This window comes from Protopterus annectens, chromosome 11.part0, assembly GCF_019279795.1.
Source record: "Protopterus annectens isolate FY-2018-M chromosome 11.part0, PAN1.0, whole genome shotgun sequence".
Classification (NCBI taxonomy): Eukaryota; Metazoa; Chordata; order Ceratodontiformes; family Protopteridae; genus Protopterus; species Protopterus annectens.
Window position 1 is genome coordinate 1,258,961,365 of NC_056745.1, and position 288,358 is coordinate 1,259,249,722.

Consider the following 288,358-nt stretch of genomic DNA (forward strand, 5'->3'; position numbering starts at 1 on the left):
TTTAAACATATTTCCCATTAGTAGATGATTGCCTGTAAACCAGTCTGTGGGTCTGAAATGCTAATTGCACTGTCATCAGCCAATGACATGCAGCCACTGGAGAATATATAAGCCCTACATGTAGATTAGGGCCCCTTTCTGATATGTTATGCTGGACATTGCTGGTGGTGAGGAGACTACATTGTCAGAGAGGGTAGGTCTGCAGCAGAAACCTTAACATAGAGATGTGTGTGCTACAGGCTGCTGCTGCTGCATGTAATAGACATAGGCAGAGTGTGTGAACACTTTGGAGGACAACAAGTTGTAGGAGTAACTGTGTGAGCCGTGTCAGCCTTGTAGAGCTAGGGCCAGAGTGAGGGTACCCACTGCAGTCCAGTGAAGGCATGTGTTTAAGGCATGTTAGGTAACTGTATCAATAAGACTGTACTAGGCAACATGTTTGGTGTTTCCTTGAGCAAGATGTATAGACACGTGTGTGACTATGTCCACCATTTGGGCAACTGCCAGGTCATGTATTACAGTCTGATATTAATTTGCAGCTTGTATAAGGGCAGTCCTTGTTACAAGCAGGGACTTCAAATGTGCATGTTCATTGTTCAGCTGTCGTAATCTGCACTGCAACTTTGAAAGGATTGTGTGGTGCACTCTGAGTTGACTTTCTCTGTGAATTCATATTACTGCATGACGTGACAATTTATGCACATATAGTTTTGCTATACTGATACATGAAGTGTGTTCCTACCTGCAGGCCTGTGACTTCCATCAATTAAAAGCAGTCAATTCATGTGCAATGCATTGTGTGGATAAAAGGTGCATGACTTGGTCATTAATTGCTAGCTTCACAATACTGAAAATTCAGTGCTACACACCACTGGATTTGAATCCAAGACTGTGTGTGGCAAAATGTACTGTTTATGAGGCATTTAACAGACTGAGCTACTATGTCAGTGCTGCAGCAGATGTATTTTCAAGGGGTCTATATTATAAGATCTACGGTTGAAAACATCGAACAACGTATGGTCGACACCATATGGTCGATGTCTTCAAACGTCGACATTGTAAAAAGACAAAATGAAAAAAGTACCCTAACAGGTTTAAGCAGGGGGTAAACCCTCCTGCACCCCCCCACACCCCTGCTACCTAAATATACCAACTCCGAGACCACACTACATTGCAGTAAATGGAAATCTCCCCTTACGGAGATTTCCATTTACACGCTTGAGATTCTGAGCGTTCGATATTCTCGTGCCAACAGTGTCAGATTCGACATTGTCTGCTTTTGAGAATATAATATAGACCCTTTGCAAGATATATGTGGACACATACAGGCTGTGCCAATCATGTTCTACATCCATCAGTATGTGCAAGGCTTTTTATATGGATGTATTTCTGCACCAGCAGCCCTGTTGCACATGTATTTTGCCATTAATGCCTTAGCAGGTGTCTTTCTACATGTTACTGATAAAAAGGCACATTTACCTGCTATCAGAGGCCTCACTTACATCCATTATTATGTCTTTGGTTTCTAGTGGTGTACTATTGCACCAGAGTCCCAGATACACTCAGATTTTTTCATTACTTTTTATTCAAGTGTGTGCAGCTCCACTGAAACATGCTTAATGACTGTAACTGGCAATTACAATGTTTTTTTTGTAAAGCACCTGTTTTAATTAAGAGTTGCATGGCATGGCAGGTTAATGCAGTGGTCTGCAGGTGTGATGGTCTCTGGTTCAAAACATGGGACAAGTTTATATTTTGTAAATGTGTATTAGAATTTTAAAGACACACACAATCAATATAGCTGAGCTTAGATAAGCTGTGCAACTGGGTGCACCGAGAAGCATCGTGCTAAAAAAATATAAAGAAAAGAAAAATGGGGAGATAGGAAAGTGGTGAAATGGGATGCAAGCAGGCGGGGGTGTTCAGGAAGGGTGTAGGAAGGAAAAGGATATTGGTCCATTTTTTTGTAGAGCAACAACTGTGCACTTTGACAGAATTTGTACGTGGAATTGAACTCTCACCCCCAGAGAGAGGGGCAAGGACAACATAACTGCATTGTCACGCAGAATAGGCCAAACTACATGTGTCCACATGGGTGAAATGGAGAGCTATGTATGAGGTGTTTTTTTTTTTTGTTGTTTTTTTTTTTTTTTTTGTTGTTGTTTTTTTGGGGGAGGGGGCAGGTGCCCATTTCTTTTAAGGTGTGAGTGGAATGTTTGGGAAGGGACATAGCTACGTGTGGAGGAGGTAAGTTGGGTAGGTGAGGATGCATTTGCAGACAGACAAAGCAGCACACAGGAGTGGTATGTGACACATGAGGGGGGGGTTGAACACCTTGGATAGGGAGGATGTTGTGGAATCTAAGTTCCCATGTGCATCCAGAAAGCTGCAGCATGACTCCTATCCCCACCCATGGGACTGTTGGCACTGCTCCTTCACTGCCCTGAGGGTAGCAGTGGTGGAGGCTGAGCACTGTGGTGGGACTTCCCCACCAACTCAGCCATCATGCCCTCAGTCCGGCGCAGGTGGTGGCCAAACCCACAGAAGAATAAACCTGTACACCAAGACCGACAGCTCAACATGGGTGACCACTCACCCTCCAGTACTGCTCCCAGAGGGGGGCCCAGCCCCATCCCATGGGGCAGTAATACCCAACATAGCAGGTAGTGCAGGGGCAGCAGTGGGGACACCACTGGTCTGGGTCCGAGACGTGCTGGGACCTGGTACCGTGGCCAGTTAAGGCAAGGTAGGGGGATCAGCTGTAACTGGCCTACCTTGGCATGCTGTGGTAAATAAGGTAGAGCAGTAAGTTGTGGTTAGTAATAACCAAACCATTGATGTTAAGTTGTTCAATCTCACCGTTCATTCCTAAAAATGGGTTCGGAGCCAATCCCTCAGCTCCGAGTCGGTCACTTTCACAGCTTCGAGGTTTTTGAGTAGCTTGAGGCCAAGTCCCTATCCCATGATGCTCTCTGACTCATCCGAGATCTAGTTTGCTGCTGCAACAGATTGGAGGTCGAGAGTGGAGCAAGGGCCATGATATTCTTCTTTTCTGGGTTTATTCAATATATTCCTATTAGAATATTACAGGAAGAGTGTATTTTTCTTAGTTTAACCATAGACTAGTACTTAGTCGCTTTCTTTGATTTATTTTCTCTGAGAAAAAGTTTGTTTATAGAGTGCTGCTCTTAGGCCTTTCATTGGCCATTTTATAGTTAGTCCCTAATCCCTTTAGAGTGTTTAATTCTAACTGTTAATTTCGTGTGTGGTTTTGAGTGTTGTTGTTATAGCTGTTTTAACTCTTCAGCTGTTCAACTGTTTAATTGTTAACCTAGTGTGCAGTGTTAGCCTAGCCAGTGTGTTTTGTCTAGGCAGTTAAATAAATATGTGTATATATATATATATATATATATATATATATATGTATGTATATATATATATATATATATATATATATATATATATATATATATACACATATATATATATATATACACATATATATATATATATGTAGTTATTTCTGTCACCATTACATTATGGCTGATCATAAGGAGAAAGAGACAGATGTCAGGGTTTAAGAAATGCCCTAAGTGCAGACAAAAAAATGTCCATTACTGATTTACATGCGAGTTGTGTATACTGTCTGGATGCAGTTCATCTTCAGGAGGACTGCTCCATTTGTCACTCGTTCAGCAGCAGGGTCTTGTTAGAATGTAGGAGAAAGCCAGTGGTTAGACGTTTGTTGAATCCTGATTTTCAGGAATCTCTTGATAAGGCTGACCAGACTTCAAAATTCCAAGGGATGTAAGTCTTCGAAAGCTTCTTTGGAGCTGAAGTCTTCTGCTAAGAAATTAGCTGAGAAGGTGCGGTCGCTGCTTCCACAGACCTCGGAACCGAGCATGCTTTTCGGAGCCAGTCTCCAAAGTTTTCAACTCACCAATTTTACAATTGGTGGCTTCATCCATCCCTTCAACTCATTCTTCAGGGAGCCTCTCTAATGTGGATGTGGACTGAGTGGTGCTCCTCCAGAACACGGCATTAGCCAAATTGTTGTCGACTCCGGCCCAACTGGTCTTGGAGCCGTAGACGTCCTTGCCTACTGTGTCTGCTCCTCCTTCAAGCCGAGCCAGGCCTTCAGAGCCAGAGGAGGTAGAACTGATGATCGTGGAACCCTCGGAGTCGAGGCCTGTTCCAGTGCCATTGGCTCCATCGACTCAGACTACTTCGATGCCATGAGGAGAGTTATGTCTCCAAAGACACCCATTTCATCAGGGCCTACTTACTCATCCCCAAAAGTGCCGCGTTCTACCTCTACATCACAGGTCCCCTTAAAGCATAGAGACCCAGAGCCTCAGCTAACCCCATCGGGTGACCCATGTTCTACCGAGACTTAACCAGAAGCCCCCACTGATGAGGTTCCCAGGAAGAAGCTTTGCAAGAGGAGGCATTTAGACTCCCCACAGGAGTCTGTTGCATCAGACACTGACTTAGAGGAGTCAGAAGGGTCCCCACGGTCCCCCTCTGAGGATATCTCTTTCGCTGATATCCTAGAGATCCTAAGACAGAGGGGTGACTGGCAGTACGTTAACCCTACTGATGATGAGTCGGTGCTTCTAAAGGCCTTTGGGTCTCAGCCCCCACATCCTGGGTGACTCCACCCTTCGACGAATTAATGGAATTAGTTGCTTAAAGAACGTCGGAGTCCCCTGATACTGTGGAACCTGTCCCTCGGAGGCCCAACAAGTTTTACCACTCCGCAGGACAAAATGTTTCTTACCAAAGAAGTGCCGGTTGATGTCATGGTTGTGGCGGTGACTACCAAGAAAAAGATGTCTGAAACCTCTTCTACTGTCCATCCTCCTAATAGAGATTCCACAATTATGGACAGGTATGGGAAACGCATTTTTAGTTCACCGACTTTTGCTATGCAATTGCTCAACTATGTGACACACTTTACAGAATTCAGACAGATCTCCTTAAAGAGCTTGGAGATACTCTAGAGAGTACTGCAGTTGAGGGTGTTCCTGGTTTTCCATGAAAAGAGACATGGAGGAGCTCTCTGATCTTGTAGCCCAGGCCGGTATGACCCTAGCCCTGAGTAGCATCCTGCCATCACCCAGAATGACACCACAGTACAAGGACAAAATGATTGACTTTAACAATTGGCTAAGCTTCTGGTGTCATTCTAAGGGAATCCAGTATCTGTCTGCCTGGGATGATATGATCGACAGACCACCCTGCTTTGCCAGAGATGGCCTGCACTTGTCGCCCTTGGGATTCCGGATACTGGCAAAGGCTCTTGTCACCCCTATAGTGCCTTTTTTAGGCAAGGTTCAAATGACAAATTCACCTCTGTAACAGGCACAAGCAAGCAAAATCTGAGGGTAATGCTACACATTGCTAGAAGTCTAAACCTCAAAATGCACTCACTCCTTAAAATGGAGAACATTGACATCTGTGCAGTGACAGAGACCTGGTTCAAAGCTAAAGAGAGCACCCCTGCATTACCAGGATATAATTCATACCACACCTTTTGGCCACCAAACCTGGACCGAAACACTAAAGGTGGAGGCGTGTCCATATTCATTAAGGATATCCACACCTCCAAGCTAGTTGCTCAGCGTAATGCATCCAAGATTATCCAAGTTCAACTAACTCTGGGCAAAACCGCAATCCAGATTGTAGCTTGCTACAGACCCCCCACCATGCCCCAGGATTCCCACTCCTCTTTTCTTGATACACTGGAAAATATTAAGGTACAACCCAACACTCTAATAATGGGTGATTTCAACTACCCTACCATTAACTGGGAAAACTACTCGTTTACCAACTCTCTTGCTCAACGTTTTCTGAAAATCGTCAATTCCAATACTTTGGATCAACTTATCCACACCCCCACCAGAGGCAGCATTATCTTAGACTTGGTCATCACCAACATGGGTGACTGGTGTTCCACACCAGAGGTCAGCTCTTCGTTGGTCAGATCCAACCACAAGCTAATCACCCTAGACATCCACATCCCGCTCCCACCCCCATTAGGAAAACAACTGTAAAAAATTTCTCCAAAGCCAACTTCACGCTTCTTAAGACAGAAGTGGCAAACTTCATGACACCCATGCAGATAGACAATAGAGGTACGACTGCTGAATCCTACAGAAATGCACTTTATAAGCACTTACACAAGTGCATGGATCGTGCTATCCCTAACAGAACCAAGATGCTATCCTCCAAAAAAAGGAAGCCAATCTGGTGGTCTTCTGGCATAAACAAACTCTACAACAGAAGAAACTGTTGCAAAAAAATCCCACGATTGGAGGACCTCCCTGGTCAGCCTCAGTAAGAAGCTAAGATCCCTCATAAAATCCAACAAAGCTAGTTATGAAAACAAAATTGCAACTGATTCTAAAGATACCCACAAAGCATTCTATAGCTATGTTAAAAATCTCAATGGCAACACTCAGATCTGCTCTGAGTTACAGCACAATGACACTAAATATACAGAACCAACTGATATTGCCAACATCCTGGCAGATAGGTTCAGTGCTAACTTTACCCCCTCTCACCCCCTAAAGGGCCCATCTTTATACCGGAAGAATGCAAAGTTCCTGTAATCACGGCTGCACAGGTAAAAACTTCATTCTCCAAAGCCAAGAACACATCATCCATGGGACCTGACAACATCCCAGGCTGCCTTCTACATGAACTACAGAATGAACTGGCATCCCACCTAAGTACCATGTTAAATCATAGACTCACCTCAGGCTTTGTGCCCATTGAATGGCGCACCGTGGCAGTTATCCCACTCCACAAAGGGGGGGCCACAACAGACCCTGAGAACTACCACCCCATTAGCCTGACGAGCCTCGTCTGCAAGGCCATTGAATGTATCATCATGGAACTCCTAAACAAAGACATTGGACATCTCCAAACCCTGGACCCCACACCGTTTGGGTTTGTAAAAGGCAGATCATGTCTCCTAAACCTGATAGACTTCTTTGAAGTAGTCACCAAGGCCATGGATGAGGGTAAGGTGGTTCACACATCTTATCTATATCTCGCCAAGGCGTTCAACACCATCCCCCACTCTGGAATTATAGATAAACTTATAAACTAGGTATAAATCCCTATGTCACAAGATGGGTTGCCAACTGGCTTACTGAAAGAACCCACACTGTGAAAGTAGCAGACTCCAAATCAGACTTCAGACCAGTGAAAAGTGGAGTACCACAGGGTTCAGTTCTGGGCCCTCTCCGGTTTGGTATCTACTTCTCTGAAGTACAGGCTAACACAGAAGGTCTTTGGCTAACTAAATTCGCAGATGACTGCAAACTAGGAGCCATAATTGAAACTCCTAAAGATGTGGACATCCTACAAAAGGGCCTCACTGAGACAGATGCCTGGTGTCAAAGACATGGTCTCAAGCTCAATGCCAAAAAGTGCATTGTCATCCCCTTTGGTAAACATTCTGTACCCATGAGCTACCACATAGGTGGTAGTCTACTTAACACCGAAAGTGTGATGAGACCTTGGGACACAGGTGGACAGTAGTCTCTCCTTTGATAATCACATCGCCAAAGTGGTCAGGAAATCCTTCTACGTGCCACACCTCATCACAAAAGGTTTCTCATCCAGAAAAAAAGAGGTCATTGTTCCCCTCTACTCATCACTCACTAGACCCATTATAGAGTACAATGCCCCTTTTGGTATGTACCTCACAAGACATCTACAACAACTGGAAAGGCCACAAAAATACCTCACAAAGAGGATTACTAGCCTCAAACAGATGCCCTACGCAGACCGTCTCAAAAAACTCCAGCTTTACTCCGTCACATATCACCTACTCAGAGGCGAACTCTGCCTAACATACAAAGCTATGCAAACAACGAAAAATGAAACAAACTGGGTAACAAACAAAAAAACCACAGAAACCTTGCTCCAGCTACAAAGGCAGTAATAAAGCTGCTACGCCAACCAAGATGTAAAAGTCCTGAACGCTAATTTATTTGGTAACGTTTTCGCCTTGCATACAATCTTGGCTTCATCAGAGCTATGTCAAACCCAGAGCTGTTGGACATGCTCCACTTAAAGAAATCCCAATCCCTCTGAGCTGCACGCTCTAGGAACCTAAACCTTGTCACCACAGTAAACATAACATGCCTGAGGGATAGATTCCTGTCCCAGAGACTTCCATACTCTGGAACAGACTACCTATGTATGTCAAACAGAGCTCCTCATTAGCACTCTTCAAGATAAATCTTGATGATTGGATGGGTAATAAGAAAGTCACCCCTGGGATCACTTCTGTGGTTCTGCTTGACAGGGGCACAGGAAAATAATTTTCTTGGGTGGCAAAAGCCAGGGTACATTTTTGGCTAAGCTTGTATAGGCCCTAGGGCCAATAGCCTAGTACCTACCTATGATAAGGTGACATCCCAACTCAATACCCTTAACTCTCTAGTTAACTCGTCCATGCGTCTCATTTCTTATGCAGCTGATGGTACGAACCGGGCAGCAGGTTCAGGAATAGCTCTTTGGAGACATTCCTGGATGCACTTATGCTCCTTTGCAGAAGCCTTCAAGTCTTCCTTTATTAATAACCCGTTTGATGGCTCGTCCCTTTTCGGCATAAAGTCAAGGAGACCCTCACTAGATGTTAACAAGACAGAAAGACTCTATCTGCCGTAGGAACCTGTTTTTCCACCCCTGCTAGACCTTACCCCAAAGGGCAAAAGGGAGGAAAAATGTGGTTCAGCGAGTCCCAAGGAGCCTTTCAGAACACACATAATGAATCCCCCTCCAGGCGCAGAGGAGGGATCAATAATGGAAGATGCTGCCCAGGTGGCAGAGGGGGTCCGCAAAATCAGGGCAACAGGGATCAATTCTTTGGGAAGCCCTACCAGCGCTCCTGAAAGGAGGCCAGACTGTCCTACTCTGGAGGCAGTCGGGGGACACTTGTCTTTGTATCCAGACGCCTGGCAAAAAATTACAAAAGACTCTTGGGTACAAAGCATTATATCTAGAGGATATGTCATTCCTTTCACAGAACCACCCCCCCGTATGAAAGAAAGTCATGGACATTCCACCCAGTCTCAGAGATAAAGCAACCACTGAAATTCAAAGATTGCTAGAAAAAAGTCACCCAGCCAGTCCCGGCAGACCAGATAGGATCCAGAACCTACTCAAAATTCTTTTTAGTTCCAAAGAAAACAGGGGACTGGAGGTCCATCTTGGACCTCAACAAACCCAGCACTTTTGTAAAGAAAGAGAAGTTCTAGATGGTCACGCTTCAGTCGATTATTCTGTTTCTTGGAACGGATGACTGAATGTGCTCTATAGATCTCAAGGATGCGTACTACCATATCAAAATGGCTAGACCATCCAGAGATCACCTGGGAGCCAGTCATTATCAGTTCCGAGCACTGCCCTTTGGTCTCACAACAGCCCCCAGAGTGTTTACCAAATGCATGGAAAAGTCCTGAACGCTAATTTATTTGGTAACGTTTTCGCCTTGCATACAATCTTGGCTTCATCAGAGCTATGTCAAACCCTGAGGCATCTAGGATTCCAAGTGTTTCCGTACGTGGACGACTAACTCCTCACCACCACCACCAGGCATCAACTAGTTAAATCCAGGGACCTCTCTAAAACTGTGTTCCCAGTTAGAAATTACTATAAATTTCGACAAGTCTGCATTGTCACCATCGCGGTGTATTTTTTTTATCGGAGCAGATGTAGACACCACCACCGCTATGGTAAAACTGCCCTTGGAAAGAATAGTCACACTTCGGCAACAGGCATCAGACATTCTGGCACAAAACAAAGTACCAGCCTCTCAAGTTTTAAAACTGCTAGGTACTATGGCAGCAACTCTCATAGCAGTTCCTCTAGGGCGCATGCACGTGAGAATACTTCAATGGTTACTCTTCACCCAATGGTTTTACCAACAGCTTCCGATGTCATTCTTGATGATCATTACAGATTCATAAAAAAGGATCTACAGTGGTGGTTGACCAGCCACCATGTAACAGTAGGTCACCCATTTGTTCTTCCTCCGCCATCAGCCACCGTGACCACAGACGCTTCTCTGATAGGTGGGGAGGGCTTTTTCAGGGAAGAACAGCCCAAGGCACCTGGTCAGAGACCGTCACAATTGCACATCAGTGTTCTGGAGATGAGAGCAGTACTTTTGGCATTGCAGTACTTCCAGGATTCTCTTCCTCTGGGAACGATTGCAATTCGGACCGACAACATGTCAGTAGTCTGGTACATCAACAAACAAGGGGGAACCAAGTCTTCTCCCCTATGTCGAGAGGCCCTAAGAGTCTTGATAGTGGGCTGTATCCGCCAGGCGCTTTCTGATAACAATGCACATCCCGGGGAAAGCCAACGTGATCGTGGACAAACTAAGCAGAGCTATTCTTTTACAGCACGAGTGGTCCCTCAATAACGAGGTAGCAGAAAGGATTTTCCGCAGATGGGGCAAACCTTGCTGCAACCTGTTTCATCACCCATGAATGCCAAATGCAGAAGCTACTTTGCCTTGAATCCCCCACTAGGGGAAAATACAAGGGACTCTCTCATCCACGTTTGGCCCCTGGGACTTCTTTATGCATTTCTACCAATTCCCCTAATTCCAAAATTTCTGCAGTAAGCCAAAGTCCTGGCATGGACTGTAATTCTGATAGCCCCTTATTGGCCTCGACAGATCTGGTTCCATTTCCTTCGACTCTACCAATTGGAGGAACCTTGGATTCAGGACCCAGTTTTAGATCTGCTGACACATTCATCAGGAGCTCTCCATCCTTCTCTTCACTCCCTTAAATTGATAGCTTGGCTGTTCCGATTTCCAACATAGCCAGGTCCCTCAACCTTTCCTCGGAAGCACAGCATATCCTTGTATCATCCCACAAGGCCTCATTCAGAAAGTTGTATGTCAGCAAGTGGACGAGATTCGCTTTGTGGGCTTCTCAAAATAATATTGATCCATATATCGCTCCACTTGCTAACATATTAGAGTTTTTGACTAAACTTTTTAATGAAGGTGCTGTGGCAGCTACCATACATGTTCAATTGGCTGCAATTTCTAATTTTCACCTCTGATCGGTAGGCTCAAATCTTATGTCTCACAGGTTATGTAGAGCCTTCTTAAAAGGAACCATACATCTTAGACCATCAGTTAGACAACATTTCACTCTTTGGAACCTAAATTTTGTTCTATCTAGGATTATTCTTCCTCCATTTGATCCTGCTTCTTCCTGCCAACTAAAATTCTTGGTGGCCATTACATTAGCATGCAGGGTGTCTGAACTACAGGTTTTATCTGTTAAACCCCATACTTGATTTTTCACCCTGACAGCGTGTCGCTCCAGTCTAATCCATCCTTCCTTCCAAAGGTATGTTCAGAGGCTAATTTGAATCAAACAATTGAACTTCCAACTTTCTTCAGTAACCACTTCAACAAGTTGGAGTATATGTTGCATAAACTTGATGTACACAGACAACTCAGATTTTATTTAGATAGAACTAAAGAATTTAGAAAATCAGAACAACTTTTTGTCTCTCATTCAGATACCAAGAAAGGGCAACCGGTGGCAAAAGTCACTCTTTCCAAATGGTTAACAGATTGTATAAAATTCACATATTCTTCCGTGAATCAACCGCTAGAACATGAAGTGAAGGTGCACTCCACAAGGGCTGTTTCTACTTCTTCAGCTTACATGGCTAGACTGCCATTAGACACAATATGTGCAGCTGCCACTAGGTCAAAACCACATACCTTCATTACGCATTACAAAATAGATAAGGCCTCCAGGGACAGGGCTTCCTTCAATTCCACTGTCCTCAGGAATATACTCCCATGAGCCACCCAGGATAAATGGTGCTTGGGACGCTATCCATTTGTAAGAATGAATGGCGAGATTGAACAACTTCACATAAAGACGTTATGTACTCACCATAACGTTCCATGTGAGTTGTTCATTTCGCCTTCGTTCTTACATTCCCTCCCGCCTACCCCCTCCAGGCTTCTTGAACGAGTAAGAGATTTGAGGTCTGGTGGGTCTTTGTATAGGATTTCTTACTCTGGCTGGAGTTACACTCATGTTAACTTATGTTGTATATATTGAAATCAACAAACTAGATCTGAGGTGAGGCAGAGAGCATCATGGGATAGGGACTTGCCCTCGAGCTACTCGAAAACCTCTAGCTTGTGAAAGCGGCCGACTGAGTGGAGGGATCGGCTCTGAACCCATTTGTAAGAATGAAGGCGAGATGAACAACTCACACGGAACATTATGGTGAGTGCATAACTTCTTTTTAGTATTAACAGAATGGAACATCATGTTAATTAATCCAAATATATAATTCATGTACATTATGTTTAACACAACATTAAATAACAAACCAATCAGTATGGTAACAGCATGTCAGTAAGAGTTAAAGCATACGGCCAATGAAACAGTTAGTTTAACAAAATATGTTAGTACTGAATCATAATAACACACAACAATAATCAACCACATTTTCTAAAATGTAGTTATATTATGTTAATATTAAATCATAATAATACATAATAATAAATAAATGAAGAAAAGGGGTGGGGAGAGAGAGAAAAACATTCCATTAGAGACATTGCAGATTATATCCCTGAAACCACTGATAATATATACTCTACAGGTGTGTAGTGTCAGTATTTGGTACAGTGACTACAATTCTCATATGGCTGATGTCGCATGTGCATACCTCTCAAGCTGTTAGCATGGGTAAGTATGGGCCAAGCAATGACAAATGCAGGTGCACAACTACACAGAACAGTTTCACATAATGTGGATTTGTATAACTACCAATATGTTCTGTAAGTAGATTTGGTAATTCATTGCATTCCAGGTAGTCTTTCTCTAATAATCTAGTGACAGACAAATTATGCAGTTTTAAGTACAGTGTGATAAATTGTGACACTTGAGATGCATATGTATGTACAGTACATAAACTAGACAGCTGTCATGGCTTAGTTGGCAGGCATGGGAATAGAACCCAGTAGCTGTGACTGCAGGGGGACATGTGCAAATAATGTAATAATTGACAGCAATAACATAGTACAGACATACAAGGAATACAGCCATGCTAGAAATACTTTGTCAACAATGCTAGTGAACACTTTATTGGTATTGATTTTAAAATTCTGTATAGTCCACACATAATATCTGCTCATAACATGGGCCACCTCACCCATATACCTTTTGTTCCTGGTGTGGGGGAAAATTAGAGCATTGTGTGGCTGATAATGGCCTGCAGAAAACCTTGACCCATACTATGGATTTAACCATACATGTTATAGGACATTCTTTTTGCATTCTCCAACTGTTACAGTGTTATAGTTGACCCCACTGACAGTAGAACACACATGCTTGGAATACAACATACTGTATGTATTAAAACAGCTTTATTTTGGACTCAACAATGGTGGTGAACATGTTTTATTGGTATTGCCTTGAAATGTCTGTGAAGTCCACACACAATCTCTGCACGTGGAGTGGGGTACCCCACCCATATACCTTTATTACCTGAAGTAGGCGGAACAGAGAGCATTACGTGACTGATACTGGCCTAGAGACAGCCTTGGACAGTACTATGAGTTGAGCAATATGTTTGCAGCCATTAGTTTTGCATTCTACGGGTATTAGTGTTACACTTAACTGCAGCAACCTTGCCATAGACAGTCAATGCATACAGCTCTACTGTAATGGTTATGACAACACAATCCTGCTGTACACCATTTTGCTTACTGTTATTGGTATTTATTGTTTGTTGAACTGCAGTTGTTATTGTTTATTTATTGCACTTCAACTCTAATTGCCCATTTATTGCACTACAGCTGTATGTGCCCATTTATTGCACTGCAGTTTTTCTTGTGTATACTTTATTGCAGTAAATGATTTACTCTTTCTTGCCTATTGCACTACAATTAGAATAATAAATCTGTACTTACCACACTCGTGGTGCAACCTGGCCAGGCACCCGGCATGGGACTAGACATTGCGAGCCCTCTCAGCTGCAGCTGTTGGAAGAGAAGTACACCATTATGCATACCAGTTTTGCAGACATTCAGCTTGCATTTTGGTAACACGGTGGAAAACATGCTTGCATACTTTATTGCATTCCAATCTCTTGCTTCTTGGCCCAGGTGTCCAAGGTTCCGCTCTTTCTCATTTTCACGTAGTCATAATGATGACGGCACTGCTTACCTCTGCAGTGCATACCAGTAACACTGTCAAGTTTCCAGGCCAACCAGTCCCAGGCCTCTACCTTACACACTGAGCCCTGGAAACTGCTCTGCTTCAGCCTGGGTTCATGGTTCTTTACAAGGAGCCCAACCATGACCCTGGACTCCTGAACACCCCCACTTCTGCAACAGAAAAGTGGGCATTTTCACCAGTCGATTGATCTGCAATGAATGGTGCAGAATTCCTGCATATTGCGCTTAATGTAGGCTGTTTTCCCACACTTACATGTCATTGAGCAACATTCAAAAAAGTGCCTCATTCCATAGCTGCGCACAAACAAGCACAGAAGTTGCTGTGGGCAATCCCTATAGCCAACACATTTGCCAACATTGTAAAATGTATGTGGGAACAGGAGCACATGTTATCAGCTAACAATCCATTTTATGAGAATGTAGTTTTTTAATTTATTTCTTTTTACAACCAATTTGCGGATGACCTGTTTTGTCAGCTGCGAAAGGAACGAAACTACCTCTGATTTGTTTTATGATTATATATCTAATACATGTGATTTTTTTTTAAATTTAAGAAATGATGTTCTTCGTCTTCCATTGCTGCAGTCCTGACTATTGGGTATAGTCCGCGTCCCAGTCGGCCCGAATACCAGAGTATAAGGCTGACGTCGGTCATGGCGCCTTAGACTGACGTCAGTACGTCAGGGTACTAATGCGCATGACCGACGTCATTTCCTCAGTCTTTTTTGCCGCATGGTCCGATGCAGAAGCAATTTTGCGAGTGCAGGTTGGCGTTCTGAGATTTTCCGAAACCGGAGTTTCAGACCGAAACAGAGTTGGCTAAGTAACCCGTTGGGGAACATTTTGGTTTTTCTTGCCTCAGTATTTAACCGGATGTCAGAAAAAGTGAATAACTGTATTTCTTGTGGGAAGCAGATACCGCATAGGGATTATCATACATTGTGTATACCTTGTTTAGGGCCTGAGCACGACGTTGTTGGTTGCCGCTCTTGTGCTAGATTTAACAAGCGCACTATTAAGAGGAGGCTAGATTGTGCTAGGTTAGTGTTTGGAAAGCGTTGCAATTATAATATGCCGACGGATGCTCCGCCCGCTGCACTCAAGAAGCGCAAGGACAAAACAGTGAAGCCTAGGGGTGAGGAACCGGCAGTCCCGGACGGCGGTTCTTTAGTAGGCTCAGTGGAGCCAGAGGTTTTGCCAGGAGTCTCCATGGAGTCTCAGGCAGATACTTTATTGTTACAGGATGTGCCCTCTCAGGAGGTAGGCCAGGCTGAGGGGCTTCTCAGGTAACTGTTCTTCCCTCTCTTCCCAAGGTAGTTAGGGCCTCTCCTTCTGTTGCCAAAGCTTCTTTTAGAGGTAGGCCAAGTTCAGCTTCTGTGGGGCTTCTCCTAGCATTTCGGCTCTGTGCCTAAGAAACATATGCTTAAAATGGCAGAAGATTTGATTACTCTGATTAGAGGTTCTATGCCCCGCCTGATAAGAGGCCTAGGGTGGAACAGGAGTTTGATAGTTTTGAACAGTGTTCACAGGCTTCAGAGTCTTCTGTGGAAGACTTACAAGAGTTTCCTACTTATTCTGATTCTGATGTGGATGATTCCACTCCTACAGCTTCTCCTCCTGAGGATTTTTCATTTTCAGAGACTCTTCACTCCATGAGGGAGCACTTTAAATGGGAAGGTCAGGATTACTCTGATTCCAGGAAAAGGCTTAGGGAATTCTTGTTTTTACCCCAGCATAGGCCCTTAGCTATTCCTCCTGTGTTGAATGTGGTGGAGGATGCTTTTGCAGAGGCTTCCCTGAACCCTGACTCCTTGCCTCCTGCTCCTGTTAAGCCTGATAGGTATTATAGGGTGCCCGAAGCTCATAAGTATTTGTTTAAGAGTCCTAGGGCGGACCCAGAAACTGTTTCTCAGGGGCCTAAAGGTGTTAAAGCTTCTGTGGTTAAAAATCCTGTACCCTCTGATAAAGAGGCAAGGGCTTTGGATAGGTGGGGTAAGAAAGTGTATACTTCTTCCACTCTAGCCATGAGGGCGTTGAATTGTCAGTTTCACATGCTAAAATATCAGAATTATCTCCTTTCACAATTGAAATCTAAGGTGGATGCTTTGGCGGAAGGTATTGAGTGTAAAGAATTGCTGGATTTGGTTCATGTGTCTGAACAAGTGGGTAAGCATTCTTTGCAGTGTGGTTTTGATGCTGTTCAGGCCTCCTCGAGGGTGGCTGCTACTAGTTCTGTTCTTCGCAGACATGCCTGGTTGAAGGATCAGAATTTAGCTGAGCATGTTAAGACCAGGATTTTGGATGCTCCTTTACAGTCTGATGTGTTGTTTGGACCGCCTGTGGAAGCAGTTTTAAAGAAAATGGAGGACAAAGCTAAGTCTATGCAGACTGTTAAAGATTTTTGCAGGTGCAGCCTCCAAGTTTAGTAGAAATTGGCCTGCTAAGGGGTGGACATATCCTGCTTATGGTTCCCAGTCTAGGGGTAGGTCTAGACGTGGTAGGGGCAGGGCTCAAGGTTCGTTTAGGCCTAGATCAGAGAGTTCACCTGCTCAGACTTCTGGTGAGGGCAGGGGTCAGTCCTTTCGTAAGCAGACCCAATGACCTGCCTTTTCAGCTGCCAGTGGATTCTCGTCTGGCAGCTCCTTTGGGAGGAAGACTGTCTCTTTTCAAAGAAAATTGGGATTTAATCACTCAAGACAGATGGGTGCTGGATATCATTCATCACGGTTACAGATTTTATTTCCACACAATGCCCCTTTCAAAGGCATGCCAGATGTTCCTCCTCCACAAAGAAAAGAGGCTCACAAGCAAGTTTCTCAGTTACTCCAGATAGGGGCCATTCAGCCAGTCCCAGTATCAGAAAGGGGCTTCGGATTTTATTCTCGCCTGTTCCTAGTACCAAAGAAGGGGAACACGTGGAGACCAATTTTGGATTTATCTATCCTCAACACTTATCTGGACATTCCCAAGTTCAAGATGTTGACGTTACAACAACTGTTACCTCTGCTGGGCAAAGATCACTGGACGGTAACTTTAGATCTCAAGGAAGCTTACCTTCATGTGCCTATAAGGCTAGGTTGCAGAAAGTATCTGCGGTTTCGAACTGGAGATTTTCATTATCAGTTCTCTGCATTGCCCTTTGGCTTATCTACTGCGCCCAGAGTATTCACAAAGGTTCTGGCTCCAGTGATAGCTTACTTCAGGCTTCAAGGCATTCAAATCTATCCTTACTTGGACGACTGCCTGATTCTGGCTCAAGAAAAGGAAGACCTTCTACAGCATCTGGAATATGTCATAGCAGTGCTAAGATGCCTGGGGTATTCTGTGAACGAAATAAAGTCCAGTCTAGTACCCTCTCAAGACATGTGCTTTCTGGGTGTGAGACTGAATACAGCAGCCCAGATGGCCTTTTAACCCCGGACAAACAAAAGAGTCTGTCACTTTACTTCCATCAACTATCTCATCAGTCCGTGCTGACTGCAAGGACAGTCCTTCAAGCATTAGGGTTCATGGCATCTTGTATTCTGGTGCTTCCCAATGCCAAACTGCATATGAGGAAGCTGCAATGGTATCTCAAAAATGTATGGACACAGCACTGCCAGGATTTGGACACTGTCATTCAAATAATACCTTGCCTTCAAAAGGAATTCTTGTGGTGGGCTCAGGAATGTCACCTAAACAAGGGACTCTCTGTGACCCGGCCAGAGGCGAGTCAGATTTTAACGACAGATGCCTCGGACACTGCTTGGGAGCTCATCTAAATGGAAAGTGGATACAAGACAAGTGGCCTGCCAGACTACAGCATCTACATATCAACATGAAGGAGATGTTAGCAGTCCAGTTTGCATTGATGGCTTTCAAGGAGTTACTTCTTCCAGGGCAGGTGTTGATTCTAACAGACAACACAACTGTCATGTGGTACATCAACAAGCAAGGGGGAACACATTCTTATCCTCTATGCAGGCAAGCAATGATTTTATGGGAGACTGCGTTAAGCCTGCAACTAACTCTTCAGGCAAGGTTTCTGCCAGGAGCATAGAACTCCTTAGCAGATGTGTTAAGCAGACAAATCATGGATCCCCACGAGTGGAAACTGGATCTTCATGTATTTCAGAAATTGACAGTGTCATGGGGAACTCCAGACATAGATCTGTTCGCTTCTCCACTAAACCACCAGCTGCCAAAATATTGCACAAAGGGGTTTCATCACACAGCTTGGAAAGTGGATGCTCTGTCTTTCAGTTGGAAAAACCTTCATGTCTATGCCTTTCCACCTCTGCCTCTTCTTCCAAAGGTATTATTAAAGGTCAGACAAGACAGGCCAAGGATGATTTTGATAGCTCCAGATTGGCCTCGGCAACACTGGTATCCACTACTACGGAGTCTGGTAAGGAAGCCTCCATGGCCTTTACCTCTGATTCCTCATCTGTTATCTCAGAAGGATGGTCATCTGCTCAATGTCAAGCTTCACTCTCTTCATCTAACAGCCTGGCATATTCTCTCTTGAAGCACAGCAGGTCTCAACTTCCTCAACAAGTTTTAAATGTGATTATGGAAGCTAGAAGACCTAGTACAAGGAAGGTGTACGCAGACAAATGGAAGAGATTTTTATTTTGGAATACAGCAAAGAATTTGGAGATTTCTGAGCCTAATTTGAGTGTGGCTCTTCAATATCTTACTGAGTTATTGGACAAAGGTTTGTCCTTCTCTTCCATTAAGATTCATGCTGCAGCAATTTCAGCTCATTATGATTGTGACCCACCTTTGTTTTCGCATCCTTTGTTCAAGCAGTTTCTTAGAGGGCAAAGAATATAAGACCCCCATTAGAGCTCCTACTCCTGCTTGGGATCTCAATTTTGTGTTGGAAAAACTTACTCTACAACCTTTTGAGCCTGCGGCTACTGCTGAGTTGAAATACTTGTCATGGAAGACTGCTTTTCTGTTGGCCATTACTTCTGCAAGAAGGGTGTCTGAGTTGCAGGCCCTTATGGCAGTAGAGCCCTTTTTGATTTTCCATAAGGATAGGGTATCATTACGTACTAATCCTTCCTTTATGCCTAAGGTGGTTTCTAGTGTGGCTTTAAACCAAACTATTCATTTGCCTACTTTTTATGCAGATCCCCAAAATAAAGGGGAAAAGATTTTGCACACTTTAGATGTGCACAGGCAATTGAGATATTATTTAAGCAGGACTAAGGATTTTAGGCAGTCTCAGCAGTTGTTTGTTTCTTTTGCCTTGAGTTCACAGGGCAAGCCTGTGTCAAAACAAACTATTTCCGTGGATTGGCTTTTGCATTGCATTTTGTTATTCCCATCATGGCAAGGAGATTCCAGCTGGGATTAGGCCTCATTCCACTAGGGCTACTGCCACTTCAACAGCATTTCTAAGGGGTGGCAACTAAGGATATTTTGGAAGCAGCTACTTGGAGTTCAGTGCATACTTTCTCTAAGCATTATCATCTTCCTATCTACTCTAAATCTAGGGCTGGTTTTGCCACTGCTGTTTTGCAAGGCATGTTATCAGCTCCTACTTCCTTATAATTTGCCAGCCTCCCTTTCCTCTGCTTTGGGATTCTACCCAATAGTCAGGACTGCAGCAATGGAAGACGAAGAACATAGTACAGTTTTGTACCTACCATAAATGTAGATGTTCGAGGATTCCATTGCTGCAGTCCAATTTACCCTCCCTCCTTCCCTCTGTGTTTAGGGGTGGTTGTGTAGGTGAGTTTACATGCTTATATTTTTGTATATATTGTTGTATATATTGTACATGTTTTTTGGTGCAGGTTTTTTGGGACTTGTCTTTTTGGGTCTTCTGACATCTGGGGCAAGAAAAGACTGAGGAAATGACGTCGGTCATGCGCATTAGTACCCTGACGTACTGACGTCAGTCTAAGGCGCCATGACCGACGTCAGCCTTATACTCTGGTATTCGGGCCGACTGGGACGCGGACTATACCCAATAGTCAGGACTGCAGCAATGGAATCCTCGAACATCTACATTTATGGTAGGTACAAAACTGTACTTTTCTCTTCCTCAAACATTGACTTTTTAGATATTTCCGTCATTAAAGATGATAATGGTATTCTTAACACTTGTTTATACAAGAAACCTGTTAAATGTAACAACACTTTACATAAAAACAGCATGCCTCCTCATTTCATTTTCAAGAATGTAGAAAATAACCGGTTCTTGAGAATAGCTAGATTAAATACTCAAGACAAAAATATGTTAGAACAGATGATGGTTGGTGCTGAAGACTTGGCCTTTAGAGGTTACAACAAGCAAGAAGTCCAGAAGATATGTGAAGACATCAAAAAGAAAAGCACTACAGTTGCTGTGCACCTATTTTCTGCAACCAAATTGACAGGCACACCAAACACAATACCCCTCTACCACTAAAACAAAACTTAGATGCACCTTGATTTATAATAGGAACTCCTTAGCCACTGAAAATATAATCCGTAAATATTGGCACATACTACGGATGTTCCATCACTTGATAATTGTATTACTTCGCAGCCCCTGTTTTCACATAAGACACAGGAACCTAAAAAGTATATTATGCTATAAAGAACAATCCAACTCAAGAAAAAAATACACAAATATTGTAATTGTGTATTCTGTAAGTGCACTGACACTAGGAAAATGGTTACACATTAACAGCCACAGATTTTGAAATTAGAGCCTATGATAATTGTAACACCTGGAACCTGGTATATCTAGCAACATGCAGTCACTGCATTTCCTGTTATATACGTAAAAGAAAACAGAGGCTTAAAAGACCGCACATGCAGTCATCTCTCCGAGATTAATAGAGAAGTAGTTATCAATGCCTTAAGCAAACATAAGCTGGGAAAGGGATCTACCCACAGTTTTAAATTCCTGATTTTAGAAGTTGTGTATGAAAACATAAGAGGTGAAAATATTGTTCTCAGAACTGGCAGAGTAGAACTGAACTGGAGTTTGAGATTTTAAGGCTCATACTATACCAGGGCTTAATTGTATTGCCCCCTCTTAAACCTATACTCATAACCAAGCACAAGTCTGTGTAAATACATTTGTTGTAGCAATATATGTATATTTCATATGTATTTCAGCTGCCTCTTTATAAACTTTATGCAAGTTTTATACACATTTTTATATTCGGTTTATATGTTTTTACAAGCTTTTAAGCTTCATACACTTATTATACACATACTGTTCCTTTAATTTTAACTATCAACTGATTTGTGCATGTGACTTTTTTACACTATTTAAACCATTCACTAGTTGTTGTAAGTACTTTTATAGTCCTGAGGAAGCACTCTGGGCAAAAGTTTTATTCTTGTGTACCTGAAATTACTTGTGGATATTAAAAGCATACCTGAAATTTACTTGTGGATTTTAAAAGGATTTTAAAGTGCATTTACTCCGCCCTGGTTTCCAGTCACTTATTTCTTACCTTTATTATAGTTATTATCTGTATGTTTTATTTTATAACTGCAGTTGATTAATTTGGCTTGTACTGTTTTAATTGAAGCTATTCTATCAATCTCTTCTGAAAATGGACATTGCCTAGTCAGGCTTCCCAATAAACTAATAACTTGTTTCTGTTTACATATTTTGTACCATAAAACCGCATGCTTTGCCTGACTTAGTATTGCAATCCTTTCTGTATTTGTACTTATTTTCTAGTTTTTCTACACTGAAATGAGATTTATATTATGATTAATCGTAAAAGTCCTTCACATTCTTGATTTAAATTGGTGCAATTGCAAAGAAAGCAAAACTGAATGCTTAAAATCAATATCCCTAGAAAAAAAATATTAACTGGTTTAGTGTGGCATAGACATGAGAAGGTTGTTCGCAGGAGGGCAGCACATGGTTTCTTCCTCACTTGACAGTGCTTTGTCCTCTTCATTCTCATTGTTGCATGTTTAAGTAAGTTACGAGTTACCAGCGCTATAAGCATTTTCAGTTGCTACATTTTAACTCACTGCAAACTGAAAATTTCCTCTTGGAAAATTTGTTTACTCTAACAAAGAAATGCAAATATAGTAATGTTTTTCCTTTTTTTTTTTTCTGATTTTTGTCTCACTGGTTCCTTTTCTTCTACCCTTTTGCAGAACTTTGAACTGGACAAGAAAGAAGACTTGTCAGATAAAGATGAAAACTCAAAGGAGGAGTAGTCTTTGTCAGTATACCTGTGTAATATCATTTCCCTTAGCAGTGACTGCTGTGTATTTATGAATAAGGAGCAACAGTCGATTTTTTTTATCAGTATGGTGTTCATGTGTGAGACTGAGCATTTGTGTAATGAAACTATGTTTGTAAAAACATTTAATTTCTGTACTTGAAGTAGACGTGGCTTGTTATAGGATTTACAAGAGGTAGGCAGAAGTTGAAAAATACAAATTAGAGACAGAAATGCCAAAGTAAGGAAAGTCTGTTTCTTTTGTTGATGCTGCTGAATATTAGAGGCATCTTTGCATCTGAGAGGAATTGTAGATAGACTCAGATGAACCACATTTAAATGCAAATAAATATTCCGTCAGTTGCACTACTGCAAGGAAGTATGTAAAGTCTTAAGACTTTTGGAATCATCATTATAAAATACTGTAAGGAACACCTGAATATTACGAAAAAAATATTTGCACATGTGTAATGGGCCATTTATGTGAAACTTCAGGGATGTAGCCTCTTGTTAAGGCCAAAATTTGTCTTATGTTCTAGTGGTTTTACATTTTAGTCTTTTAGCTTTGATCATCTTGTAATCTGCTGTTTTTTTTTTCAGATTGAACCATCTCTGGTGTAACATGCATAATTCTAAGCATAAAGCACACCACTAATGTGGCTTTGACTGTAGATCACATTGATTAAGTGTTATGAAAACTGGAAAATGATCACAAAATGTACAGTATGACTGGAACATTTGGAAATTGAAAAATTGTCTGCTGTTGTCTTTTCATATTTAGAACTACATTGCAGTATTGTTTCTGTCTTGATACCTATGCTGGCAATGTTAAAATATATATGAAAATATGCCAAAATAAATGTTTTCATTTTTTTCAAAAATGTTTTTATTTTTTGGATACAAGCTGGACAGATTTCTGCTTCTGTAATCCAAAATGTTTTGAAGGTGTCATTGCATACTGAAGCTGGGGCTGCAGATAGAAATATAATGATCACCATTAGATCACTGTTGCAGTAACCTTTATTAGAGTTATATTGTGCTAATGGGAATGACCACTGACCAGCTTTCAAGGCTTCAGGGCACTTTCCATGTACTGGAGCTGCTGAGGACTCAAGTAGAGCCACATTAAAGGAGCAGTCTTGGTGCCAAAAGCTTCCGAGCTTTCTTGACTCCAAAGTGTGCTCTCTCTGTGGGAATCTCAGAACTGATGGTCTATTAACAATCCTTCAGTGCTGAGTAGAAAATTGCCGTACTAGAGAAAAAACTCATTTTAACCTTTCTGAAGAAAAATGTTTTTCCTGTGGATTTATTTTATTCTAGAAAATATCGTATGGATTCTCATAGCTCATGAATAGAATTTTACCTTGTGAAAAATGTGTAAAACCTTATTTTCCAATTTATTTTTATGTATTTATTTGTAGAAGTAGAGTTTTAAGAGTAGGACATTGTGCTGTTTTGGGACTGTCCTTTTTTTTAACCTTAAAAATCTTTCTTTTCTGTCCAGATGTTTACTGGCTGACTCTCACAAACTCCATTTCCTGTGCTTCAGGCTTTTTTTCTTGAATAAACCATACCAGTCCTAGGCTCTTCCTTATCTTGTCTGCAAGAAAAAGAAAATTTCTAAGGAGTCTGCAGGTGTCAGACCACTTCATCACTGCCTCCGCCAGCAATGGGTGATTCTACTGTGTCAGACTTGGCTCATCATTGTCTGTCATTCCCTGTGGTGTGTAGCTACTCAGGAAACCAGTGAGTGCCAAGAGTTACACATCCACTGTAGCTGTAGAGTTTTCTTCTGTAGACAAGGGAGTACCACTTTTATTAGTCTCAGGGAAAGGAGGGGGTGAAGTCCTACCCGGGCTAGGCTGATTCATGGGATAGTGCCACTGCAACTGCCATGAATTGATCTTTTCCCAGGGGATCTCACATGAAAATGTATTTATTTATTGACATTTGATTACTGTGAAAGTGTGATTCAGTAGAAGCCCATTTTCAGTGAAGGCCCGAGGAGAAAAGCTCCAAATTATTACAAAACATTTCAAGAACAATTTTACAATCTTAATAAAACAAAAACATCTGCAGTTTAAGTAATTATAACAAGTAACTGATCATATAAAAACATTGGTTAAGAATCAATGCAAGTTATATGACAATCATTTAATATTTATAGAAATTTTAGACAGTTTGTAGAGATATTAAAGGTAGTTAGACTAATACAGACATGAATTGCAATATGAAGTGAGGGGGAAAAACAGGTTTATGGTATATTTAGGGAGAAACACAGGGAAGAGAATTTGATAGAAGTAAGGAACTAAGTGAACAAGGGAGAGTAAGAAGGTGTAAGGAATGAAAAAGTACTTGTTCACATTTAGGGATATAGTTTATCCTGGTTTTGAGCAAGTACAGAGTCAGATTTTAGCTAGGAAGTCTTTCAGAGTGGTTTTTAAAGATGGGAGGGAGGATACTGACCCAATGGATACAGGTAAGGATTTCCAAGCCTTAGGAGCCTTGTATGAGTACATACATTGCCCAGCAGATTTGAAAGGTTTGTAGACAGGCAGGAGTTTTTGGTCACTGTATCGCAATGACTGACTGGGGAACATAGTTGTGTATAATGTTTATTAGTGCTGGACAGGCGGATGGATGCTGGATAATTTTATAGATGGAAAGAAACTGTGTATATGTAAGTAGATGTGGCAGTTCTAACCATTTTAGGCTATTTAGTACTAAACAGTAGTGTATTCTGAAAGGGTTATTTGCTGCAAATTTAGCAAATTTGTTATAGCGTAGTTCATGTTTTAATTTTTGTGAAGCCTGGAGGTTAATAAGAAAGGGAGTACCATGTGGGAAAGAGATGAGTAGTGGCAAGTGTAGTTTTAGTTGCATTGGGGGGGGGGGTTTAACATCCATAGTTTTTGATGATTTTTTTCTTATGCACTTTTGTATATGCAGGTCAAATATAAGGTTATCATCCACTACCACCCTAATAATTTGCTACGAGAAGTGCCTTCAGTGGTTGTATTATAAAGAGAGAAGACTTTAATTTTTTATTTTTCATGGGACAGGAACTTTGTCTCCCTTTGAACCATCAGCTACTTGTGTCTAAAAGATTATGAGTTGGAAAACTTTATTTTTAGTAGCTATCACATCTGCAAGAAGAGTGTATGAATTTCAGGACTTGTCCCGCAAATCACCCTACATAATATTTCACAAAGACAGGGTCTCCCTTAGGACTAATCCATCCTTTTTACTGAAAGTAGTCTCAGAATCTAATATCAGTCAGACACTTCAACTACCAGTCTTTTTCCCTAATTTTTACAAAGGGGAGTACTCCCTTCATTTATTAGATGTCCACAAACAGTTAAGTTTTTATCTTCACAGAACAAAAGACTTCTGAAAAGCTGATCGTTTGTTTCCTTTTCATCTCTTTCTTTAGGTAATCCAGTTTCAAAGGTTACTTTGGCAGAATGGCTAATAAACTGTATTATATGTATTTGTCAGTCAAAAGTGCTCCAGACTTCACGCCTGGTTAAGGCCCATTCAGCTAGACTGGTGGCAACTTCTGCAGTTTTTTATGCCAAGCCTCTTTAGGTGACATTTGTGCAGCAGCTACTTGGGCTTCTCCTCATACCTTTATTAGTCATTACAAACTGGATCAGGTCTCTAGGGGATGGGCATCATTCGGTTTCGATGGTGTTCAGGAATATTCTTCAGTGAGACCTCCCAAGATTTAGGTAGCTGGGGACTCTTTCCCACAGTCAAAGATTACGTGAAGATTGACAACATCAGATAAAGATGTTATGTCTTACCATAACGTTCCATCTGTGTTGTCGATCTTTACTAATCCTTGACATCACCACCCCTCTATCCCTCAGCCAAAGACTCTTAGTAGATCGAATTCTTACAGGACTAGCTTCATATTATGGACACATATCTGGTCTCTTCTTCTTATATGCTGTTTGCCTGCCACTAATGTTGGCAAACTCGATCTGAGGTCATTTTGAGAGGAGCATTACGGGTAAAAGCCTAGCTCGAAAGTTTGGGAGGAGCGAGCTGGAATAAACAGCCAAGTCGGTTCCGAGGCTCAGAACCGAGCCCACAGTCAAGGATTAGTGAAGATCGACAACACAGATGGAACATTATGGTAAGAAATAACTTCTTTTTTCTAATCCTAAATCTAGACCCTGCAGAGTTTTTTCTCTTACCTAAAACTTCTGCTCCTAAACAGATTGTAAATGATACCCCCCTACCCTTTGAAACCGATGAGAAAGCTTTTGATTAATTTGGAAATAGTGTATTCTTCTGTTGCTGCTTTAACTTTAAGAATTCTGAACTGCCAAGCTCAACATGCTGAAATGTTTGCTGGCTTCTTTTGAGAATATGAGAAACTTATCTGTGACCCTTCCCTCTTCAGAGGTTAAAATTTCAATGAATTCCTTAACTGTGTCTACTTCTTGTGGGATCTAACTATCTGTAAAGTGTTTTTATGATTCTGCTGATGTTTTTCACAGAGCGTCTGCTACTTGGTCAGTTATGAGAAGATTTGCTTGGTTGCATTCTCATAACTTGCTAGAAGATGGTAAAACTGAGATTTCATATTCTTCCCTAGATAATTTTCTGTTTGGCCCGTCTGCGGGTGAGGTTTTTAAAAACATTTGATGAAAGAAGAAAACTGATTTAGGGTGAAGCACATTTTCCAACCATCCTTTGTTCCATAAAAACTTACTAATTCAGCAACCTTTTTCAAAAATCATTTCAAGCAGTAAAGTACTAACAAACATGATTTTAAAAAGCAATGATGAGTATCTCAAAAGAAAGGGAAAGTCTTCCAGAAACAAGTGCACTCCAAAAAGCCAGAATGACTATTAGCCTGTTCAAGCCCCTTCCCCTTCCAGCCTCACAGTCTGTTCCTCAGCCGCATCAAATTGTTACATAGAAATGAGTAATGAGACTCATCTAACAGGGTACAGATGGCAGTAACTGTTGCGCTGTCTTTTTCAGGGGATTCCTCTTCATCCTGTAAACCAAATTTCCCTATTTTCTCAAGTTTTGGATCACATGTCTCAGGAGCTAATGACCTCAGATTAGATAGGCAAAGTTTTTATTCACGGAACTTTCAACCTGGTGCCAAAGAAAGAAGGGATGTGGAGACAAGTTCTAGACTTATCATTAGTAAAGCTCTATATCAAGGTCCCAAAGTTCAAAATGATGTCCTTCTTGACTCTTTCTCATGTCTCCCACAGTTTCATGGTAGCATTTGATTTAAAATATGCTTACAATCATATTCCTGTTGGCACACAATTCAGATTTTTTTTTTAAATTACATTATCAGTTCTCTGTCTTATCCTGTGGTCTATTTACTATTGCAAGGGTGTTTAGAAAGTCTGCCTCCAGATGTGTCAGTAAATGCCTTCTCCGTCTGGGGCTTCAACTGAATTTAAAAAAATCAGTTCTCATCCCATCCCAAAAAATAATTTTTCTGGGTTGGCTTCTGGAATCTTCCTTAGGAAGGGCATTTCTTCCTCATGAAAATAGAATTGTCCAGGGAAAACAACTTCTTGACTTTTTCCAAACAGTCTCTTATGTCTGCCAGGGAATTTCTCAGGATTTTGTTTTTAAGACCTGTGTGATTGTCATGATTCTCTTGGCCAGGCTTCATATGAGAAGAATTTAGTGTTTTTTCAAATCAGTCCGGACTCTCTATCTTTTCAGATTCCTGTACTGACGTTTGTGAGTTACTATGTTGGGTGGGCCAATTATCTTTCAACCAAGGTCTCCTCTTCTTCCCACTTGTTTATATCTGTCATAATAGATGCCTCAGACTTTGCTTGGAGGATTGTATCAAAAAGGATAAAAGTGCAAGGTCTGTGGAGCAAGCAGAGCAGACAAAAGCACATAAATGTCAATGAAATTATGACAGTAATAAATGGGTTAAATACATTAAAGCATCTGGTCTCCAGACACTCTGCAAGTAATCACAATCAGATTTCGTACATAAATGGCAGAGGGAGGGTTAATATATCATCCCCCATTTTCAGAGTTGCTGTAGTAGAACATGAGGTAGCTTCATATATTTCCATCAGGGCAAAACATTTATTACAGTTAAGCTGAGCAGGACCGGGATAGCCTGTCACAAATGAAAAGTGCAAATGCACACGAGGGTCTTCTAGGAATTGATCCAACACCTCAAATAGATTTGTTTGCTTCCTTTTTAAAATGGACAGTTAAAGGAATTCTGCTTCAGGTTTCTTTACAAACAAGCCTGGAAGACAGATGCCTTCACAGTCTCATGGAATGGATTATTTCTATATGTTTTTCTACCCTTTCTAGTGATATCCAGAATTCTTCAAAGAATCAGAAGGACTCCCTAAAGATAATGGTGGTGACTCCCTTTTGGCCCAGCCAACAAAGGTTCTCCCTTCTTCTGGAATCTTCTGGAAACTGCTAAAGGCAGTTATCACAAGCTCCCCCACAGACTGGAGTTATTTACACGAGATGGGTAGTTTGATAACCCCAGCCTGAAAACAAGTTCACTGCCTTTATGGTACAGTTTCAATACCCATTCGGCACCTTTAAGGACATGCAGCAGGTACTAAAGGAGGCTAAAAACCTGCTTCTAGGAAATTATATATATGTAAGTGGCAAAGAATGTCTACTTGTTACTCTACTAATAACTCGGACCCTTTCAAGGCCTAGATGCCTCTGCTTCTATCATATTTTTGTGAGTTACAGTTTCCTGACCTTTTCATCTGTTCTGTCAAGATTCATCTTATGGAAGTTTCTGCTTATCTGCTTCTAGATCCCTCTTTCTTCCAGTCCTCAAGACAAACCATTTCTGAAAGGCATTTTACATATTCATCCACCTAAAAAAACAGGTTGCTTCTCCTCGGGATCCTGATGTTGTGTTTGAGAATCTAACTCTTCCTCCATTTCAACCAGCTCATCAGAGAGAATTGAGGTCTTTAACTTGGAAAAGTATATTGCTTATTGCTCTGATTTCTGCAAGAAAGGTATAGGAGTTACAAGCTCTTATGGTTAATCAGCCTTGTCTCATTTTCCTCAAGGACAGTATTTCTTTGAGAACAAATCCTTATTTTATGCCTAAAGTAGTTGCACAGTTTAGATTGAGCCAGATACTACTTGGACAGAGCTGAATCATTCAGGCAAGCCAATCAGCTGTTTGCTTCCAATGAAGGTAAGACAAAAGAACAACCAGTATCAAAGCCAACATTTTCCAGGTGATTGTCTCAGTGCTATTCCTTTCTGTTATTCTCACCATAACAAGTCACTTGCAGACAGGGTCAGGACTCGCTCTAACATGGCTTTGGCTTCCTGGAAAGGAGTTGACTCGAAGTATTCTAGAGGCAGAACTTTAGATGTTATGTTGTCCAATCTCGCCTTCGTTCTTGCTGGATGGGTTCGGAGCTGATCCTCAGCTCCGACTCGGCCACTTACTATAGCTCGAGAGCTCTTTATTGGCATGAGGCTACCCCTTATCCCAGAATGCCCAACGCCAGCTACCCAGATCTCGTTTGCCGCTTCAGCTGTGAGGTTGCATCAGTACTGGCTCAGGCATAGTACAACTTCTTTTCTCTTCTTAAAATTCAATAATTTACTTAAAGTAGTATTTTCTACCCTGTTTTATAGTAGGTTGTAATAATTTAGCCCTAAACCCCTTATCTCCTTTGCTGTGTTTTTGTGCTGTGTTGGCAGTCACTCCTTAGTCACTAGGCCTTCTGTTTGGTTACCTGAACTCGTTTAAGTTAGAGAGTCCCCCCCCCCCCCCTTAAGGACAGCCGTTTAAGTTAGAGGCTGTCTTTTTAAGGTTTTTATAATATAATTTTTATTATTGTAGTGTGTCTGTTTGTGTGGTACTTCTATTTTTCTTAGTATGTCCAAGGAAGTTAAAGCCTCAGGGTTCAAAAAGTGTGACTCATGCTGTCAGAAGATGTCTGACAGATGAGCACACTAGTTGTGTTTATTGCTTGGGGGCTCTGCACCTGCAGGACTCTTGTGCTATTTGTCATGCCTTTAGTCCTAGGGTCCTGCAGGAGTGGAAAAACAAGCTTATCCTCTGTGCATTACTAAAACAGGATTCTCCAGCTAAAGCATCTCAGCCAGTGAAACCTTCGAAACCAGTCAAGCTGTTGGCTCCATGTTCGGAACTGACCTGTAAGCTTGACAAACCAAGTGTGTCTACGCCAGCTGACACCGACAAGATTACTCCTCAGTCAGCTCCAACTGTTACTTTGGAGCCAAAAATGAGCTAGGTCTCCTTCTTTGGAGCTGAATTGCTCGGTGCCACAATCACCATTGCTCCAAAGCAAGTCCAGTCATCACTCATCTTCCCGCTCCTCTCGATCGTCAAGGTTATCAGATCAGGATGTGGAGAGAGTGGTCAGTAGGTTGCTTAAGTCACAGGCCCTTGCTAAAATGCTTTTGAGCCCACCTCAACAGGCTTCGGCTCCATCCACTTAGATTTCGATTCCACCTCTGACTATACTTAGTTCGGAGCCGGAGTCCATGGACGCTCCGATAGTGGTTACTTCGGCTCCAATGACATCCTCATCGGCTATGACATTGGCTCCGATTACCTAGATTCTTCCTCCCATTGAGGTATCTGGGTGCCAAAGTTCTCTCGTTGGCTCCGAGGGGGGAAGTGGCATCGGACCCTTGTCTGAATTTGTTCTCCCTTTCGGAGAGTTGGCTTAGTTGAGCTCGCCTTCGACATTGACCTCAGAGCCGTCGCCCTCGGCACAGGGTGGCATTCCTGTCTCTTCGGAGCTGGAGCCCTCCTTGTGTTGAGACCGTGATGCCTTCAAGGTCATGTGGAGAGTGCTGTCCCCACAGACGGCTCCACTATCGACTCCGTCCCCCTCAGTGCCTGTGACAACCTCTGCTCCTCCTCCAGCCCCAAAGTGAGGGAACCTATGCCTCAGGACACCCTATTGAGTGAACCCTCTTCTGAAGCCTCCCCAGAGCATTCTGAGCAGGCTCCCTGGAAGAAAAAGTGCAAGAGGAAGCACCTAGAATCCCCTGAGTCTGTCACCTCAGATACAGACCTGGATGAATCTGCGGAGTCCCCAAGGTCCCCCTGTGAAGATGTTTCCTTTTTGGACATCCTTGAGATTCTCAGGCAGAGGCATAGCTGAACTTCCCTAGCTCCCTCCGAGGACGAGTCTGTATATCTGGATGTATTTGGTTCCTGACCTTCCACCTCCTCAGTGTCTCCGCCTTTTGATCCACTCATGTCTATAGTGTCTCGAAAGGCTTGGTCAGCTCCAGATTGCATGGAACCTGTCCCGAGGAGACCCAATAAATTCATCACAGCTCCCCAAGACAAACAATTTTTAACTAAAGGTGTCCCAGTTGATGCCATGTTGGTAGCAGCAGCCACAAATAGAGTTAGCTGATACCTCATCTGTTCATCCACCGAATAAAGACTCTCGTATGATGGACAGATATGGAAAGTGAATGTTTTCATCAGCGACCTTCTCCCTTAGGTCCCTGAATTATCTTTCTCATTTTACTAGGCTGCAGAGGGATCTCCTAAAAGAGCTTGGAGATACCCTACAAGATCCTACAGCAGAGGGAGCTTCAGCCAAGGTAGCTACCGAGCTTGCGACTCTTAATTCAGTAGTCACCTCCTCCATAAGGCTTATTTTATACACAGCCGATGGAGTGAGTAGAGCTGCGGGAAGAGGAGTAGCTCTTAGGAGGCATTCTTGGCTGCAGCTGTATCAAATTGTGGAACCTTTCAGAGCGTCCTTCACCAATACCCCTTTTGATGGCTCCTGTCTCTTTGGGCATCAGGTGAAAGACACTCTTACCAGGTGCCAGCAGGAAGGCAAGACGCTCTGTGATGTTGGAGTCCGTTTTTCCACTCCTACCAGACCATACCCAAAAGGTCAGATGAAGGGTGGAAAGACTTTGTTTCGAAAATCCCAGGGACCCTTGCCTGATGCACGTGGTGAATTTTCCCCCAAGGGCAGAGGGGGAAATAATAATGACAGACGCCACCCTCGTGGCAGAGGGGGTCTGTAAAATCAGGGTGACAGAGATGAGTTTTCTTCTAAACCCTATCAATATCCCTGAAGGGATGCCCGACTGTTCATCTCTGGAATCAGTCGGGGGAAGGCTTTTGTTGTACCCAACCGCCTGGCAAAATATTACAAAAGACAAATGAGTACTATCCATTATATCCGGAGGTTACAAGATTCCCTTTCATCAACCCCCTTTTGTTTAAAAAAAATCCATCTCAGATGTTCCACCCGATCTAAGGGATCAGGCAGTCACAAGTTTCAAGGCTGCTAGAAAAAGTCATCCAAGAAGTCCCCGCAGACCAAATAGGATCCGGAACTTACTCAAGATTCTTTTTAGTGCCCAAAAAGACAGGGGACTGGAGACCAATTCTGGATCTCAACAGGTTAAACAAGGCTGTACAAAAAGAAAAGTTATAGATTTAATTCTAGTCAGATTAGTACTAGGCTAACTGCCCTTGCAAGCCATTTTAAGCCTAGCTAATTATTCCTTGTGCGACTCAAACCCTGCATCTTGTGTTTGTAGGGCAAACACCTTAACCATTAGGCCACCCTCACTGCAGTTCATTCTCCCCTTTCTGGGTCAGGACAATTGGATGTGCTCCATAGATCTTCAGGATGCGTACTATCATATAAAAAATGGACAGACGGTCCAGGAGATTTCTACGCTTCTGGCTAGGGGGCAGTCATTACCAATTCAGAGCTCTGCCTTTTGGTCTCATCACAGCCCCCCCAGGATGTTCACCAAATGCATGACAGTAGTCACGGCTCACCTGAGATGTCAAGGATTCCAGGTGTTTCCTTATCTGGACGACTGGCTCCTCACTGCTACCAGCAGGCAACAACTTATAGAAGCACGAGATTACACCATCACATCCTGTGCGCAACTAGGCATCACAATAAACTTCGAAAAATCTGCTTTGTTACGTTGCCCTGTCAGTCTATTACATACATAGGAGCAGAGCTAAACACAAGAAAAATGATTGTAAAATTGCCTCAGGAAAGAGTTTTCATTGTTCGGAAACAAGTGTCACTTCTCTGAGGAGCAAAAGAATTCAAGTCAAATATGTTATTCAAGCTCTAGGGTCCATGGCAGCAGCCATTCTTCTAGTCCCCTTAGCACACTTTCACATGAGAATCCTTCAGTGGCTTCTTTTCACACAATGGTCCTTCCAGGAATTACCATGTCTCACATGATGCTAATTACGGAACCGTGCAAAAGACACATTTCCTGGTGGATGGTCTCCTCACTAGTTTCTCAAGGCAGACCTTTCATTCAGTTGCCACAGTGACCATGGACACTTCCGTGATAGGGTGGGGTGGGGGGGCATTATCTGGGTAAGACAGTCCAAGGCACTTGGCAACCTCGTGAGTACCACTTGCACATCAATGTCCTGGAGATGAGAGCAGTGCTCCTAGCATTGCAAGCTCTTCAAGACTCTCTCCCTGCCAGGACTATTGCAATACAGATGGACAATATGTCAATGGTTTGGTACATCAACAAACAGGGTGGGACCAGGTCTTACCCCTTGTACCGAGAGGCCCTCAGACTGTGGCAATGGGCAATTTCCTCCCAACTTTTTCTGATAGCAATGCATATCCCTGGGACATCCAACGTAATAGCAGACGGCTCAGTAGGGCTATCCGCATGCCTCACGAGTGGTCTCTGAAACAGGAAATTGTGGATCTTATTTTCTGCAAATGGGGCCAGCCTTGCTGGGATCTCTTTGCCTCTCCCCTCAACAACAAATGCAGCAGCTACTACTTCCTTGTTCCTCCTCCGGGTCAGACACCCAGGGATACTGTAGTCCACGATTGGCCTCAGGGACTCCTTTACGCATTTCCTCCCGGTTCTGTAATTCCAAAAGTCATTCAGAAAGCAAAATTATTGGGTTGCAAAATGATCCTCATTGCCCCCTATTGACCTTGACAGATTTGGTTTCCATTCCTTCACCCCCACCTTCTAGCTCAGCCTTGGATTCTGGACCCAGTACTGGACCTCTTGATTCATCAATCAGGCGGGATACACCACTTCCTCCAATCTCTCAAGCTTACAGCTTGGTTACTCCACTTCCAAACCTAGCCAGGCTCCCCAGTGTTTTTCCAGCAGTGCGTGAGATTATTGTTTCCTCCCATAAGGCAAAGTCTATGCTAGCAAATGGAAAAGATTATCTTGCTGGGCAGATTCCAAGAATTTAAATCCTTGTACAGCTCCTGTACATGAGATTTTGGATTTCCTAGCACAACTAGCTGCCATTTCAAATTTTCATGTTGGAGTTTCTAACTCCAGCATAATGTCTCTCAAACTCTGTAAGGCCTTCATGAGAGGTACATCCCTACTTAGACCCCTAGTGAAAGAGCCACTTCCACCTTGGGATCTCAATTTGGTTCTTGCCTCCTTGATACTGCCACCCTTTGAACCAGCAGCATCATGTTCCTTGAAGTTTCTCTCTCTTGGAAAACTCTTTACTTACTTGCTATTACTTTTGCCAGACGTGTTTCAGAACTTCATGCACTGTGTTCACCCTCCATACTAGTTTTTCACAAAGACAGGGTTTCTCTGAGAACTAATCCATCTTTTCTACCTAAAGTTTGTTCGGACCACAATTTGAATCAATCCATTGAACTCCCTGTTTTTTTCACTAATCATTCCAACAAGGCAGAATACAAATGACACCAATTAGATGTGCATAGACAATTGTGTTTCTATCTCCATAGAACTAAAGAAATGAGAAAATCAGATCAGTTGTTCCTTTCATTTGCTAACAACAAACAAGGCCTTCCATTTTCTAAACTAACATTGCCAAAATGGTTATTGGACACCATCGTCCATACCTACCACTTGCGACAAAAAGATCTTCCAACAAAACCCAAAGATCATTCAATTAGGTCAGTAGCTACTTCGGTAGCATTTCAATCTAGATTGCCCATAGATTCAATTTGTGCAGCAGCTACTTGGGCAGATCCTCATACATTAATTTCTCATTACAAAGTAGATGTGGTCTCCTGGGGCAGAGCTTCCTTTGGTTCTACAGTTCTGAAGAGTCTGTTCCAATGAGCCACCCAGGATTGAGGTGCTAGGGATGCTGTCCCATCCAACAAGAACAAAGGCGAGATTGGACAACTTAACATAAAGAAGTTATGTACCTACCATAACGTTCCATGTTAGTTGTCCTTTATCCTGCCTCCCTCCTTGCATCCCTCCCTCCTTCCCCCTTCCTCAAGGATTGAGAGGAGTTTCTCAATGGTTTCACTGGCTAATTTGTTTTGTTATTGGTTGCTTCTCAACCAAACCATGACAATTAACTGTATATCCAGGTTTATTAATGGATTATCTGCTATAATTATGTCTAGTGTGAACTATATCAAATGAGATCTGGGTAGCTGACGCTGGGCATTCTGGGATAAGGGGTAGCCTTGAGCCAGTAAAGAGCTCTCGAGCTATAGTAAGTAGCCGAGTCAGAGCCGAGGAACGGCTCCGAACACATCCAGCAAGAAGGAAGGCGAGATGAAGGACAACTAACATGGAAAGTTATGGTAGGTACACTTCTTTTTCTCTATATATGCTTGTGCAAAGCATTACAAACTGCATTCCATCTGATGTTGTTAATCTTCTTTCCATTCGTCACTGATAGGTCCGGTTCTGAGCCCACAGAACCACGTCGGCCTAATACCAAGCTCGCGGCAGCCAAAAAACTCTCAAGCTAAGCTTTTACTCAGAGTGCCTTTCTCCCTGTTACCTCTCAGATCTCTTTTGCAGCGAAGCCGTAAAGCCACGCTCAAGCCTAGCTCTCAGCAAAGTGGAAAACTTTTGATATCTTTTATAGATATTTTGTCTATCTCTTATTCCTTGTTGGTCATTTTGATATTTTTTTTTACTTTGAAGCTATCTATAGACCTTTTTACCCTTCTTTTTGTACCCTTTTGGTAATTTTTAAGTACCATTGGTGGTACGACCTTTCTTCCTATCTTTGTATTTCTTGAATATTCTTCATTGGTATTTCTTCTTCTTCCTTTTTCATCTGACTTGTGTGTATTTTGATATATATTTAGACATAGATATAATAGAACTCTTAGTTCTATATTACATAATCAAAGCTTTACTTAATCAAATAAGAAAAGCTCAAACTTGTTATATCAAAACCATAAATTGTCGAATGGTCGATTTAACCCAGGGAAACACTTCCCTTGGCCGTTCTGTGGACTATGCCAAGTTCTCCAATTTGGAGCAATCTTGGAGTTGGTATATTTAGGTAGGGGTGGTGTGGGGGAGATAGCCCTCCACATCGGGGATGTGGGGGGGCAAAGCCCCCCACTTGATTTCAGATGTAAAGTTTTTTGGGTTTTTTTCCGATTCGGCCAAGGGAAGTGTTTCCCTTGGTTGAATCAGCCATTTGACAAATTTAGCTTTCGATATTACAAGATTGAGCTATAGCTGTTTGATTAACTAAAGCTTTAATGTTGTAATATAGACGCATACTCTTTGTATTAGTTTTCTATCTGACTTGTGTGTATTTTGTTCATGATGTCTGATAAAAAGGGCACACCAGGTTTTAAACATTGTACTTCATGTAAGGGTAAACTGCCTAACAGTTATTCCCATGATGACTGTGTTGATTGTTTGGGGGTGCCCCATCTTTTGGTGCAACCCCCTTGTGTGATTTGTCAAAGTTTTAGTCAGCACACCTTGAATGAGCACAAAAACAAACTGATTCTGAAGGGCCATCTTAAGTCACCCTTTTCTGAGGCCCTTTCTGCGACGGCGGTCTCATCCCCTCCAACCAAGGATAAGAAAAGGTCACACTCTGTATCCTCTTCACAATTGGGTGACCAGGGCAAACCTATAAAGTCTAAGGTACCTAAATTGCCATCGGAGCATAAGTCCACCTCATTGGCACCAACCTCTTCCGCTCCAACTACGACTGTTCCTATATCAGCGCCAGCTTCAGCTATGATACTGTGTATGGCACCAACTACTGACTTTCCAAAGGTTACAACAACTTCGGCACCCAGTGCCACTTCAGCACAGTGCATGCCTTCTATGCCTATTTCTGTAATTACGCTTGCTACTGAACCTTCTGTGTCGGCTCAGAGTGTCCCTTTGGCACCGAGCCCTTTCACGGTTCGATAACGACAATTTTTGACGCCCCTTCTTCCGATCTCCAAACTTGAGACGTCTGTGCCGATAGATTCCACACCACAGACCTGATACTCTACATCATCAGGTCCATTTCTAGGGCAAGTAGACAGTTTGTTCCTATCATGACCTGACTCCCCATCGGGAGTATCCACTAGATCCACCAGGAGCCTTTCCGAGTTTGACGCGGTGTGTCTTGTGGATCAGTTGTTGACAACCAGGGGAATACCCACTCCATCTAGGACCAATCCACCTGCAGGACTTGGGTTGGTGTCTCCACAGACTCCATCCTACTGTCCACCTTTGACCATTCCAGTTCCAAAGTCTACAGCTCAATCGTCATTTGCAGATCCCCCTCTCGGCACCGGTAGTGGATCACACTGGGGCTCTGGGACTGTCCCTTTGGCCTTTGGTCCCCTCTGAACCGAGCCTTCCTCAGCCCCGTGATTGGGCTGCGGGCTCTTCGGCTTGCAGTATGGTTCCAAGTGTTTCTATGGTTCCATCCACCGTGCAGGGAGTTCTTTCTGCACCAATCCTGCTTGAGGCTCCACCCTCAGGCGAGGGTTTGACGGAGCAGGGTGTTACCTTGGTTCCGAGGTTGTCCTTCTCTGTTCTGGACTCCCATCCCTCTTCGGGTGGACATGCTTTCCGAGCTATCGAGAGGGCACTTGCATCAGGAAGCATTCCACCAATGTCAGCACCCCAGAAATTTTTTTCCCCTGAGCTACAGCTGACACAAGCCATCACCCCAGGACACCAGGCAGGAAAATCACAGGAGACCTGTTACAAGGTGGCCCCCTCTTCCAAGTCCTCCTCAGAAGCCCCTGCTGAGGAGCCCCCCATGGAAGAAATCATTCAAGAGGAAGCACATAGACTCCCGTGAAGAGTCTCTGACAGAGAATACTGATTTTGATAACAGTGAAGGGTCCCTATGGTCACCCCTGATGTCTCCTTTGGGGACATCTTTGAAATGTTGAAACAGACGGACGATTGGAAGCCCACTAACCCTTCTTCCTAGGAGTCCATGTTTCTGCAGGCTTTCTGTGCCCGGCCATGTACTTCTTGTGTGACCCCACCTGCAGCCGAGCTGGTAAAACGTGTGGTGCAGGGCGCCTAGAAGAACCCTGATTCTGCTGTGTCAATCCCTTAGAGACCTGACAACATACTGCCCACATTGGTCAAGAGGTTTACTAGTCAATGCTGTGGTGGTGGCGGTGGCCACAAAAAAGGATCTCGCCAAAGAGAGTTACACTGTTCATCTGCCCAACAGTGTGTTCTGAGCTGTGGACAGATTAGGTAAGTGAGTTTTTGCTTCAGTGACTTTTGCCATACGGTCTCTGAATTAATTGGCACATTTTACGAGGCTCCAAAGAGATTTGGTTTTTGAACTCTCTGAACACTCGCAGGACAGGTGTCTGACGAGTTAAGGAACAAAGTTGCCTCACAGCTCACAACCCTGGAATCGATCTCCAATTTGTCCATGAGGTTGCTCTCGCATGCAACCGAAGGAGCAGCTAGAGCGGCAGGTTCAGGCATAGTTATGAGAAGCCATGCCTGGATGCGCCTCTGTGACTTTGAGGACCCTTTCAAGTCTTCCTTCCTGCGCTCCAATTGAAGCATCTTCCCTTTTTGGCCCCAAGGTGAAAGACATCCTGGCCAGGTGTGAGCAGGATGGTAAGACCCTGTCAGCCATGGATCTTTGGATCCGCTTCATACACAACATGGCAGCATTTTCCAGCTATGGCTCCAAACACCTCCCCTTACCCATAATGCCTCCCTGTCTCCCTTCTCCCTTCAGATCTCATTTGCCACCTTAGAGTATGCAGCGTGGTCACTGAGCTCCAGCGTTTAATTTTGATCAGGTTGTTTTTTTGGTCTTTTTCTTAGCTATCTCTCTCCCCTTTTTTTTTCTCTCTTAAACCTGTCTATCACCTCCCCGGGTTTCTTCATAGCTAGCAAAAAAAAAGGTTAAAGTAGTAGTAGGCCTATTCTCTCTCTTTCCTACCTTTCCTTTCTGACTTGTATATGTGTGTTTAGTGAATCAGCTGACAGGATGGCTGAGGCCTCGAAACCTTGGTTAAAAAAATGCACAGTTGTGGCTATACGCTTTCACCGGCTGATGGCCACACTCTGTACATGGTTTGCTTGGGGGTTGCTCAGATCCAGTCCCCCCTGTCCTATTTGCACTGGGTTTAAACCCAGAGCACTTAAGGACAAGCGGGACAAATTGATCCTCAAGGGCCTGTTGCCCTCTTCTGCTGGGACCGCAGTCCCTTCTTCCCCTGCAGGAAAAGCAGCAACTGCTGCTTCTTCCTTCCTGGCCTCTGGGACTCACACTCCCGCCAAGAGGCCCAGGGAGCGGGATAAATCTAAAAAGGACTGGCCTCGCCAGCAATCCCCCGATCGCTTGTTGTAGGCCGGCCCACTGCTGAAGACAAAGCCTGCCTCTAGGCTTGCTTCCCCTTGGCTCAGGTCCCCGAGGTTTTCACCTGAGCCTGAGCTTCCAGCTAGCCGGTCGCGGTCTAGGTCCCCCTTACACCACTGCCACTGCTGTCCTGCTTTGGTGGCATCCTCCCACTCTACCCAGAGCCTCTCAGAAGTGGCGATGGACAAGATGATGCAGAGGTTCATCCACACTCAAATTCAGATGGGGGTCTTACCAGGGCCGTCTCCCACCGGAGAAGGCTCCTTTCTACCCATGTTCTGTCCTATTACTACTCCTCCAGTCTGACCTTCGGTTTCAGAGTCATTGGATCCGAGGACGGTCAGAGACGAGGAGTCGGTACTGATGGTACCCTGTACCTCGATGCCGCCAGTTACCTTGAGTGTGTCGGATCCGAATAGTTTGGATCCGAGCTCTCGAAGCCAGAGCCTTGGGGTTGGATCCGAGGGGATGTTCTCTGCTCTGAGTCTGTCAGAGAGGAGCATACCTCTCAGCACCTCAGCTCCAGCAGGCACGGCTCCGACTCCCCTGTCCAGTCAAGGGGGAGCGGCTTCTGCTTTTTCTGTCCAGGAGGCCTGTTCCCCTCTGCATTCGATGTGGTGGAGTGGGTTCTCGGAGGGTTGAGGCCTCAGACTATCTCTTCCTGAGAATCCATCCAGAACTCCCTGGTTTTGAGTGTGGTTCTGACCATCTTGCCCTCTCAGGGGCAGCCCGTAGCCATAGTGGCCCCCAGACAGTCCCCCTAAGGAGGCCCCCCCACAAGCACACATGCAAGAGGAGGCACTTGGACTCTCCCCCAGAGTCCCTCACGGAGTACATGGACCTGGATGAAGGGGAAGGTTCCCCAAGGTCATCCCCCGAGGATGTCTCTTTTTTAGACATTATGGAGATCCTGCGCCAAAGGGGGGTGATTTGCCCCAAAACCAACCTCTGATGAGTTTGTGTTCCTGGAGGCATTCGGCTCAGGCCCATCTACCTCTTGGGTATCCCCTCCAGCCGATCCACTTGTGGAGTTAACATCTAGGGCTGGGAAGGAGCCAGACACCGTAGAGCCAATACCAAAGCGTCCAGACAAGGTTCAAGTTCACCTGCAGACAAGCTGGACTGGCACAGGGAGTTCCCTGTAGATGCTATGATGGTGGTGGCAGCAAAGGAGAGCTCCATGGTCCATCCTCATGACCAAGAGTCGAGGATGTTGGATCTTTTTGGGAAGCGAGGTTATGCTTCAGGGACCTTCTTCATGCGGATGCTGAACTATTTGACACATGTTATCCGACTCCAGAGAGATCTAGTCAGAGAAGTCATGGAGTCTACCCCAGGGTCCATGTCGACAGATGACAGGAAGACTTTCGATGCACAAATGGCCACCCTTAAAGCTGTAGTGAACACGTCCATGCATTTGCTCTCCCATGCCACGGAGGGAGCCACACGGGTGGTGGATACAGGCGTTGCCATCCAGCGTTATGCCTGGCTGCACTTATGTTAATTTTCTGAGCCCTTCAAGGCGTCTTTTACCAATGCCCCTTATGGTGGTTCTCTTTTCGGGAAGACAGTAAGAGAGACCTTGGTCCAGACCGAGAACTATAGGAAGACACTGTCTGACTTGAGGATCTGCCTCTTTCCACCTCAAAGGTCCTTTTCCAGGAGCCAGCGAGGTCAGAAGAAGATGTGGTTCCGCAAGTCTCAGGCATTTTCCCGGGACACTCGGGACTCGCTGTCCCCCAGAGGCAGAGGGGGATTTGACAGACTCTGCACTAGAGGCAGAGGGGGCCCCAAGAGCCTTTCTTGGACAAACCCGGGCAACAGCCCTGAGGGGTTGCCCAACTGTCCGTCTCTGAAGACAGTTGGGAGCCATTTGTAGCTACATGCACTAGCTTGGGAGTCCATTACAACAGATCAGTGGGTGTTGTGAATTATATCCAGAGGATATTTCATCCCATTCAGACAACCTTCCCAATCCATAAAAGCCCTCCCGGAAGTCCCAACCACGCAGTGGGAGGAGGCAGCAGTGCAACTAGAATCACTGCTATGAAAATGAGTCATCCAACCGGTCCCCCCAGACCAATCCAGATCCGGGCTTTATTCCAGGTTCTTTTTAGTGCCAAAGACGATGGGGGACCTCAGACTAATTTTGGATCAGTCCCAATTGAACCTGTCCATAACCAAGACAAAATTCCGGCTGGTCATGATTCAATATATCCTGCCCTATCTGCAGGCCAGAGACTGGATGTACACAATAGATCTCCAGGATGCGTAGTACCCCATCAAGATGGACAAGCGCTCTTGGAGGTTCCTTTGCTTCTGGCTGGGAGCCAATCATTACCAATTTTGAGCCCTTCCCTTTGGTCTCACCACAGCCCCCTGGATGTTCAAAGTAATGGTGGTAGTAGTGGCTCACCTAAGGCTTCAGGGCATTCAGGTCTTTCCATACCTGGATGATTGGCTCTTTACTGCCCCTTCAGAGCATCTACTTTGTCAAGCCAGGGACTTATTTCTTCGGCTAGCCAACAAGTTGGGCATCACAGTCAATATGGGCAAATCTCTTATTCCAGATTCAGGTATTGGACTTCATCAGGGCACAGCTGGACACAATACAAAAGAAGGGTGGTTCCTCATGTCAGACAGGTTGCGCAATCTGAGGTTGCACATCCTACACAATTTTCAGACTGCAGCTCCACCAGCCAAAGCAGTGTTGCAGGAATTAGGTTCTATGGCGGCCACAATCACTCTTCTTCCTATGGCATGTCTCCATATGCAAGTACTACAGTGGACACTGGCTGTTTAGTGGTCTCTGTTAGATCTCCCTTTGTTATTTCCAGTGAGGGATCTCAAAAGCATGCAGGGGGACTCCCTTTGGTGGTGGATTCGGTCTCCTCAAGGGATGTCCGTTTCAACATGCCTTGCCCAAGACCACGGTGACCACGGACGCCTCCCTACTGGGGTGGGGGGGACACTGTTCGGGAAGGACAATCCAAGGCACTTGGTCTCCTTCCGAGCCCTATCTGCATATCAGTGTTCTAGCGATGAGAGCATTTTTTCTTGCATTGCAGACCCTTTATGCTCATCTCCCTCTAGGTACAATTGCAATTCAGATGGACAATTTGTCAGTGGTTTGGTATATCAACAAACGGGTGAACCAGATCTTATCCCCTGTGTTGAGAAGCTATGAGAGTGTGGGACTGGGCGATCTCCACCGGATGTTTTTTGGTAGCAACGCACATTCCGGGACGGTCCAACATTCTAGTGGACAGGCTCAGCAGATCTATCCTGATGCCTTACGAGTGGTCTCTGAATCCTTCAGTAGTGAAACAGATCTTTCAAGAGTGGGGTCGTCACTGCTGCGATCTCTTAGCATCTCTTTCTAACACGAAGTGCAGCAAGTTTTTTGCTCTGAACCCCCCACCAGGGGAAACCCCCAGAGATTCTCTGATTCATGCTTGGCCTCCCAGTCTTTTTTAAGCATATTCTCCTCTTCCTTTCATGTCAAAGTTTCTGCAGAAAGCTCGAAGGCTGGAGAGCACTGTGATTCTCATCGCCCCATTCTGGCCTCGACAAGTTTGGTTTCCCTTACTCAGGTCTCGTCTAATTGTTCCTCCATGGACTCTGGATCTAGTTCGCACCCTTCAGGGATTCCACACCCAGATCTGGACAGTCTGAAGCTCACTGCCTGGCTGCTCCAGTTCCCAAGATTATAAGGACTCCTGGTTTGTCATCCCCTGTTAAGTCCATTTGGTGGTGGCTCACAAATCTTCTACCAGGAAAGTTTATAGTAGTAAATGTAAAAGTTTTTCTGTGTGAGCCACTCAGCAGTCCTTGGATCCCTTTACAGCACCCCTGTTGGCAGTTCTAGATTTTCTGGCTAGCATTTTTCAACAGGGTGCCAGTTCTCCTACTGTCAAGGTTCAGCTGGCAGCCATATCTAATTTTAAAGTGGGGATTAATATGTCTTTGTTGGCTTCCTCAAAACTGTGCAAGACCTTTCTCAAAGGTGGTTTTCTTCTTAGACCACCCGTAAAGGATCCTATCCCCCCGTGTTACCTTACCCTGTTGTTGCAGGTGTTAGTTTCCACCCCCTTTGAGCCTGTGGCTTCTGTAGATTTGACATTTTTGACATGGAAAACTGCTTCCTGGTCACCATTACCTGTGCCAAAAGAGTGTCGGAGCTTCAGGCTATTTTCGATCAAAGTGCCCTATATCATTTTCCATAAAGATAGGGTGTCACTTTGCACTAACCCTTCTTTCCTTCCCAAGGTAGCTTCGGAAGCCAATATTAACCAGACTATAAACTTACACTCATTTTTCCTAACTATCAATACAAGGGGGAATGTAAATTGCATTTGCTCGATGTACATAGACAATTGAGGTTTTACCTTCACAGAACTAAATCTTTCCACAAGTCTGATCAACTTTTTGTGTCTTATGCCAAGCCCTTCTTTGGTAAACCAGTCTCAAAAGTCACAATTGCTTGCTGGATTTCACAGTGCATTCGTCAGGCTTACTCAGAGAGGGGTCTGCCTCTACCAGGGAAAGTGAAGGCTCATTTGACCCGATCTATGGCTACATCAGTGGCCTTTTGGTCTGGAGTATCTTTGGATGACATTTGTTCAGCTGCCACTTGGGCTTCATCTCGCACTTTTATCTCTCATTACAAATTGGACTTTGGCTCTGTGGTGGTCCAGAACATCCTTCCATGAGGGCTGCCCAAGAGTTAGGTAGCTGGGGACTCTGCCCCACAGGGTGTAGAGCAATTGAAGTAAACTCCTTCAGATGAAGTTATGTACTCACCATAATGTTCCATCTGAGTGGTTCTACTTCATTTGTCTTCAACCGTCCCTCCCTGCTTCCCCCTGACCTTATCTTCAGATTGCTATTGTTGAGATCCTTGCCCTTGTCTAGGCTAAGGTTGAGTCTGTTGGTTATTTTTGATAGATAAGATGCTTTTTGTTTGGGTGTCTGTTCCTTTTAGGCAGCAAACTCGATCTGAAGGGAGACAGGCATTATGGGTAAGGGGAAGTGCTTGGAGTTCTGAGACATAGCTGGAAAATGCGGCTGTATCAGATCCGAAGACCCCCAGGTTGAAGACAAATGAAGTAGAACTAAGATGGAATGTTATGGTGAGTACATAACTTCTTTTTTTTCAGGAACCAGAGGAGCGAAAAAATGTGGCACAAAAAATCTCAGGGTCCTTTCCATGCTACACGTGGCGATGATACCCCCAGGGGCAGAGGGGGTAACAATTCTGGAAAACGCCCCTACCGAGGCAGAGGGGGTCCACATAATCAGGGACCCAGGGATTCTTTCTCTGGGCAGCCTTACCAGCGCTTCTGAAGAGTGGCCTGATTGCTTTTCTCTGGAAGCAGTTGGACCACACTGCCTGGCATTCGATAACTTCCAACCGTTGCATGCAGATCATCATAACCAGAGGCTACACCATTCCCCTCATTACTTATCCAAAACTTCCTGACATTCCACCCAGTCAAAGGGAAGACGCAGCTGCAGAAATAAACAAGTTGTGTCAAAAGAGTCATCCAAAAACTCCCACCAGACCAATGCGGATCCAGATTCTACTGAAGATTCTTTTTGCTGCCAAAAAAGATAGGGGACTGGAGACCAATTTTGGATCTCAGCAATTTGAACAAGTCTGTTGCCCAAACAAAATTCCAGATGATCACGGTTCAGTTCATTCTCCCTTTTCTAACAGAAGGTAATTGGATGTGCTCAATAGACCTTTGGGATGTGTTTTACCACATCAAAATGGACAAACGCCCCAGGAGTCTACTTTGCTTCTGGCTAGGAGTCAATCACTACCAATTTCGTGGCTTTGCCAGTTGGACTCTCTACATCCCCCAGACTATTCACAAAGTGCATGGCAGTGGTCACAGCTCACTTGAGGGCTGCAAGGGATTCCAGGTGTTTCCATATTTGGATGATGGGCTCCTTACTGCCCCCACCAAGCATCTTCTAGTAACAGCCCTGCAGTACACTCTTTCCCTGGCGAGACCTTTGGGGATAACGATAAACTGGGAGAAATCCAACCTTGCTCCAACTCAGAGCATAGAATTCATTGGAGCAGTCTTCGACACAAGTTATTATGTGGTGTCTCTCTCAGCTCACAAACTTCAGAGATTGAGGCTCCAGCTCTGGGTGATACTTTGTTGAAACAAAGCCTCAGCAAGGGAGGTTCTTCAGGTTTTAGGATCCATGGTAGCTTCCATACCTGTAGTGCCTCTTGCAAAATTGCATATGCGAATACTTCAGTGGCTTCTGCTGTCTCAGTGGTTTATGAATTACCACCCTCTGTGCTTTCAAATTCAAATAATCAATTGTTGCAAGCAGGACATTCTTTGGTGGATGCGGCCAAATGCAGAACTTTGTAGCCATCCATTCCACCCCCCCCCCAACCGAAGGCCATTATGACCACAAATGCTTTCCTGATAGGGTGGGGGGGCCATTTCCAGGGAAAGACAGTCCAAGGCACATGGTCCACCTTGTAGGCCAATCTTTATATCAACATTCTAGAACTGAGAGCAATGCTGTTAGCGTTGCAAGCATTCTAATCTGGTCTTCCTTTTGGAATGATTGCAATTCAATCAGATAACATGTCAGTAGGCTGCTATATCAACAAGCAAGGAGGAACCAAGTCCTATTCCCCTGTGTCGAGAGGCCATGAGAATTTGGCAGTTGCCGATAGCTTCCAACTGCTTTCTTATAGCAACGCATATCCCTGGGAATTCCAATGTGATTGCAGACAAGCTGAGCAGATGTAGTCTCCTGCCTCACAATTGGTCCCTCAATCCCTATGTAGCAACAAAGATTTTCAGCCGTTGCGACCAGCCTTGCTACGACCTGTTTGCTTCCCTGTCAAACAACAAATGCAGCAGTTATTTTGCCCTATTCCCCCCCACCAGGGGGAGTCCCCAAGGGATGCGCTATGATTCACGACTGGCTCACGAGACTGCTATATGCCTATCCCACCATCCCTGTGATTCCCCAATTCATAAAGAAAGTTATTCGATTGAAATGCAAAGTGATCCTCATAACCCCCTTTTGGCCTTGACAAGTTTGGTTCCCCTTCCTTCGGCCTTGTCTGTTATGTTGACCATGGAATCTGGACCCTTTTCTGGATCTGATTTCTTACCCCCAAGGGTGTCGTCACCTGAACCTATCCAGTCTCAAGCTGACAGCTTGGCTTCTCCACTTCTATTAATCACCAGGAACGATAACCTTCCCTCACCTGTATGTGACATTATTCTGGCCTCACACAAACCATCCACCAGAAGACTATATCTAGACAAATAAGAAGTTCTCTATTTGGTCTAAGAAAGGTCCGTACTCTTCTCCAGTTACAGCAGTTTTACAAAATCTTGTCAAAATTCTTAAAAGATGGAGCTGCAGCTTCTACTTTATGAATACGTCTAGCTGCCATCTCTAACTTTCATGATGGGTTGGATAATTCTCCCCTCATCTGTCTTTGGTTATGCAAAGCCCTTCTTAAAGGGTTCTCACATTAAGCCTCCAGTCAGACAACCTATAGAGCCATGGAATGTCATGTTAGTTCTTCAGTCCTTGTCTCAACGTCCATTTGAACCTGCAGCAAAGTTCGACCTCAAAGTTTTATTTTAGAAGTCCCTTTGTCTGGTAGCCATCATGTCAACAAGATGAATTTCAGAGCTTCAGGCATTATGCATTAAAAGGCCCTATTTAATCTTCCACAAGGACAGAGTATCACTCTGGACAAACCCAGCTTTTCTCCCCAAAGTTATTTCAGATTTTTCCATCAGTCAGACCATTGATTTGCTAGAATTTTTCCCAAATTTTACTAATAAATGGGAATACTGTTGACATTCTTTGGATGTACACAGACAACTGAAGTTTTATTTAGAACCAAAGCAATATGTAAAATTATAACCAACTTTTCATTTCCTTCTGTGGATCTAGAATGGGAAATTCGGTCTCCAAGGTCACTTTATCTAAATGGCTAAGGGACTGCATACACTACATCTAGTCACTTGTGAAAAAAACTATACCACAGAATGTTAAAGCCCACTCTGCCAGATCTATGGCAATGTCTGTAGCCTTCCATTCAAAAGCCTCTATGGATATTTGTGCAGCAGCCACATGGGCTAACCCCCCACACTTTTATTAATCATTACAAATTGGATGTGGTCTCCAGAGGGAGAGCTGCCTTCGGCTCAGTGCTGCTCAAGAACATTCTTCCATAATTGCCCAAGGAACACAAGGTAGCTGGGGATTCTGTCCCATCAGTGATGAAAGAAGATTAACAACATCAGATAAAGAAATTATGTCTCACCATAACTTTCAATCTGTGTTGTTGATCTTCTTTCACTCATCACTTCCCACCCTCCTTCCCCCTCCAAAGGCTCCTGGGGGATACTTTGGATCCATGTGGTGAGTTAGGGCATTTGTGCAGAAATGGCCTCTGCTTTACTAATACAAGATGGGCAAACTCAATCTGAGGTAACAGGGAGAAGGGTACTATGGGTAAAAGCTTAGCTCGAGAGTTTTTTGGCTGGTGCGAGCTTGGTATTAGGCTGACTTGGTTCTGAGGGCTCAGAACCAAACCCATCAGTGATGACACAGATGAAATGTTATATTAAGACATAACTTCTTTTTTTTCCATTCCAGAACAGGCTCTGCTAGGACCATTTTCCAAGGGCTTATTGGTTCTTGAATTCCTTTCTCCCCCTATACATTCCTAAGCTTTTTCAGTCTATCCATTTAGATTTGGCTACTGCAACAGTTATCTGCTTTTATGGTAAGTTTGCACAACTATATTTTCCCCTATACATTAAGGCACTGGTAGATTAATAACATGTATTGTCATAAATTGAATATCCTATCTCATTGTTCAGCTCTAGACCCCTCTCTCTGTCTTTTAAATAAAATGTTGGTAAGAGTCCGAAACTTACTAAAATGGTTAGTTGTGGGAAATTAAAAAGTAAAAAGATTTTCACAGATTGAGCTGAAATTAATTTTAGATCTATAACCATTTGTATTATCTAACAATCTATTCATTAACCCCTTCTTAGTATCTGATTTATCATGGCAGTCAGTGGTTGTAAAGCAGGGAACAACTCTAGACTGGTAGATTTGATGCTAGTCCATTACAGTAGACAGATTCACACACGACCAGGCATGATTCCAAGAATTACCAGTTCCACCTATCTCCTATTTTTAAGATTTAATAGGAACTGAGCCACTGAAGAAAACCATATGGATACAAAATGCAACTTAGACATGACATGAGGTGAGCTGAATGCCTTAGGATTCTTGTTCTTATTGAAGGTATAAAACACTTTTGAAGAAAAATGTTGCTAATACTGAGATTTATGATAAAAAGCATTGCTAATACTGAGAGTTGTCATTATTAATGCTTTTGCACGTAGTGTAAATTGATTGCATTTATTTCATTTTCCTTCATTTATTGCTATGCATTAACCTTACTGATGTTTTGATATATAACATGACAGTATATAACAAAGGTACTGAAAAAAGAGTGCATGAAATTGTGCACTGTAAAAGTACAAGTGTCTTGTTTTCAACTCAAAAAAGGGAATGCAGCCGAAATGGGACCACTCAAAGAAAAGGACTCCAAAGTTGGACATATGAGTTGGACATGTCAAAGTGTCAAGATGTCAAGAAGGTAAAAAAACTCAGAATGTTAGGAAGAGCTTAATGTTCACAGATGAAATCTTTTTTTCTTTCCCAAAACATGTTTTTTTTTTCAGAGTGTTAAACTTGGGCAGATATAAACAGAACAGGAAGCTCACTAGCTTAAACATTAAAAGGGCATTGCCCTCAAAGAGTTGTGTTGGCAGTGACAGCTGGAATCAATCCGCAGCAGAGTTCAGGGACATTGTAGGATCTCCCCTTTTGGCAAGCAAAATAAATTTGGAGAGAAATTTGTTACAATTCATTCATCAATTACCTTTTTGAGCCAACTAGTCTGTTCTGCACAGGTATATATGAACTCTAAAAATCTTGTCTTGACTGCTATACAACCTGCACGCTGGTATAGGAGCTAAAACTGAAATTACCTGATGTTGTCAATCTTCACCCAATCCTTGACAGTGGGTTTGGTTCCAAACCTCAGAACTGACTGCCATATCTTCCAGCTCGCGGTCTCCAACCTCTCGAGCCAGGCACTACCCATAATGCTCCTCACAGAGATTACCTCAGATCTCGTTTGTCACTTCACAGACCAGACGTGTTAGCTTCCTTCTCTTGACCCTTGGCTTTAACAGTGAATTATTCTTTAATTTTTCTTCCTCTTTGAATTACTTCTTTATTCCTTATTAAGAATTTACTGTCTAGTTCCTCCCACGCTATCTACCTACTCCTTTTAACTTTATCACTTATCTTTATTCTGCTTCTTTTCCTTTTCTACCATTGGTAGAACTTAAATACTATTGGTGATACTTTTTTCCTATCTGTTGCCTTTTAGGTATTTTATTTTACCATCGCTGGTATTTTCTCTAACTTTCTCTAATTTTCTTTAGTTGAAAGAATACTTTCATCTCTCTGTCATGTGACTGTTGTGACAGTTATTCCTTTCTTTACAATGGCTGACCAAAAACAACCTTCTCCTGCTAAGTCTAATAAAGGCACCTCAGGTTTTAAAAAATGCCAGAAACGTGAAGGCACAATGCCTAATTCTGACAGTCATTCATTATGTGTCTGGGGAAAATCCATTTACAGGAGGACTGCTCAATCTGTCACGAGTTCTCTACATGAACCCTGACTGAAAGAGAAAAGTTCTGTACATGAACCCTGACTGAAAGAAAAAACAAATTCATATTAAAAGGACTTCTTAAAACAAATTTTGATGAGCCATTATCTGAGTCTAGACCAGAAACTAGCACTGCCTCATCATCATCTTCTGTTTCGAGAAAAAGGCCTTTTTCGGTTTCAAGGTCTTTGGAGCCGACTAAGAAGTTGCCCAAGTCTTCCTTGGTACCAAAGAGTTCCTCTGCACCAGAGGATTTATCTGGTTCCAGACCCAAACTCCCCTCTGAACTGAAACAACAACTTCTACAACGACAGATTCCTCAGTGCTGAAGCTATCGCAACTACCAAGAACTAAGTACTCTTCTTCCATTGACACATTTAAAGACATGCCATCCAGCTCCTTTATGGAAGTGAGACCCCCTAGAGCTCCCTCCTCATCTTCTATTTGATCTACTAAGAGTCTTTCTGAGGGCAATATATTAAGACTGGTGGATCAGCTTGTGATGGCCAGTGGGTTATCCTCAGTTCCTAGCCACTCTGGCCTTGGAACTAGCCTAGCTATAACTCCTCCATACCCCCCAACTCCTGTCAAGACCTTGGAGCCCTCAGTTCCGACTTTGGTGTTGAATGCTTTGGTTCTGGTAACATCCTTGTCTCAAGTTCTGAGAGGTATCTTGAGTTCCTCCATGCCTTTGACACCAGAGGTCTCTCGGGGTCATGATTCTCTGGTCAGGTCCGAGGAGCTTGGATCAATTTCTTTTCACTTTGAACTGTTCATGTCCCTTGGCATCTTGGCCTTTGTAGGATCATCCCAGGCGTCTGTTCCAGGCGCTGCCTCTTGGGTGCAGGATGTGACCCCGGTTCCGAAGGAGTCCTGTTCGGTTTTGAGCCCCCATCCCTCTACGTGGGGGGGGCAGCCTTTAAGATAATGGAGAAGACATTGTCCATTGGGTACTCAGTTTTTGAATACCCTGTTGGGACAGATTTCTACCTCCTCTCAACCTGAGCTACCATCAGTCTCACTCCCAGGACAGAGGGCAGAAAAGTCCTAGGTGACTCCCACTTTAGTGGTCTCATTTTTTGACAGTTCCATGGATCATCCCCCAGAGGAAGTCCCTGCAAAGAAAAAGTGCAAGAGGAAGCACCTGGACTCCCCGGAAGAGTCCTTCACTCAAGATGCTGATTTTGATGAGGGGGAAGGTTCCCCCAGGTCACCTCCTGATAAAGTTTCCTTCAGGGACATCCTAGAAATCCAGGAACAGAGGGGTGGCTGGTTCGCCATTCAACCTTCCTTGGAGGAATCTGTGTACCTGGGAGGCTTTTTGTGCCAAGCCCCCTCCACTTCTTGGATCTCTTCACCCACTGATGACCTTATTAAACTAATTGCTCAGCAGGTATGGAAGATGCCTGACTCTATAGAGCCAATCCCCAAGAGACCTGATTGGATATTATCTGCCCCAAAAGATGAACTGCATGTTCTAAAGGGATTCCTGTTGATGCCATGATAGCGGCCGCCACCAAAAAGAAACTCACTGAAGAAAGTCCGGCTATCTATCCCCCTAACAAGGAGTCTAGGATGTTGGATAGATCTGGTAAGCATGTCAACCTTCACTCGAACATCCTTGAATTATATAGCACACTTTACCAGATTACAGAGAGATTTGATTAAAGAACTTTCAAATACTCTCTCAGGAACAGTGACTGAAGGGGTCCGTGACAGAGTTTCCTTTCAGCTTGCAACCCTTGATGCTATCTCCAATTTGTCAATGAAGCTTATTGCCCATGCAGCTGAAGGGATGAACAGAGCAACGGGTTCAGGCATAGCCATAAGAAGGCATTCCTGGATGCAATTGTGTGACTTTGCAAAACCATTTAAAGTGTCGTTCATCAGTGCTTCTTTTGATGGATCCACCCTTTTTGACCCAAAGGTTAAAGACACCCTAGCCAGATATGAGAAAGATGGTGAGACCTTATCTGCCATAGGCATACATTTCTCCCACTCCTCAGAGGTCTTATTCTAGGAAGCAAAGAAGTGGGAGACTATGGTTTAAAAAATCCAAAGGGCCTTTCCAAGAATCATGAAGCAAAGCCTTCCCCCGGGGCAGAGGGGGAAGCAATGGAAGATGCCACCCTAGGAGCAGAAATGGACCGCTAAATCAGGGGTTCAGAGAATCCTTCTATGCAACTTCCTGTCAGCATCCCCGAATGGAGGCCTGATTGCTTTCCTCTGGAGGCAGTCAGGGGTGATTATCCCTGTATCTACCTGCCTGGCAGTTGATAACTTTGAACAAATGGATGCAGGTGATAATATCCAGAGGTTACAAAATTCCACTATCTGTAAGTCCCAAACCCAAGAAAAAACTCCAAGGTGTTCCACTAAATCAAAGGGAAGCAGCAGTCTTAGAAATTCAAAAACTGCTCGAAAAGGAGTCATCCAAAGAGTCCCACCAGACCAAACAGGATCTGGAGTTTACTCAAGATTCTTTATAGTGCCCAAAAAAACAAGAGACTGAAGACCCATTTTGGATCTCAGCCAGTTCAGCAAATCAAATTGTGGATGGTCTCAGTTCAATCCATACTTCAGTTTTTGGAAAAAGGCAACTAGATCTGCTCTATAGACCTCCAAGATGCTTATTACCCATATAAAAAAATGGAAAAAAGCTCCAGGAGGTTTCTGCACTTCTGCCTAGAAGCCAGTCATTTCCAGTTCAGAGCATTGCCCTTTGGTCTCACCACAGCCCACAGGGTGTTCATCAAATGCATGGCAGTGGTTGCAGCTCATCTCAGACTGCAAGGTATTTAAGTCTTTCTGTATCTCACCGATTGGCTCCTCACCGCTACCACCAGGCATTTTTAGAACAGGCAAGAGACTACACCATAAATATTTGTATGTCTCTAGGTATAACAATAAATTTTGAAAAGTCTAGCCTTCAGCCTTCTCAGCAACTGGATTTTATAGGTGCTCATTTAGATACTGTTTCAGGGATTGTATCCCTACCTCCCGAAAGATTACAATCTATCAGAGTTCAAGTCAGGCAAATTCTTCAGAGCAACAGGGTTGCAGCAAAACTTTTTCTTCAAACCTTAGGCTCCATGGCGGCATCAATCACTCTGGTTCCTTTAGTGAGGTTTCATATGCGAATTCTGCAGTGGTTACTAGCATCTCAGTGCTCTCTGATACATCAGCCAATATCGCATCTAGTTTTGATTACCAGCCATTGCAAACAGGATCTCAAATAGTGGCTACACTCTGACTAGATCCTCTTAGGCCAGCCATTTATTCTTCCTCGACCCCAAGCCATAGTGACCACGAATGCTTCCCAGATGGGTGGGAAGGACAGTCCAAGGCACATGGTCCCAACCGGAGGTCAACTTGAACACTGATTGGAAATTAGGCTAGTGCTGTTTGTATTGCAAGCATTCCAAGATGCCCTTCATCCTTGAACAGTAGCGATTCAGACAGACATGTCAGTAGTCTGGTATATAAGCAAACAAGGGGGAACCAAATCTTGCCCACTTTGTAGAGAAGCACTCAGAGTTTGGGAATGAGCAATTTCTTCCAACCACTTTCTGATAGCAATGCACATTCTGGGAAGTTCCAATGTGATAGCGGACAAATTGAGCAGGACTATTCTCATGCCTCATGAGTGGTCTCTGAATCCTGTAGTGGTGAACAAGATTTTTCGCCATTGGGGCCAACCTTGCTGCGATCTCTGTCCCCTGAGCAGCAAGTGCAGAAATTACTTTGCCCTAATCTCCCCTCTGTGGGAGTTACCCAGAGATGCTTTTCTCCATGATTTTACTCCCGGTCTGTTATATACCTTTCCCCCCACTCCTCTCATATCACAATTCTTAAAGAAAGTCAAAAGGATGGAGAATTCAGTAATCCTCATTGCTGACTTCTGGACTTGACAAGTTTGGTTTCCCTTTCTTTGGCCTCATCTGATATGGAAACCATGGATTTTTGACCCAGATCCAGATCTGCTAACTCACCCAGAGGGCATGGTTCATCCAAATCTCCAACATCTCAAGCTCACTGCATGGCTTCTCAAATTCCCATGATTGCCAGACATCCTTTCCTTTCTTCTCCTGTCCAACGTAGTATTATTGCTCATCACAAGCCTTCTACTAAAAAACTGTATCAAAGCAAATTGGAAAAAATTACTAGATGGACCTTGAATAAAGGACTTGGACCCTTATATGAGTCCCATTCATGAAGTTCTGGATTTTCTAAACACACTTTTCCAATCTGGTTCCTCTGCATCTACGATAAAAGTTCATCTGGCAGTGATTTCAAATTTTCATTCAGGCTTGAATGACTCTTCTCTAATGTCTCACAAGCTTTGTAAAGCTTTCTTAAAGGGACTCTTGCTACTAAATCCCCCATTTAAAGAACCAGCTCCCCCTTGAGATCTAACTATTGTTCTTCAAGCCCTTACTAAAACCCCCTATGAACCATCAGCATCTTGTGATTTGAAATATTTATCCTGGAAAACATTATTTTTAGTAGCCATTACTTCTACAAGAAGGGTTTCTGAGTTGCAGGCCCTGTCATGGAAATAACCCTACCTAATTTTTCATAAAGATAGAGTTGCACTCAGAACAAATCCATCCTTCCTACCAAAAGTGGTCTCCGAAACCAACATTAATCAGTCACTACAATTACTTATTTTCCCTAATTTTTCTAACAAAGGGGAATATGCCCTTCATTTACTAGATGTGCACAGACAGCTATGTTTTTATCTTCACAGAACTAAAGAATTAAAAAAATTGGATCGGTTATTTGTAGCTCTCTCCCCTCCATATAGGTAATCCAGTTGCTAAGGTTATTTTAGCTAAATGTCTCAGAGACTGCATCATGCTCATCCATCATTCTAAAGGACTTCATCTTCCCAAACCAGTTCAAGCCCATTCAACTAGAGCTGTGGCAACTTCAGCAGTTTTTCATGCCCGAGCTTCTCTAGACGACATCTGTGCAGCAGCCACATGGTCTTCTCATCATACCTTTTATCACTCATTACAGATTAGATCAGGTATCGAGGGGTCGTGCATCCTTTGGCTCTGTGGTCCTTAGGAATATCTTCCATGAGACTTCCCAAGGTTAAAGTAGCTGGGGATTCTGTCCCACTATCAAGGATTGGGTGAAGGTTGACAACATCTGTTACAGAAGTTATGTCTTACCATAACGTTCCATCTGTGCTGCCGATCTTCACCAGTCGACATCCCCACCCACCTTCCTCCATCCTGAGACTCAGTAGACCGGATTAGTCATAGGTGTGTACTATGCTATTGGCTCTGGAGCCTTTACAAGCCTAGCCCAAAAGAATTGCCCAGGCACTGTGCCATCCGATGTTAGTTCACTGCCCCTATCTAGTAGGGCAACTGGAGTGATCCCTGGGGTGAGCTTTCTGTTACCCATCCACTTGTCAGGATTTGTCTTGAAGAGGGCCAGTGAGGTGCTTTGCTTGACATGAATGGGAAGCTTATTCCAGAGTATGGGCAGTCTTTGGGAGATGAACCTGTCCCTCCAGCATGTTCTGTTAATTGTGGTAAGGAGGCTGTAATCTCTGGAGCATGTGGCATGGGGGGATTGGGATTTCCTTAGGTGTGTAGCATTTCAAGTAGGGCTAGGTCAGACATGGCTTTGTAAGTCAAGCAGAGAGAGCACCTCTAAGTAGACGATAAGAGACTGAGAACAGCTGACGTTTGTTGAGTCTGTCCATGTAAGACGTGTTTAAGGCCTAGAATCATTTTTTGAGGTACTTTTGTGGCCTCTCCAGCTGTTGTAGGTGTCTGGTCAGGTACATGCCAAACAGGGGGGTTATATTCATATGATTGGTCTAATGAGGGATGAGTAGAGAGAAAGATGATGATCTCTTTCTTCCTGGATGCAAAACCTTTGGTTATAAGATGTGTCGCATAGAAGGACTTTCTGACCATAGTGGCAATGTGGTGGTCGAAGGTGAGGTGGCTGCTGACTTGTGTGCCCAGATCTCTTATGGCCACTTCAATGTTCAGTGGGCTCCCATCAGCATGGTAATTGAGTTTTTTGGCGTTAAACTTCAAGCCATGGTTCTGACACCAGTCATTGGTCTCAGAGAGGCCCTTTTGTAGGATGTCTGCATCACTTGGGGAGTTGATAATGACTACTAGCTTGCAGACATCAGCGAACTTGGTCAGCCAGAGTTGCCTATGTAGGCCTGGACGTCTGAGAAGTAGATGCCAAACAGGAGAGGGCCTAGGACCAAGCCCAGTGGGACACACTCATGACTGGTCAACAATCTGACTTGGAATCCGCAACTTTCACTCTGGGTTATGTCTGTGAGCCAATTTGCAACCCACCTAGTGATGTAAGGATTGATGCCTAGCTTGGTGAGTTTATCAATGATACCTTAGTGAGGAATGGTATCAAAGGCCTTGGCTAGTTTCCCACTAAGGACTCATATGTGGCCTTGTCCTGTATAGTTTTTCTATATTTGACCATATTTTATTTTTCTATATACTACTCATTGGGCAAACTTGATCTGAGGTATTCTCTGTGAGGAACATTATGGGTAGTGCCTGGCTCAAGAGTTTGTAGAGCACGAGCTGAAAGATATGGCCGAGTCAGTTCTGAGGTTCAGAACCAAACCCACGGTCAAGGATTGGTGAAGATCGACAACACAGATGGAATGTTATGGTAAGACATAACTTCTTTTTATCCTGGTAGTTTCAGGACCCAGGAAATCCGCAGAGGAGAGAAAATCCATTTGCTGTGTGGAAAAAGAAGTTTGCCTTAAGGTATGCAACCAAGTCTTCCTGTAATTGAACTGAATTTTTGCGTAAAGAAGAGCTAGCATAAATCAACAAGAAATTATATCAGTTCTCTGGATTCATCAGAGAGTGCACACAGAACTCAGAACTCCTTGGATAGTACTCATCATGGACCAAAGACAAATCAGATATTTTAAACGTAAAAGAACTTTTGGGGACTGACAAATATAATTTGATCTTCCTGATATTGGACTGATTTCACGGACTTTGTCTGCCTTACCGGTGCCATACACTTTCAATTTATATATTCATTGTTACATTATTTTTAATAGTGCAGTAAATCCTGTTTATATAAACTCAACCTGTTGCATGCTAGCTGTTTTAATTCTTGGCTTAATTTTAATCTGATAGGTTTATAAAGGGGAACATAAGTGCAGTGCCAATTTATTTTTCACATATAGACCAAATGCATAGCGATATTACATTCCTTCCTATTTGTTTTGCCAGTATAATGGGGCCTCTGTTATGGCAGGCTAATTTCGTTTGAGAACTGTACGGAATAATATGCATTACTTACAGAATGGCAGTCTGAATTAGAAACACAGAACCAGAGAAACATACAGCATGTAAAACAGCAAATGGAAATGCTAACAGCTGAGATTACAAGCTGAGTAGAAATAAGCTCCAGCTGAGCTGCAGTGAGCCAGAAGGACAGGATTTCAAACACTCACAAAGTTTTGACCCCCCCCCACCTCAAATAAGCAGCTACCAGGAAGATGTATGGTTAGGAAGATGACCAGCTGCCAGTGTGTGTCTGGTTCTGATAATGTCCCAGCATACTGGTAGTAAAAATGTAAACAAGCGAGAAAGGGTTTGTTACCCTTAACACTGTCATGCAAAGCTTGCAGCTACTTAGCAGTAAGTTCAGTTCAAAAGTAAAAAGGGTCGCATTGTCCAACATATTCAAAAGATAGCAGTGCTTTGCAGCTTTATCAAAAACTAGTAAAGAGGAATAAAGTTTAATATACAGGTGGTTCTTAGTCTATGAGAAGACAGACTGCATGAGTATCTAAAGAAAATAAAAATGAGACAGAGCTTGTATAAGTTTTTAAAAGGGAACTTGTATAGCTGTAGGAGAGAGAGTCTGGACAGAAGTCTACCTAAAGAAATGTGGTAGTTGTAGGAGAAGTCTGGACAGAAGCCTACCTAATGAAATCTGGTAACCTATAACATCCAGAAGAGTTTTACAATCAGTTGAAGGATGTGTATTTTGCAACCAATGACCTCTCGGAGAATGTTGATTTTTAAGATATGTATTTCCAAAGTTTACGTTTCAACCTTAGAAGAAAATTCTGCCTAAAATTTAAAAAGAAACTTTGAGCTCTGCAATGTATTGTAGACAAACTAGTAAATCTCCAGACCTCCACTAAGGCAAATGAAGCCCTGCCAGCTAAACAAGCGGAAAGAATACATGCTCCATTGCTACCCAAGTACATGTACTGAAAGTCAAGGTTTCTGATTTAAACTGGATAAAGATAAAAGCCTGCACAGGCTAATATACCCTGTTGAAGCACAAGCTAGTGCAAATTCTCTTGCATCTCAGCAAATTCCTCCTGCTTGACAACCTCCAGTGGAATTATATCTGCTGCCCAGACCTCCACAGTCATATTCTTCTCCTTAGTCATATTCTAACTTGGGACAGTCATACAGAAGACAGGCTCCTGGTAGGCAAAATGACAGAAAAAGTGAGGGAAGACAGAACTTGTTTCACTCAGACTCTTTCAAAGGGTACCACAACTATAATAGAGTCCAGCACAGAAGCAGGACGAATTCTCCCCACAGAGAAGAGTTAAGCAAAGAAATTAGAAAGTCACAGGATGAAGTCAAGTAGGTAAGTAAACAGGTTTTAGAATCAAACTTCCTGCTCTAATATTTATGGAACCAAAAATACTCGCTCCCTCTTAAATTTCCTTCTGAGCCTGGGGCACCAACCAGTCCTACCCCTACTGACAGCAGTAGTTCCAATAACTAGTGACTAGTTACTTCAAGCTTATCTTGGGCTGCTAAAGTAAATGATTGTGAGAGGACTAATATTTGAAAGAAGTATCCATGGTGAAGGCAAAAAGTAAACACAGTCTGCAAAGGTGACCTCCCAGTGGAAGTTCCTAAAGCTTCTGCTGACAGTAGTGTTGATACTGCCTTGTTACAAATGAAAGGGCAAAACAAATTCTGCCTGGACAACTTAATTCCTTAAAGTGTGAATATGTTCTTTTGAACTGAAAAATGTGTCCATACCCAACTTCTCACAACAACCCAACATGGCTTACTACGACCATGCCATAGCACAAACACAGCTCTTATCTCCTTTATGAACACAGTAAATCGAGCACGCAATTCTGGTCTGATCATCTCTGCACTCTTCCTTGATCTTTCAAAAGCTTTCGATATTTCACACTCCCTTTTACTCCAAACTCAACAATCTAGGTGTTTCACCCCCAACCCTAAATTGGTTCTCAAACTACCTCTCTGGCAGATATCAATCAACTAAATGACAGCAGTCCTGTTCCCCCTTCCTCAGCATCTCCACAGGTTCCCACAAGGCTCCATATTGGGCCCCTTCTATTCAATATATTCATCAATAACTCCATTACACATGGCACCGTGATCCAATATGCAGATGATTCAACAATCATCTGCACTGCTAAAACCCCTTCTGAGTTACAAATGCTAACCCAAAATGCCTTAATGTCCACTGAAAAATGGATGTCAAGCAATCACCTTGCTCTCAACCCAAACAAGACTAAACTGATCCTATTCACTCCCAAAAAAAGCAACCTCCCTAAACAGGACTGAATTCTCTATCCACTCCCAAAATAATACCACCATTGAAGTAGTCTCTAATACTAAACTGTTAGGAGTCATTATTGATGAAACCCTAACATTTGTTCTCCACATACTCAATAACATCAAAAAAGCACATCAGAAACTGGGCACCCTTTATAAACATAGCTATTACCGCAACAACACTGCTAAAAAAACTAAACTTTAGCCTCAGCCTTTCTACTTCCATCCCTGCTATCTGGTGCCCCTATTCTCACAGATATCCACTCATCTCTTAAAACAAAGCTTGACTCATGTTACAATAAGGTCGTCAGATTCAGAACAAATGCTAGATCTTCATCACACCATTGTTCCTCGCTGCAGCAACTAAACGGGCTAGAGTCACCACTTTATCTCAACTACCTGCACTTAACTACTGCACATAAAATGATATATAAACCCACAGCATGTCCCTCTCTCTCCTCCTTACTATCATTGTACCAACCAAATAGACCTCTTAGATCAGAAAATAAAACACTGCTTAAAGTTGACAAACCCCAGCTGGTCAAATGTTCTATTCCTTCACTATTTCCAAATTTTGGAATACCCTCCCAGCCGCATTAACCTCCATCACGTACCCTGCACTTTAAAAAAAAATCTCTTGGACAACACCTCTCCTCCTGCTGGTTATGCCAATGCCAAAAATAACCCTCCCTAATCACACCTACCACTTTCTTCCCCTATTGTGCCACTCCCACTCTATCCCTCCTCTTTCCACTCAACTGGTCTGTATGTATATACTCTAATATGTTCTAAATATCATAGTTAAATCAGTGCCTAAGATTGTTACTGCGCTGCCAAACATATGTCTGCGTTTTTTATGTATTGCCTTCTAGCTATCTATGTAACTATATTTCTATGTCTTGTTGTAATCCGCAACATGTTTAATTTTATGTGGAGTTTTTCTCATCGGGTCTCCACTGATAATGGGCTCACCTAGGCCCAGTAGACCTTCCCAGTAAACAAATGCAGTAAATAAATAAATACATGTGGAAAATGGCTTTAAGCATGAGGCCGTGATAGATATAGCTGAAGCTGTCTTCTATAATAAGCTGAGTATAACATTAAATACTCAAAGACAAAGTCCTACTTGCTAGACTGCAAGTTGCAGCTACACAAGAGAAAAAACAACTGATCTTAGGGAAGATATGTCGAAAGCTAAACTTCGGGGAAAATAGAAGTGAGCCATCTGGTCAGCTATAAAGCTGGAAGATGATTTCTTAATTAGCAGTAATCTATAATTGACTATTTTATGGAGGTCTTGTAGTCACAGATGAATGAGCCCATTCCTTTTGGAAAGAGTATAAAGGTTCATAAACAGGCAGAATCATGCTATTTATCAAAAGATGATGCTATGATTAAAGTGATTTTTTTGTAAAGACTGATGTGTCAGTTTTTGGAAACTGTTAAGGATCTAACCCAATTGAGAGAGGGCACATGTGGTATGTGTCAATGCAAGATGTAGGAAAATGTATGATAAATGCCAGGTGTCTGGAATTCGTCACTGATGTCTGAAGTCACCCAAAGACTAGTACAGTAGTGCCACATACTGAACACTCTACCCTCCTGCATGGAAAATACAAAGGAAAGCTTACTAGGTCAAGAATCACTTCTTTGCAGGATGTGGTTCAGAGATAAATGGAATGTGTGTGTCAGTTAAAGGCCTTGCAATTACCTAGATCTGTTTTGTGCTTGGGTTATAAGAACTGTCATATGAATGAGCTGTATTATAGAATGCTAAGATAGTCAGTCAAATACTAAATGTGAAGAGGTGTTCTAAATCATGGTGGAATCATAGATATAGGAATTTGTGATTTATTCCTCTAGACAGAGCATATCAATGACATTTTTGATCACATACAAGAGGGGATCCAATACCCCTGAATGTGACTCTATAGTGACTAATGTCAGACCATTCCCTGGGTATGCTGAATTGTGGATGAAACTACTACATTAATTCCTGGGAATGAGAGAGAATTCTGTTTGAGGGCAATGCCTGACCAAATCACACTGTTCTTTTCAGACATTTGAAAGACACAGGGTTAAAATTACATTCCATACTACTTAGACACAAACGGTAGATTAATGCATATCTTGGTGTGTAATCTAACAGCAAAACCTATTACTGTAGAAGTTCACTTTGAGCTAGGTGCAGTAACAGGGGAGCCCATCTATGATATTGAATTAGTTGCTCCTGATATTGGTGACTTACCAGAAAGTCACTTGCAAAACAATGAAATGAATGGAGAAATCAGAGGATTGCCAAATGGTTTAATCCTACTTTAGGAAATCTGTCCCAGGGATGATAAGGAAGTTGCTCATGAAGTTAATTACCTTGTGCTATCTCATGCAGTGAAAAAAGAGAGAGAGAGAGCACTTTATGTAAGTGTACACAGTTGATCTTGAAAATATGTCTGCCAGAAAGACAAGGCGGAACTTGATAACTTGTCTTTTCCAGATTTTCAGAGTCAGATAGAGCAGGCCATTAAGGCATGTAGTTGTGAGATAGAAAAAAAAAAAAGAGAGAAAGAAGCCAGTTCATAAGATGTCTAATCAGATGTCGATGTATTTGCAAAATATGCTTACGAAAATGAGGTAACTGACCTTCATGTCACTGAGGTGCCAACAAATCATTAGAGGATTGCACTGTCATCTTATGGGCATATCCAGCAAATTCAGGACATCCAGATGGAGAAACTGGTAAATGCTGCATACAACTGTCATCTGGTGCATTCTGAAACCAGCAGGTGAGTGGAGACTCGCTACAGACTACATGAAGCTAAATTTACAGGTGCTCATATCAAGCTGGCCAATGACACAACAGAACCAAAACTTGCCTAGGAATGATGAAACAAAATAATTCACAGTATTGGATATCTCAGATGGATTCTGGACTCTGCAAGTGCATCCCCAAGACTAGTAAAAGCCTGACTTTTACTTTCAGTAGGAAACAGTACACCAGGAATAGTGTAATTTTGGGTGAACTTGAATTAATCTGTGGATTTCAATATCTTTCTGCACAAGGCCATGTCTGTTGCAGAAAGCAGAAGGAATTTTATTTATGTAGGTGATATGCTAATCAATAGTAACACTTTTGAGGAGCATCATGGTGAAGTGACTTGAGTGTCAAACTGTCTAATGAATTGTATGACCAAATCTTTCCTCACAAAAGAACAATGGTTCAGGGAAAAAAAAGAGTTACTACATAGGGTATGAAAGTTGGATTACATTGCCTACAACCTCATGACAACAAATCGGAGGATATCCAATGTATCAACCCTGAAGTAATCCTGAGTGAGCTAAGAAGCTTTCTCAATATCTGCAGTTTAGACGGTTTATTGAAGGATCATGCAGAGGTGGCATATCCCCTTACCAAGCATCAGTGCTGTCCAATAGCAAAACCATAATTCTTATCCACTGTGTTATAACTTATGCAAGTAAGGCACTAGGTGAGATAGAAATAATTTGTGGGTCTGTGAATATGCCCTTATTTCTACTGCATGGGTAGTATAGAGATTCATTGAGATTAAGGTTGTGGTACAGATACATCAGGATACTGTCCTGGGAAGCCCAATACATGGGGTTGGTAATATGTCTAAATGCAGAATTGCAGTCTTGATTTTTAGTTCACCAGGACCAACCTTTGGAAATAAAATATGCCAAAAACAAAGAGCTCAATTGCTTAAGGATTGGCAGATTTGCAAATGAATGACTACAAAGAATCTGAAGGCACCCACCTCAATAGGGTTCAACTGGATAGCAAAGTAGGTAACATTCCTAAGGCATGTGTTGATGGCTGCTTTTTCATTCAGAATGTAAACAGATATCTTGGCTTTGGGGCTATTATGGCATAAAGATAAACCATGCCCTTCTGTCTAGTACAAGCCTAGTTACAAAACTAGTAGGTATGCTAAATTAGCAGCAGGATATGTAGCTGTACAAACAGCAGTCCATTTCAATTTGCATTACATTGTAATATGTGCAGACTCTGATTATTCTAGACATAACTTCCTTAAACACTTGCCTGAGTGGAAGATAGCTAGCATGCCCAACTATAAAGTTAAATAAGTTATACATACCAAGGCACTTCTAGGTACAGATTAATACAAGATCATGGTTTAACAGTGTATTGGAAAATATCAAAGAACACTCAAAAGCGCATGGATCAGCCAAATCTGGGAATGGACTAGCTGATGCTCTGAGGAAAATGCCTTAAAAGATAATACCTGAGACTACTTTATTCCAAGTAAGTGTGAATGTAGTTTTTTTCATCAGCATAAAAGAAACAGGAAAATCTTTTGCGCTTGTATAGTGACAAGTCTGAATTTGACTTGGTAAAAATGCAAAGGAAGATGACCCTGTGGGGAAGTTTTATAATTTAATTCAGGATCCCAGTGTAAATACACTTTACCAAAAGTGATTTACAAAACAACCAAAATCTTAAGGCCATTTATAACCAAAGACAAATTTCTTTTTTAACATATGGTGACTTTTTAAGGATTCATGACACTTCATACTGATTCCACTAGGAAGTACATTTTAGGCTCATGGTGATTATGCTGCAACTTTCGTATGAGTCAACATGAGTCCATAGAAGTGAGAGAAGACCTTATGAGGCACTACAAGAAGCATCTTGCTGGTCTCCTGTAGTGATCTTATGAAGTATGTGCATGGATATATAACATGCTGTAAATTCCAGCCAGCTTCCCCTAGAACACAAGGCATCTCCCCAGACAAGAGGAATCATAATGACCTGGTCTGACCTCCAGATTTACTGATGGATCAGTAACTAGGTCTTCTGAATGCAAGCAGAACTTATTAGCTGTCACTTCTAAGTATATAAAATGGTCTGAGTGCTTACCAGTCCCTAATAATACTACATAAACAACTGCCTTGCTTCTAATCTCACATGTTTAATTGCTAGAGGCTACCCATGAAGGTAGAATCTGACAATGGGCCACATTACTGAGGTAACAAAATTTGCTGCATTTTTTTTGGAGTGGAAAGAAATCTGTGCATGTCTTATCCAGAGTCTCCTGCTCAGGTTTAAAGAGCAAACCAAACCATAGTCCATAAAATGGAAAAAGTATCTCTGCTCATAAGGAATGTACTGGAACATCATGATACCCATAGTATTAATGGCCATCCATGCCACTCTGAGTAAACCCACTGATATCTTCCTCGTTGACTGGAAGTAGAATGGTGTTGCCTTTGCATACTTACGTATACAACAGAGGATACATGTCTGGCACAAGCCGCCACTGCCCATGATTGTGTGACCTATCTAAGAGAGAATTTAAAAGAAACATTTGCTTTTGCTCAGGTAATTTGGAAAAATGCATGCAGGCCTATAACCCTTATGACAGAAAAGCCAGCTCCAGGGAATGCCACATAAGTGACATGGATATTCTATTTTAACTACAGCAGAGAAAAGGCTAACAAAGAAATCCGTGCCAATTTGTAATGGACCATTCTTCATTATAAGATTTAACCAGTGGTCTATAAATTGAAATAAAGACAAAATGCACTAGTAAAATATTACTTAAGTGGGGTCATACAAAGCAGTTACAGTCCTTCTAGGAACACAGAAGAATTATACCTATCCTAGAATGTGAATAGGAAAGCCTGGAAAATGAAAAAAGAGACTCTGGGCAGCTGCTTAAGGTAGTGTAACACAAGACTGATATTGCCTGAAAGAAAAATAATGGTAACTTTCCTTCTCTTTTCTATTCTGGTTTTGAATGCAGATGCACCTTGCTGGGCACATATATTCTGGAAGGAGAATTGTAGGAATAAAATTATCCTTCGAATGAGGCATTAAAATGAGGTCCCAGCTGCCTGAGCTGGTGCTTGTTCAAGTGGATGCAAAATATCTCACAGCACATATCAAAAGATTAGGGGAGCTTTATTAAGACATATAATAAAATCACATTTCAATGTTCAGTCATATAATGATATAAGTGCAGGAATATGGGAAATAATATACTTTAGATATTCACAATTAGTATTCATTTCCCCAACTAGAATCGTTATCTGCAAAGTACGTAACAGACATTAACAATTGTTACAATAAGAAGTTCCTGATGTATAATAAGTACTAGGCTTATGAGCATCTGAGCTTGCTATAATCAAGGTAGTTAGTGGGGTGGAAAGAAAGGTAGTGGTTGGATAGGGCGGGTGATATTAGAGTGGGAGTTGCAAGGGCATAGCCAGCATGTTTTTAGGTGTGCTTTTAGTAAAGTTTTGAAGTGGGTGCATGATGGTATGGAGGTAATTGTGGGTGGCAGGGAGTTCCATAATTTGGCTATGGCGCAAGATAATAGTGCTTCACCAGCAGAGTTATTGGCTTTAGTGATCTGCAAGTGATTTTTGTTGTTGGATCTTAGTGGTCTGTGCGATAGGGTTGGAGTGAATTCTGGAGGGATGGGACATTTAGTGGATTGTTTACTAGTTTGTGGGCGAGTGAGAGTTGATACCATTGAAGGAGTGAGGGAGTTCAAGCCAGCCCAGTTCAGCAAGTGAGAGATGGTGGTGACTACGGTAGAATGCCCCTGTGGAGAATTTGGCGATTTTGTTGTAGCAGGTCTCTAGCTTGTTTAGATAGCATTGCCTTTGGTTGGTATATATTGGAGAGGCATAAAGCAGGGTGGAGATAAGGTGGGAATTTGCTACTGAAATCTTTGCTGGTTTGATGAGCAGTTCCTTATTTATGTATAATGCTCCTAGTTTTTGTGGACTTTTTTTATGGTCATGGATATGTGAATGTCAACTTTTAGTTTATTGTCTATTTCTACTCCTAGTAATTTGATGGGTTCTGTTGGGTACATAGTGGTGTCTTTTGCTGTGATGTTAAAGTGAGAGTTGTTTTGAGTATGTTTGGTGGGTTGGAAGATGAGTAATTTAGTTTTGTTTGGGTTGAGTATTAATTGGGCATCGGATAACCAAGTTTCAACAGAGGAAAAGGCTTCCTGTGTGAATTTTTGCAGTTTGGGTAGGGACTGGGCTGAGCAGATGATGGTTGAGTCATATGCGTATTGTATGAGTGTGCCATGTTTGGTGGCAGAAGCTAGATTATTGGTGAAAACAGAGAAGAGTAGGGGTCCAAGGATGGATCCTTGGGGAACCCCTATGGAGATAGGTAGTTGGGGAGATATGTCATTTTGCCATACAACGGATTGTTGGTGGTCAGACAGGTAACTCTGAAACCAGTTGGTGACTGATTGAGAGAAGGATAGGTTATTGAGGACAGAGATGAGTTGTTTGTGTGGGACCATGTCAGATGCTTTAGATAGGTCTAGGAAAGTAGTAGAGGAGAGATGGACATTGTTTTTATGCTGTCATTTTACAGGTAAGTTCCTAGCATTCATCTCCAAAGAAAATTTGCCTTGCACGATATATCTTTACTTGTAAAGTAACTTATCTATCTTGTTAACATTTAACAAGGTATTCATTTTTCAAAGGTTTTAGCACCCTTATAATAATCAGCTAATGACTGAGTACAAGAGAACTTTGTATTTTTATACATTATTTTCATTTCTTCATTTTTATGGCATGCTTTTTTTTATATCTATTTTTTCTTATATTTCCTCTTAAATATCATCCACCATGACATCCAAAATGTATAAAATGGTACCATGAAAAGATACCTCTAAAAATGGTAATTTTCCATATGTCATGCAGGAGATTCTAATACCCATCCAGTCAACCTCTTTATGCCTTTATCTTCATTAATTAATATACCATTTTTTTAAGATAATGACTGCATGACCTGTAAAGGGTAATTTTCTGTTGTATTCTGTATTAAGTATAAGTTTTATGAATAAGCAAAGTAATTCATTTTAGTTTTAATATCCGCCCTCTTTTATAAGTGTGCCCTTCACTTAGTCCTAACTGTAAATGTACAGATGCAAGGATATCTGCAAAAAGTTTTTTTTCTTTAGCATTTTTTTGTATAGCCTCATAAATGACATTCTATCACCCATAAATGGTGGTGTTTATAGTTACATAAGCCTTCAATATGTTAAATACTTTTCTACTTTTAATAGCAGTAGGGGCTTATTTACCTATTATACGAGTAATGCCTATATGCAAACAAAATTCACATACCACAAGCCTGCCAGGTATTCCAGTGATAGCAGGGAGTAGTTTATAAGGAGATTTGTATAGTAAAAGAGGGCAACACATCAAGTCCAAAAGACCATATAACATTATGTCTCCAAATATATTCCACTTGTTTTAATTTATTCAGTCTTGCAATATCAATTAATCAAATAAAACCTCCTTAAATATAATTACATTACATGAATTTACTATCTGTACTCTTTATAATATTAACAACTAGAGTACAAATGAGAAGATTGTCCTCCCCTTTTGCAGTTTTTTAACCATGCTTGTTCCCAGTTGAGTTAGGTATCCTTTAATTTCCCTGCACAAACATCAACACATAATCCATTGCTTAAAACCACATCCTTTTCATATCATCTTCATTAGATTCTCAATAATTTCTGCTTTATTATGCTAAGAAGTAATAAAGTTCTAGAGTCACCATTTTTAGTGAGATTTCATTATTTTGGGTAACAGTGCTATTATCTGAAATATAAATGTCTTTCTTTTTTCAGTATCTAATATCACAGAACAATCACACTAGAAATGCCCCATATGGTTGCATTTTCTACAAAAAAAAAAAAAAAAAAAGCAGTGTTTTGCTATGTGCCCTATCTCCCCACACTGAGAGCATTTTTGCTTGTCAAAATCATTTAGGCATGAATATGATCCACAGGAGGCACAACAGGATTTTGGCAGAACTCTGTCATGTAGGCTTGAAAAATATTTATATTAATTATACTAGGTATATATGACAAATAAAACCTGCATCATGTTTTAAAGTAACTGAAACTTCCCAAACAACATTTAAAAGATAATGTTGGTCAAACAATTCATTTACATCATGCATACTATGAAAATGTCTTTCATTAATAAAATTTTATATCCTATGCTTCCAATTTCAGCAGTTCTAAATTGAATGAAAAAATGTAGTCTGCTACAAAGAATGGAATTTTATAAGAAAAACCTCAGCCACAGATATGTGCATGCATGCAGGTGTGTCTGTGTCTGAGTGTTGATATCTCGCATACTGAGTAGTGTGCATCTGTGCATGTGTGCATCACTGGTAACATTGTGTAGACATTGTAAACTGTGTTTCCTGTTTCCCTCCCACAGGTTCTGGTACTGCTCTGGTGTCATGCAGCAGGGAACCTGAATCAGGTACCACGGGTACTGATAATGATGACATATGTGTAATGGCACAGGAAGGTGTGCCAGGGTCCATCATTGGTCAGCCAATTGACAGTGCACAGCTGTCAACCCCATCAATGCGCACAGTCATCCTGCCAATACACCCTTTGTCACCAATGTCCCTAGATGACGGACAGGATACAGTGGGCATTGACCAGGGTAATATGGTATCTGTGGCACATGCTTCCCCACACAGCAGCCATGGGCATGGCCCTGAGATGGTACTACACAGACAGATATACAGGGGTTCTCGTAGGAGCATCTGTAGGCATACTGCCCCTGTCAGACGTGCCCACAGAGGTCTTACAACCTCAGCTATGTTTCGGGCTGTCATGCAGGCACAGTCACGTATGGAATGGTACACCAGACAGGGTCTGAGGGAGTTGACAGCATGTCGCACACCCATGACTGACAGTATACGTGACATTGCGGCTGCCGTCCATAATTTCACCGATGTCATAGACAGACGTTGTGGGGACATATTAGATCAGTTCCACAACTACATGTCCATGAGCCAGGGCAATGGTGGATGGTTGAGGTGTCGACGTGGGCGTATGCCAGCAACAGCAGCAGCTGGCAGTCATCGAGGACGACAACAGGGCCGCGGCCGCCCCCATAGTGCCAGCAGCAGCCCCAGCAATACTGGGTCTGTGCTGTCATCAGACCGCCCCAGGAGACCACGTGCATGTGGCTCTAGACAGGCCCAACAGGGATCTGTGTCCAGTCAATGAACACCTGCTTCTGATGACAGTACCCAGTCTGGATTTGTACCGGATACGGTCCGTAGCACCCCTGCAAGGCACAGGTACCATGTCCGTGGCCAGAGACACTGATCTGTATGACCTGGCAGGTACAGTCTGTGGCTGTCCACAAACACCGGTATATGGCAGCCATGAGGTGGAACTGTGTGCATCCATACACACATGCGAATTGACATCACCTAGGGCTACCGCATACACGCACACACTGCATCAACATTGCCCCACCTTGTACTGCTGTCCCTCACCAACACACATACACATACATGCCAATTGGTGGTATCAGTGGCAGACTCAGGCATACCAAGTTCACACCCTGTGCATATGATGAAACTGTGCCACCTCCTGCAATCTGTAACATCAGTGCAGGTACAGGTTAACATGTTGCTGATGCACAGGGTGACTACATAGGCATGTAGTAATAGTATCATGTTGTTAACAGTACTGTGTGCTGACATAATTGTGGGTATATCCCAGCATGCCTGATGCAGTAAGGGTATGATTGTCTTGTACTGTTTTCTACACCCATGGTAAGTACGATAGTGTATCATCTGCACATATTTGCATACTGGTGGTAAGGATGTCAACAGAAGGCCACATACATAGGTAGCACAGGGGCTAAGGTAATGAAAGTATTGATACGCAATGATGGACATGTAAACTGAAAGTGGCATGTTGCCCACACTGGACTCTGCAATGCGGATGTTTGAGGATGTTGATATGTGTGCAGTACTACACGACTGGTACAGGACACACAGGAGCACCCTAGCACTGCAAGCTCACATCTCATACCATGCTAGACAGCCCCAACACACAAAACTAATTTTCACAGGAGGGAGAGTCCCCATAAATGTCAGGGATACTGTGGTGGCAGGACAGGTAGCATGCATTCTACTAAGTGTGGAACCACTGAGTGAAGGCTCAGTGTCTGTTATTTGACATGTGTATTACTGCAGGTATGAGCACCTGGGTTTCCATCCGGTTATTGTACATCCTGACGGTACATGGTCTGTACACTTGTGTGTGCTGAGACTGGACCCTGGCCATCTGACCTGTGTATTTCCATGTACATGTGTATAGTGCCTGCATATTTGCACTGTTACCTACTGGAAGTGGTACAGATTGTTTGTTGTACAATGGACTACATGCAGCCCTGCTTACTGTAGGTTTGTTTGCATGCATGTTTGCTTGCAGTTACCCTGGAACACTGATCCCATCTGCAATGCAGATTTACAGAGCTTCTGTGGACTCCTAGTGACATCTGCATAGCTTACTATATGTATGTCCATGTCTCACTTGACAGAACGTCACTGTTTGTCCTGTTCGCATGTACGTTGCCTGTGACACATTGCATATCACTTTCCTGGCATTTGGCCACGTGAGCAGTCATATATGCCAGTGCTAACTAATCACAGGCACTACACCCTCACATACTCACCTTCTGTACCTTGTTCCCCATTGGCCCTATGTGCTGTTAATCACCATGGCAATCACAATACTATGGTAGCATGTGCAAAGGTCACTTGTCAGTCACCTCTATGGTACAGTTGTGGAATGTGTGAATCATGTGGCAATGTCACAGCTGCCACATGTACACAGTCAACCCTCTCCCCTACACCTGGACGTACAACACATGTATGAGATGCAACCACATAGCCAAACTGGGGACTAAGCACTCTGAACCCAGTACTGGCATAACCTGTCAGGTGGCATGAAATACTACAGTGACTACAATACCAGTCTGATGTAGACCTACACTGACAGCAATCCAAACACATGAACACACTGGGGCATTCATGGATCCAAAGAATAGCATCCTGCCTGAGCAGCAGACACCTCTGCAGCTGGCACACAGGCATACGTTAAGCCGGAACACGGCACGTGCAACACATAACACACAAATCCTGTGTGCCAAACAGTCACAGCCTGTACGGCTAGACAACACACCTGCTACATTTGTGTTAGGTACCTTTATTGTCCGGTACAGTGAAGTCCCGCTCACCAGGCTGGACAAGGTGAAGGTCACAGGGATATGCCCGTGGGGCACTATGGTCCACCACATAACACAAGCAGACAGGACAGTCAGAGGCATGGACACATATGACTCAGTCATTGCCCATACCACTATGGCTGACCTGTGATGTACCTCCCTGGACTACATGATAGGGAACATAGAAGGGCTCTCTGAGCATGTGGCACAGGCTGGTATGACCCCGACCTTGGTTGGCATCATACCCTCACCAAGAATTCTGAAGTATTACTGAATGCTGATGAATTACTGTACCTACAACACCCTAGCTGAAAGGTTCCTAGCATGTAGTCACTGCATTGCTATGGAACAACTCGTTACCACTCCCACAACAGGTGAAAACATGCAGCACCTATTCATCAACAACATGTAGACTATATGCCCCAGACCAGATGTGTATCCCTCGCTGCTAGGATGATACCATATACAACTCACACTGTATATACACATACCACATGCAGCACCCGCACAGAAAGCCACAGTCATAATGTTATCCAGTGCAAATACCATGTATTCACATGTGGCAGGCGTCAGACATGGGAAATATTGAAGATCACAGGTATATATGTGTATTTGGCACACACATACATCATCTGTGTGCATTGCCATTACTGGTTTAATCGATGTCATGCATTATTGTGAACAACAACCCACACACATGGGCATTCTGTGTGATAAAAACACACGTGGCATGTGTGGAATTCAAAGCCATAACTAACTGTGCTATGACAGTAGTGAGAGACGCAGTAGCAGAGCGTGCTATTTGCATTACTGGGAGATTTGCCCTCTTCTGCTGTACTTGTAGGGTGCTGACATCATCTCTGTGTAGAGATTGGAATATGCAGCAGCTGGTGTGTTGTACTGGTTGACAAAAGGGTCAGTTCTCTCACACATGTAATTTCACACACCCTACTTCCACCACCACCCCCCCCCACACTTGCCATTTGCAGGATTCAAACCCCTACCTAACTATGTTATGACACTCAAGACGGACGCATTAGCAGAGCGTGCTATTCGCATTACTGGGAGGTTTCCCTTCTGCTGCTGTACTTATAGGGTGCTGACATCATCAGTGTTTGGAAAGGGGAATGTGCATCCTGTAGTGTGTTCTGCTAGTTGCCAAAAGGGACATTTCTCTCACACAGAATTGCACACACACTAACCCCCCTCACCCAAACACACACACTGAGCATTTGCAGGATTCAAACCCCTACCTAACTATATTATGACACTTGAGGGAGACGCATTAGCAGAGAGCACTATCCAAATTACTGGGCATCTGTTCTGCACCTGCAGTATTTATAGGGTGCTGACATCATTATTTATACAGAGGTATGTACATCTATTACTACCTGTTAGGTGGGGGATAGCATATATATGCATTTGCAGCCACCTACGTCAGGGTCAGATATGCATATCAGCACCGGCAGGTTGTTTTATATCATGCTTCGTGACCACAGGACCTGTAACACACAACACAACCAGTTCAGACCACCCCTCCCACATCCTGGACACACACTTTGCTTCCCTGGGAACAGTGCCAAGATATGAAGGTGTTCACATACACCATGCCAGTTGTTAACGTCAGGTACAGGTATATTGTGTGTGGGAACTACTCAGGCCTCTACAACATTACCCTACAGCCACTACAATTTGTGAGTCCATGTGCTATGGTAAGACCACTCACCACAGCCACAAGGGGGAATACATATTGCACCTGACCATCTGCAACATGGGTACTCACTGTTCCACACCAGAGGTAGACCACCATTGTTGATATCTGACCATACCCACCTTTCCCTGGACATCCATATCCCATCCCCACCCCCAGGCAAGGTTGCCACTGCAAACAAAGTGTATTCATCAAAAGCAGACTTTGCACTTGTGAAGACTGGGGTGGAAGACCTCAAAGGACCCATGCTGGGGGAGTATACAGGCCACTCTGCATAATCCTTGACAATTGCATTCTATGAGCATGTGGAAGGTTTGCATTGATCATGCTATCCCAAATATACCCATGATTCCTCCACAACAGGACACCCTGTCAGGTGTACACCAGCCATATATGAGCTGTCCAACAGACGGAGTGAGCTAATACATTGAAGAGCAGTAGCCCACAGAGGGAGGACATCTCTGAACAGTACTGGCACGACACTTCAATCCCTCATAATCATCACGACAATGTGTTGACAGTGAAATTGTCCAGACACTGCAGATAAGGCTCCCCTCCATCTGTTATTGATGCCCACTTACTGTTAGAGGTCCTCACCAACCCTCTTCCAGCACACACCAGCAACATGGATGTGGCATAGCAAATTCAACCCCTGGGATCTCCACTGTGTCTCTGCTTGATGGAGGCACAGCACACTAGCCTCAAACGGTGCCTTATGTGACTTACTTTACAGTGGCACAGTAGCCTACTGTACTGGGGATGCAGACGCCAAGCACACTCTGGCTAAGCTTTCATTCCCTAGGGCAAACAGCCTAGTATTGACCTCTACACCCATATGTTTAATTGTCAGATGCACAATATTTGTTGCTGATAGACTGTTTGTAGGTCTTTATTGCCATAGCATTCCCTGTTTCTATGAACAACTGGTGTATCTGTGGAAGATGTTTGAATATGAGAGGGATCCACTATATCACCTATGTCTCTGTAGTCATTTAACTGTGTGCACTGGGCAGATTGCTGTAATGTGGTTGGTTCCTGGAATAACATGTACAAATACCAGATATGTGTGGCCAACTGCTAAACTGAGATATGGCCTAAGTGTGTGAGCATGCCCAGTTCAGCCTTTCCATGGCATGTTGTCTGACATATGTCTCATTTATCAAAGTGTGCAAGCATGCCCAGTGTGAGCTTTCCATATGTTGAACTCTGCAGTCCACGACATTTGTGGATGAGTGTGAACTTCAACAATATCTCACGTTTATGGTTGTGTGTTGGGTGTCATGTTGTGTACTTACTGGCCAACTGCTTCGTGTCTGAACACAACAGGGATTATACTGTGCCTGCAGGGTTTGCATGGGATACTTTGCATACAGTTGTCAACATCCTTTCATACTGACCTAACACTGTAGTACCATATAGTGTACTGGTTCAGTACTTTCACTGTGGTGGACAGTATCCTGGGCTTTAGTCCTATCACTGCTTTAAATTTTCATAGTGAGCACAACAGACTGTTTAGGGGCCAGTTGTGCACATATGACCATGTTGCATTATGTTCAGATATGGACTACTTAAACCAGGCTTGTCCAACATTGGTAGTGTATTCCACAACATAGGTGGACATTGGCAAACACTAGCGATGTGCCCTAGGCCATTTCTAATGCTAGTCAGAGAGTGTGTTTGTCCTTCGACATGCATTGTAACTGGAGTTTGCCATGACATATGTCATGGTTAGTATACTGTGCCTCCATCTACCCGTGACATACCAGTGATACCCAGGGTAAACCTACCATCTCCCATCCACTCATCAGGATTCCTGTTGAAGAGAGTCGCTGGGTGACTCTCTGGCTAACCTGTACTGGGAGTTTACTCAAGAGTGGGGGTGGCTTCTGTGTTATGGATCATTCAGTACAGCTTGTCCTATGTATGTCAGTGCTGGGGTTTAGGTCTCTCATGTGCATAGCTCACTGCCATTCAGATTGTACAAGGTGCAGCATGTTCATTGATTCCAGCTTGGACATGGCTTTATACATCAGGCACAGCTTGCCTCTGGGCAGGCAGTATGGCAGTGTGTGGAGCTGCAGTTTGTTTAATCAGGCAACACATGGCATCTGTTCAAGCTCTTTGATACTCCTGGTGAGGTACTTTTGGGGTCTTTCCAGTTGATGGAGGTGTCTGCTGTGGTACATCCCACAGGGGCCATTGTAGTCAATTGTGACACTGATGAAGGATGACTGCAGAGCCACAGTGACCTCCCCTGATCTAGATCTGACTACCTTCATGATTAGGTGGGTATATGGTATGTTTCTGTAACCACTACAGCCACATGCTTGTCCAATGCAAGATATCTATCAACTTGTGTCCCCAGGTCTCTTATTACATCTTAAGTACTTAATGGGTTAACACCTATGTGGTAATTGGTGGGCACTTACTGTATATCCAAAGGGGTTGACTATACACTTTTCTGCAATTAGCTTGCTGACATGGCTATGGCACCAGTTGTCTGTTTCTATGTGGCCCTTTTGTGGGATGCTTGTGTCAGCTGGAGGATCAGATATGGTGGCCAGTTTGTAGTCCTCTGCAAACTTGTTTAGACAGTCCTTCCATGTTGGCCTGTACCTATGGGACATATATACCAAACAAGGGAGGTCCCAGGACCGAGCCTTGTGGGATGCCAGTTGTATCTGGTTTGTAGTCTGACATGGCTGCAGCATTTCTGACCATGTCAGTTCTGTCCTTGGTCTGGTTTGCAACCCCTAATCTGACATAGGGGTTTATATTTAAGCTGGTGAGCTTATCTATAATGAACACGTGGGGTATTGTATGGAAGCCTTTTGCAAGGTCCAGCTAGGCTGTGTGGACCACATTCCCCTCATCAATGACCTTAATGACTGTTTCAAATGAGTCAAACATGTTTAAGGGGCAGGATCTGCACTTAAGAAAGCCACACTGGGTAGGGTCCAGTGTCAGTAGGTCCCCAATATCTTTATGTCTGAGGTACATGCTGATCCTTTCCATAGCTTTGCAGACCAAGCTTGTCAGCATTCTGGGGTGGTAGTTTGCAGTATCCATTCAGGCAACACCTTTGTGGAGAAGGACCACTGTTGTACACTGCTCTTTGGGTACATATCCTGTGGTAAGGCTGCCATTGAGCAGTAGTGTTATTTGGCATTCCATTCTTCTTGGAGTCCATGTTGGACTCAACCCAGGACACCATCTCATACCATGATGCTGTGTGTTTTGCTTTGTAGATGCTGACTGTTACCTCAGCATCTGCAATGTCAGGGGGCCAGCACTCTGGGGGGGGGGTTGCACTGCACCTGTCAGGTTGGATGTTGGCAATATGTGTGTGTGTTTGGTATGTTGTTTGTAATATTTGAGTGATTCAGAGCATATCTGTGACTTCCCAACAAGGCTCCTACCATCAGTTAAGAAAGCCTTGTGATTATCCTTAGTGTCCTGTACAATTTGTATCTTCATAGGTTCATAGGTTCATACTAGGCTAACCACCCTAGGGCATTTATAAGCCTAGCCAGAGTGTGTGTGGCTTTCGCCACCCCTTGATATGTGGATATTATGGCCATTTATGATTTACTTTACTGTGCCTCTGTCTGGACGTGACACAGTGAAGACCCCCAGTGTACATCTACGATCATCCATCCACTTGGCAAGATTCCTGTTGAAGAGAGTCAGTGAGGGGCTCTGCCTAACATGGAGTGGGATTCCGTTCTAGGGTGTAGGGAGCCTCTGGGTTATGTATCTGTCCCTACAGCACATCCTATTTCATTATGTGTTGAGGTTGACATCTCTCACTCTCACAGCTGCGATGGATTTGGGTTTTCTGGGGTGGAGCATGTCCATTACTCCTGTGTTGGACATGGCCTTGTACAACAGGCATGCAATGCCTCTGCGTAGGTAGTATGTAACTGCATACAGCTGGGTTGTCTACAGCCAGGCAGCATATGACAAATATTTAGGACCCTTCATCCTCTTGGTGAGGTACCTTTGAGGTCTTTCTAACTGCTGCAGGTGTCGGGTAAGGTACATCCCAAATGAGGCATTGTACTAGATTATGGGTCTGATAAGAGAACAGTATAGGGGCACACTGACCTCTGTTGACGTAGATGTGAATCCTTTCATGATATGGTGTCCAATATAGACAGTCTTCCTAGCCACATTGGCAATGTGCGTGTCACATACTCCTCTCAAGGTACGCGCACGCCGGACAACGTGCACGGCTCCAAAACCAAATCAGCATTCAAAAACATGAGCCAGCACATACGGTTCCATCGAACCAATTTAATGATATCCAGATTCCTTGAAAAATGGAATCTCAAAACATGAACAACATGTTTGCCATAACCTGGCCTTTATCAATGCAGTACAAAGAAGAATAATGAAACCCCTGGTGGAACATGCTTATATACTCCTTATTTAAAGGGGTACAAAATCTGTATATAATAGACAAATACATCGGAACAAAACAGCACATAAATCACATCATGAAACAAAAAATACATCATGAAACAAAAAATACAACATAATAAACATATAAGCCATGTACAAGGTCATCAAAAATAGAAATAAAAAAAAAAAATAAAAATAAAATACAAAGTAATATAAAAAATATTGTACAAAAATGTAAAATATTAATATAACTACATATCTTCCATCATCAAAATATAATGGTACTTGCTCTGCATTTTATGTTGGACAAACGTCCAGACCTGTCAAGTTTAGAATAGGGGAACATTTAAGTGCAATTAAAAATAAACGTGTTGCCAATGCACTATTTAAACATACCTTGGAGCATCCCTCGGCCATTTTTCGGTTTGTGGTTATAGATAAAATTACTCTTCATAGGGGTTTTAAGGCCGGATGGCATCAAAAACTTGACCAAATGGAACAAAAGTGGATAATCCAATTGGGGGGTTTATTTAAACCTGGTTTAAATATGTCAGAATAGAATTTGGTAGGTCCATTGTGTGGGTATAATATTTTTATATATATATATATATATATATATATATGGATATATATATATATATAGATATATATACATATTGGGCATTCATATTATGATTGTCACATCATGTATGGATTTTGTTTGTATGCAGATTACATTTCCTAATAGGAAAATGGTAGACACCTACACATATATATGCATAGATATTTTTATAGAAATGACCTATTTTGGTTGTATTCTATATATAGAATTTGTCCTGAGTAATTGTCCTGATCACTATAGAAGTCCCATTATATTTTGATGATGGAAGATATGTAGTTATATTAATATTTTACATTTTTTGTACAATATTTTTTATATTACTTTGTATTTTATTTTTATTTTTATTTTTTTTTTTTTATTTCTATTTTTGATGACCTTGTACATGGTTTACATGTTTATTATGTTGTATTTTTTGTTTCATGATGTATTTTTTGTTTCATGATGTGATTTATGTGCTGTTTTGTTCCGATGTATTTGTCTATTATATACAGATTTTGTACCCCTTTAAATAAGGAGTATATAAGCATGTTCCACCAGGGGTCGGGTTTCCTCATTATTCTTCTTTGTACTGCATTGATAAAGGCCAGGTTATGGCCGAAACCGGTATGCTGTTCATGTTTTGAGATTCCATTTTTCAAGGAATCTGGATATCATTAAATTGGTTCGATGGAACCGTATGTGCTGGCTCATGTTTTTGAATGTGCGTGTCACATGACAGGTTACTGTCCACTTGTGTCCCTAGGTCCCTGATTACTCCTTCCATACATAATGGATTACCACCTATGTGGTAATTTGTGAGTACCTTGTTTGGTATTTGGTAAGACATTCATACTGTCCAGTGTCTTCAGGACGGCTGAGTGGGGTTTTTGTGTGTGAGTGTGTGGTCTGTAGCATGCTACAGACTGTACAGCAGTTTTGCCTACGGTTAGTTGCACATGGGTGGTCTCCGATTCTTTGTGCATTGTCAGTTACCTGGACGTGTGGGTGTCTGTGCTGAATATGGATACTCCCCCTCCTTTTATGTTTTGGTCCAGGTTTTGGGGCCATAAAGCATGATATGAGGTATAACCTGGTAGTGCTGGTGTGCTGTCAGGAGCCTTGCTGCAGGTTTCTGTCACTGCATGGACATCAATGTTCTCCATACTGGGGAGGGCCTTGGGAGCATGCATGTTGAGGTTTACACATCTGGCATTGGGCAGCATTACCCTTATGTTTCTTTCCACTTATGTTTTCTAGGGAGGTGGGTTAGTCTTTTCAGCCTTGCCTATGAAAGGCTCGATGGAGGTGGCAAAAGCCTTATCCAATATCCAGACGCCCAGGGGTAACAGGTGCAAGCCATCCCTGGCACAGCAGCGTGGCTTGTCAAGCATGTCATCCCAAGCAGACAGACATTGGATCCCCTTGGAATGACACCAGTAATTGTGCCACTTGTTAAAGCTGATCATTCTGTGTTTGTACTGTGGCATCATTCTTGGTGAGAGTAGGATGCTGTACACAGTCAGTGTCATACCGCCTGGACTACATAATCGGAGAGCTCATCTATGTCCCTTTTCATGTAGTCCGGGGAGGTACATCTCAGGTCATTCACGCCAGCGTGGACAATGACTGCATCATATTTCTACTTGCTTTGGGGTGACCTGCATACTTGTGTATACAGGCAGCTTACTGTACCCTTTCCCTTGTTCAGTCTGGTGAGCGGGACAGCAGTGTGTCTAACTATGGAGTCACCTATTACAACTGTATCAGGCATGTTGTTTCTCCTTCTGGCCTGTGACTGTTTGGCACACCAGCTTTGTGTACTATGTGTTGCATGTGCTATGTTGGGAGGTAGTGGTTGCTTGGGTGTCTGCTTTGGAGGCCTCTGTTGATGTGGTGTGTTTGTAATTAGGGCCTTCAGGAATGTTTTTCTGTGTTTGTCTTTGGTTTGCAGTTGTGATAGGTCTATGTGAGACTGGGTTTGTGGTGTGTGTGGTTACCTTCTCCTCCTGACTAGTTTTGACAGTACTGAGTTGAGAGAGCTCAGCCTCCGGTTTGGATAAATGGTTGCATCTCTCACATATATTTGTATTTCTTGGGGGGAGGTGAGGGTTGTCTGTGTACATGGGGCAGGTGTAACATTGCCTCAAGATTCACAGATTCAACTTGTTGTAGCTGGCCTTAGTGGATTGTATGAGTGGACATATTTTATTGCCATACTACTGATCAGTGATTACTTCCCTTTTTATGTTTGCTCTATCATGTAGTAGCTTTATCATTCTCTTGCATGGTTTGGTAATGGCTGGAGGCCACCATGCCAGATGCCTGCCTGTATGGCATTGTGTCTTGGTTTTATTTGGGGTTGCATAATCCATGCATTTCTGGCAGTGTTCATGGAATGCCTGTATAACAGGTTCTGAGGTGTGGCCCATATTTTGCACCTGCACAAGGCCTTTAATGGATTCCACATCAGTTTGGAGGAGTGTAACTTTTGCTTTACACATGTTTTTCACTGTGGTTTTCTGGCCAGGGACTGTGGTCAGGATGCGTATATCCAGTGTGATTACTCTATTGTCTGGTCTTACCAGTGAGGGATACACTTCTCATCTTGCCATCCAGTACCCATGTTGCTGATTATCACATCCAGTATGCCTACCCCTCTTGTGGGAGTGGTACGTTGTTCCTGGGCATTTTAGTTTATGGATTCTAGGCACTTTTGTCCTACAGTGTTGGAGCTAGAATAATGCTCCCAGTCTATGTTTGGGTATTTCCAGTCACCCAATATAATGTGGTTTGGAGGGCTTGATATATTCATGTATTCCAACATAGGCCAAGTGCAGTTCCTGGTGTTACGATGGTAGTCTGTAGCAGGCTATAAACTGGGAGGCAGTTTTAGCCACTGTTACTTGACCATGGCTAGTCCATGCTGCTTCTTGTTGTGGTACCAACATGGGGGTGTGGTTATCCTTGACAATTATTGCTAGTCACCCTCTTTTCGTAGCTTGTTCCATGTTTTGAGGCTGTACAGCACAGTATGAGGTGTAATCTGGTAGTGTTAGGGTGCTGTTGTGAGCCTTGACCCAGTTTTCTGTTACAGGACAGATATCAACATTCTCCATACTGGAGAGTTTAGACTGCATGCATCTTGCTGTTTAGACTTCTGGCATTGTGTAGCATTACATCTAGGTTCTTATCCCTTGTGATACCTATGGAGGTGGGTTTGTGTTTTGAGCCTTACCAATTCAAGGCACGCTGTGGGTAACAACAGCCTTTGCCAGTATCCATAAGGCCAGGACTGATAGGTGCACGCCACCCCTAGCAGGTGGAGCATCATGTCATGCTCAGCATGTCATCCCAGGCTGGCACACATTGGATCCCCTTTGACTAACAGCTCATCATCATATTGTGGCATCATGCTTGGTGAGGGTAGGATGTTAGTCAGGGTCATCAAGTTTGCATATACTACATGGTGTTACATTGCTTAACACATGGCATTCATGCCTCAGGTGATGCTGCAGGGCTGCCTCTGTCGGATGCACATACTACACTCCCTGTACATGTTTGAGAGCAGGTTATGTCATTTTAGGCATCCCTGTTATTATATGAGTGAGTCAGAGAGGGGTATCATTCCCAGGGTTCCTACTGAGCCAGTGTATGTGCTATGCATTGCCTCTTTGCCAAGGCCAGGGCATACTGGGCATGCCTCCTTCTGCCTACTGGGGCAGGCTCAGGTTGTTCCTCCTCCGAGTCACGCTCTGCCTGTGATGGCCTTGGCAATGGTGGGGGGCTGTTTGGCCCGGCAGTATGCTGGTCCTGCTGCAGCTGTTTTCGCAAGATCATATTATGTAGCATAGCACATACCATGACAATTTGGGTACATGTAGTTGGTGAGTACTGCAAGGCTCCACCAGATGTGTCCAGACACCGGAACTGTGACTTGAGCAGCCCAAACACACGCTCTATTACATTACGTGTTTGTGCGTGTGCCTCATTATGGTGTTCCTATTCAGGTGTATGTGCGTTTCTGATGCGTGTCATCAGCCACGGCTCCAGTGCATAACCTGCATCCCCCACTAGGTGTCCATGTGGGATGTCCCCATTGGCAAAAGTCTGGTACAGCTGCGTCAAATGCCAGATATGGGAATCATGGTAGCTCCCAGGGCAGCCAGCACACACATTCATTATTATGCCCTGGGCATCACACACGACCTGGCAGTTGATGGAGGGGAAGCCCTTGCGGTTAATGTAGGCCCTACCCCGCTCACCGGCTGGTGCTTTGATGCGTATGTGCGTGCAGTCTATTGCACCCACTACCTCAGGGTATTCTGCTATTTGCTGGAAGCGACGCATATTGCTGGCCAATACCTCATGGGCATTGGGGAAGTATACATGATCACCGACATGTGCTGACATGGCATCCAGGAACTGGTGCAGTGCCCTGGAGGCTGATGCCTGTGATATCCCCATCATATCACCAGTTGGTCTCTGGAAGGTACCTGTTGCTAGTATTCTTAGGCCAACACATACCTTGGTTTCCACTGGGATGGGTTCCCCTCTGTTGGTTCTGTGTGTGAGACGTGGCCTGCACAGCTCAACATTTTGCTGCAGGAGGTCTCTGTCCACTGTATAGCGCTCCACTATCTCCAGCTCATGTAACCCGTGGTAGGTGACCCTGGGCCTATACACTCTTCTCCGTCTCCTCACTGTGGGTTGTCTGGCACCATTTGCATTGTCACCACCCTCAGCAAGTCTCCTATGTCTCCTTATGACAGCTATAGCAGCCCCTAGCATTTCTGCTCTGAGTTCAGCTTTTTCAGTTTTCACTTCTAATAGCTTACTCCTGTCTTGCAGTGTCTCTTGAGAGAAACATCCTGCACTGCTGTTTGCAGAGTTTTAAGTGCTTGGCTGGGCTACTATTCTGCTTGTGTAATTGCCTGCTTCTAATTGTTTTCACCTGCTAGCTCCAGCAGTATTCCCTGCTAGCTTCCTACTAATTCTGTTGCTTCCTTTTTCCTCTCTGTTTCCTCAGGGAGGAGCAACACGCATACCAGCAGAAGCACGCTCACAGTGGCTTACACATGCGCACACATGCTTAGATGGTTTAGAATCTTCTTATTTGGGTTACAACATGCGCACACCAGCGCAAACAGTCTTACAAGTCTGCCAACAGGCTCCCACATGCTCAGTCTGCCTTACACGCGCGCATACTGCCCTACCCGCGCCTCATGGCTCGCACACATGCGCATGCACGCCCAGCAAGAAACTTTGGTGTAAGCAACAGTGTACACCTTCCATTTCTTGACTTTCCCATGCTTATCTTGTGGCACTCCTCTTTCCATGATATGTGTCTGACATCTGTCATGTAACACTGACCTCCAATGAACTGCATTTCTTTCTGCCATTCCCCCCTGTGATGTCACCTATCCCCTACTCTGTTCCTCCCCCTTATGTAACTCTTACAGTACTCAGAATGTGCTCATTTGCTATGTGACAGTGGGATTCAGTATCCTAACACTCATTTACATCAGATTGCCTACTAATGCTTAGTTACATGTCTTAGACTCAGCTTCCCCCCTTAGCAACCACTAAACGATGGCCATGTTGTTTTTGGTCTGCTGGTCCCTGCATTGTAAATCCATATATTGCATAAAACCCACATTTGTGGGTTTATAACCTTCATTTTTATGTTTTCTTATCGCAACCCGTTTGTGCGGGGCTGCGCTGCGTTTAAACATCGGCGATCGCCGAAAAAAAAAAATTATTTATTTCTCAATTTTGCATCGGGGTACCTTGCCAATGGCCACATATTTGGCCATTGGCATGCTGCCTGACACATATGCACCCTTTATTTGGAGCTGACATGGCTCCATTGTTTTGTTTGCAGAAACGTACTCAGTTGTCAACTGAGTACATTTCTGCAGCTAAAACGGCGCTTACATGAGCTGGTTTGGGCTTCGTGGATCGCTAATCTACCTCATTTGCATGCCTTTCGGCTTTCGGGCTGTTCCTGGATCTCGAGGGCTGCATGGAGTCTTACACTACTCTTAGACTCCGTGCAAGCCTTCATGAATCCTGCCCCTTGTCTTTCTCTTCAGTGTGGTCTATCAGTTTGGAGGTTTGGGACACCGAATCTTGAACATTTCATTGCTGTTTTTCTTTCATGCTGCCTGTTACTGTTTTCTCTTCTTCATGTGTGTCCATTCATTCGTCAGCCCTGAGGTTGCCAAGCTTCATTCAATTTTCCCACTGCTATAATTTTTCTGTTTTCTTTCAGCGTATTGTGATTTGTGAAGCAGCTTGAATCCTTAAGCTTCCACCATCATTGTCCTTTTGTTTGCTACTGCTACTCTATGTTCCAGTGCTTATGAGGAGTTATATTTATTTCTCTTTTCTTGAGGGCTTTGCTACATCTATAAGCAGCATGATACTTGCTCTGTATGTGGTCTTGGTTTATTGGATCAGCAGCTCTATGGAGCTGGTCAAGAGATTGTCAGAATAAGTTTGTTTTCTGGAACTGTATAAGCCATTGGATTTGACAAAATGAAGCATTAAAGGTACTGTTTCCATATAACCACAGACTAATGGGGACTGTGTGTGGTCCTGGTTCAGCATAGTCAGATTTCTGAGCATTGCAGCTACACCTAGAGTCATATGGACTTTATATGTTTTATGAAACAACACTTGGATGGACTTGCATTTTGTGTAATTAGTTTCTGCCATGGTTTACAGTTTTGTACTACTGTTAATGTCATTTTTGTATTTTTTCAGAGTATATTTGTACAGAATTATTACTCACATTTTCTTATATTTGTTATTATCGTTTGTTTCACTTTATGTACAGTACTAAGGAAGTCCTAGTGGTCACTATCAACATTTCCCCTACCAATGTACACCACCCCATCCAGCTTTCCAGTTAGCCATACTGGCCATAATATTGGTACTACATCCTGTGGTGAATACTAAGATACTAACAGAAGTTCTAGAAAACACAGTTGACCTTTTCTTTGTGTTTTATACTTTTACTAAAACTGAATAGTTTAACATATTTTCTTTACAAGTAGAAGAGTTTTCCCTCAGGATGATTCAACTCCTGAGGCATATGAATGTAAGTCCCCACTGAACTAAAAGGTGTATATAATCCATTCATCTTCAATAAAAGCTTCATAAATTCCACTTCACTGTGCCTTTGCATCACTTTAATTTGTGATATTACATTCACAATCATCAAAATCAAAACTGATATAAATCTCCAACATCCTAAATATGCAATTTAATCTATTTTTCAACTGAAGTATTCATAGGTTCATAGGATGATACTAGGCTATTGGCCCGGAGGCTCTTATAAGCCTAGCCAAATTTCACCCATATTCCCTCTAGGTCAGCACCTGTTTCCCCTGTCCAGCAGGGACACAGGTGGGATCCCAGGGCTGTGTTTTCTTTTTCCCATCCAGTCGTTCAGGCTCCTCTTAAAGAGGGCTAAACAGGTACTCTGCTTGAGATGGAGAGGGAGTCTATTCCACAGATGGGAGAGTCTTTCGGACACAAATCTATCCTGCCAACAAGTTCTGTTAATGTCACAGACCAGGTTAAGGCCTCGCATGTGGGTTGCGTAAGTGGAGTTTGTCTTACAGATATGCAGCAACTCCATCAAGGCTGGGTCTGAGATTGCCTTGTATGCCAGACACAGGTCACCTCTGAGCAACCTGTATGAGACTGGGTAGAGGGACAGGACTTTTAGCCTATCTGTATAAGATAGGTGTTTGAGACCCTGGATTTTCCTGGTCAGGAACATCTGCGGTCTCTCCAACTGCTGCATGTGCTTATCAAAGTACATGCCGAAGGGAGCATTGTACTCGATAATGGGTCTGATAAGGGAGGAGTACAGTGATGTTATGACCTCCTTGTTCTTGCATGAAATACCCTTATTTATGAGGCGGGCCATGTAGAAAACCTTTCGTACAATGGAGGCAATGTGGTGGTCAAAAGTCAGGTTGCTATCAACCTGGGTGCCCGAGTCTCTCACTACTGATTGCGTGCTTAGTACATTGTTATTAATGTGAGAATTAGTGGAGATGCCATTTTCCCTAAAGGGGATAATGATGCATTTCTTGGCATTCAGTTTGAGGCCATGCTTCTGGCACCAGTCATTAGTTTGGGTAAAGCCCTCTTGGAGGATGTTCACATCACTAAGAGAATTTAAGACAGTGCCCAGCTTGCAGTCATCTGCAAACTTGGTCAGCCACAGATCACTGGTTTTGACTTGCACCTCAGAAAAGTATATCACAAACAGTTGAGGCCCCAAGACCAAACCTTGGGGTACACCGCTCATTACGGGTCTACTGCTAGAGGTGGCTTCCCCACTTTGACTGAGTGGGTTCTATCAGTGAGCCAGCTAGTTACCCATCTGGTAACATATGGGTTGATGCCTAGCTGGGAGAGTTTATCTATTATGCCCAAGTGGGGAATAGTGTCAAAGGCTTTGACTAGGTTAAGGTAGGTGGTGTGCACCATCTTCCTCTCGTCCATGGCTTTGGTGACTGTTTCGAAGAAGTTGACCAAGTTTAACAGGCATGATCTCCCTTGGACAAAACCAAACTTTGTGGGGTCAAGTGTTTGGAGGTTGCCAGTGTCCTTGTTTAGAAGGTCCATGATAGTGCGTTCCATGGCCTTGCAGATTGGGCTAGTTAGGCTGATGGGCCTATAACTGCCTGGGTCAGTTGATGCTCCACCTTTGTGTAGAGGGATGACTGTGGCTGTCCTCCATTCAGCTGGGATGAAGCCGGTGCTCAGGCTTTGGTTGAATAGGGTATCTAATGGAGCTGAGAGCTCATGCTTGAGTTCATATAGGATACAGCCAAGGATGTTATCGGGTCCCATGGAGACTGTATTTTTTGCCTTTGAGAGGGCATTAAGGACCTGCTCCCTGGTGATGAAGGGAGGGGTCAGGTGCTGGGGATGTCCTGGTTTACTGATGTGGAGGGGGGGTGAAGTTTTCACTGAACCTGCCTGCCATCAGGTTCACTGTATCTATGGCGTTTGTGTATGCGGTGTTATTGACCACATTACTCTACCACTCCTCCTTCATTGTACCACAGTATAATTTTCTACTCCCCTTCAGCCTAGACATCAACTTCCCATTTACCTACTGCTGTCAAACTAATTTCATCTCCTTTACTGCTGCAGCCTCTCAAATAGTATATAGCAGTCTTACTATGCAGGCTTTCAGCAAAGTTACTTTGGAGATGAACTCACATTTCCTAAATTTTAACAAGTGTAATTCAGCTATACCGTCTTTAATATCACTCTGCCACATTCTACCTTACAGCTCATCTGCAGCTATCTCACAGCTCCTGCACCACATGAACTTAAGTTATCACTCCCACCTTCTCTCACACCTCTAAAGCAGCTACTGCATCTCTTCTGATCCATCTTAGTATTTTATAATATTAATCTGATAATTCATCCTCTCCGTAACAACTATCATTTAGGCATATCTCTTACTGATATCATGTGCCTTTTTCAACAGCACAGCAGCGTCAAATGCTACCTAGAATATTTAATATCTATTTAATATCTATTTATGTTACTCGTATAAAACACTGTCATCAAATTTTACACATACATACTTGCACTACAGTTAATCTTAATGCTGTGTACAGCTGATATACTTATATTGTCTGTATATGTTACAATTTACATAATTTGCATTATCTTATTTGAAGGAAATTTTATATGTCCCCATTGAAAATGGGCATTTCCTGGGTCTCCTGTGAAAATAGGCATTGCCCAATACAGCCTACCTGGTTAACAAAAACTAAATAAAATAAAATTTACTTTGACCCAAACAGCTTTGAACTAAGGTTGAAAATCCTCTGTGAATGGTCCCTAGTCAGATATTACTTCTCCACCATCGTAGTTCATTGTTTCAGTAAACTCCCACATTTAGAAATGTCAGTGTACCCAGTTAGCACCCACTGTTAAGTAAGTCAGCTGCTGCATAAGAACATTTGTTCCCAGAGATCACCATGTATTTTTTGCTGTACAAAGAGTTGGGTGTTGATCCTTGCTATCTTCTTTTAAGTTCTGTATTTGTTTGCTAAAGCATCAAACTGAGTGTTATGCGGCCATTATATTACCAGCCAAGAGCTTCGCTGGCATTGCCTGTGCTGTCTCAGACAAGAGCATGATATTGATAACTGTCTCAGGTGCCAGAAATTCAACCCAGCTTGATATCAAGAGCAGGAAAAGTTGCTAGCCCAATTTGCAAAGAGGGATTTGATTGACTACAGTCTTTGTGTGGATAAGTAACGGATGACGGCTTGCAGTATCATCACAAAGACAAGCACTTGGAGGCCAGGTTCAAACCTGTACCTCCTTGAGATAAGACTAGTGCTTAACTAGCCCCCTAAATTCCACAGATAATGGGCTTGCCTTCAGCTACCAATAGCCTCATCTCATGTTATTCCTTAGCCTAGTTTGAAGACAGTGGGAAGTGGTTAGGTAAACTCTCAGTTTACACCCAGGGAGGTACATCATATAGTTTTTGTCTCTCCCTGTCTTTGGTGATCACCTGACAACTGACGTTGACCATCATGATCTCAGAGATCAGTCTTTCAAATTATCCAGTCACATATTTGGGGCACATATGAGCCCAGGGACCTTTCTTCAGGTCTAGCCTCAGGCCTGCTTGGAGCAGCAAACCCAGCCAAGTAGGGTCATTCTGCTCTAGGACTGATATCTTAGGGCATGGATATAGGCAGATTCTTGATATATAATTGACAGTTGAGATACTTTTGTGAGAACATACCATAGGTAGTTTGGTCTGAACCAGAGCTAACCTTGGTGCAGGCCTCTCTTGTCCAATAGTGGTCTGTCACCTACATGTACCTATCTGACCTCACATGACTCTGACCTTCTAGTCCAGAAAAGGCCAGTTCCCTTTCAAATGCTTAACTCTGTGAGTAGAACCCTTTACTAAGAGCCTAATGCTGACTCTTTTTCAATCCTTTCAATCTGATATAAGACCCAGTGATCACAATATTTTGCCACCTTACTGTCAAAAAAAAATGTATCTGGAGCTTTGAATGGACATGGTAAGGTAGTTTACTTTTGTGCCAAATTGGGCCTCAAAACAGTCATGTTCATCTCACCTTTCTGAATTTCAGGACATGCTAGGAGGGAAGTTTCCTAGAAAAACTCAAATGTCCTGCTTGAGACTTGACTTGACTGAAAGTATAAGGTTGTGAGACTCTGTTCATGGCCACCCCTGTGATATACCATATGTTCAGTTGTAATTTTGACTGTACTGACATTTTTGCTGGGGCATTTTCACCTGCACAGGATGGGATGGCTGATAATGTCCTCCCTTCAGGAGCAATTCAGGAACTATACCCTAAAGACATGCGTAAATGGGCGTGCCTTCGTTGAAGGTTGGACATCGAGCTGGCACCTCGGCATTCGTTAAAAAAATCTACTGCCAATCATTAGCGGACCGGAGTTCCACTGTGGCGATCCCAAACTGGGAAAAGCCAAAAGACAACCACCACCACCCTAGATACTATGTATTAGATGATCGTTTATTGGCCAGTTTGCCCAAGACATGGCTGTTGACTTCTTTTAGAGACAGCAAGCTGTTAGCTATTTGCAGGGCCTCTATGATCCCTCTACTATAATTTCTCCTACATTCTCATCTGGACATAGCCACTCTGAAAGAGAAAGAACCATTTGTACCATCATAGGAGGGTTTTACCCCTTCGGTATCAATAGGGTCAGCCAGGATGAAAACTTCTCTAGTAAGCCTGCCTCAGTCCTGACTGTGGTCTGTGACTGCCTCTGTTTGAAGAAAGCTCTGTGTTCACCTGTCCTGGGGCATCATCACAGAGTTATCGATGAATTTAGACAGGGTCACACATGGGTAATTTAGAATGATCATAGGTCTTCTCAGTCTATTTAAGTGGAACTCTTGGCACAAGGCCAAACTGTAGATGCTGTTCAAATGCTATAGGAAGGCTGAGATTTTACTAGTTGCTTTTCTTAGTCCCAATGGGAACAGATGAGTTCTGCCCCATTCTAGATCTTACTGACTTCAACCAGTAGATCTGTTATATTCATTCCTTTAGGGATCATACCTGTGTTCTGACTAGAAACCTGAATGTTTTACTGGAGATGACAGTTAATGTTTGTCACTTCAGTGTTTGATGTACTGTCTTCTCCACTTTGTATTTGATGAGCATTACTTCCAGCACAAACCAATGCCATTTGTGTATTATTCAGTACCCATACTCATCTCCAAAATGATTGCTGTGGTGACCACATCCTTGTTGGAACCGGGTCTCCTTGTATATTTATTTATGGATGGCTGGCTCCTGGTGGTACCATCCATGAACTCTCTGGAGGAATCCCTCCTTCTGCAGTTTGAGGATGCAGTCCATAGAAAAACAAATAAATTGCAGGAAGTCTCTGATTCCAGCCCAGAAGAGGCCCTTTATTGTGGTATAGTAGATCATTCTATGATGTCATTTGTTCTTGCCCTGGAAAGTACCCAGGAGGTCTTGGTTTTCGCCACACTAGTGAGAACACAGTATAAAGTTCCAGGCTTAAACTCTACTTCACTGTGTGTGCTTGAAGGTTGCCATGATTTTTATGGTGATGTTTACACACCTGAAGATGCAAATTGTGGTTTCAAGCCTGCATGCAGTTACATACCAGTGTTTGGTGCCAGACATTTGTCATGGACCCTAAAGTGGAAGACAGTTCCCACCAGTCTTCTGTTTCTGTATTCAAACTATCAGCATGTCAGGACAGCATATACTTTTAGACTCAGGAGCTCACACAGGTCTCCCATATAGTACAAGGAATATGTCCCCTTTAAGGATGTGGCCTCCCATTAGGTACTTGACCATAATAGCAGTGCTGTGATAGCCTTGGAGAAACAGCAACTTTGCAATCTCTCCTTATCCAGTCAAATATTTAGTTCCATTGTGTGGTATCTTAAGAAAGGGGTACAAAGTCATATCCATTCTGCAGACAAGTGATACTTATTTGGCAGTAGTTTATATACAGGAACATCTGATGGTCTGCATTTCACATTACCAATGTTTTGAATATATTGCTGTTCTGAGACTGCAGCTGTTACCAAGATCTCCAGATTCGGGGTCCATGTCTGGTCAAGGTCTCTTGGAATTGAGAAACTCCACAAAGTATTCTGTATACATCCATGTGAATGCAGTCTTATCCCCTTCTATTTCAGTTCATTGTGACAAAAGGGAGAAAATGGTTGATTCATTTATTTTGTCCTGGCACAGAAAGTTCCTGTATACCTCCCTGCAGATTTCACTGATTCCAAGCCTCATTGCAAAGATCAGGAAGAAAGGACAAAACTCTTACTCTTCACTCTTTGGTAGCAGAGAATGGCATGGTTTAGACTCTAATGATCTGTAGCAGTACAGAAAATCATCTCTGTTCTAACAAAGGATATCATCAATGGCTAGGGAGACAGCCAGTTCTGCCTCAGGGTCTGCCTACTGATGTAAATCCTTTGAGTCTGTCATACTGTCAAAGATGTTAGTGTGGGTCTCAGAAATGACTGAAATGTCTAGGAAACCTGTTGAATAGGTCTGTGCTGCTAGGTGGAAAAGGTCATTACTTTTGATGGAATAGTGCCCGTTACCACTCTGGGTCATCAGCCTACAGGTAATTCTGATATATCTTGGGCACACCTACAACCTGGGCCTCTGCTTATTTCACAGTAAAGATGCAAGTGTTAGCCATTTCTGCACATCTGGACCTTGTGTAAGGCTGAGCTATGACCTGGTCCCTGCTAGTCAAGTGCATCCTTAAAGGACTGCTGCATCTCTGTTTTCCATTGAAGACATCTCCTACTCCATGAGATTTGAATAACATTGTAGATAGTCATGCTCATGGTTTGTTTAAGCCAACTGGAGTGGCAGCACTGAGGTTTATTTCTCTGAATGCTGGACTTGATGGCCATCACCTCCTTAAAATGCATCACAGAGCTTTGGGCTTTTATACGCAGGATGCTCCTTTCACAGGAATAGACTGCCCTTCAGAATGAGACCACACTTACTTTTGAAGGTGGCCTCTTAACCATCTCCAGGTTTCCTTGGTTGTAATCTAAGAGAGGGAGCTCTTCACACCCTAGCCATGCAGCAGCTCAGGTATTGACTAACAAGTGTGCTTAACTTTAAGAAGATGGACCACTTGTTTATCACCTGTATTTCAGAGAGGGAAGAACTTGCAGATGCCAAGCAGATACTTTCCTACTGGATTGCAATCTGCATTGTTTCTGTCATTGTCTGATCAATCTCCTGTTGGCAGATGATGCAGTCAGACAAGAGTAGCTGACTCCAGTGCTTACTTTTAAAATGTCTTAAATGTCAACTGCAGACATTTTTGGTGCGACCACTTTATTTTGTGTACACATGCTCAACACATTCAATAAGTCAGTCCTCCAGGTCTCAGCCATTGGAGTTGTAACCTATGGCAGCTCTCTATCTCCCTCCACCATGCTGGTACTTTTGGGGGTTCAGCCCAATCAAGACCATTTAATGTAACATAATCAGTTTTACTCTATCAGATGATTTATAGAAGGTCATTCCTTGATGATTTAGAAATACCCTTCCAATACCCTCCATGCAGATGAGTGGTTCTTCTGATACCAGCTAATGGTGGAATTTCTTGCAAGTCAGTTAATATATTCTTATACCACTTATTTAATATATCAAATAAGCATTTTTTATTTACAGGAGGGTGCACGTTAATGGCAAGATGATAAAACTGTTAAGCTGCAGGGATGAACACACTTATGTAGTTGGTGCCTTATATCACAATATACAGTAGGTAGTTGTGCAAATGTCTGAAATTATACTTTGCTGGAAAAAGTCTGAATTTCTGCTGTTGGAAAAATGGTGCAGATGTCCCTTGAGGCCCTCCTAATCCTGGAAAGCTTGGAAGTTTGTGTTTTCCCTGAAACCTGGTGCTAGAGCGGAGACAGCACTCCTTCTTTACCCGGCCTTTGTGCTTAACATGCATTTAGGCCTGTAAGTGTAGATAGCAGTGCAATGTTAGTGGTGGAGTTTCTGTCTTTATCTACAACAAAATCAACTCTAGATGAACTGACCAAGAAAATGACCATGCACTCCTTCATGTGTAAATATCAATCGACTATACTTTATTCTATATCCTGGCCAATTACTAGACTCCGTCCATTACATCCTCGCATAGCAAAACATATCTTAATAAACTAGGGCCCTTCTCCATTAGCTCAGACACCATAATTGTAAGAGACTTTAACCTTCCATAAATTGCCAGTTTGCCACACCTACACCTCTACAAATAAATATGCTCATTGCTTCTTGGACTTTATCAGTATAACTTTTCCTGATCAAATAGTACCAGTTGTCCACCATGTGATGTCCCTCTTGCAAATATCACCACTTACACTCAAAGTTTGTACTCCCATCTCAACTCTTGCAGAGAGACTCATGTTTCTGTTCATCACAAGTACAATGCCAAATTCAGAAACAAGTCCTTCTTGTAGAACTTGAGAATAAACAAACTCTACAATAAAGGAAAAAGCACATACCGTAAAGAATGGACTGTTATAATTAAGGTAAGAAGGGTTATCAGAGAACTTGAGCAAGATCAAAGCCTACAGAGCAAATTAAAAATTGCTGTATTAGCAAAAAAAAAAAAAATACTACAAGAAATTGCTTTATTATGTAAAGAACTTCAGAAAGAAGACCCAGCAAGGCACCAAGCTTATTAATGGTAGCACTAACTCAAGCCCTGAAGAGGTTGCCAATACTTTGCAGATAAATTCATTTCCAATTTCTCCCATCCATCACCTCCAAACTTTCCAATATAAAACAGCCAGTCTATACCCCTCCCCAGCTTTTACCACAAAACAGATACCAAAAGTATTCTGAAAGACCAAAAATGCCAGCTTGGTGGGCAAAAGTAACATACCAGACTGTTTTTATGGTTAGTATGAAACACCCTGTATTGGACCTTCTCCTCAAACTATTCAATCACAGCCTTCTCACTAGATGCATACCAGAAGTCTAGAGAGCAGCTATAGCAGTTACCCTTCACATGGGAGACTCTGACATGGACCTTTGCAACTATAGACCTATTTATTTATTTATTTATTTAACTTTTGTTTATCGGGAGTGTTCGACTAGGCCAGAGGCCCATTTTCAGAGGACGCCCGGGAAGAAAAGCTCCACATACAATATATCAGACAAAAAACAAGACTTTTACAAGATAAATTGAGATTTCAGTATAGTTACAAAAAATTACACAACTATCAGATTACAAAGTTATACATAGTTGTTAAAAGGATGATAATAATGCACATATGTTGAAAACAAGATACTAGATCTTTAAACAGTGCCAGTGTGAACACAATGATGCAATGAGTTGTCAAACAATAATTGTAGAGTGATACAGAATAGTGTGAGAGGTATGAGTAAGGGGTACTTAAGTAGGGTATTACAGAGTATAAGTGTGCTAGGATCTGAGGAGCCCAGTGTATGGGTGGACATAGAGTATATTGGTATTGAATCATACTTGGAACGTAACAGGTAGGGGAAGTAGTCTTACCTAGGAGAAGTACAAGAGCAGAGCCATTTGTTTAATTTTATAGTTTTTGTTGAAGCAATCCATGAGGAGAAGTTGTCTGAGCTAAGAATATGTTGAGGGATTGTGTTCTAGATTTTTGATATCTTATGTGAGTATAGTGATTCGCCTGAGTAATTATTTGCCTTAGTGACTTGCAGTAGCAGTTTTTTCAGAGGATCTTAGAGTTCTGTTGGTACTATATGGTTGTACTAGGTTTTGGAAGGCTGGGCAGCTCCTGGGTTGAGATATAACTGAGTGGAAAATGGTTAGCTGGTTTATATACACTAAGTGGGAAGTCCAATCCAATTTATCTCACGTATGGCAGTGCAGTGGTGTGTTCTGTTGGGGAAATTAAGAGCAAACCTAGCTATTTTGTTATAACAGGCCTCTAGTTTAGTTAATTCTGACTTTCTAAGATTAGTAAATAAGGGTGAGGTGTACAAGAGGTTGGAGAAAAGGTGTGCTCTGGCTATGGCTTGCCTGGTGGTACTGATGAGAAAAGCTTTGGCTCTGTAGAGGCAAATAAGTTTAATGTGGACCTTTTTATGGTTACAGCCAAGTGTGTATCAAATTTTAGTGAGTTATCAGTTGTGACCCCTAAAAGTTTTATGTACTCTACAGGTACTATTTTGCTATTATTTGAGGAGACGATGGCAAATGGTGGTTGATTTCCTTGGTTTGAGATTTTTGTAAAGATTATAAGCTTTGTTTTATTTGGGTTAAGTATTAGTTGATAGTTTGGAAGATATTTCTTGACATCTAACAATGTACTTTGTGTTGTTTCAAAGAGCTTGGGGTGGGTAGGGGCTGAGCATATGAGGGAGGAATCATCTGCATATTGAATAATTGTGGCATTATTTGTAGCAGAGCACAGTTTGTTAGTGAATACAGAGAACAGTAATGGACTAAGGCTTGACCCTTGTGGGACACCTACATTGGCAGGAAGTAGGGGGAGACAGTGTTAGACCACTTGACTGCTTGTTGACGATCAGTAAGGTAGCTGGTTGGGATAGATTTAGAGAGGATAATTCAAGCAGTAGCTTTTGATGTGATACTGTGTCAAATACTTTTGAAATAACAAGGAAAAGAGGAGCGACAATTTGACCATTGTTTCTAAGTTGGTCAATGGTATTGGTGAAGCTGATTAATGCTGTTGTAGTTATGTGTTTAGGTCAAAAGCTGTGTTGTTTCTTAGAGTGAAGGTTGTTGTTTAGTAGATGCTCTAGGAGATGTTTGTCTATGCATTTCTCAAGGATTTTGCTGTGGGGAAGTATTGCAATCGGTCTGTAATTGGAGAGGTCAGTTGTAGGTTTGCCTTTGTATAATGGGATTATATGTGAGGTTTTCCATAGTTTCAGAACATATCATTCAACGATAGAATGATTAATTCGAATGGTGATGGGATATGCTATGATATTTGTTGAAAATTTGAGGTATTCGTTGGGAAGTTGGTCAGCAGCAAGGGATGTGGGTTTTAACATATTTATTAGTCTGATGATTATAGTATTTACTAATTTGAATGTAAAAGATTTAGAGCTTATTGGGGGTCCTGGAAGAATTGTTAGTGAGGCAGAGTTATCATTTTTTACTAGTGCTAATATAGAGTTTATAAAGTGGGTGTTGAATTATGTGGCTATAGAATCAGAGATGTTTTTGTTGGTGGGGGCTGGAGTGTTACTTTGCCCTGGGTTGAGCTGTTTTATTGTACTCCAAAATTTCTGGGGATTGTTTTGATGTTTTTGTTGGAATGTTTTTGTCATTTTTGATTTGCTGTTTGGCCTAATTTCTAAGTTTATGATAGATGATCTGGGCTATCATAGTTTTACTAGCTTGGTATTGGTACCAAGCTCTGTCCTGTTGTTTGAGAAGTTGTCTTGTTTCCTTTGATAGACATGGAAACTCTTTAGGTGTGGTACGTATCTTTCTTAGGGGAGCCAGAGAATTTAGGATGTTGAGAAATGTCTGATTAAAGAATTCTACAGCTGAGTCAATGGGGAGTTGTTTAAGTGGAGACCAGTTACATTTTTCTAGAAGGGAATTAAAGAGGAACAGAAGTTTCTTTTTGTCTAATATGTTTGGAGTTGGTAGTTTTTCGGGTATTGGTCCATTGCAGTATTAGGTAGGTGAGCAGATGATTGCTTAGACTGTCTGGGAGACAGACAGAGGTTGTGCAGAGATTAGGAGAGTCCAGCTGAGTAGGGTTTGTTTTCCAGTTTTTTTTTGTCTATTCTGGTTGGGGAAGATTGCATTTGGGAAAATCTGTACAGGTTAGTAAAGCTGGATGGGTTTTCTGATGAGCAGCTGTACCAGTCAAAGTTGAACTCTTCCATAATGATAGTCTCCTGAGAGAAAGTAGAGGCTGCCCAGTACAGGAGGTTTTCAACCTTGACTGGTTATCACCTGGTGTGATATAGATGGCAATCAGTGTAATGTGCTTTTGGGGGTTGAATTCCAGACAGGTGCTTAATATTTCTGGATTGGAGGATTCTGGGTGTGTATAATATAATTGGATTACTTTTAAAGGGTTTTTGTAAATTGTGGTGACTCCACCGCCATGTTTTTGTAGTCTGTCACATCTGAAGATGTTGTAGCCTGGTGGAAAGATTTGTGTGTGGTGTATCTGTGGTTTGAACCAAGTGTCAGTTAGTACAACTAAATTAGGAGAGTATAATGTGAGGGTTGTGTGCAAATCATGGATTTTATTCAGTATGCTTCTAAGAGTCATATTTAAAATGCGAAGGTTTGAAGAGTTGTTGGATAGGTTGATGAAACTGGGACTATTGGGTGTTGAGGGAAGTATTTGTTTTGTAGTATGGGGGCCAGGGTAGGGATGTATGTCTCCGCTTAGTTTGAGTTGTATTAGTTTGAGTAGGGGCTGATGGAGACATGTAGAAGACAGTTTATATATTTTGCACAGTAGGTGTGTTTTGTATGTTTGGGCATTTTTAAAGGTGATGAGTTCTGAAGACTTTGTGTTGTATAGGTGTGCTGATATAATAATACTGGTTATTGTGGAAGGGTGAGTAATGGGATAGGGAATAGTTGGTGAGGGGTAGTGGATTATTTGTTGATAGAGATAAGAGATGCAGTGGTATGTGGTGGTTAATAGTAGGGTGAGTGAGGTTGTATATACATATATCATTTTGCTTGGTTATGTGGTATTAAGTAATGCAACTGTAGAAAGTATTAAGTATGTGTTTGTCTTTTATGGGGTTAATAAGGCCATTGAGATAGCAGGTGTGGGAAGAGAGGAGAGGTAGATGTGAATGGTTGATTTGTAAGGGGTGTGGTTTGAGGTTAACTGTAAGTTTTAGGTTATTGGGGTGGGTGGGAATGGGGGTAGAGTAGGAGAGCAGAGAGATCCCGAGCAAAGCAAAGGGACCAGAGCAGAGCTGAAATAAGGCTATGAAAGAGGCTGCGAAAGAGCTACTGTAAAATCACTAAGTAAGACACCAAATATCCCACTTTCAAGTGTTTGTATTTCTCTGGGTTTTTTATTGTTTGTTACTATTTTTATGCTAAGAAAAGGTTCCTCTTAATGTTAATTTATTCTGTAAGACTGTTGGCTTTATATTGGTAGTCCTAGCAGAATGTAATAATCTCAGCAGAACTTTTAAGACTTGAGGAAAGGTTTGGAAAAGTGTTACACTATTCTGGTTTTCCAGTATACAGATCACTGAGGCTAAAAATAATTAGAAAATACGGGAGTTGTAGTATGGAATCTAGGGGATGGGGGCTGTTGCAGTTGTGCACACTAAATAAGAAACTTTGACTACAGACAGTAATTAAGCATTGATTTATTTTTACAGTAATAAGGCACTGTATAAGCACATCCACTCATGCATGAATCATGCCATCCCAAATAGAACCAAGATGCTCTCCTCCAAAAAAAGGAATCCAATCTGGTAGTCCCCTGCCATAAAGAAACTTTACAACAAAAGGAAGAAACTGTTGCAGAAAAGAGGAAAATCCCAGGATGCAAAAATCTCCCTTACCAGCCTCAGTAAAAAGCTGAGATCCCTTATAAAATCCTCCAAAGCTAGTTACGAAAATAAAATTACCAAATATTCCAAAGACAACCACAAGGCATTCTATAACTATGTCAAGAATCTAAATGGCAATGCTCAGATCTACTCTGAGCTACAACAGAATGGCATTAAATATACTGATCCCAAGGATATTGCCAATATCTTGGCAGATCGATTCAGAGCCAACTTCACCCCCCCCCTCTCGCCCCCTAAATGGCCCATCTCAATACCATAAGATTGCCAAATTCTGGTAATAACGGCCACACAGGTAAAAAAATGCACTCTCCAAAGCTAAGAATACAGCATCCATGGGACCAGATGACATCCCAGGATGTTTACTACATGAACTACAAAATGAACTGGCACCTCACCTAAGTGTCATGTTTAATCATACCCTCACCTCAGGCTTTATGCCCACTGAGTGGTGCACAGCTACAATTATCCCACTCCACAAAGGGGATCCACTTTGGATCCCAGGCATTACCACCCCATCAGTCTGACGAGCCTGATTTGCAAGGCTATGGAACGTATTATCATGGACCTTATAAACAAAGACATTGGCAACCTTAAAACACTGGATCCCCACCCAGTTTGGGTTCGTGAAGGGCCGATCTTGTCTCCTGAACCTGAATGACTTCTTCAAATCAGTCTCCAGAGCCGTGGACGAGGATAAGGCAGTCTACACAGCCTATCTGGACCTCGCCAAGTCCTTTGACACCATCCCCCACTCTGGAATCATAAATAAACTTACTAAGCTGGGCATTAATCCTTACATCACTTGATGGGTTTCCAACTGGCTTACTGACAGAACCCACACTGTAAAAGTAGCTGACTCCAAATCCAGCTCCAGACAAGTGACAAGTGGAGTACCTCAGGGTTCAATCCTGGGATCTCTCTTGTTTGGCATCTACTTCTCTGAAGTACAGGCCAACAGTAAGGGTCTCTGACTAACAAAGTTCGCACATGACTGCAAACTGGGAGCCATTATTGAATCCCCAAATGATGTCGATACTCTACAAAAGGGCCTTACAGAAACAGATGCTTGGTGCCAGAGCCATGGGCTCAAGCTCAATGCCAAGAAATGTATAGATATCCTCTTTGGGAAAAAAACATGTACCCGTAAATTACCACATAGGTGGCAGTACACTAAACACTGAAAGTGTGATAAGAGACTTAGGGACACAGGTGGACAGTGGTCTTACCTTCAATAACCACATCACCACAACAGTCAGGAAATCCTTCAATGTGGGCACACCTCATCACTAAGGACTTTTCATCCAGAAAAAAGGAGGTCATTGTCCCACTGCACTCATCCCTCATTAGACCCATTATAGAATACAACACCCCATTTGGTATGTACCTCTCAAGACATCTGCAACAACTGGAAAGGCCACAGAAATATCTCACTAAGAAAATCACAGACCTAAGGCAGATGCCCTATGCTGACCGCCTTAAAAAACTCCAGCTATACGCTGTTGCATATCGTCTATTCCAAGGCAATCTCTGCTTAACATACAAGGCCATGTCAAACCCAGAACTGTTGGACATGCTACACTTAAAGAAATCCCAATCTCTCAGAGCCACATGCTCCAGGGATCTAAACCTTGTCATCACAATAAACAAAACATGCTGGAGGGATAGGTTTCTGACCCAGAGACTCCCCAAACTCTGGAATAGACTGCCCATACATATCAAGCAGAGCACCTCTTTGGCCCTCTTCAAAAGGAACCTTGATGATTGGATGGGAGAAAGGAAATTCACCCCAGGGATCATGTCAGTCGCCCTGCTAGACAGGGGTCTAGGGAAGTCAATAGTGTGGGAAGAAATAGCCAGGGAATTGTTATAGCTAGGCTTGTATCGGCTAGGGCCAATAGCCTAGTACCAACCTATGAACAAGTGGTAATTCGTGAATGCTACTTCTTTACAAACATTGCTAGGTGACTTCTGTGTTGTTGGGCTGGGCAGTTGTCCGCTAGTTTCTGTAGCAGGTCTGCAAGATTGTTTAAAGTTGCAGGGCTAGCACATGGTTGGGAGGTGGTGTAAATGATTGATTTAACTGTAAGAAATTAAGAAGGAGAGATTTAATATAATGTATATAATTGTGAATGAAATGAGCAGTTGCATTATAATAATGCAGAACAAGACAACATAATTATTACAGGCTATAACACTTCAAAATATCTTAGCCTTGCTATAAACCTTTGAAAGCAAAAAAAAGAAAATTGGTCTAAACCGGCAATTGTCTTGATTACAGTTGCTAGTGCTTAATTGTATTCTGGAGCAGTAATAGCGGCTTAAACTGACTCAGGAATTGTAAAATCATGTAGTTACCCCTACTTTCTCTTTAGATTTGTCAATTCGTTAATGTAAATCAGCAAGTAGACCATATATCATCAAGAAATGCTAGTGCAGAAGTTCAGCAGACAATAAACACCCTAATAAGACCCAGAATTAATAGCAGTAACAAAACAGACATTTGCCACTATGTAACTATTATTGCAGTGTCTGTACAGCTAAATAAATGTAATTGTATTACTGTGCTTTTGCTAGCAGAGATTCAGCAACAGTATAAAGTATATTTCCTGTTTGGAACACATGCATCAAATGCTAGGTGTTATATAGCTAAGTCAGTGAAAATCTTGAGAACATTATAAGACAGTATTACTGGTCATAGAATAATGGAGTACACATCTGCCAATGTTAAACCAATGGAGTTTACTCGGTGTGCACCTAGCCTGTTATCTCTGTTATAGTATAGACTACTGACATCAATTTGCAGAGTAAAGGAACATATATCATAGACCTTATCAACAAGGACATAGGGAACAGTTAGTAAGTCCTAACCAGTTTGGCTTTGTAAAAGGTAGATCATGCCTTTTAAACCTAGTTGACTTATTTGAAAGAGACATAGAAGCACTAGATGAGGTTAACTTTGTATACATAGATTAACTTGATTTAGCTAAAGCTTTTGGAAGTATAACCTCCGACATCAAAGACAAACTAATCAAACTTAACTTAAATCCTTACATAACCCACTGAAATGTCAACTGGTTCATGGATGGACAACAGTCTGTGACAGCTGATGGTATGCTTCCCTTCAAGAGACTTGTCTCTTGATGTACCTCAGTGTTTAGCTTTTGGACCACTTCTATCTGGCCTCTACCTCTGTGATGTCAAATGTCTCATAAAAAGCCTCTGACTTACCAAGTTTGCAGATGATTGCAAATCTGTAGCCATCATCAACTCACCTGAAGATGCCTGGATCCTTTAAGAGGGCCTAACTCAGGAAAACTCATAGTATCAAGAGCAAGGTATAAAGCTGGATACCAAAAAATGTGACATTATACATTCTGGGAAACAAACGCTCACATATCCACCAAATGAATGATACTCCTTTTAAAACAAACACTGTCATCAGGGACCTAGGCACCTTCATGGATAACAAGCTCTTCTTTGCCATCACATATCCACTGTTATTAGGAAAGCCTTCTACCTGACTGAATGATTTATTTAGGGCATCTCTTATTGATCAGAAGAGGTCATCATTCCCCTCTATTTACTTCTTATCAGGCCCATACTAGAATAGAGTGTTCTCTTTGATATGCATATGTAACCCAGCTTTGGAAAACCCAATGGTTCCTCACAAAGGTAAACAAACAGATGAAAACAGAAAAATAAATCATCTCCTGTCCGAGCTCCCTGTGTTACACAGAGAATCTGAAAGCCCTATCTCTCTTATCAGTATTTTACAGACTCCTAATCTGTGCCTGACATGAAAAGCTGTAAATGAACCAGTCCTGCTTGATCTACTATACATGTGCAAGACTGCTAATAACACAAATACAAGATCAAATTACGTAAATGTGTACTTCAACGTAAATAGGACTTTCTGGCATGACAGATATCTATCCAAAGTAATTTCCTCTTTCTAGAACAGATGTACACCTTCTGTAGAGCAAAGCATATTCCTAACTTTCTTCAATTATAACTTAGATGAATGGATGAGGAGCCACAAACCTACCCAAGCCTCCTTAACCATTATGGACAGGGGAAGTAATTAGTTGAGTGTGCTAGTGGGACTTCTGTGTCTGGGCTTCAATCCAGTAAGGAACAATTTCTATTAGATTGTTTCATTCATTTGTTAACTAAGTGAACTGGTCCATATCAACTACCTTTCAGCCATGGCCAAAGCCACAAGAGAAAATGCTGTATGATGGAATATTTAGAGTAGCCAATCAAGCTGCATGTTTCTGTAAGAAGGGTGTAAACTATATAATTAGGAGAAAACCCACATATCTGACATGACCCAGTGCATTCACTTTAACATCAGGACAGGCTAGTTCCAGGCAGCAGTTAGGCAACAACTTTAAGAACTTCATATGTTCAAAAATGACTCTCTGTTAAAAAGTAAGCACTCATTATGCCAAGTGTTGACACGCTGAAAAGAAAAACAATGAAAATGCAGAAGAAGAACAAATATTGAACATTGCTCTTCTCCATTAAACTTTTTTTTTTGCATGAGAGCAAGCCACCCAGCCCCATGAACGTATGCATACTAACTCCAAGGTCACCATACTTCAAAGAAAAGGGAATATTCTTAAAAATGGTCATTTTGGACTTAGTATAAGTAAGTCCATTTTTTTGGACATTAAGTCTCAGCATTATGGGAATCATTAAAGCTGGTTCTCACATTTCAAATGGTTACCACTAAAATGCCTCAGCTAACTCCCATAATATACAATGCTTCTCCTTCTGTATAGATCTCATTTACAATGTTCAAGACAGCATCAACAGGTGCTCTCAGGCAGTTTAATTCCTTTCAAAAGGGAGTCTTTATCATTCAAGTCAGATAATTTACATTTGCATAGTATTCATGCTGCCATCACCATCTGGTTAATGTTTGGTTGGCTGATATTTGGGTTTAAAGTTATCATCAGGCATTTAGCTGAGGATTTATGTTGGGCATGCCTCTACACTGTAAACTTCTGAATGGTCGCTAAACGTGTGCTCTCCTGGCAGCAATGAATAACTCAATAACTCAAAGTCCTCCCCTTACAAACAATACCTCCATCTTGCATCCAGATGTCAGTGCCACCATCAAGATTCAGCAGGTATCAAAACTAGTTCATATGTTGGATGGAGTTTTTGTGGTTTTCAGATTTATATAAGTGTCAAAAATGTATCAAAATTACAAATACATATTTTATAATTGTTTACATCTGATCATTTCCTCTTTCTGTGCTTTCACTAAGTCTTTCCTCTTCTGTTCCAGTATCATTCTTTCTCCCTTCTCTGTCACACACACACACCAAAAAAGATTTCTTCTTTTTCTTTCTGTCCTAACATATACCTTTACATTACTGGTGGATACTGGCAGTTGTTTTCTGTAACTGTATTGGTTATTATTTTATTTATTTATTTTATTTTACATTTGTTAACCGGGGGTGTCTGACTGAGCCGAAAAGGCCCTTTTTCAGCAGAGGCCTGGGGAGAAAAGCTCCACAAAGAAAAATTACAGACACATTTAGTTATTTAGACATGATCAGTATACACACAAATTACAGGAGACATGTTTTTACAGTGGTATGCGGCACATAAACAGTTACAGTGGGGAGAACAAACAAAAAAATATTCATTTTAAAAATAAAGGTAATTAATAGATTTGTGGTGTACAGCTGAAATTTGGAACATAGGTAGAATACATACATAGTACACAGGTACAGTACATACATTGTAGATTAGCCAGTGTTTGTGAGTAAGATTGAAAACTATTATCAAGTGCTCTAGATTTTGTATGTATGTGTTATTCACTTTCATTAGCCTGGGGAGCAATCATGGCACTGTCAACTTTACTTGAGATGTTGCCTGATGAGGTCTTTAAAGGAGGCTTTAGATGATGTGTTTTGAATGCTAGTAGGGACAGAGTTCCATTTTTTAGCCACTGAACTACTATATAGTGCATCTCCAAAGCTATTGTAGCTGTTGGTGACTTCTAGTAGTAGTTTGCTTGATGATCTAAGAGGCCTTTTGGCTGAGTGATGTTGTACTAGGTTTTTGAGGGCAGGACACGTATTGGGGAGGTAATAGATAGAATGTCAGAGGCAGAGCTGATTGTAGGTTAGGAGGTTGGGCAGATCAAGCCAGTGGAGCTGTCTCAAAGCTGTACAGTGATGAGTTCTATATGAACAATTTGCAGCAAAACGAGCAATTCTGTTATAGCAGGCTTCTATTTTGCATAGTTCACTTTTGTTGAGATTAGTCAGAATGGGAGATGCATAGAGTAGGGTGGATAGAAGTTGGGAGTGAGCAATGGCTGATCTTGTGTTGTTGGTAAGAAATGGTTTGATACGGTAGAGCGACCCCAATTTGGCATGTACATTTTAATAGTTAAGTTGAGATGACTATCAAATTTTAGGTGGGAGTCTATGGTTATTCCCAATAGCTTAGCCTGTGCCACTGGAGCAATTGGAGTAGCATTAGTGGAGTAGATAGTGAATTGACTGTTAGTGTTTTTGTTAGAACTGGTTATAATCATAAGCTGAGTTTTCAGGATACGTTGGGCTTTGGTAAGGTAGTTTTCAATGTCAGAGAATGCTAGTTGAGTTGTTTGCAGGAGGGTGGGAATGTTTTGTGCAGCACAGATTAAGGTAGTGTCATCTGCATACTGAATTATAGATGCATGCTGTGTGGAGGTATGGAGGTCATTTGGGAAGACTGTGAATAGTAGTGGTCCTAAGATAGAACCCTGTGGTACTCCTATAGTTATGGGCAGCTGAGCAGAGAGAGAATTTTCCCATTTCACAGCTTGGTACCTGTCAGTTAAGTAGCTTTGTAACCAGGTAAGAGTGGAATTTGATAGATGTTATTGGTTTAGTTTGTTTAGCAGGATTTGGTGTGAGACTGTGTCAAATGCTTTGGACATATCCAAAAAAAGAGTTGACACTTGTAGGCCTTAATTTTTGACATGGTTTATTGTGTCTGTGAAGCAGAGGAGGGCTGTAGTGGTACTATGGGCAGGTCTGAAACCATGCTGAATAGGTGACAGGATGTTGCTGTCTAGGAGATAGTTTAGCATCTGGGTATGGATGCATTTTTCTAAGATCTTGGCCAGGGGGGAGAGTAAAGCAATGGGTCTGTAGTTATTAAGTTCAGTGGAGGTCCCGCCTTTATGTATGGGTGTAACATAGGATATTTTTCAGAGTTTGGGTACATAGTTTTCAATAATTGATCTGTTTATGAGAGTGGAGACTGGGTTAGCAATAGCATCTGCTGTGAGTTTCAAGAAATAGCTGGGGAGTAGGCCGGCTGCTGTTGATGAGGTTTTTAGTTTGGAGAGCATGCTTTTGATTGAAGTAGTGGAAACTGTTTTGAGGGTAAAGCTTGTATTAGTGTTATTTGTGTTGGGGGGATAGTGAGGAAGGAACTGTCCTGTGATACTAAGGATAGAATTGAGTTCACAAAGTGGGAGTTGAATTGTGTTTCGATGGGAACTTTAGTGTCAGGGGTGGTTGGTTTGGGGGTAGCCTTTTGGGTGGATTTTAGTAGCTGGTTTACATTTTTCCAAACTTTTTGCGGGTTGTGTTGGTATTTAGTTTGTAATGTTGTGTAGTAGGATTTTTTGTCCAGCCTAATGCATTTATTTGCACGGTTGCACAGTTCTTGGTACTTAGTTAGGCTTTGTGTTTCTTTGTTTTTTTGATAGTAAAGCCAGGCAGTGTCTCTGGACTTGAAGATTTGTTTGGTTTCTTTACTGAGCCAGGGGTTTGTAGAGGTTCTAACCTTGATTTTGAGCAATGGAGCGACAGTGTCTAGGTGTTGTAGAAATGTTTTGTTGAAATATGCTACAGCCTGATCAAGTGGGAGGGTTTTTAGGAGGGTCCAGTCACAGTTACAGAGTAAAGTGTTGAGGACCTCAGGAGAGATTTTTTTTGTGTTTCTAGTGAATATATATTTGGTGGTTTTGCATATGCTTGTTCTACTACGTATAAAGTATATTATGTTGTGGTCACTTAAGGTGTCTGGGAGACTGCCTGTGTGAGGGTACAATGTGGAGTTGTTAGTTAGGACCCAGTCAAGGATGGATTCCCTTTTAGATTTTTTTATCACATCTAATTGGAATTTGGACTAGCTGCTGGTAGCCATGGAGATTTATTAGATTACTTGGTGGTTCTGATATACAGGTGAACCAATCTAGGTTGAAGTCCTCCAGAATAAGGGTTTCTTGTGAGTATGTGGAAGAACACCAGGATAAGAAGTCTTTAAGGCTAGCAGGTGTATTACCAGGTGGAATATAAATCACAATTGTGGTGATGACCTTTTTAATGTGAAGTTGAAGTTGTGAGATAAGTATGTCCCAATCATTGGGAGGGAGGGGTAGGAGTTTGGTAATTGACAGACAGTTAAGTTTGACTTGTACAGTAAGGCAGTTCCACCCCCTTTACGAAGTGGTCTGTCTTGTCTAATGATATTGTAGCTGGTAGGGAGAACTTATGAGTTAGCTATGTTTTTATTTAGCCAGGTTTCTGTTAAAGCAACTATGTCTGGGGAGTAGTGTGCTATTGTGGCCTGGAGTTCAGGTATTTTATTTTTGATACTTCTAATATTAATATTTAGCATTAAAAGCTGGTTGGTTTTGCTGCTGATGATGATTTGCCCAGGGATGAAGAAAGTGGTGATGTTATGTTCTGACATTTGTGTTGGAGCAGTTTGAGTTGGACAGGATGGATTTGGGCCTGGGTTGCGGTGGATATCCCCACTTATGGTGAGCCTGGAGTTAAAATGGTTATAGAGATGTTGCAGTTTGGTGAGGAGTATGAGAAAGTATTGTGTTTTTTTGGAGTAGGAATGAGAGCATATGTGTTTAGTCCTGAATTGGTCCGTTATGTAGTTCTTGAATAACTGTGGGCAGATGTTATTATAATGTGTGGTGTCTGTATACGAGAGTGCATAATGCAGTGTTGTGCTACTAAGTTTAGGGATATTGCTAGAGTGATAACTTGTGGTGTTGTAAAGAATTATGAGAAGACAGACTAGACTTAGTTGCGTGATAGTCATGGTTATAAAGTTTAAGTCGTTTCTAGGTGGGGGGTCTGAATAGGAATTATAGGGTTGCACTATACGTGGATGGGGAAGTAGTGTGTGTGATGTAAAAAATGCCTAGTGGGAATGAGAGTGATTGGGAGTATTTTGTGTGGAGCAAGTTGGTGTGGTATAATGTGATATGACTTGAGGAGCTGTGATTGGTGGAGGTGATGTGAGGGTGAGCTGTGGGTGTGGCTGTGATTACTATAAATATAGAGGTAGTGGGGGTGGGAGGAAATAGGGGGCAGGGCAGGGGAGCGGAGAGAGCCCGAACTTCAGCGAGGGCGAATGGAGCGGGGCAGAGCCAACCAAGACAAAAGAAAAGGTAAGTATTACTTTACAAATCTGAACACTTTTAAAACAGATTCCTGAGGTCTAATGGCTTACCAGCAAGCAGAATGTAATTGCTGAGGAGCACTCGTGTCCTGGTGGGAGACTAGAAATTTAAAGATGGCTCCATGCTCAGCAGGATTCTAATATAGACTTAGTATTGGGGGATGGAGACAGCACAAGGGTTGTAAACCAGGTGGAATGCAAAGAAACCAGAGAAGCAATCAGTGGAAATCAGTGAAGGCCTCAGAGGGGGTAAGTAATAATTCAAACTACCTGTAAAGTGAAGGAGAGAAGAGACAGCAAAGTTTATTAAGGTTGGGAGTGTGTCTTCACATTTGACTTGCTGATTAGTAACCAGTTTGTGCACAGATTAGAGTAGGGAGATACATTAGCAATGAAGGGGAATGTACAGAGATGCAAATAAACAGGTGGGCCTCCAAGTGATACAAACTAAGGCAGAAAGCACTGAGAGGGCTGCTTGATGGTTAATTTAGCCACAGGGATGTGAATTAAATGTATACTGTCTATCGGACAGTTAGGATTACTGTACTAGCGGGGGGGGGGGGAACACAAGGCTACAACAGTCAGTTTTATTAGCAAGCTGAGAACTACTAAGAAATACTGCTAATGTAATAGCTTCACTCTCATAAAACATACAAGTAGAATGCCTGGGTGGACTGACCCTGCTCTTGAGGCTCAAAATATATATCCTTGTTTAGTTTGCAGTACTGATTCCTTCTTATACTATATGGGTGGAGTGGTAGCCGCAGACTGCATATTTGCTTGAGTGTGCTCCTGCTCTTGAGGCTCAAAATATATATCCTTGTTTAGTTTGCAGTACTGATTCCTTCTTATACTATATGGGTGGAGTGGTAGCCACAGACTGCATATTTGCTTGAGTGTGCTCCTGCTCTTGAGGCTCAAAATATATATCCTTGTTTAGTTTGCAGTACTGATTCCTTCTTATACTGTATGGGTGGAGTGGTAGCCGCAGACTGCAGATTTGCTTGAGTGTGCTCCTGCTCTTGAGGCTCAAAATGTATATCCTTGTTTAGTTTGCAGTACTGGTTCCTTCTTATACTGTATGGGTGGAGTGGTAGCTGCAGACTGCAGATTTGCTTGAGTGTGCTCGGCAAGCAGAATGTAATTGCTGAAGAGCACCTGTGTCCTGGTGGGAGATTAGAAATTTAAAGAATGGAGTTATGGAGTTATGGAGAATGATAACAAAGAGAAGGCCTCTGGTTTGAAGAAATACCATTAGTTCAACCATAAGATTCTGCCTCAAGACCCATATGACCCATGTGTTGTGTGTCTTGGGGTTGGAAATTTAGAAGCAGGATGTAACATTTGTAAAAATATTAGTTCTCACACCCTACTAGACCACAATAACAAATTGGCACTGAAAGGGTTAATATAAAAATGAAAGTAGGAGGTATCAACATGATCAAGTCCTTACAATAGATGAATTCCAATCATTAGACACGATAAAAGTCCAAAATACTTTATTAACATGAAGGAATGAGCGCTTTCGCGTAGTTCTAGCTACGCTTCATCAGATACATTCACAGAGATGTTGCTACATTTAAATATAAAACTTTTTGGCGGGATCATTAACTAATTAACTTGTTAATACTCCAACTAGATGTAATTATTAGCCTTCACTCAAACTAATTGCATTTAGCCACAACAAACAAGGTTCTCCAAACCAAAAGTAACAAACCAAAACTAAATTGGCACTGAAAGGGTTATTAAAAGGTGATCATACAAAAGATAAAGACAAGCCTGAGGAAATACGACAAGAACAGAGAAGTGGTTTCTCAAGGAGACAGAATAACCTGTTTTAGGAAAGCTGTCTCCCTCTAAATTTTCAAGGCTGCATTCCCCTTCTCCACATCTAGGGCCTCCAGGTCTCCATGTTACTCTTTACTGCCCTACTTCTTCACCTTCTAGGCAGGAAATGTCAGTACTGATAGACTCCCCTGTGAGGAGAAGAGTGAGAAGCTTCATTGTAGAACAGAGGCTGTCCTGATACTTCTCCTACAGACCAGGTTTGGCTACTTTTATTCCCTCCTGGAGGTCTCTCCCAATCCCTTATCAAACTGACTTGTATAAGATAATGATAGCTTTTGTAAAGGCCCAACTTTAGCTTGGTGAACACTTATTTCACTCTTTCTCCAGGGTAATGTGAGAGGAACTCCATTTCCCTGCTACTTCATTTCCAACTGTAGGCTGTGTTTCAGGGCCAGGAGTCCTAGAACCAGTTAAAGATCCCCTGTCAATACCCATGGTATCTTTGGATGTTCCTTTCCTGGTGCCAGTGCCCTTGTTGATGGTGGTTGTGTTGGTTTTGTTGCTTAATCCCAGTAGGCTCAACATATTCATCTCCAAGGAATCAGTGCCAACCTTGGTCCTGATGGATTTAGAACCAGTCTTGGGGATAAAATCCTGATTGTTTGGTGGCAAAGTCTGCTCTGGTTGACTTAGCACCCACTTCAGAGGGACCTTCAGTGTTGAGAAGAACATTGAGGATCTTTGAGCTGGAACAGACACCTATCGGTTGCTTCCATCCCTTTACAACACTGATTTTGGTATCAATAATCAGGTCTATATTAGCAAATTGAAAAACCCTTTACACGAATACCTAAATGTTAACATTTATAATGCGAACTGGGAAAATCCCAAATGCACTAAACAGCAAAAAATAAAATATCGAACTGTCATAGTCAGCCAACCCCACCACCCGCTACATACTACCTACACAAACAAAATAAATAAATCACATACATACACTAACCAAACCCAACTTTTAATCTAAAGTAAAGCAGCAAAACCCTACCTCTAACCCTACACTAAACCTCACATACACAACTAACTATGCACTATCCTTAACCCCTCCCTAACCCTAAGGTCCGTAACTACCAAAAAGTTCCCTACAGACATACACCCAAAAAAATAAATAATACACATACATACATTTAACAAAACCCTACTTACAACACTACACTAAACACCACATACACAACTCTCTATGCACTGTCCTTAACCCCTCCCTAACCCTAAGGTCCGTAACTACCGCACACTTCCCCTACAGACATACACCCAAAAAAAATAAATAATACACACATACAGTTAAATAAAACCCTACTTCTAACACTACACTAAATCTTACATACATTACCTATCTATTCACTTACCTTAACCCACATCCTAACCCTAAAGTCCTGTCTATTGCACGCATACCTTATGGAGCTATACTGCAAACGGGCCAACCATTACACTTTGACATTTAAATTTTCGCTCATTTGGATGTTCGGCGTTTCCATATTTCACCCAGTACATGTCACTGTTTTCGTATTCGCGATTACAGTCTTTCGATCTGGTAATAGGATCCCCAATAATCAGTGTAATTCCACCAGGAAAAGGGACCTAAAGGATGTAGAAAAATCCTATACTCTGGTTAGATTCTCTCTAGGGAAGTTCAAATGACTATCTTCCGAGTGTTCCAAGAAAGAGATCATGTAGAAGGAAACACATCAGCCCTTTACGGTCTTCCACCCCAGACATGGATCTTCACAAAGGGAAGGCCTCACCCCACTCCTCTCCTGTTTGGAGATATTTCAGAAATGATGCATCAGTGGAGATCATAGTTAATTGACCACACTTCCCCAGAGGAAGAGATCCTCCAAAAAGCCTTTACGTCTACCCCTATTCAACTTAGATGGTTCCCCTATCTGACTACATGATGGACGTGGACTGCAACACAGCTTGGATGAAAGAGATATTGCGAAGCCTATTCCCCAAAAGCCTGACAGAGCTGTGGACTCCCCAAGAATAGGACACTCTGGAGTAAAGGACTGCTTGTTGACTCTACTGTGATGTCAGCAGTGAAAAGATGCAAGGCTCTTGAGGATAGCAATGCAATTCATCTTCCAGACAAAGGCTATATTATTGAAGAATAAATTGAGCTCACTATAAATATCATCTCCATAAGAAATGTAATCAGGAAACTTGTATATGTGCAACCGCTTTGGTATAATCTTTAACCTAACACACTCCTGTAGGTATAAAACTTTGTAGGTTCGGGACTTGTGTTTAGTAGATTTTTCTGTAATTCTTTAAGCAACATTTCAACATTATTACCTTCAACCTTCAGCTTCTCCCAAACATGAAGGAGGAGTTGTTCTGTGATGATAAAGATTAGAAGTTTTATTATTTTGTAGTTGACTGTGAACTTGTGATTTATGAGGAGTAGATTCTTTTAAACAAATTGAAGATCAGATAAACTGGATGGCAAATTTTGTTAGTAGCAGATAAGATAGGTTTTAATGATATGATTAATATTGTGTTTTGAGAGGTAAGCATTTGAGTAAGTTTTTTAATGGGTCTATATCATGAGATTTGTCATGGAATTCATCCTCTATATTTAATGGAAGTCTTTGGTTTGTCATTTGTTCTGATAAAGTCTTAAAGTATTTGTGGACAAAAATGCTCAATTTTATTATATTTTGTCATCTATTTCCTGCCTGCTGTCTACTTGTATTTTTTTATCCTGCCTACTCTGCTGAGAAGCAGTAAGGGTTTGGAAATGGGTCATATCTTCAAATCGCTTTGTGGTCACAATGCACATTCCAGGGAAAGCCACTGTCATTGTGGACATGCTGAACAGGCAAATTGTGCTCCTACATGAATGGTCTCTAAACGTTGCTGATGGCACAGAACATGTTTCATCACTGAAGAAGCCTTGCTGTAATCTCTTTGCCTCATACTTCAACACTAAATGCAGCTACCTCTTTTCCCTTCTCCCTCATCCAAGACACACACCCAGAAATGCACTGATCTACACTTGGTGCCCTTGAGCTCCAGTATGCATTACTTCCAGTATTATGCTGCATTTCATATGGAAAACCAATATGTGCAAAGCAAAGCTTATTCTCATAGCCCATTCTGGTTGTGTCAGATATGATTTTCCCTGCTTTGAGCTCACTTGATAATGAAATATCTCCTTGTATTACAACCCCCCCCTCCTAACTGCTGTCCTACTTGTGTGGACAGCTTCACCTGGACATACAACATACATTCCTTACAGCATTGGTATGGTTTCTGCACTTCTGGTAATGGCTAGGGACACTTTGTCCCCCCACCTAAACCCCACCCCACCAGACTGGTGCAACTCATATACAGCTTCTCAAAAACCTACCACCAAGACAAATTATAGAAATAAGGGGTACAGGTTTTCTGTATTGCCAAACAGATAAGGATTAGAACCTTTCTCAACTTCTATTTTTTCTGTCTTATCCTTGTTGTTAGAGGTCTTTGATTCAGGATCCAATTTCTCTTGATGAAGGTACACCAGGCCACAATCTCATCCTTTTATCAGGGCTTTTCATCATCTTCTATTACCGCTTAAAAATTATGCAAAACCTTCCTAAAGTGAATCTTTCATTCTGACCCCCCCTTATCATCCTACTTCCCTTGGAACCTAAATTTTGTTTTAGAAAGACCGATGTTGCCTCCTGACTTAGAAGGCATTAGTCTTGGTGGTTATTATTTCAAGAAGAAGAATATCTAAACTGCATGCCCTATCTTCAAAGTTCCATGGATGATTATCTAAAAGAAAAGTTACTCGATTATATTCCATACTTTATGAAAAACATTGCTATTCAGTCTAACTTGAATAAGTCCATAAATCTGCTGGTAGTTTTACTCCATATTCCAACAAAGGGTAATACAAGTTGCATTTTGGTGTATACAGGCAACTTAGATTTTACTTAGAACTAAAGTATTCAGAAAGGAAGACCAACTATTTGCATTCTTTTCAGCATCTAAAAATGGTCAAAAGGTAAGAATTATGTCTATCTAATTTCTTACAGATTGCATTCTTTTTGCTAAACATCCAGTCAAAAGTCTTTACTATGTAAACTCAGACTACATTGTGTCAGAGCTCGAGCAATGTCTGCTGCTTTTCTCAGAAACCTACCACTGGATGTGAAATGTGCAGCTGCTACATGGTTTTCCTTACATACCATTTCCAAGCACTATAGTCGATATGTTCTCAGGGTCTATAGCCTGATTTGGTTCTAAAAGGAATCTTGTCTATTTCTACCCATTCCTGTTGGGGATTCGGTTCAGCAGTTTACAGTGTACATACAAGGCCAATATTAAAACAAATGTTATGTAGTTATCATGATAGATTTAGTTGATTACTGTCAGTATACTGTAAACATCCCAACCATCAATCTACTTCCAAATTGCCATTGTCTGCAAAGACCTGAAGGAGTACCAGAGGTCTGGATTTGGCTAACTAGGTGCATAATTTACATTTATACTGCAAGCTTTTTTCCATCAGTTAAGGAGAAGCTTATTATTCTCTACTGTAGTCTATTGATCTGGAGAGGCTAGACAGGACAGAGGTATTATGGGTAAGGAGAGGAGCTTGAGCTAGTAAGAGATTCATTACTGCTGAAAAGGTTCACCCTCATTGCTGCTGAGATTTGCCTTCAGCAACTAGTCCAACACTTTACAATGTATGGACAGAGACCAACTAAATCTATCATTCTAGTAAATACATAACTTTGTTTTACACTTTGCTGTTAGTGTTTTTTGGAGTTTATATAGTTCTCATATGGACAAAAGTTTCTTTTCATGGAAATGCACTAAGTGTGGGTATGAAATTACCCCACATAACACACTTTCCCTTTGTGCAATATGCCTGGAGGTGACCACCCGTGAAATGTGTGAGAAATTTGGCACCTAGATTTTGCAGGAGAAAAAAAGTTGATATTGAAGGGATTTTTACCATGTTATTTTACTGGCTCTAAGAGTAGGAAAGAGAAGAGGAAACGAGGATAAAGGAGGACCTCATAAGTTCAGGTAGTCCTTCCCCTTCACATTCAAAAGTGCCTCAGGTACAGTTCTTCCCTTCCTAGGACTCTTCACTTTCTGTTTCATTGTTTAGCCAGAGTGGCTGAGGTCTTGCAACTTGAAGCCTATATAGTTTGTGATCCTCCATTTTGGAGGAAATTAAAAGCTTTTCTTTGGAAAAATTATCTAAGTCTCAGAGTCTAGTCCAGTTTCTATATCCATCCTTTTTGCTCTCAGCAGTTCTTCCCTTCATGTAGATTGTAAGAAATTGAAGATAATGGTTAAACACAGATAGAAATGGGTGGCCTTTTTTGCCCATCTATTTCTAGGGAAGCAAGGTAAGGAGCAGCCCTATCATTAACTTCCGCTCTTCACTGACGCCTGTATTAGTAGAATGTGCTGTGGAGCTGTTTGTACTGCTGCCAGTTCCATCCTCAGCACAGATGCTAATGCTTGAGTCAGGGTTGATGATTCCTTCTGCGTAACTGACAATTTATCCAGGTCTTTTGATGCTAAAAGTTACTATGGGTCAGCACCAGTTGCCACTCTGATTCCCTTAGAATCACTATAGGTATTAACTGTATTAATTTTTGACACCTTGGTACCTAAGCCTTCCACATCATTTATATTTTCAGTGCCTGGATCTACATTGGGCCCTTTGATATTGAATACTTCAGCTCTGATGTTTATGGGCTTTATGATCCATCGCCTCCAACCTACCAAGCATTTCCCCTTGAAGCCTGCATGGCTTCAATAGTCATACAAAGCGACTGGTTAGAGCCAGATATGGTGACAGAAGATCCACTCTCACCTCCCTCCCCCCAAAGGATTGCAAAAACTTTTGTAAGGGTACATTTAAATGACTTAAGTGTACTAACCACTATCATCAAAAAAGGTCCCTATGAGTAGAGTGATGTGGCTCATTCTTCCAACAGAGTCAAGGGTGTTGGACTGCTTTGGCAAGCACATGCACAAGTCAACACTTTCTCTATCAGGACTTTGAATTATCTATTACATATGAATTAGTTTCAATGCTGTATAGAAAAAAAAAGCACTAGAGATGCTGAACAAGCTGGCCAATGGAAACATATAAATTAGTTTCATGGCTATCTAAGCCAGTGTGAACAAATTCTTCATGAGGGTGCTGCATAACACAGTGGATGGAGCAGCTAGGTCAGCTGTTCTAGGCACTGTCAGATGCCACCACACCTAGCTCAGAAACTATCACTTTGTAGACAACTTTAAGGCATCATTTACCAGTGCCTTTATGATGTGCTCATCCTTATTTAGTCCTCAGGTGAATGTAAATTTGCAAGAAAAATGAGAAGGATGGCAAAGTGCTCAGTGCTGTTGGAAGATAGTTCACTTCTTTTCAAAGAATGTTTTCTTGTAATCAGAGAAGTGTACAGAGCTGGTTGTTTAAAAAGAGCTAACATCTACCTTATTACAGCATTTTTTGGAACCAATATGTTCATGGGTGTTTCCAGAGCAGACACTACCCTGGAGGCAGAGGCTGTCCATAAAATCACATATACCAGAGCCCTCCACACAGGCTTGGCAGCTGCAGAATCATTATTGACTTGCTGACTGTCCATCTCTGGAGACAGACTTCATATCTTCCTGTTTCTTCCCGTGTGACTGACCATCACGCAGGACATCTGGGTCAGGGTGATAGTTCCAGAGCCTGTAATATTCCCTTTATAACTACACCAAGGCCAGCATCCTAAATTCAAAATACCCCACCCTATCAAAGACAAGCACCTAATCAGAGGTTGCAAGACTCCTATTAACAAGAGCCATCCAGTAGGTGCCACCACATCAGACTATCATAATCATCATCATCATCATCATCATCCCCAACCCCCTTTTTCCCATTTTCTACATGTAGTCGGGGTGTCGTGTCACTTGTCTTCTTCTCTTCTTATTCACTGCTGCTCTCATATCTTCTTTGACACTCATGCCTGACTGTCACAGGTCTTCTCTCACAAAATTCATCCCCCTCTTTCCTGGATGCCCTCATTTCCTCTTATATTCTTCCTGTCTGTCCCAAATCTTTTTCACCAGATTGTCTTCTGCTTTGATGCACATGTACCTGAACCACCATAATCTGTTCTCTTTGACCTTTTCTGTATTTGAAGCTACTTTGGCTTTTTCTCTTATGTCCCCATTTCTTTATTTGTCCCACAGTGTGCATCCTACCACCCATCTCAGGCACCTTACCTCCATCGCCTCTATCTTCCTCAACTGCTCTGCCTTTACTGCCCATGTTGCTGTACACCTTACTTTTTAGCTTCTTTAGCATTTTTCTGTCATACATTACCCCTGACACTGTGCCAGTTGACTGCAGCACCTCATGATAGTTTTGACCTCCTCATTCTGACATCCCCTCCTCCTCAACCAACCTTCCCAGATACTTGAAGCTGTTAACTTGTTCTAATGTTTTCCCTTCTATCTCTATTTTCAGGTTCCTCTGATTTCTCCCATTTGTTGCCACTATAACATCTTATCTGTACTCACTTTCATCCCATGTGCCTTCAGTTTTGCATTCCATTCCTTTACCCTTTGCTGAAGTTCTTGCTCAGACTCTGTCTGTAATGCCACATAATTTGCATACAGCAACTTTGTTGACCTCTATCCTCTGATCTGTTTGCTAATGTAGTCCATCATCAATATGAACAGCAGTGAGCTCATAGTTGAACCCTGATGCACACCCACTCCTACTGGGAAACCATCTGTAAGACCGAACACTGTTTCTACTTGAGTCACTAGGTCCTTGTACATAATTTGCACTAATCCTACCAATGTTCAGGGACTTTGAACCACTATAGAACTGCTCAAATCATATTTCTTGGAACCTTGTCATATGTTTTCTCCAAGTCTATGAATGCCCAGTTGGACTACTATTTTCTCATTTCTAGCTTCTTCTCAAGTACCTATCTCTGAATTCCTGGGCACCAAAAAGAAACTTGAGTAAACTCTGAATTAGGCAGAATTCAGAGTTTATTCAAGGTTCATTTTGGTGCCCTGAAGTCAAATGACCTCAGGCCGATATTACATCTAGGTGCCCTAAATCAGTATGTAAAAAATGCAAAGTTTCAGGTAGTCAAGAGGCAGTAAATCATCCCATGCTTGTAGGAGTGAAACTGGTTGTGTTCTTTAGATCTCTAGGAGGCCTATTTGCTCATTGAGTTAATCAGGGAGTCCAGGAGTTTCCTGCACTTTAGCGTCAACACCAGTCACTATCATTCCAAGGCTTTTCCATCTGGTTTTACCACAGTCCCAGGATGTTTACCAAATGCATGACAGCCATAACAGCATATCACAGGTCTAAGGCCATGTGTGTCTTCTCTTATCTGAATAAGTGTCTCCTCACAGTCACTGCAACAAAGTCATTGATCTACACAAGGAACAACTTAATTGAGCTGTTCACAGCTTGGGGTTTTCAGTTAGCACACAAAGTAGCATTTGGAGCCATCACAAGCACATAACTTTATCTATACCCATCTGAAAACTAAGACCTATATGGTTAGTCATCAAGTCCATTCTCTACATCTTTTTGACACTTCCAAAGCCAACAGAAGATCTTTGTATCAAGGTGCTTGGGTTTAATGACAACAAATTTTCATGGTTCCCTTTTTAAGGTACAGAATGAGAGTATTCCAGTGGATTCTCATGGTTCAGTGAAACCAGAACTCAGACCTAATATCCCTTTAACAGAACAACCTTTGACAGGGCTGTATATGTGTCCTTCCTTCTCCAGTGTTTCATTATAGAAGCATCTGCATTCTGATGGGAAAGCATTGTTTATGGCAGACTGTCCAAGATACATGGTCACAGCAAGAGGCTTTTTGCATATTAATTTCCTGGAGATGAAGAAGTCTTCTTAACATTGCAAGCTCTACAGGACTCTCTTTTTGTGGATGTGATTATCATCCACTCCCAAAATATGGCAATGGTTTGGTACATCCATATCTGTCAGAAGACAATGAGGTTATGAAAATGCTTTTTGTCAATATACTGCTTTCTCTTTGTAATGCATATTTCCAGACAGACCAACTATGTAGTTGACAAGCCCAAGCTCAAGCTTATTGATGTCTCATGAGTGGCCCATCAACAAGTCATCTGTAATTGACGTTTTCCATTTCTGGAGAAGGACTTGCTGTGACCTGTTTACATCCTTGTTCAGTTCCAAATGTAGCGCCTATTTTTTCCTAACCACTCTACAGAAGTAGCAACCTGAGATGCTCTAGTCCAACAATAATCACTGGGTCTTCTTTGGTGCCTTTCTCTTCTTCACACTACTTATGAAATTCCTGTTGAAACCAAGGCTACACAAGGCCAAGGTCATCCTCATAGGCATTTTCCCAGAGAAGACTGGTTCCATTTGCTATGGCCTCATCTGTTAGACAATCTTCTCCTCATACCCTATAAAATACCTCCTAACTTATCTGTCTGTCAAGCTAATTATATTTTCCTCATAACTATAGAAGGTTTTCTGCCTTATCTCTCTGTCAAGCCTCTCTTGGACCTACAGTCCTTCAGATTAACTGCATGGCTTCACCAGTTGCTTTGATTACCAGGGGGCCCATTATTTCTCCCAACACTGGCCCAGATCATTACATCATTCTAGAAACCCTCAACTAGGAAGACATACAGTCATAAGTGAATAAGTTTCCCCTTTGCAGAGAAAAGCAAAACAAGGCTTAGACCTACAATTAGCTCTGGTTCCACCAACCTTACAGTGTGTGTGGCTGTATTTTTTTTTTTTTTTTTTTTGGTAAAGGATCAATATTCACTTCGCTGCCATTTCAAATTTCCATCAAGGGATGAACTCTCTTTCCTTAGCATGTCTAAAATATGCAAAGCATTTTTGTGGCTGATTTTCCTGCTAAGGCCTCCCTTTCAGAAACTTGCTCCTCCAGTGTATTTGAATTTCATGCAGGTGGAGTTGACTTTACCCCAATTTCAACCAGCAGATACAGTGAATCCTATTTTTTTGTTATGGAAGACTCTATTTCTGGTGGCAGTAACTTCAGCTTGGAGAATTTCAAAGATCCAAGCACTAAAACCTCCTATATTGCATTTCAAAAGGATATGATTTCTTTATGCACAAATCCAGATTTTATGCCTAAATTGGCAATGGAGATTAACCTTAATCAGTCAGTCAGTCAGTTAGACAAAATCCCCATTTTCATTTGTCAGTACTTCAGTAGGAGAGAGTATTAGATTCACACAGTTTTGATGAAGTCCATGGAGTAATTTTAGGATGAAAATGCTTAATGTTACTATATTTATGGACTATATTATGGAATATACCCTGTTGGATTTTCAGCTGTAAGTTTGTTTTGTCATTTTGGATTGTTAGTACTACATTTTTCATTGTGGTCCCACTACCTACGTCACTTTCCCAGGAGCTCCTGTGTATTCTTTCCTCCAGTGCAGACTTTTCTCTGGTTATTTGAATCATTACCCAAATTATCATTGTCAGCTATTCTTCTTTCTTGACAAAACAAAGATGTAAGATAACATGGCTAATTGTTTGCATCTTTATGTTCAAATAAACCGGGGTGGAAAGTATCATAGATCGCCATATGCAGATGGCTATCAGAATGTACCATTGTTTTGCTATACAAAATACTAGAATAACTTACCACATTATGCTATAGCTATAGCTACAGTAGAGTTTTTTCAAGAATTCTTCAGTTGTGTGCAGCAATGACATGGACTTCTCTGTATACTTTTACAAAATAGTTCAAGCTGGATGTGATCTCAAGGTGCAGGTTTATCTTTGGATCCACAACACATATTGCTATTTTGTCTTGATATGTAAGGAGGTTATAGCAGGGGACTTTGTTCTACAGTGAAGTGAATGGATTGGGTCATGTAATGTACTTCTCATAACATTAGATTTTCTAGATCAATGCCCAGCGATTTCAGCATCCCTGATCATATTTCCCTTTCCATTTATTGCATCTTTTTCTGCAGAGATACCAGTATAGCTAGTCCTATGACATTTTCTATAGTGTGTATTAGCTATATTTGGGGTAAAGTCTTTCTGAAGAGAAGGGGAGTGTTGTGTATTATGAGAGATACAGGAGGAGTTTGAGCCTGGGGGGACTCTTCAAAGTGCCCTGGTCCCTAGAGTGACTGAAAGCCAGGACTGAAATTTAGATCCTGGAACTAACTGTAAAAGCAGATTTTTGTTAACAAATTTATTTGTTACATTATTAATTTGCAAAATTAGTTCATTAGCAACAATGAAAAAAGGAATCTCACATATATTACTTGCATCTCTTTGTTAATTGATTTGTTCTGGCTATAAACTGATTGCTCTCAGTTATAAATTTACCTGAGGGGCATCTCACACATCCAGTTAAACAGCATATTTATAAAACAGCACATAACCTTCCCAAGGTTAACCCAGAAATATTTGTTACTACACTATCATCTATTAACTAGAACTTCCTAAAAATCCTCCCATTAGACGATGCTGTAATTGAATTCACCTTTTCTAAATATCCTAGATAGCCTTGCACGCCCTAGAAGGAAGAGATTGAAAATAAATAATGCAATTTTGCTATCCAAAAATAGTAGAATATTAATGCAGGATAGAGGAAAAAGCATGAAAAGAATGGCAAAAATATAAAGCACCCCAATATCTTGAAAAATCCAGAATGCTTCACAATCGTACTGAAAAGCAAATAAATGAAAACAAAAACTATAATATAATAATGTCAGGATAATACTAAACATAACCTAAAAAATTTTGGACATGCATTAAAGAAATATTACATGCCGGCCAAAAATTCAACCCAAACCCCACTCTTGATAACTCACCACTCGAAGCTGCAATACAGTTCAACTCTTATTTTATAGATAGTACAGCATCTCTAATCAAGGATTTCTCAACATCTAATCCTAACCGTACCTAACAGGCACATATCACCACATCCACTTTCACCTTCAAACCTGTGCCCACATCCTATATAAAACTACCCTTAAACAAACTTAAACCGTGCTCTTCTTCAGCCAATAACCTTCCAAGCAAGAACCTAAAAATAGCAGCCAATATCATTGCCTGTCCTGTCTCAATCCATATAAATAGGTCAGTCCAGGAATCCCACATTCCCCTTCTCTGGAAAAAGTCACAAATTATCCCTCTGCACAAAGGAGGAAATTCAATAGACATGAATAACTTTAGACCTATACCAATCTTATCTCCCCTCGCCAAAATACGTGAAAAATGTATTTAAAAATAATTGCTAGACTATCTCCTGTAGGAAGAACTCCTATCCCATACACACCATGGCTTCCATCCTTCTCATAGTACCAGCACTACCCTTCTAACCTATATAGCTACTATCAATAAAATGATAGATAATGGCAAACTAGTCTCTTCTGTATTTCTAGACTTGTGTAAAACCATCAATAAAGTTTGCCACAACAAACATCCTTTGCTTCAAATGTCCTCACTAGGTCTCTCTCAGTCTACCCTTCTGTGGTTCAAAAGTTACCTGTCCAATAGGTATCAGTCAGTTAAATGGAACTAGATGCTCTCTCCTTACCTCCCAGTCATCACCAGTGTACCACAAGGCTCTATCCTTGGTCCCCTCCTCTTAAACATTTTCACCAGCACCCTCTATTCTTCCACACAACAGGCCACCCTAATACAATATGCAGATGATTCCAGTCTCATTTGCACATCTGACAGCATAGTACACCTCCAAAAAATTACTGAGGAGGTTTTAAAAGCCACTGAAACATAGCTTCTTAACTTACAACTCATGGTCAACCCAAAAGGAGATCAAACTATTACTTTTTTACCCTAAATCCCTCTCTCATGAAGTCCTCTCTTGATAATACAACCACTGTAGTCACTTCTCATAACAAAGTATTAGGGATGATAGTGGATTTTAATCTTACATTCGACCTGTATATACAAAATTGCATAAGAAAAACTCACCAAAAACTAGGAATGCTTTACAGAGCCAAACATTTTCTCACTGATGCAAATAAAACTACACTTGCCAGTATTAATATCCTCCTCACTCTTCTTTATGGCATTTCATTTCCTTACTAACTTACAGGCTTCACAAAATTTAAAATGCTATAACAAAGTTACTAAATTTGCAGCACATACCCCCTTCAGAACCCACCATTGCATAGCACTGAAAACTCTAAAACCAAGGTCTCTGCACTGAAACCTAGCCACATCAACTAACATATACACAACTTCTTACCACCAATATTATCCAGCATCTATCTGCCTGTGCTGCACTAAAAACATTCTATACAACTTTGTTCCCAGTCATTCATATCAAGTGTCCAAAACCTTCTGTCTGTCTACATACCTAGCAAATCTGCTGGGCAGTGTCTGTACTCGTACGAGGTTGCTAAGGTTTGGTACTCCTTACCTGTATCCACTAGAGCTATACCCTCCCTCCCATCTTTTATAACCAGTCTAAAAGACTTCCTAGTTAAAATCTGGCTCTGTTCTTGCTCAAAACCAGGATAAACTATATCCCTAAATGTGAACAAGTACTTTTTCATTCCTTACACCTTCTTACTCTCCATTCTTCACTTCCTTGCTGCTATCTAATTCTCTTCCCCGACTTTCTCTCTAAATATACCATAAGCCTATTTTTCCCTCGGTTCATATTGCAGTTCCTATTTGTATTCGACTAACGTTTTTCTACAAACTGTCTAAAATTTCTCTAAATATTAAATGGTTGTCATATACCTTGTATCAATTATTAAGCAGCGTTTTTATAATATGTCTAATTTGCTATAATTATTTAAACTGCAGATGTTTTTGTTTTATTTTTGAATATTGTAAAATGATTGTTCCTAAAAATGTTTTGTAATAATTTGGAGCTTTTCTCCCCAGGCCTCCAATGAAAATGCACTTCTAAACTCAGTCAGACTTTCCTGGTAATCAAATGCCAATCAATCAATCGATCAATCAATCAATCAATTAGTCAGTAAATAAATAAATCAAGTAAGACTTTCCATTATCGTGTGCTTATATTATGCCCACAATTTCCTTCATAACTCTATTTTTCATTCTTTTGACTTAGAACATGCATATTTAATACATTTACAATATCTATCAACCTACTTACTTTAGTCACCTGTTTGAGCACTGCTATGCATGTATATTTTGCAAATACATAATTCATTTTTTTGAAAATTGTTTTTCCATCGTTTAACAATGCAAGCTACATTTCTTTTATTTACTTTACAATATTCAGTACTTGACTCATAACAGATTTAATCTTAATTTTCACTTTGTTTTATTGTATAATTGTTAACCAGGGTAGAGCAGATCTCAGTGAACTTGTTTCAGTCTCAGTCCGGGGGGAGGGGGGTAAACTGAATAGATACATGACAAAATACAGTATATATTTGTATTATATAAAAGTGAAAATCAGACTTGGCTTGAGGGTTGAAAGACAATAGATAAGTAACGCTGTATACAGAGTGACTGAAAAAACACAATATGTGCATGCATTATATACAGAGTGGATATCATGTCTGGCATGCTGAAAGAGTCACAATGAAAAGTAGAGTCAGAACAGCAAGTCTAGTGGGAAGTAGGGAGGAAGAGGTTAAGTTAGATGACCAGAGAGAGAGCAGTTGCATTTTCCTAGAGTCGCGTAAATTGATTGGAAAATGGGGTAAGAGGAATGATTTTTAAGAATGCAAGTAGCTGCTGTGGTGGCATAGAAGTATAAAGCCTTGGTTACAGCCCAGCCAACCTGGATTTGATTAGAGGCTTGAATAACTGACAGTGCAGCAGTAAGGGGTGGGCATTACCATTCCTGAGTGGGTGGGTGGTTCCGTGGAAATCTCTGGCAATGTTTGCTGGTGGGGGCTGGGACTTGAGCTGCTGCAGAGGCAGGTGATATGCCACACATCCCCACTGCACACCCAGCACTCAGAAGTTACCAATGGGATCAAGGGGGGGGGGGGTGATGGAGGCGGGTCAAAAATTAGAACTCCCTCCCCAGCAGATGTGAATAACCAGACCTCAGGACACCCTGAAGATACACTTCAGTCCAGCCCTATAGGGGGTTAGAAGGTGGCAGGAAGACCCAGCAGTGGGAGTAGGGTACTGGGTAGAAGGGCTACAGGAGGAAGAAAAACTCCCTCTACACACCAAAACCAAGGTCTCTGCACTGAACCCTAGCTGGAGGGGTGGATTGGAGGAGATGACCTGAATGGTTAAGGTTGTATGTTTGCACATCTCTGAATAGTCTGGGAATTAGTGCAGAGAAGGTCTCATCCTTGATAAGTTTAAGCATATGAGAGCTGAACAGAACAGTTAGGTTTTTCAATGGTTTTGTTGTGGAGTTCTTTTCCTGGGACAGAGTGATGAATCTACAAATGATATTTGAGATGGTTTGAATGGGGGAGACATTTCTTTCAGATGCTTCAGCAATTAGAGTGGGACCATGTAATTTTGTTTGGCTGCTAGTAATGTTTGTTTAGGATTTGAAGACTTATGTCACACTGGGAAGGGAAACTTTTTCTTCAGCCACAAGTTTCTTTCAGTCCTTAAGATACTTATCCCACAACTCATTTTCAGTTCTCTCTTTTTTAATGTTATGTAAAACTTACTTTTTTGATTTTCTAGGATAGATAAAGGTTGAGATGCATTTGTTGGTCCCCAGTAAAGCTAATGTTATGTATCTCATTGGTAATTGTGATAGTAGTGACCAGGAGTATGGCCAGAAACTTAAAAATTGTACACATTGGAGCCATATTACATCTACCATAAAAGGTATAGATTATGCCAGAGTACTAAATTACACCATTACATAGTTACAACCCATAAAATGTATAAGTCATGAGTTGGCACTACAACACATTATCTCTTTGGCCACATCACATAGGTTCGCTTTTGGTTATAGTGTTGCAGCTGCAGTGCAACAGGTCTCTGAAGAACAGCCAGAAAACTTCACTTAAAAGGCAGTACTGTGACAAGCCTCTGTACCATATCATGGCAGTCAATTCCCAGATGTCCATTTACACGAAGCACCTATGCTACATCACAGCAGCCAATTGCAAAGGTTCAACCACACCAGTGTCAGTGTTCCGCACCAAGCCTGTGTGCTGCATCATGGCAACTAGTTACACAGGTACATTCATACAAATAACAATACATAGCACTAACAAGCAAAATGGCTAATAGATAGAGCCCATGTAGTTAAACCCACTTCAGAAAGTAAAAAGGTGGTTAGATGCATTTCTCAGGGCTCATGGCTGGCACCCTTCTATTCAGTATTTATTGTTGCATCTACAGACATATTGCTAACTTAATTTGCCAGTGACTACAAGCTGGGTGTTGTCATTCATTCAGCAGTTGGTACCAGCAGGAGCTAATCCATACAAAGCAGTGGTGCATTAGGAAATGGACTTATGTTAAATACAAAGAAGTGTATCATTGTCACCTCTGGCAAACAAAATATGACAAAAGCTTTCATTATAGACAACACTCCACTTCACTCCAGAATGAAATGCTCTTCAGAGAGCTTGACACCCTTATAGACAACCCCCTATTTTTGACTCCCGTACAGCAACAATAGTCAGGAAATCCTTCTATCAAGCCCAGTTCGTAAGTAAAGGTATTTCATTCACATCAAAAAATTTATCTTAAAATTTATCTTTCCTCTACACTCTACACGATGGGACAAGTTCTTCTTCTTCTTTCGGCTGCTCCCATTAGGGGTCGCCACAACAGATCAACTGTTTCCATTTCTTCCTGTCCTCTTCATCTTGCTCTGTCACATGGACCACCTGCATGTCCTCTCTCACCACATCCATAAACCTTATCTTAGGCATTCCTCTTTTCCTGTTATCTGGCAGCTTCATCCTTAGCATCTTTTTCCCAATATACTATGCATTCCTCCTCAGCACATGTCCAAACCAATGTAACCTTGCCTCTCTGGCTTTGTCTCCAAACCTTCCAACCTGTGCTGACCCTCTAATATGCTTATTCCTAATCCTGCCCATCCTCGTCACACCCAGTGCAAATCTTAACATCTTCAACTCTGCCACATCAAGCTCTGACTCCTGCCCTTTTGTCAGTGCCACTGTCTCCAACCCATATAACATAGCTGGTCTCACTACCCTCTTGTAGACCATCCTTTTCACTCTTACTGGTACTCGTCTGTCACAAATCACTCCTGACACTCTTCTCCACCCACTCCATCTTGCCTGTGCTCTCTTCTTCACCTCTCTTCCACACTCACCATTACTCTGAACTGTTGATGCCAAGTACATAAACTCATCCACCTTCGCCACCTCTACTCCCTGCATCCTCACCATTCCTTTATCCTCCCTCTCATTCACTCACATATATTCTTAGTCCTGCTGACCTTCATTCCTCTTCTCTCTAGAGCATATCTCCACCTCTCCAGGGTCTCCTCCACCAGTTCCCTACTCTCACTACAGATCACAATGTCATCTGCAAACATCATAATCCACGGGGACTCCTGTCTGATCTCGTCTGTCAACCTGTCCATCACCATTGCAAATAAGAAAGGGCTCAGAGCTGACCCTTGATGTAATCCCACCTCCACCTTAAACACATCTGTCACTCCCACTGCAGACCTCACCGTTGTCACACTACCCTCGTACATATCATGTACCACTCTTACATAACTTCTCTGACACTCCCAACTTCCTTATACAATACCACAACTCCTTTCTAGGCACCCTGTCATATGCTTTCTCTAAATCCACAAAGACACAATGCAACTCCTTCTGACCTTCTCTGTACTTCTCCATCAACACTCTCAGAGCAAACATCGCAACTGTAGTGCTCTTTCCTGGCATGAAACCATACTGCTGATCACTAATCATCACCTCCCTTCTTAACCTAGCTTCCACTACTCTTTCCCATAACTTCATGATGTGACTGATCAATTTAACCCCTCTGTAGTTACTATAGCTCTGCACATCACCCTTATTCTTAAAAATCCATACCAAAACACTTTTTCTCCATTCCTCAGGCATCCTCTCACTTTCCAAGATTTCATTAAACAATCTAGTTAAAAACTCCACTGCCATTTCACCTAAACACCTCCATGCTTCCACAGGTATGTCATCTGGACCAACAGTCTTTCCGTTCTTCATCTTCTTCATAGCTATCCTTACTTCCTCCTTGCTAATCCACTGCACTTCATGATTCATTATTTGCACATCCTCCAACCTTCTCTCCCTCTCATTCTCTTCATTCATCAGCCCCTCAAAGTACTCTTTCCATCTGCTCAACACACTCTCCTCGCTTGTGAGTACGTTTCTCTCATTATCCTTTATCACCCTTACCTGCTGCACATCTTTACTAGCTCGGTCCCTCTGTCTAGCCAATTGGTACATATCCTTTTCTCCCTGCTTAGTGTCCAACCTTTTATACAACTCTCCATATGCCTTATCCTTAGCTTTCGCCACCTCTCTCTTTGCCATGCACCTCATCTCCTTATACTCTTGTCTACTTTCTTCATCTCTCTGACAATCCCACTTCTTCTTCGCCAAGCTCTTTAAGTTATAGAATATAATACCCCCTGTTTGTATTCTTCAAACAGCTACAAAAAAAAACTCTATCCCTAAGCTCTGTCTTGTATACACTCCTCTATTTTTTTTTAATTATGGTAGGAAGCCTGATAAAATTGTGGGCAGTGATAACAGTAGACACTGCCCACATTATGCATTTTTAAATTTACTTCTATCACAAATAGACATTGGAAGGTGGCTACATATCTCTCAACTTCTTTGGTCAGGAATTATGGACATAGCTAAAAATAACGTGGATAAAATCAGGGACAATTTATAAATATGACTTTAACTCACTTAAAAAGTTAAAGCAAAAATCTCACGAATAAAAAAAAATTAGTCGTATAAAAACAAAAACAATGCAATAACCAACCACGAAAGTATAAACTTTATTACATAAACCTGGTCGTATAAAAACAAAAACAACACAATATAGGTTTATGTAATAAAGTTTATACTTTTGTGGTTCGTTGTTGCGTTGTTCATTTAAAAATTTGATAGAACAACAGGTTTGGCATAAACATGCCTTTTCTGAACAATAGGAACTATGAAACTCTAATGTCTAGCATTATTGACTCATCTGTAATTTCCAGTGAATTACCAAAGAATCAGGGATGGGGAACAATGAGGGAAATCGGAGTTTTTTTCCAGAAATCAGGGACAGCTAACAGGTAAGCTCAAGAATTCTGGTCATAACCAAAAATAATGGGTGACAAAATCTGTGATAACTTTTAATATTAGTCTAGTTCACTTAAAAAATAATAGAATAACAGGTTTTGCATCTACATGCATTTTCTGAGCAATAAGATATAATAAACTCTAATGTCCAGCATTATTGAGTTGTCTATAATTCTTAGAGATTTACCAGAAAATTAGGGATAGGTCAAAAATGTGTGGCAAAAATCAGAGACTTTAAGCAAACTCAGATAAAGTTGAGCAATATTAGATCTCTCAAAGTATTTGCTCAAGAATTCTGGACAAAGCAAAAATAATTGGGGGGGGGCAAAATCTGGGATATATTTTAAATGTTACTCTAATTCACTTAAAAAGTTAATAGAATAGATGATTTTGCATCAGCATGCAGCTTCTTAACAAGAAGTATGAAACTGTATGCAGAGAAACATTCAACTGAGGTTTTATGAGTAGGGCAATTGTAGCCTATTTGCATTCCCGGGTAAAATAATAAGGTTAATTAGGAAGATTTATGAAGGATCGGAGGCAAGAATTAAGGGTTCCTCTCTGTTAAGTTGTGTTTGAACAGAGGAACCAGGCAGAGATGTCCTCTTTCCTGTTTATTTGCTTTATATTTAGAGCCATTGGCAATGAAAATAAGGGTCTCAGAAATTCAAGGATATAGCTGGTACAGTAATCAGGATCAGTTGGCTTTATTTGCAGATTATATTATTTTGTATCTGATGAATCCAGAGAAGGACATCTCAGCGTTGTAGAATATTCTGATACAGTTTCAAGTCTTCTCATATCTAAAATTAATAAAGATAAAAGAAAATCTATAGCCGTAAATTATGTACCCATGCACAAATTGGTACATCAATATCCATATTTATGGGTATACAGTAAGATTAAATACTTAACATTGTAGATTAGAACAGCTCCTGTTATGGCAGCTAAGGACATGTGGAAATTGATTAAACAAAAGAAAATACAAAAACTGAGAAACTGCAATTTCTTGTTTATAGATATGGACGCTAAGATACAAGCAGTGAAAGTGTTTTTAGTCAATTTATTGGTCAAGCATATTTTTATCAACCAGAGGGGAAGTTGTGGACAATAATTAATAAAGAGTTATAGGAATTTATCTGTCAGAAGAAGAGGGCAAGATCCTTCCAAAAGAACAAGGTGGCTTATGATTACCTGATTTGAAGGGATGCTTTAGAGCTACACAGTTAAGGCTTGTATACTTAACGCAAGTTGAAGGTGAGGATTCAAAATGGAAAGGGATAATAATGATGATGCAGGGGGAAGTTCAAGAAATAAGGAAAGAGTGGGAATTTGAATGCAGATCCTTAAGAAGAATAACAACCATATAGAATATTCTATTCATAATATTGCAGAAAGTATTTTAAGAACTATGCCAACATGAGATTGGAAAAAAGAAATATTCCCATTAGCCATGATTGCAAGTAAGGGTACTGAAAATAGGCAAGAGGGGGGTTATAATTTACTGGGGAAAACTGGCAAAGGAACTAAGATACTATGAGAAACTAATTAGAGATGGAAAGGTAATAGAGTAGGATAAAGCTAAGACAATGTTTGGACTGCAAGTCAGAGACTGCCTTCACTAACAGGGATTGATATCACCGTATAGGCAAGGAGAAAGTAATAGGGGAATCCTAAGTGAGATACCTGCTCTGGTAGAGTTTTTAGATGAATTTTGAATAGAAGCTGCTGTTAAAAATGGATAATTAGCTGGACATGTAAAATATTGCACAACAACTATAAAAATCAAATAGAGGAGTTTAGAAAAGATTGAGAAGAAAACTGGAAAAGCAATTTATAAGGGAACAATGGGAGGTTATATTTATGCCTTCCAAGTTTGTAACAAAGTCCAGAAGGTTTAGGATTTTTGCTTGGAAGTGTTTGTATAGGTATTTTATTTTTGTATAGGTATTTATTTTTACCCCAAGCAGACTCCAAAGAATTTTTTTTCGGGTACGTAGCAAATATTGAAGGTGTGATAGGGAAGAAACAGATAGTTGGGAATGTATTCGTTGGGAATGTGACGAGTTAGCAGATTTTAAAAATTTTCTACAAAATACTTTGCAGTGGCATACTTTGCCTATTTGATACCCAAAGCTGAGAATTGTTTTAAACACCCCCTTCCCCCAAGTACAAATCATTTTTCTAACACCCCCATGACAATTGTTTTCATTAATAATTATGAAATGAAACAAATAATGGCCAGAATCAAAACACACTGAAATTTTCCTTTTATTGAAGTTTATACAGTGGATATAAAAAAGTTTACTCTCCCCTGTTAAAATGCCAGGTTTATGTGATATAAAAAAATGAGACCACAAGAAGTCATTTCAAAACTTTTCCCACCATTAATGTGACCTATAACCTATACAATTCAATAGAAAAAAAACAAATCTGTTAGGGGGAAAAATATAAAAAATAAAAAATGTACAATAAGCTGGTTGCATAAGTGTGCACACCCTTAAACTAATACTTTGTTGAAGCACCTTTTGATTTGATTACAGCATTCAGTCTTCTTGGGTAGGAGTCTATCAGCATGGGACATCTTGACTTGGCAATATTTGCCCACTCTTCCTTGCAAAAGCACTCCAAATATGTCAGATTGCAAGGGCATCTCTTGTGTACAGCCCTCTTCAGGTCACCACACATATTTTCTACTGGATTTAGGTCTGGGCTCTGGTTGAACCATTCCAAAACTTTAATTTTCTTCTGGTGAAGCCATTCTTTTGTTGATTTAGATATATGCTTGGGGTCATTGTTGTGTTGAAAGGTGACATTTCTCTTCATCTTCAGATTTCTAGCAGATGTCTGAAAGTTTTGGGCCAAAAGTGACTGGTATTTGGAACTGTTCATAATTCCCTCCACCTTGACTAAAGTTCCACCTGAAGAAAAGCAACCCCAAAGCATGATACTGCCACCACCATGCTTTACCGTGGGGTTGGTGTTCTTTTGGTGATGGGAAGTGTTATTTTTGCGCCAAACGCACCTTTTGGAATTGTGGCCAAAAAGTTCAACCTTGGTCTCATCAGACCATAAAACATTTTCCCACATGCTTTTGGGACACTTGATGTATTGTTTTGCAAATTTTAGTTGGTCTGGAGGTTTTTTTGTGTAAGAAAAGGCTTCCATCTTGCAATCCTACCCCATAGCCCAGACATATGGAGAATACGGGAGATTGCTGTCACATGTAGTACACAACCACTACTTGCCAGAAATTCCTGCAGCTCTTTCAGTGTTGCTGTAGGTCTCTTGGCAGCCTCACTGACCAGTTTTCGTCTTGTCTTTTCAACAGTTTTGGAGGGATGTCCAGTTCTTTGCAATGTCACTGTTGTAAGCAAAAGGTAAGCCAGTAAACTGTGGTGCTGATACAAATATAAACTATTTATTGCATGTCAGCAAAAGAAATAACAAACAAACCGGTTTTGGCTATAATGGTTACATAGCCTTCCTCAGTGTTAAAAAAGAAAAAAGATCAAGCTTCCTTTATGCATGACATCAAACACAGCAAACAAACTGATTGGTCAAATTACAGATATTCATTAAGTCCCGGTGGAAAAAGTCCACCCAATTTAATTATCCACTTCTTTTCTTTGGCATTAAGAATAGTATGCCACCCAGCTTTTGTTGATCTGTTGCCCCCAATTTTGTCTATCAGCATAAATCTGAAAGAAGGTGTAGGATGTGTTAAGGAATGCTTATATAATGTGCTGCTGGGTTTCTTCATCCTGATATCACTTATATGTTCTGATATCCTTATTCTAAGTGGTCTTGAAGTCTGGCCTAAATAGAATGCTGAACAACTGCAAGTAGCCAAATAAATCACCCAACCACTGCTGCAGTTAGCAAAAAATCAGATATCAAATACATTCCCTGAATTTTTACTTGTGAATTGTTTAGATTTCATCATTCTGTTGCAGTGACTACAATGGCCCCAGGTTGTACACCCTACAAGTATGACCCCCATCATAGTTGTTTGTGTACTAGAAGGTGTGGAGGTTTTGAACCCTCGTTTATAATGGCTTAGGTGTGAAGCCAAATTTCTGCCCCTACAAAATGAAAAATGACATTTCTCCCAAAGGAATTGCAATAAGTTGTCAGCCAACAAGATGTTTCAGTGTCTTTGTACACTATTCATTAGTGTATCCATATTCCTTCCATATGCAGTTATCAACCGAATGTCTGAGCTAATTGTTTGATGTTTATCCTTATACTTCAAGAGATCCTCTTTATTTAATGTTGATGCCCAGTTGCCCGCACCCAGAACATGTCCCATTTTGTAACCTCTGTCACGAAATCTATTAGTTAGATCTTTTCTAAAGTGTTTGCAAGTAGATTGCTGTGAACAAATACGTCTCATTCTTATGAACTGTGACTTTGGAATATTCCTAGCTATATGAGGTGGATGAAAGCTGGATGCATGGAAAAGGGAATTCTATTGTGGATATTTGTGAAATACCTCAGTTTGTAAAGTATGATGGGTATTTCTGGTGACCAGAACATCAAGATACATTATTTGTTCCAAATTATAATTCACCGTGAATTGTAGGCCCCATTTATTCTCATTAAGATAGCCCACAAATTCCATCAAATGATCCACATCCGATCTCCATACCATCCAGCAATCATCCAAAAACCTTCTCCAAATGTCTCTTTCAGGTAAATATTATTTGCATTATCATAAATAAGATGTTCCTCTATGTATGCCATGAAAAGGTCTACGTAAATGGGGTCAAAAGATGCCCCTGGTAGAAGAAGACATTTTTAGTAAGGACATGTTCAGTGAGGCATAACAGAAAGGTGTTGAAAGTAGGTTGATATAGATTTGATTTGTATAGCCAGTATTCTGTGGCTTCCAAACCAGCCCTATATGGTATGTTGGTGTAAAGTGCACTGACATCAAGTGTACATAATAGCCATCATTGTTACAGTTGTGGTTCAGAAATAATGTGTAAGAATTCTGTAGTGTCCTTGATTCTAGAACAGACCCATTTCAATTGTGGTTGCAGAAATTTGGTGAGAAATTGTGAAAGGGGCACAGTGATGGACCCTCTGCCCAAGACAATTGGTCTACCTGGTGGATTAAAAAGAGATTTATGAATCTTAGTTAGAAAGTAAATATATTGATTCATAGGATCTGATACAATAAGGTGGTACATGGTTGTATCTGAAATAATACCTTTCTGTCTGGCAAATAACAGAAAATGATCAATTTGTTTTTTTAATCTAAATGTTGGATCCAAAGGCATATTAACATAATAGTGCCCATCACTAAGTTGTTTATGTGCTTCGGCATCATACTGAGCCCAATTCATAACCACAACAGACCCACCTTTGGCAGCAGAAAGGATGACTGGATCATTATTATTTTCTAATTCATGTAAGGCTTCAAGTTCAAACTTTGAGAGGTTATTTGCCTTACAACTCCATTCTCTAGAACGAAAATGTAAATCCTTAAGTACACTTGTTTGAAATAACTGAACATTGTGGTGCATAGGTGGTACAAATTTGGACTTTAAGTAAAACCCCTATCAGAATCACCATCAATAGTTTCTTGAAAATGTAACCTTAGGTTCAATAACCTACAAAATGCTATTACATCCTGGGCTAAATTATCTTCAGAAACAAAGAAACCTGAAATAAAGTTCCGGCCTTTATTAAGTAGATTTACTTGTGTTTGTGACTATGTAACATTCGAAATGTTTAAAACATTGTTATTACATACATTTATTTCTGAGTTAACAATTTCAGCAACCCCTCCATATTGTCTGTTTTGGAGAGTTTTCTCCCTGCTCTTTTATAGTGGGCCTAAAGGGGCTGTGGTGTTACTTCTTTTGGGGGTGGGTGAATCTGAGGCCTGCTGTATGTCCAAGTTAGTGGCTGATGAAGAATCCTCTGCTGATATCTCAGCACCAGCTGGACGATTTTAAGAATAAATCTGGAATGTTTCCTTTTAGTTACTTTAATAATACCGTCCTCAAATCTGACATGTTTGTTATAGCTGAATGGGTTTCCCCATTCATAATCAGTTTGGTCCCACTGAAATTTGTGGACTTTCCGCTCATGTAATTGCTGTTCCAAAGTAAGGAGGTCTTTACTTAATTTATTAAGACTCGTGGCATAAAAAGTTTGTCCCTCAAAAATGTCTGTTTCTTCACATAGCTTGGTTATATCCCCAATATCTCTGTCTATGATTCTGTCATGATAATTTGCTAATGCTTCCACAAAACCCATGGAGGCTTATTGCTGTATAATAGCCCACTGTTTTGCCAATTCCACATCAATCTCATTAAGTGGTTGTGTGCTTACCCTCAACCCTCTTGGAGAGATACCTTTAGCCAAATAGGCTTTAAAAAGTCCAGAGTGCCATACATTCGATCTCAAGGATCTCCTACTTTTATTCAATTTTTGAAATAAAGCTTCACAAATACTCCCCGGTCCCTTTGTAATGGTGCCAATGTCTCCATGGTTAGTATTACCTAGACCAAAAACCCACAAGTCCTCCCTATCAGCAGAAAGACCTGATAATATTTTGGTTAAATTCATATTCAGCTGGTACACAATCAGATGTTAATATTGGAAAGCAGAAAATATATTCAAAACACAAATATCATTGGAGGATGAAACAAAACAATAAACCAACTGGTCTTGCACTAGGAAAATTAGCCTAATGCCTGTTTAGTAACCAATATACAAAGAAACTCATTCAAAACATATTATATTCACTCCAAACATCATTAAATTCTCCTTTAATCAAATATGGACCATAATAGCCCTTGCCACATAATTCCCAAAACCACACTCCAAAAAACAATTATATGTCCATTCAAATTGGCAATGCTATGTCCATATAATATCTATTAAAACTAACAATTCCAATATGGGAATGATAATTGTTATTACTGCTGTGTTCGCATCCTCACGTTATATAGTTGCATATTTCCAAAACCAAAGAAGTGAACAATAATAGCTTTTGCCAGTGTGCCTAAAATATAATCATTCCGTTTACCTCAGCAATGCTATGTCTACATCAAGTATTTCATATATTGCTAATTTAAACAGGATGCTACGTCCACCAAACAGAAGTAGACCATAATAGCTCTTGCTCATAAACCCCAAAATTTGGCACAATAATTATGTTGTTGTCATTTAGGCAATGCTATGTCCACCTCAGAAGGCATAATCAGCCACCAATAATATCAATCCACAGCAAAAAAATGCTTTATCTGTTTGTATAAGGTCAGATATATAACCATTATAAAACCAGCCCATATGTTTTATGTCCACACCCTCAAGTATATAAAGATACCAACAAATAATCACCCAAAAAAAGTACCTGATGAATATGTCAATTGAACACAACATCTGGGCTGAGACCCACTAATACATAGGTCATAGCGTCCCATTTATGCTGTTACCCCCTAAGAATTATTAAAGAATATTACTGAGCCACAATGTCGACCAATTGAACATGCATATGCAAGGTGAATCCCATATGCCTATATCCAGATGTAAAGCTGTATATTGCAAAGACGGTATTATGAGATAGAAAGTTATACAACCATAAATTTAGACAAAATAGTTGCCCCCACAGTTAATTGTTAGTAAATAAATACCTATCACTCAATACTATAGGTGAAATCCGTATTCATAAGCCTTTTGTTATTAGAACAAGTTCTTAGAGAAACATCCATGGAATATCATATTGTTCATATAAAAAGATATAGGCATATGACCAATCCCACATACATATAGGGTATAAATTAAAATTTTTCCTTAATAAGCATAATATGATCCTTAGAGAAAAAGAGAAACAATCAAAGTGGCGATTTCACCACACAAACTCAGTCTTCCCCTCAATTGTAAAAGTGAATAGCATGTAAGCAACATCACTGGCCAACTCTCTCTAATAACCATGTAATGGACACAATCCTCAAAATGAAATAAATCAATAAAAGTCCCAAAAAACAGTTAAGTTTGATAGATGTTCCAGCACATGCACCAACAACACAGGACTCCCTTAGTGTGGTTAGCAATACTCCCCTCTGCCAAAATCTTAACGGTCAATCCCCAGTCTAATCCTCAAAAAAGTGTGTAAATTCACAATAACAGCAAAATATTTATCGAATGGAGAAATAAAGTCCACCAGCCAAATCTTCTTCACCAAATAATACTGTTTCAGCGTTCCCAGTAGGTCAAATAGGGAAACTTGAGAAATCCAACCAGGCCCCACAAGCGCAATGCAACCCTCAGTCTAGCCGCAAAATAATCCAAACCAAAAGTCCTGCAGCCAACAATGTGGTGTATTAATAGAGGCAACCAAGTAGCTCACAAAAGCAGGCCAAATTTGTGGAAAATCTTCATGTAGATAATATGAATGTTATAAAATATGGCCAATCTAAATGCATCAAGCCATCCGACTTGAGCATACAGCAAGCCACAGACCCCCAGCAGGGAAGACTTATGTAACAGTAAAAGAAGATCCCTGCACATTAGACAACTGGCACAGCTTCAACCACAATGTAGAAAGCAAAAAGTAAGCCAGAAAACTGTGGTGCTGATGCAAATATAAAATTTTTATTGCATGTCAGCAAAAGAAATAACAAACAAACCGGTTTCGGCTATAATGGTTACATAGCCTTCCTCAGTGTTAAAAAAGAAAAAAATATCAAGCTTCTGTTATGCATGACATCAAACACAGCAAACAAACTGATTGGCCAAATTATAGATGTTCTTTAAGTCCCGGTGGAAAAAGTCCACCCAATTTAATTATCCACTTCTTTTCTTTGGCATCAAGAATAGTATGCCACCCAGCTTTTGTTGATCTGCTGCCCCCAATTTTGTCTATCACCATAAATCTGAAAGAAGCTGTAGGATGTGTTAAGGAATGCTTATATAATATACTGCTGGGTTTCTTCATCCTCATATCACTGATATGTTCTGATATCCTCATTCTAAGTGGTCTCAAAGTCTGGCCTACATAGAATGCTGAACAACTGCAAATAGCCAAATAAATCACCCAATCACTGCTGCAGTTAGCAAAAAATCGGATATCAAATACATTCCCCGAATTTTTATTTGTGAATTGTTTAGATTTCATAATTCTGTTGCAGTGACTACAATGGCCACAGGGTGTACATCCAACAAGTATGCCCCCTATCATAGTTGTTTGTGTGCTACAAGGTGTGGAGGTTCTGGACCCTCGTTTATAATGGCTTAGGTATGAACCCAAATTTCTGTCCCTATGAAATGAAAAACGACATTTCTCCCAAAGGAATTGTTGTCCCATATTTTCTCCAGTTTTTGAAGACCGTTTTCACTGTGTTCCATGGTATATCCAATGCTGTGAAAATTTGTTTGTACCATTCTCCTGACTGATACCGTTCAACAATGAGATCCCTTTGATGCTTTTTAAGTTCTCTGCAAACCATGGCTTTTGCTGTAACAGGCAATTGAGTAAATGTCAGGAAAATCCTACTAGGACAGTTGAACTTTATTTGGGGTTAATCGGTCTCTTTAATTGATGGCAGGTGTGTACCCAAGAAGACTGAATGCTGTAATTAAATCAAAAAGTGCTTCAACAAAGTATTAGTTTAAGGGTGTGCACACTTATGCAACCAGCTTAATGTACGTTTTTGTATTTTTTATATTTTTTCCGCTAACAGATTTGTTTTTTTTTCAATTGAATTGTACAGGTCATAGGTCACATTAACAGTGGGAAAAGTTTTGAAATGATTTATTATGATCTCATTTTTTTTATATCACAAAAACCTGGCATTTTAACAGGGGTATGGAAACTTCTTATATCCACTGTATATATAATCATGCCAGTATAATAAAAGAAAATAGTACAGTAAAAACATGGAAAAAAATACATTAATGCATTTTTGAAAAGGGAAAACTTACGTCTACAAACTGGTCTATTGCAGTATAATAAAAAAAATTCAGTTTTTTTCAAGCTTTAACTTCTGCAAATTTATCAGTGGCTTTGTCAAAATGTATTTTCTTCACATATTCATGTTGAATAGACAGTATAACTAAATTTGTCAGTCTATCTTTACTCATAGTTGATTGAAGAACACCTTTAATTAACAGATATGCATATAATTAGATAGAGTCTTAAATATAACGGTACATTTGGAAGAGATTTATAACAATTCCATTTCCCAATAAATTCTAGAAACTGCAATGCTGTCATGTCTTTGTTTCTTCAGGATGGATTTCAAATGTCTTCGCAGTCGAAAATGTCATCTAAAATATCTTCATCAGAAAATTCATCATAAATTTCTATTATACTTGGTAAACATTTCTAAACTTGTTCTGCAAAAATCAGAGAAAATGGCTGAATGATAGCAAACATTGACATTATAATGATAACTTGCTTTTCAATTAGTGTGCAGTTCTTTGTAAAAATGATGAAGGCATTCAAACATTTCTGTTTTGATTTCTTCTGGTACTGTAAGACTTGCATCTTTTGTTGTTTCTCCTTGCATTTTTCTTTGAAATTCGATTCTTTTTTTCTATGCAGATGTTCATTTCCTTACATTTTGCTGTTAAATAGTTAATGGCCTTCTCCACAATTTCTGCATGCTGATCTTCAAGGAAAACTGTAAAGCTTTGAGTTTCACTATGCATTGCTCAAGGACGATATTGGCTGTTTGCAAATATTTTTGTGTCTCATTAACCTCTCTAAAACTTCACACCAGAAAAAAAAAAAGATAACACAAGAAAGAAAAAGCACACGCAGCACAGAGCAAAATCTAAACTGTTTTCTTGGGCCTGCATTTTCTTTTGGATTACACAGCACTTCAAAAGGTGATATTACCTTTTAAAATTTGTCTTTACTGCCCACACAGCCTCATTATGAGCATTCCATCTTGTCTAGGAAACTCTTTCCACTGTTATACCTACGTTCTGCAATATTTTCCATCAATGAGGTAAAACTGAAAAGTGTGAATACATTTTTTTCCAAAGTTCCAAAAAAAGTCACACATGATGAAGTGCTTCTAAAAGGATGAACTCCAAAGAGGTTCAGAGAATGATTTACACTAGGTACAAATAAGGACTTTGGATTCATTTCTTTGATTTTTTGCCTGAATACTTCCATGGATAGCAGCCATAGTTACAGCATTGTCATAACCTTGACCATAGCAAAGGTTTATGTCCAGTCAATCATAATCTGGTAGTTTCAAGATCTCTTTAACAGCGCTCTTCCTGGAACTAGGAAAGAAGCCCAAGATCGAATCCTTTATTTCCACTTTACCATCTTCAATATGGTTGTATTTGGTCACTTCACACATTTGATTAGTGTGTGAAACATTAGGAGTTCTATCAAAAAGAAGTTCAAAGTACAAAGAAAACAACAGACACAGGAAAAATACTACCTACCTTGACCCTGGCCAAGGCTTTTGATGCAATCCCCCATTCAGGTATAGTATAAACGCTTAATAAACCAGGAATAAACCCCTTTGTTACCCACTGGATTGTCAACTGAGTCTCAGATAAGATACAGGAGATCAAAATAACTAATTTCACAAAAAGACCAGCCACCAGTGGAACCCCTGAGGGATGTGTGCTGGGACCTCTTCTGACTGGCATCTACTTCTCGGAAGTTAAAGCCAATTCCAAAGGACTCTTGCTAACTAAGTTTGTAGATAACTGCAAGTTAGGAGCTGTTATCAAATCCCCAAAAGACTCAGCTTCATACAGGAAGCTTGTCTTAAATAAATAACTGGTGCCAGACTCATGGACTAAAGCTAAATGCTAAAAATGCATTATCGTTTCCTTTGGAAAGTCCACTCTTATGAGCCTATAAGATTCACAGACAGAGAAAAATATATAAATAAATACATAAATAGTGACAAAGGCATCAATTCAGAGTGGCTTTAAATATTGCTCTTTTATATTCAGAAAATTGCTACAGTAACAATGTTACAGACCTTTCAAAAAATGCATTGTCAAATGTAAAGTCAAAAGTTTCTCATTATTTAATGACTGCAGACCCTGTGATTTGCCAGAAATCCCAACATTTTATTAGAATCAGATTAAGTTGAAGCAAAGTTAAGGATATTCTGCAAAATCGGGAGCAGTTTCAACTTGGATTCATAAATACAGCACCCAGAGAATAAATATTGCAGCATATTTCATGCAAATAAACACTAGCCAAATAACAACAGACTGTAAGCAGTGCAAATAATAACAAGTTAAGTTACAGACTAAACATATTAGGCAAAGTCAAGGACATTCTGTAAAACTGTGGACAGTTTTAAATGTGTTTCACACAATGACTGACCAGAGAGTAAATATTCCAAATTATTCTACACAAATCCACACTAACCCTTAATCCGAACTCTAAACTGAACACAATTTATTTCATCATGGCACAGCTAGCCAACCCCCTCCTAAGGAAAAAAAGAGACCATAAATATTCCAATGTATTTCACACAAATACTCTTAATACTAGCCAGCCTTTGAAATGATCAGCTGAGAAGGGCAATGTTACTGCCCCCTAAAAAAGTATAATATTCAGATTTATTCACACAAATGCACACTAGCCAGATATTAATGGTAAAATGTATTCTGTGCAAATGGAAAAGACAAGTTACTTTCATCCACAGTACAGTTAGCCAACACTCCTCTATAAATATTCAGATTTATTTCACCCAAATGCTCAGATTTATTTCACCCAAATGCTCAGACTTAAAGCTGAGCGAATGAAGAGGACTAGATGTTTCCCACATCACTAACCCCCCACCAAAAAAAAAAAAATCTAATTCATAGGTTCATAGGTAGGTACTAGGCTATCGGCCCTAGGGCCCATACAAGCCTAGCCAAAAAATGTACCTTGGCTTTCGCCACCCAAGAAAATTATTTTCCTGTGCCCCTGTCGAGCAGAGCCACAGAAGTGATCCCCGGGGTGAATTTCCCATTTCCCATCCAATCATCAAGATTTTTCTTGAAGAGTGCTAATGAGGAGCTCTGTTTGACATAGATAGGTAGTCTGTTCCAGAGTATGGGAAGTCTCTGGGACAGAAATCTATCCCTCCAGCATGTTCTGTTTATTGTGGTGACAAGGTTTAGGTCCCTAGAGCATGTAGCTCAGAGGGAATGGGATTTCTTTAAGTGGAGCATGTCCAACAGCTCTGGGTTTGACATAGCTTTGTATGTTAGGCAGAGATCATCCCTGAGTAGGCGATATGCGATGGAGTAAAGCTGTAGTTTTTTGAGACGGTCTGCATAGGGCATCTGTTTGAGGCCAGTAATCCTCTTTGTGAGGTATTTCTGTGGTCTTTCCAGTTGTTGTAGATGTCTTGTGAGGTACCTACCAAAAGGGGCATTGTACTCTATAATGGGTCTAATGAGTGATGAGTAGAGGGGAACAATGACCTCTTTTTTTCTGGATGAGAATCCTTTTGTGATGAGATGAGCCACATAGAAGGATTTCCTGACCACTGTGGCGATGTGATTATCAAAGGAGAGGCTACTGTCCACCTGTGTCCCAAGGTCTCTTATCACATTTTCAGCATTAAGTAGACTACCAGCTATGTGGTAGTTCATGGGTACAGAGTTTTTACCAAAGGGGATGACAATACACTTTTTGGCATTGAGCTTCAGGCCATGGCTTTGACACCAGGTATCTGTCTCAGTGAGGCCCTTTTGTAGTTTGTCCACATCATTAGGAGTTTCGATTATGGCTCCTAGTTTGCAGTCATCTGCAAACATTGTTAGCCAAAGACATTCCATGTTGGCCTGCACCTCAGAGAAGTAGATACCAAACAGGAGAGGACCCAGGACTGAACTCTGTGGTACTCCACTTGTCACTGGTCTGATGTCGGATTTGGAATCCGCTACTTTCACAGTGTGGGTTCTGTCTGTGAGCCAGTTGGCAACCCATCTTGTGACATAGGGATTTATACCTAGATTAGTGAGCTTATCTATAATTCCAGAGTGGGGGATGGTGTTGAAAGCCTTGGCGAGATCTAGATAAGCTGTGTGAACCATTTTACCCTCATCTATGGCTTTGGTGACGGCTTCAAAGAAGTCAATCAGGTTTAGGAGACATGATTTGCCTTTTACAAATCCAAACTGGGTAGGGTCCAGAGTTTGGAGATTGCCAATGTCTTTGTTTATTGATACGTTCCATGGCCTTGCAGACCAGGCTCATCAGGCTAATGGAGTGGTAGTTCCCGGGGTCCGTCGTGGCTCCCCCTTTGTGGAGTGGGATGACCATCACGGTGTGCCATTCAGTGGGTACAAAGCCTGAGGTGAGGCTATGATTGGACATGGTACTTAGGTAGCGTGCCAGTTCATTCTGTAGTTTGTGTAGAACGCATCCTGGGATATTGTCAGGTCCCATGGATGCTGTGTTCTTGGCTTTGGAGAGTGTGTTTTTTACCAGTGCAGCCATGATTATAGGAACTTTGCATTCTTCCAGTATAGAGATGGGCCCTCTAGGGGGTGGGAGTGGGAGTGGGGGGTAAAGTTAGCACTGAACCTATCTGCTAGGATGTTGGCAATATCAGTTGGTTCTGTATATTTAGTGCCATTGTGCTGTAACTCAGAGCAGATCTGAGTGTTCCCATTTAGATTCTTGACATAGCTATAGAATGCTTTGTGGTTGTCTTTAGAGTCAGTGGCAATTTTGTTTTCGTAACTAGCTTTGGAGGATTTTATGAGGGATCTCAGCTTCTTACTGAGGTTGAGCAGGGAGTTCCTCCAGTCATGGGATTTTACTCTTTTTTGCAACAGTTTCTTTCTTCTGTTGTAGAGTTTGTTTATGGCAGAGGACCACCAGAATGGCTTCTTTTTTTGGAGGATAACATCTTGGTTCTATTAGGGATAGCATGATCCATGCATTCGTATAAGTGCTTATAAAGTGCATTTGTGTAGGATTCGGCAGTCATACCTCTATTGTCCGTCTGCATGAGTGTCATGAAGTTTGCCACTTCTGTCTTAAGAAGTGTGAAGTTGGCTTTGGAGAAATTTTTTATGATGGTTTCCCTAATTGGAGATGGGGGTGGGATGTGGATGTCTAGCCTGATTAGCTTGTGGTCAGATCTGACCAATGAGGAATTGACCTCTGGTGTGGAACACCAGTTTCCCATGTTGGTAATGACCAGGTCTAGGATATTGCTGCACCTGGTAGGGGTGTGAATAAGTTGATCCAAGGCATTGGAATTTATGAATTCTACAAATCGTTGAGCAAAAGAGTTGGTACATGAGTAGTTTTCCCAGTTAATGGTGGGGTAGTTGAAATCGACCATTATTAGGGTGTTTGGTTGTACCCTAATATTTTCCAGTGCGTCAAGAAATGAGGAGTGTGAATCCTGGGGCATGGTGGAGGGACTTTAGCAAGCTACAATTTGGTTTGTGGTCTTGCCCAGAGTTAGTTGCACTTGGATAATCTCGGATGCATTATGCTGTGCAACTAGCCTGGAGGTGTGGATATCCTTAATGAACATGGACACGCCTCCACCTTTAGTGCTTCTTTCTGGGTTAGGTGGCCGAAAAATGTGGTATGAATTGAAGTCTGGTAATGCAGGGGTGCTCTCTGGAGCTTTGAGCCAGGTCTCTGTCACTGCACAGATGTCAATGTTCTCCATTTTAAGGAGTTCCTCGAGTGAGTGCATTTTGAGGTTTAAACTTCTAGCATTGAGTAGCATTACCCTCAGATTTTGCTTGCTTGTACCTGTTACAGTGGTGAATTTGTCATTTGAACCTTGCCTAAAAAAGGCACTATAGGGGTGGCAAGAGCCTTAGCCAGTATCCGGAATCCTAAGGGCGACAGGTGCAGGCCATCTCTGGCAAAGCATCGTGGACTGTCAATCATGTCGTCCCAGGCAGACAAATACTGGATCCCCTTAGAATGACACCAGAAGCTTAGCCAATTGTTGAAGTCAATCATTTTGTCCTTGTACTGTGGTATAATTCTGGGTGATGGCAGGATGCTTTCACACAAATGCACTCTAGCCAGCCTGTAAAATGATTAAATGAAAAGGACACAATTACTGCCACCCCCCAAAAAAACGCATACATATATTTATTTACATAAATGTGAACTAGCCAGCCTTAATGGCAGAATTTTAACTAAGCAGATGAAAAGGGCAAGTTACTTTAATCCACAGCCCATTTAGCTGCCACCCACCCCACCAAAACAAAAATGCAGTAAATATTTGAATGTTTGTGCCTTCCCAAACAAAGGCTAGAAAGAGTAAGCTAGTGTATTACAACCATGGGTTGTATGAAAAGGCAGTCTTGGAAAGCTATGATTTTGCAGGAGGGCCTGGTGGCAGCACAGCATAGGCTGTGACAGCTTGGCCCTCCTTCTAGCAGGATGTGGCTATGGTGATCAAAATATAGGGGTGGACCCTTGCATTATTTGCTGGATAGCAGGCAAGTTGGGACCTGCTGATGATTGCTTTGCTTCACGGACCCCTAAACCTTTGTGACAAATTTTCATGTTTTATTGGGGTGAGTTCTTAATGCTCATCAGATGTGATCTGGCTGGCATGCAAGTACTGCCATCTGTGCACATCCAGTGACTACTGCTTACTGCACTGATTATTGCATTGATTTGCATGCAGTTGGCTACGTACATTCAACAAGTGATTTTAATAGACAATTAATTGGCTTTGAATACAGCTGGCTTAATAAACACATTGTTGTGGCCATTTCAAGCCAACACATCTGTCTGTGGTTATTTGATAAGTATAATCATATGTATTTTCATCCAAAAGCAATGTAACTCAGTACAACAAAAAAGCTTTAAATTATTAGAACGTGACACAAAGCTTTAAATAAGCATGTGGCAGATGTGAAATGTCATATTAAATTTGCACCATTTACTCTTATTCTGGAAGTCACACATACAGCATAATATTGCACGGTTCACCACCCACACAATCTTGTTGCCATGTCTAAACAGCGACTACCAGTTGATGATAATAACTATTTAGAAGAAGGCATATACTTGTAAATAATCACCCAAACATTATCTATGACCATACCTTTCAAATGTCCATGATTTTCAGTGATGTTCCTGATTTTGACTCAAATTTTAGCTCTGTCCCTCTTAATCCCTCCTAAATCTGATGACTTTTGGAGAAAAGTGGGAATTATCCTTAATAAATAATGACAATAATTGAAGTTATAGACTTTTTTTATTTCAGAAAATATATATCAACTCACATTCTCTACTTTTATCAATGTTGCATGTTAAATGTAGTAATATTTTAAAAGTGTCTAATTAGTTTTGGATTTTACCCTGGTTTTGTTGAGATTTGTTTCTGATTGGTTGAAAGCTATTTCTCTGACAGCACAGGCATACTCTGTATTCACAGCTATACACGTATCATAAATAAACGGTATAGTGCAACCACTGTGCTAAGTAATGCAGATGTTTTTATAATTTCTGGTGCAACCATTAATACTCAACAAAATGATGTGCTTTTCTACTGCTAATGCAGCAAAATTTCCAGAGTAGGCAGTGTTATCACATTCCCTTACCTGGAAAGGAATATGACCTTGCAGCAAGCAGTTGAAATTAGTCTACCTCACTAGTGTAACAAGCAGCATTAAGTAATGATGCTATACAAATGTAGCAGAAAAGCTTCTGCCTGTCATACAGGATATCATGGCATACTGTTTCACTGTTATTGTTTACTTATAGCTTAGCACACAACTCCAGCAGTCTTGTTATTCTCAGACAGTCACTCCAGTCTTGTCCAATACTCCCAGACTTCCTTCTGTATTTTTTCCTATCTGACTGTATGTTTACATGCACAGACAGATGCATGCAAGCAAAATGAAAAATGTTTATTTATTTATTATTATTACTATAATACTATAATATTTAAACAGCATCTAAACATCCAGATCTTAAAATCATCAACTCTACAAATAGGCAATGAAGAAATAATATATACCAACCTCAAAATAAACCAAAATAAAACCATCAACATAATTGGATGCTACTTCCCACCTGGCCAACACATCCCTCCATTAGAAAACCTCTTCAGCTAGTCTACCCCCATCTCCCCCAAGAAACTATAATTTTAGGTGATTTCAATATTGACTGGCAATCCTGTTCTGGCAACCATCCAATCCATCATCTAAACCTTCATGGCTTAACCCAACTAGTCCAGTCACCAACCAGGATAAATAAAACCTCCAACAAGCACACTGCCCTGGACTGGATAAAAGTCAGTAAGAGCCCCCAGTCATATATAGCAGGCTGCGTATTAGATAGCGTCAGTGATCACTCCCCGACATTCCTACTTAAAAAACACCTATACCAAGCTAAATCTGTCATCTACCGTCAAATACATAAAAAACTAAACTTCAACCCACTCACATTCATCTCATCCCTCAAAGAATGTAACTGGCATCGTCTAAAGCACCTCAGGCTTGATTTTTTAATTTTTTTAATTGTATTTTTTAATACTACCTTCCTGAGCATCCTTAATTACCATGCCCCCATAAGACTTTCCAGAACCAAAGCACAACCCTCCCCATGGTTACAGAAAACCACTAAGTCAGAAATGAAAAACAGGGATAAAGCCTGGGAGCACTGATGCAAAACCAAAACCCCCTCAACTAGACAGAAATTCCTAGAACTACGTAATAGAGTCAAAAAGCTAATAAAACAGGACAAATTCCAATACTACCAGTCTGCCCTAGACTCCTCCCAACACAAACCCAAACAATTCTGGTCCTCCATAAACTCCATCCTCCACCCAGGTAAAGTCAGTACCCCTCCTCCTAACATCCCTCACTCCTCTGAAAATATTGCTACCTCATTCAACACACACTTCACACAAACCATACTATCACTAGCTAGACAACACAACCCCCCTCCCCCCTACCCACACCTTCAACTAGTAATCTCCCCACTGTCTTCTCTTTTTCTCCTGTTCCTACCTCCAACATAAAAAACTCTTAACTAAACTTAAGCCCACCAAATTAGCAGCAGACAACCTCCCAAGTGAATACTTACAAATCGCAGCTGATGCTCTAGCCTACCCTGTATCCATCTTGATTAACCAATCTCTGTCAGAAAGTTACATTCCCACACTATGGAAATTATCACATATAATTCCCCTCCACAAAGGTGGCCCCTCCACAGAACTAACCAATTACCGCCCCATAGCTATTCTCTCTCCACTCTCCAAAATACTAGATAGATGCATTCACTCTCAGGTCTCAGACTACCTCCTTACTAACAACCTCCTTTCCAATACTCACAATGATTTCCGACCAAACCATAGCACCACCACTGCCTTACTCTCCTTTACTAACTCTATCCTTCAGCATAAAAACAATGGCTATCTCTCCTCTGCTACTTTCCTAGACCTATCTAAAGCATTTGACATGGTCCCACACAAACAACTCATCTCTGTCCTCAGTAACCTATCCTTCTCTCAATCAGTCACCAATTGGTTTCAGAGTTACCTGTCTGATCGCCAACAATCCTTTGTATGGCAGAATGACATATCTCCCCAGCTACCTGTCTCTTTATGGGTTCCCCAAGGAAAGATCCTTGGATCCCTACTCTTCTCTATTTTCACCAATAATCTAACCTCTGCCACCAAACATGGCACACTCATACAATACGCAGATGACTCAACCATCATCTACTCAGCCCAGTCCCTACCCAAACTGCAAAAAGTCACACAGGAAGCCTTTTCCTCTGTTCATACTTGGTTATCCTATGCCCAGTTAATACTCAACCCAAACAAAACTAAACTACTCATCTTCCAACCCACCAAACATACTCAAAACAACTCTCACTTTAACATCACAGCAAAAGACAACACCATTATACACCCAACAGAACACACAAAATTGCTAGGAGTGGAAATAGACAATAAACTAAAATTTGTCATTCACATATCCATGACCATAAAAAAAAAATCCACAAAAAACTAGGAGTGTTATACAGAAATAAGCAACTTCTCACGAAAGCAGCAAATATATCAGTAGCAAATTCCCACCTTATCTCCACCCTACTTTATGCCTCTCCAATATATACCAACCTAAGGCAATGCGATCTAAACAAGCTTGAGACCTACTACAACAAAATCGCCAAATTTGCCACAGGGGCATCCTACCGTAGTCACCGCTGTCTCTCACTTGCTGAACTGGGCTGGCTTGAACTCCCTCACCTCCTTCAATGGTATCAACTCACACTTGCCCACAAATTAGTAAACCATCCACTAAAAGTCCCATCTCTCCAGAATCTACTCCAACCCTATCGCACCACCAGACCACTAAGATCAGCAACAAAAATCACTTACAGGTCACTAAAGCCAATAACTCTGCTGGAGAAGCACTATTCTCTTGCACCATAGCCAAATTATGGAACTCCCTTCTACCCACAATTGCCTCCATACTATTTTACTAAAAGCACACCTAAAAACATGCTGGCTATGCCCTTGCAACTCCCTCTTTATTGCCACCCACCCCCATCCACCCACTACCTTTCTTTCCACCCCACTTACTACCTTGATTATAGCAAGCTCGGATGCTCATAAGCCTAACTACATATTATACAGCAGGAAGTTCTTATTGTAACAGTTGTTAATGTCTGTTATATACTTCGCAGATGATAAAGATTATAGTTGTCTATTGATGTACTATGTTCTTCATCTGTAACTATGTTTGTAATTGTTAATTGCTATGTTGATCAAATTGTTAATTGCTATGTACATTCAATGTAACTTCTGTCTGTATATTTTAACTGTGGAGCTTTTCTCCCCGGGCCTCCGCTGAAAATGGACCTAAGTCCAGTCACACACTCCCAGTCAACAAATGTAAATAAAATAAAATAAATAATATGCTTCTCTATAGGGCAATACATGACCCTGGGTCAATAAGCTACTGGCCAGCATGGGTTACCTGGGATAGATCTGTAGAGTGAAAGCTAGATGTAAAACTGATCAATCTATCAACCTGCCAAACATGAACCCACTTAATGTGGGTTCACTGATGGGATGCAGCTTGGAAGTGGATGACATGATGATACAGAGAAGACTGGACATCCTATGTATCCAAGAGACAAGGTGAAAGGGCTGGAACAGGCTAGAAATGTTGTGGAACTGTGGTGCGAGAGAGGCTTCAAAAAGCAGTGAGGGATATCAGAATTAGTGATAGACTTCAGTGTGCTGATAGGGCAGTATTCATAATCTCAGCATATGCCCTACAGCAGGGTTGTGATACTGAGGAAAAGAGCACTCACATGGCTTGACAGTAGCTGGCTTGATAGCCAACATAGTTCAGAAAGAGAGAAGTCACAAGATCACATACAAGAGTGGCCAACATGCAACTCAGGTAGACTTCCCCTAGTAAGGAAAAGGCACTGGACACGAATCAATAATTGCAAAACCATCCCCAGTGAAACAGTCACAAGATCACATGCAAGAGTGGCCAACATGCAACTCGGGTAGACTTCCCCCTAGTAAGGAAAAGGCACTGGACACGAATCAATAATTGCAAAATCATCCCTAGTGAAACAGTCACAAGATCACATGCAAGAGTGGCCAACATGCAACTCAGGTAGACTTCCCCCCAGTAAGGAAAAGGTACTGGGCACAAATCAATAATTGCAAAATCATCCCTAGTGCAACATTCAGCCCACACCACTGGTTGCCACAATCAGCTGCAAGCAGTGGTTAGAGAAGGCTCTAAGGTCAACAGACCTGGAAGTTCAAAGAATTACTTAGGGCTCTAGCACCCCAAGAAGAGGAGGAAATAGGTTGAGTTGAAGAAGAATGGCAGTTCCTCAAAACAGCATGTGTGAGGACTACAGAACAGATATGTGGCTGAGTATGGAAATAAGATACATAAGGAAAGCTGGTGGTGGAATGCAGAAGTCGAGGAAGTCATCTAAAGAAAGAAGGAGTGCAGGAAAAAGTGTGAGATAGAAAAGACTGACCAGGCTAGGAAGGAATACTAGTCTGCTAACAAAGAAGCTAAGAAAGTAGTTGCAATAGCAAAGAATAGGGTATCAGAGGCATGCTACCAACCTCTGAAAAGTGACTCATTAGGTGGCACAAAGAAACTATATCAGGTTGCAAAGAAAGATAAAGAAGATAGACACCCTTTGTAAGGAATGCCAGCAACAACCTTCTCAAAAGTCCACAGGACATCAAAGGCAGATGGAAGGAGTATTTCCAGCAGCTTCTGAATGAAGAAAATACCACAGAACTGTACTGACCCAGAAACAGCCTACAATAAGAAAAGAGGAGGAGCCTACTCCAGAAGAAGTAAGAATAGCACTAAGGAAAATGAAGTCAGGGAAAGCAGCAGGCTCAGTTGAGGTCACAGCAGATATGATAAAGATGTTGGGTGAGACAGGGGAGAAATGGCTCCTGAGGGCACTCATAGCAGTGTGGAGAGAAAGGTGTATCCCAGATGACTGAAGAATAAGCATACTCATGCCAGTGTACAAGAACAAAGGGGACAGTCACAACTGTGGGCAGTACAGAGGCATCAAACTCATATCACATTGCATGAAAGTTCTAGAGAGGTTATTGATAAACGGATATGCAGCGTAGTAGAATGTAAGATGGGAGATGAGCAGTTCCGATTCCGATCAGGATGCAGCACAACTAACCAGATGTTTGCAGTGAGACAGATAGTTGAGAAGAAACTAGAGATGAGGAGAGCGTCCAACTGGGGATTCCTAAACTTGGAGAAAGCATATGACAAAGTCGCAAGAAGTTGATCTGGGCAGTATAGAGTATCAGGTGTAGTCTATGACAGAAGAATGCCAAAGAAGCTGAAAAGTAAGATGTACAAGACAGTGGTCTGACCAGTACTACTGTATGGTACAGACACCTGGGCAGTAAAGGCAGAGCAGATCAAGAAGCTAGGCGTGATGGAAATGAAGTGCCTAAGAAGGGTGGTATGATGCACTCTGTGGTACAGACAAAGAAATGAGGACATAAGAGCAGAAGCCAAAATAGCTCCAATTGCAGAAAAGATCAAATAGAACAGATTACAGTGGTTTGGACATGTGCAGAAAAACAGAAGAGAATCTGGTGAAGGAGATTTGCAACAGACAGGAAGAAGGTGAAAGGAAATGAGGATGTCCAGCAAAGATGTGGATGGATTGTGTGAAAGAAGATCTGTGACATTTAGGCATGAGTATCGAAGAAGTCAGGAGTGTGGCATTGAATCGAGAGAGATGGTGACAGTTAACACGATTCCCCGACCCCATGTAGAAAATGGGTAAAGGGAGGCTGATGATGATGATTAAATTTGAAGTATTGAATATTGTAAAAGAGATAAAAGAACTGGAAGAGACACCTTTAGAAAATGGAAAGAGCAAATTGCATAGAAATAAAGGGAATTTGTAAGAACAATATATGCAGAATAATGTTCAGGAGGAGTGAGGTTTAAGAGAAGGCAGGAATCAAGCAATTAATGCAATGTTTGACTGATGACAGGTATAAAGAAAGAAAACATAAGTGATGTATAATGTATGCAAATGGAAAAATATTAATGTTTTTTTTTTCTAGTAAAGTGTTTACCTATGCTTTAAGTAATAATTTAATAAAGATGATTATGAAAAAAGAAGCATGAAACTTTGTCAATCCTTGCTGAATTTATTGTAAAGCTCAGTGATTTACCAGAAAATCATATATTTTATGAAAGATAAGACAAAACATATGAGAAAAAAATCAGGAATGTTCTGCAAAATTAGGGACAGTTGAGAGGTACTTGTTCTGGGGATGGAAGCAGAAGGGTAGACACACCACACTTGTAACTTCAAGGTCTCCTTTTTTGATTAAATATACAGTAACCATCAATCTCCATGGTTTTACCTTCCCTGTCTGTAAGAAGAAGAAAGTTGTTGGGGAGTATTTCTGTGTTAGGCTGGCTCCCTGACCAGTTATGGAAGGTCTTTGCCACATTCTAAAGCTCTTACTACTGTCAAATATTCTCAGTGACTTTTATATTCTCCCATTCAGAGTTTCTGGTAGAGACTGCCCCACTGGTAGGCAACCACTGTGCACAGTATTGCCTTCTCTACCAGATTACCAGTACTTGCTGCCGAAATGTTAGCTCTTGCAGTAGTCCTGACTGGTGACTGTTATATTTGGGCAATATTTCAGGGACTACAACCATTTTTTTTTATAATTTCCATTTTAGGTGGCCATCATACCAGCTATTACTTGCTGAATATGATCAGATTTGGCCACTCACTTGAACTGGGCAACGTGTTTAGTTCAGCACAATGTTATCAAGTCATTCTTCTCCTGATATAGCAGTAGTGTTGGAATTGCACCACTAATATGGCTGTTTGCCATATCAATGTCCTCTAGAAATGAAGGAACATCCTGAAATTTGTTCTGGAAATATAACATTATCTCAGATCTTCACATCTGATGTATTCATTAAGTACCTTGAAGTAGTGGCAGCTGCATCTTAGCAGATGTTCAACATATAAATCACTGTCGCAGTAGTGTAAGCTATATTGGTCTTACCACTCATGACCAGCCAAGTTTTCAATGCATAAGGGCACCTTCTATGTTCATCAACTGTCAGGAGCTCCATCTAAAGAATGTCTGAGTGCAAATTACCTCAGAGCTTTTTTTTGCCATTGAGGAGCACACCATTGGCAGGCCCCATGGAATTGTCAGTTGGCGAGCAATCCTTCAATGCTAGGCAGATAGGTCCCTTGTTGGGGACCAATTTCCACTCTCTCTCTCTCTTTATATATATATATATATATATATATATATATATATATATATATATATGTATAGGAACACTTTATAATCCTGAAATTCTGAAATATCTAATTTCCGGAGATGTTGCATTAGTGCTTCTGGTGTTGCGGTGTGTGAATGGATAGCTGGAGATTCAGGTTAAGTATTTATGTTTAAGCATTTTGGTCAGGGGCTTTAGTGTGTGTCAGTGTGTTTTGTTACTGTGATGTGTGTGCGCGAGGGGAATGTAGCTTGTATGGTGGTGTTTTCATGTGTTTGTCTGTGTAGTGCAACCTTGGAGTTAGTATATTTAAGTAGGGGTGTGTGTGAATGGTGCAGCCCCCCCACATGGGGGGTGCAGTGGGGCTTGCCCCCCTGCTTCTATGTATAATAGGTTTGTGTGTTTGTGTGTGGTGTATGGTTAGTGTAGGAGTCACTATTTTGAAATTCGCACTTCCTGGGTTTTGGGATTTTAGGTTTCGGCTTTATGATCTTGAGATTCTGAAATTTGATATTTCAGGATTTCGGGATAATAAAATGAACCCATATATATATATATATATATATATATATATATATATATATATATATATATATATATATTTGTGTGTGTGTGTGTGTGTGTGAGTGTAGAGGAATACTTATGTTTTTTTTATCTGAAATATGCTGTTTTTTGCCAGGAAAAAATTTTAGAGTTCTTATTGCATTTCTAAGGGTATATTATGGGTAAGTACTTATGTGAACATTCTGTACACAAAAATGTATTTCTCATTAAAATTGTTTTCAGTTTTTGTGTATGCATGTGTTTAAGGCAGTATGTCATATTTGTGGGTGACTGTCAGTGGTTTATAGCCATCAAAGACCAGGGAGCAGCCAGGTCCTCTGTGGCTGTTGGGAAGCCCTTAGTACACAAGGGAGAACAATTCTTGCTAGTCTCAGGACAGGGGCAGGTGAAAATTCTTTGATTAGCCAGGATAGGCAGCCTACATCTGGGCTTAGTATATCTTCTGAAAGTTGGGCTTCTTTCAGTGAGATTCCCAGGAAAAGTGATCATAGTGAGAAAAAAAACTTCCAGGCTCCTGTTTCTATTTACAAGGACAGATAAGATTTACTGGGATATACTAAGGAGCTCATTGGTGTTTATCCCTTACCTTCTCTTTCTTCAGGCAAGTAAAGAAAGAGTTCACTTTCTTTCTGACTTGATTTGCAGTAAAAGAACAGGCATTGCAGGGGATGCTTGTACCTCAAGAATTTATTCTCACTTTAAACATTCTGATTGTGAAGAAAGTATGGTTTCAGATTCCCCCTGAATATTTTTATTTTTCCAAGACTTTATTTACATAAAGAGCTTTTTTCAATGGGATTAGAATTAAATTCTTGTGACACAAAAAATATGTATTCTAATTTATTACAGTTGGACATGCCTAGATCTGCAGCTGTTCCCCATGTTATCTGCTTTAGAGAATGTATTTCTCACTGCTTATAGTTTACCTGATAGTCAGCCTCCTGCATCTTGAAAATCTGTCAAGTTGCAGGGTATCTCAGACTCATATGAAGATGTTAAGATTTAAATTTTCCCATAGATAAGGAAGTTTGGTTTGGCCCTTCTGCGGTTGAGATCCTTAAAACGTGACAAAATGAAATTTCACCTCTTCCACAGCTTCATTTTTCAATAAGCAATTTAAGCAACAAAAATCTGTTAAACAGGATTTAAAAAGTGGGAAGGAGGATCTAAAAATAAAGGAAAAATCTCTAAAGGTCAAGGGCAGTCATCTCAGCCATCATGACTACTTGCCTGTTTAGGCTCTTCTCCCTTCCCACCTTATAAACCTCTCAGTCTCTCTGAGGCTTCATTTCCCTTTGTAGCATCAAATAGTTTCAGAGAGTTGGGTTTTAAATATAATCAAACTGAAGTAGTCATGGCAATGGGATTCCCTCCATCCTTTCCAGGGGATTTCTTATTGGACAGTGAATTATGTTTCTCTCTTTCCCCCCATTCTGCATCAGATGCTGGCACAGTGAGTTACAGACCCTAATTCACATTGCCACTTGGGCAAAGGATTTTATTCAAGGATTTTTTAGTACCAAAAAGGGAAGGATTTTGGAGATCTCTACTGGATCTTTGCTTATTTAATTATTTTTTCAAGATGCCAAAGTTCAAAATGTTTTCCCAGCAGTCATTTGTACCTCTGATTCCTTCTCTAAATTTAAATGATGCCCATAATCACATTCCCACTGGTGAACTGTTCAGGTGTTTCTTAAGATTTGCTGTGTTTGGCTCACTTTATTAGTTCTCTTGTCTTTCCCTTTGGTCTTTCCACTGCACAAAGTGTCTAGCCCCAGTCATTGCTTATTGCAGATGTCAATGTATCCTCATTTTTCTATATTTGGATGATTGGTTAATCTTTACAGACTCTTTTGCAAGCTGACAACAGTCTTCAGCAACTGTTCAGAATCTTTAACTCAGTCTTGCTTTCAAATCAACTGTCAGACGTCTTCTCCCATCCCTTCTCAAAGAATTGTATTCCAGGGATTTCTGACAGATTCTCCCATGGGATGAGACTTTCTTCTACCAGACAAAGCAGAGATGCTTTATCAGTTCTTCCTGAGTTTCTCCAATCAAAACCATGTATCTGCAAAGGAATTTCTCAGGCCTTGGGCTTCATGGCATCAATGATTCTCAGCTTCCTCTGGCCAGACTCCACATGAGGAAAATACAATGGTAACTAAAATGAGTCTGGATTCAGCATATACATACTTTCATATTGTAGTGCTGGGATTTGTAAAGAGGTAGGTTCTATGGTAGATCTCCCATTCTTCCTTCCAGTCCCTCTCTAGACTGTCCCTATAGATGCATCAGACCTGGCACTGGGAGTGGTATCCATAGGAGTAGTAGTACAAGCTCTATGGAATCGCCAAGACAGACAGATGCATGTAAATGTCAGAGACATGTTGGCAGTGAATAATGTTTTGAAAGCCTTAAATAATCTCTGGTCCCCAGGACTTCTGCAAGTTTACACAGGTAACACGATTGTGATGTGGTACATGAACAAACAAGGGGGTCCTTTATCCTCTTTGCAGACTTGCTATGATAGCCTGAGAGATAGCAACTCAGCTCATTTTGATTGTTCAGGCTTCATCCATTCCATCACAGCAATGAGGACTGGAGGAGGCTGAAGAAGGTGCCCCTGTACTATTAAACTGATTGGAAGAAAAGTTCTGACTATTAAAAGTGAGCAGGTTATCTGAATGTGCTGAATTAGGAATAAACCCATGTAGTAGAATAGGAGGGAATCTGGTACTTCTTAAAGCATAAACTTCAGTAATTAAACTGTCTAACAATGTAGTAGGATACCCCTTCTATAAGAAAATTCTTAAATATTTCACATTCATGTAGGAAAACTTTATTGTCACTAACTAATCTGGAAAGTCATATGAGCTGTCCCCTAGCTAAATTCCTTTTCATAAAATCTGGATGCATACTTGAGAAATGGAGATAGTTGTTCCTAAAGGTTTCCTTTCTAAAAACTGTGGAGGACCAAGAGAGAGTGTTAGTATCAAACGAAATGCTAGTGTCTAGAAAATTAACACTGTTCCAAATCTCAGTGATAAAGTTAAATAAGGAAATCTCGTCACTTTCCCATACAAAAAACAAATCATCTATGTATCTTCTATATAATTGTACTGATTTGAAACCTTGTAACTGTGTAAGAGTGTTAGTTTCCCATTTCGCTAAAACTAAATTAGCAAAAGCCGGGGACACCTTGAACTCCATTGCTACTCCTTTAATCTGTTGGAAAATGTTGTCATTAAAATGAAAGAAATTCCCTTCAAGTACTAAAGAGATCTATATTGTTAGACACCCCTTCTCACCGCACATCCACAGGTGCTAGAGACACTTCAGGTTTGGATAGGCATGCAAGCTTCCCAGTTCCCATGTGCAGAAATTCCACTTACATTAAAAGAATAATACTTAATAAGTGGGATGTCTTGACATCTAGCCAGGAGGTTTCAGATAAACTAGGTCCCGTTCCTTTATATGCTTACAAAAAAACAAAGTCTTTAAAATTATCGTTTGAGAACAGAGATACTCAATTGTTATTAAACTCACCTAACATTATAAAGGAAACTGGTATGTTTTCATGTAAAAAATGTGTTGCATGTACTTCCATTTATGAAGTTATGAAGGAGATTTATATAGATTTAAACACAATAACTTTAAAGTGTCTTTTAAACAATACTGTAATTGTGATTGTTAAAACAGCTTTTATTGGCTATGCAGCAATCTGTTCTACATGTTCTTTGTTTTATATAGGTAAAACGATCCGCAAATTGTCCACTAGAATAAAAGAACACTGTGCAGCTATTAGAAATATGGATAACAGAAATGCATTAGCTATGCACAGTACAACATGCATGAATTTTGTTAATTTTAAATTCATTGTCAGAGGAAGTTCCACAGTTTTTTTGGGACAGCAGTACTTGCTTGAAGTGAAGGAATTACTTTGGCAGTTGAAATTAAATGCAGACAGTCCCCCAGGCCTTAATGAAAATATTAATATTAAGTGTGCATTGAAATGGGGAAGATGACTTGTGTTTATACAATAACAAGTAGAGTACTTATTTTCTAATTAGCCTAAAGAGTTCATATAGAGTTCAGTTGCACTACATTTATGTTTATATCTAAGCATTTGTTTTACTAATGAGATTCTCACTCATTGGTTCTTACTGTTATTAGAACAGCCTCTTTTACTGAAGTTATATATACTGTAAAATGTATTGTATTTCACTTTCTGATGAAGTCCAGTTATTAAATGGATGAAAGAGCTAACACAGGCTCCAATGTGTGTTATTCCGCATATTATTTAGTTCGCTTTTATTTAGTTTGCTTAGAATTAAGTGAAGTATTTTGTATATATTTACAGATAAGTTTATCAAATGGAAACTTCATTGTGGGCTCTTCCAAGAAATGATCCAACTTTGGGGAACACATCAAGTAGATCTTGGTGCAGCGGTAGCGTTGTTGCTTCACAGCAAGGGGTTCTCCCGTTCAATTCTTGGCTGGAGTGCGGGGAGTGCCTTCTGTGTGGAGTCTGCATGTTTTCCCCACGGTTGGGTGGGCGTACAAAAGAGATGCGTAAATGTGTGTGCCTTGGTTGAACGTCAAGCTGGCACCTCGGCGTTCATGAAAATCTACTGCCAATCATTAGCAGACCGGAGTTCCGCTGTGGCGACCCCTAATTGGGAAAAGCCAAAAGACAAACATCAAGTAGATCTGTTTGCTTCCTTTCAGAACAGACAACTAAAGAAATTCTGCTCCAAGATTTCTTGCAAACAGGCATGGAAAACAGATGTTTTTTCTTTCCCTTTGATGTGAATGTTTCTGCACTCCTTCTCAAACTATCCAAGTTCTTCTGAAGATCTAGAAGGACTCTCCAAAAACTGTGTTGGTGAATCCCCTTTAGCCCAGAAAACAGTGGTTCTCCTTTATTCTCAATCTGGCCAAAGGTAAATACCACAGGCTTCACTACAGAATGGGTTTACTCACATATGGCAGGGGTTGTTTGATGCACCCCATCCTGAAAACTTTTTGTTTAACTGCCTGGATGATATAATGTTGATAACTTATAGGGACCCTTTTCTGAGGATGTGAAGCAGGTACTAAAGGAGGTAAAAAAATGTTACCAGGAAAACATATATGTAGAAGTGGAAAAGATTTTCTCGTTGGTGCCTGTAAAGGAACCAAGACCCCCTTTAGCCCCAGCTGCCTCTATTTCTTGATTATTTATAAAAGTTGCTGTCCTCTGGCCTATCTTATTCCTCTAACAAGATGAATTTGTTAGCAACATCTGCTTGCCTGGCGTTTGCTCCCCTCCCTTATAACCATACTGAAGTTAAACAAGTTTTGAAAAGACTTACCTGGGAGGTGTTCACTGCACTGGTGGTGGAATGGCTTAAGTTCGATAATTTATTGTCACGTTGAGTTTCACCATAATATATTGTATTATGTGAGTTAGCTGTCTGCTTTTTGGGTTCTTTTTACTCATTTCTTCACTGTGGTGTGACTGTGGAGTTGGTTTATATATGGGGGGGGGGGGGTTTGTCCCCCTGCAAAAAAAGAAAGTTTTTTTTCAGCTTACTGGTTTTGATATTTAATTTTCAATAAACAGTGAACCAAAAAAAAAAAGATCGTCAACAGCCTATAAGTAAACTTTTTGAAAGGGGTATTACATAACAGGCCACCTGGGCAATGAGAACTAACTCTTCATTTATGTGTAAAGGGGTCTCACAGTTTGCTTTATGTCAGACTATTCATCTCCCCGTTTCTTTTCCTAAACCCAAAAATAAGGTAGAAAAGATTTTTCACACTCTAGATGTCCACAAGTAGCTCCGATACTAACTGGACACAACTGGGGCTTTCAGGGAAGCTGAACAGCTATTTGTCTCCTATAAAAGTAAAAAGAAAGTACAACGAGTGCCAAAATAGAATCTCTCAACATGGCTAGCATCATACCTTTTGCTATACCCAACATAAGCTTTTCCCATGGAGGGTTATGGATCAGTTCATAAAGGTTTAGTTTCTTCTGTGGCTTTCTGTAAAGTGGTAGACTATAGAAGTATTCTAGTGGTAGCAACTTGGTCCTATGTACATACTTTTAGAAAGCACTACCAATTGGATTCCTTTTCAAGATTTAAAACAGGTTTTACTAGGACAATTATCTAGGAGCTCCTGGAATCTCAGTTTATTGGCCTTCTCCCTTTTTAATTTTCTAAGCTGTGGTAATCTAGCCACATAGCTTAGACTACTACAACAGTGATCTGTATACGGCACATGTTACAGCTGTATATGTAAACCTTCCATGACAGTAGGTATTGTAATAGATCAGTGTTGCAGTAGACTACTGCCACTCCAGCCTCCCTTATTTTGTCTGTTTTCCTTTTGTGATGTCAGCGTGTGGATATATACATAGATTTGTATAAATACCATAATTTGGAAAGAGTTATCCCTAATTCATGCCCAAGCCATCTGCTTTATCAGAGTAGTCCTGAACTTGACTCTTTATGAAAGATCTATGAATGGAAGGTAATCTTCCTGATCCTAGCTCATGAAAACTTCAACTCCCAGAGAGTTTTTACATATATCTCAGTTCTGCTGCAAGATATCAGTTGAACAAGCTGTACCAGATGTTTTCTGTTTCTCTGATGCTATATGATGATTAACCTAGCATATACAAGAAAGTATGATGTACGATGCTAAGTTCCCCCAGGTAAGGGTTCAACAGGTGCCCTTCCCAATAATAAGGTATAGCCAAAGTGATTTCACTTGAAGTTTTAGCAGATGTGTCTTTCACCAACTTTAATTAATCTAGTTTACTTTACGGGGGTTGATGATGTGTAATGGACCCCTATTTTTCAAGCATTTCTTTCACAGCTCCACATTCAGAATCAGATCTGTCTAGCAGAAAGTTTTTCTCAAGACAAAGGTGCATGGCCTCTGTTATCTACCTGTTACTGTGTCTGATGGCTTCTTGTATATTCACTGTCCAATTATTCCCTGTATATTGCACATTTGTAAGCTGCAATGAACATTCTAATTCAGTGGCTCCAAATCTACATCAGGATGATTGTCTGGAAAGTAATACTAGAGACCTGCAGAAGAGGTGTACATAGGCAGCTCTCTCATTCTTCTGTGTGTATGGACTTTTCCTTCCTGCCCTTAGTCCAACACAGTTGTTGATACTGGATGCCTTGTTGTGGAGTTGGTGCACTCACAATGACAGGGTAAAAATGCAGGCCTTTTGGGGCTACACATATTCACCTGGTGTTGAGATGGTTTCTGTGTACAATGCATACTCTGAAGGGGATCTACAGTCCAGCAAAAACAAAGCAAAAAACAAAAATAACCCCCCCCCCCCAAAAAAAAAAAAAATCATCAAACATTACACATTCAAACAAGATAACAAATCACACCATATAAGGTTGTCTTTAAGAAAAACAAACAAAAGCAGAGTTTTAACATGGGAGCTAGCCTCCCTCCTCCCAGGTATCTCTGGTTGAAAGGCTCAGGCTTTACTGAACATGGAACACCACATTTGAGAAGTAACTAAAGTTTGGATCCAGTGCTGTGAAAATGCTCCCTCTTTACCAGTGTTTAGCACCTATCACACATTCAGACTATCCTGTGATGGCAAGGACTTCTTTATATTCTTCAGACACCCCAATGCCTCACAAAAATATGTATAACATGAAAATTACCTTGAACTCCCGGATATTTTAAAATTATAAATTAATATAGCATTGAACACTACAGAATCCTTCATCTATATGCTTAACCATTAAACCAAGCTCAATCGTTCTGTGTGACCAGCTACCAGTCTGTTAATTGGTGAATATAAACCACCAATAGCAAATATGCACAACGTCATAAACATTATTAACTCTTATTTCTGGCTAAATAGGACCTTCTCTCGCTAACGGCACAGACTTCCACCAACAGCAAATATGCACAACATGTCATAAACATTATTAACTCTTATTTCTGGATAAATAGGACTTTCTCTCACTAACGACACAGACTTACTTGACCTCATACTCCTCAATATTACACCTCTCTAGTCTGCTTGCAAAAGTCTCTTGTCCATGGTCAGATCAGAACATATGACAATTACATCTTCCCTTAGTACTCAGCAAAGGTCTACAACCAACACTTTTGTTTACAGGGAATTCTCTAAGGCCATCATTGTAAGTATATGTCAACCCAACTGTCTTTATGTTTCCAACATATAGTATAATTTTCATGTTTATAGGAGTGTATTTGATTTTATAGTATGCTGGTATATTACTGTAATTGCACTATATCATTTTATGAAAATTTTAATGTTATGTTTCACTGTGGAACTTTTCTCCCCAGGCCTCCTCTGAAAATGGGTAATTACCCAGTCGGACCTTCCTGGTAAACAAATGTCAATAAATGAATAAATTATCAATAAAAGGAAACAAACAATGGGAATTCTGTGGATTGGCTTCTAATGGTCTAATAGATCAATGTACAAGTAAGAACCTTTAAACTTACTGAGCCAAGTATGCAGTTACCGTAATCTACCACAACACTGACCATGCAGTGGCTCCTGTCGCACACTTTTCTATCCCAGTGTTCGCACTAGTACAGCATACAGAGCAGTCCCTTCGGGAATCCTTAGCTGCTTCTTTTCTTATTCAGTAGAGCAAAGGAAAACAAGGGTATCTCAAGCATTTGAAGTATACCTTCACAACATCAAAAGCTAAGCATCCTTCCTCTTTCTTTGGACTCAGAACCTCTAACCGTTGCATGGAAGTCCTTATGCAGGAGGAAGTACTTCAATTCCACTGCTGATTTTTCCATGCTGGACATTTATGATGAGGAGGATGCATACTCTCCAGCATTCCCCAAAATCATGGAGGACTTAGAGACAATGAGGCAGAGTGGGTATATCCCATGGAACTTGCTTTCTCTCCACCGAAAACATTGCTGAAGGCCTTTTGGTCCATTCAGAAATCCTTTTGTGTGGTTTCTCAATTAGTAGACATATTTAAGGTACTTAGGATGCAGCAAGGAAAACTTTGATACTGTGGCTTCTGTTCAAAGGGCACCTAACAGGATAGTCTCATCACCTAAAGACAGGACTTTTTGGTCAGATGCTCCTAGGCTATATACTGTTGTTTCGCTAGATATACTTAAAAAGGCTACAAACCCTCAGAATCCTGCACTTCATCAAAATTAGAAACCAGGGACTAAAGACTGTATAGAGAAATATGTTAATGCATCCTTTGTGTTTTCACTGAAGGACATAAACTTTTTATATCATATGATTCACTTTCTGTAAGATCTGAAAGATGAAATGTACCAGCCGCTAGAGCAGCTGCCAGATGTACCATCCAAATAAAAACTGCTGTCCCCATTACCAACTGTTATATCTGTATGGAATGGTAAGAACTGCATAGAATAGCATAGGATTCTGATGAAGGGTCAGCCAGAGCTCCAGGGTTAGGCACTGCAATGCACCTGCAACCCTGGCTCAGGCTGACTGATTTCACCAAGGACACCAAGGTAACCTTTATGAATTGTTCCTTTGAGGAATCCTGCATATTCGACCCTGAAAGGAGGGTGCATTTAGAGGTAATGGAAAAAAGGCAGAACCCTCTCTGTTGTTGGTGTGAAGTTCTAGCCTTCTAAGTGTACCTTCTGTAGGATGCAAAAGAGACTATACAAGAGGTGGTTTAGACATGGGCAACATGGTTTGTGAGGAACCCTAATTCTCGTGTAACTTCCAGAGATATCGTCTTCATGGAGGGAAAAGTCTTCTTGTAGCTAGGTGGTCTACCATAGCATTCATAAAGCCTTGCCTGACTTTCCCAGTCTGGTGGCAGTCAGGGGCCATTTGTCCCTCCGCCTTCCCATATAACTATCAGTTACAAAGGACAGATGAATAAGGATGGTTATATCCAGGTAGTATGCAGTACCCCATTACACCCCCCGCATTATTACCATTGCCCAATATTATACTCCATCAAAACATATCAGTAAGAAGAGAGGCCAACAACCTCATAATAAACAAAAAGACATTTAGTAGGCCCTACTAAATCAGAAGGGATTGAATATTACTCCAGATTCTTTATAATGTCAAAGAAAACAAAGGATCTCAGGCCATGCTGAATTTAAGTGACCTAAACCCTTTAATTCCCATATAAACCTTTTGAATGGTCACCATGCAGTTCATCCTTATGTGCTTATCCAAAAGAGATTGGATGTGTTCTTTGGAACTCCAGGACAGCTACCTTCACATTAAGATGTTCAAAGAGCTAAGAAGTATTTTCACTTCCAGGAAGGAACCAGTTGCTACCAATTCAAAACTCTTCCATTTAACTCTAACAAACCCTCAGGGTGTTGCCAAGTGCTTGCCCATTGTAACATCAATCCAGAGGCTACAGGGAGGCAGAATATCCTCTTATCTTGATGACTGGCTCCCTTTTTTTCCTTCTTACTAGGTCTGATCTCAGCTTAGGAGTCAGTACTCAAAATCCTGCAATTTTTGGGTTTAATAATGAACCTTGCAAAATCCCAGTTGGAACTTATCTGCTCGTATTCATCAGTTGCAGTCTAGGCACCTTGAGGTTCACAGCCTTTCTTCCTCAGGACAGGATATAGCTTCTCCATCACGAGTTTTTCCTGCTCATACACTCTCAGTTAACTTCTACTGTTCTCCGACTCAGCCATTCCCATATCAGTATTTGTGAAGGGTAGAACATGAGAGTTCTTCAGGTGGATACTGTGAGTTCACTTATGACAGTTATTAGATCCATTGCCTCAGCCAGTCAAGATATCAAGAGCTTGAATCAGACTCCTACAGAAGAGATTGAGTCTACCCAGTTTTATATAAGATAGTACATTTCAGATTACCACTTCATTGGTGGCAGTCAGTGTAGACATGCCTGTGCTAGGACTGTAGGGTCTTTGCAGAAGGCAAACTGTTCAAACTGTCCAAGGTGTCTGTCCAGTCTTCATGTCAACATACCAGAGATGAGGGCAGGATTTCTTACTTTCTAAGCATTTCAGGACTCCAAACCCCAGAATATGATAGCTACCTACACTAATAGCATGGCAGCATCAGCAAGAAGGAGGAACCATATGATGCTAATTCATGAGTGAGCAGGAGCATTCATTTTTTGCTGATGCCTTATGAATGATTCCTCAACCCCTTGATGGAACAGAAGGCTTTCTGTCATTGAGACAATCCATGTTGTGACCTCTTTGCCTCACCAACCAGTGCCAGGTACAGCTGCTTCTATTTCCTAATCCCTGTACTAGGTGGATCTAGTAAGGGCTGCTGACATCCAGAAAGGCCCACTCGACTCCTGTTGTCTTTTCACCAAGTTTCTGAGATGATGAAATTAATTTAGAAAACAAAGTAATACAAGTCCAAAGTAATTTTCTTAGTCTCATTTTAGCCTTAACAAGTATGGTAATTTTACTTATGCCTCAACTGTTAGAAGTGGTCCACCATCTCCACTTAGACTCTCCTACCCAACCCACTTAGGCAAATCCAATTCAAACCTTTACTTCTTACATCTGACCACATGGTTGTATACTTCCATTAATAGCTAGTGATCCTTTGTTTCCTTCCAGTAAAGCTGAAAAAAAAAATCTCCTCAAAAGCTTAACACTTTTAAGATCTATAAAAATAACGGGACACATTTCTAGGTGGACTTTATCTGCAGGCTTGGATCCATTCACAGTTCCTGTTCCTTCTGGTTCGGAGCACCTTGCTCACATTTTTGACTCTGGACACAGTTGCTCATCTGATAAAGTTTACTAAGCTGCTGTATCAGATTTTCACCTGATAGTTGATGTCTTAGATCTGTATTCCTTAAAAATTTCTACAGCTAGGCTCAACCCACAACAACTATCTCCTACCTGTATTTTAACCTCTCAACCCTTGTTTAACTCAGACTACTTTACTATAGCTCCTGCTCTACTCTCTCATCCAATTCCCCTACCCCAACCTATTAACTTTCTGCAGCATGATAACGTTTCCTATAAAACCAAAATAAAAAATACACTCCTACTTCGGTTTCACCAGATTTCCTCTCTACTAATCACTACTCTATTAAAGTCTGGCAACATTCACCTTAACCCTGGACCCCCTTCATCCACCAACAGCACTCACTGCAACCCCACTCCAAATTATAACTCCACCCTAACTAATAAGCACTTCAAGCTTTATGCTCTAAATATCTGTAGCATTCTGAATAAAACTGCAGAATTACATGCATGGATAGACCTGCACTCCCCAGACCTACTAATTCTCACAGAGACCTGGCTCAAACCACATATCTCAGATAACAACATTCTCCCACCTGACTATAACATACTACGTCTGTATAGAATAAATAGAAAAGGTGGAGGAGTAGATATTCTTTACCCTAACCATTTCACAGCAACCTCTTCTAACACCTCTCTACCTCCACCCCCCCCCGCTGAAATTCTATCAGTTAATGTAATTCTCATCAAACACCTTACCTTAACTGTTGCTGCCATATGCATACCTCCTGGTGATAATATCTCCCTCCTTGAACAAATACTATCTTGGTTCTCAGATAACATTACTACAACCATCCTAGGCATGTCAACATAAATTAGCATCACTTTAAAACAGACTCCTCTTGTCAAAGTATAAACCTTTATGGCTGCACACAGGTCATCTCAACTCCAACCCATCTAAATGAACTCTCAAACTCGCACTCAATTATTGACTGGATACTAGTATCTCATCCCAATAAATACTATAAACCTGAATCACTATCTGACTCTCTTAGCGACCATGCGCCTATCCGAGAACTTAGATACACCTCCCATACTACTAGTACTCACAAATATAAAACTTTCTGTAAACTGACCAACTTCAACCCAGAATACTTAGATAGCCTCCTATCCTCCATTAACTGCTCTTCACTCTTTTCACTGCCTCTTAATGATGCTGCCCTACACTTCAATTCAACTTTCTTAAATATTCTCTACATTCTCTCCCCTCTTCGAACAACAAAAGTTAAATCTCAAATCTCCCCTTGGCTTATCAACACCACTCGTTCCTCTATCCATGTCAGAGATCTTGCGTGGAAAAAATGGACCAAATCAAAATCTCCTTCAGACTTTCAAAAATATAAAGAACTTAGAAACAAAACTAAAAAAATGATAATATCTGATGAAAGAAACGTCTATTCACAGTCCACCTCTAATAACAATAGTAACCCTAGGGACTTCTGGAAGTCAATTAACCACATATTACAATCAGGTAACCCACCATCTCCTAACCCTGATCCTAACCTGTCCCCCACTGAAATAGCCGCCCAGTTCAATTCCTTTTTCATCAACACCATCAGTAAATTACTGCCTTCTAGCTCCACATCTCTAGCTCTCACTCTGAAAAACACCCTAATCCCCCCAAAAATAATTTTTCTCTTCAACCTGTATCAACTTCCTACATCAAAAAAACTTCTTCAGAAGCTAAAGCCATGCTCTCCATCTGCTGACAACTTGCCACCGTACTTCCTAAAAATAGCCACCTGTTCCATTGCATACCCCATATCTATTCGGATAAATCACTCACTGTCTGAATTTACTGTTCCATCTATCTGGAAAAAATTCTATACTATCCCCATCCATAAAGGAGAAAAATCTACAGAAATTTCCAATTTAAGGTCTATAGCTATTTTCTCTCCACTCTGAAAAATCATGGAAAAATGTGTCCCTGCACAGTTGTTGCACCACCTATTACTAGAAAACCTTTTAACATCTACTCAGCATGGGTTTCGACTGAACCATAGTACTTCCTCCACTCTCATTGCTTTTACCAATTCAGTTATGCAGTCCAGAGACAATAACAAACTAGTCTGTTGCCTATTCTTGGACTTATCCAAGGCATTTGATACTATGTAAAATCCTTTACTCATTTCTAAATTAACAGAACTTAATCTATCCCAATCCACTATCTCTTGGTTTAGCAGCTACTTGTCCAATAGGCACCAATCTGTTAGATGACTTTCTAGACTGCCCCCTCCACTGCCAGTCACCACAGGTGTGCCCCAAGGCTCCATCTTAGGGCCTCTTCTATTCAACATTTTCACTAACAATCTTTATAAATCCTGCCCCAACTCAACTCTCATCCACTATGCAGATGATTCTTCAGTCATCACCTCCTCTGATTATTTCTCAGACCTGCTTTCCAAAACCCAGCAACCTTTCACAAATATTGAGACCCGACTAACCAATAACCAGCTAATACTCAATGCTAAGAAAACTAAACTACTTCTATTTCTGCTTAAATCACATTCTCATAACATCTCAGCCTTCAGTATCACCTCGTTAGACAACACCACCATCAATGCTGAATCCCATACCAAACCACTAGGTGTCATAATTGATGATAAATTAAAGTTCGACCTTCATATAAATTAGTGTATCAAAAACACTAACAAAAAGCTTGGCTTACTATACTGTAACAAAAGATATCTCACACCAGAGGCAAGACAGTTACTCTCTCTTGCTTATCTCCTACGTTGTCTTTTCTATGGCTCCCAGGTCCTCACTAACCTACAGGCAACACTACTGAATAAGATGGAAAATACATATCACAAAATAGCTAGATTTGCCACCAACGTTCAACATAAATCCCATCACTGTTTGGGTTTGAAAACACTGAACTGGCTTGAGTTCCCCAATCAACTTCTTTTCTATCAACTTAATATTATCCACTCCATCCTCTACAAATCCTCCTTCTGCCCTAACATTTCCAACATCTTAAATTACTACCTCTCAACCAGAAAACTTAGAAGCACCAACCAAAACCTCCTTGACATTTATAAACTTAAAAAAATCAATTGGTGAAACCCTCTATAACTATCTTCCCTCTATCCACTGGAGTAAGCTACCTTTAACAATCATATCTATTACACAGCATCTCCCATTTAAAATTGCTCTTAAAGTCCACTTTACAAATACCTGGACTTGCTCCTGTACACAACCACCGTGAACTTAATCACCTGACCCTCTTTGCATACATCCCCTTCTCAATTTGTATGTAATTCTCGCTACAGAACTCTAACTCCTAATACCTTTTTCACTCAATTTCTCTCCTACTCATATTTACCTCCCTCCCTTCTTTTCCCACTTAGCTTACTCCCCTTTCTCAGATTTCTCTTGATTCAAAACTACTACAACTCTCCTCTCTTATTTACAAATTAAAAAAAAAATCTCTAATTTTCCCTCTTTTATTATAGCTATACTGGGTGTGACGAGGGTGGACAGGATTAGGAATAAGTATATTAGAGGGTCAGCCCAGGTTGGAAGGTTTGGAGACAAAGCCAGAGAGGCAAGATTACATTGGTTTGGGCATGTGCTGAGGAGGGATGCTGAGTATATTGGGAAAAAGATGCTAAGGATGAAGCTACCAGGTAACAGGAAAAGAGGAAGGCCTAAGATAAGGTTTATGGATGTGGTGAGAGAGGACATGCAGGTGGTTGGTGTGACAGAGCAATATACAGAGGGCAGGAGGAAATGGAAACAGGTGATCTGCTGTGGCAACCCTAACGGGAACAGTTGAAAGAAGATGATGATTATAGCTATACTTCTTCTATCACCTGCTCCCTCTGCTTTTTATTACTGACGTACATGCTTTTACCTGTAAGAACTAAGATTTGATATACACTACCTCTACACACTTTTCTTAAACTCTGAGTTAATTGTCATTACTTCCCCTCTATATGGTGAAGTCCTTATGTATTAGCGATATATGAAAGACTTTAACATTTGGTTTTATTGCCTTTTTTGTAAATAACACCTTTAAACTTTCATGTTACAATTGTGTATCCAAGCATTATAATACGTGTTTATATTACCTCATGCATTCTGTATTGTTTGCAGACATTTTTATGGTGTATGTAATACTTTGTGGAGCTTTTCTCCCCGGGCCTCTGGTGTAAAAGGGTACAAGCTCAGTCAGATATTCCTGGTCAACAAATGTCAAATAAGATAAAATAAAATAAAATAAAAAAGGTGCATTCTATTTAAAGAAAACATTAAAAAGATCATATTCCCCCATGAGATCATATTTTATGGTGAGGTAGCTGACTATACATTCTAAACCTGCAGTTTCAACAAATTAAAATTTTCTTTTCTGAAAAAAAATATTTTTCTTGTTGCCATCACCTCACCTATAAGAATATGTGAGATGCATACCTTGTCATCAAATCTGCCTTACTTGGGATTCCCCAAAGACATTGTATTTTTACTCACTAATCCTTCCTTTATGCCTAATATATCAATTAATTCAAGCCTGGATTAAATAATACATATTTCAGTTTTCTTCCATGGTTATTCCAATGGTGGTGAGCACTTTCTTCTCTGTATGAATGTACACCAACAATTGAAATTTCGTACTTACAAAACTGGATGTATGCACAAGGATTTATAACTTTTCAAACAGCATGGATATAAAATGTTTAAAGCACTATCGAAAATGTTTTTTAGACTGCATTCAGTTTTGTTACAACAATCAAGCCGCGGTGGTACAGCGGTAGCGTTGTTGCCTCACAGCAAGAGGTTCTCCTTTTTGATTCTCAACTGGAGTGCCTTCTGTGTGGAGTCTGCATATTCTCCCCGTGGTCGAGTGGCCTCCGAAAGACATGCATAAATGGGTGTGCCTTCTGTGAAGGTTGGGAGTCGGGCTGGCAACCCGGCACCATAAAAATCTACTGCCAATCATTAGTGGACCGGAGTTCTGCTGTGGCGACCCCTAACCGGGAAAAGACAAACAAAACAGTTTTGTTACAACGAATGCAAGTTTACTTCTTTTAGCAACATAGACTTATACTACCAGAGGAGTCACTACCTATCTGGCCTTTTTCACTTTGCAGCCTTTGATGATATTTGTGCAGCTGCTAATTGGTCTTCTCTTTGCACTCTCACAAGACAGTATACATTTGAGGGAATATTCTGGTCATAGTCATCCTTTGGAGTGACAGTAAAAGGGGTATTTTCTCATGAGGGATACTGTCCAGTAGGATTGATTTGAAAGTCTGCCCTACATTTATAGAGAAAGTACCTTCTGTTATCAAATATGAAAGTCATTTACTTACTATAATAGTAAACCTGGAAGATTATGTTCATCCTCCATATCATTCTCCCTCCTTTCTTCTAACTTGGTCTAGTGGCTTACAACTCGTTTCTGTCCACTTTGTGGACACACTTTAGATCTGCAAAGGAACAATACTGCAGTGTATTATGAGGTAGTATCAGTTTGAAATCCTGGTCACTAACCTTAAAATTAACAAGAATACCATACATCAGCAATGTTGAAATCCTAGTAGATAAAATTTGTATACCTCAAGACTGAGCTGTAGCAAAGCAGTTGTTACATTTGTAGCCAGTGAATTGCTACATTTTAAAGTAAGAACCTTTTTTATGTTGTTTTTGCTGCTGCTGCTCCATGTAGAAAGGACACACAGGACACGTGGCTTGCTTGCTCTGAAACACAGCAGTTGGAGAATGTTTTTTTTCTTTCTCCGCTCCTCTAACATGAGATCTTGAGGAGCACAGAATGGGAGCCTGTCTTGCTGTCTTGCTTCAGATGTCAGTAGCACTAGGCAGAACAGACTGTTGTGTTTTGATCTTCAACAAGAATGCAGTTGAGGGGTGCACAAATGGAAACCTGCATTGGGCCCTAAAAGAGCCAGTACTGTTCTGTCTATAAATATATGATTGGTGAAACAAGAAAAGCACCATCCAAATTTAAACCAAGCCAAAAGTGGAGGGCATAGGACTCCAAATGAAGATAAAAGACTGTTAGTTCCTCTTTGCTTCTGAAGTGTGCACATGTGGATTGCATTCAGAGTTCAAGCTGGAATTCATCTCCTTGAGAAATGGTGCAGCTAATGGTTTGACATACAAGTCAGAGGCAAATAGGCAACCAAGTATATCTTTAGCTATTAGCTCTGTGGAGCCCGGGGATAAAGCCCTTATTGTGACCTAGATGACCCATGTTCAGTTAGTGACATAGGTGTGTGCTGGAGCTTGCATGGGGTATGGATAAAATGGGGGCAGGCCACTCATGCAAGTTCTGTTGGAGAAGAATACTTGATGTGGCTGCCTGGGAGGAAACTGTAAGCAAGTATGGAGTTGTGCATGTCCTAGGTCCCAAGGTCAGACTCATTCCCATAGACAACATCTCATTCCCCACCCAGCCAATGACACAGCAACTACAAGTAGGGGTAGAGCTATAGCCTAAGCGGACCACCTACCTCTGTTCATAGCAGTGGCAGCTCAGGCTCATCTTATATATCCCATGGGAAAGCTTCATGTTTTCCAGTTGTTAAAGCAGCTCAGAGAGGTTGAACAGCCAGATATACCATTTAAAGACCCTTAGGGAACAAGGCAGTAAGTCATGTTAGGACAGTAGTTTGGGAGAGTTTTTCTGGTAGTAATAGGTGGTAAGATGCTAAACCTCTTCTTTATGTCATGCCTCTGCTCAAGCTCAGTTATATTCTTTGTAACTATTTATAGCTGCTTATATATTTCTTTAACAAAGTGATTGCTTAATTTTATTTAGTTCAATAAAAGACTTTTATTATTCAGTTTTAAATGTTTGTGGTTTAAGGTTTATGTATTACCTTCAATGTATATGTATTTTGAACTTAATACTATTAACTGATGGCATTTGCATTTTTAAGGCTTACCATATTAATATATAACCCTTTGTTTAGTTTAAGTGTAAACAGTAATTGTGTTTCTGGTGTGCTAGAATTGTTTAACTGATGGTAGCTTTACCAAAGGAAATCATGTTGGTACAATAGACATATCATTAACCCTTCCCAGAAAATATTGTGTGCAATTGTGTTTAAAATAATCTTCAGCAGCTTTCAATTACTGTTGTAAATATGTCACTGGCCTTAACATGTGGTGAGTGAAATCCTGATGAGATAGTGCTTATAATTCTAATCTATCTGCAGTTGTACATTGCAAATATTATTTGGGTGTGGCAGATGACTATTACCAAAGCAGCAGTGGCATTTATAGTGAGATGAAAAGGACAATTGCCCTTTGCTTATTAATTGGCAGAAATGGTAAAGATCATGAGAAGATGGCCTCTGTCCATTACATATGAATTAGTGGCAGTGTTTCATTATATGCCTAGTCACCACATATATATTTTTTTGCAGCAGAGTGGATATTGCAAACTGAACTTTACTGTTCTTCAAATGAGATATTAACATCTGCTTGAGCTGGCGGTAGCTTAAGTACATGTAAAAGATGTCACACCATGGCAAGAATAATTAAAGCTCCCCAATACCCAGGCAAAATTTCTCATAATAGTATGAATACCTCCTCAGGTCACCCATCACTGGGTGCCAAGGTCAGTGCTTAGTTGTCTCCTTTAGTGTAAAGAGCGATGGCCTTGATTATTTTATACATGCATTTGAATGTGTGTATAATCAACACCAGATTGACCAGGAGCAAGTCGTGAGATTTATGACTCTTCTGCTTAGGGGTAATGCAATGCATACTTTGTCAAAAATGAATGATTCAGATTGCTGAAACTATAGTAAAGTTAAAAGTGTGCTCTTTGCATGTTTTGAGTTTACTCATGATGCTTGCAGAAAAGTTTAGAGAATGTAGAACAAAAACAGAAGTCAATGTGAATGATTTAATTGCAGGGTAAGTACTTTCTTTAATGAGTGGATGAGAGGATGACAGGATAATTATTTTGAAATAATGAGAGACCTTAACATGCTACTGGAATTGATAGGCTGGTGTCTGAAGGTGCTTTCCTAAATGGCACCTGTGGGATCTTTGCCTAGCTCAAGCACCTACCCTCTCCCGTAATGTATTACTCCCATATACCTCTACAGATCATATTTCTGCCATTAAGCACTTCAGCAGTTTTCCACACTATCTCTTGCATTAGAGAGTTTGTTATATATCATTTGGATTAGATAAAAGCCATTTCCCCCCTCAATATATTCATATATATTCATGTTAACATATTGTTACAGTTTCCACAGCTTCAGAGTCCTTTTTTCAACATGTTTACTGCAGAGTTTTTTCTAATCTATTCCCCTCTCATCCTCCTGTCCTTTCCTCATCACATAGAAAAAAAAAAACCTAAGAGTGTTCATTTTAATTGTGATGTCTCCTTTCTCTGCTTTCCTTCATTGGCATAGATGGTGTCCATTAGTAATATTACTGTACTGATTTTTATTGTTAACTAGCACTGATAAAGACAAGACATCTGGTTCCTGTAAGTATCAACAATATTACCATAAGAGTCCACCCCAGGACCCACACTCACTTTGCGTCATGTGTTTTGCAGCTGGGGGTCTTGAATCTGAATGTAATCTGTTGTTGTTTTTCTTTTGGCTTTTCCCAGTTGGGGGTCACCACAGCGGAACTCTGGTCCGCAAATGATTGGCAGTAGATTTTTATGGTGCCGAGGTGCCAGCCCGACGCCCAGCCTTCAACGAAGGCACGCCCATTCACACATGTCTTTCGAATGCCACTCGACTGCAGGGAGGACATGCAGACTCCACACAGAAGGTGCTCCAGTCGAGAATCGAAAGGGAGAACCTCTTGCTGTGAGGCGACAACGTTACCGCTGCACCTAATTCCAGGTTACTTTTAGATTACCATAATAAGCCAAGATAATAGAAAAGAAGGGTTTGAGGAATTAGACACTATCATATTGGAAGAGTTATTTTCTGCCAAGGTGCCAAGAGTTATAGCATTGTCATAACCCCTATCTAGACCTTCTGCTGTGGCAATTCCTTTTCAACTAACCATTCCTTTCAGGCAAGTAACTTCTGTTTTGATCAAGAACTGAGGGGATTTTTCTAGTCTCACCCCTCTTCTGCAGCTTAATACCTCTCATATAGGTCTCTTCAGAACCCTACACAGTTGGACTGAGATACCATGATAATTACTGCTTTCATCAAAGCTTAACTTTAACTTGGTGTTCTTTGGTTCTCTCACTGTCTTGGTTACCACAAGAAGAAACCAAGCCCCTTTCTCATCAGTTACTACACAGACCAAGTTCCAGCTCTGGGAGGGGGTACTGTAACCAGTCACAGACCCAGTGTTAATATTCTCAGCCCTCCATCTTTGTCTTTCTCCACGTTGATGTCCACGGGCCCAGTGGAAATGTTGTTCCTGAGTGTGCCAGTGATGAACCCCACTAAGTCCAAAGGGACTGGCATTGAAGACATCATGCTCACTCCAGTCCAGATGCTTTCAGGGTCACTGCCAGTGTCAATATTTTTGACCTTCAAATCTTCGATGCCTAAGTTTGCCTTGGAGATCTCAGTTTTGGAATTGTTGGTGCTGATGGTTAGTACTAACAATCTTCCTCTTTATTTGTTGGCACTGCAGTGGTCAGAGATGATGGATTTGGCCTTGAACTCTTCAACTAATTTTTTCGGTCAGAAAAGATCAGCTAGAACAGGTACATGCTCCACCATGTACACTGCTGAAGGAGAGCATTTAGGCTACTCTTTTTTCTTGCCCTCCCTGGACAGAGAACCAGACAGGCAAATAAGACATGTTAGGGAGACATTACTTTCTCCACAGCAGAACTCCAACAAATCCCTACTAAGCCCACTTAGGAAAAGGTTGAGCAAGAAGAAGTCCAAAGACTGTTCCCCAGTGTCAGATTGTGATGAACGGGGGGTGGCTTCACCCCAATCATCTCCAGAATTCTTAAGATAATGTCACACAGGGGATCATGGCTCATAACTACTACCTTTGTTGAATAAAAGATCCTTCAGAAAGACTACAGGTCCTCAATACTAGCAACCTGGGTGGTCCCCAACCAGGTAAGTTAATAGACATGGTGTGCACATAGACTTGGAAGGAGCCTGATGTAATAGTGCCTAAAACATGAAACCTGACAGAGTGCTGTGGACCCCAAATGACAGGCCATACTTCAGAAAAGAACCCTTTGGGAACGTCATATCAGTAGCCACAAAATAAGAAGTCTCAGAAGTTTCTTAGGCTATTCATCCCCCAAATAAAGATTCAGTGATAATCTTCAGATTATGAAGGGGAATCTGCATGACAAGTACCTTTTCTGGTTTACTTGGTGCATATGGTTAGATTGTATGGAGACTTAGCAGATAAGACTCTGGAAACATTGAATCATCTGTCCTATGGTGATATCTGTAGATATTTGGAGACTTAGTGGATACCATTAATTCCACAACATTGCCAACCATGCATCTCCTGCACACTACAATGAGTGGAACAGCTCATTCAGCAGTGCACTGAGGTGTCAGACCTATCTGTGGTTGATTGGTTTTGTGGAACACTTTAAGGTGGCCTTCATTACTGCTGCCTTTCATGGAAACTCTCTGGACAGAAAGTAAAATATAAGCTCCAACAGTTTATACAAAAGGACAAAATGCTCACAGATGTTAGGGATAAAGTACTCAGCTCTACAATGATAATTTCAGAAAACCAAAAGGGAGATAAGAGCATCTAGTTTTGGAAGTCTCAGCAGCCTCATCACAATCAGTACTTTAATAACCACTGTAAACAGGCAAAGGTGAACTGCATCAGCAAGGGTTCTGCAGTCCTTCCGCATGGGCCAGGCAGTATAAAACCTGAACATATGGCCAACTGTCTTGCTCTGGAGGCAATCAGAAGATACCTTTCTCTGCATCTGCTTGTGTGGCAGGCTATCATGCAAGACAACTGGATCAGGGAGCTCATATCCAAAGGTTATACAATACCGTTTTTACAACTGCCCACACAGCTGCCCTCTTACCCAGTTAGGGTTCTATATCACCAGAAGAGGGTGGCTCATCAGGGTTATACAATACCATTTTTACAACTACCCACACAACTGCCCTCTTACCCAGTCATGGTTCTACATCATCAGAATAAGGTGGCTCATCAGGAAGTGAAAAACTTTCTCTTAAAAAGAGCCATCCAAGAGGAATCACCATACTAGAGAAGATCTGCATTTTAGTCAAGATTCTTGGGACCTCATACTGATTCTAGACTTCAGTCATTTGAATAAACATGTAAAGAAATAACCCTTTTAAATGGGGTCTATTTCACATGTCAAACTTTTATTTTATTGAATAACTAAATCATCAAACCCTAATTGTCAAACTCCCTATTCAGTGAATGGCCTAAACATCAAGTTGAAATTCATCAAATTGTTTTAGATGGCCATCCTGAAAAAAAAAAAAACGTGTGACTGACATGACAACTGGCCATGATTTACCCTTTACCTAATTGTAGTGTGATCTCGAAGTTGGCATATTTAATTTGCAGGAGGTGTTGGGGGAGCAGAGGGGCACAACTCCCCTGCAAAAATATAAAAAAAGTTTACCTTTCATGATGTTGGCCAACTAAAATATTTTGATGAATTCTAATTTGATGTTTAGATCATTGGAAGAAAGGTGAAGAAGAGAGTGCACGCAGGGTGGAGTGGGTGGAGAAGAGTGTCAGAAGTGATTTGTGACAGACAGGTACCAGTAAGAGATAAAGGGAAGGTCTACAAGATGGTAGTGAGACCAGCTATGTAACATGGGTTGGACATGGTGGCACTGATGAAAAGACAGGTGTCAGAGCTGGAGGTGGCAGAGTTAAAGATGTTAAGATTTGCATTGAGTGTGACAAAGATGGACAAGATTAGAAGTTATTATATTAGAGGGTCAGCTCAGGTTGGACGGTTTGGAGACAAAGCCAGAGAGGCAAGATTGCGCTGGTTCGGACATGTGCTGAGGAGGGATGCTGGCTATATCAGGAGAATGATACTAAGGATGAAGCTGCCAGGTAAGAGGAAAAGAGGAAGGCCTAAGATAAGGTTTGTGGATGTGGTGAGAGAGGATATGCAGGTGGTTGGTGTGACAGAGCACGATGCAGAGGACAGGGAGAAATGGAAACAAATAATCCACTGTGGGGACCCCTAACAGGAACAGCCGAAAAAAAAAGAAGTTCAGGTCATTCTCTGAATAGGGAATTTGACAATTAAGGTCTGATGGTTAGGTATTTGATAAAGTAAAAGCTAGATGATGTGATATAGACCCTCTAAATCAGGGGTGTCCAACCTTTTGGCTTGCTGGGGCCACATTGAGTGAACAGAAATGGTCTTGGGGTCACATATAAAATATATCATATAGTTAACTCTTTCTTTGCTCTGGAAGACCACAGTCGACCTCTTGGCTGTACTGTAGGTGCATTTGAATAATGAATAAATGTAATAAATGCCTAATATTTGCCTTAAAATTCTAATTCTCATTCTAATTCTAATTCTCTAATCTAACAGTTAACTCTAACATCTTAGTATATATATATATATATATATATATATATATATATATATATATATTATTTTTTTTTTTTTACAAATAAACAGATATTCACTACAGCACTAGCATTTCTCACTGGGGAAAACCACTCCAGTAGTCCAACTACGTAAAATGTCAACATCAGCAGTCCTACAATACTATAATCCACAAAAATAACTCAACAAATTTGAATAAAGTAAAGAATTCACATTACTGACTTAATAAAACAATTCTGAATAAGCTACAAGAGGGTCTCACCCAAACAAATGACTGGTGCCAGAAACATGGACTCAAGCTAAATGCCAAAAAATGCATCATCATCCCCTTTGAGGAGAGTGATGTCCCCACAAATTATGACATTAATAACAATGTTGTAAGCACGCAATAAGTCATATGGTACTTGGGCACCCAGGTTGATAGAAACCTGACTTTTGACCACCACGTTGTCTCCATTGTAAGGAAAGCTTTTTACATGGCCCACTTCATTAGTAAGGGTATCTCATCCAGGGACAAGGAAGTCATAACATCCCTGTATTCTTCCTTTACAAGAGCCATTATTGAGTGCAATGCCCCTTTTGACATGTGCCTCAGCAAAACACCCTGCCTAAAGAAAGACTACAACCATTTCTGACAAAAAAGGTCAAAGGACTAAGTTCACTATGTTATCCAAGCAGACTAAAAAGCTTCTTGCTTTCCTCTGTCTCTCACTGGCCCCTATAAATTTCATCATTGGCTTGCTTTCCAGGCTAAGAAAGACCCTGCCTTAAGAGACGTCCTCTACCTCAGAAATACTGGTTATACTTAAAATGCTCACTACAAAGACCACAGCCTTCACTGCAACATAAACAAGCCACTTCTTATGGACAGGTTCTTGACACAAAAACCTTCAACTTCTGTAAAAAGCTCCTCTCATTATCAAACAAGGTAGTTCAGCAACACGATGGCTGGATGGATAGCCATACATGTAGTCCTTGGGTAAGTAGCATAGCCTTCATCAAACCAGATGGAAAATCCACATACTAACCTTTCCCAGCTGGATGGCTAAGATCTAATATTGGTTACTCAAGTCTAGTTGCCCAAGAAGAGGGGCATGTTTAACTAAGAATTTCATTTGCAAAATTATATTCAGTATACATATTAAATTTCTCTCTCTCTCTCTTACACACACACACACATATACACACACACACACACACACAAAAAAGCCCCTACTTGTAAAATAGGCAACCTCAATAATCACATGACACCCACTCACTGAATGAAATTGTCTGGAAGTCAAAATATCTGAAAAAAAAAATCATAATAGAGATGGATTTATCCACGCAATTTCCAACCACCAAAAGGACCATCAATAAATCAACAAACAACTGCTCGGCAAAAAAGTAAATCAATAAGAAAACCATAAACTATAATGCTACATACTGGTGTAAACATATAACTTGTGTCAATCCCCAGGTTAATCCATACCAAAAGATTGTTTCAGAGCTTCCGCTATGTACAAACAGCTTTCTCCTAAAAACTTAACTCATTGATATTTGCCTTGCTGTAATTATAACTGTAAAAAAAAAAAAAAGTTTTTAAATTTATTCTGTACCTCAATGATTCTCACTGTTATGAGATGTAATCTCTACCATATTGTATGAGTACTACATCCATAATTTGCTCTCTCTCTCTTTCATGTATCGTATTATATTGTTTTGTGTTATTTTTGGAGCTTTTCTCCCCGGGCCTCCGCTAAAAATGGACCTGTGTCCAGTCGGACTTTCCTGGTAAACAAATGTAAAATAAAATAAATAAAAATAAACTTCCCTAAAATCTAAAGCCATTTGACATTCAGACATTTCAATTTTTGCAGAAGTTACTCACAGACTGACAGTTTACTGAGCTGTAATGCTGACCTTCGCTTTTGAAAAAAAACAAATTCCCAGACTTTGTCAGTAGCTCAAAGTGCAGAGAGGATTATTTATTTATTATATATTTATTTATTTTTGGAAAATATCTTTAAAAGTGTTAAATTGATTACACACCTAGAAACGCAGAAAAGTTATTGTGATTATGTAAACCAGACTGCTGCAAGAAATCAAAGTCACATGAGCAGTCTATGCTTATGTCCGAACAGATGAATCATACCTGTCAATTCCAAAAGAAGTAAAGTAGCTTAAGAAAGTTATTTGCAAGGTTACATGGCAGTTTATATTGGAAATAAGCAGAGATATTAAAAAGGCTCTGTTTTTCATAATTATGCCGAAAAGTCTTCCAAGGTAAATACAACTTCTGATTTAGTATGGAACCATTCCTCTCAACCTTAGAGCAAGAAATCTGGACAAAGCGAAAAATAAAAGTGGGACACAAACCCAAAAATAGTTATGTATCACAGACACTGTTGAAACAACTGTAGCTGCAAACATTATACATCACTTATAATCTTTCTATCCCATTATTGTCAGTTAAACATTATATGGCTCATTCAGTCCTGCCTTCTTTTGCATCAAAGAAAACCATGCTTTGAAATGACAAATGAATTAAAAATAATAAATAAAACACATTGCATCAACATCCTGCAACTTCCTACCTGCAAGCAACCACAGAGCTTTCACTGAAACTAGGGCTGCTTGTTTCCCCAGAATGACTGCTCTCCCTAATTAAGTCTAATGGTATACAATCTACCAGTATCTGGACTACCTGAAATAAATTAAATTATGGCCTGTAAATTGAAAGTACACTTTGTTTAATTAAACTATATTTCTAAGCCCACTTAGTATATTTTTTCAGTAACATCCCAATATCCATTTCCAGGTCACTTTGCAAGACATTGGCAGTGGTAGACTTGGCATCCTTCAGAACCCCACAGGCCCACGCTAATACATTGTCCATTAAATGTAAATATCCATCCACTGTAAATGGCAAGAAGCTATGTCTTAAAAAATCAACTTCTGGCATGCGTACACAAGTATTTGGTTTTGAAACAAAGAAACATATTCTCCACGGTCTGTAAGTCTCTGTCTTTAATAATCATCTACTGTTGCAGCACTCCCAACACATAAGCACACACATACACACTAAAATCCCCAACATTTAAAAAATGACATTGTGCCAACTTGATTTGCCAGTATTGATGATCCGCCAAAGCTATGCTTACTGTTGTCCAATCTACCACTGCTTAGAACCCACCAATGAAAAAACAGTATTAGGTGCTTTTTTTGTTTGTCTGAAAAAACAATACAGCTTTATATGCTACAGTCCCACAGTCAGTCCACTACTGACCCATTAACCCTAGGCTGCTGTCTCATTCTTACTCCCTGGAACTGCATTACCTTGGATGACTACTTTTATTTCCTAAGCAAAAGACACAAATTGGAAGATGAGGCAAAATCCAGACATTCTTTGAAAATCCATACAGTTAAGATGTATGTGTTCATGTTCAATACAACACTCTCCCTGTCAGAAAAGCCACAATTTAATGAAAGTGTACTCTTAATGTATGATGTATTTGTGAGCTAACTTGTTTGTGTTCAGTAGGTAGACTGATCATTGTTAGCCTCTTTGTGCATGCATCTCTCTCTCTCATGCACACATACACACACACACACACACACACACACACACACACACACACACACACACACACACACACACACACACACACACACTCTTCTTCTACTTTCACGCACACAATTCTGCTTTCATGCATGCACTCACTCACTCCATACTTACCTATTAACACAGGTAATTGCTGTCCCTTTCAAAGGCAACAGCGGCAAATCCATACATGAGTCCCTCTTCAGCGAGAACACACACACACACACACACACACACACACACACACACACACACACACACACACACACACACACACACTGGTTGTTCGGTGCAAAATAACGGCGTAAACACATTGACCCTTTTTTGGCTCAAAAACAAAACTAGAAGGGTGCTTTGGCGCATGCGCACACCGACATTAGCATTACAGGTCACGGGAGTGAAAAACACAAAACAAAAGTGTTTTGGCGCATGCATACATCGATGTTGCAGTTTTTGATGGTTGAGGGCCACATGGAAGAGCTCTGAGGGCCGCATGCGGCCCGTGGGCCGCAGGTTGGACACGTTTACTTTATAAGATCTCTGCGAACCATGCTCTAAATGGTCATGGTGCAATCTATTCTGCCTTGTTTGCAAGACGAAGATTTTATGTGCTTTCCTGATCTCCAGGATGCTTACCAGCCCATCCAAAGATCAAAGCTGTCAATGAGATTCTCCTCACTTTCAGGTGGGAGGTATTACTTACCAGTTCAATGTCCTCTCCTTTGGTACATCAACAGTCTCCAAGTGTTTACAAAGTGCATGGTTCCATTCACAATCAATTACGAGGAATAAAAGTATTTTCTTCCCTAGATAGCTGGTTTGCACTACACCCACAATGGAAAAAATAGGACTAAGGAGCAATAGGTGGAGCAGGAGGCATCTGAAAAAGATTTTCAACTTGATGATGTTGTGGAGCCTTCTGTAGGAGACTGGTATAAAAGCTGAGTTGAAGTTGCACAGCAAGGGAAGGAACAGAAAACAGTGGCAACTCTGATGCAGGTAATTTTGCAGAGCAGTGGGCCAAAGGGTTCCCATATGAAGGAACAGCATATCAAGCAGGGTGCATCTGAAGAAGATATGTCACTGGAAAAACATTTTATAGATTACTCACAAGAAGCAGAGAGCAGAGATGATGCTCTCAATCTAGAAGAAAATGATTTAAGGGAAGACCTGCTTGATTTAGTAGAGATGGATAGACATATTAAGATAGATGAAAGAAATAGATTACATAAAGTAAATAAGACTCAGAAATGTTAGAAGACTGATAAAACAGATGAACACAATAATCAGGACTATTAAGAGAAATTCACGTGATATAACAGAAATAAGTAAAATGTATTATTGCACAGCTATTAATGGATAAAGTGTTGCCACAAAAACATAGAGTTAAAAAGGAAAGAAGGAGCGGAAATAAAATGCCAGCATAGAAGCACTGAATACAAAAAGCGATAAAGCAATTAAGGCAAGAAGTATTACTGTTAGAAGAATGTAAAAGGGGAACATATAATCCAAAATACTTAAAAAGAAAGGTACAATAAAAGCAATGCACAATATCAAAACAGATCAAGATTCATAATACACTGTTGCCAATAATAAACTAAAATATCAGCAAAGGCAGAAAAACTTGGAGGGTATGTAGATAAATATAAAGGAAAAGTACAAAATAGGCAATTTATTGATGACCCAAAATGATTTTAGAGATAATTGGGAAACAAAGCAGAAGGAATAGAAACGTCAATGAATAAAAGAAGAGATAGGCACATTTGAGAAGCATTTGTGAAGACCCTGTTAAGCATAACAAAGATGCTGAATGAATGGAAGAATTAAAAGAAACAGTAAGGAGTTCTAATGTAGAGGATATGAAATGAGAGAATGGAACAGCCAGAGAAATTCAGAGAAAGTTAAAAAATGCTTTTAAATTGAAAATCTCAGGCCCAGATGCAGTTCTGGCTAAAAACAGTAACATTAAAAAAAAAGCTTTTGACAGCATTGCACATTCATGGATATGGGAATGCTTACAGGTATATACGATATACCCTACACTGCTCATTTACATTACAATGACCATGAAACAAGGACAAACCACTTTACAGCTGAGCCATGACAAAGGGCAAATTATTATCCCAGGGATTAAAATTTAAAGGGGAATATTTCAGGCTGATTCTCTGCCATCACTACTGCTTTGTTTTGCTGTTAACCCATTGACCTATTTACTAAACAGATTAGGCTATGGTTACAATTTGGCTTCCATAAACCAACCTTGTTTAAAGACATCTCATTTTCTTTTTTGTGAGTGACTTAAAATTCTATAGATCATTGGATAAGGAGTTGAAAGGAGAACTACAGGTGTTTAAAACTTTCTCAGCTGATATAAGATTGTCATTTGGTCTTGATAAAGGTACAAAAGTGACATTTAAAACAAGTAAGCTGCAGGGCCAAGAAAATATTAACCTGAGACAAGAAAATGATATAAAAGATATTAAGCAGGAGAGATTGCATAAATATTTGGGACTAGATGAAGGATCAGCAATAAAACATGAACAAATAAGAAAAGAAACTCAGTAAAGAATACTTCAGAAGACTAAAATTAATATTGAAATCTGTCTTGGCATCTAGGAATGAAGTCCAGGCTATAAACCAGTTTGCTTTTCCTGTTCTAGTTTACAGCTTTGGGGTGATTAGCTCCAAAGAGTATCAGATCATTTTTGTAGGAAAACAACAAAAATGCTTAATGCTTATCAAATGTTGTTGTTGTTGCGTCTTTTGGCTTTTCCCGGTTAGGGGTCGCCACAGCAGAACTCCAGTCTGCTAATGATTGGTAGTTGATTTTTACATGCCGAGTTGCCAGCCCTGATGCACAACCTTCAACGAAGGTATTCCCATTCACGCATGTTTCCATACAGAAGACACTCTAGCCGGGAATCGAACCGGACAGTATCTTACTGTGAGGCAGCAACGCTACTGCAGCACCACCACCATAATGTATGAAAATCTATGTATACCAAGATTATATATTCCTTATTCTGAGGGAAGTATGGGACTCCTTGAAATTGATTACATGTATTGATCTGAAATTGTGGGACTGCATACATATTTGCTGACCTCACTAGATCCAAATCCAACCATAGTGAATGTTTTAAATCATGAGGAAAATAATTCTAAGATGACAGCCTTGCTTAATTTAGCAGAAGTGTTTTGGTGTGGTGTGAATGGAAAGCAAACTAGAAGACAAAAATCAGACATCAACTGAATGTGCCAAAAAACAAACAAAAAAACAAAAACAAAAACAAAAGACGGAATATATGGAAAAGGATCAGATGAGAAGAAAAAATGGTAAATCCATAAATATAGTGGCAAATATACAGATTTTCTGGAACAGCCTCAAGCTGACCAAGATTAGACACAGCAATGGTTAAGGAGAGGTGAACTGAAATAAAAATATGAAAAGCTAATAACAGTGGCCCAGGATGGTGGACCATGTACACGTTGGTTTACAAAGTCCATTGACCATTTGGGAAAAACAGACAAATGCAGGTTATGTAAAAAATAACTGGAAACAGATGCACATCGTGTTGCTGGGTTTGATACAATCATGACAGTGGGCCTGTCTACTGAAAGACACAATAATGTGGCAAGACTGTTACACTGGGGATTGTGCAAGCACTACGGAATAGAAATAGCTGAGAAGCCTTAGAAATATGAACCACAAAATTTTTTTATTAAACATTTGTTTACTTGGAAAGAGCCCAGTTTCAGTGGAGGCTTGAGGAGAAACACTCCAGATGCATGTCTTTGGAAAGTGGGAAGAAACCAGAGCACCTGGAGGAAACCTACATGAACACAGGGAGGGGATACAGACTCTGCACAGAAGGCATCCCAACCAAGAATAAAACCGGAGAACCTCTTGCTGTGAGGAGACAATGCTAACCTCTGCACCACTGTGCAGCCCTAAAACATTATAGAGGAAGATGAAGTTTATATCACATGGGATCACACATTACCAACAGTTCAGAAAACAGAAAAAAACAGGTATAGTAGTCCACAAGAAAAGGACAAATGTAGCATTGATCATTGAAATTGCTACACCCACTGATTACACTGTGTTATAGAGAAATGCAAAGTCATAAAATACCAGGATGTGCAGGAAGAAATGTGATTAATGTGAGAAAAAGATACCAAAACAGTTCCAATAGTAGTAGAAGCAACAGACTTAATAAAAAAGAATTTACAGTTGTACTTAGATATGCTAGAAATGCATGTAACTAAGGAGTTACTTTTGGGCCCATTACAAGTGCTGAGAAGGAGACTTTTGACTAATATCAAAGACTGAAACAATACTAAGTTGATGAACTTTAATTGTACCATGATTTAGGGATGGAGGCCATTCCCGTCATGGTACTAGAAACCCAAAGGATGTGGTGAACCTAAACCAGGAGAAAATAAGCCTTACAAGACAACAGTTACTCCAGTTATGCCTATCCTTGGGAGTCACTATAAACATCAGAAAGTGCCATTTAAAACCATCTCAGTTTCTTACATTCATTGGCTGCCAGATAACATGGTACAACAGCTGGCTGCCTTAACCCTGGCCAGAATACCAATAATAATTCAAGCTGTAACAAATCTTTACTACAACCTAGGACAGGATGCAGCCTCAGTTCTCAAGATTGTTGGCCTTATGGTAGCCACTATACAAACTGTTCAATATGCCATATTCCACATGAGAATTTTTCAGTGGACAATAAAGTACAATGGTGTCAAGTGACACAACTCTTGACTGTCTTGCATGATGGCCTGGATAGCCTGATTATCTTGTTGTGCAGGTAATAATCTTAGGAATCCAAACAGCAAATCCAGAAAACTTTACTGCAGGATGATCCTTTATTCATCCTATTCCAGCAACCACTCTAACCACAAATATACCCTCATTAGAGCAGGGTAGCATTACTTAAACAGGATTGTCCAGGGGAGTTGGACAGCAACTATAGCAAAATTGTACATCACTGTCCTAGAAATGAGAGCAGTCTTCCTCGCATTGCATGAATTTCAAGGTCTACTATTGCAAGATGCAGTGCCCGTCCATTCTGAAAACATAGCAGTGGTATGGTACACCAACAGGCAGGGTGGAAATGATCTTACCTCTTCTGCTGAAAAGGCATGTGGGTTTGGGAATGGGCCATACCGTCACATTTCTTTCTAATGACAGTGCACAAACCTGAGGCAGCCAACATGATGCTCTACAGGGTGAACAGACAAATACTGCTCCCTCACAAATGGTTTCTCAGCAAATTGATAGTCATAAAGATACTTCACAGCTGTGGAAATCCTTACTGCTATCTCTTTGTTCTTCATCCAATACCAACATTTTTTTCATAAAACCTCAACAGGGATTTCCCCCAGAAGAAGCATTCACCTACAATTTGATTCTTGGACTCTTTTATGCTTTTCCTCAGTTTCACTCCTTCTGAGATTTCTGCAGAAAGCCAAGATGTGCAAAATCGAGGTTATTTTTCTAACCAAATTCTGACCCCACCAGATTTGGTTTCCCTTACATTGACATCAACTAAGAAGAGCTCTACATCTTCTTCTATAGGATCCTTGCCTGTTTCACACCTGACAAGATAGGCTTACCCAGATATATATCTCTGCAATTAACTGCTTGGTTTCTCCTCTTCCAGTGATGACCATGGACCCCAGTCTCCCACCCCAAGTCATGCAACTACTTAAAGCTTCTTAGAAGTATTTGACAAGAAACATTTACAGAGGCAAATGATCAAGGTTCCTTGCATGGGAAAATAATCAAGGCATAGACCCATTTGTAGCTTTAACTCCAAAATTTCTAACATTTTTGGCAGAGCTGTTTCACTCAGGTTACATGTTTTCTTCCTTTAAAGTTCATTTGGCTGCAATCTCATTGTACTACAAAAATTTTACATTATCCTTCTTAGACTCTTCTAAGCTTATAAAGGCCTTCCAAAGAAGCTTTTTCAATTCCAAGCCTCTATTATTTCAACCCCCTTCTCCAGAGAACTTAAACTTTGTATTGGAGAAACTTATTCTATCTACATTTGAATGTACCAGCCCAGCTGAAATTGGTTTCTTAGATTCTTGTTCTGAAAGATCCCTTTTCTGGTATCTATTACCTCTGTTAGAAGAATGTCAGAACTGCAAGCCATGTCATCCAAATTCCCATATACTGTGTTTCACAAAGGCAGGGTCACTCTTCATCCCAAACTCTCCTTAATCCCCAAGACCACAACACAGTCTAAGTAAATCAATCTCTTTATCTACCACTTTTCTTTCCAAACAATATCAACAAAGTAGAATATAAACTGCACTGCCTAGATATGCAGAGGGAGCTCAGATTTTATCTTCAAAGAACAAAGGAACTCAGAAAAGACAGCCAGTTATTTGTTTCATTTTCAAAAGTAAAGAAAGGTCAGAAAGTAACCAAGCATTCACTTTCCAAATGGTTATCTGACTGCATTATTTTCTGCTATTCATCTAACAAGTGGCTACTGCCTTCCTAACCCAGATCACACTCAGTCAGGGCTCAAAATTCCTCAGTGGCTTTACTCAGAAACCTACTTTAAGGTGAAATGTGTGCAGCAGCAGCATAGCCTTCATTGCATGCCTTTGCTAAACACTACAATCTGAACATTTTATCTTTGTCCAGAGCCTCCTTTGGGGTATCTATTCTAAAAGGACTCATTCTAATTTTTCCAAGATTTGCTGGGGACTCTGTCCATCCATTCCAGTGTATGGACAGGACCAAGTAAAATACATGCATTCTGTACTTAGCAGGAAATACTGGAAGCAACTCATCTACCTATCCCCTCCACATTGTCTTATACAGAGATCTAGAGGAGTATCAAAGGCCTACACGTGGCTGCCAGCTGCTAACATGGTACTTATCTTGAGTGATTATTGCTCTCATTTGTATAAGTTTCCTCTTACAATGTTGATAGCTTACTCAATCTGGAAACTGTCTGGGAGCAGTGCATTATTTTAGCAGGGAAAAGTTTGTCAAATATTTCACTGTTGTCATGCAGGAAGTGCTTTCAGCAGAAGAAAATTGGTAGGTGAATGGAATGATGTAGATTAGGTTGTGTTAAAATCATGGGTATAAAGCAGGGATTGGGTTAATACCAAAATAAATGTAATATGATGTTGTAAATTATCATTGTGTCCTCAACTTATGTGTTTGGATCAGATCCATCAGATCCAATTCAACTGTTGCAAAAGCTTGTAGCAACCAGAAAACTCTTGAGCTACTCCCTTACCCACAATGTACCAACCCCAGTTACCCCAGATTTTATTTGCCATTTCCAGCGAAAGACATGGTATTTCTGTGCTCCTTAGTGACTCTTCAGATAGGTTAAAATTTTTCCTTTTTAAGTCTCTTTTTCTCATTATAGTTATCTTCCATTATGTCCTTAGTCTTTATTCTACAGCTTTACCTGTTTCTTTTCACTTTTTGTACTCATATACTTTTTGAGTACTTAAGTTACTACTCCCACCCTCTTTTATTTACACTCTAGAATATAATTACTATCTAAATACCATTGTTGGTAGTCATTTACTATCCCTTTCCCTTTATTATACAATTTTTTTCTTCTGTCTTATTTTTTTCTTCAGGCTTTTTGCTAAACTGGTATTGTGTTATCATGGTTGACAAAGACAAAGTCCTGGCTGGGTTTAAAAAATGCACCAAGTGGAGTCATAAGATCCTGTTCGCTGATGCACATACCTTATATGTATATTGTTAAGGACCACACTACCTCCAGGATAACTGCTCCATTTGTCATTTTTTGAACCCAAGAGCTCTGGTGGAGCAAAAGAACAAGCTTATTCTAAAAGGGTTACTTCCTTCTTTTTTTTGAGGAGTTATCTGGAGCTTCCCCTGAAAAATCAAAAAAGACTGCATCTCCTTCTCCAAGTACTTCTTCAGCTTCAACAAAAACTTCAGTAAAGGCAAAGAAAAGGGCTCTCTTGGATTTGACTGACTCCTCGGATCCTAGAAAAAAAAATGCCTAAATTACCTGATCCAACTTCATACTCGAATCCAAAACAAAAGAAAAAAGAACTATCACCATCAGATCTGTAGCCTAAAAGACCTAAGGACCTGTTGGATCTGACTGCTTTGGATCTGATGCTAAAATTGTTGGATTCAACCTTTGAGTCAAAGCCCCTTCCAAGGACTAGATGCTCCCCCTCAGTAGACCCTGTCCCTTCCAGGGTCCCGTCTCCTTTTTTTGCAGAGGCTTAGGTCTCCTTACATAGTGTCGACTTACTCTTCCAGGAGCATTATAGAAAAAGATGTAGAGAGGTTAATGAGAGATTGTCTTGGGGCAGAGCATGTCAAGCATCCTGTCAGGAGATCCAACCTTCCAGTACTCAGTCTTGGAGTCTTCAGATCTGAGTCATTTAGGTCCATCTGCAATGGATTTGAGAATTACTTTATCCTGGGTTCCAAAGCTTGCTCTGAGCTCTTCATTTCCATCAGATCCAGAAAGCTCTTGAAGCTGGAGCTGCCCTGTCAGGTCCAGGATGTCACAGTTGACTCCAACATTTTTGGTCCCTAATAAAAGAACATGCAAGAAGAGGCACTTAGACTCCCCAGAAGAGTCCATTACAGAAGATACAGACTTTGATTAAGGTGAAGGGTCCCCACTTTCACCTTCTGAAGATGTCCAGTCCAGTGACATTCTTGAAATCCTGAAGCAGAGGGGTGGCTGGAAGTCCAGCAACCCTTCATCTGAGGAGTCTGTATTCCTGGAGGTATTCAGTGCCAGCCTGTCTACTTCCTGGGTGACTCTTCCAATGATGAGCTCATAGAGTTGATCTCTCAGCATGCATGGAAGGCCCTGGACACCATTGAACCAATTCCCAGCAGACTTATGATAGCACCAGAAGGCAAATAGTTCTTGGTAAAAGGGGTGTCTGTTGATGCCATGGTCGTGGTGGTGGACACAAAAAAGGAACTCGCCAAAGAGAATTCCACTGTTCATCCACCAAACAAGGAGTCTCAGGTAATGGACAGGTTTGGGAAACATGTCTATGCTTCAATGACGTTCGCCTTAAGGTCTCAACTATTTGGCACATTTTATCAGGTTACAGAGAGACCTGATGAAGGAACTCTTTGATACCCATTAAGGATTTATTTCTGATTAGGGACAGGCATCTGTGAATTCTCAGTTGGCTACCCTGAAATCAGTTTCCAATTCTTCCATGAGGCTAATTTCACACATGGCTGAAGGAACCTCAAGGGCATCAGGTTCCGGCATTTCCATTAGGACGCACGTCTGGATGTGCTTATGTGATTTTGTGGAGCCCTTCAAGTCTTTGTTTGTCAATGCTCCCTTAGACGGTATGTCTTTGTTTGGCTCCAAAGTTAAAGATACATTATCCAGGTGTGAAAAGGACAGAAAGACCCTGTCTGCTGTGGGCATATGTTTTTCCATGCCTCAAAGATCATTTTCCAGGAATCAATGAGGTACTGGGAAAATGTGGTTTAAGAAGTCCCAGGGCCCTTTCTGGGAACAAGTGGAGAAGATTCCCCTAGGGGTAGAGGGGGGAACTTCAATGGTAGATGCCACCCTCATGGCAGAGGAGGCCTGCAAAACAAAGGGTCTAGAGATTTGTTTTTCTATAGATCCTTCCAGCGCTCCTGAAAGGAGGCCCAACTGTCCCCTTCTGGAAGCAATCGAGGGTCATTTATCCCAGCACCAGAGAAGCTGGCTAGAGATAACAACAGATAAGTGGGTGCAGCATATGATTTCCTGAGGTTATGTAATACCCTTGTGCTCAACAGACCTTCAGGATGTGTACTACCACATAAAGTTGAACAAGCGATCTAGAAGGTACATATGCTTCTGGCTGGGAGCCAGTCATTACCAGTTCAGAGTTCTGCCCTTTGGTCTCACCACAGCACCCCAGGGTGTTCACCAAATGTATGGCAGCAGTGGCAGCTCACTTGAGACTGTAAGGATTCCAGGTGTTTCTTTATTTAGATGACTGGGTTTATTACCACCTCTACCAGGCATCAAGTAATAGAGGCCAGAGATCAGGTTCTTCAGACACGCTCTCATCTGGGGATAACCATAAACTATGAAAAGTCTCATTTGGAATCCATGCAAAAAAAGTCAAAGTAGGATTAAAGTTTATGAAATTAGCATTGTTTCATTCTTTGATGTTGGGCAGAAGTGCTGTTTGCAGCACCCGCAGTGTGCCCAGTATTGACTCCTTCTGCAATTCATACAGCATTACATGTATCGGTAACTTATCTAAGTACAATTGTATATTCTTGTTTATAAGACCCATTGCTCCTACTACTATTGGAACTGTCTGGGTATCCTTCTTCCACATTGCCCTCATTTCTCCCTGCAAATCCTGATAGTTTATGACTTTGTATCTCTCTGTATGTAAGACACTGTAGTTATTTGATGTAGCAATTTCAATGATCAATGCTACTTTTGTGTTCTTTTCATGGACTATTAAATCTGGCTTTCTCGTATCTATTTTTTGAACTGTTGGTAATGTGTGATCCCATGTGATATAAACTTCATCATTTTCTATAATGCTTTGTGGTACATGTTTCCAATGCTTCTCAGCTACTTCAATATTATAATGTTTGTACAGCCCCAATGCAACCATCTTGCCACATTATTATGCATTTTCGGTATACAGTCCTTCCATTAGTATATCACAACCAGCAACAAGATGTGTGACTGTTTCTAATTATGTTTTACAAAACCTAAATTTGTCTGTTTCTCCCACATGTTCAAAGGACTTTGTAAACCAACATGTATGTTGTCCACTATCTTGGGCCACTTCATCTTTTGGTTTAAATTCACCTGTCCTTAACCATTCCTGCATTCAATCCTGATCAACATGAGGTTGTTCCAAGAGTTTTCTATGCTTGCAACTATATTTATGCATTTTCCACATTTCTTATCTTCTCATCCGATTCTTCACCTTATATATTTTTTTGTTTTTTGGCACATTCAATTGCTACCTGCTTTTTATTTACTTCTGGTTTGATTTCCATTTCCGCTTGATACTGATATGCTTTTGCTAAACTAAGCAGGGAAGCCATCTTAGACTTATTCTCCTCAGGTTTCAAAACTTTCACTATGTTTGGATCTTGTGAGGTCAGCAGATATGTATCCAGTCCTAACATTGCAGATCTACACATGTAATCAGTTTGGGAGACCCATACCTACATCAAAACAGAGGATATATAGTCTTTGTATACACTGATTTTTATAAATCATTTGATGAGCATGAAGCATTCTCCTTGTTTTCCTATCCAACCAATCTAACACCTTTTGGAGTCAGTCAATCACTCCAAAACTGTAAGTTAGGACAGGAAGAGCAAATTGGTTTATAACTTGGACTTTATTCCTAGATGTAATCGCTGTTCAGTATTAATTTTATTCTTCTAAAATATCCCTAAATTTTATTTGCATTTGTTCATGTTTTATTGTTGATCCTTCATCAATTCCCAAATATTTATACACTCCTTCTTGCTCCAGTTCTTTTATATCACATTCCAGTCTCAGGCTGATGTTTTCTTGGTGCTGCAGCTTTCCTGCTTTAAAGGTTGCTTTTGCACATTTATCAAGACCAAATGACATTCTTAGATCATCTGAAAATGTTTTGATCACTTGCAGTTGTGCTTTCAGTTCCTCATCTGATGAGGTATACAGTTTTAAATCATCAACAAAGAGAAGATAAGAAGTCTTTACACTTTGTTGTTTTCTAGGAGCCAAATTATAGCAATGGTCTAAGATGTTAAGTAGACAGCTTAATGGGTTAAGGGCAAGACAAAAGAGCAGTGGTGACAAAGAATCACCCTGGAATATCCCCCTTTGAATTTTTATCCCTGGAATAATAATTTGCCCTTTATCAATGCTTAACTTCAAAGTGGGTTTGCCACTGTTTCATGGTTGCTGCAATGTAATCAATTAGTGCAGGGTGTATCTTATACATTTTAAAGCACTCCTTTATCCGTGAATGTGGGATACTGTCAAATGCTTTTTTGTAGTCTATCCATGCCATACTTAGATTCTTCCCCTTTTTAAAGTTCTCCAGTATGACTTTAACAACAAATGATCCTTTGTTCCATATGACTTTCTTTTGTTACTCTTTATTCTAGTACCATGATTGAGTTTTCTTCTAAATGACTACAAACTTTGTCTGCATCAATTCCAGTGTATAGTTTATACATCATTAGAAGGCAAGTTATTGGTGTATAGTTTTTAGGATAGCTTGCAGGTTCACTGTTAAGTATTGTTTTTCCTGTTGTTAGTTAAGTTTTCTGTTCAGGTTGCTCAAAAAATAGTTCTTACTCATGGCAAAATCTTCATGTAAAGATGTTAACACTTTTAGCCAGAAGTTAGGTACTACATCTGGGCCTAGGGTTTTCCAGTTAGAAACTTTTCTTAACTTTTTTTTCAACCTCTGTCACTGTTACTTCATCCCATTTCATATCCTGTACATTTAAACCTCTTATCCTTTCTATTACTTCTATCCATTCAGTATCTTTGTTATGTTCCACAGGATCTTTATAGATATTTCTCCAAAATTTATCCATTTTTTTTTTGGTGGTGGTTCAATTCCTTTTGCCTTGTTTCCCAATTCTCTATAAAACTTTTTTAAGTAATCAATAAACTTATTTGGTACTTTTCCTTTGTATTTATCTGCATATCTTCTAAGTTTTTTTTTGCCTGTGCTGATATTTTTAGTTTATTATTTATGATAGTGCACGCGGTAGCGTTGTCGCCTCACAGTAAGACGCTGACCGGTTCGACTCTCAGCTAGAGCGTCTTCTGCGTGGAGACATGCATGAATGGTCGTACCCTTGTTGAAGATTGTGCATTAGGGCTGGCAACTCAGCACGTAAAAATCAACTGCCAATCATTAGCGGACCGGAGTTCCGCTGTGGCGACCCCTAACTGGGAAAAGCCGAAAGACACAATATTTATGATAGTGCACGATAGATCCTGATCTGTTCTGATACTGCACATTGCTTTTACCACATCTATCTTTCTGAGTATTTTTATTGATCTGTTCCCTCTTTTATACTCTTCTAACAATGACACTTCTTGTCTTACTTGCTTTATAATTTTCTCTATCAGATACTTCCATGATGGCATTTGATTTTTCCCTTCCTTTCCCCTTACTTCCCTGTGTTTTTGTGGTAAGACTTTATCTGTTATTAATTTAGCTGCGCAATAATATATCCTATTTACTTCTGTTATATCGCATGAATCTCTATGAACAGTCCTAATTACTGTGTTCATTAGTTTTATCAGATGTCTAACTTTTTGGATTTTATTGACTTTCTGCAGTCTATTTCTTTCATTGATCTTATATGTCTGCCCATCTGAATTAAATCAAAAAACTCTTCTCTTAGATCATTTGCTTCTAAACTGGGGGCACATTCTTTGTTCTCCATTACTCACAAATGACTCCTCATCATTAATAACTGCTGCAGAGAGAAATGAAGATAATTTAGGAGAAAACTTGCCAATGTAGACTTATCCTTCAATTAACATCTTATCATTGCTAAGAATGCAAAAAGTTAAAGAAACCAACTTAATCTTTTCCTCTGAGGAATCAAAAATAATAACATCATTAGTGTAACATCATTATTAAAGCAAATGGACAACAAAAACATAAAAAACTTTATTAACACAATAAAACACATATGTATATCATACAGTTAACTTCCTCCCAACCCCACACTTTGTTTTCCTCACTTTAAACCAGCCAACTAAAGCATATTTAAACAGAGAACAGTCAAAACAGTTTAATGAACCATAAAGTTTGTCCTGTCTTATAACAGCCTACAAATTAACTAAATATAACTGCTCTGATATCACCTATCAGCATTGCTTCTATTTAGCTTTTCCAGCCCTGAGCAGACCAACAGTACTCATTTGCAGAATCAGAACAGGCTGAGAATTTCTCTGACCATGATTTATGACTAGATGAAGTGGATGTTTCCGGTGATGTGTGGAATTCTAAGGATCTGTGTTTAGCTCATGGGCCCTGTTTACTCTAATGATACTGCTGAATCCAACACAGATTCACCAGTTTTTTTAAACAAGGGTGATTCCCTGTTCTCCTCATGCTTCACTTTCTTCTTGATTGAACAGTTGTCTCTGGGCTTGGTCTTATGAGTCTCCAGAGTGTTCCTGGATACATGATGGTCTCTCAACACATAAGGAAACTGCCATCCTGAACTGCTTTGATCAGCTATGTTGGTGACATCCTGACTTTTTGTGCTGCCATTTACAGTATGATGAAGATGCTCACTGAGACAGGGAGTGCTGCCTTTTGTGTCTCACCATTTCCCATTCCATTTCTCTATTTGTCCATCCACCTTCCTCCTCTCCCTCCTCATTCAAAACCTGTCATTGAGATTTCATATCATCCAAGAAAGACTGGGCTTCCACAGGAGATTATAAGATGAGTCTAACTCCCCCCTTCTTTGTGGTGAAGAAAGCTGGATGTAGATTGGCAGTTTGATGCTTAACCTCAAGTTAAAGCATGATCGATTGGAAGCATTTGCTTCCTTGCACCATGCAGCAGAAGTGAGTACTTCACCACAAAAAAAGAGACAGCACTTGCCCCATTTAACTCCTCTATTCTTGTGACTATATTGTATAAGCCAGTGTCATATCCTAGAGGAGTTGAATGCCATTGAAACATGTATGGGCAAACAGTTATTTTTTATGCACTCCCATATGCTGAGTCCTCTCAATTGTCATATTCAAATGATGAGGTATACAAGTAGACTTTTTGTATTAAATGTTCAAAGAAAGCACACAAATCTCTGTTGGTTATATCTTCTGGCAGGCCTTTCATCTCAATATTAACATTCCTCAAGCTGTTCTCCAAATTGCCCACGTTCTCTATTTGCTTTTCAAATTCAGTTTGCAGTTTCCTAAATCTCTTGCTGGTAAGAGCTTACAGCTAATTGGATATTAGCAGTAGACTGTTCCATCTCCCATATGGCTGCTGCTGTATGTTCTGAGTCACATTGTTGCTGTAGTGCTGCAGTATGGTAGGCCTCCAGCTTGGAGCTGACGCTCGTAAGTTCAAACAGAAGGAGCATCCTTTCCTCCACCGACATGTTTACGAAGTGATCCTTATCCTTTAATAGCTCAGTGTCAGAATCAATTCCTTCATCACCGGCCATGTTTGCTATTTAAGGCTGAGCTTCAGTCTCATGAGTAATAAGCAAAAACTGCACCATAAGTTGCAGGAAATCCATTACTGTCCATCTTGAAATCAGGCCAGCATGCCCCCCCCCCCGAACATCCCCATCTTTTGACACACTCAGATCTGTTCCTCATAATAACCTGCCCCTTATTTTATCATGTTATTTCAGAAATTATTCTCTTTTTAATTAATCATGCAATGCACTAAATTAAGTTAAATATTTTTAATGATTTTTCCTCAGTGACATGCACTGGTGTAAAACATTGCACATTTTCATATTTTTTTGTTTAGTCAATGTGCACTAAGCAACAAATTGAATTTCTGGATCTAAATATTCCAATTTCCTTGTATCAAGAGAATTCCAGGAGGATTCAACTAAAACTTATTTCCACTGAGAAGTATAGTTCCTCAGTTTCAAACATATTCTCCTAAAAGCAAATTACTTAACCAGGAAAGAAGAAGAAATGAGGGGGTGGGGACTTTAATGATAGGCTAGCTGAAATGGCCGAAGTGCGTACTTTGGTAGAAGTGTAAGACATGTTAGAATTGAGTAGTTCACACAGGTGCTGGAGAATCAGTGGCACCTCTACCTAGGATGGTTCTTGGTTTCCACTACAGCACCAACTAGAAATTCTTTCATTTAGCTAAATGTGATTTTCTAATGGCAGGATTGTTGTGTTCCTCCTTTAATACCTGTTGTTTATCATGTGTAATGAGATGCTTAAGGGGGATCAAAAAACTATCATCCAAATAGTCATGTTTAGGATCAGAATGTTGGGGTGTATAAGTGATCCCTTGCAGTATGGATTAAGTCCACTCTGTGAGGAAGCTTTTGGTAATTGCCTCTGGCCAGGTGCACGAGAAAGGAAAAACAATGTTGTCTGCACCTAAAGGCAGTTACAATGAGAATCTTGGGAGAGTTGTTCCTGATCTTTAGTAGGACTCTGGTCATCAGAAGAAAGGGGAAGGCAGAAAAGAACTTTCCCATCCATGGGAAAGAGAAGGCATCCATTTTCCAGGCCTGTTTGCAAGGAGTCCTGGTACAGAATTTCTGTAACTGTCAGTTGAGAATGATGGAATATCTCATGGAAGATCTCTGGGTGAAACATCCATTTGTGAGCATCTGTCCTAGATCTGTCAGTGTGTCTGCTACTGTGGTCTAGTCTTATGCAATGTAAGTTGCATGAAGGGAGAGACTGTACTTAGATGCTACTTTCCAGGCAATCAAGATTAGTTTGCATAGGGTTTAAGATCTGGTTTCCCCTTTTTTTATTTATGTACCATACCACTGTAGAGCTGTCTGTGATCCCTAAGAGATGTCCTGGATTCCAGAGCTGATTCAAGGCTTTTAGTGCCTTTATCAGGGCCATCATTTCTCTGAGGTTGATGTGTTTCTTCTTGAAGTGAGGATCCCAAATCCACAGAACCTTCATTCCTTTGTTAATCAGTTGCACTAGACAAAGTATGATACATCTGACTGAGCTGGATTGGGAGGGGAAAGAGGAAGACCTATGTTAAGCTGAATCTGATTTGCCCACCATTGTGGTTCATTCTTGAAAAAGCCTAGGACTGGCAGAAAGGAAGAGACAATGGAGACTGATGTTTTGTCCAAGCTGACTTATGGAACCACTGAATCTTCCTCATATACAGTCTGGCTAAGGGAAGCATTAGAATGGTTGAAGCCATATACCCTAGTATTCAGGGAAATACCCTTCTTGTGGAAACTGCCTGGTGAACCAGACCCAAACACTATAGGTGGTAAAATTATATATTTTCTGGGGGAAGATAGACCACCACATGGGAGGGAATTAGAGTGAATTTCTCCAGGTTTAGTTTGAAAGAGATTATGGTGAAGAAAAGGGATGTCTGGGTGTCTTGAACTGAATCTATGAAGATGAAACTATTGTCCAAGTAGGGATAAATATGGATTCTCTGAAGTCTGCAGAAAGGCAACTATTGCAACTAAGAATTTTGTAAATACCATTGGAACTATGGAAAATTCAAAGAGTAAGGATGTAAACTGTAAATGTTACCCATACACAAAAATTCTTAGTAACACATGAAATCTTTGTGAAGTGGAATATGATGGTATCCACCTTTGAGATTACTAAGGACTAAGATGGAAGGAGAGGAAAGACAGACTCTAGGGTTAACATTGTAAACTTTGAATTTTTACAAAGGATTTGAGAACTGAAATATCCACACTCTTCTCCGCATGGCTTCTTTCTTGAGTACTAGAAAAATCTTGCAGTAAAATCCCTTTCCTTGCTGGGAATGGGAACAGTCTCTTTAAAACCTTATACTAACACTTCTGAAAGAATCTAATGAAGCAAGTGTGTTTAATTTTTTTTGGATAGAAGGAGTTCCTGATTTTGGAGAAATGGGCTCCCACTGCCATTTGTAGACCCACTGCACTGGATTTGTTTCTGGTAGCCACACATTGGATTTATTTGTTTCTAAAAAGGGATGGGGAAAAGACAGGTTGCCTGCTGTTTTGAGGGTGGTTAGGTAGTCATACACTCAGTGGTAAGACCTCTAGGGGCAATTTTCTTTTCTTTTCTTTTTTTTTGAGTCCTCTTGTCATTTTTATACTGTTGTTTTTATGATTTTTGCTGTTCTAGTTTTAAATGCTTCATGATAAGGGCCCAGGACTAGAGGGATACGTTCTACTATATCTAAGGACTGGTGACAGAAAAAGCTGTTCTACTCCCTGTATTAACTTGGGCATTTCTTCTAAGTGTGTTAATACTGAAACAGAGGGGCTGTCAATAAGGACAGTCTTGTCTAAGGGGGATTTAAGGATCTGGGATTTAAAATCCTCAGGGAGACATTGTGACCTAAGTCAGGTATATCTATGCAATACTGATTGCAGATCTTGAAACGGCATCACTGGAACACTGTGAGGTATGTTTTTTGACCTGAGATGCAGATGAAAGCATGCTAGACAGTGAAGATTTAGATTCTGATGTAGACAGCTTAGAAATGACTTGATGCATGTCTGCAAACATAACAAGGGGGTATTTGGCAATATGGGCTTGACAATTTATTAGCTCTGAAGCTAGGATTGAAGATGTCCAGACCTTCCTGCCATACCTATTGAAGTTCCTGCTGTGGGACTGGAGATGGAAAAGGCTAATAGTTAGAAGCTCCATCCATATCCATAGAGATGAGAGCTGGATCTATGAGAGAATTTCTGAATAGGTGTTTGCAAGACTTAGCCAAGCGGCTTAGCCTTTTAGGATTCTTTGGTAAAAGGGGATAAGGATCATGAAATAAAAACCAAAATTGAAGATAAACCACACTGGCAACTGTTCAAGTTGATTAGCGCTTTCGTTTACTGGCAAATTGTAAACTTCTTCAGATAAAACAGCCAACATATTACATTCTTTAAATAGTGTAATACAATATGATGTCATAATTGTATAATTCAATTATTCAATAAAACACTTAACTTTTAAAGAAAAAAATACACATATAGAACCAAATATCTAAATGTTAACTACATGATTATTAAAAATTTATACCCATTATAAAATATAATACATGTATATGCATAAATACATATACATAATACTACCAACTACCTGCAAAGTGCTTTTAATTTCAACAAACTTTTAATTGAAATCATTTCATTCAGCCCTGGTGGTGTGTTTGCATCAAGCTTAAGCTGCCACAAAATTTCTTTCTCTTCCAGTTTTAGGCTAGATGGACCTCCCCTCTCAGTATTATAAACACAATCAATAATCACAAACTGAAAGTTGTGACCAGGGTTATGTGTAACATGTCTAGCCAAAGCATTAAGGGGATTCTGTTTATTAATAGCATAAATATGTTCACAAACACGATTCATGAAGCTTCTATCTGTTTTGCCCACATAAAATGATGTACAAAGGGCACAGATTCCCAAATAAATCACCCCTTTAGAGTTGCAATTGAATTTATTATTAATGTAAATCCTATGCTTCCTTATTTGGATGGAACCAGCAGTTTTAATTTATTTACACCAAGAACAAGATTCACATTTATACATGCCATAATGGGGTTTATAAGTGGTATTACCCCCTTGTTCCAAAATTTCCTTCAGGTTCAAACCCCGTCTATAAGTAAATCTAGGTTCTGGTGCAACAATTTTGTTAATTTCCACATCATTAAGTAAGAAACACCAATTTTTCTCAAAAATGTGTTTCAGACTTCCTACCCCTTGAAAGAAAGTAGTAATGAAATTAGAAAGTGAACATTCGGAACTTTTCTCCTGATTATATACTAGACCTGAATTATTTACTTCCAACCCTAAGTGTTCATTTGTACCTAATTCAACACTAGGGTTAGGTTTATTAGCCGATAAAAGGGGGAAAAAGTCACCATTAAATCTTTTCCTAGTGACTTCATCTATCAAACCATTCAATAATTTCTCCGGGTATTCTCTTTTCCTAAACATCCCCTTCAAAATTTCACATTCTTCATGGAACTCAGAATCCAAACTAGTCATCCTGGATGCCCTTACAAGTTGCCCCTTCACTATGCCCCTCTTTTGGTGGTAGGGTGACAACTTGAAAAATGAAGGAAGGAATTAGAATATGTTGATTTTCTAAATATTCTAGACTTAATATATTTAAAAGTCAAATCTTTCCTTAAAGAAACATCCAGGAATGAAATGTTATCACAACTAAACTCCCAGGTAAATTTTAAAAAATCGGTCTTACTCACTACAGATTCAGTCAGAGATTCCACTGAAGTCCTATCACCCCTCCATAAGATAAAAATATCATCCAGGTATCTGGTGTACCAGATAGCATTTTGGATGTAAACAGGGTCGGTGAATAGAAATTTATTCTCCCAGAAGGCCATTACAATGTTGGCAAAGGTGGCCCCACACGGTGAACCCATCGCCACCCCTGACTTCTGTAAATAAATCTTTTTATTGAAAAGGAAGTAATTGTTTTTCAGTACCACATCCAACAGATATATAATGTTATCAATTTCTTCATATTCAACTTGTTTATATATAAGAAAGTCCCTAACCCAATCACACCCAATGTCATGGGGTATGGATGTGTACAAATCACAGACATCAATCATGCTGCTGATGTAATCATCTCTGTCCATGAATACCAAACCCCCTCCCTTGTCCGGTTTCATGATTCTGACATCAGTAAATTTCAAACTTTCAAGAACATCCCTTTCAAACAAAGCCAAGGTAGGATGCAAGATGGGGTTAAATACACTTGGTATCCTCAATTCTGTACCAGAATTTACAGAATGCTGGTTGTTGAATAATGAATTTAAATTTAACTTCCTTGTAAAGTTTTTTAAATCCACCAAAGCTTTTTCCACCTTAAAATGAGTTGAAGGAACAAATGTCAAACCTTTAGCCAAAATATTAATTAAACTTAATTCAGGTAAAAAAGAAGAGTAGTTAAAGATTTTAAAACCCCCTGTGGAATTAAACAAAACAGAAGGAAAATTGTTAGTTCCTAAGCACAATTCAGGGTGGATTTAAAAATCTTTACAAGGAAGTTAAATTTAAATTCATTATTCAACAAGTTGAATAAGTTTGAAAAAGTTTGTGAGAATGACATCAGGAATTTAGCGGAAGCCCCTATGAAGCCCAAGGATATTAATCTAACTAGGGAAGAAAGGGATGTTCTTGAAAGTTTGAAATTTACTGATGTCAGAATCATGAAACCGGACAAGGGAGGGGGTTTGGTATTCATGGACAGAGATGATTACATCAGCAGCATGAATGAATTGTTGGAAACTGATTCCTACTTAGAAGTATCTCTGAATGAGATGAATGGGGCAATCCGTAAAGTTTCTGGTTTTGTTAGGGACTTATTTATAGATGGCCGCATTGACATGGATACCTTTAGATACTTGGATATATCCTTTCCTTTAACCCCATGTTTGTTTGGATTACCCAAAATCCACAAAAATATTGAAAAACCACCCTTTTGGCCTATTATTGATGGCCGTCAATCAATTACTTTTGGTTGTGCCAAATTCATTGACATCAAGTTGCAAAAGATTCTGAAAAGTGAACATCAAGTGTGTAAGGATTCATGGGCTTTTTTGAAAGCCATCAATGGGATCCCCTTTGATAGTCAAAATAATTTCCTTACTATTGATGTCTGTGATTTGTACACATCCATACCCCATGACATTGGGTGTGATTGGGTTAGGGACTTTCTTATATATAAACAAGTTGAATATGAAGAAATTGATAACATTATATATCTGTTGGATGTGGTACTGAAAAACAATTACTTCCTTTTCAAAAAAAAGATTTATTTACAGAAGTCAGGGGTGGCGATGGGTTCACCGTGTGGGGCCACCTTTGCCAACATTGTAATGGCCTTCTGGGAGAATAAATTTCTATTCACCGACCCTGTTTACATCCAAAATGCTATCTGGTACACCAGATACCTGGATGATATTTTTATCTTATGGAGGGGTGATAGGACTTCAGTGGAATCTCTGATTGAATCTGTAGTGAGTAAGACCGATTTTTAAAATTTACCTGGGAGTTTAGTTGTGATAACATTTCATTCCTGGATGTTTCTTTAAGGAAAGATTTGACTTTTAAATATATTAAGTCTAGAATATTTAGAAAATCAACATATTCTAATTCCTTCCTTCATTTTTCAAGTTGTCACCCTACCACCAAAAGAGGGGCATAGTGAAGGGCAACTTGTAAGGGCATCCAGGATGACTAGTTTGGATTCTGAGTTCCATGAAGAATGTGAAATTTTGAAGGGATGTTTAGGAAAAGAGAATACCCGGAGAAATTATTGAATGGTTTGATAGATGAAGTCACTAGGAAAAGATTTAATGGTGACTTTTTCCCCCTTTTATCGGCTAATAAACCTAACCCTAGTGTTGAATTAGGTACAAATGAACACTTAGGGTTGGAAGTAAATAATTCAGGTCTAGTATATAATCAGGAGAAAAGTTCCGAATGTTCACTTTCTAATTTCATTACTACTTTCTTTCAAGGGGTAGGAAGTCTGAAACACATTTTTGAGAAAAATTGGTGTTTCTTACTTAATGATGTGGAAATTAACAAAATTGTTGCACCAGAACCTAGATTTACTTATAGACGGGGTTTGAACCTGAAGGAGATTTAAGAACAAGGGGGTAATACCACTTATAAACCCCATTGTGGCATGTATAAATGTGAATCTTGTTCTTGGTGTAAATATATTAAAACTGCTGGTTCCATCCAAATAAGGAAGCATAGGATTTATATTAATAATAAATTCAATTGCAACTCTAAAGGGGTGATTTATTTGGGAATCTGTGCCCTTTGTACATCATTTTATGTGGGCAAAACAGATAGAAGCTTCAAGAATCGTGTTCGTGAACATATTTATGCTATTAATAAACAGAATCCCCTTAATGCTTTGGCTAGACATGTTACACATAACCCTGGTCACAACTTTCAGTTTGTGATTATTGATTGTGTTTATAATACTGAGAGGGAGGTCCATCTAGCCTAAAACTGGAAGAGAAAGAAATTTTGTGGCAGCTTAAGCTTGATGCAAACACACCACCAGGGCTGAATGAAATGATTTTAATTAAAAGTTTGTTGAAATTAAAAGCACTTTGCAGGTAGTTGGTAGTATTATGTATATGTATTTATGCATATACATGTATTATATTTTATAATGGGTATAAATTTTTAATAATCATGTAGTTAACATTTAGATATTTGGTTCTATATGTGTATTTTTTTCTTTAAAAGTTAAGTGTTTTATTGAATAATTGAATTATACAATTATGACATCATATTGTATTACACTATTTAAAGAATGTAATATGTTGGCTGTTTTATCTGAAGAAGTTTACAATTTGCCAGTAAACGAAAGCGCTAATCAACTTGAACAGTTGCCAGTGTGGTTTGTCTTCAATTTTGGTTTTTATCAGTTGTTGATTTATTTTTTTCTTTGTGGAGTTGCTTTTCATGGAAGGCATTTCCAGCACTGCTTCACAGCTGTTATTTGATGATTCCTCAGCCTCAGAACCGCTACCTGCTTTGAATGATATGACATCTCCTAGTGTGCTTTTGGAGAGAACACAACTAACTAACAGCCCTAACAGCCAGGGTAGGCTCAAGGAAGGTATGAGCAACAACTTGGGAACTGTGACAAACATGACCAATATTGTTAACTCAAGCTCTGGAACTTCTAATGAGCTATCTGGAATGGGCAAGCTTACTGCCCTTTTGGAGCTGCTAACACAATGTGTTGACCGGTTATCGCATCAAGTTGCGACGAGCTTGGGCTATAGTGACGTCAGCCCTGGTTCCCTGCAAGCACCAAGCAGCTCTTTGCGAGCGCCTAATGGAGCTCCACAAAATATGAACCAATCGGGCCGTTTACCTACAACATTGCAAAATTTCAGTGATGGGGCCCGTTTACAGCAAGGGAATGCTGTTTCCTTTTCTTCTTCCAGTCGTGTCAACGAAAAAGGAACAACGAAAGATACTTCGGTGAACCCTGTACAAGTTAATACAACAAGGTTAAATATGGGCAACAACAACTTGAACGACGAAAACTTGATGCGTCCTAATTCATCCCGCCCTGTAGTAAGTACTATTCATGCCCTAACAAATTTGGATGAGTGGTTAAAAGAACCTGACAATTTTGTTAATACACAGCAGAATACTTCTAATAATGGAAGAAATGAATGTACTGTTTCGGACATTGATACTGGGGACATTTCTAGCAAGTTAAAAGTCTATGATGCAAAGTTATTTAAATATAAAAAGTTACAAATTGAAGTTCAATATTTAACTGAATGTTCTAAAAGGAAACAGGTACCTAAGGGGCTCCGACAATGGAAGTTTCCTATGGGTGTCATTATTAACTCTGCATTTTACAAAACTTTGACTTGTTTATTTGATAAGCATAGTATTGAATATATGGAGTGCCTGATTATTTATTACAATGAACAAATAGAACTTTTGAGAAAGGAACTTGCAGAAACTGATAATCTTATAAGGAATGATCCTAATTTTCCCAGGTACAGATTTGATAATCTTATAAGGAATGATCCTAATTTTCCCAGGTACAGATTTGATTTTTTAAGAATATTTTCCAGTATGGAAAATGTATTGGGGAAAATACAAGAAAATAAAAGAAAGAAACTTAAAAGAGATTATGATGTTTATGAGAAGGGTTCACCCTACCCACCACCTCCACCAGTGGGGAACAATAGGTTAAAAATAAATACTAATGTGAGCAATGTTGCATTTTGTGACAATGTAAATGAGGGTATTAGTAATAATTTAAATCAGAATGGTAACCCTACCTCAGCTATTAGGAGAAGCGAACGTATTGCTAGTAAATCTAGAAAATCATCTTTTAACAATCAAAATGATGACGCTGACTTCTTTGAGGGGGAGGGGGATTTTCAAATACCCTCGGGGACCATTCAGAAACAACAGCCTTATCAGAACAGGAATCAGGGACAGTGGAAGAAGAGGAAGAACAACAGGAGGAAACGTTAGGCCCTGAATTGTGCTTAGGAACTAACAATTTTCCTTCTGTTTTGTTTAATTCCACAGGGGATTTTAAAATATTTAACTACTCTTCTTTTTTACCTGAATTAAGTTTAATTGATATTTTGGCTAAAGGTTTGACATTTGTTCCTTCAACTCATTTTAAGGTGGAAAAAGCTTTGGTGGATTTAAAAATCTTTACAAGGAAGTTAAATTTAAATTCATTATTCAACAACCAGCATTCTGTAAATTCTGGTACAGAATTGAGGATACCAAGTGTATTTAACCCCATCTTGCATCCTACCTTGGCTTTGTTTGAAAAAGTTTGTGAGAATGACATCAGGAATTTAGCGGAAGCCCCTATGAAGCCCAAGGATATTAATCTAACTAGGGAAGAAAGGGATGTTCTTGAAAGTTTGAAATTTACTGATGTCAGAATCATGAAACCGGACAAGGGAGGGGGTTTGGTATTCATGGACAGAGATGATTACATCAGCAGCATGAATGAATTGTTGGAAACTGATTCCTACTTAGAAGTATCTCTGAATGAGATGAATGGGGCAATCCGTAAAGTTTCTGGTTTTGTTAGGGACTTATTTATAGATGGCCGCATTGACATGGATACCTTTAGATACTTGGATATATCCTTTCCTTTAACCCCATGTTTGTTTGGATTACCCAAAATCCACAAAAATATTGAAAAACCACCCTTTCGGCCTATTATTGATGGCCATCAATCAATTACTTTTGGTTGTGCCAAATTCATTGACATCAAGTTGCAAAAGATTCTGAAAAGTGAACATCAAGTGTGTAAGGATTCATGGGCTTTTGAAAGCCATCAATGGGATCCCCTTTGATAGTCAAAATAATTTCCTTACTATTGATGTCTGTGATTTGTACACATCCATACCCCATGACATTGGGTGTGATTGGGTTAGGGACTTTCTTATATATAAACAAGTTGAATATGAAGAAATTGATAACATTATATATCTGTTGGATGTGGTACTGAAAAACAATTACTTCCTTTTCAATAAAAAGATTTATTTACAGAAGTCAGGGGTGGCGATGGGTTCACCGTGTGGGGCCACCTTTGCCAACATTGTAATGGCCTTCTGGGAGAATAAATTTCTATTCACCGACCCTGTTTACATCCAAAATGCTATCTGGTACACCAGATACCTGGATGATATTTTTATCTTATGGAGGGGTGATAGGACTTCAGTGGAATCTCTGATTGAATCTGTAGTGAGTAAGACCGATTTTTTAAAATTTACCTGGGAGTTTAGTTGTGATAACATTTCATTCCTGGATGTTTCTTTAAGGAAAGATTTGACTTTTAAATATATTAAGTCTAGAATATTTAGAAAATCAACATATTCTAATTCCTTCCTTCATTTTTCAAGTTGTCACCCCTACCACCAAAAGAGGGGCATAGTGAAGGGGCAACTTGTAAGGGCATCCAGGATGACTAGTTTGGATTCTGAGTTCCATGAAGAATGTGAAATTTTGAAGGGGATGTTTAGGAAAAGAGAATACCCGGAGAAATTATTGAATGGTTTGATAGATGAAGTCACTAGGAAAAGATTTAATGGTGACTTTTTCCCCCTTTTATCGGCTAATAAACCTAACCCTAGTGTTGAATTAGGTACAAATGAACACTTAGGGTTGGAAGTAAATAATTCAGGTCTAGTATATAATCAGGAGAAAAGTTCTGAATGTTCACTTTCTAATTTCATTACTACTTTCTTTCAAGGGGTAGGAAGTCTGAAACACATTTTTGAGAAAAATTGGTGTTTCTTACTTAATGATGTAGAAATTAACAAAATTGTTGCACCAGAACCTAGGTTTACTTATAGACGGGGTTTGAACCTGAAGGAGATTTTGGAACAAGGGGGTAATACCACTTATAAACCCCATTGTGGCATGTATAAATGTGAATCTTGTTCTTGGTGTAAATATATTAAAACTGCTGGTTCCATCCAAATAAGGAAGCATAGGATTTACATTAATAATAAATTCAATTGCAACTCTAAAGGGGTGATTTATTTGGGAATCTGTGCCCTTTGTACATCATTTTATGCGGGCAAAACAGATAGAAGCTTCAAGAATCGTGTTCGTGAACATATTTATGCTATTAATAAACAGAATCCCCTTAATGCTTTGGCTAGACATGTTACACATAACCCTGGTCACAACCTTCAGTTTGTGATTATTGATTGTGTTTATAATACTGAGAGGGGAGGTCCATCTAGCCTAAATCTGGAAGAGAAAGAAATTTTGTGGCAGCTTAAGCTTGATGCAAACACACCACCAGGGCTGAATGAAATTATTTCAATTAAAAGTTTGTTGAAATTAAAAGCACTTTGCAGGTAGTTGGTAGTATTATGTATATGTATTTATGCATATACATGTATTATATTTTATAATGGGTATAAATTTTTAATAATCATGTAGTTAACATTTAGATATTTGGTTCTATATGTGTATTTTTTTCTTTAAAAGTTAAGTGTTTTATTGAATAATTGAATTATACAATTATGACATCATATTGTATTACACTATTTAAAGAATGTAATATGTTGGCTGTTTTATCTGAAGAAGTTTACAATTTGCCAGTAAACGAAAGCGCTAATCAACTTGAACAGTTGCCAGTGTGGTTTGTCTTCAATTTTGGTTTTTATCAGTTGTTGATTTATTTTTTTCTTTGTGGAGAAGGATCATGAAATAAGACTGGTGGTATCACCAGGAGTTTGTGTGAATTAAGATTAAGAACATCATGATACCTGTTCTGAGCCTTCAGAATCTCTTTTACCTCCCAGTGAAGCATATCCATCCTTTTGAAAATGGTGTCTGAAAACAAAATCTGCACAACAGGAGAATCAGAAAAAAATATTTTCCTCAGATTCTGACTCATAAGGCACTGGAGAGAAGACTTGAGATGCATAATCTACTATTTCCTCTTCTGAATCAGAAATGTATTATTCCTCAAAGGAAAAGGGGCACTATTTCTTCTTAGAATGAATGGAAACTGGGGTTGAGGGCTGTAAGGCTCTGAAAAAATCCTTCAGCAAAATTACACCATTCATCTTGATGTCCCGTGATACTAGTTAGAGTGGAAGGAAAGGGTCAGATGCTTGTGGCTGTTGCTGAGCCCTTTGACCATCAATTTGTACATTTTTCTTTAGACTGTCCCATTTAATAATTCTGGATACATCAGGTATCCAGGCTTCCATGAGGCAGCCTCCTACTTCCTCCTTTACTACGTTCTGTGGAATCCTGAAAAATCCCTTCAGACACTAGAAAATGGTGTTCTCCCTTCTTGGCAGATGCTTGACATCTGTTTTTAATGGATGTGCTGGAATTCTGATCCTTATTGGCTTCCACAGAGGAACATCAGAAGGATTAGGAATATAGGATTGATGATCCAAGAGCGCATCCACGACCACAGCAGATTCATCTATTGCAGACTAGGACAGAAAAGTGAGGCTAAGTAAGGATCACTTCAGTATTCTCTTTAATAGCTCACTTGTTTCCTTTGCCTGAAGGTGGATGTCTGATGAAGAGGAATAACTTGCTGTGGAGGAGTGAGTCAGGGCTTTAAGATGTCTGTTTTCTGAGAACAGATTAAGGCTATTTAACTGACTATGAATATTTTTTTTTTGGATAAAAGACAAATATCACACAAAAACTGTGATTTTGCCAAAACAGAAGATGCAGACCATGTCTGAATGCTTATATGGGATCTCATTTCTGCTATACTTAAGAGAAAAAAAAAATCACTACAGATTTTAGTGAAAAAAGAATAGAAGATCCACTAAGGGAGTACTTATCTGCCAAAAAAGCCGAGGTAGACACCAGCCACTGACACTGAAGATACAGTGCTTACAAGAAATCTGCCCGGACTTGTTAGTGGCAAGAAAATTCTGAATTTTGATGTCCATACATCCTCATTTTGTACCAGCATGCTCTCTTGTTTCAGTGGACATATGGTGTGTGAGGAAGGTTCCTAAATGCTTTAGAAAACTGTCTGAACATCTGAACATTGTCAGGATATGTTCCATATAGCTTTATACTCCTGTAATAATGCATATCTTATGGTTCTTTGAGCAGATGGTTCTATATCTATATCTGTATAAAACTAAAGAAATGGAAAAAGTTGTTTTAGAAAAAATAATTGAAAATGAAGTTAATTGTATGGGAGTGGCCCAATATATGAATAAAGAAGATGATAAAAAGTTCATTATGAGGCTATGTTTCTTGGATGTTAGGGTCTGCGTTAGAGACAGTAATGCTTGATGTCTGACATTTTGTCAAGAAAGTTAGTGAGCTTTGCAATCAAGTGGAAAATTACTAAGTAAAAAATTACAAATTACTAAAGGATCATTATAATGTCATGTTACTGATAAAACAAAATGTTGATGAAGTTTGAAATAAAGCACTGGTAATATATACTCAAGCTATGTATTTTGCATAGCACTTGGTTATCTTGGATGAAAAAGTGAGCTGAAGAAACTTATGATTGTTGGGTATAGTAAAAGGAGGAGAGCGTTTGGATTGTCCTGATTTTTTGGAGAAAGCTTGAAAGTTGTTCTTACCAGCCTATGACTGAAAATGTAGCAAACTAGAATAATTTTTGTTTAGATTGCATGAGCATGTATTGTGGCAACTGTGAAAGAGAAGTACTTTGGAAGTTTGAGCAGATTTTATATTATGGCATTTTTTTCTGACACTACACTTCAGGAAAGATCTCAATTTATAGAGATAATTAAGAAATGTAGAAGATATGGAGAATAAAATAAAAACTAACTTTTCAAGAGTTTTAAAGTTATTTTACAATTGGTAAGCAAGTGTTTGCCAATACCAAATTAGCAAGGACAGACTGCGAGGAATGCTGCTGTTTTTTGATAAAATGGTGGGACAGGCGAAGTCTGGCAATTACAGTAAATAGTATTTTGAATTCAGTGGAATCAGAAAATGATTGTGATGAGCAGTCAAAATAAGGGAAGGATGGTGCAATGTTTGTTGAGTTCCATGGTGAATTCATGTTATACAGAATGCCATTAACATGTTTGTAAATGTTTGTGAATCGAGTGCTGTAAACTACAATATTATCAAAAGCTCCAATTATGCACATATATTGTCCTGAGCTACAATGAGGACTTCAACACTTTGCAAGTTACATGGTAGGAAACTTGAGGGGGAAATAATCAATGTTAAAATAATATTACACCTAGGAGCTAAGGGTTATATTTTCATATGTAAATCTTTAATGTTAAACAGATTTCCAAGGTTTAAGGCAATATTGTGTTGTGAGAGCTTTGCATTTTCTATATTATAGCTTGGTTAAGTACTTTGCAAAGGTGAAGATAAGTACAGTAATTGAAGTATTAATGATTCCAGAATTTTTTTTTTTCTTTTCAGTAACTTAAGGTTCTTAAAAGTTTAGCTTTGCAAGTTGCTGCTTTATTATATGCAGCTGATATGCTTGTATCAAAGAGCTACAAAGTCCTAGCTGGAGAATGCATCTGGTACCCACATAGTACCAAGGGGGCTTTTATTTCAAGTATTTGTGCTGTTCTGTTCCTTCGTTGTAGTGATTGGATATTTTAATCTGCTCCATTATTCCTTGCTTAGAGTGGACCTCTGTGAGTACCACATGATGGATAATGGTAACAGAGTAATGCAAACAAGTGCTTTATTTTTCTTTGTATTTATTTATTTATTTATTTGACACTTGTTTACCTGGAAAGTCCAACTGGGCCATAAAGAATCCATTTTCAGTGGAGGCCCAGGGAGAAAAGCTCTGCAAGACAAAACAATCTATATATGAACAAAATTAAACAAAATAATTAATGTAGTAGTATAGACATAAGCAAACATTTAACAGTAACTAAAAAAAACACTATAACAGTAGCACAAATATAGCAAAATGGTTATCTACATAGCATAGTTACAGAGTACTTTACATTATATGCTAGTCATGGCATAATTTATTAAGGTAGTTATAAGGAAGATAGTAGAGATGGTAGTTTACATTGTTTACTTCAGAATAATTTAATACAAGAGTTTTAGTGTAAACAGTTTAAATGTTATAGTAATTATAAAATAGTTCTTTAAACTTTTATTGATTGTGTGAAGTAATTAAATTAAATAGTACACCAAATCCTCAATTCACAGGCACTCCATTACGTCAACTTCAATTTGTTTAACTTCTACTTTACTAATCTTCTTTTCTACATTCCATCTTTGTGATATTATTTTTTTTATTGTAACATTTTCCATATCTGGATGCCTTTGCCTGTATGTCTCTTCGAATATATTTGGGGCTGCCTTCTTTATACTGATTAATTTGGCATTCTCCTTTGCGTAAATATTGTACCATATCAAATCTCTCTTTCTTTCCCATGTCCATATTTTTTTATATTGTTCAAATATCTCTAGGTTTTGTTGTTTATATTTTCCCAGTTTCTCAGAAACTTCTTTTTCCAAAAGGTGGTGGTGCCGCGGTAGCATTGTCGCATCACATTAAGACGCTGTCAGGTTCGATTCTTAGCTAGAGCGTCTTCTGCATGGAGACATGCATGAATGAGCGTATCTTTGTTGAAGGTTGTGCATCAGAGCTGGTAATTCGGCAAGTAAAAATCAACTACCAATCATTAGTGGACCGGAGTTCCGCTGTGGTGACCCCTAACCGGGAAAATCCGAAAGACACAAATCAAAGTTTCTTGATCTGCATACTATTTTTCACATATCTGTTGTATTAATGAACACAAATTTTCACTTGAAGCTTCTGACAGTTTTTCTTGCGAAAGAATTTTTATCTCCTCTAATTTCTCTCTTAATCATTTTGTATTTAAAGTCTGGGCTTTTTGTATAATATTAACAATACGTAATTTGTTTATTATTCTCCATAATTCACTCTATCATCTTTATGGCTCTTCTTTGGCCTATTAGTTTTTGTGATTTTTGTGGACTGCTGCTTCCTTCTACAACAGGGGTGCCATCCTCCCCCTGGGCCTAGCCTGGCCCCATTGTAGGAATGTTCTGTACTTTTTAGGATGCTACGCTGTCATTTTTTCCAGTCCTGGCACCAGTGTGCCTACCAGGATTGGGCACTTTTTTATCCTGGGTCTTGTGCACCCAGGTATCCCTTTTAATTTTTGACCTTATTCTGTCCATGATATATGCTATATAAATGCAGTCTATATATTAGTGTCGGCCTGGTGAGATTTTGTGAGAACAGGGTCCACCTTGCAAAGGTACTCACCAAGAATTGAGGATGAATTCAGTTTCAGCACTAGTCCTCTCCTTTGCTTGTTGACTTTTCATCTCTCCATTCAGACCCCTTAATTCTACTTGAGAGGTGCGTATAGTTTTTCTGTTAATCTATTAATTAGTATCAGTGTGAGATAGACAATTTTGTCAGGAGCTGCATGTAGATACTATGGTAGAATATTGTCAGAGATAGAGAGGTAAATTTTTAACTTCTATAATAACATTTATTTTTATTTTTATTTATTTATTTTGCTTTTGCTTTTGTGTATCAGGTTTGTCTGATTGGGTTTAATAAAAAAAAAAAAAAAAACGTTTTCAGAGGAGACCCACTGTGAACAGATACTGAATAGAGTTTGAAGTTGCCATAGCAATGTTTAGTACTGCTTTATGTTAGTTTGTAATAATTTACTGAGTTGTGAGACTCAAATTTTCCACACTATATCCAAGTTTACTATCTGCATGTACAGCATGATTTTTCATATTGTACATTTTTAACAATGTTATAAAATACCCCAACTTCCATGTCCATGTCCACATGGTAAAAACAAAGAAAATACCCATGTACATGTTTTGCAAAAGAATGACTATGCTGTGACATGATGGAATACAGTAATGTCAAAAGCAATTTTCCAGGACCACATTTATAAATCTTCAACTGCCCATCTTCACCAGCCTTGTGAAAAGTGCATGTATATACTAGAGGTATGTACATATCAAGGTTTAGACTTTCCATAAAGAATGTAAGATGATTAATGTTTCTCAAAAAGAACATATCAAGTACTTCAAAACAACAAACTGCTGTGAAATTTTTAAAGAGAATGACTACTAAATATCACTTTACTTTGTTAATCGTCACAATGTAAATGAGGATGATAAAGGAAAATCCTGGTGGTATCCACTAGCCTTTCAGCACATTCTAAATTGCATAAACATGTACTTACAACAGCAGCAGTCATGAGAAGTTATACTAACCTGTTTGTGTCTGTCACAGACACAAACACACACATACCCACACAGACAGGTCTTGGACATGTTTGTCATAGGTCACACACACACACACACACACACACACACACACACACACACACACACACACACACACACACACACACACACACACACACACACACACACATGCACACACACACACACACACATGCACACACGTATGCATGCACGCACACACTCAGGTCTCTTGGTCATCTGTGTTAAAGGTATAAGCACCTGAGTTCATACTAAGAATTTTCCCACAGTGGTATTTTTTAGTGTCTGGTTTAGCCAATGCAAAATTAGTGCAGTCCCCTACCAAGGGTGAAGAGAATGGGTCACTTGCCACAGGTGCCAAGTTGAAGGTGGTATTGAATGTTTAAAAGAAGAACTTTGAAAACTTTCAATTTCTTATGATTGTGATCACAATCACTTAATAGACAGTTTGTAAACCGTCTAACTGTCCATTTTAGAGAGAGAGAGAGCAATAACGTGCTATTAAAATGGCAGTTGCATCATGACAACCTATAAACTGCCAAGCTGTTTGCATATTTATGTTATTAAGTAATCATGACTGTGATCACTTATGGAGTATACCACATGGGCATAGTATTCAGGGCACCAAATTCACCCTATTTTTTGTTACAGCTCTATAGAAATTATATACTGTCTTCCTTTCTAGATACAAATGTGTATCCAGGTTTGGTAACCTGCAATAACTTATCTAGTTCAGACAGACGGTTTCTGTTAGTCTGAAGGCTTGCGTTGTTGTGCTGAAAGAACTCTATTGGTTGAATAGAAAATATCTCTTTGTGTCGGCATTTTCTACTTGTATATTTCTCAGGCAAGCATAATTACAACCAGTAGAAGGAGGTAAGAATACTTGGCAGAAGGTTGAAGTAAATGATTAAATGCTTATACAGTTAAAAGGAAACTACAGTAGAGCATTCCTAATGCAGATCAAAAGAAAAGCCTTTGGCAATATGTTTCAGTGAATTACTGGAAACTTCCCTTTAAAGTTAAAGGGCTGTAATCATAATGGTTCATGTCTGGTTTTGCAGTGACAGTCAAGATATCAGCTTCTCTCCACTGACCAGTAACATATCACAGTGTGAAACCATTTTAAACTCTCAAGCAATGTAGTAACTTTGTCACTGAATGAGCTACTAAGTGAATATAAAAACAGTTATTTTAGCATGAAATACAAGAGTTAGTGTTACAATATCAACATTTCACAAAAATAGTTTTCAATTAAAAAGAGGCAATGAACCACCCTTGCTTCTAATTAAGATCTGATTTTGTACACAGCAAGACTCAGAGCGCAGTATTTTAATGCATTATCCTTGCAGCTTGATCTGCTTTTCTTCCTTCCAGGACATGAGATCAACTTGGTTTACTGATGGTACCGTTGATGAGTCTCCAGTAGGTGTCACTGTTCAACCTGTTACAAACTACAATGACACTTCCTGTCTGCGGTTTTAGTTGGAAAACGAAATACCTGTCTGACAGGCTGGCAAGTTTAGCTTCAGATTCAGTGGCACATAATGAGATCTGGGAGTATGAGATTTGACTGGAACCACATAAAGGGGAAGAATTTCCAGTGTGATTATTAAATATTAATTATGCTCTAGTGTTTATTTTGTGCTTTCTTTTCCTACAATTGTAGTGTTGAAAACTGTACAGTATATAATTCTGCATTTCGATTCCAAATCGCTAATGCATTGTTAAGTTAATATTGTGATGTAGTAGGTTTCATTTAGACACTCTGTCGCATTAAATCACAGTGTGACCTGTTATAAATCCAGTAGTTTTCAATTTGCTATCACCAGGCACTGTCTGCTGTCTGTCGTACTGCTGCATGTAAGAGTAATCATTATGATGTACATGATGTTTGATTCTGTTAGTAGTTAACTTCTCTTGTACTATCAATTTATTAAAGACACAATCCTTGTTCTTCAGACATGTATGAATAAATCACTCTTGTTTCTCAGTATTATTTTCCTCATGTAATGTTCATTGTGTACAACAAATAGAAATATTTATAACAAATGTTAAAAAAGTTATGCAAGTAGTGTAATTCATCTGCACCTTGCTTTCCCCTGGCTTGCTGAAAATGCAGACTGCTGTACCAGTAAGTCATCCCTGCCTTTTGTCAGTCATCAGCTGTAAGTATTCTGTTGGAAGATGTGGACCATTTGAAAAAGCAACAGCGTTATTAAGTTATAAAGCTTATGTAACATATTCTGGTGGGACCAGCTCAGTGAACAAAATGTAAATAAACAAGTGAATATTTCTGTAAAGATCTAGTTCTTGTTATCCTTTCTAGCTGTTGTGGCTTGCTTATGCTTTCTAAGGAGTGTATCTTATGTGTGTTGCATTAACTTGCTTGCTGGTGGTTTCCATGGAGTATATCATATCGCATAACGACACACAGATGTCTGCATTACACTATGTTTTGTTTCTTTTGAGTGCTGTTGTTAACCCTTAATAATGATCTTCATCATTGTACTGTAATTTTCTTTCATATTCCTCTACCTTTTTCTCACCCCCTTCACCCTGTACCTCACAATGAAGTCTCGGTATGCCACTGGAATTCTGACTGTCTGTTAACCTCTAATTACAATGTACTTACACAAACACAACTGGCTTGTCTTGAGAGGATTCCTTGGATCAATGGGTATTGGCTGAAGGATGTTTTTTGAGGGTTTGTGTCTTTCTTGCCCTGCCTGTTTAAAGTATTAAACCAGTGTTTAGGAGAGTATGCCTAACCCACATCCCAGGTATGCTGAATTGTATATGCCTTCTGAGTATTTTAGTCATGTGACAGTTGTGATTTTGCATGCAGTATAATCATTAGTGGCTGTTTATATTGTTTCTCTGCCTGAAGTCATTTTTTAACCCTTCATTCCCTTGAGTGAGTGCTGAGGTGGTGAGGAGTGATGTAGTCATACTAGGAGTCTGGGGGTATTTTCTTCGAAAGGCATGCAATGGTCATTAGTATGAAGACAGGGTTGTACTTACTGCTTTCAGTTGTGCTCTGTATATACTCTTTGCATAAAAATGACTTTATGCAACTTCTGCAACATTTCCCGTCATCTTTAATATGGGTATCTCTATGGTGGGATTATGGAGCACCTGAGAGTTTCCACAGGGAAAGTGAGCTAACCAAAATCATTCATTTCTTCTTTTTACTTAGCTGGCTGTCTGGCAGCTAGGATACCACCTAAATCAAGATATGCCATTTCAGGTGGATACTTCACACCTGCCCCAACAGGATGACCCGACACCATTTAATTATGGAGCAGCAGAGAGCATAGTTTATCTAAAATTGATACCTCACACATCACTGTATCTGTGATACGTCAGTAATCTTTTTCATTTTTTTACCCACCAATAATTTGGTTTATGTCTTTGGTCATTGTGACAAACATGGAAACCTTAAGTGTGTAAGGACACAGATGGAATTTAGTAGGTTAAAAGCATCCTACCCTATATTCCAAACTAAATTATTAGAATTAGAGTTAGCAAACACTTTCAGAGGTTCTAACTTCTAACTCATGAATTTTTAAGGTATCACCTCTAAAAGTTAGCCTCAGGCCATCCCTCAAGTTCCTCCTTATTAGACAGGAGGTTGCTAAGCGAACATTTGGCCTCAAACTTCTGACTGAGTAAAATGAATATGAACTGGGTTTTTACCTGCTTACACCAAAGAAGTAGCCTGCATGACTGATTAAGACTTGCACCACAGAAGGATGTGGAATAGTGATTAGTGCTGCTTAGCAACACATTTTAGTAACTGTTAAAAAATTGGCAGTTGTGTGGAGTGAAAAATGAAACCGTTTAAGCCCATCAAAGAACTCTGAACGATTTTTATTTTGTCTTTTGTCTTGATAGTGTAATTTCATGCCAATATAATAACATAGGCACACTATTTGATCTGTTAATGCACTTCAGTTAATTTATTTATTTTATTATTTTATTTTACATTTGTTGACCGGGCTAGTCTAGCTGGATATATGTCCATTTTCAGTAGAGGCCCGGGGAGAAAAGCTCCAGTAAACAGAGGTATACAATACAATATTAAGTGGAGAGGTAGTTAGTACAGGAAATAAACATTATAATCAGAGCAAAAGGAGTACAGTATAATCAGAGCATTAACTAAAAGTAACGTAGAGAGATGTTCAGAATAACATTTTTTTTTCCCAGTATGTAACAGATAAGCTATTTCTCAGAGGATCCTATAATAGGGCAATCATATCATAGGTATATGGAGCATAAGCAGATAGAGAGGAGGACACAGAGTTAGTCAGGTTTATTGCAGGAGCAAAGCCAGTATTTATTTAGGTGAAGTTTCAGTTGTCTTTTAAAAAGTGGGAGAGATGACAGTGCTAGGATATCAGCGGGAAGTTTGTTCCACTTCTTTCCAACAGAGTTGGAAAAGAGACAGTCGCCTGAAGAGTTATCAGGTTTGGTAATTATTATAAGTAATTTATTGGAAGAATGTAGTTGTTTCAAATTATTATATGGTGAGATGAGGTTGGAGAGTATAGGTGTTTTAGTTGGATGATATAGGATCTTATAAGTTATTAAGAATTGTTGAAGTAGAAGTTGGTTAGGAAGTTCTAGCCAGCCTAGTTGTTTTAGGTTCAGGCAGTGGTGAGTTCTAAATGGGGAACCTGTAGCAAATCTAGCAATGTTGTCGTAGGATGTTGAGAGTTTCTTAAGGTTGTTTTTTGAAAGATTTGTGTATATGGGGCAAGCATATAGAAAAGAAGAGATAAGGTGAGATCTGGCTAGTGTGGTTCTTGTTTCAGGTGTAAGGAAGGGTTTGCTTCTATAAAGGGATCCTATTTTTTTATTCACTAGTTTTATTGTCGTATTGATGTGAGAGTCAAAGCTAAGATTGTTGTCAATAGTAATTCCTAGAAGTTTTGTAGTGGAATCTGGAGAAATAAGAGTATTATCACTGGAAGTAAGAGTGAAGTCTAGTGGGGTTGATTTACGGGAAGGTGAGAACAAGAGCAATTTGGTTTTCTTGGGGTTAAGGAGTAGGCAGCGGTCAGAGAACCATTGCTCGACAGTGGGAAAGGCTTGTTGTGTGAGTACTTGGAGTTCAGTTTGAGATTTAGCCGAGCAGATTATAGTAGAATCGTCTGTGTATTGTATGCAGGTAGCATTTGGGATAGCTAATTGGAGGTCGTTAATAAAGATAGAAAATAGAAGGGGGCCTAGAATAGAACCTTGAGGTACACCTAAAGAGATAGGAAGGAGATTAGATAATGAATTTTTCCAAAGAACTGCTTGTTGACGATTTTCAAGGTAAGATGTGAACCAGGTTATGGAAATATGATCAAGTGAGAGAGATTTAAGTATATGTAGCAGAAGTTTGTGGTTAACCATGTCGAAGGCTTTAGATAAGTCAATAAAGACTGAAGATGAAAGGTTATTGTTGTTGCGGTTATAGTTGATGGAGTTGGTAAAGGAGAGAAGTGCTGAGGTAGTACTGTGGGAGGGTCTGAATCCATGTTGGCAGTTAGCAAGTAGGTTGTTTTGCAGAAGGTGGTTAAGGAGTTGCTTATGGATACATTTTTCCATGATTTTAGCTATAGGAGATAGAAGTGCTATGGGGCGAAAATTAGAATAGTCATTAGATTTACCCCCTTTGTGTAGTCGGATGATGTGAGATATTTTCCAAGTTGAGGGGAAAATTCCTTCATTTATGGATCTATTTATCAGAATGGAAATAGGATAGGCAATTGCTTTGGCTCCAGTTTGCAGGAATTCTGCAGGAAGTTTATCTGCAGAGGGGGTGCCAGGTCTTAGTTTTTGGATCAGTGATAGGATAAAGGAGGTAGATACTGGTTGTAAGTGAAAGGAAGGTGGATTTAAAGTAGGTAAGAGTAGCTTAGAGGTGTCAGGGGCTAGGTGGCTAGCAAGAGTTTGGATAGTATTAGTAAAAAATGTATTAAAGTCGTTGGCTATTTGTGTGTGATTCTCAGGGTTAGAGTCTTGAGGGTTAGGTGTGATAGACTGGCCTGGGGATAATAGGTTTTTAATGCTGGCCCAGAAGTTTTTAGGTTCCTTTTTGTAGGTTTGTTGTGTTTGTAGGTAATAATTTTTTTTGTCAGCAAGGATGGCTATTTTTGTTTTGTTTCTAAGCTCTCTCAAGTTTTGGCGGTCAGTTAAGTTTTTAGTGGTTCGCCATTTAGCCCAAGATTTGTTTCTGAGGATCATTATTTGTCTAGTATTGTTTTTCAGCCAGGGTGCGGCTTTGGTTTTAATTCTGATAGTACGACTAGAGGTGTGGTGATCCAGGATGGCTAAGAATGTGGAATTAAAGTGTTCAACTGCTTCATTAAGTGGGAGATTTTTTAGTGGGGACCAATTGCATTCTGTTAAGTCAGTTAGAAAAAGGTCAGAGTTAAAATTCTTTTTTGAATGTAGTGTTCTAAAAGTGGTTGGTAAAGTTAGTTTAGTTTTATGTCTAATTACGTAAGTAGGTGAGTGATCACTTAGATCATCTGGTAGGGTACCTGTTTGATAGGATTGTTCAGGGGTATTAGTGAGAATCCAGTCTAAGGTGGTCTCATTGTTGCTGGTTTTGTTAGTTCTAGTGGGACAATTAATGAGTTGTGTGAAGCCATGTAGGTTTATATGGGTAGTAGGATTTGTGTTATTACATGAGTACCAATCAATATTGAAATCACCTAAGACTATTGTTTCATGAGGGAGATAGGTAGAGAGTGAACTAAGGATGCATTTGAGTGTGCTGATGTTGTTTCTAGGGGGAAGATAAACGCATATGATGTTTATGGCTTTACTGTTATTGAATTGAAGTTTGGAGCTAATTATTTCTGCATGATTATCTAGGCAGAGAGTTTGATTTATAAGATTTATTTGGAATTGTGCTTTGCAGATAATTGCTACCCCCCCTCCTTTTTTGGTAGTGCGATCAAGTCTAATGATGTTATACCCAGGTGGTGTTATTTCATTGTCTTTGATGGTAGGTTTTAGCCATGTTTCAGTCACACATAAGATATCAAAATGATGTGTTTCTAGAAGGGCGTGGACTTGAGTAATTTTGTTACAAATACTTCTTATATTGATGTGAGCAATAGAGAGAGAGTTGGTAGGTAAGATAGATGATAATGGCATAGCTTTGTCTTGCTTATTAAAGGTATTGGTGTGGTGTGGGCCAGGGTTAGTATTGATATCACCATCCAGCAGTAGGTGAAGGAGTTTAAAATATTTTGGTTGGGGAAGTTTGTAAATGTTGTCAGTTAGTTTCCTAGATTTTGGTTTGCTTAGTTTGAGGTGTACTAGTCTGTGGTGTTTGGCTAGTTGGAAGTTGGGTTCAGTAGGGAGATTTAAGAAGGTGTGAGAGACAGGTAATAAAGGTGTAGAGGTTTGTTTAGATGGAATAGTAAGAGTGAGGTGAAGTGGGTATTCATAGCAGGTTAATAGATAGGTAGATAAAAGAGATGGAAAAGGTAGTAAGCTGATAATTAATTTAGGTTTTGGAGGGATAACTATTGTGAACATTTTGATATTTGTTGAAGTAAAGAGGAGGAGTTGGGTAGATTGTAGTTTTAAGGGGAGAAGAAGTGGTTTAATTTTCAGTAATTAGGAGGGGAGGGGAGGTAGGAGAGTTAATAAGTGGGTGTGGAGTTTAGATTAGAGGTTGGATTAGGATTAGGTGGGTTTGTTATATTATTGGATAGGTTTGGGTAGGGGTGTGTTCACTTTAGCAATAAATGTAGAAGCACTGGGGGGGCGGGTGGAATTTGGGGGCAGGCTAGGGGAGTGGAGTGAGCCTGAAGGGCGAACAGAGCGGGCAGAGACAAGAGAGTGAAGAGCCCAGAAAACAATCAGTGGAATGGGAAAGAATCAGCAGTTAAATTTGAGAGTGAGAGAAAGTGGAAGTAGCGTCACAGGATTATGTAAGGTATATATATAGGTAAGAGTGTAAGGAGGTAGTACAAGGAGTGTACTAAAACAAGGCTAGGGAGTTGCAGGGCAAGCTCTGAAAAGGGGAAAAATAGAAAACAGCACAAAAAATAGGGTTGGGAGGTCAAGTAGAGAGATAGTTGGAGAGACTGAGATACAGAGTAGTACAGGTAAGGTGCCACCTAGTGGCCAGTGAGTTAATTGTCACTATCCCACACGAGCAATGGTAGCAAGCTACAAGAAAGAGGAGTTAGGCCAATTGATACAATAGGAGAGAATAAGCTGACTATGAGCTTTGGTAAAGGGCCAGAACAAATGTTAGGAGGGGGTCATAGGCTGCTGGCTATCCTGAAAGGGAATGTGCCTAACCTATTAGGGTTTTAAACCTGAGGTATTGTTTCAAGTGTCAATTATTTGGAATAACACATACTTTCACAGTCTTATAAAAGCGGGCCTCTCAGGGATCTGGTGGGAAAATTTCAGGGTCCAAATTAGTTCCAATGACTTCCACTTGGATGACTTGCTGGTCTCTAGGAAAGTAATGTACAGGTTCACCAGGTTTCACAGTCTTATAAAAGCTGGCCTCTCAGGGATCTGGTGGAAAAATGTCAGGGTCCAAATTAGTTCCAATGACTTCCAGTTGGATGACTTGCTGGTCTTTTAGGTCAAGCCCACAAACAGTACGCGCAGCAGCCCAGCTGACAATAGGGAAGAAAGAAAGGAAGAGAAGAAGTTAAAGTTGCATTCTTCTTCCCTGCCTGTAATTTTTGATGTGCTCATAACTTAGTGTACTACTCTATACTTGCTTCATCAAAACCATGATTATTTATTTATTTATTGACATTTGTTAACTGGGTTAGTCCAGCTGGACCAGGAGCCCATTTTCAGTGGAAACCCGGGAGAAAAACTCCAATTACCGGCAGATTAAGTATACATAACAGTTTAGTGTACAATTAAAAACAATCATTAACTGGCAAACACCACAAGTACACATACATTCTGTATTTTTTGTGTGTGTGTGTGTGTGTGTGGTGTGTGTATCTGTGGTATAACTGGTGTGGTAAGGTGTATAGCAGGATTCATGAAAGGGGTGGAAGGGATATCTAGAGGTGTAATGAGATGTCAGTGAAATAAATGTGGGAAATAATATACTGAGAGGATTGTATGATATTGTGGTACAACAGTAATAGTATTGGAGTGATAAAAACGTATGCTGTGAAGTTGTAATGAAATGTGTACTACAGAGTAGAATTGGAGCTAGGTAGGGTCATGGCAAGTACAAAATTTGGTTCTCATAAAGTGTAGTTTGAGTTCTTTCTTAAATTGTAAAGGGTGTGTAATGGAGCACAATTGGGATGGGAGGTTATTCCATGCCTGGGAAAGGGTGGATTTATAAGGTAGTCTACCTATAGTTTTTTTGGTTGGTAGATGTCAAGGAGTTGTTGGTTAGAGGTACGAAGTGTGCGAGTTGGTGTGTAGATGGATACCAAGGAGGACAAGACAGGACAGGATGATGGTTTATAAAGTATGGAAAGAATAATTTGTAACTGAGATAGAAGTTGTTGCAGGAGTTCTAACCATTGTAGTGAGTTGAGTGAGAGGCAGTGGTGTGAGTTATGTGGGGAGTTTGGGATGAACCTTGCTATTTTGTGGTAAGTTGAAGTGCACATTCAAACCGTAATAATAATAATAATAATAATAATAATAATAATAATAATAATAATAAATATGGTGGGTCAGACTTACTTCAGATTGTGTTAATACCATAATGACTTTAAGAATTTGGAATTTTGCAGATGTCAGCAACCATAGATTGTGAGAATCTCCTTCTCCGTGCTGGACTCAAAATTGTGACAGGTGTGTTCTGTCAGGGACTTTTGAATGCTGTGTCTTGCTTAAAAATGCACATTTTTTCCCCTGGAGCTTCTCACAACTTTTCCTCACTGCTTCAATTTTATCTAGGTGTATCAGGCCCTACCTCAGCTGGACTTAACTGAAAGTGCATTGATAAGTTAGGCTGTGATGACATAAACTATATTCTGGAAAAAATAGTTGAGTTGATAGCCATCATAATGGAATGAGATCGTCAGCCTCCAAAGAAGGGGTGATTCCAGTCGAATCTGTGGTCAGTGCTGCTAGCATTTGCCGCACCTCTCCCAGAGGAAGCAGGGTGCTCTTCTCTTCTATAACACATTAGAGTAACTGTTACAAAAAATAAACAAACAAAAAAAAATTACCTGGGCAACTGGCAGTTGTGTGGATTAGAAAAGTAAACCATTTAAGCCTAGAATGACTGAAACCATCCAAGAACTCAAAGCGATTTTTATTTTGTATTCTGTCTTGATAGTATAATTTCATGCCTATATAATAACACATGCACACTATTTGATCTGTTAATGCACTTCAGTTAAAGTTGCATTCTTCTCCCCTGTCTGTAATTTTTGATGTGCTCATATCTTAGTGTACCACTCTATACTTGCTTCATCAATACCATGATTATGCACTGCGCATTCAAATCATATTAATAATAGTAATAATAATAATAATAATAATAATAATAATAATACATATGGTGGGTCAGAGTTACTTCAGATTGTGTTAATACCATAATGACTTCAAGAATTTGAAATCTTGCAGATGTCAACAACCATAGATTGTGAGAATCTCCTTAAATGTGCTGGACTCAAAATTGTAACAGGTGTGTTCTGTCATGGACTTTTGAATGCTGTTTGTTGTGTCTTGCTTAAAATGTACATTTTTCCCCATGGAGCTTCTCACAACTTTTCCTCACTGCTTCACTTTTATCCAGGTGTATCAGGCCCTACCTCAGCTGGACTTAACTGAAAGTGCATTGATAAGTTAGGCTGTGATGGCACAAACTATATTCTGGAAAAAATAGTTGAGTTGATAGCCATCATAATGGAATGGGATCTTCAGCCTCCAAAGAAGGGGTGATTCCAGTCGAATCTGTGGTCAGCGCCACTAGCATTTGCCACACCTCCCACAGAGGAAATAGGGGAGATCTTTCCTGTGTTTCAAAAATAATTTAAAAATAATTTAGCAACAAACTACTCTAAATGACCATGTCCTAATATATACACTGTATTATACACTGTATTCTACTAATAGTATCTGTTTTTTATACTAGTATTTGATTTTTCTGTTTGTTGTTGTTTTTGTTTCAGTGCTAGTTTTTAAAACAATTGTCACAATTTGTACATGCTATTTTATGTGTAATATTAGTATATTTTTATTGACTGGGTAGTGTTTTACTTTGCATTGCAGGATACAAATAAGTTTTAGCAGGAGCACATTGCAAGCATTCTTAAATGACATTAGGATGATTCATTTCACCAAATTCCACCTTGAATTTAAACATGATTTGACTAATACAATGCAGATGCTTCTAAAATAGAACTGTTACACTGTTGCTGCACTAAGAATTCTAAAAACTTCACGTTCTTCCTCAGTTGAACCACACACACCTGTTCACTGTGTAGTCTCTTCTCCCTCTTGTAATTTGCACTTCATTATTTTCCAACTTTGATCTTAGCGCTGCTCTTCTGACACAGTGATTCCCTTGTTGTCTATTTCTTCTCCTCCTGTAAATACTGTAAGTGGTTCATCTTTTACTGCTATACATATCACCTTCATTAATAATTACTTTGTTAACTTTTATATATATTTTTTCTTATACTGTATGTACTCAGCTGATATGTGTGTAATACATGCAATTAATATGTCTTAAAATGTACAATTCTAGTAAATATTGCTTTGTTTCTCAGCTTATCTTTGTAAACTTAGGTGATCACTCAAACATCTACTGTTATGTTAAGTTTACTTACACAGCTGTACTATGTTTACCATATTAATCACTGCTGCAGTAGCCTAAGCCATATGGGTTGATTCCCATATCTTAGAACAAATAGGAGGTAGAAAGGGGAAGGTCCAGAGCCCCTGCAGAGTTGTCCTAGGAGACCTTGACCTAGGCCAAGATAAGGACTCTAGAATTTAGTGCTTTGTAAAAGTATGTACAGAGGACCAAGTTGCTGCTTCTACAATATGTTTAGAGTCCAGCACTTTCCAAAAAGTCATAGATGAAGCCAAGGACCTGTTGAGTATGCATTAATCCTGACTTGAATAGTTTTGTTGTGGTGGGAATAACAAAAGGTTAGACAACATCTTGGAAATAGTCTGCTTTGACAAAGGTTGTGCCTTCTTCCTACCTTCACAAGAAATGAACAATTTACTGGAAGATCTGAAGTATTTTGTTTTGTCAAGATAGTACCTGTGTTGTTTGTGGACATCAAAGTTATGGAGTATCCTTTCTGCCTCATTTTTGAGTTCGGGGGAGAACACAGGGAAATGGATAGCTTGGTAAACTCAGATGCCACTTTAGGCATAAAAGAAGGAATAATTCTCAACAAAACCTTGTATCTGTGGAAAATTAGATAAGGATGAGCACCATAAAAGTTTATGACTGAGATACTCTTCTTGCAGAGGTGAGAGCCAGAATAAAAGTGTTTTCCTTGTTAAGAACCTCAAGTCAGCCAGATGAGCTGGAACAAATGGAGCAAGTGTTAGCTCCTGTAACACAAAAGTTAACATCCCAAGGAAGAGCCACTGTTTTTTTTGAGATTTCTTATACAATACCCTTTCAAAAACATTTTGACATGAGAATGTCTTGAAAGACAGGGAGGTCCATTGGTAGATATGTTGAAATGGCTGACAAATGAACCTTGGCAGAGGAGTAAGAAAGGTTATAGAGAAGTATCTCACACAAATATTGTAAAACCAGAGAAACATTAGCCCTGAATGGATGTTGGTTACATTGTTGGCACCAACTAGAAAGACGTTTCCATTTGCTTATATATTATTTTCTATTAGTGGGCTTTCTTGCAGCAGTTAATACTTGCTGCATGTCCTCAGTAAACAAGTGCCTATAAGGTGTCAAGACCCTATCATCCAAGCAGTCAGTTGAAGTTGTTTGGAGTCAGGATGTAAACACCACTGTTCTTCAGTGAACAGATTTAGTTTGGGAGGAAACCTGGGTTAATTGCCCTTGGCCAATATTCCAAAAAAATGGGAAAAAAAACCTGTTACTTGGACCAAAAGGGAGTCACCACAATGATCCTGGGGGATTCCTTCTGAATCTTCAGACACACACTGGATATCAGTGTAAAGTATTGAAAAGAATACAGGAACATTCCTGTCCAAGGAAAAGAAAAGACATCTGTCGTTCAGACCTTCTTGCATGGAACTCTGGAGCTAATTGTTCAGAGAAGTAGAAAGGTCTACTTAAGGAGCTCATCATGGATGGATTAAATACTGGAAAAAAAAATGATCTAGTTTTTGTTGTTGAAGATCTGTCTTTGTCTTGCTCAGTTTATCTGCCACACAGTTTTGCTCTGACAGAATGTAGGATACCTGTAGTGTGAAACAGTGTTGTAAAGCTATATCCCATGCTAAAAATGGCTTGTCTGCATAAAAGGAAATACCTGGTTTCCCCTTGCTTGTTGATGCACTCCATCACTGTGATATTGTGTGTAACAACTTGAAGTGGTCCTGAGGACCAGATATGATTCAAAGAGTTGAGTGCCGTGATCAGGGCAAGCATCTCTTTCATATTTATGTGCTTGTCTCTGTCATTGTTGTCCCAGATACCTTGCATTTCTATTCCATTGACACTGCTCCACCAACAAAGTTCATGACTTCTGTGGTGACTCACTGATTTGGAGCAGGAGAGGATAAGGAGAGACCAGGAATCAGGAATATTTGATGTGTCCACCAAGTGATATGTCTTTTTACAAATCCCGGGTCTGGAATCTGAAAAGATAATGGGTGTTTGCGCTTGGACTAAAGAGACTTCATACCATTGGATTTTTTTCATGTGGAGTCTTGCAAGAGCTATCATGAGAATCATAGATGCCACAAAGCTCAGAATCCTTAGATGTTCCCTCACGGTGACTGAAGTCCATGTGGAAAATCCAAGAAATAGAGGTGTGGTGGTGCTGCGGCAGCATTGTCGCCTCACAGTAAGACGCTGTCCGGTTCGACTCTCAGCTAGAACGTCTTCTGTGTGGAAACATGCATGAATGGGCATACCTTCATTGAAGGTTGTGCGTCAGGGCTGGCAACTCGGCATGTAAAAATTCAACTGCAAATCATTAGCGGACTGGAGTTCCGCTGTGGTGACCCCTAACCGGGAAAAGCCGAAAGACACAACAGCAAGAGGTAAATATAGATCTGTTTTTTTCTTGTGGAGGAAAAGCCCTTTATACTGAGGTATCTAGCATTTACCCCAGGAACACAATTCTGTGTGATGGAATCAAAAAAATACTGTTTTGAATGTTCTCTAGGAATTCATGCTTGCACAGGAGATCTCTCACCCAAGTGAGAGGCTCCTGATACTTTGAAAAAGACACTGCAAAGATAAGCAAGTCTTCTAAATGTGTAAAATGTGGATAGTTTACAGTCTGAAACAGGCTATGACAGGAGCTGGATACTTTGTGAAAACTCTTGGAGTAGCGGGTAGCCCAAAGGGTAAGGCAGAGAACTGATAATGTGATCCAGACACATGAAACCTTAAGAAATGTCTAAAGTCTAGATGAATAGGAATACAATAATAAACATCCTTTAAATCCAAGGCTACAAAAAACTCAAATGAGGATGAAGGGGTCAGACATTGTGAAATAAAAACATTTTGAACTTGGGCACCATCACATACTGGTTTAGGAAAGAAAGGTCCAGAACTGGTCTCCAGGTATTTTATTTCTTTGGCACCCAAAACGTTCTTGAGTAGAAACCTTTTCCCAACTGGGAAGCAGAAACTATTTCTATTACTCACAGAGAGCATTTGCAGTAGAACAGGAGGGAACTGAGGGGTTTGGTCTGATGGATATGGAATAATTCCCTGAAATGGAGGAATTTCTTCCCATTGCCACCCCAACCTTGCTGAATCAGCCTTATAACCCAATTGTCAGAAACAATCTATTTTCAAAGAAAGAAATGGAGATCAGACTTTCTGGAAGGGATAAGGGACTACCAGTGTCAGGGTGGGGGGACAAGGCCCCTTTTATAATCATTCAGCCTTATTTAATTGTCCTTTGTTCTAACATCCTTTTTATAATAATTTGACCTTATTTAATTGTCCTTTATTCTAGGGGTGGGTAATGCTTTCTTTCTGCAACTTCTCTGCCATTGTTTTTTTTTTTAAACATTTACTTACCAGTATTTTGCTGAAGCTGTTTATTTTGTTTGCTGCCAAAACTAGATGAGTCAACAGAAAATTCCTGTCATCACATTTTTGATATCCTCTTCAGCAGAGGGTCCAAAAATTAAATCTCTGTCCAAAGTAGAATTTAAAATATCATTTTTTTATATCTTCTGAGAAGTTCTGAGAAAACACCCAGGCAAACCTCATCAACACAGTTAGATGCATAAATGGTAAGTCAGTGCTCTGGGCTGATACTATGAATCAGTGCACCTCCCCCTTCAACCCTTCATGTGAAGACCAAAAAATAAATAAATAAGAAAAAAGAAAAAACACTGTAATAAGTCAACTGATACATTGAAAACACTTGACCTATTACAGTTAGATTTACACTCACTTAGATCCTCCATATGCCAAAAAAAACAAAACAAAAAAAAACATGACATTACTTCTACAGGCACACCCATCCAGCTAATCCAATGCACGACATACCCCCACTTTCTCCTGCCTTAGCTATTCAGGTTCTGTTTCAGAGCCCTGCTCCCAACCCTCTTTCAACAGAATTGTGTCTTTTAAACTGAAGTAAACTGTTGCTAAACATTATACTGTTCATGCAGAGAGCACTATAGTACTCATGCTTTAATTTAAAAAAAAAAATAAATGTTCTCATTTTTAAACTGTAGCAAACAGTTGCTACAGTTTATACCCTGCCTACATGGAGCGCTACAGTGCTCATGCCTTAGTTTAAAAAAAAAATCTCCTTTTTAAACTTTTTAAACGGAGCACAACAGCTCTCACGTTTTAGTTCATTTTTTTTTTACTTTTAAACTGTAGCAAACTTGCTACAATGTAGCAAGCAGTTGCTCCAGTTTAGACTACACATGGAGTGATAAGTGCTCAGGTTTAACTGCAAATTAAATACTCACTTTTTAAAGCCAGTGTCGCATTAAGAAAAGATCAGGATCAGCTAATTGCCCCCCCAACACTTTGCACCTGGGGCAGTTGCTGCTCTTATTACACCCTTTCTATTCTACTGAACACAGTAGCAGTAGCAACAGCCCTGGACGCAGTATCTACAGTCATAAACACATTTTAAACAATGAGTAGTGACCTGAGAAATTGAAAAAAACTAAACCACACAAAGCAGATCTTTCCTCACAGGAGGGAATTGAAGAAAAAAACATTCTTCATATTTTTCAAAATCAGTCTGAATAGACTTTAACATATGAGCCTGACAATTCAAAATTCTAGAAATTAAAGGTGCAGAAATATACAGTTTTTCCCCAGACATATCGATTGCTTTAACCTCTTTGTCAGAAGCTGGATTAACTGAATTTATAGCTGCAGGGTCAGGTCTGAGATGAGTGCATACAAAACTGAAAGAATAAGGAACGTTGTACATTCTGTCTTCTTTCTTAGGTGTTGTCATGGAAACTACAGACTGTGACAAACTCATCCTCCAATGAATGCTGACAGCACAGGGGAGATGGGAGAAGGATCTGGAAATTCCAGTTATAACATCTCATAGTATTTTCTGGGTGATTGAGAAACCTCAGTGTTCTTCCACTGAAAACACTAGCACATTTTGAATATTCTCAGAGAAAGAGAATCGTTGACTGGGAGATTCAGATAACATGCTCTCCTCTGAGTCTGATTCAGAAATCTGAGGAAAAAGCATCTGTATCTGTACCATCACATTTGTCTCCAAATTCATTTTCTTGAATCTCTTCAGGAAAAGAAGAATCCTCCACTTTTATTTTACAAGAAACCACCTGATAAGAAAGGTCAAAACATGTACAAGACCCTGTGCCAGAAATAATAAACTACTCAAGTCCAATGAAACTGGTGCAGGAGATGACAGATGTTTAGTTATCTGTTTCTTTTTTACAAGAAAGTTAGGACAATTAAGATTATTAATGACAGTAACAACTTTTCCAAGGATGGGTACAACATTCTGACTAAGCAGAGGCATCTTATCTGCCCCTTCTCCCAAGATCAACAACAGTAGCTCTCCCTTGACCACTTGGGGATCTGACAGCCATATAAGATGTGGCTAACCCCTGGTTCATAGTTCCTGTATGGACAACACCAGAGGGATCAGGGGAAAAAATGAAGTGATTTGAGTAACCAACTTTTGCCACAGTGAGTGACCCATCTGCAGCTGAGGCAAATTGCAAGCTGGCTTGGGTGGTAAAGGCCGTTTAGTTAATGTTAGCATTTTGTGGCTGGAAGAAGATCTCATGGTGGGACTGGTAGTTTTCCCTATGGTCAAGCTGACAATAGTGCTCCTTTCCTGGGGAAAACAAAGCAGCAGAAGACATTACAATTTAATCAGTGGTCAAAAGTAACTTTTCTAGTTGAAATACAGTGAAAAGCACTGTAATACCCTTTATCAACCCTAGAACCAATTAAAACACAGTTTCCCCACAAAAAATGTTTTATAATCTTTCAACAAACTTTTAAACTGTCAGAAACAAAAGTGCACTTTCATTTAATAGTACAGTAAAGTCATGTGATAGTGAATAAAGTTATATATTCCTAGCTTAAAATATATTTTCTATGGAGAAAGTAAGTTTAAACAACAAAGATAGTAAGGGAAATGTTTTCCCCAAAGGGAACTTTTCTTTCAATCCTCAAAAACCCAAAGAGGAATGCTATCTTCAGTGACAGGAAAGCTCCAAATGGCTTGTTGCCCTAACATGTCATTTAATTATCTCATCTCAAGCAGACTAACACTTTTGGCATATGGAAGGTCCCCTTTTGCTCTGAAATCTGGCCAGCTGTTATGCTATGCCTGAACCCATATAGCTTAGGCTACTGCAGCAGTGATCCATATGATAAACACCAACATACTTTCATCACGCATGGTACACTCAACCTCATCAGAACACAAAGACTGCCTTTAAAACAGTCATAACACTATAGTTTTATATAACCATATATTGATATGCCTACTAAGGCAAGATTCATCATTACCTTTATCTGTATGGGATATAATGTAAAATCTGCTAGTTCTGACTAGGTAGCACATACATACTTCCATTTCTGACTGGAGGAGACTGCAATGTTGATTTCTCCCTACACCAACTCACTTTAGGTGAGATTCTAGATATCTCCATCTCTGACTACTTGACAGACTATGTGCTCCTCTCAGCTTCTTTTTTTCAGACATTTTTCCCTTACCATTGAGATTTATCAATGTAACTTTGCAGCCCTGAATGCAGCAGTCACTGTACTGACAAGCATTACTGTACAACCATGTCTGTACTATAATAACCATTCATATCTGCAAAACTAACATTGTATATACAGTATGTAATATTTTGATTTGAGTTTATTACTTCTGTAACTTCTGGGACTTCCATGCATGTTTGTTTTGCTGATAGTCTAACTCGTGTTGAACATTTCTTGCTACAACATGTATATGGTTTGTAATTTTTTTGTAAATATTCATCTGTTTATTATTTTACATTCTTTGTACTACTTTATGAATAAACATGTGCCATTTAAAATGCAGTTATTTTGCCAATAGATGAGAAATATCTGCTGTATCTGAATTTTTTCAATTATCTGTCATCCCAGGTATGTCTATCAGTGTCATAAACAATGTCCAATGCATGTCTTAATGATTCACTCTGTTGGCTCTCCCTTTAAATTTCTCCAAATCTTTTGGGTTTCTAATGCCATGATGGGAATGGACCTCACTCCTTAGTCAAAATATGATTAAAGTTCATGAAATTAGTATTGTTTCACTCTTTGATGTCAGCTAAAAGTGCCCTTCGTTGCGCCCGCAATGTGCCCAATAATGACTCCTTCTATAATTCTCATGGAGTTACATGTATTGGTAGCATATCTAAATATGATTGTAGACTCTTTTTTATAAGGGTCTATACTATTGGAACTATCTGGGTATCTTTCTTCCACATTGGTCTCATTTCTACTTGCAAATCCTGATATTTTATGACTTTGTGTCACTGGGTGCGGGATTTCAATGATCAATGCTACTTTTGTCTTCTTTTCTTGGACCACTACATCCAGTTTTCTAGCATCTGTCTTTTGAACTGTTGGTAATGGATGATCCCATGTGATGTAGGCTTCATCATTTTCTATGATGCTTTGTGACTCATGTTTCCAGTATTTTTCAAGCCACTTAAATATCATAATGTTTGCACAATCCCCAGTGCAGCAGTCTTGCCATATTATTATGCCTTTCAATATTATTATGCCTTTCAATATTATTATGCCTTTCAATATACATTCCTTCTGCCATTAATATATTACAACCAGCAATGAGGTGTAAAATTGTTTCCAATTCTGTTTTGTAAAACCTACATTTGTCTGTTTCTCCCACATGTTCAATGGACATTGTAAACCAATGTGTACGTAGTCCACTATCTTGTGCCACCAGTATTAACCTTTCATCTCTTGGTTTGAGTTCACCTCTCCTTAACCATTCCTGCATTTGTTCCTGATCAACATGAGGTTGTTCCAGAAGTTTTCTATACTTGCAACTATATTTATGCATTTTCCACATTTCTTCCTTATGGTCCTTCACCTTATATTCTTTCTTTTGTTTTTTGGCACATTCAGTTGCTGCTTGTTTTTTATCTACTTCTGGTTTGATTTCCATTCCTGCTTGATGCCGATATGCTTCTGCTAGATTAAGCAGAGATGTCATCTTATATTTATTCTCCTCATGTTTCAAAATTTTCACTATGTTTGGGTCTTGTGAGCTAGGCAGATATGTATGGAATCCCACAATTGCAGACCTATATATGTAATCAGTTTCAAGGAGGCCCATCCCTCCTTCAGAATGGGAAATATATAATCTTGGGAATAAATGTATGTGAAGCACTCGAAACGAACCCAAAACCAGTAAAAGTAGTGCCTCCAGCCAAAAACACCTCGTCAAGTTATTTAAAAGACTTTTAATTATTCACACAAAAACACCATAAACGCCACTTCTCCTATTACGTTTTCGTCCTGTCAGGACTTCATCAGACAATATTCTGTTTCCAACAACCCTGTTTAAGTACTTTCACATACCAATTTAATTAAAATAAACCAATAAAAACACTTCCTACAATTTCAAAATCATCAAATCATGTTAAATATATTCATTCATGAATATTAATTAATTCAAAGTTGTATAAAGTGCTTTAGTGCTTGTGAAATACATTGCCTACCTCAAAACTCCTTTTAAAAACATTATTAATACATTTTATTCTATGAATTATTTAAAATAGTTAAAAAACTTATTATCCTTATTTTTATAAGCTGTTAAAAATATTTAATTTAAATGTATGCCAGGGAATCCATCCTTTTTCCCATCATTAGTGTTTCATTAAATGTATTTTGATGTTCTACCCCCTCTTGTGACCTTTTGTTGTTACTACAATCAAATTTTGTTTGCCTTTAACTTCAGTAGAGACACTATAGATAAATAATCATTCAAACCTGGTTCCTTTCCTGCCTCCAAGCTCACCTGCCACCATAATTCTTTACTTTCAAGGATGTCTTCCCACGGGCCACCCCTAATGTCTATTTTAATTTGCTCCAATATTAAAAACTTGAAACTATATTTATTACATGTTTTACTATGTTTGAAAAGAGCATTAGTTTCCTTCCCTTTACCAATGTCATATGTATGTTCATATATTCTTTTTTTCAAACTTCTTTCCGTCTTCCCTATATAAAAGGACTGACATCCTTGACATACCACTAAATATACCACTCTGTTGGAAACACAATTATAAAAACCTTTGCTTGTGATTTTCCTTCCCCTACTTTGTATATATACTTCATTTGTATTCATAATGTAGGGACATTGTTGGCATTTGCCACATTTATAGGTTCCTTTCCTTTTATTGTTATGTTCTGAATTATTGTACCCTATTTTTTCTATAATCCTTTTCAAATTGGGTGCATTTTTATATATTATTTTAGGTTGTATCTTTTTAATTTTGTCTATATCAGTTAAGGTGGAGAAGGTATTCCATTCCCTATACAATACTTTCCTCAAACTTTTATTTACCAAGTTGTATTCCACCACTAGACTCTTTTGGTAACCTTTCTCAAAATTTGTTTCCTCTTTATTCATTAACCCTAAATGCCTATCTAGATCTATTCCTTTTATGGGGTCAAACCTGTGATCTCTTCCTTCCTCTACCTCCCTTCTCATTATTTCCACAAAATCTAGTGGGTACCCCCTATCCTTGAACATTTTTTCTAATTTTTCACATTCATCTTTAAAGTCAGTTTGATTACTGGTCATTCTAGAACCTCTTACAAACTGACCCTTCACAATGTTCTTCTTACAATGTAAGGGGTGCCCACTGTCATAATGCAGGAAGGAATTTACATAGGCGTCTTTCCTATACACCTTTGTTTCAAATTGACTATCTTTCTTATATACTTCTACATCTAGGTATTTTAAGGTCTCTGAATTAATAGTGTATGTGAATTTTAAAAACTTAGTAGTTTTATTAATGTATTGGAAAAATTCCATAAACGCTTCTTCTCCTCCATTCCAGAACATAACTATATCATCCAGAAACCTCCGGTATAATAACCAATATTTTCTATAACAGGAGTTAAGTACATATTTTTCTTCCCATTTGCTTAACACAATGTTTGCAAAAGTAGGTGCACATGCTGCACCCTTGGACACACCATTTATCTGTTGGAAAAATTCTCCTCCAAATAAAATAAAATTATTTTTTAAAACCATGTCCATGAGTGCAACAGAGCTAATTTTTTCTTCTTGTGTTAACTTTTTGTCATCAAAAACACTCTCTTAAAACATTTCCATTCCTTCTTCATAGGGTATACTGGAAAACAAGTCTATTATATCTATTGTAATGAAAAGCAAGTCCTCCTTATAGTATTCTATCTTTATTTCCCTCAGTAAGTCCCAGGAATCTTTCAAAATCACCTCTTTGTTCACCCAGATATGTTTTGTTTTCAAGTCCACAAACTTGGCAAGTGGTGTTGTTTTCGACCCTTCGGCCGATACTATGGGTCTTAATGGGGGGTTCTCCAAGTTTTTATGAATTTTTGGTATTCCAAAAATCGTCGCAATTCTTGGTTTTTAACTTCTAAGTATCTAAATGTTTTTTCATTAATAACTTTCTCCAGTAGTAGATCCTGTATAGTTAAATCAATTCTACTGTAAGCTCTATTCACCTCATTTTTGGATACTATTTTATACTTTGTTTCATCTCTCAATATACCATTCATTTTCCCTTCATATATTATTTTGTCCATTACTACTATCCCCCCTCCCTTATCCGGTTTCATTATTCTTATAGAGGTGTTACTTTTCAAGTATTTTTATACTTCTCATATCTTGTATATCTTTTGTTATTGTTAAGATTCTGGGTCTTCCTTATCTCCCTCTCCATTACCATTTCAAAAATTTTTTTTTCTAGGGAATTAGTGGTGGATTAAAGGTAGATTTTCTAGTGAGGTTACCTTCTTTAGTATTATTCCTATTGAAACCTGCTCTTGAAGCTAGAACTTCTAAATTTAATTTTCTTGTAAAAAGTTTCAAGTCTATTAAGGTGTTTGTGACATCACCTTTATTAAGGGGTATATATTTTAACCCTTTACTAAATAAGTTAAAATAACCTTTTGTTAAAACTAAACTACTAAAATTATAAATTGTAAAATCCTGTAATGTATTCCTAATATTGTCTGTCACTATAATTTCTTGCACTTGGTCTAATTCTGCTTGGGCCGGGGTACATTTTGGTACTGTCTCCCCTTCCCATTCCCCCCCCCCCATGTGAAAATTTCTTGGCTCAAAATATACAGAATCTTGTCTTCTTCTATCACGTTCTAATGGGGGAAATTCTTCGTCGTAATTTTCATTGTACCATTTACTGTCATCCCTATATTTATTCCAATTTCCTTTATAATTACTTCTATCTGATCTAACTGGTGGCGGCCCAGGGTAACTATATAATCTTGGTATACACTGATTTTTTAAAATCATTTGATCAGCATGAAGCATCATTCTTGTTTTCATATCTAATCTATCCAAAACGTTTTGGGGCCAGTCAATCACTCCAAAACTGTAAGATAGGACAGGAAGAGCAAATTGGTTTATAGCTTGGATTTTGTTCCTAGATGTCAGTGCTGTTTTCAGGATTAATTTAAGTCTTCTGAAATATTTCTTACTAAGTTTTATTTGCATTTATTCATGTTTTATTGCTGATCCTTCATAAGTTCCCAAATATTTATACATTCCTTCTTGCTCAAGTTCTTTTATATCACATTCTTGTCCCAAACTGATGTTTTCCTGGTGCTGCAGTTTTCCTGCTTTAAAGGTTGCTTTTGCACATTTATCAAGACCAAATGACATTCTTATATTGTCTGAAAAAGTTTTGACAACTTGCAGTTGTGCTGTCAGTTTCTCATCTGATGAGCTATACAGCTTAAATCATCAACAGAGAGAAGATAAGTCTTTACACTTTGTTGTTTTCTAGGAGCCAAATTATAGCCATGGCCGAAGCTGTTAAGTAGACAACTTAATGGATTAAGGGCAGGGCAGAATAGCAGTGATGACAGAGAATCACCCTGGAATATCCCCTTTGAATTTTTATCTCTGGGATAATAATCTGTCCTTTATCATGGCTTAATTGCAAAGTGGTCTGTCACTGTTTCATGGTCACTGTAATGTAGTTGATCAGTGTAGAATGTATCTTAATCATTTTTAAGCACTCTTTTATCGATGAATGTGGGATACCATCAAATGCTTATCTGGAGTCAATCCATGCCATACTTAGATTCTTCCTCTTTTTACAGTGATCCACTATGACTTTATTTAACAACAAATGATCCTTTGTTCCATATGACTTTCTTTTATTGCCCTTTTGTTCTACTGCCATGACTGAGTTTTCTTCTAAATGACTATAAACTCTGCTAGCATCAGTTCCCATGTATAGTTTATACATTGTCAGAAGGCAAGTTATTAGTCTATAATTCTTAGGGTTGCTTGCAGGTTCACTCTTGAGTAGTAGCATTGTTTTTCCTATTGTTAGCCAGGTTGGTGTCTGTTTGGGGAGTATATATAAATAGTTCTTACTCATGGCTAAATCTTCATACAGGTATGTCTATCAGTATCTATTAGTGTCATAAACAATGTCCAAAGTATGTCTTGATGATTCACTTGGTTTTCCCTTTATGGCCTGGGTCATGGCTGCACAGAATCCTTGAACCAATTCATTTACCTGGTTAAAAATGCTAAATAAATAAACACACATTACACTTACTGGCAGCAATAGATGTGTACAGATGAATAGCATATCTCTCAATCTGCATATATTGAAAATAGGAGCAAAAAACATTGAAAAATAGCAACAGCCAGCTAAAAGTATTGACATATAATTAGTGTAAAATTTGAATACCAAATAGCACATGACTCTTACCACTTCCAGTAGGAATGTGGGATTCTACTCTGAAACACATTTAAAAAAGTGGGTGACAGAAATGATGGAAAAATATAAGCACATTATTAAAGAGACAGTGTAAAAGTTGTAAACTTTAATGAACTGTATTATATGCGACATTCTACTTCACAAGTTTTTGTGCAAGTTTTTTTTCTAAACTATCGAAGGAAAGGTGCTAGGCATTTAATGTCCTACAAGTGCAGTTACCTTATGTTATTAATGCAAAAATTGCTAAAAGTATCTCTCGGCAGGATGAAGTATACCATTTAGCTCGCTTTCTCTTGAATTTGTAGCTTAATGTAGAGGATTCCCCTTTTTTCTGAACTTTTGGAGGGCTTGTGCTCATGTGCCCATGGAGCAATCGGTTACAAATGATCGGCTGGTATCTGAAACGTCGGTGGTTCAAGCCCACCCAGGTACAAAGCTTCTTGTCTGTGTCTGACATCTAGTGCGGAGACCTTAGGGAGTGACTTGTTACTGAGATGCTTTTCATTGTCGCTTAACTTGCCCATACTTTGGGGTGCTGCAGAGACTGGGTCAGGCTCCTCAATGGCCTAATAAGCCTGACGTACAAGGCCATGTCCAATCCGGAATTAATGGACATGCTCCACCTCAGAAAATCCAAATCCATCAGAGCCACGAGAGCAAGAGATTTGAACCTCAACACAGAAATAAATAGGACGTGCTGGAGGGACAGATTCATAACCCAGAGGCTCCCTACACTCTTGAACAGAATCCCAGTCCATGTTAGGCAGAGCCCCTCACTAACTCTCTTCAAGAGAAATCTTGACGGGTGGATGGGAGATTGTAGGTTTACCCTGGGGGTCATCTCTGTGTCACTACTAGACAGAGGCACAGTAAACTAAACCCTAAATGGGCATAGTATTCTCATCCCAAGGGGTGGCGAAAGCCACACACACTCTGGCTAGGCTTGTAAATGCCCTAGGGCAGATAGCCTAGTATGAACCTATGAACCTATGAACAAGTTTTGCTTTAGGATAAGGGAGTTGTAAGATGTGAGTCCTCTTTCTTTAAATTATTATTGCCACTATTATATTGATCATGTAGTTATTTTTTTCTGTATAGCAGACAGCTTCAGAAATCACATGCAATAAAGGCGATTTACAAAATGTTGGGAAGGGGTAAATCAAGTCTGAAAATAAGGACATCCTAAATTATCTGAAAATAGGAACATTCCTCCAAAATAGGGACAGTTGAGGGGTCTGATGAACAGACCCCAAGTTCCAAGAAAGTTCTGAGTCACTATCCTCTTTTTTTAATTTATGTAGTATACCACAAATCATTCATCTTAGCTTCCAAGTCCCAAATAAAAATGTTTTAGTAGCTCTCTTTATTTCTAGTTCAACCATGATGCTGTGACTTTGCTACATCCTGGCTAATGGTCTACCATGAAGGTTGTGATATGCTGGTGTGCAGAAAAGACACTTATTAAAATTAAAACCAATAGTTTGTCTTTTCATTGTCATTTCCTCACTTACTTACAGCTGATAAGTTATAGTGGTTGGGAAAAAATTGCATTTATCTTATGTTTGATTTCTAGAATTTTCTAGACTGATAATAAATCCTGCCAGTGTCTTTCTCCCTTTCCTCCCTGTCTTATCCTGTTTTATTACATTGTTAATAAATGTCTGTAAAAGCTAATGGTATTGCACCATGTAAAACCGTTGCATAATGTATTCTTTTATCTTTAATGCCATGGGTTAAGAAGATCAATAGGCTGTGATTAGAACACATGAAAACCAGTTAAACAATTTTTACTATAATATAGCTTTGATGTTCAACATTTAGATTGCTGTTACAGTGGCCTAAGCTATTTGGATCCTACCCCCTGTGAGTTTCAAAGTTATAGGGCACCTTCCATGTGCTCTGTCAGGAGCTCAAAGGAAGCTCCATATAAAGACAGTTACAGTGCCATTTCATCAGAGTTATTTTACTGCTGAATATTACTCCTTTGTTGGACCCTGTCAATCAGCTACCAATCCTTCATGGCTGGGCAGATAAGTTCTCTCTTGAGAAAAACCTTTTACAAAAATTAACTTGTGCTTTTTTGACTAAAATGTTTTTTTTTCTATAAAATTTAATGTTTCTGGGATTGTTGTTTTTTTCTAAGGGAGTTTGTAAATGCTTATGTGAACTATTTGTGTAAAAAGAAAAGTTTTGATTTATGACAGAATTTTCCTACAGACTTGTAGGATTGTTTATTTGGGGTAGGATATTGTGCTTGTGGGGAACTGTCAATGGTTTACTTACCTCAGTGCCTCTGAGACTTTATCTAAGTTGAAAAATGTTTTTCAGTGGGAACATAATGAAATTTCAGTTGCACAGATAATGTATTATGCCCTGTTACTAAGCACGTTTTAATGTCAAATTATGATGCTGCTGATTCTTGCTCCAGAAAGGCTGCTTCTGGGTTAGTAATGAAAGGAAAGGCTTGGATTAATTCTAAAAAAACTTCTTGAAGATGTTAAAAGTGAAATTTTAAATTCTCCGTTAGACAAGAAAATTCTGTTTAGCCCTTCTGCAGCTGAGATGCTGAAGACGTGTGATGAAAGGGGATAGTTGATTTAAGGGGTGACTCAAGTATTTCAACTCTCCTTAAAAAAATACCATTCCTCCCCAGCTTCCCTTTTCAATAAGCAATTTAAGTAGCAATGAGCTGTTAAACTGGAGTTTAAAAAGCAACATCAAGGAGGCTGAAAAAGAAAAGAAAGCCTTACAAAAAACTATGTGCCTGTTCAGGCTACCCCCTTCTCATGCTAACAATATCTTCATATTCCTGAGGCTTCGTCTTTCCTTGTGGTACCAGATATTGATGGACAAATGGGTTTTAAATATAATTCAGCAGAGCCACACTTGGTACTGGTAATCCCTCCTCCTGTTACAAGGGATTCCTCCTTGCCCTACATACCACATTTCCTTGTTTCCCCCCATTCTACAACAGATGCTTGCTTCGGGAATAACAGAACTAGTGCCCGCCCTCCCCATTGGATAGGTAAAAGCCTTTATTCAAGGATGTTTGCTGGTATCAAAGAAAGAAGGATCTTGGGGACGTGTGCTGGACCTTTTCATTTCTAAATTTTTTGTCAAGATTCTAAACTTCAGAATGCTTTCCAGTCATTCCCTTTTGCCTTGGTTTCCTTCTCTAGCTTTCATAGTAAAGCTAAACATAAAGAAGGTTTATCGCTACATTTTAATTGCCAACCTGTTTAGATGTTTTTAAGAGTTTCTGTGTCTGGTTTACATTATCAGTTCTCTGTCTTACTCTTTGGATTTTCTACTGCCCCATGGGTATTCACAAAGTAGCGATGAACTTGAAACACTGAGATAGAGCAAGGAGTCCTCAGAAACAATGAAAAATCACAGAAACGCCAGTAATTTATTGAAGCTTTCGGGCTCTGATGAAGGGTTGAGAGCTCGAAAGCTTCAATAAATTACTGGCGTTTCTGTGATTTTTCATCTATTCATAAAGTAGAACAGTTTGAAGAAGGCACAAATCCAAGATCCACACAAAAATACTTTAATAAACCGACTCTTCAGTCCAACAAACACGAACAGTTAGTAAAATGACTGTGCAGTCCACTAACGCAATTGCAGCAACACTGCGTTTTCATTTAAACAACTTCTTCAGATGGAGACAAATGCATACCTACACAAAACACTCCATTTATATACTCATTAAAATAATTAAACAATTAATTAATCAATAAAAGGGTGAGCTAGAAGCATCTACATTTAAAGAGCTAGTGCTCATAATACAATCAAATATAATGTGTAGTATAATACCTAAATAATAGCTAAGCTATAATTTTTTATCTTTTCCTTTCCTTTTATGTACATTTTTCTTACTGTTTTACTTTAAATGTATTTTAAATGTATTTTAAATGTACTTCAAAATTATGTATTTTAAAATTATGTTATATTTTAGAATTAAGGTAGTTTATTATACTGTTGCAACAGATCCTCATGAGTTTCTCCACTTAAAAATAGGTATCTACAAGGGAATTTCTCAGGATATTGGGGTATATGGCATCAAAGATGCTCATACTTCCCCTGGGCAGACTTCACATGAGAAAAAATCCAATGGTACCTCAGGTCAATCTGGACTCCACATCTTCATTCTTTATCTTTATGGATCCCTGTTTTGGGATTTGTAAAAAGGGAGATTCTCCCATGGGTAGACCATATCTCTTGCCATCCAGGCCTCTCTTTCTCCCTTTCCAACATATTCCTGATTCTTCTAGTCAATTCTTATGTTTTCTTCCTTCTCTCAGGAAACTGCAACAGTGGAAAAGATTTCACAGGCTTAGTCTCTCTGTAGTCCTTATCACCAGGAGGACAGGAAGCAGAACCGCCATCTGATTCACAGCTCACCCTTTGTTGGACAAACTTTTGTCTTTCCTCCTCAGTGTGTACTTCATGAAAAAAATATTTTGTCCCTCCAGGGAAAAACACTTTGAAGATGGCTGGATACAGCAGTTTGAATCTCACACCCACTTCTCGACATTCCATAAATAATGGAATATATTTACTCCTGTTCTATCTGGTGTCCACTGAGTAATCATTCTCCACAAACCCTCTACTTTCTCCCACTTTTAGCACTTTATCCTTCTGCCACAGTTTTGTCAGAATCAACTCCTGCCGATAAGACTGCATCTTTACTAATAATGGTCTAGGCTGTTTTCTAGGAACCAGATTTGGAGCATACACATGATTTGCTCTTTCAATTAATAGTTCCTGTTGTGGAATACTAATCCAGTTGCCTATTTGTGCTTTCAAAAATGAATACAGTCTGTTTCTTCCAACTTGTCTGGTACAGCATAAAATCTCAGGTTTTCCCTACTTGCTCTATCCTAAAACTATTATTCTCTGAAACATCTCTTCTTGTGCGGTCTCATATTCAGCCAGCCTTTTCCTCATTTCAGCCTCTGAGTTTTGCAATTCTGTTACCTTATCTGAATATCTGTTTAAAGCTTCTTCCATTTTTTCTAACTTTTTATTGTTTGTGTTGATATACTCCATCAATGTTTCATTTATTTTAACCAGGTCTGCATGCAGCTGCTTTACACTCTCCTCTAGGTTACTGGAAGTCATGTCTGGAAGTTTTACTGTTTCTTGCTGAACAACTGCAGTATTCCTCTCAGTCTATGTTTCTTTCTCACCTTTTACAGCTGATTTTCCTCCAGGTCCTTTATATGTCTGTTTTAATAGCATCCAAGAAGTGCACTTACTAGCCAGTTACTGAAATTTACCCAGAAATGTAGGTCCACTGACCTTCTTTGCTAAGCCTTCTGTTTTCAGACTTGGGAGAGCCAGAATTAAGCTGTTACTCAATGTACAGCTATCTTGGAAGTCCTCTCCTTCTCCCTTTCACCCCCTTCTCCAGCCTGTCACTATTGATGCTTCAGACCTGGCATGGGGAATGGTCTTCAAAGTGTAAAAGTGCAAGATCTATGGATCCCTCATGACAGACAGAAACACATAAATGTGAAAGGGATGTTGGCAGTGATCAATGGTTTGAAAGTCTTAAATCTTGTCTGGTTCCCACACTACTGTAAATTTATGCAGTCACCATTACAGTGATGTATTAGATAAACAGGCAGGGGGAATACGAGAGCCCATCCTCTTTGCAGACTTGCTATGACAGCCTTGGACTTAGAGATAGCAACACAATTTGACTCTTAAGGCCTCATACTTTCTGTCAGAGTAAAACTTGGTTGGAGACAAGCTCAACTGGACGAAGACAGCCCCCCAAGAGTGGAAATGTTATTCTGAGGTCTTCCAAGAATTGACCCAACTGGGCAGAGCATCTAAATTACATCTGTTTGCCTCCTGTCAGAGCAGACAACTAAAGGAATTCTGTCCCAGGCCTCCTTACAAACAGACTTTGAATTCAGATGCTGTCTCATTCTCATTGACGGGAATATTGCTGTATGCTTTTCCATCCTTACCACCGATAGCCAGGGTTCCGGTAAATATCTAGATGGACTCTCCAAAAATTGTGGTGGTGACACCCTTTTGGCCCAGTCAACATTGGTTCTCCCATCCTTTCAACCTGGCCAAAGGTATTTACCACAGGTTTTCCCACAGAACGAATTTGCTTATACAAAACAGGGGTTGTTTGAAACACTCCAACCTGAAACCTTTTACTGCTTAGATGATAGAGTTGTGATATCTTTTAGGTATGAGGAAATGCAGCAGGTACAAAAGGAGGTGAAAAAAGTGACACTAGAAAATCATACATGTGCAAGTGGAAGATGTTTAAGTTGGAGCCAGTCAAGGACCAGGAGCCTCTTCAGGCCTGACTGTCTCTAGTTCTTGATTATTTTTGTGAACTACTGTCCTTTGTTTTTTCTTATTCCTATCTATGTTTATTTGTTGGTGATTTCTGATTGTCTATACTTAGATCCCTCCTCCTAACCATTTTCTAGTTGCAGTTTTTGAATGGGGTGTTGGATATGCATCCACCTAGGAAACACAGCCCTCATATTGGGATCTTAACTTTGTGCTTGAAAAGTTATCCACTTTTCCATTAGAACCAGTACATCAGGCTGGTTTGTGCTTCTTAACATTGAGTATTGTTTTACTCATTGTTCTGATTGCTTCCAGGGGAGTATCTGAGATTCAAGCACTTTATTTTCCACAAGGACAGGATCTCTTTAAGAAGTCCTAAAATAATCTCAGGGTTAACCTTAAGCTAGACTGTTAATCTCATTGTCTTCTTTGAACCCAAGAGCAAAGGAGAAAAGTTATGTCATACTCTAGATGTCCACAAGCAGCTCAGAAACTACTTAGACAAAACTCAAGCCTTTTGGAAAGCTAATCAGATGTCTGTCTATTATGATGTTAAGAGGATAGAACAACTAGTGCCAGATCAGACCATTTCCAGATGGTTGTCTCATGCTGTTGCCTTTTGTTATACTTGCTATAATAAGCCACTTCCATGCAGGGTTAGGGCCCATTCCACAAGCGCTTTGGCTTCTTTGGGGACTTTCTCAAAAGGGGTGGATTTTAGAAGTATTCTAGAGGCAGAAACTTGGTTCTTAGTATATACTTTTATGAAGAGCAACAAGCTGGATTCCTTTCCCTTTTTCTGGTCTAGAACAAGTTTACTAGGACCATTCTCCAGGGCTTCTTGATTTTTATTTTAATTTCTCCTCCTACCTTCTCTTTTTGTAAGCTATGGTATTTGACCCAAGTAGCTTAGATTACTGCAACAGTGATCTAAAGTTTAAACATAGTGCAGTTGTGTTAATAAACTTACAAGAATAGTAAATGTTGTAATAGATCACCATTGCAGTAGCTTACCCTCTCTCCAGCCCCCCTTAGTTTGACTGTTTTTTTTCCTTTTGTATTGCCAAGGTGTAGGTGTATATACCATTCTCTGTATAGTTTATTGTTGGGTTTATTTCCTAACATGATCCTTTAAGGGTTCTTGCCTGCCATTTTTCTAGGCAAAAAAGCTCCAAAGAACTTGATGCTGTCTTTATATGGATATCCCCTCAAGCTGCAAATTGTTAGGTCATGTGGAAGGCACCCTCAGCCTTTGGTAGCTAGCAAGTCACAGGGACATACCTCACAACTATACAGATTTCTACAGAATGTCCAGATTTTCGACTATTATTTTTGGTCTGTTCCTCATGAAATTTGTGATTTTATGAAAAATCACTGAGGATTGAAGTCACTAAATAATGACATACATTTAAGTTTCAGACATCATATCCTTCAGAAAAAGCATGCTGTCAGAAACCCTGTTATTCAAGCAACTTTTTATGTTTATAAGAGTAATGTTCAAAATCTGTCCATATTTTTGGGTCGCTGTCCACCATTATTTTAGGATTTGTCCAGATTTCTGCTTTAAGAGGTTTAGAGCTATGCACATGCAGGAAGACCTTAGTATCACTGGCTACTACAAAATTGACCTATTAGAGTATTGACTATTATGGTAAGTTTATTTACATAACTGTACTTTCTAATTTATCATGTCCTGCTTCTTGATGTATTAAATATTCTTTGTAATTTTGGCTATAAATTATAATGCTGTCATGACAGGTTGAACTATGAAAAAGGAATAAGTTGGTGGTTATATAGTGTCATCAGTGCTTATCTATTCAGTAGGGAAATGGACAGTCTAAGTGGACCAAACAGCCAGGGCTTACATGCCGAGAGACTCTACAGTTCCTTGTATGTTTATATTGTGACATCAGAGTGGACTATGGCATATCCTCAGTGAGTTAACAAATGCTGCATTAAGCACTGAAAGGTAACAGGAGTCCTATGTAAACCAAAGAAAAAGAGTAAAAACTGAAAAAGCTCAGAAGATGTTGAATACATTTTTTTTATTCCTTCTCCCAAGTTCTTGCTCAATGGCTACCTTCACCAAGTTGACCTGGTCATTCCAGCAGAATGGGAGAAGGGTATTCTTAGGTTAGGCAAGAAAACTATATGGCCATTTGTTCCTACTTGGGAATCCCAATCAGTCACCCATTCCCTAGCAATAGTCAGGTGGTAGGTGGAGGGCCAGCTTGCTGTTCTGAGGGGTGGCCTACACTCTCCCCCCTGCAAGCACTCCCACCCCCTGGGAGGCTTCCCTAAGCCTGTTGTCACTACCACCTGAGGGGAAGCATGACTCTTCATGTTAGTTTTCCTTGGCTCCTTAGTGCAAATGCAATGTGGTAGTGAGAGTACAGCTGTCCTGGAACTCCACTGGGTAACTACCTACTGCTCCTGGTAGGTGTCACTTGTGTGACGAGCCAGGGGTGCCTCCCTTATCCAGGATGGGAATGCAGGAAGCAGTGTCTCACTTCCATTCTCCCTGGCCAGTTTATACAGTCACCAGAGCTGCTTGCTGAACTAAGGTCATCTATGCTATAGTTATAACTTTAATCCTATGTGCTATGGAGCTGATTGAAGATGCAGAATACAATGTTCTAATCTTGGTACTAAAGGTATTAACATTAATCTTTTTCTCTAGCAAGGAAGCAAACATTTACCCAAAACCTTGCATGTCTAAGATGTCATCCATACATTGAACTGGATGACCACTGTATACAGATGTATTAATGAATCTACTATGCATCTTTGAAACATTGGAACTTCCATCACTTTCCCCTGGCCATAAGTGCTTGTAACTGATATCTCAGGTACAGAAACACTTGTAAGACATGTACTTGAGCTTGTCAAGGTGCAAGAAAGTGAACCAACCACTTAAAGAGTAAGAAAGCTTTTTGTTGTAAGGGGCAAGCATCCTGGCTTCCCCATGTGGATAGTTCACCCTTTACATCCCCTTTCCTTTATTATTTTCACCCCAAAGTCACTGCCCCTCATTGAAAGATTGATAACTAATGGGCAATGAAAAAACTTTTCTTACTATATCTCTCAACCTGCAGATATTGAAAATAGGTACAAAGGCCCTTGAAAAGTAGGTACATTCAGTCAAAAATGTGGACCTCTAATTATCATACAGTTTGAATACCAAATCGTATATAACTCTACCAGCTTCCAGTCAGAATGTGGAGACTACTCAGAAACCCATTTAAAAAACAGATTAATGAACATTATGGAAAAATTTAAGTACGTTATTGAAGACATTGTAAAATATGTAGACTTTAATAAACTGCATTGCAAACTCCTCCCACACAAGGTCATTTATTTTTGCTTCTGAAAAAAGGAGGTGCATGATATTATTGGTGTCACTTGTATTTTGGTCATATAGTATGGTTTTCTGTGTACTAGACAAGTTCAAAAATCATATGTGATGAGGGGGATTCAGAAAATTGTGTAAAGGCATAAACAGAAACATAAATACAAAAATGGGTACACCATTAACAGGGGAAAATTGGCCTAAAAGCTACCTCAAAAAAAGGCATAGCAAAATTAATTTAAAATGGGTGGCGAAAGCCAAACACACTCTGGCTAGGCTTATAAATGCCCTAGGGCAGATAGCCTAGTATGAACCTATGAACCACATTTCGAACAAGAGCAATGGGTGTTTTCCAAGCCGTATAGCAGTTTCTCCTGTTTGAAATGTCATTACGAAAAGACATAAGTACCACTTTCTTTTTTTACTTAACAAAAAGTATTGCTTTGTTGTCTGTGAGAGCATTTCTTCATGCATACAGCAAGTAGGTACGAGTCATCCAAATCTTCTACAAAAAGCTGACTTCGATGCAGCACAGCATGACAGCTGTAATAAACAGGACAAAAATGAACAGAGTAGCCCCTCTACTAAAAATAAGCTACAAAACAGGGCACCCACTGAATGCAACAAAGAGATGCTCTACCTGCAATGAGTAGCCATATTCAACCTGATGCTCATTCTGCCATGTTTATAAAAGAGGAAGTACCACAAAGGAAGTAGGCACATTGACAGGAAAGTAAGGTAATGCCCGCGTGATATGCTCTGTTAATGTAGGACTAAAATACCCATATATCAGTACGTGAAACTGTACGGGAGCTTTAATTGTAGTACGAATGAGTTACATTACCCTGTCATTATACTTTTCTTGGCTTTGCTTTTCTTGTTATGTGAGGTTGAGCTGTCTAATTATACATTCTATATTGGGAAGTAGTCATATTACATTTCTTCTATTGGCACTTCCCTTTATAAGTGCTGTTACATTTATTTTACTGTTTCACATTGTCCCGATACTCAAGTATAGCACCTCTTTATAATAAACAATTTGCTTCAACACAGGAGATTGTGTATCTCCCTCAGTAGAAGCACTTGTGAAGTCCCCGACCAATAACATTTATAGAAAGCTCACCTTGCCATGCCATCAAGCCCATAATAAGTGTAAGACATCTGATGGTGACATGGGTCTAAATTAAAACAAAAAATGCTTGCAAGTACGGCAGGTGCAAATGGCCAAAACAAAGCTCAAATTTTCAAAAACAATGGCCAGCACCAAAGTGTACTAAGCACCCAAATATTTTATTAGGTTATAATGACCACATGAAGGTTGGTCGTTGGGCTGGCAACTCTGCACCGTAAAAATCTACTGCCAATCATGAGCGGACTGGAGTTCCACTGTGGCAACCCCTAACCGGGAAAAGCTGAAAGTCTTTTTATAATGACCACATGAACATCATGGCATAACTACCTTCTTCACTGAAGAAGGTAGTTATGCCAAAACCGGTATGATGTTCATGTGGCCATTATAACCTAATAAAATAGTCGGGTGCTTAGTACACTCTGGTGCTGGCCATTGTTTTTGAAAATGGTTCTAAATTAACCCTGCATTCTAAAATGAAGAAGGTGAAGAAAAAAACACTGCAGAATACTCATTGTACTGCATTACTAAGTTAAGTCTACATCAGGATATTTACAGAATCAGAATTCTCAAAAGTTCAAGACAAAACAGAGGGGCTATGGCTAACTAGGTCAAAGTGTGGACTATTTTATCTCACAAAAAGTGGAAGAATACAAATTTAAAGCAAGCAAAAACCTAAATAACAACAACACTAACATAACACAACACAAAACTAACATCATTGTATAATAGCAATAACCCATGGCTGGGTGTGGTTAATGCTGGATTTACCCACTGTTGGCTTTGTCAGGTCACTTGGGTTTCTCCCTCGTGACCAAACCATGCCAACCGTGGGTAAATCCAGCATTACCCACACCCAGCTGTGGGTTATTGCTCTATGAAATAACAGTGTGTTGTATAAATGATAGCTGATTTGCCTTCTTAGTTGACAGGAATGGTCATTATGTCTTTTACGTTAGTTACCATTACATTCTGTTCACGTTACTATATATTTTAACCCGATAATGTTTTTCTCTTTTCTTGACAGGATTTGGGAAATTATTTTTTTGTATTTAGCAGTGCTAATATTGCTTTTTAGTGTGTTGACCACAGACCTTTTTGATACAGTATTCAAAGTACTCACCGACACTTTATTAGGAGCTTCCTACCTTCATAAGAAAGCAAATCCCCTGTGTGTAATTTTCTAGGTGTTATTATTTTCCTAATAGTAGAGTTGTTGGAATTGCTTCCCTGAACTTGTATGCTGCTACCTTCTGGTAATGCTTAATTTTAACCATAAGGTCTTGCCATTGGCTGTTTGAGGTAAACATATTGCGTATGGTTTCTCTCTGCCACTCATAATCACATCTAATAGACTTTCCCTATATTCCTTCAAATCGGCATAGAATGAGTCAAGTTTCAGTTTCATTGATCATTTTCACACACTGAGAAGCATAATTGAAAACTACCAAAAATGTAAAAAAAAATAAATAAATAAATCATTTTCCCCAGAGGCAAGCTCCTTTACTAATGTATACCAACCCCATGGTTGGACAATGGTGGGGAAAAGTGAAATCCCATATCCGCACTGTACCCCAGGCCTATACAATAAAATACAAATGATTCAGATTTTGATGGCCTGTGATCAAATATGATGACTAGTCCTGTAGGAATCGGTGCACAGATCAGTTAAAAGGGGTTGAATCCTGAAATAACCTGACATGGATGGGTTTTATGTACGCAGAAACATAATTAAAAAAAAAAACTTTTTTGGCACCATGTACTTGCAGACTATTTGGATAGGTGCTGTGGTTCTTTCCATTCCTTGAGCAGAAAGTCACGACTATAAGCCATGGGACCTGAGACTGATTAGTAGCTGTTATGCCTGTTGCATTTGGTGTAGGGAGAAAGGAATAATGATGTGTAAGCCTGCTAACCTGTTTTTGATGGGAAAGGAAGGGCAAATGTCTATGAGCACCTTCTGCATGATAGAATGTCTGGTGGAGATGGGGGACCATGCTGAGGTGCTTGCCTACAAGGGAGGGTCAGGGGCAAGTGTTTACATCACAAAGAAGTGACATGCATCATAATGACCCACTGCATGCCAGTCTTTTGGCACACAAGTATGAGTGGGCATAGGGCTAAATCAGACAAACCTGAACAAGCCCTGATGGCTACCTCAGTAATTGCTGGCCCCCGTGTGACTGGCTTTTTCAGCTTAGTGATATAAAACAAATAAGACAGTTGACTAAGAGAGATAGTCTGATAAGAATAAAGAAGCAGGGGCAACAAATCAAAAAAAAAAAAAAAAGAATGATCTGCTCCTAACTGGGAAAATGGCAATTATAGCATAGTTGCCATCTAGGCTGCCATCAAGAGATTTCTTTTCACTATACAATAAAACGTCATTAACATTACAAAATGTGCACACTGACTAGGCAGGGAGAAGACCAACTAATATCTGTATCACTAAACAAGAGTACATATGCCCAAACTACCTGTGACAGCAGTCTGCTGTCAGTTACTACAGTGTGGACTCTGAGACAAAAGTCCATTTCTGTGACACAAGTGGATTTACAGCATTCTGAAACTGTTTCAAATGTACAGAAAATGTACACATCTTTCGCATAATAAATGTGAAAAATGAGATGGGAATAGCTAGATAACCCCGATCTACTGATGTAGTGCATCAGACAGAAAGAACATCTTAAATGAGAGTGGAAGACAGAGTTCGACATTAAATGCTGACCTGTAAAAATGTAAGATAACTGCCTTCCTCTAACTGCAGTACTCATTAACCTTTCCACACTTTAATATCTGCTTAATATTAGTTAATGTGCATTCCAAATTAAACAGCCTGCGTTATCTACAGGGTACTGTTCCTTACTCAGTGTATATTTTTAGTTGATAATGCCTTATTTAACAGAAGATGTGTTTTCAGTTATTTATTTAAAAACAAAATAATAGAAGATACTTATTTTAAATCCTGTCATTGTATAGTGTTTATATAATGCCGAGATATTGATGTAATTGTGTAGAGAATTTTTTTTCTCTTTTTTTCCCCAAACACCTTTATTGAATTATATCACTTGTGACACAGGCAAATTTACATTCATATAAAAGCAATCACACTATAATTAACATAAACATTTTACTTCACATATATTGCTATATGTCATATAACCTAAGCAACATTACATAAATTATTAAATTCTTGCCTTTTTTTCCCTTTTTTTTAAACAAGAAACATCTTTATTAAACCATCACTTTCTATACAGGCAATCATACATTTATACAAATAAAAACAAAACCACACCGATACAATCCTAGTTGCAAGAATTTTGCATCACAATCCATACTGACACATTTCTAGTTGCAAACATTATACATCACTTATAATCTACATAATCTGTTTCAATCAAACATTACATAGCTCATTTAAGTCCCGCTGCCTTTTAACCCTCATTCCTCCCTTGGATATATTGTTCCCCAATTCCCATTTTTTCTTATGTAGTTTGCTCCTGTCCTTTTCTAAATATCTAAATTCCAGTTGTTTTATCTCTGTTACTATATTCGCTACTTACAATTTAGTTGGTTTAGATTTTGATTTCCATTTTCTAGTAATTGCTTTTTTGGCAGCCACAATTATTAGGCACAGCAAGGCCTTACCATGCCTAGGCAATTCCGATTCTGTATCATATCTCAGAAGAATCATCTCCCTTGTCAGACCAATCTGGCCACCCAGCATCTCCAATAGTGCATCCTACAGGGAATCCTTAAAGTCTGCCAATTCACAACACTATCAGAAAATATGTTCCCAGTTACCTCTTTCTTCCCCATCACACCTTCAACACTTGCTATCTGCCTGAGGAAAACTTCTCTGGAATCTATTTGGGGCATAAAAATATCTATGTAAACATTTCCAGTCAAAAATCCTAAATCTTCTAGATTTTATTCTATACTTGGGAGATGGACATATATCTTCTCATTGTTGCTTTGTGAATTGCTGATCCAATCTCTCTTCCCAATCATTTCTGACCTCCTCTGATTGATTCTTATAGTTATCAAGCAATATTTTATATGCTGTACTAACTATTCAATTTTTAATGGCAGCTTCTGTTCTAGAGTCTATTAAAAACTACCAGTGCTGGTCTTTCATTTAGGACCCCCCCCCCAGTTATTTCTCTTTGCCTATACTCTGATATCAATCCCTGATATGGAAGGCAATCTCTAACCTGCAGTCCAAATAAATTCTTGGCATCTTCCCATTCTATCATCTTTCCCTTTCTAGCTATTTGTTCCCAATACCTTGGTTCCTTTGCCAGTTTTCTCCAATAAATTCTGTCCCTCTCCTACTTATTATTTGTATCCCTAATTGCAGTCATCCCTATCAGCAGAATCTTTCTCCATCCCCATGTTGGTTTAGTTTTTAGAATACTTTCTGCTAATTTTAATGATATAATATTCTGCATGATTATTGTTATTCTCTTTAAAGGCCTGCATCAGAAATCCCAATCTCTCCTTTTTCTTGGGCTTCCTATGTGTTTCATCGTCATTTCTTTCCACTTTGAATTATAGTTTTCTGCTTGTGCTATGTATAGGAGTCTTAACTGTGTAGCTCTGAAATAATGTTTTTTACTTTAAGTGCTTTTAACTGAGTGCTTAGTCTTTTTAATTGATTCACGGGAAATGGGAGTTTTTTTAAAAAAGGGGGAGTTTTTTGATTGGCTGATTCGTATATAAAAAGTACTGTGTGCTAAGAATACATTGTTCTGAAGAATTTTTATTTATTTATTTATTTACATTTGTTGATTGGGCTAGTCTATCTGGATATATGTCCATTTTCAGTAGAGGCCCAGGGAGAAAAGCTCCAACCAGTAACAGAGACAAGTTTACAATATGCAGTAAAAAATTACATCTATTTAAAAACACATTGTTTAATTTGAGGATGAGATACTTATAAAAAAATAATTCCAAAAAATATAACATCATGTATATTGGTTTTTTTTTTTTTTTTTTTTTTTTGTTAAAGCAGTGGAAAAGAGAAGAGTTGAGAGAGTAGAAAAGAGGTTTAGAGGTCAGAGAGGGTTATATAAGGGAGAGAGCAGTGAGTTATCAGATGCTGGTTAAAGTTAATTCTTATCAGGTGGGAGTAGATGTGAGAAAGGAAAGAACAATAGGAACCTGGTTCTGGTGTAAATTCTTTTATATTGGGTCTAATCAATCAGGGTTGGAGCAGGGACAAAGCCAACAGTTCTTTAGATATTCTTTAAGATGCTTTTTATATAGTTGAGTAGTTTACTAGGGAGTTGATTCCAGCTTTTTCCCACTGTGTTGGAGAAGAGCGAGTCCCCTGCTTTGTTGTTAGATTTGACAGAACAAACTAGAAATTTGTTAGATGAGCGAAGTGTAGAGAGATTTTTGTAGGGGGTGATTAGATTAGTAAGGATTGGGGTATTATTAGGGTGATAGAGTATTTTTTGGGTGATAACAAGTTGCTGACAGAGTAATTTGTTATCCAGTTGTAGCCATCCCAGTTGTTTGAAGTTGTGACAGTGATGTGTTCTATAGGGGGAACTGGTAGCAAATCTGGCTATATTATTATAACAGGTGGAAAGTTTAGTAATGTTATTTCTAGACAGATTAGTATAAATTGCAGAAGCATAGAACAGGGTAGAAGACAGGTGGGTCTGAGCAATAGTAATTCTTGGTGGGGGTGAGAAAGGGTTTGAGTCTGTAGAGGGAGCCTAGTTTTTTGTTGACAGTTTTTATTGTTGAGCTAATATGGTCATCAAAGCTAAGGGTGTTGTCAATTGTAACACCCAGTAAACGGGTTGTGGTGTCAGGGACTATATTTGTGCCATTGTTAGAGGTTATTATGAAATTTGGTAGAGGTGACTTAAGAGTAGGAGCAAAGAGTAGCAGTTTTGTTTTTTTAGGTTTCAGAAGGAGGCAGTGTTGCATGAACCAATTTTCAACACTGTTTAATACTGTTTGGGTCTGGAATTGGAGAGAGTTTATGGACTTGGCAGAGCAAATTAATGTTGAGTCATCAGCATATCGAATGCAAGTGGCTTGAGGAATTTTGGTATGTAGATTGTTAATAAATAATGAAAAGAGAAGAGGACCTAAAATGGAGCCTTGAGGTACTCCGATGTTCACAGGGAGTGAAGAAGAAAGGGTATTATTCCAAAGGACTGCCTGCTGTCTGTTTCCAAGATAGGATTTAAACCATAGTAGAGATTGTGAGTCAATTGATTGGGCTTTTAGGATTTCAATGAGTAAGTTGTGGTTCACCATGTCGAAGGCCTTTGAAAGGTCAATAAATAGAGCAGAAGAGAAAGTATTGTTGTTACGAGTTTTGTTTACGGAGTCAGTAAAGGATAGTAGAGTGGTAGTTGTGCTATGGAATGGTCTAAAGCCATGTTGGCAGTTGGCAAGTATGTTATTATGGATAAGGTGGTCAAGTAGTTGTCTGTGTATGCATTTCTCCATTATTTTGGCAATTGGTGAGAGTAAGGCTATAGGCCTAAAATTTGAGAGCTCAGTAGATGTACCACCTTTGTGTAGGGGGATGATGTGGGATACTTTCCATATTGAAGGGATTTTACTTTCTGAAATTGTTCTGTTTATAAGGATGGAGATGGGGTAGGCAATGGCTTTAGCTGCTATTTGCAGGTATTCTGCTGGAAGGCAGTCAGCAGAAGGGGTGCAGGGTTTAAGTTTTTGGAGGAGTTTGGAAATTTGGGATGTAGGGACAGGTTGTATGTAAAAGGTAGGAGTCGTAGTATTAGGGGTGTTTAGAGGTGAAGAGGTGCTTGGTGGTATAGAATTGGCAAGGGTTAGAATGGCTTCAGTAAAATATTTATTGAAAGCATCTGGAATCTGGTCAGAGTTAGTTTGGTTGAATCCGGAAGGTGAAGGGGTTTTAGAATGACCTGGTTGAAGAAGTTTGTTAATGCCTGACCAGAATTTCTGGGGTTGTTCTTTATGGGTTTGTAGGAGTTGAAAGTAATAGTCTTTTTGTCCCTGAGAATGTCTTTCTTGGTGGCATTTCTTAACTGTTTGAAGTAAAGATGATCTGATGGACGTTTAGAGGCTCTCCATTTGTTCCAATTTTTATTTCTGAGGAGGATCTTTTGCCTAGTTTGTTTTGTAAGCCAGGGGGCAATTTTGGTCCTTATGCGGGAGGAATGAAGTGGGGCATGGGAGTTGAGGATATGAAGGAATTTTGTATTGAAGTAGGTAACTGCTTCATCTAGTTTAAGGTGTAACATGGGAGACCAATCACATGCTTTGAGTTCATTTTGGAAGGACTGAGGATTGAAGAATTTTTTGGAGCGGAAGGTTGTAACATTATTATAATTAGGACAATGAATTTTTTGCTTAATAATATAGGTAATCATGTGGTCACTAATATCGTCTGGTAGGGTTCCTGGTTTATAAGTATTATGATGGCTATTGAGAAGGATCCAGTCTAAGGTGGTTGCTTTATTACTTGGTTTATGGATTCTGGTAAGAGTGGTAATTATTTGAGAGAAACCGTGAAGATTTATGTGATTGGTGGGATTGGGCAAAGAGCAGGTAATCCAGTCTATATTAAAGTCTCCTAGGACAATGGTTTCCTGAGGTAGGTGTGTAGAGAGGTGATTAAGTATGTTTTCAAGTGTATTAATATTATTTCCTGGGGGGAGATATATGCAAATAACATAGATAGATTTGGAGTTGTTAATTTGAAGCTTGGCAGTAAGGGTTTCAGCATTATTAGCTGTTGGTAGGGGCAAGTCGAAGGTGCTAACTTGGAGTCCTGATTTGTACAAAATGGCTACTCCACCACCTTTTTTGTTTTTTCGGTCATTTCTTAGGATATTGAACCCTGGAGGGATGATTTCCTGGTTGAGGGTAGTGGGTTTTAACCATGTCTCTGTGATGCAGAGAATGTCAAAGGAATGCACTTGTAAGAGTGCGTGAAGGTAGGTAATTTTATTGTTAATGCTACGGATGTTAAGGTGTGCTATAAGCAAGGAGTTTGATGCCCTATTTGTGGTAGTGCTGATGGGTGTTGTTGAGTTATTTGGGAGGTTGAGTGTATGAGTATAGGGACCTGGGTTAGGATGAATATCGCCGGCTAATAGAGGATGTTTTTGAGGATATTGAATACACTTTAGAATTTTGTAGATATTAAGAGTGGATTGTTTGACAAGGAAGTAGGTTATATGGGTTGATCTATGGTACTTTGGAAGTAGGTATGTAGAAGTACAGGTTATATTACTATGTTGGAGTGTACTTCTAAGGGAAGTAGGGAGTGTTTGTTGGTTGGGAAAGTGTTCTAGAAAAGAGAAATGTTCAAAGAGATGTAGTTAGGAGAAAAAGGTATGTATAAACTGATTTGCATGTTGGGTCCATTAGGTTGTAAATGGAAGCAGTATAAGTCAGTGGAGGGAAAGACTGAATATGGAGGTATGAGGGAAGAAGGTGGAAAGTAATATGGAAGTATAAGGGAAGGAGGAAAAGGGAGTAAGTGCTAAGTGTGGTAGGTTGGAGGGAGATTTGAGTTAATAAAAGTAAAAGGAGGTTGTAGAGATACAGCTATGCTATATAGTGGTACAAGGTAGGATGTGGAAGGGGAAGGGGGTGGAGCTAAACCTAAGATAGATTAAAGTAGGAAGTAGTAGAGGTGGGGGTGTGGTTGTAAAGTGGCAGGAGGTTGTGATAGGGGAAAGAATAGGGAGTGGGTGTGGTAATAGAAGTATATAGTTAGGACCAGTGGGGGTGGGTGGGAATTGGGGGTAGGGTAGGGGAGTGGAGTGAGCCCGGAGGGCGAACAGAGCGGGTTGGAGCAGGTAAGTAAAAGATTTCCTGGAGTCAATCAGTGATGAGGAGGAAAATCCAGAGGCAAAAGCAGTAGTCACAGGTAAGTATAAAGTGGCTTAAGTAGTTCAAGAGACAAAGGCAAAAGGAGAGGAGATGAAAAATATGGGGATAGAGTGGAAGAAGAAGGAAAAAGAAAGGCTAAGAGGATGGAGAAGAGTTACTAGTGGGATGGAGAGGAGATACTAGAGGGAGTGAGATACCAGATTAGCAGCTAAGCAAGAAGTAAAACAAGAAAAGAAAAATCAGGTAGGGAATTAGTACAATTAAATGTGGTGAACTGGAGGAAAGGCTATAGCATCAAGGCTGGCAAACAATGTCGCCTAGTGGGCAGAGAGCAGAATACAGCTGAAGTTAGAAAAAGTGGTAGTTAGTGGTGACTCCGAAAGAGGAGTCGGGGGGGATACACCACAGGCACAAAGACAGAGAGGGGTTTGGCTGCTGGCTGTCTGACTCAGTGACTTAGAGATTCCCGGATGAAAGCGCTTAACTTGTTTTAGTCTATGGTTTTGTACTTGGAAATCTAATTAAAGGACCACTACAGATAAATGATGAAAAAACATATATTTTTTATCTAGTCATGATTTTCTGCACCTCCCAAAGCTGCTTTAATCCAAAAAAGTATTCATTCTTATTTTTATTTTTTTTGTTCTCCTGTCTGCCCTCGCAAACATCCCAATGAGACTATTTTCTGTTAATAGGCTAAATCTGTCCCAAAATGCAGTCTGACAGCTCTGATTGTGAGAACAATTAGCTGTTCCTTTTGTTGTCAGATCAGGCTTCCATTCACTTTGAATGGAAAACCTGAAAAATATTCCCATGTTTAACAGTCAGTAGATCAAGTGTCACTGACTGTCCTGCACTGAGTTTAACAATGTTGTTCATACTGATGCACTACACATTTTCTGAAAGAAGCTTAGAAAAGTGTCACCTAATTACAGAGATAAAAAGACTTTTTACAAAGAGCAATTTTGTTACTGTCAATTCCAGACCAAGTTACTCCTCCCATCTCCACTCCTTCTATGAGCCAGAGTCTCAGATTTCCAGCTAGGCTAGGTTCAGCTAATTAGCAACCCTGCATGACAATAGACATCAAACAAATGTCAGCCTGGTGTGCCACTAAAACTGTTCCCTAATGACTATTTCCTCCTTACTGTTGACTTACACATATCCAGGCTAAGTGGGAGAAAAAAAAAACACTAATCTGAATTCAACTTTTTGTCTACTATATCAATTTTCTCAAATGGACATAGTGAAATGTCTGCTTTGGAGTGTGTGTAGTGCTTACTGGCTAGCCACATACTTATTTTTGCATAGTTACTGTAATATAGCATACAATCCTCTGCTCTCTCTACTGCTATTCTCTGTACTACCTCCTTATACCAATCTTTACTATTTTAACCCTCTAGAACGAGTATTTATCTCTAATAAATTAAACTATCAATGTTAGTAATGTAATCCCACTGAGAAGTACTGTATCTTATCTCAGATATCATGACTGCACAGTGACTAGCTAATTCTGTATGACTATAGGACATTATTTTTATTTTTTTTTCTCCCCCCAGTAATACTCATTAATATGTATACATAATATCCTTGCTTTGTATAATTTGTACTTGTTATTTTTAAGTGTTTTTTTTTTGTCTGTGTTATTACTGGAGCTTTTCTCCTCGGGCCTCCACTGAAAATGGAAATATATCCAGCTGGACTAGCACGGTTAACAAATGTAAAATAAAATAAATAAATAAATAAATAATTAACCATACTGTCAAACTTTACTTAACAACTGAATATTTTTTTTCTTAACAGTAGCCTTCCTAGGCTCTTATGTCAGCCACTAGTTTTTGTTACAATAGCTTCACACAGCCTTTTTTTTTATTCGTTCAGGCATATCTCTTATTCTTTCAGCAACAAAGTCAACTCGTTGAGAAGGCTTCAAAGTTATAAAGTTTTTCTAAGTAGCAGTACTACTCCTTTGGTTCAAATCACACAGAGTGCATGAAGTGTCCTACTTGCAAGAATTTTCATTGTTTGTTCAAGACAATCCAAAACCGGATTCAAGAATCAATTTTGATTCCACCATGTCAGAGCAAAGGTATAATGCCAAATTAGGTACACTTGTGAGGTATGCCCGATAGTAGTTGAATTTTTAAAAGGGCCCCGGGCCCAAAAATTTTTCCCATTTTTTGGGTGCCCCCAGGGGGGGGGGAAAAACATTTTTCCTTTTTAAAAATTTTTTAAATAATTTTGTTGTTTAGGGGATCAGGGGAAATTTTGCATGTTTTAAAAGCTTTTTTCTTTTAGTTTTTTTTTTTAAAATTTTAATTTTCCTTTTGGGTTAAAATTTTTTTTAAAAAATTTTTCCCTTTTTTCTTTTAAAAAAAGGGGAAAATTTTTGGGTTTTTTTTTCCCCTTTTTTAAAAAAATTTTTTTTAAAAATTGTTGGTTTGATTTTCCCCCCATTTCCCTGGGGGTAAAAATTAAACCCAAAAAATTTTTAAAAAAAAAAAAATTTTTTTCCAAGGGGAAATTCAAAAATTTTTTTTTACCTTAGGTTGGTTTTTTAACAATAAAAGGGCTACTTTTTTTGGGGGTGTAAACCCCCTTTTTTTTCCCCATCCTTTTCAAAATTTTAAAAAATTTTCCAAAAAATTTTTCCCCAAAAAAAAAATTTTTCCCCTTAAAAAATTATAAATTGCCTTTAATTTTCCCCCCTTTTTTTGGGCCCTCCCTTTTTAGAAAACCCTTAATTTTAAAAATAAATTTTTTTTAAAAAAAATTTTCCCATTTTTTTCCCCAAAAACCCCCAAAAAATAACCGTAAAAATTTTTTAAATAAATTGATTTAAAGACCAAAAATTAAAACTGTTATGAAAAAATTGAAATTTTTTTTCCTTAGACTGTACAAAATTTGTCCTAAAGGCTTCCACCCCCCTAAAATGCTTTGCCCCCAGGAAATCCCCGGTTAAAGGGAAATAAAAATAAATGTCTTCAAAACCCCCCCAAAATTTACCAGATCCCTTGGAGGCCCCCCCCGGGCAGGGGTGTTTCTTTTTCCCCTTTAAAAAAAAAGGGGAAAATAATGAACCCCTTCCCGATAGCTTTATGTTTCCGGGAAATCTGCCTCCAAAATTAAAAAAAACCCCAACCCCACCCCCCCAAACCCCAACACACCCAAAAAAACCCCCAAAAAATTTTGACATAACAAGAAAAACAATCCCCTTGCATTTTTTTTAGGCCCATGGCTTTAAAAACCCCCACAACCTTTTATCACATTTTTAGTTTCCTTTTTCCCCCTTTTTAAGGGCCCCCAACATCAAGAATTTTAAAGGGTGTTTCCCCCTTCTCCAAAAATCCAACAAAAGGACGACTTGACTTGTAAACCCCCGTATTGAAAAGGTACTGCACTTTCCCGGGGGGTAAAGGGGGGCCCACTTTTGCAAGTTTTTAACCAAAAAAACAAAACCCAAAAAAAAAACCCCAACCAGCTGTGAACCACTTACCTGTTTCCTTTTGCTGCCCCAAATTTTTGTTAAACATATCTGCCTTAAACCCCCAAACTTGCCCAAGTAATACCTTTTCTTGTTTTAGTCATAGGGAACCCTTTAAAATTTAAAAAAAAGGCCCAAAAAAAAACCCAACCCCCAACATTTTGCCTTTCTATGAAATGTCCCCTGTGACAAAAAAAACAAACAAAACCAATGAATGTTGGTGTGTGCATTCCCATTCCCAGAAGATGAAATTAAGGGGTTCAAGGTCTGTTTGTTTTAATTAAATTGGAAACCCCATGATAAAACCCCCCCCCCCCAACCTAAGGAGGGTCTTAGTTTGAAGTTTTTTTACCCCACTACCTCCAGATGTGCAAAAAAAACCCCCCAAAAAACCCCCCCCCCAAACACAACCCAAGTGCCAAAAAATGCAAGAAATTTTTTTTTCATCCCTTTTGTTTTAAAAATTTTAAAAGATTTGAGTCCCAAAAGCTTCCCCCTTATCGAAAAAAACCAATTTTTGAAATTTATCTTCCACCACCCCTTCTGTTAAGTTGTAACCAAACCCCCAAAAAACCCCAAAAAAAAAACCCCAACCCCCAAAAAACAAAAAACCACTCTTTTTTTTTAAAAAAAAAAGGTTATCACAACCATTTTTTTTTTTGTGTTTGACTTCATTTCGGTTTAGGGTTTAATTCTTTGATAAACTAAAGGGCATTTTTTATGTCTAATGATACTTGTTTCTTTTGTTTGACAATAAATGATTTGTGGACCTAACCAGTTTTTACACATTTTAGGTTTCCTTTTTTTTTTAAAAGGGCCTTTTTGGCCCAACCCCCAAAAACCCCAAAAACCCAAAAAACCCAAAAAAAACCCCCCCCCAAAAACCCACCCTTTTAAAAAACCCCAATTGAAATTTGCATGTAATAAACATTTACCAAATCATTGCTTCTTCCAACTTATAACTGGCTCCATTTCTATTTCCCTTCATCCTTAATAATTTTTAAAAATTTTAAAAACAAAAAAACCAACCTTTCCCCCTTTTTCCCTTAAAACTTAAAATTTTTTTAAAAAAATATTAAACCCAAAAATTTCATTTTTTAATTGAAAAAACCAAAAACCCTTTCCCAAACTTGAATTAACTGTAAAATTTTTTTAAAAAAAAAAATTTTCCAAATTTTTAAAATTTAAAAAAAAAAAAACCCTTAAAGGTTTTTTTTTTAAATATTCCGTCATAAGGTTCCTTTTTTTAAAAAGTTTCTAAAAAAATTTATAACTGGAATAAAATTTATTCCCTTCATACACCTCCAATTTTTTTTGGGTTTTAAATTTTTAAAAAACAAAAAGCACCACTCTTCACCCTTTTACCGAAACAAAATTTTTCAAAAACTTACCCGGGGGAAAAAAACCCGGGTTTCCTTGAAACAAAAAACTTCCAAAATATTACCACAACACCAAACACACAAACACAAACCAACACACAAACACAACCTGTTTGTTTTTTTAAAATGCAAAACATACTTAAAAAGAATTAAATTTTGAAAAAAAAACCCGGGCCTCATAACGGGTTCCTATTTTACTAGCACTTCCTTTAAATTAGAGAACAAAACCATCAACCTTTTTAAAAAAATTCTACCTCCCCCATTTTCCCCAATTCAGTTTTTGCCCAACCTGCATTGTATTGTATACCGTTTGAACAACATCATTTCCCAAAAGTTTACAACCCGTTTTGTCAGTCCTCGGTTTTGTAACACCCCCCCCCCAAACCCCAGTCATATGTTGAACACAAACATCCACACCCTTTTTACATGCATAAACACTAATCACACCCACAAACCGCCTTAAAAAAAAGCTCCCTCATGAAACCCTTTTATTGCAAAACACAGCAACAAACCTTTATAACCACAAATTCCCATGTAAACTGTAAAACCTTTGTCAGTAAAAACAACAACACAACCCCATTTTTTCTTTTTCTGATTTCACCTTCCGAAGACTTAAAAATCCGGATGCCTAATTTAGCTTGTACTTAAACCTAAAAATGACAAAAATTTCCTGCAGTTTAGGAAAGAGCAAAGTTGTTTAAAGGTTTGGGCTAAAAACCCTGAACACACTCTCAAACATGTGGACCACCCAACACACCAACAAACACAACAGTTCGGGACGTGACACCAAACTTTTTAAAATCCCCAAATTATTGCTTTTTTGGTCTTCACATTGGCTAATTTTTGCTACAAGTTACCTAAAGCAAAAATTTTTACCATTTATCAAAAACTCCACAATAAATTAAAAAATTGTAAATTTTTTTTTCAAAACCAACCCACCCCAAACAAAACCCAACCCAGACCCCTTTTTTAAGGGGGTAATTCATTTGCTCAACTTTGTTTGTAAAAATGGCTGCATTTTTTTATTATTTTGAAAAATGAAAAATTTGGGGAAAATTTCAACTTGAAAATTCCAACCCCTTGTTCAAACTGTTTAATTTTTTCAATTTCCCATTTGGGCTAAATCTTCACAGGGGTGCAGGGATCCCAATTTCCCAACATGTTTGTTTCCTTCTAAATGGAATTCAGCTCCAAAAGTTTTTCCCCCCGTCCCATGGTTATGTAGGTAGAATTCCCCTTTTTCCAGTCCAAATTCCCCCCAATGTTTGAAACCCACTTTTAAATACTTTCACCAGGTTAACCTCCATTTTTTTTGGGAATTTAACAACCTTTTCTTTTTCCCACGGTAAAATTTGGTAATTTGGAAACCGCCCCATTGACCCCAACCCCTGACCTGTCTTTGCACTCCTTTTTCCCATTGGTGCCCAAATTTGCAACTTTTTGGGGCCCTTTTTTCCAAACTTAAGAAGTTTCCAAGGGCTAGGGAAAAATCCAAATAAGGTCCTATAAAACGAAACAGTCTTTCTAATACCGGCGTACTCGGCCCCCTGTAACCATTTTACCTTAATTCTTTGAGTCTTGTAGCAACCCCTTTTTAACCACTAAATTTAAACCAGGGTTTTTTTGGCTAATGTTCCCAGACCCCAATACAAAACCTTTTTTGTGCATATGTATTTCCCCTAAATAGTACAGCAGCTGCATTGATTTCCACACCCAAGGACTGGTTGGTTTTCCAACAATTTCATGTCCATTCAGACACATTAGTTTGGTGGCAAACATGGATCCAACATGTCTTTTCTCATAGTCATCACATGCTGGTGCTTTACAGTCAGGACATGTCATTCTTCTCAGCAGTTGATCCAGGCAGTCTTCAAAAAAAATTTTTTTTAACACCATCTGCTGCTCCACATTTTCATACTCCAGAGTCTCATCAAGGTCAGATATGGACATGGTGGTAGATGGCTCACACCAGTCAGGGTCTTCTTCATGGCAGTCATTTATATCTTCATACATTGTCTGGGCATCACTTGTCAGACTACAGTTGATGGTTTCTTTACTTTTCACTGGGGTACTACAGCACACCATGGCAGAAGGCATCTCTAATTCCAAAAAAATCATCATTCAGTAGGTCCACATCTGTCACTTCTTCATTATCATTTAACATATCCACCTGGACTCCTTGCTCCATCACATAGATGTCAGTACTACTGTTCATTTCAATGTGTGGTTTACCCCTCTTTACATAAGTGTGGTCCTTAAGAACTTGTGCTGGTGATACACCAATTTCTGGGAACTGTGTGCTAGCGTCCATCCATGTTGAGGCCATACATTCAGCATCATGTACAGAAGGTCTTACAGCTGAAGTCTGTTGACATTTTTTAATTTGGACCCTTTTTTCCCCCCCCCCGGTTTTGGGCCCCTTTAAATACATTTGACACTGTGCTGTGAGATGCTTTAGTTTCTGTAGTTTTAGTAACAATGTTTTTTCCATGTATAGTAGCAGAGTAGCAGATCCATTGCTCATTCCAAGTGTGTAGTCATGTTGTGCTGCATTATCTCTTCCTGCCTCTCCATCAGCATACTCCATGCTGGTGATCACTACCTCTTCTGACAATACAGCAGCCTGTTCCTAAAAAAGAATAAACAAACAATGTAAATTAAATATCACCTATCTGATCAGCTAATTAAACTGTCACAGACAACTATGCTGTGATGCTTCAAACACACAAATTCTTACACTGATGTCCACTATGATTTCCTCATTTCCCGTCAGTGGTTATTCCAGCAGCATGCATATCTGTTCTTTTTGTCTCTGTATTAACACAAAAAAAAGGGGGGTTTTTTTTTTTAAACAATGCACAAATGTAATCATCCTCTTTTTGGGGGGAAAGACACCTCAAATTAAATTAATAAAAAGTCCTAAACTCATTTTGGGGGGTTTTTTAAAACCTCTTTTTCACTATGGGCCCATTTTAAACTTTTGCCATAAGGATTGTCTGGAACAAAGATCCCCTAAAACCCTGCATTTTCCATTTAAAGCCCATTATTGAGTTTAAAACCCTGCTTTACCGAAATTTTTTGGAAAAAAAAATTTCCTCAAACGGGCCTTAAAATCCCCCATCAGTGGGTAAAAACCCTTCCCCCTCCATTTATGCAAACCTGGACCCCGTTTGGAACAATATCTGGCCCCCCCTTATGGGCAGTTTAAAGGTAACCCCCTGCATGTAGGCTGTGAATGAAAGGGCTTTTGGCAGGTAATTTTTTCCCAAAATCCCCCTTTTTTGGTAGCTCCCTCCACATCAATAAACCTTTCTATTTTTAAACCTATAATGGATGGGGAAAAAAAATTTTTATTCCAAAAGTAGCGGACAGGGTTTTTCTGTCCAAACATGGGGGAACTTTCCCTTTATAACCTATGATAATGAATAACCTTTTTTAAAAAATTTTTTGGTTTGGGCCCTTACCAAAACTTTTTCAAACTTTTACTTAAATTTTAAAACAAAATTAAAAAGAATTACGCCCAATCCCCCCTTTTTAATTACGGGGAAACACAAGTCCATGGATTTCAAATCTACTTTCACACCCTTTACTTTTTTTTCCCATAAGTTAAGAAAAATGGGATTCTGAAAATTAATAATTTTAAAATGATACCCAAAAATTTAATGTAAATGAAAAGTTTTTTTGTTTTACACATTTTTTATAATCAAAAGGAAAAAAACCCCAAAATTTATCAATATTAAAAAAAAATTAAAATTTGGCCGAGTCAATTTAAAACCAAAAGAAAAAATTTTTTTTTTTTTTTTTGAAAAGCTTTTGAAAAAAAAGAAAAAAATCGTTGGGGAAAAAAATTAATTTGCCTTTTTCAAAAATTTAAATTTTTTAAAAAAATTTTTTTCATGTTTGAAAGCACATAAGAATATTTTTTTGTTTTTTTTTATTTTGTAATTAATGGGTTAATTACTTTTTTAATTTTTTTGCAATTAAAAAATTTTATCACCCCTTAATAAATTTTTAAAAAAAAATTTTGTTTTTTGTTTCGGGGGCCCGTTTCCCCAATTGTTTTTAAAAACTTTTTAAAAAAAAAATTTTTTTTTAAATAAATTAAATAAATAAATTTTTTTTAAATTTTTTTTTGTCCCCCAAAAAAAAATTTTAAAAGCCCTTAAGCCCAATTTTCAAAAAAAACACCCAAAATAAATTTTTTCTTTTTAAGGGAGGGGGGAAAAACAAAAATTTTTAAAACCCTCTGTTTCCCTCTAAAATTTTCCCCTTTAATAAAATTTCTTTTCAAAATTTTTTTTAAAATTAAAAAACTTTTTTGTTTTTCGGGCAAATTTTTTTTTCGGGGGCCCCTTTCTTTTTCCTGCTTATAGGGGAAAATAAAAATTTTTTTAACCTTTTTGAAAATTTTTTAAAAACATTTTCCCCCCCTTTTTTTTCAGTAACCCTTCAAAAAATTTTAAATTTTTTTTAAACCCCCCCCGGGCATCCCCTGAACAAAAATTTAAAAAAAAAAGTTTTTTCCCCCCAAAATTTTTTTTTAAAAAACCCTTTTTTTACCTTTTTTAAAGGGGAAAAAAAATTTAAAAGCAATTTACTGCCCCAAAAAGAAATACTTTTTAACCCCCAAAACCCCGCACCAAAATTTTAAAATAAAAAAATTTTTCTTTGTTAAAAATTAAGTTTTTTCAATAAAAAACATTGACTTGAAAAACTTAAAAATTTTTTTTTGGTTTTCCCAAAATTTTCCTTTTGCAAAATTTGTTTTTTTAAAAATTGGGAAAAAATTTTTTTCAAAAAAATTAAATTTTTAAAATTTTTCAATGAAAATAAAACACCTTTTTTAGTTTCCCAAAATTTTCACACATTGTTTTTTTTCAAATCATTTTCCAAATTTTAAATTTTTAAAAAAGAAAAATTTGGGAAAAAAACCCCGGGGGTTTTCCCCACCCTTTTAGGGGGTTTTTTTTTAAAACAGTAAATTTTTTAAAAAAAAAGAAAGGTTTGGGTTTTAAAAACCCCAAAAATTTAAAATTTTCTTTAATTTTTAAAAAAACCCAAAATTTATGTTCCCAATTAATTTCCCCAGGGGGGAAAATTTATTACCAGGGACCAATCCCCCAAAAAACAAAAAAATTTTAATCCAACCCAAAATTTTAAAAACTGCCTTAAAACAAACCAAACATAAAAATTTGGGGCAGTTTTCCCCCTTTTTTTATCTTTAATTTAAGTTTAAAAAAAAAATATGCAAAGAGGGAAATAAAAAAATTTCCCCTCAACAAAATTAAAATTCTTAACCCCTTTTTTTAAAAAAAAAATTTTTAACCAAATTAAAACCTTTTTAATTTACCATTAAAAAAAAAAAACCCCAAAAAATGTTTTTTCACCCAAATTTTCAAAAATTTTTCTTCTTTTAAACTAAAAACCAATTTATGCATTTTTTAACAAACCCCTTTTTTTTTTCTTTTCCTAAAAATAAAAATTTCCCAAACTAATTAACTAAAAAAAAAAAATTTTCTCTTTAAAAAAAAACTTCCCCCCAATTTTTTGTTCCCCCAAGGGGAATAAATACCCCTTTAAAAAAGTACATTAAAAATTTTTTGTAAAAATTTTTTTGCTTTTTTTTTATTTAATTTAAATTTAAAACCCAAAAAAAGGCCCCGAAAATTTAAAAAACTGCCCCAAAAAACCACACCCAACCCAAAAAATTTTCAATTTATTTGGGTTCAAAAAAAAAAAATTTTTTGAAAAACCAAAACTGAAAAACTTTATTTTCCCCGTCTTTTAATTAAAAACAAGGGAAAACCCTTCCCCCAAAATTTTTTTTCAAAGGGGGGTTTTGAGGGTTTTAAAGGAAAAAAACCCAAAATTAATTCTTAATTAAGAAAAGAAACCCCTTTTTTTTAAAAAAATTCACTTAAATTCTAAACCCAAAATTTTTAAGGAAAAACAAAAATTAAAAAATTTTTTAAATTTTTCAATTTGAACCCTTTAAAACTGCCCCCCGGTTTTCAAAGTACAAAATTTGGGGGGAAAAAAAAAGGGGGGGTTTATTTTGTTTCAAAAAATTTAAAAATTTTTCCCCAACTTTTTTATGAATTGAAAAAAAAAGGATGGACACCCCCTTTTTTAAAAAAAGGGTTAGGGTTTTTTACAAAAATTATTAAAAAAGAATTTCCCTTTCCTTCTGCAAAAAATATAAAATTTTTAAATAAATTTAACCCAAACCCCAAAAATTTTTTTGAAAATTTTCCCTTTAAAATTTAATAAAAACCCCCTTCACGGAAAAAACCTAAACAACCATAAAAAAAAATTTTTTTAAATTTTAAAATTAAAAAATTTTTTTGGGGAATTTTTTTCTTTTTTTTGAAAAAAAAAATTTTTAGGTTTAAACCAAAACATTTTTTTTTGGGGCCCCCCCTTTTTCCAAAAAAAGGGGGGAAATGGAAATAAAAAAATTTTTAAATGTTCCCCCAAAATAAATTTTGGGGGGGCCATTTAAAATTTTAAAAGAAAAAAAATAAAATTTTAAATTTTTCATGAAAAAGGAAATTAAAATTTTTTAAAATTTAACCAGAAAAAGAACAGAATTTTATAAAAAATCAAAAACAAGAATGGAAAAAATTTTTTAAAATAATTCCAAAAACTTAACATTTAAATTTTTTCCCCCCTTTTTTGGGAAAAGAAAACCAAAAAATTTTCCCTTTTTTTTAAAATTTAAATTTTTGAAACCGGGTTAAATAAAATTTGGAAAAGGTAAAAAATGGTTTTAAAAAAAAAAAATTTTCCCCAAACTCACCCAAAAAAACAAGCACGGGGGGGCAGAAATTTTAATCAAAAAAACCATTATGAAAAATTTCCACATGAAAAAAAAAAGCACCTTAAAATATAAGGGAACCCAAAACCCAAAAAAAGCAAAACTTTTTTCATTTAAAACCAAAAAGGGGAATAAAATTAATTTTTTGGGGTAATTTTTTATTTTTAAGGGTTTTTTTGTTTGGGGACCCCCTTTTTAATAATGTTTCCCTTGTGTTTTTGGGGGCCCTTTTAAAATTTTTTGGGGGGCCAAAATTAAGGGATTTTTAAATTTTCATAAAATTTTTTATGTGTTTAAAAATAAAAACCAAACTTTGAAAAACCTTTTTGGCAATTTCCCCCTTTTTTTGGCCCGGGCCCCCCCCCTTTGGGATTCTCCTGGGGGACTGGCCCTTTTTTCAAGTGGGGGAAAAAAAAATTTGGGTTTGGGGGTTTTTTAAATGCTGTTGAAAACCAGTCAAGGAAATCCAATCCTACCATATGTGAAAAGCAAATTCTGGCAGCTAATTTCAAGACAAACAACAGCACTGTAAAGGTAGAGTACATAGTTAGAGATGCAGGTAGTCATACTGTAACATCAACTTAGCATACCATGTGTGCACTGTGACAAAATTTCTTTCACAGTGGTGAACATTATAAGTAAGGGAGTTAGCAGCACATCCTAGTATAGAATAGTAGCAGGAGATTCCACAGTCATAGCAACACTGATGATGTGCAATGCAAGGTTTCAGCATGTAACGCATGTAGAAACATGCAACACCTGCAGTGACCTCGTCGGGATCTTATTCAATCATTAGTAGCCTTAAACTATATGGCCTTTGCCGGACATTGTAAAAATGACTTTCTTGATTATAAGTATTTTTTAAGCATTTTTTATTGCTTTTTTCGATCTTTTGTGCTTTTCGACCACTGTTTGTGCTTATATTATTGTTATATTACCTGTCTTTTCTCTTTTTCTGTGCTTAAATTGTTGATTGCACTTCTTAGCTAAAGTTTTGCTTAAAAGTTAACAAACAGGCTAATACACTCAAGTGTACTAGCCTTTGATAGCATTTAGTCGAATAACAAAGCATTTACTGTATTTTCTGTCTGTGTGTGTAAAAAAAAACTAAAAAAACCAAAAAAATACTTCTGCTTTCCTAACTTTCCTAGCTAGTTGTTCCAGTGATCAGATTTGCTGATCCCTGGGCTTTGTATTTGGTTCCTGTGTTCCTCCATTTTCTTGTGTGGCCAGAGGGAAGTTTCTTTACTCACCAGTGAGAGTGGGGAGTACTGAGCTGCCTGTTTGTCCTCAGAGGAGTGGTTAGAGACAGCAACTAGTAATTCATTGGCCATTTTGGGTCATTTCCTGTTTTTTCCAGCCCCCTGCTATAAAGCACGCTTTAGCGCGCTTTAGCGCGGAGTTGCCACAGGAGCACACAAGAGCAGTGGCAGTTAATCAAGGTTAAACTATTCGGGCTACCTAAAGTCCACTCTTCAAATTTTCCCTTAAAACAGCCTTCCTTGAACTGTACTACTGATCTAACCAGCGTATCCTATAACTAAAAAGTTCAGCCCTACTTGATTCCTAAGTAGACTACTCTCTATCTGTAAAGCCTAGCACTTGCTCCTACAGTACTTTTCACCTTGATATAGCACTTTTATTATAGATAGTACCCCACCAGCCTAAAACCCCTTTCTCGATCACCCACATCCCCCGGAGTATTTTTTTAAGTTTTTGTCTATTCCTTCTAACATGTCGAGGGATCAGTTGCTAGTGTCCCCTCCTGCTCAGCTGGTGAACCTGGGAATATTGAGGCAATGTTACAATTGCCTCATGTACACAGACAACCCTCTCCTTCTCCCACAAAACACAAATACATGCGAGAGATGCAACTATACAGCCAAACTGGAGGCTGAGCTCTCTCAACATAGGACTGGCAAGACCAGACAGGAGGAGAAGGTAACCACACACACCACATACCCAGTCTCACATAGTACTATCACAACTTCAAATCATACACATAAACACACAAAGACATACTCGGAGGCTCTGATCAAAATCTACCAAAACAGCAGAGGCCACCAAAGCAGACACCCAAACAACTACCACCTCAGGACACAACACATGCAACACATAGACCACACAGTCAGTGTGCCAAACAGTCACAGCCCTTAAGGCCAAACACAATGCCAGACACACTCGCCACTGGTGACTCCATAGTCAGACACACTGATGTCCCGCCACCAGATTGAGTAAGGAGAAGGTCACAGTAAGCTGCCTGTCGGGCTTAGAATCCGCCACATAACGCAAGCACTCAGGTCTCAACAGCAGGTACAGTGACTCAGTCATTGTCCACGCTGGTGTAAATGACCTGAGATGTACCTCCTTGGACTACATGAAAAGAGACATTGAGGAGCTCTCTGATTATGTAGCCCAGGCAGGTATGACCCTGACCTTGAGCAGTATCCTACCTTCACCAAGAATGATGCCACAATACAGAGATAAGATGATCAGCTTTAATAATTGGCTTAAACTCTGGTGTCATTCAAAGGGGATCCAATGTCTGTCTGCCTGGGATGACATGCTGGACAAGCCACGCTGCTCCGCAAGGGATGGCTTGCACCTGTCACCCCTGGGCTTCCGGATATTGGCAAAGGCTCTTGCCACCCCCATAGTGCCTTTTTTAGGCAAGGCTCAAATTCTAAACCTACCACCCTAGAACACAAAAAAGGAAAAAAACTAAGGGTAATGCTGCTCAATGCCAGAAGTCTCAACCTCAAGATGCACGCACTCGAGGCCCTTCTCAGTATGGAGAACATCGATGTCTGTGCTGTGACTGAAACCTGGTTCAAGGCTCCTGAGAGCACCCCAGCACTATCAGGTTTTACCTCATATCATGCATCCGGCCCCAAAATCCAGACAACACCAAGAAAGGAGGGGGGGTGTCCATATTCATCAAGGACACCCACACCTCAAGGTTGGTGGCAATGCACGATGCATCGGAGACCATCCAGGTGCAATTAACCATAGGCAAGACTGCTCTGCAATTTGTAGCATGTTACAGGCCACCCTCTCAAACTCAGGAACCTCACATAGCTTTCCTGAAAACACTGGAGGGGATAAATGTATCTCCAAACACCATCATACTAGGTGACTTCAACTACCCTAATATAGACAGGGATCACTACTCAAGCCCAAACACTCTAGCCCAAAGGTTCCTGGAGTTCATAAACTCAAATGCCATGGAACAACTAGTCACCATCCCCACAAGAGGTGAAAACATACTTGATCTCATCATCACGAACATGGGATCACAATGTTCAACACCGAAAGTATACCCCTCACTGGTGAGATCAGATCATAAACTAATCTCACTGGAGGTTTTCATCCCGCCCCCCACCTGAGATAAAAAAGACCACAGTGAAGAACTTCTCAAAAGCCGACTTCACACTTCTAAAGACTAGTGTGGTCTCCTTTAAGGCCCCCGAGCTGGCGGAAAACATTACTCAAGCCGCTGAATCACTTACAAATGCCTTCTACCAGCACCTACAGGACTGCACGGATCAGGTAATCCCAAACAAAACAAAGACTCTTTGTACCAAAGGCAAGCGTCCAGTCTGGTGGACCCCAGCCATAAGCAAGCTCTACAACAAAAGGAGGAAGCTACTACAAGATAGAGCAAAATCCTTAAAAGGTAAGACACCTTTGATCATTATAAGTAAAAAACTAAGAGCTCTCATAAAATCATCCAAGGCAAATTTTGAGAGAAAAATCGCTAAGGACTCAAAAGACAATCATAAGGCCTTCTTTAGCTATGTTAGAAACCTGGGAGGAAACTCCCAGATATGCTCAGAATTAGTTCAAAATGATGTGAAAATTACTGAACCTACAGACATTGCCAACATACTGGCTGACAGGTTCAGTGCAAACCCCCAAAAAGGAGAGATATTTATACCAGAGGATTGTAGCCCCCCAAACATCTCTAACGCCCAGGTGAGAACTGCTCTCTCCAAGGCGAAAAACAGAGCATCCATGGGACCGGATGGTGTCCCCAGCTGTGTGCTCCATTAACTCAATGAGGAATTAAACCCGCAGTTAGGACAGCTGTTTAATCTTAGCCTCACCTCAGGATACGTACCCAAGGAGTGGCGCACGGCAACTGTGGTCCCACTTCACAAAGGCGGTGCCTCCACCGACCCTGGAAATTACCGTCCCATCAGCTTGACAAGCCTGATCTGCAAAGCTATGGAGAGGATCATAATGGAACTCATAAATAAAGACATAGGGAACTTACAGACTTTGGATCCAACCCAGTTTGGTTTTGTCAAAGGCAGATCATGCCTTTTAAACTTGGTTGACTTTTCAAACAGTCACCAAGGCCATTGATGAGGGAAAGGCAGTCCATACAGCCTACCTCGACCTGGCAAAGGCTTTCGACACAATACCCCACTCAGGTATCATTGAAAAACTCATCAGCTTAAATGTAAACCCATACATCACAAGATGGGTTGCAAACTGGCTAAGTGACAGAAACCACAGGGTCAGAGTTGCTGGCGCCATGTCAGACTCAAAACCTGTCACAAGTGGTGTCCCACAGGGCTCAGTCCTGGGCCCACTCTTGTTCGGCATCTACTTTTCTGAAGTGCAAGCAAACACAGGAGGGTTATGGCTGACAAAGTTTGCAGATGACTGCAAACTGGGCGCCATAGTCGAGAACATATCTGACACAGATATCCTTCAGAAGGGTCTCACAGAAACGGATAACTGGTGCCAGAGCCATGGCCTAAAGTTAAACGCCAAGAAATGCATAGTCATACCCTTCGGGAAAAACAAGGTTACCCCTAGCTACCATATAGGTGGCAATCCACTGAGCACAGAAGAAGTTATCAGGGATCTGGGGACCCAGGTTGACAGTAACCTTCGCTTGACACTCACGTTGCTAAAGTAGTTAGGAAGACCTTCTACATTGCCCACCTGATCATGAAGGGATTCACATCTAGATCAAGGGAGGTCATCATCCCCCTGTACTCATCACTCATCAGACCAATGATTGAGTACAATGCCCCATTCGAATGTATCTGACCCGACACCTGCAGCAGCTGGAAAGGCCCCAAAAGTTCCTCACCAAAAGGATAAAGGGTCTCAAAATATGTCTTATGCTGCCCGACTGAAAGAACTCCAGCTCTATTCAGTCGCTACCACTTGCTCAGAGGTGACCTGTGCCTGACATACAAGGCCATGTCAAACCCAGATTTGATGAACATGCTTCACCTCAAAAATCTAGATCCCTCAGAACTACAAGGGCGGAGACTTAAACCTTGAAACGGTTATTAATAGGACATGCTGGAGCGCCAGATTCATCACCCAGAGACTCCCTATGCTGTGGAACAAAATCCCGGTACATGTGAGGCAGAGCACCTCGCTGGCCTTGTTCAAGAGAAATCTTGACCAATGGATGGGAGATCGCAGATATACCCCAGGGATTACCTCAGTGTCGCTGCTTGACAGAGGCACAGCAAAATAATGGGCATAGTTTCCTTCAAACTAAAGGGGTGGCGAAAGCCACAAAACTCTGGGCTAGGCTTATAAATGCCCTTGGGCAGATAGCCTAGTATGAACCTATGAACCTATGAACCATGCATGTAGTCTGCCATCCAATGATTCAGCCAATATGCATCAAGACATCAGGTTGGTCTGAAATCTGTCTCTGTGTGAAGAGATTTCGCACAGTTACCCACTAAAGTATTATACATAAAGTAAATCCAGTCAGCATCATCAGTTATGGCAAATGACTGGATATCCTTGTACATCACTGACAGTGTACATTTGGTCACATATGGCGAACACAGCTACAGGTAGAGGGCATTTTAAAAAAGGCAACGTACGGGGCTCAGTACTGAACATCCTCAAGTTCCAAAAGTATTACATTGTTAGAACTTATGCAAATTTGGCTGCCCTGCAGATAAACAAAGTAAAAAACTACTGCAAACTGATGGCTATCAATAAGTCAGCCAATACAATTCTATTGCAGGTAGGAGTAAGATTTGTGACAATGCAATTGCCTAAAAGCAAATGCATAAAAAATGCATTTATTACACCTTATTTAACAAACATTTCTCAATAGCCAAACAATTACTAATAAAAAGTTGCCATACATATATATATATATATATATATATATATATATATATATATATATATATATATATATATATAATATGATGATTTACGTCTGTGTGTATAAAGATATATATGTAAATTTAATATGTATTACTACATATCTGTATCAGAATATACACGTGCACACACACAAAGAATATAGTAATGCATATAGATATTGTTTATATATATATATATATATATATATATATATATATATATATATATATATATATATATATATATATATGGTTCTACCTCACTTTAACGACACCGGAACATCGACAGGAAATCACGAGCCCCAGAAGATCGACAGCGCAGAAGACCGACGACGGGACCTAGAAGATCGACAAGCAGAAGACCGACCCGACGGATGAAAGCACCGACCGAGGATGCCGACATGGGAAAAGGCTGTGTAAGTATGCGGTAGTGACGGACGTTAGGGTGCGAGTAAGGTAAGTGTGGATAGTGGGTTAAGTGAGTTAGGGCTAGGGAGCGGTCAGGTAAGTGTGCGGTACTGATTGTGTTTGGGTTAGGGCGGATAAGTGAGTTAGGGTTAGGAGCGGTCAGGTAAGTGTGCGTAGTGATTGTGTTTGGGTTAGGGGCGGATAAGTGAGTTAGGGTTAGGGAGCGGGTCAGGTAAGTGTGCAGTGATTGTGTTTCGTTAGGGGCGGGATAAGTGAGTTAGGGTTAGGAGTGGGCCAGGTAAGTGTGCAGTGACGGACCTTAGGGTTAGGGTTTGGGTTAGGGTTGTAGGTAGTTGTGTATGTGAGGTTTAGTGTGGGTTTGTATGGATTTTGGTGTGCTTGTGTTGTGTATGTGGTTTCTGGACGGGGAATGTGTTTTGGTTGTTGATTGTGGTGTGTGAAGTGTATGAGGTTTCGTGTTTGTGTACCGTCAGTTATTTCGTTGTCGGGCATGTGGGATTTCGTGTTTTTGTACTGTCGGTTATGTGGTGTCGGTGATTGCGTTGTCGGTGTTGTGGTGTTTCGTTTATGTGAGGTAGAACCATATATATATATATATATATATATATATATATATATATATATATATATATAGCTTTATTATATTTACATTTGTTTACCAGTACGGTATGCTGGGCAAAAAAGTACCCATTTTCAGTAACAGCATGGGGAGAAAAGCACCACAGACTAAAAGGCATACAATCTCAGCAAAAATTTCTAAAATAGAATAACAAATGCACTATACATTATATACAAAATATACAAAGTACAACATATCTGCCTTGGGGTACTGTAAGTTGAAGACAGCTAAAGATAGTTGCATAACTGTAAAGCAGGGGGGAGAAAAAAGGTTTTGAGATCAGCTGGGTCAAGATCCTCTGAAGTCGTAGTCACATGTACATTGCCATAGGGCTAAGAGATGCTATATATATTTTTTTAAATATATACATACATACACACACACACACACACACACACACACACACACACACACACACACACACACACACACAAAAACACAGACACACACATATGTATGTTGAACATTAGTATAGAAATGATACCCCAATAAGACTGGAATTACCATTAACACCTGCAGCTAGTCAGTAATGCTCATTACAGTACATATATCCTCTCTCTCTCTCTCTCTCTCTCTATATATATATATATATATATATATATATATATATATATATATATACACACACAGAAAGAGAGCTGTCTATATAGCTACATTTTTTACAGTTTTGACAATGCTAAATGGGAATGTTTTACTGGGCAGATAAACGTTGACAGGGGATCCCCAGTGGAGAACAGATCCCCTTAGAGACATTAGTTAGATATTGACAGAGACGTAAATTACACATTTCATATCAGCATATACATGCAAGCATCAAAATTCATTGGTGAATATACTTAGGAATCAAAATTACAGTATTAATTTACAAAATGATACAGAGGTAGGAGTATCTAAATTTGTCACCAGCAAGTGTAGTAACGTAGTATAACCTGTTGGGAAACTCAAAAGCAGTGTTTCTGTGAGTGCCCTGTTGCTTGCATTTGTTAGAATAATGTGGAAATATTTACTTATAGAGTAGCATTTGTAGTTAGTCATGATGAATGAGGAAGCATAGGTCATACTACATCACATTTAGTAATATTACACATCAGTATTACCTAACAATAGCTACACCAAGGATAAAATAGGGTACTAGCAGCTGTTAGTATAGATTATTAGCCCATGTAAACTATGGATCTGAGTACCTGATTAGGGAAATAACATCTGCTGATGTTCTAGGCAGGGACGTCGGGAGGCATACGCACTGTACTGATTTCAGTACAACTTATTTAGAAGGGGGGTAGCTATTTTCACTTTTTTTTTTTTCGCGCTTTACTGCACGATGACGTCAGCTCATCAGGGCAGCCAGTCAGAATGGAGCTCACTGCACATGTATTTCCGGCCAGTTCAAATGCTTTTTGAGCGGGAGGATTCAAGGGTTATGTTGGATGTACACGAGCGGGAGGATTCAAGCGTTATGTTGGTCTCACTTCAAGGACTTTATTTAGAAGGGTCTTGCAACCGACAGTTGGTGAGTAATATGAAGAGTGTATGTGTGTGTGTGTGTGAAAATGCCCCAGGTGGGATGTACCTCAGGCTTAAACCCTGTACCCTGTATGCAGGTGTTAAAGACCTGAATTCCCTACCCACCACCATTTGTAAAAAATTGCAGATTTTTGCCTCATATTTGATCTGATCAATATCTGTATCGTATCTGTGGTTTTTAAATATTGCAATGCTTGAAATTTGATGGTGCAGTGGTAGCAACGTAGCATTGATGCCTCACAGCTGTAGGTTCTTGGGTTTGGTTCTTGGCTGGGGTGCCTTCTTTGTGGGGGGGTCTGTATCTTCTCCCTGTGTTTGTGTGGGTTTGCTTTTGTGTCCTCCCATGTTACAAAGACATGTCTGCATTATTTTTCCTGGGCCTCTGCTGAGAATTGTTTTTTTTTGTTCCAAGTCAGACTGTCCTGATTAACAAATTGACAGGCATTTAAATTTCAGACTTCAGGTTTCTGAATGTTTACTTCCTTACATATTTGATGGTGCAGTGGCAGTATTGTTGCCTCAGAGCTATAGGTTTTCTGGTTTGATTCTTGGCTGGGGTGCCTTCTGTGTGGAGTCTGCATCTTTTCCCTGTGTTTGTGACATAGTAAAACAACTTTTATTCTAGCAATAAATATATACTAACACAACCTTTTTATAGCATTTTTTAATTTTATGACTATTTGAAATTTGTCCTTATTTTTGGGACTGTAATACCCTGTTATTGGCTTTGTCCAGGTTTTTGTGCTAAGGTTGACAGCTATGGCAAGAACTGAATTCACTGAATATGTTTGAGGGCTGTATTCCCTCATTACTGGGTTTGTCCAGGTGTTTTGTGCTAAGAGGTTGACAGCTATGGTGAGAACTGAATTCATTAAATGATAGCCATTTAAGTTTCAGTCCTCCTCTCTTTCACAAAGCAAATGATTTGGCATAGTGGTATGTTGTTCTGACTATTTTGCACAGTGACCTTGGCAGTAAAATGTATGATGGTAACACAGCATTTTATTCTAGCAGCTTTCCAAGATTATACAAGCAATATTTAATGTGTTCCTGTTTTTTGCCCTTTTGACCCACCCCAATAAATTTGGCTTTTTCCAGACTTGTGCTGCGAAGTTGAGATGTAGTTGAGTATTGCGTAGATTTTACAAGGAGCTGAGAGCTGCAGGGGAAGAGACGTTTAGTGCTGATTATGCTAAGTCGGCTCACATTGCTAGTAGCACAAAATGTTGTGTACTTGCTTTTAATGCAGAAGGTTGTTGGTTCTACTCCCATAAGGGGTGAATGTTGCTGTACTGAAAGTTAAGACACTAACTATGCGCCTGTTATCAGTTTGCCATCCATTTCCTATTGCAATATTACTAGCTTATTATTAATGTAATTTAGGCAATTTATTCCTCACGGGCATCAGACACTTTATTTTTCGGTGAAGTCATGAAATATAAAGGTGATTGCTAGCAGCAACCTCTTCATTAGTTAGATTTATTTAACGTGGAATTATTTAGATGACTTTTTTACTACTTCAGAGATTGTGCATATTATTTACTGCTAATGGTGGACTGTAGAAGTTTGACTAGATTTTTATGATGGAAATGTTCTGAATTGGGCAGTTTTGTTTCATTGTTTACTGGAAAAATGTTCAAAGCAATAGGAAGGTGTATCAAAGAGCACATGTATGTTTCATATGCAAGGGGCCTATGATTTAAAAGCAGCCCAGAATTAATTTTTATCTGCCACGGGTAAAATGTATTTTTCTTTGAATGTGGGTTTTAATGTTGTTTCAATGAATGTGAGTTTCAAGGGCAGAGACTTTTAATGCCAAGTTTGTTTAGCAGATGTCTTAGTGTTTGTGCTGTAAAATGCAAAATAAAACTTTCAAATGAAGTTCAAATCATCACAGAAGTAAATCAGTATGCACATTAGTGTTTATGGTAAATGGAGTGAAATAGCAAAGTAATGGATCATTGGAATGGCTGCAGGGGAGGCTCCATTCGACCATGGTTTTGTGAGGGGAAGGGCGGCAAACTTAGACAGCCCCAGCTGAACTATACCTCCCAACTGTCCAGATTTTCAAAGAATGAATAGCTTTTTGCTTCTTATTTTTGGTTTGTTCCTCAATTTGTGGTTTTCTGGCAAATGATTTAGGAATTAAGTCACTAAATAATGACACACTAGTTTCAGACTTTATAACCTTCAGAAAAATGCATGCTAAAATAAGACCTGTTCTATCAACTGTCCCAGTTTATACAATTATGCAATTTTAGTACTGTTTATATGTTCCCTCAATATATTTGGCCTTGTCCAGATTTATTGCATTAACAGGTTGAAAGGTACATGCAAATAAATTGCTTTATAGAATTAGGCATAGCCAAACCTCAACTGTCCCTGATTTTGGCTCAAAATGTTGCTCTTCCCCTAATGATCCCTCCACAAAATAGCAATTTTGGAAGAAAACCTAGAGGGTTTACTTTACTTTTATAAATGACTGTAATGATCAGAGTTATACATTACTTTTATTTCAGAAATGCATGTAGATTCTCTAATTTTGTCAGCTGCTCTAAGTTAACTGTGCTCATATTAAAATGGTGTCCCTCCTTTGACAGGTTCCCAGCTGTATTGTCTGGCAATTTTATATTTTTGCATCACATTTTTGGTCCGTTTTTCATAAAATTGCAGTTTTCTGGCAAATTAGTGGCAAATTGTTAAAGACTGAAGTTAGAAAATAATGCAGACATGTCAGTTTCAGATTTCATACCTTTCAGAAAATTCGTACTGATGCAAGACCTACTACTATTCTATTATCTTTCTAAGTTTATAAGAGCAATATTTAAAAAAATGTCCTTATTTTTGGGGCTTTGCCTCAGTTTTATTTATGAGTTTGTTGCTGTAAGAGGTTGAGAGGTTGTGTGTGTGTGTGTGTGTGGTAGGTAGCATACCTCTCAACTGTCGACATTTTGCAGAATGTCCAGATTTTTGCCCCATATTTTTTGTCTGTTCCTCATAAATTTTGTGATTTTCTAGAAAATCATTGAAGGCTGAAGTTGCTAAATAATGACAGACATTTAAGCTTCAGACTTCATGTCCTTTAGAAAAATTCATACTAGCACAAATCCTGTTATTCTAGCAACTTTCTAAGTTCACGAGAACATTATTTAATATCTGTCCCTGTTTATTTTAGGCTTTGTCCATATTTCTTGCACTAAGAGGTAGGTAGGTGTGTGTGAATGAAACATCCTAGTTAGTGGTAGCAGGTGGTTAGTAATTTACTCAAGCTCAAAACCTGTACCTTAGTTACAGAAAACAAAAGCATAAAGTCTCTACCCCAACTACCATGCTGCATTTTTCAAAGAACTGACATTTCAGGTTAATTTTCAATTCAAGGAACCGAGTTTGAATGAATTTATATTATATTACTGAAGAGGCATTAAAGCGAATGCCTCTTCATCGACACTAAAAGAGCGAACCGTGAATTACGAGAATGGCCGTAGCTTGGCTGGGGAGAGGGGTAGCAGTTTGAGAGCTGTCAGTACAAATTTGAAAATCCTAGCTACACCCCTGGTTCTAGGCTAGGTAGCAGAAACTGCGGTTGGAATAGTAACAATTTTTGGGCTAATTTTTCTGTTGGAGTAGTGGCAGTATAAGCTCTTTTTTTTTTTGGAAAAAAAAAAAATATATATATATATATATAAATACCAGAAAATGTCCAGCACTCAAGAATGCTCAGCAAAGAAGAAGTAAAATTATTCCACCAGCCGTTTTGGAAGTATAAAGCTTTAATCAAGCCATGCGGTCTGCCCCACAGACCGGTTTCGCTTTCACCAAAGCGTCATCAGTGTGTACTGGCAGTCACGCTAGTACGTACTTAAATATAAACTCCAATTCTCACATTTAAAGAGACAGTGCAATGTATAACAACACATTACTGCTATACAATTTTCCATGTTAAACATTCTACCTATTATTAACCTAACATCTACTAATCAGTGCATACAACCTTATTGTATTAAAAATAATAATACAATAAAAATAACATAAATAAATTTTCACCAATATATTATAAATATTAGTGACATATATCTTAATATTACTACCAATGGTCATTTAGACCTGGTTTGAACAGGGCCCCTAAATTAACTATCCACCTGCGTTCTTTATTATCTAATATTTTGTGTTTTTCTGACTCAATTATATTCATATCCCTTACTTTATCAATTCCCACAAATACAAAATGTGCACTAGGATGAACTAATATGTGTTTATATAATGCACTACGCATTCTGTGACATTTAATGTCACTTATATGTACTGCTATCCTTTGTTTCAATATACATGATGTCTGACCGACATAAAAAGCACCGCATCTACATATAGCCATATATATCACCCATGGTGTAGTGCACGTCACCAGACACTGAATATCATATACCTTACTAGTATTTGTGGAAGTAAATGAAGTAGTTTTAGACATTAATTTGCAATATTTACAGTTTCCACAATATGTGCTACATTTTAAAGAAACAGTTTTAGATTCAAAAAAATGAATATTTTTCTTGTAACTGGTAAAGTGTTGACCTATAGTCTTGCCCCTTCTATATCCATATAAACATTGATTATTCAAAATTTGTGACAAATATGGGTCATTATGTAAAATCGGCCAATATTTGTCTATTATTTGTTTAATATGGTATATGTTGCTAGCAAATGTTGTCATAAATCTGATATCACCTGTTTTAATTGGTTGAGAAGTGGTTCTGTTGCATAATAATGTTTCTCTATTCATGGCCCTAACCTGTTCTTTAGCACGATTGATCATTCCTGCATGATAACCTCTAGGATGAACAGTTAAATTCACGTGTTTAAATAAAAGTGGATGAAAGCGCTAACTTTATATTGCCTTTATTGTGGCTTTACACGCATCTAGCTATTTTTTGTCTTGTTTATCGTAGTTTATCGATTTAGTCCATTGTTTTTATCTTTTTGGTGGTTTATTAGCGTATTTGCGTGTTGATGGCTGCAGAGGCTTCCTCCCAAGACGATTTACTGAATTTAACTGTTCATCCTACACCTGGGATCGATCGTGCTGAAGAGCAGATCCAATCCAAGGATTTCGAACAAAAACTGTTAGATACTATCACGAAGATATTCTATAGTTGTTTCCAGGACAATTCTAATGTCACAAAGCGAGACAGCAGTGAAGGGGTTACAAGAAATGAAACTAATAGCGTCTTGCGTCATGTACAAGCGCCTGTCGCTAACTCTGATGTGGCAATTATGAGTTACATGAGGGGAAACGAAGATACGACAGCGTTGTCCAAAAGTAACGTTTGGGGCTATATTTGTAAAGAAAACAAGAACCCCTTCAAGGATTTAAAGAATAGCGTTACTAACCAGATACCAAGTGAGTACAACATCGATATTAACAATTTAAAGTTTTGCAAAAAACTAATTTTTGACTTAGAAAGACTGGTGTTTAAATATGTTACACTCAATTTGGAAATACAATACCTAAACGAGTGTATACAGCGTGGCATTGTTCCACAGGGTCTAAGAACTGCAAAGTTCCCTAATTGTGTGGAACCCGGTGACAGTTTATGTAATACAATTATTAAGTTATACAACAATGCTGGTTTAGCCATGATGGGTGTACTGGTAGAACATTATGAAGGGGAAATCAATAGAGTTAAATCAGAAATTAAGGATTTGGATGAATCCATCAAGAAACATGGTTGCTTTTCAGAGTTGTTATCTATTTACAATGGTATAGAGGCCAAGGCAGACAGACATCGGGCCACTATTGTTACAAGAAAACAACATAAGCTGACAAGGGACATTAGAACTTATGGTTCCAATGAAGCTTATATAAGTACTGTGGATTCTCACAAAACCACTGAGGTTTTCCCTCGCATTGTTTCCAATGTTCTAGAAGCAGTGAACAGTGTAACAGATGGGTCTAGACAGTCCAATGAGGAGTCTGATGTGGGTAATCCTCCGGGCCCGGATTTGGATTCGGAGGTTGAAAGAGACAAGGGTCAACTAACAAACACTGATAATGACTCCAATAGGACTGGTGTCGCTACAAATGTAGGGGTTGCAGCTAATTCGAGTTATGCTGAGGTCGCAAGCCATCAACACCGTCAGTCTAATGTCCCTTTTCACCAACAAAGGGCACAGGAGAAAAGGACTACAAAGTGGTTCAATTCCACTCAACAGAAGGGGAAAATGAAAGGGAAAAACAAAAGGAGGTGGTGATTCCATCTATTGTTGAAAATGACTATACATTGAATGTAATTAATTTAAGTGATATGTTTTTGTCTGATGACCTGCATAGTGTATTAACTAAAGGTTTCACCTTTATTCCATCTAATAGGGTGGAACTCAGTAGGTTGTTGGTTGATTTCAGGTTATTTTTACGTAAATTGAACTTGAAATATATTTTGAAAGACATCACTGACAATAGTACATTCAAGAGAACGTTACCAACTAGGCCTAGTACATTCAATCCCCCTTTAATAAATACACTGCAAGTTTTTCAGATTGTGTGAGAAGGAATTTAAGGAAATTCCAGATTTCAGTGAATTTAACAATTTAAGCATAGCTGAAAGTAACGCATTGAAAGAGTTATCACACAACCCTGAAGTCAGGGTAATGAAAGCAGATAAAGGGGGAAAGATTATTGTTATGAACACTAATGATTATAATAGAGGAGTAACAGACATGTTAAAAGATATTGTCAACTACTGTAAAGTAACTACAGAATTTGTGAAGACTAGTTTTAGGAAGATAGATGTTCTTTTATTTGACATGTTTTGTCAAGGTGAAATTGAGAAGAATGACTATGATTTTCTCCTTGTAGAACACCCAAAAATGGCTCACTTTTTTGGAATACCTAAATTACAACATGGCTTAGAAGATTTAACTTTTAGGCCAATAGTATCGGCTAAAAATTCAAAAATTGAAAATATTTCGATTTGGCTCGACAGTATTTTAAACCCCATAGCACAAAGAGCTGAATACTTCCTCAGGGACTCCTGGCAACTTTTGGAGATTTTAGGCAAAGTCAAAACAGTACATAAAGAATTGAATTTTGCAACATTGGATGTCAGAAGTTTATATACATCTATTGATCAAGTGGAGGGGGTAGAGTATATGAGAGATTATTT

The 288,358-nt window shown here is 39.6% G+C and overlaps 1 protein-coding gene across 1 annotated transcript in view; it reads left to right on the forward strand.

The window, feature by feature from the left end:
* The window catches only part of LOC122815814 (rab-like protein 2A), a gene marked incomplete in the record, with an annotated part of 1,114,697 nt that extends 1,091,382 nt beyond the window's left edge, over positions 1-23,315 (forward strand). Inside the window, 1 exon segment of the mRNA XM_044088616.1 lies at positions 22,367-23,315. Coding sequence (XP_043944551.1) covers positions 22,367-22,429 — 63 coding nt within the window.
* Positions 23,316-288,358: the final 265,043 nt, after the last annotated feature.